The sequence below is a fragment of the Canis lupus genome, chromosome 21 (genome assembly GCF_048164855.1).
Source record: "Canis lupus baileyi chromosome 21, mCanLup2.hap1, whole genome shotgun sequence".
Taxonomy (NCBI): Eukaryota; Metazoa; Chordata; class Mammalia; order Carnivora; family Canidae; genus Canis; species Canis lupus.
The window spans coordinates 10903180-11130322 of NC_132858.1; the positions used below are offsets into that span (position 1 = coordinate 10903180).

The 227143-nt window shown below is 53.4% G+C and overlaps 11 protein-coding genes and 2 non-coding genes across 35 annotated transcripts; 5 read left to right on the forward strand and 8 right to left on the reverse strand.

The window, feature by feature from the left end:
• Positions 1-968: 968 nt before the first annotated feature.
• Positions 969-97222, reverse strand: AP2A2 (adaptor related protein complex 2 subunit alpha 2). 4 transcript variants are annotated; one of them, XM_072790478.1, is made up of 23 exons: positions 97002-97205; positions 55015-55158; positions 48889-48957; positions 36568-36710; positions 34552-34745; positions 30505-30634; positions 27522-27623; positions 23533-23641; positions 22218-22365; positions 20488-20650; positions 19147-19290; positions 16460-16642; positions 15850-15947; positions 15196-15427; positions 14929-15096; positions 9584-9744; positions 6523-6605; positions 4575-4666; positions 3616-3737; positions 2250-2366; positions 2091-2160; positions 1831-1965; positions 969-1143 (listed from the first exon to the last, which is right to left on the reverse strand). In XM_072790478.1, the coding sequence occupies exons 4-23, from the start codon at positions 36616-36618 to the stop codon at positions 1066-1068; spliced, it is 2580 nt and encodes an 859-aa protein (XP_072646579.1). In that variant the 5' UTR covers positions 36619-36710; positions 48889-48957; positions 55015-55158; positions 97002-97205; the 3' UTR covers positions 969-1065. The 4 variants fall into 4 exon arrangements, with proteins under 4 accessions (XP_072646579.1, XP_072646578.1, XP_072646576.1 ...); XM_072790477.1 differs by having other exon boundaries at positions 22218-22368; XM_072790475.1 differs by lacking the exon at positions 55015-55158 and having other exon boundaries at positions 16547-16642; positions 22218-22368; positions 97002-97222.
• LOC140613659 (U6atac minor spliceosomal RNA) lies at positions 43451-43581 on the reverse strand. The gene has a single exon (XR_012014561.1). It is a non-coding gene; the product is annotated as a U6atac minor spliceosomal RNA (small nuclear RNA).
• An 8354-nt stretch (positions 97223-105576) lies between the features above and the next one.
• CHID1 (chitinase domain containing 1) lies at positions 105577-132619 on the forward strand. Of its 3 annotated transcripts, none has more exons than XR_012013791.1 (13): positions 105577-105708; positions 112834-112985; positions 113500-113649; positions 113905-114037; positions 114760-114804; positions 115288-115394; positions 115736-115797; positions 118947-119039; positions 123364-123465; positions 124046-124201; positions 131871-131976; positions 132214-132256; positions 132442-132619. XR_012013791.1 is itself a non-coding variant. In XM_072790479.1 (13 exons), the coding sequence occupies exons 2-13, from the start codon at positions 112875-112877 to the stop codon at positions 132538-132540; spliced, it is 1182 nt and encodes a 393-aa protein (XP_072646580.1). In that variant the 5' UTR covers positions 105577-105708; positions 112834-112874; the 3' UTR covers positions 132541-132619. The 3 variants fall into 3 exon arrangements, 2 of the variants coding, with proteins under 2 accessions (XP_072646580.1, XP_072646581.1); XM_072790479.1 differs by having other exon boundaries at positions 131871-131951; XM_072790480.1 differs by lacking the exon at positions 105577-105708 and adding an exon at positions 112435-112458 and having other exon boundaries at positions 131871-131951.
• Positions 132620-134528: 1909 nt separating this feature from the next.
• On the reverse strand, positions 134529-156676 carry TSPAN4 (tetraspanin 4). 5 transcript variants are annotated; one of them, XM_072790489.1, is made up of 9 exons: positions 156545-156676; positions 151849-151948; positions 148422-148501; positions 138564-138755; positions 137195-137269; positions 136327-136428; positions 136086-136217; positions 135907-135990; positions 134529-135340 (listed from the first exon to the last, which is right to left on the reverse strand). In XM_072790489.1, the coding sequence occupies exons 3-9, from the start codon at positions 148482-148484 to the stop codon at positions 135272-135274; spliced, it is 717 nt and encodes a 238-aa protein (XP_072646590.1). In that variant the 5' UTR covers positions 148485-148501; positions 151849-151948; positions 156545-156676; the 3' UTR covers positions 134529-135271. The 5 variants fall into 5 exon arrangements, with proteins under 5 accessions (XP_072646590.1, XP_072646589.1, XP_072646591.1 ...); XM_072790488.1 differs by lacking the exon at positions 156545-156676 and adding an exon at positions 155388-155677; XM_072790490.1 differs by lacking the exon at positions 156545-156676 and adding an exon at positions 155069-155275.
• Positions 156677-156805: 129 nt separating this feature from the next.
• On the forward strand, positions 156806-158075 carry POLR2L (RNA polymerase II, I and III subunit L). Its single transcript, XM_072790494.1, has 2 exons — positions 156806-157018; positions 157785-158075. Exons 1-2 carry the CDS (start codon positions 156924-156926, stop codon positions 157891-157893), a joined length of 204 nt encoding a protein of 67 aa, XP_072646595.1. The 5' UTR covers positions 156806-156923; the 3' UTR covers positions 157894-158075.
• A 1139-nt stretch (positions 158076-159214) lies between these two features.
• Positions 159215-163999, reverse strand: CD151 (CD151 molecule (Raph blood group)). 6 transcript variants are annotated; one of them, XM_072790481.1, is made up of 9 exons: positions 163881-163999; positions 162847-163080; positions 161882-161963; positions 161546-161737; positions 161119-161193; positions 160603-160707; positions 160323-160481; positions 160075-160161; positions 159215-159982 (listed from the first exon to the last, which is right to left on the reverse strand). In XM_072790481.1, exons 3-9 carry the CDS (start codon positions 161960-161962, stop codon positions 159923-159925), a joined length of 759 nt encoding a protein of 252 aa, XP_072646582.1. In that variant the 5' UTR covers position 161963; positions 162847-163080; positions 163881-163999; the 3' UTR covers positions 159215-159922. The 6 variants fall into 6 exon arrangements, with proteins under 6 accessions (XP_072646582.1, XP_072646584.1, XP_072646588.1 ...); XM_072790483.1 differs by having other exon boundaries at positions 162847-162911; positions 163881-163994; XM_072790487.1 differs by having other exon boundaries at positions 161882-162121; positions 162847-162911; positions 163881-163994.
• A 1115-nt stretch (positions 164000-165114) lies between these two features.
• CRACR2B (calcium release activated channel regulator 2B) lies at positions 165115-170716 on the reverse strand. 5 transcript variants are annotated; one of them, XM_072790499.1, is made up of 11 exons: positions 169809-169908; positions 168695-168895; positions 168358-168552; positions 168168-168279; positions 167520-167706; positions 166935-167081; positions 166719-166809; positions 166472-166564; positions 166095-166261; positions 165803-165874; positions 165115-165553 (listed from the first exon to the last, which is right to left on the reverse strand). In XM_072790499.1, exons 3-11 carry the CDS (start codon positions 168547-168549, stop codon positions 165373-165375), a joined length of 1242 nt encoding a protein of 413 aa, XP_072646600.1. In that variant the 5' UTR covers positions 168550-168552; positions 168695-168895; positions 169809-169908; the 3' UTR covers positions 165115-165372. The 5 variants fall into 5 exon arrangements, with proteins under 5 accessions (XP_072646600.1, XP_072646601.1, XP_072646598.1 ...); XM_072790500.1 differs by lacking the exons at positions 168695-168895; positions 169809-169908 and adding an exon at positions 170559-170716 and having other exon boundaries at positions 168168-168270; XM_072790497.1 differs by lacking the exons at positions 168695-168895; positions 169809-169908 and adding an exon at positions 170559-170716.
• Positions 170717-171543: 827 nt separating this feature from the next.
• On the reverse strand, positions 171544-176429 carry PNPLA2 (patatin like domain 2, triacylglycerol lipase). Its single transcript, XM_072790495.1, has 9 exons — positions 176185-176429; positions 174271-174503; positions 174121-174186; positions 173587-173796; positions 173228-173288; positions 172948-173124; positions 172699-172831; positions 172362-172484; positions 171544-172270 (listed from the first exon to the last, which is right to left on the reverse strand). Exons 1-9 carry the CDS (start codon positions 176369-176371, stop codon positions 172000-172002), a joined length of 1461 nt encoding a protein of 486 aa, XP_072646596.1. The 5' UTR covers positions 176372-176429; the 3' UTR covers positions 171544-171999.
• Positions 176430-180771: 4342 nt separating this feature from the next.
• Positions 180772-182535, reverse strand: RPLP2 (ribosomal protein lateral stalk subunit P2). Its single transcript, XM_072790507.1, has 5 exons — positions 182376-182535; positions 182092-182215; positions 181748-181796; positions 180983-181081; positions 180772-180895 (listed from the first exon to the last, which is right to left on the reverse strand). Exons 2-5 carry the CDS (start codon positions 182212-182214, stop codon positions 180819-180821), a joined length of 348 nt encoding a protein of 115 aa, XP_072646608.1. The 5' UTR covers position 182215; positions 182376-182535; the 3' UTR covers positions 180772-180818.
• Positions 181585-181717, reverse strand: LOC140613652 (small nucleolar RNA SNORA52). Its single transcript, XR_012014554.1, has one exon. It is a non-coding gene; the product is annotated as a small nucleolar RNA SNORA52 (small nucleolar RNA).
• Positions 182536-182860: 325 nt separating the features above from the next.
• On the forward strand, positions 182861-184852 carry LOC140613596 (uncharacterized). The gene is made up of 3 exons (XM_072792032.1): positions 182861-182930; positions 183101-184135; positions 184451-184852. Exons 1-3 carry the CDS (start codon positions 182861-182863, stop codon positions 184495-184497), a joined length of 1152 nt encoding a protein of 383 aa, XP_072648133.1. The 3' UTR covers positions 184498-184852.
• A 267-nt stretch (positions 184853-185119) lies between these two features.
• PIDD1 (p53-induced death domain protein 1) lies at positions 185120-191330 on the forward strand. 4 transcript variants are annotated; one of them, XM_072790504.1, is made up of 16 exons: positions 185120-185358; positions 186467-186800; positions 187077-187490; positions 187822-188031; positions 188120-188174; positions 188346-188547; positions 188632-188757; positions 188879-189058; positions 189137-189287; positions 189410-189545; positions 189637-189787; positions 189870-189975; positions 190089-190207; positions 190286-190399; positions 190511-190716; positions 190942-191330. In XM_072790504.1, exons 2-16 carry the CDS (start codon positions 186506-186508, stop codon positions 191198-191200), a joined length of 2724 nt encoding a protein of 907 aa, XP_072646605.1. In that variant the 5' UTR covers positions 185120-185358; positions 186467-186505; the 3' UTR covers positions 191201-191330. The 4 variants fall into 4 exon arrangements, with proteins under 4 accessions (XP_072646605.1, XP_072646606.1, XP_072646603.1 ...); XM_072790505.1 differs by having other exon boundaries at positions 185337-185358; positions 189870-189993; positions 190610-190716; XM_072790502.1 differs by having other exon boundaries at positions 185338-185358; positions 189870-189993.
• Positions 191331-199783: 8453 nt separating this feature from the next.
• ACCS (1-aminocyclopropane-1-carboxylate synthase homolog (inactive)) lies at positions 199784-217970 on the forward strand. Of its 2 annotated transcripts, XM_072790509.1 has the most exons (16): positions 199790-199885; positions 200090-200295; positions 200951-201235; positions 203314-203373; positions 206339-206409; positions 207551-207620; positions 208126-208192; positions 210124-210221; positions 210747-210824; positions 211567-211667; positions 212068-212157; positions 213879-213924; positions 214037-214178; positions 216396-216538; positions 216646-216799; positions 216931-217970. In XM_072790509.1, the coding sequence occupies exons 3-16, from the start codon at positions 200951-200953 to the stop codon at positions 217026-217028; spliced, it is 1503 nt and encodes a 500-aa protein (XP_072646610.1). In that variant the 5' UTR covers positions 199790-199885; positions 200090-200295; the 3' UTR covers positions 217029-217970. The 2 variants fall into 2 exon arrangements, with proteins under 2 accessions (XP_072646609.1, XP_072646610.1); XM_072790508.1 differs by lacking the exon at positions 200090-200295 and having other exon boundaries at positions 199784-199885.
• Positions 217971-227143: the final 9173 nt, after the last annotated feature.

Sequence of the window (227143 nt, forward strand, 5' to 3'; positions counted from 1 at the left end):
GGCTGCTTGTGTCTGTGACACAGCCAACACAGTGACAAACGAGAGCCAAGAACAGGAACAGCATACAGAAGCTGGGCTCTAGCTCACCCTCGGCATGGTTCTCTGATCCCTGGCCACACACAGAGGCCCTCCTGTGGGACACAAGGTCCCACACACCCCAGGAAAGAGTAGCTCACCCTGCAGAACCTGCTTTGCCACCCACACTTGACCCTCTGATCAAACAAAGGAAGGCCAAGGTGAGTATGATTATGGTCTACTCTCTGGAGTGCAGTGTGAGACTGGCTACACATCCTCTAGACCCAGCAGCAACCCCCAGCTGCTGCACTGTAAACCAAAGGCCTCACTCAGGTGGCACAAACCAACACCCCTTTAAGACCACAGTGCTGGGAAAGACAGAATTCAATCCGACATCCGTGCTCTCATCGATGGTCACATAAACACCAATATTTCCAACTTCTGTATTTTGAACCCTGCCCCAGAGACTCATCCAGTAGACGCTGCAGCCAGCCCATGTGCACTGTGCTCACACACCCAGGGCCCTGCAGGCGGCACTCGGACCACTCATGGACACACTGTGCCAGCCATGGGCCTTGTCACACATCTGCCGCACCTGGCATTACCCACTACAATAGTCAAACGGCCTAGTTAAGATCTTGCCCCATGACAGACAAGCTGCTGCTGCTTCTCTCAGAGAATCAGAGAACCATCAGCAATAAAGCAGTAGCATTTTGATATCATTTCAAAAAAAAAAAAATCTGTATTTTCATTGAAACTTGTCATTTCCCTTTACTTGGGAGATTAAGTACAGAACTGTCTTGATCTCTATGAACACCGACCCTGGGCCCATGCTCCCTTCTTCTGGCCCCACTGTAATCCAAGTTCAGCCTCTCGTTCTTGAACACACACTAGTATCCCCACTCCAACCCAAAAGGGATCTGGTTTGGAGAAGCAAGGCTGAGAGACGCCTGTACACAGGGCTGTTTATTTGCAGCACAGCAATGAAGACAAATGACACAGATGAAGAAAAATGCAAGACACAGGAGCCTGATCCTCCATCCTCGTGGATCAAAACTGTTCTGACAGCAATTCACACAACCTCTGAGAGACGGTCTCTTTACTCGTGCGCAGCGTGAGTCGGTACATCTGAAACAGAACACGGCAGGTCAGTGGCCACATGCGGGCTCGTGCACCCTCAGCAGAGTGCTCTGGGACAGCAGATGGCCCCTCGGGCTCCCCTGCTCAGCAATTCCCTGGAGGCACCCACATTTTTACAAAGACTTAGGCAAACACGTATACTCTCAAGCACCTAAAATACAAAAAGTTTAACAATTAACAAGTGGCAGCAACATGTGGAGCATGCTGCAGATGGGGCACAGAACTCTGGAAAACTGGGTGCCCAGACCGAAGGAGCCTGCAGCTCATCCCAAGTAAAGGAAAGACAGCTGCACAGAGGCACACGGCAGCTCTACTCAGAATGGTCCCACACTGGGAGAGCCCAGGTGCCCATCCATAGGACTAGGTAAGCCCACGGGGACCCAAAGGGCACACACACACACACAGCTACAGGGCTGAGTACTGGAGGGCAGGGCCAGGCTGGCCCAACAGCAGCCCCACAGTGGCGGCCTCCACAAGAGGTTGAGAATGATGGAGAGCAGACCTCAGGGAACTTTCTGGGGTGACAGAAATGGTCTATGTACCAGCAGGGTGGTGGAGGTTACACAGGTGTACACATCTATGGGAACTCCTCAGATGACTCCACTTAGAACACACGTGACACCACAACAAGCACACAACTTGGGTGTATATAACAATTTCCTCAAGAAGTCTGACCTGGGCTTGCAGATTTGGTTCCAAACGCAGTAAGCATCCAATTTGGGTGGTTTTGGTGTGTATGATACCAGCCCCCACGAAATTTGCAGGATTAGGATCTACGTCTTCAAGGAGTGCAGAACCAAACCCAATGATCTGTGCAATAGACAGGCATGCAGGGCAGTGAGACTGGGGACCTTGGAGGGACAATAACACAACCGACCAACCTCCAGAGACCAGGAAGCACCCCAACCCTGGGAATGCCCATCAGTGGGCCTTACCTTGGCTTTGGTGATTTCTGTGTCCATCGGGTGCTTTGCTTTGAAAATGTTCTGCACTTCCTGTTGGGGACTGTGAGGTATAATCAGGAGTCACCACCTCGAGCCTGGTCAGTATGGGAGGACCGAGCCCTGCCCTCTGCCCCATGGCCCTGCACTCACCTGCTCAGCTGCTTCCAACGCTGAAAGAAATCCTGAGAAGCCATTTCTGTGGGCTGGAAAAATTTGTTGAGTGTGATAGGCAGCTTAACGGACACATTCTGAAAGGTTCCCCCATACCTACGGGTAAGATGGAGACGCAGTGAGCAGGGCACAAGGGCAGCTGGAAATCCTAACACTCAACTAGACAACCAAAACCCTAATGTGCCAATCAGCAGGGCACAGGGAATGTCTGCTGCTGTGGTCGGGGGGTGGGGGATGGAATGTTCTGGAAGGGTGGCACAGCCTCTATATGCACATCCAGGGGTGCTGCTCCAGCCAGACACCACTAGGCCCATCAGACTAGGTCAAGGATGGGCCTCAGGCAGGATGGCCCAGCTAAGGCTTCCACATCTCCTCACTTTTCCTCATAGCCCATTTCCTACAACTCCAAGTTGGTTTAAATTGTATGGGATTTTTCCTTTTTGCTATGAAAAGAGACTAAAAAAAGCATTTGCCTACAGAATGAAACAAAAATTTGCAGGTCTATTTCCCTAAATTCTACAAAGTACGGTCTTCAGTTCTCTGTGTTTTTAATGTTCGAAAACATGCTGTTCCAAAACTTGAACCGTACAAACACCCTACAGAAATCAGTTATTCACATACATTCTGTCCTACTCACTGACAAATGACAGCCAGGATCAGAGTAGTAATACAAAATCCATTTTTTTTTTTTAATAATCAAAACGTAGGGCGCTGGGGTGGCGTGGGGTGGCTCAGTTGGTGTCCAACTCTTGATTTCACTCAGGCTGTGATCTTGGGGTGCTGGGATCAACCCCGCATCAGACTCTGCACTTAGCTGGGAGCCTGAGATTCTTTCTGCCCACCGCCCCCCGCTCTTCCTTCTCTAAAATAAAGAAGTCTTTTAAAACAACCAAAATGGGGACGCTCAGTGGTTGAATGTCTGTCTGCCTTCGGCTCAGGTCGTGATCCTAGGGTCCCAGGATCGAGTCCCGCATTGGGCTCCCCACAGGGAGCCTGCTTTTCCCTCTGCTTATGTCTCTGCCTCTCTCTCTCACTCTCTCTCCCATTCTCTCTCATGAAAGAGCACAGGACCTCAGAAATAGCGCCGTCTCACAGTGGCCTCCCAGGACCCTGCACACACCTTCTACATGCTGTGCACCTAACACTGCAGTGTGCATGGTGGGTGATGCCACTCATCTGGGTTACCCACTTAGCCCTCACAACAACCTCCAAAGGAAGGATGTGGAGACTCGCCTAGGACGAAGGACTCCCAAGGACATGGCTCTGTGCAGGCATGACCCCACAGCCCCAAGCTCCAAGCCAAAGTAGGCTGGTCATTCAACTCACTGGCCCATGAGCTCCTTACCTGAACTGGATGTTGAGGACTGGTGCCTCCGTGAAGTCAGACACACACTCTATGTTCACAACCTGTTGCACCTGGGCTCCACCATCCACAGTCGGGTCCACGGGCTTGGTCTGCAAGCTCAGATGTGTATGTGTCAAGGAGGCCATGTTGACATGTCAACACTGGAGAATTATGCCCAAGCCAAGTAAGCCCCGGAATGTTATAGAAGGGGGTCTGTAAGAGAGCTCATGCTCCTCATCTTGGAAGAAATCATTAATACAGTTGATCCTACACACGTTATTTTTAATGACTGATTGGAAACACTTGCCTTTAACAATCTATGTTCAACATTTACCTTAAAATAAAAACACAGACCTGGCCTGTTGCAAACAGGTTGCTGCTTCAATCACCTCCTTGGCGGGGGTTGGGGGGGCGGGCAGTATCCTTGTCAGGTGAGCTGGGGCATTCGATGCCTCACTCTGGTTGGCCCATCCTTGGAAAAAGATCTGGATACCGGAGCTGGCATCAGCCGGTCCTACTCTAACCACGTTTCTGGTACTTATGGGGACAAGGCTGCAACCTGAACACAGCCGCTGAAGACCAGCACAGCATAGTGCAGGTGTGAGGCCCTGGGGCCAGGCAGCCACAGCCCACACTCACTCTGCTGTCAGCAGCCGCTCTCTCAGGAAGACTCCCGGAGGAGACCAGAGCTCAGAGGGGCTTAAACATCATGTGACAGGAGAATGAAAAAAGGGAAAACAAAAGTGAGTCTGTGGAACCAAACAGTCTGGCAGCAGATGCCTGCATGCCAGCTTCCCACATGCTACCAGCAGCTCCCCTGAAATGAGGAGACAGTGGCTCAAGGCTGCCACAGCCCCAGAACATCTGGCTCTCCTGATAAAGAACAACTTCCTCAAAACCCTCCACTAAATCCCAAATGCCCATCTGCCAGGGGACACAGAAGAGATGAAACCAAGGATATTCGTCTGAAGGTCGTCTGAACAGATCAGTGTTGGAGTGAAATTTAAAAACTGCGTGGAGGTCTTATTTCCATAAAATATAAACATCCGACCTAGAAGGGAAACCACGATTCACAATGTTTCACACACATCCTGAACATTAACAGTGAAAACCACAAGAGTCACTGTTATCATCCAAACTCCAGGGGAGGGCCAGGGTCACGGGTGGACAGGGAGTCATGGTGCCCCCTGCTGGGAGAACACCAGCTCTCCATCTAAGATGTGGCCTTTCTTGGGAGAGCGCCCTGACTGGGACCAGTGACCTGGGAGCTCGAAAGGAGGCCTGGCCAGACCTGCCTCCCCAATACCAATGCCCCTGGTCAGCATGGCTGGACCTTCTGAGCTCAGAATGGAAAGTAAACTTCAAATACCCCACTGAGGACAAACTGCAGCTCCACCCCCTGGCCCCTGAATGCAGGGGGCAGTCACAGCCCAGAAGACGGACACCTCACCACCCGTTCCCAGCACAGAGTTCCCAGGAGGTTTTTGTTAGTCCATACAATGTCCCTAAAACATCCCTGGAAAGCAGATGCACTCTTTCTCTCCTGCTATTCACACCTGCTTTTGTTCCTACATGGAAACCTGCATCCTCAAAAGGCTCAGAGACGACGCCCAAGAGGGAAGCAGGTAGTCCTTGGTCCTCAAGCCCTCCCAGCAGCACCCCAACAGTCAGTGGACAGTTTTCTTGGGGGGACGCTCAAAAGTGCTTTTTTTTTTAATTTGGTAAAATACATGTAACATAAAATGTACCATCTTCACCATCTCTAAGCCCACAGCTCAGGCGCACTACACACATTCACACTGTTGTGCAGCGTTCCCACTGTTCATCTCCAGGACTGTCCATCATCCCTAACAGAGACTCTGTCCCCCTGAGACATCAACCCCTATCTCTCCCCCAACACTGACCACTGTTCACTTTCTGCCCCCAGAGACAATGACCACATCCCTCCCCTGGCCCTGTGACCATCCACTCTCTGTCCCCAGGAAACACTGACTCTCGTCCCTCCCCTGGTCCCTGTGACCACCGTCAACTCTTTGTCCCCAGTAGACATTAACCCCATCCCCTCCAGCCCAGTGGCCACTGCCCACTTTCTGTCCCCAGGAGACAATTACCCCATCCCTCCCCCGGCCCTTTGACCACTGTCCACTCTCTGTCCCTGTGAATCTGGAGACTCTAGGGACCTGTGTGGTGGAATTCTGCAGGATATGTCCCCTGGTGTCTGGCCTGTGTCACTCAGCATCACGTCCCCCAGGTCCACCCATGCTGTGGTAGGTGTCAGCGCATCCCTCCTTGTTCAGGCTGAGTGACCATCTAGCATACAGATGGCCAGATTTATCCCCTTGTCCACTGATGGACACTTGGGTGGCTCCCATGTATCAGCTGCCGTGAACATGGGTGTAGAGCTTCCACTCCAGTTCCTGCTCTTGACTCTGGATAAATATCTACAAGGGGAATTGCTGGATCATATGGTCATTCCATTCTCGATTTTCAGAGGAACCTCCACATTGTCTTCCAGAGCAGCTGCACCAGCTTCCATCCCCGCCGACTGGACAGTGAACGAGGGTCCACCCTCCACATCCTCCCACACAGGTTTCTGCATTCTGCTGACAGTAGCTGTCCTGAGGACTCGAGGAGGATCCTCATGTCAGCTTTGATCTGTGCGTCCCTGATGGGGAGTGACATCGGGCATCTCCCCGAGCCCACTGGTCAGCACTATGTCTTCTCTGGAGAGATGTCTGCTCCGGTCCTCTGCCCATCTTTGAACCAGGCTTTTTTTTTAATTATTGAAATTTAGGACTTTTCTGTGTACTCTGGAAACTGAACCTTATCAGATGCGTGACATGCACATATTTTTTTCTGCTTATTGTTTCTGATTGAAGATTTTCATTAAGTAATTAAAGCACATACCCAAATTCTGCCGGAATTCAGACTTCAGTCCAATTTGAAGCAGCTGATTTTCAAACAGCACACCGTTATTTTTACAGACGAATCTGGGAGGAAGGGACAGCATGTAAGTCCCTCAGAGCCACCCAATGAAAATATAAAGATTTTTTTTTAAGATTTTATTTATTTATTTTGAGAGAGACAGAGATAGCAACAGAGAACACAAAATAGGAGGAGAGGAAGAAGCAGGCTTCCCACTGAACAGGGAGCCCGACGCGGGGCTTGATCCCAGGACCCTGAGACTATGACCTGAGCTGAAGGCAGACATTTCACCCACTGAGCCACCCAGGTGCCCCAAAAATATAAAGATTTGCTTTGAAAAAGAGTGTAACAAACAAAAAAGCCAGAAAAGGCTCTATGGGACTCAAAGTAATGGTAAAGTAGAAAAGTATTCTAGACAACACCAGTTAAAGTGCCCACTAGAGACCTGGGATGTAGTCACACAGGACAGGGCAGGACAAAGTTCTGCCCTCCACAAGGGCTGGCTTCTCCATGACTCAAGCATGCACACCAGGGCCCAACACACACTCTCAGGCCAGACCTGATGCAGGGCGCTGGCCACAGATCTGGGGGTAACCACTAGCAGAGCAGCCAGGCCACCTCAAGCAATGCCCACCCCTCAATGCAGGGTTAGTGTCTGCATCCCACAGAGGCCCAGGGTTTGACTCCCTACATGGTATCTACACTACACAGAATCAGGAAAATATAAAATAACGTGTATTCTAGTTTTGCTTAAATTTATCTCATATGTTACATATATATATTAAAGTGTCCTGGCCTCCTCTACCATAAATCACGATTACATGGTGAATCGAGACCAAAAGGGGCGAGGTGCAGCACAGTCACTGAGGCAGCAGGAGCCAGCCCTGCCTTCTGGACACCTGCTCTGGGGGCTCCCTAGTCCGCACATGGAGGAGGAGGCAAGCTCCACAGTGGGCAGTGGGGTGGGCAGGCAGGATGGGCACTGCCATGTGGAGCCCTCTATGATATCCAGGGACAGTGGGAAACAGATGCTCCATGGCAGCAGCCCCCATACCCTGAAATCTCTGAGTCCAACTGTGTTGCTGGCCTGGAGAAGCTCAGAGCCTGCACTCCCTGCCCTCACCCTGTTTTGTATAGAGGAGCCTGCAGGTACCCTACAGAGGTTCAGGTGCCGCTGTTGTGTATGCACGCCCACCAGTGTGGAACACCCTTGCAGTCCCCCTCATGTGGAGAAAGCCGCAGCAGAAATGGCTGGGCCTGGTCCACCTCAGCATCCACCCCACAGAGCTATGTTCCCCTTGGTCTCCACAGCTGCCCTTCCACCTCATCCAGCACCCTTATCTCAATACAATCGGCTCTCTGCCCAGCTCAAGCTGCTCAAGCTGCACATGAAGCCTCATAGAAAAAGTGCCTTCCACTCAGTACACACAACCATTTTCCACAATTACACCTGAGCTGTGTGATCTCAAGGGGACAAACACAAGTGACCAGACAGCAGGGCTCTAGGTCCACACACCCACAGGGCCACTGCTCCGCCCATACTTACCCCTCACCCTAATGCAGACCCAGGGAGGGGCCAGCCCGCTGCACCTGCACCCCACCCCCACATGCAAGGCCCTGCAGTGGTGGACATGGCCAGGCTGGTTTGGAGCAAACCAGTTTAAGCTGATATTTGTCAAGGGAGTGGCAAGGGCATTGACCTCTGACCGCTAGGTGATAGATGTAGCTTAACAACCAATACATAGTTGGATGGTGGGTTTTGAAGGACGGCCTCAGCCACAGCCTGACCCTGTGGGGTGAGAGGCTCCTGACGCCCGCCTACAAAGGCCTTCCCACACCCTGAGCTGTGCTACCTGCACCTCCACCCACACCCTGCCCACAGCAGCTAAGACACGGACAAGCTCCCTTTAGACAGCAGCCAGGGCTCCAGCTGCAGCAACTGCCCCCACGCCTCCTGCCCCCTCATACTCTATGCAGACCTGCACACACACGAGGACCCCAAACACCAGGTGAAGTCCCTGCCCTGGACCACTGCCCAAAACAATACACCCAGCTTAGAGCAGACACTCTCCCCAGGACACTCACTGCTTCAGCACCGAAGGCCTCACAACCTGGGGTCTGTGGTGCTTTTCAATGTCCAACTCAGCACTTCTAGAAGCCAAAGATGGTAACTGACATCCATCCAAATCTGCCTCTCTCCTCCTCATCTTCAACAAGCAACAGGAAGCAAGAAGAAGCAGACCCTATGAACCCCAAGAGAGGAAAACTGCAAAAGCACCAGAATCCTGGGGTCATGGCCATGACACCCCAGGACAAAGGCTCCTGTCCATCTGGCTGGCCTGCCCCCACCTCCTGGCCAGATTTAAGACCAGCAGAGACACAAGGGACAGAGAGCAGACAGGAAAAAGGTACGGAACCACACCACAAAAAAAGCAGGAAAGAAAACATGCCAGGAAGAACAATGTGGCATCTGGCATCCTGAAGACAGAAGAGGAGCCAAGTGGAGGACTGAAGCCTCGCTGAAGCCAGACGAGACGCAGGGAAGGCAGGGCTGCTAGAGGAGAAGATCGAACACACCTCACCTCAGGACAGACTGGGATACATACAGTGGGAGGGTGCAACAGAGGAGTGTGTCTGAACACAAAGGGAAGGTCGGACACCCACCAGGCACACAGCACACACAGGGGGGTTGTGGCCGGAGCTGGGGGTGCAGACCAGACAATGGCTGTAGGGCACCAGGGGCACAGCTGTGGAGGTACACACACTCATGGCCAGCCCCTGTGGTCTTTTTTTTTTTTTTTTTAACCTGATCTTCTTGAGAAAGTTGCTGCCTTTCTCTAGTGAGAACTGACAGTTCCTGAAGGTGCAGGGCTTGTCCAGGAGCAAACCTGCCTAGCATGGCTAGCGCCCTGAGCTCTGCCAGGAAGGGGCCTGGACAAGAAGGACCGAGGCCCCCTCCAACCAGCTGGTGCTGACTGTGGGCCCAGGGCAGGGGTCAGAGGCCGAGAGGGTCCCGGTCTTGAGGATATGAGAGACCAACTACCTGGCAAAGTTGTCTTCAGAGCCGGGAGCCAGCGGTGCAACCGCGGAGGGTGAGTCTGAGAACACATCCACAAGCAGCCCGCCAGAGGAAGGTGGGGGGCCCACAGGGGCAGGTGGTGCAGCCCCCAGACCCAAGAGGTCTGCGGATGGAGAAGGTGTGGACTGGAAAAGAGGGAAAAAGAGGGTCAGTGGGGAACCTTTAGGCACACCATCACCTGCACCCCCCACCCACATCTCCCACGAGGCTGCTCTGGGCAAGTGTCCAGCACAGGAGGGGTGACTGCACCCCAAAGTCAAGCCTGAAGCCACAGCTGGAGGATCAGTCACAATCTCACACAACTAGAAAAACAGTCAACCTTCTTTTACGAAGATTATTTAAATGGGAAAAAAGTTCTGAAAACGCTTTTGCCACGAAAGAGATCAAAAAGAAGACCCCACATGCCACTGTCAACCTTCCCAAGCAGAAGTCAGCATGAGAGATGAAGTCAGCAAGGAACTCAGGGCACACTCTTGGTTTAACTGTAGGTCTTACTGAGTCACAGATAAAAACCCTATAGAACATACATTAAAAAAAAAAAAAATTGCTTCTGATACTAAGCAAAAGACAAAGCAAACAAATCACTGAGGGACCACGCCCCCCACTAAGCACTCACCCAGCTGACACATACATTCTGACCCTGCATCTGAGAGGCCGCAGGGCTCTGGTTACTGCTGCAGCAGTGCTGCCATAAGAACCAGGGATGAGCAGCTCAGCCCTCATCTTGAATGACTTTTGAGTGTTCCACTGAGTGTTCACGAAGATACAAGTTAGTTTGGAATTATCCGAGACCCCATCCTGATGCCATTTTACACTGCTGCATGAATATTTGGCTGGGTTTTCATGTACATTCATCTTTCCAGGAATGCAGCTACCCTACGAGCTGAAGGAGGCCTTTCCTCCTTCCCTTTCTTTCCTCAGCACGTAGGCACCCACCCTGGGCACTGGTCAGTCACACCCATGGGCAAGGCCTCTGCCCACCACCTGCTCCCAGTGTGGCCATACTAACCAGTTACATATGAAAATCAATATTAATATAAATAACTGCTCATTCCTCTTTCAAATTTAGTTAGTACACTGAATTTCCAAAAAATTATATGTGTCACTATGCAATACCATGTACAAACTCCACTCCAAGGTAAAGGAGGTATTACAAAACATGTGCTCTGCAAAGAGGGTGTGGGTCTGACGGGGCTGAGGACCCTCCTCTGTGTGATGGCCCCTCCTTCCCTGAGGCTAGAAGGGGAGGGAGGTGTGCAGTGCACCAAGACCAGCCCTGCAGGGGCTGCTGGCAGAGAAGAGGGGCTGGGCTCCTCAGGAAGGGGAGTGGCACTAATCACCTGGGCCCCAGGAGAAGGGACAGGGACCACAGAGGAGCTGTCAAGAGACGGAATATGAGAAATTTCTGCAACATCAGTATAGGTCTAGATGGGACCTCTAAAGGTGGCTCCTGGCCCTCACTACACCTATGACAGTACTCCTGATGGCACAGCTTCTCATCACACTGTCATTGTTGGAGTCTAACTATCTGAGGGGCATTATGAATTATGCAAGGAAGGTGTCTGTCATAGCTGACAGACCTGCAGCCTAAACGGGGATTATTTCCCCTCTGCCACCTATTCCAAGATCTTTACCACTTGTTCCTGAATAATGGTTCAAATGTTTGTTTAAAACTTCTTTTTTTTTAAGATTTTATTTATTTATTCATAAGAGACACACAGAGAGAGAGGTAGAGACATAGGCAGAGGGAGAAGCAGGCTCCCTATGGGGAGCCCAATATGGGGCTCGATCCCTGGACCCCAGGACCACAACCCGAGCCAAAGTCAGACACTCAACCACTGAGCCACCCAGGCACCCCTAAAATTTATTTATTTGAGAGAAAGAGAAGGAAAGAGAGTCTCAAGCAGACTCTGAACCAAGGGCAGAGCCCAATGCAGACCTCAGTCCCAGGACCCTGAGATCGAGACCTGAGCTGAAGCCAAGAGTCAGAAGCTTCACCAACTGAGCCACCCAGGCACCCTGGGGCTCAAATGTTTTTGTTTTTGTTTTTTAAGATTTTATTTATTTGAAAGAGAGAAAGAAAGAGAAAGAGAGAGCATGGGTACACATGAGCAGAGGGAGGGGCAGAGGGAGAGGGAGAAGCAGGCTCTTAGCTGTGTTGTGAGCCTGAGGAGGTGGAGCTCAATCCCAGGGCTGTAGGACCCCAAGACCACAACCTGAGCCACAGTCAGGCACCCCCACACTTCTTAAAGTACGAAAATATTTTGTCCAGGGGCACCTGAGTGGCTCAGTCGCTTAAGTGTCCAACGCCTGATTTTGGCTCAGGTCATGATATCTGGGTTGTGAGATCAAGTGCCACATCAGGCTCTGCACTCAGCAGGGAGTCTGCTTAGAATTCTCTCCCTCTGCCCCTCCCCACACCCACATAGATGCATGTGCCCTTGCTTGCTCATTCTCTCTAAAAAATTTTAAAATTTTTAAGAAGAAAAAAAGAGAATCTTTTGCTCAGTTAAGTCAAATAGCACCCCAAAAGTTATAAGAGTTTTACAAAAGTAAGGCTGTTCTGTTGGGAGAACCCACCTGGACAAACACTCCCTTTCTAGATCCCCTGTGCAGGTCTGCCCCAAGGCAGGAGTGCTGAGATCCACTGCCTCTTTGCTGCCTCCTCCTCCTTCCAGGACTCAGGGAGACCCTGCCCAGGGAGTCTAGTCTGCCTGGCACCCATCCACACAAGTTACTCCTCCTCACCTTGACGGCAACAACAGCAGGAACCAGAACAGCAAGGAGAGTCTCGCATGCCCACAGAGTGCATGTTGGCTCCAAGCTCCACTACCAGCCTGAAAGCCCCAGGAGGACTGGGAAGTCTCCACATATCCACCAGAAGTGGCCGTGGCGCCATCACAGACACTCACCATGCATATTCACCACACACAGACAAGCAACCAGAAGGCACAGGTGTCAAAGCCCCAGGCCCATGGAAGGTAGACCCAACCCAAGGAGATCAGCCTGTTACAAAGAAAACATTCTTCCAGCATCGTCCATGATCCTAAGTAAGACATGCTGACTGATGCTACTCCACAGTAAAACACACCAGTTTTCCACATAAAATCCAGGTATCTCAATGCCATTTTGAGGCAGGGCCTCCCCTTTGAGGTGGAAGGAAGACTAGAAGAAAGTTTCAGCCAAGAGAGACACCTTTCCCTTTTGTCCTGCTTCTCCTGCTCCCTTTGGAGGGGTCTCTGATCCAACCCCCCAGGAATCTGAGCACTGAGGACAAATGAGAACTCATGTTATCATGATACTGTCCACAGTACTGCCATTTCTCAGCTCAGAAGGGGCATCCCCTCAACAACCACAAACATCTACCCACCAGGCACCCCTAACAGTCAAGCAGAAAGCTCATAGCCTGAAGTTAAAACATTTGCCGAATTAACCTGCAAGAAAACCTCCCTCCTCCCCATTCCCGAGAATGTGCCTTATCAACAACTAGTTAAATCTTACACCTTCTCAAAGTGAGGCTCACATCCAGCATCAGTAAGGGGCCAATGGATTCCCAAGGGCCACAGCCTGGGTGCAGCTGGGCAAACCAGATGTGGCCCAAGGCCTAGTACGTGTACACCTCTCAGGAAAAATCAAGAACCAAATAAGGAGAAACCAGTGACAATTGTCAGAATTGACATTAAAGCCTATTTCCTGTGCTTACATATGTGTGCTCAGCTGGCAGCTGGAGCTGCTGGAAAGGAGGAGGGTGTGGGGCTGCCTCCCAAGGCAGACAGGCATCATAGTTTCTCCTGGACGACAGCCCCATCCTGCATTGTATGTGTCCGTCTTCAGATGACACCACTGGCAGTGGAGCCACTGCCCCCAGCACCGAGGGAAGAACCCACCCTGGTGTAGCACAAACACCAGCTCACACACAAGCCCACAGGTGCACTGCCTCCAGACATCAGGCCACTTCACAAATATAATCTATTGACAAAACCCTGGCACTCAGATGACCTTTGGGACCTCCTCACAAACAAGTGTCCATGTGCCCTGGGGCACCTAGAAGGAGGGAGAGGTCAGTCATTGCCTTCAAGGCTCAGGTCCACTCTGTGCCCAGGGGACAGGTGCAAAGGCATGGAGTTTAAAAAGCCAGCCCTGTACGTTACCCAGGGACAAAGGGATGATGACCACCTGGAGAAAAAGCATGTATTTATCATTCACCACAAAACCAATTTGTGAAATTCAACTGCCAGAAATCAGGGAGCAGGCATCACACAGAAACACACCAGAAGATCCAGACTAAAATCACTTCCAGAAAGAAGGCATCGGGGCTCCAGAGACTTCTGTCACCATGGGGACCCCAATTCCAGGGCCCAGTGAGGCCTGAACATAGGGTTCATGGCAGGCCCAGTGTCCTAAGCTCAAAGGCCAGACACATGGTCAATAGGGGCACACAAGCAGACCTGGGGACAGGCAAGGAGACCCCACCAAAGAGCACCAGGACTCAGACACAAGCACACGCTTGACAAGCAAACCTCCACAGCCCTGGTCTGTCCACATATGGACACACATCCCCCCTGACACCCCTCCTCATAATGGCCACCTGATAGCACTAAGAAGTACTGTTCACATCACTGGACCAAGATCCCAGAAAGGAAACAAAGCTCTCTAGAATTCCTTCTGCAACAGACAAGCAGAAAGCCCGTGGTTGTGGGGAGAAAGGCCCAGCACCCAGGTGGCGGCTGCATGGCGGGGCTGGTGTGCACGTTCTCACAAAGCTCCTGCTCCAATCAGGAAGAGTCAAGAAACAACTCTCAGAACTCCATCTCCCATCTGACAAACATCAAAGGACATGTTTTCATTTATATGTGAATATTTTCACCATGTCACACAGAAAAGAAAAACTGGTTCTAATCCAATTCACCACTGAAAACCTCAAAGAACAGGATGAGGTGGGTCAGTCTGCTCCAAATCAACAAGGAGTAATTGGACAGGTCTCCTACATGATGAGGCAGTCCTGCAAGAGCAGTGAGTGACTGCATCATCTGAATCAAAGTTAGGACAGAGAAGAGCTGGACCCTTGGCAGAGGTCTGAAGGATGGCCTGAAATTTGGAGCAGGCACCTGGGTAAGAAAAGCTTCTGGAGGTCATGGGGAAAGGAGAGGTGAAGACCTAGGCTCAGTCCCACCGCTATGTTCTCAGCACATACGGTCAGACTCAACACAGAATTCTCCCCACCAGGCAAACACTCTGCTGGCCCCGAATCTAGGAGAGCAGGCAACCCAGGAGCTCCAGCTGGGCACTGGCATCAGGAAGGGACCCACCGCGGCGCTGGCCGGGGCAGGCTCAGGGCCCCCATTGACATCTGCGCTCCTCTCCCGCTTAGCATCCTCCAGGTCTGTCACAGTGTTTGGGCCCTTCTTCTTCTTGAGCTTGGCCAGGATGGAAGACTCACGCTCTGGAAAAGGCGGCATCTCCTCCAGGACGGTTGCCTGGAGAAAGAAGCGCCAGGTGACCAGAGTTCAAGGCCCTGCAGCCTCCAGCCCCAAGACAAGTGACAACATAGCAGGGCGGGAGAGGCCAGAGCCTACCAGGATGTCGGTGCTGGCCACTGTGCTGAGCCTCAGATACTCCACGGCCCGCTGCTGCAGCTCTACATCCGCGTTCTTCAGCTGGCTGTCGCTGCGCAGCACATCCTGAATGGTGGTTTTCACCTCCGGAAAGAGGTTCACAAATTTGATGTAGGTAGACAAGAGCAGCGCCCTGGTGGGGACGCTGCACAGGTGGAACTTGGAGTGTAACAAGTTGAACTGGATCAGGGGGCTGCAGGGCAGAGACAGGTGGAGGCAGTCAGCCCTTGTCTCAGACACCCCGTGCATCTCACCAGCAGGTTAAGCGGGGAGCGGCTCTGGGAAATGGACCCACGTTCAGCCAGAGCCACTCCCATAAAAGAGAAGAATATGCCAGCAGGCACGCACCTCCAACTCTGGACTGAGTGCGAGCTTCCTCTCTAATAATGTCAGCCATATGACCACATGGCTGTCATCAACTAGAATCTCTGTTTTTATACAGCTTGAAGGAAAATAAAAGTATATGAATCCAGAGCTAAAGTGTTCTTGTTCTGGCTCTCCCAACAAGCAGGTAAGGACATCTGCCAGCCTTGACTCTGCCATCAGGTGAGGACCAGGAGGCAGAGAGCCAATATCACAACACAGTGCTCACCCGACTCCCACAGGCTCTCTCACCTGGATCTCGGGTCCCCAGCTATCAAGTTTCCAAACTCCCCCAGGATGTAGCCACCCACTTTGACCAGGTTCTCATGGCACGCCGGAGCCTGGAGAGCCTGTAAAACAGTGAGCACGATGAGCCCGAGGCACAGGAGCTCACAGCATAGGTGACAGAGCTAAGAGGCATCTGAGGTCAGAGTAGAGCCACTAAGTCATGACAATGCACCACAACTAAATAGAACTCGGGTCGGTTTCTGTATGTTAGTGCAAGCTTCCAGCAAAGCTTCCAGGAGACCCTCCTGGCTTTAGCACCCACCCCTTCCTTCTCTTCCCACCACTTCTATAGGTACATCAGAAGCAGCGGAGCCCCAGAAGCAGCGATGTGGCCAATCCCAGCCCTGGGACGAGAGCTGTGCTCTACTCAGGCCCCAGGTGGGGGCAGGTGCACATCAGCATCCTCCTGGGGGCACATGTCCCTCACCAATGGAGGCCCTGCTCGTACTGGAGACAAGGCTCAAGCAGAGGAGGTGTCCACAGCATGAGCTAGGACCTCTCAGAATAGCGGGTAGGAGACATGAGGGAAGCCAGAACCCCACACTTTATCCAGAGAGGGGCATCCGGACCATACCTCGAACACCGTCTTGGCAGCATAGCCCTGCACATCGTCCCGGTTGATGACAATCTGAATGACACGGTACCACACCTCTTCACTCACATAGTCACCAGCAATCCGGATCAGGTTGAGGATGGTGTCCACGTACCACGTGTAGTCCACAGCATACTTCTCCGCCAAGATGGCAACCTTCAGCACCTGCAGAGGGTAGAGTCTCAGGGCAGGTGTTCCAGGCCCCACAGCAGCAGCAGCAACAGTAGTGGTAGCCATGGCGGCAGCAGGAGCAGCACCGGGTGCTTCCCTACGTCAACTCCAAGGGTTCAGAAGGACCGACGCATGTGCCAAAGCTTGCATGTGCAAAAAGCTTCCCATCCAATTCTCAATAGAGCCCAGAAAGTTTAAGACTTGCAGATTTAACTGGGGAAAACCAAACTACCCTCCAGAAATAAACTCAGAGAGACACAGTCTAGGAAAACACACAGGAGGGCTGGATCATTGCTACAGGAGGACACAAAAGCCTCACCCTGCATTGCCACCCGACTACAGCCTTGGCATGGGTCCCCCTGGGTCTCCTCCTGCTCTGGCCAGGTTTTCTCAACACTCTCCCGTCTACTCTTTGTGGGAGACCCCACACACTCGTTTCCCCCTACACACTGCAGAACACTCTAAGGGTCACATGCACTGCCCAGGGGCAATGGCACTGGGCTCTCCAAGAGCAGACCCTGGCTTCCTCACCCAGTCACCTTCTTGGGGGCACTAAGCCCTCTGAACAGCATCCGCTGTGAACACTAGACCCTGTCCTTCACACAGCTGCCCATGCTCACACCCCACCTTTCCACGCCTTCACCTTCCTAGAGCCTAGACCACCATCCAACTGCTTGGCCCGCCCTCTGGCGTCCACACCGACTCTCCATAGTGACGCCAGAGCAGCATTCCAAAACTCACTCTGCATCACTGCCCTCAGCTTAAAATCCTTTGATCCTAGAGCTTGCCCCAAAGCTGATCACACAGGGTTCCCCCGCCAGCATCTTCACTGCCTCTACCACACATGCCTCCTTGCCTCCCAGTGGCCCACCCCCCTGCACCTTCACCCTCTCCTGACAAGCTCACTGACACCTCCTGCAGAAGTCCCCCAACCCTTCACGACAATGCCTCCCAAGGCCCCCCACCCGAGGTCCAGAGCCCTGCCCCTGCCAATCCTTAGCCACTTTACAAGCAGGTCTGCCATCCTGCCTATGAGCTGCCTTCCCCATGGACAGAAAGGACCCTTGTGAGCAGGGCAGCACACAGAACATCAGGTGTGGCTGCCCAACAGCTAGTGTGACCCCAGGGCACATCCTCATACAGACCAGGCTGCACAGATGGGCAGACAGACCATTGACCTGGAAACAGAATGTTGGTCTTACTCCTCATATGACAAAAGCTGACTGAGGAACATCACTCATCATTTTAAAGGAAAAGCAGGAGCCAACACAGAGCTGGCTAACGTTCAAGACCTTAAAAACCTACCCAAATACACAGTCCATCTCTGCTCAGAACACACCAGCAGGGATAATGACTGTGCCCCAGTGACGACCGTGTCCCAGTGACTACCGTCCCCAGAGGCAGCTCCGCCCACACAGGCGTTAAGCCCAGGACCCGCTCCAAACACCTCCAAACATGACCCCCACCACCCAACACTCCCTGCATGTCTATTCCTGGAGCTTCCTCCTCACTTTACTGGTTGGGCATCAGTGCAGCTCCAGGGTTGCTTCCTCTGAGAAGCCTTCCTTGACCTTCTTCTCCAGGGCTGCACTGCTCCTCAGTGAAGCATGGCCATGTAGTAATTAAGCACGCCACTTAGCATTGAAGAGCTAGCAGCTGGCACAGCCTGGCCAGGGAGCCACAGCCATTCAATAAATGATCCCCTATAAACCTGAGTGTCTGATTGTAAGCGGAGTCACATATACCCAGAAGCTCTGAGCCTTTCATTTCCAAACCAAACACCAGCCTAGGAGCAATCCTGAGAGATACTTGTGGTGAGCTCTCATACTGGACACCTGCTCCCCAGGGCTCCCCACGAGGCCTCAGCTGCACCTTGCTACCCAGAACAACAAACAAGAAACACTTTTCATAGGAGACAGAGGCTGCAGGGTTGCTGACTTTGGCAAATGACCTCTCCACAAAGATTCACACTGAGCCCTCTGTGAATCACACACACTCAGGGCCCCCGTGTGCTGGCCACAGGATACCAGGAACCTGGTGTGCCCCAATTCTGCATCACCACAGCCTTCCCCACAGTCACCACGTGTGTGACTCTGACAAGGTGTTTGGTATATGCACCCACTTTGCTGATGATCTAATGCTGGAAATATCTACCAGGTAGGAAATGGTGGCTGTACTCAACATATCAGAGAGGAAGGAGTGTGTGCCCAGCACGTAAGCTATAATTCCAAGGTTTAATCTTGTAGACTTTTGCCCACAGGAATCTGAACTCGTGCTCACCTGAGTTGCAAAAGTATCTCACTGTGAGGGTCCCTGCTCACACAGGCTGTTCAAAGTCATTTCCGAAAGACTGAAAGGCTCCACTGAGAATGCTGATAGGAAGCTAAGGCAAAGGAATCTCTCACCCAGAACCAAGCAGATCCCCAGAAAAGTGCCAGAAAAGAATCACACACTAAGAAAAGGAAGACTGTTGGCGGCATAATGGCCATCGGACTCACGATCTCCTCCCGGATAGAGTAGTCAGCCGTCTCCAGGTAGCTCAGCATCTCGGCCACAATCTGCTGAGCATTGCTGCGGTCACACATGGCGTAGAGGAGGTCCACAGCCCGCTGCCGGACGCTCACGTCCCGCTCCGTCTGGGGGTGAGGCACAGGGTGAAAAGCTACTCAAGCGGACTGTGGGCAGAGTGGCCAGACCCCAGTGGCTCAGGCACCCTTCTCCACCCAAAGCTCACTGTGAGCTCTTCCCAGTGAGCTCTAGACGCAGGGAGCACCGGATACATACTGCTCATGCAGAGCCCTTCACTACTGCACTTGGGCCTAGCAGCTGTGGCCCCCCAAAAGCAAGGTGCATCCCTAGGGGTAGGTCAGAGGCCTCTCTACTGTATGGTCACATTCTGGCACCTTCCATATCACCTGGGAGCTCATCACAGTGCCACTCTCAGGTCCCACCCTAGACTGCTTCTGCAATGGAACAATGCTCAGCATAGGACAGCCTGGGAAGCATGGCTGAAGGACAGAGGAACAGGCAAAGGCAAGGGCAAATCTTAGGACTTCTGGCAATAACTGATAACTAACACCAAAACCAGGGCCAGAGAATACAGAACACCACAAAGCTAACTGCCAGCCCCTGTGTGGCATCTTATTCAAAACACACACCAAAAATGCTAAAACACAAAGGGATAGAGTCAGACCTGTTCTTAACCATAAGCCTGGGACAGAACAAGGGGCTCCGTGGCATCCCTGCCTGACTTCTGTTCCCCAGTGCCCTTAGTCTAGCAATCTCTAACACTAGGAGTACCCTCATGTCCCACCATGGGCGGTGAGCCCACACAGCCTGTTTTAGAGACCCATAAAGACAGGTAACAGCGGAAAAAAAAAATAAAAAGGTAACAGGAGCAGGTCATCTCAACTTAGCTCTTCCAGCTCTAGAACTTAAATTCCTTGAGAAAAGTGAGTTTACTCAGAGACAAGGACAAAATATTTTTTCTATGAAAAAGAAGTGTTTGCAATGATTCATACATCTACCGTGACTAGGTTACATGCAAAACATGGTGTTCCAGGGACGCCTGGGTGGCTCAGCAGTTGGGCACCTGCCTTCGGCTCAGGATGTGACCCTGGAGTCCCAGGATCGAGTCCCACATCAGGCTCCCTGCATGGAGCCTGCTTCTCCCTCTGCCTGTCTCTGCTTCTCTCTCTCTCTCTGTGTCTCTCATGAATAAATAATAAAATCTTTTTTAAAAATGGTATTTCATACTGCGTGCTATAAGCTGACCTCATAAGCAGAGAAAGAATCATCCAGACAGTGAAAGCCCCAGAGGACAGACCACTTGCCTTCAGAGCATTGATGACTGTCTCGATGTGTGTCTTGACTGCCTCGTGGGAGAACTCGGAGCTGGCTAGCGTGCACATGCTCTCCAGGGCCAGGTAGCGCAGGTTGGTCTCCCGATGCTGCAGGAACTGGCCAAGCTGGTTACAGGCGCGGACGAGCAGGTTTGGCTCACTGCACAGAAAGGAGAAAGGGAGTGGGTGGGGGTTCCTCAGCACGCACCTCACAGACAGGACCACTCACAGGTCAGCATGGCAGGTGGCATTAGAAGCCAGCACGCTGCTGAGGGAGACCTTGGGGCCTCCTACAATGAAGGCTAGTTTTACATTTGCTCTGTTCACTGCCACCTCATCTGCAGAATTCCACCAGCTCCAAAGAGCTAGTGACACAGAGGGACTATCCCAAACCGAGAGCTTCCTGAGCCTCTGTGCCAAGCTCACAGAGGGAACACTTAGGGTTCTCGCCAAGGGGCCAGAGAGGCACCTTGGCCAGAGGCAGCAAGCCTTGGTGAATGGCTGAACAAAGGCCTTGCACATGAGAAGACTCCTGAGAGCCACATGCACAGACACAGAGGCACGAGATCAGCGAACAGAGGCATGAGATCAGCGAGTCCTGAAGGACCCCTCCTCAAGGAGTTCTGGTTGCACTGCTGTTTACTCTTGACTTTGTCCTCATGATGTCATTGCTCTTTAAATATCTTCAATAGGGCAGCCCGGGTGGCTCAGCGGTTTAGCACTGCGTTTGGCCCAGGGCATGATCCTAGAGACCCAGGATCGAGTCCCATGTCAGGCTCCCTGCATGAAGCCTGCTTCTCCCTCTGCCTGTGTCTCTGCCTCTCTCTCTCTCTCTCTCTTTATCTCTCATGAATAAATAAAATCTTTAAAAAATAAATAAATAAGTAAATAAATAAATTATACACACACACATATATAACTTCAATAAAGACCAAAGGGCTTCCTCTAAAATCAGAACTTTTAACAGTTCCCAACCCTGCTGACCAAGGACTCTCCATAGGATATTCTCTCACAAGAAACTACATCTGCCCAGAAACACTGAGGTGGAAGGCAGCTAGGAGAGGGCCTGCCAGGCCACCTGTGCCCCACACCACCTTGGGGGTGTGCAGCAGTCTGCAGTCACGGGACCCTAGGGGCATCTCCCCACAGTCCTACCTAGGAGCCATACTGCCATGCTAATGGGAAGTCTAAAATAAGGCATCATTCACAAGGCCACAGGCAGGAAGGACCACCAGAGCTGAGGAAGACAGGCAAGGAAGCAAACCATTCTACATCTACCATCGCCCCGTGCTGTACTGACACACATGACTGTTCTACCCCCTCCCCATAAAGGCCTCAGACCAACGCTGAGCGCAGCTTTGTGCTGCAGGATAGTTAACAGGCACACACCCCCATCCCTCCTGTAAGGTTATGGGAGAAGCCAAGCAGGATCGGGGTGCCCAAGGGGAGCAGGAGAGGCCCTCAGGAAAATGGTGCAGAAGTCTGAGGCCAGAGAGATCAGGGAGTGCTGGAGGAGCACGAAGAAAAGGGACTGCACAGGGGCCTAGGCCCGTCTGAGGAGTGCAGAGACACCGTGTCAGTGTCGGGAAAGGATAAGCACCCTATGTCATCCAACAGGCCTCCTGTCAACAAGAAAGGGCACACATACGTGTTTACGAGGGGTGTATCGTCAAGCCCACTTACGGGAAAGGTCAAGGGAAGGAGAGCACCATCCACTGCTGACCCACCTATCGTGGTGAATGATCAGGCTGATCGCCTCAAAGAGCACGGCGTTCTTAGCGTTGGAATGCTGCACTTTTTTTGACTTTGGTGGTTCCTGGGCTTTGTTCAGAATCGTCTCCAGGCACTCGGTCAGGCGGCCTCGCACTGCGGGGTCTTCTGGGCAACACAGAGCACTGTGAGGCAGGGTTCCCCACACCCACCAGCCCCTCCCAGCCGCACCACCTCACAACCCAGGGGGAAATGGCTGGTGCACATTCCTGGTCCAACTGCAGAGCTACTGAAAATGAGAGGATTTAATAGCCAGGGTACCTACACATACATTTTAAAGCAAATATGATACACAACACCTTCGCTGCGTTACAGATTACACAAATCAAGAGAAAATAAAATCTCACAGTTTGAAAGACAGGAGGCAAAAGATCTTTTGCTCCACCTTCATTCTCAATAGATAGAGAGAAAATGTTACTAAAGCCAATAAAAAGAGAAAGAAATGTTTAAAGTTCTAACTAAACCAGAGAAAAAAAATAATAGACAAAAAAAAAGAATAAGAAAGCAGTAAAAATGTCAGAGGATCAGAAACAATCTGTCCACCAAAACCCCCAGCACCTCTGGGGTGTCGCAAATCCAGCCACTGGAGAGAGAAGCAGAACTCTGAGGACGATCACAGGAGGGGTACCACCAGGACCCAGCCACCTAGAAGCCCAAAGTTTAGGGGCCAGCCATGAGAAAACTGAAGTTCACGGTCTAAAAGGAGGGTCAGATGAGGAAACTCACACCCACAGGCAGGTGGAGATGCCCCAGATCTCAGAATGAAGCAGCAGGATGGCCGCTAGGCAGGCCGAGCAGGCAACCAGGGGCAGCAGGGGGATGCAGTAAGGAGCAGGGCCATTGGAAGCATCTATAAAAATTTTCATCTACATTCTTCAGCCAAGAAATTCTATTTCTAGAACTAGTTAAATGTAACATTGTCGCCATAAAATATGAACAGAAAAATATCCCCAATGCATACATTAAAGTTATACAGATTATTAAAAATTTACATAAAGTTTGTAGGCCTTTCAAGTTTTACTGAAAAAGTGTGTTTCAAACCCTGCACAGATCTGATACTATATAAAAAGCAGAAATAATCCCAAATTGTAACAAAATTTTGAGTCCTCTACCCACTGCTCTAGGAAAGCCAAAATGTGTGGCAGCATCACAAGGATCCACAGAACAAGAATCAGTGCTGGGAAAGGACTAATAAAAATAATAAACAAAAGACATAACCCTAAGATACTGAAGTAAATCCCACTCGAGAGGTCTTTGCTGCATAGCTGTTACCTGGGGGTGGATAGCACTGTAGCAACCTCAGAAGTTTTACGGACAGCCAGGGAGCCGGGACAAAATAGTAGGTATAATCCTGAAGGTCTGTGGATGCAGATGTCACAATCTGTAAGACAATACAGGGTGCGGGCAGATGTCACTAAGACAGGCCCTCAGTGTGGTCCTCAGATCACACACTGAGAAATGGTTCTGTTCAATGAGCTAAGAATATTAATACACTTCTCTCACTTTAGAAGTAAAGGAGCATAACGATGCCAGGCTCTCAGGGAGAGCGTCCCACCCACTGTCACTTTCAGGAGTGGTACCACATGCTCTTACTGTGTAACAGCTACCCCACTCTGCAAGCACAAACCAGCTGATACCACTGACCTGAAAATGCTACAGAATTCAAATGGTCCTAGACTGGGAACCCAATCTTTCCTTTGTGGACCAAGAAGTGAGTAAAATACAAAAGGGAGAACTTTGGTCCCCTCAGAAGGGAGAAGTTGGTGTTCTGAACCCAGCCCCGTACCTCCACAGGCCTCCAGTGCCAACCCCTGCCATGAGCTCACCAAGGCCAAAGAGCAAGTTTCCTTCATTCATGGTTCCATCTCCTTGGCCGTGGAGGTCCTTGGCAGGGCAGACATTCCCTCCACCTTCTGAATATATGACTGCCCTAAGACATTTCATTTGCACTAACATACAGCCCAGTGCCTTCCCTACCCCCATGCGTCAGGGAGGTCAGAGGAGTGCCATCCTACAAAGTTCACAGGTGTGACACTTTAGGTCATATGTAAGCACATTCAGGAAGGTTTCACCCTGACCCCTGCCCTCAACTCCAAGACAGCAGCCCAGACCCAGGACATGGCCCCTCCTGCAGGAAGGCGAGCTCCACACTGTAAGGCATGGACAGGACAAGTAAAGCAATCAGAGGGCCTGAATGACATGGAGCAGAAGACAGGGAGCACTCTGCTCCTCAAGACACAAGGAGCCAATGCAGGCTGTCTCCCACAACTAAAGCCACACTCAGAAACTTAACTTATAAATCCACACATTTGAAACAAATACAAAAATAAAAGCAATGAAGAATTCACCTCAAAGATTTACAAAGGGACTAGCAAATTAACCCAAGAAAGTAAAGGAAATGAAACAAAGATAGCAACAGGGGCACCTGAGTGGCTCAGTGGTTGAGGTCTGCCTTTGGCTCAGGGCATGGTCCTGGGATCCAGTCCCACATCGGGCTCCCCACAGGCAGCCTGCATCTTCCTCTGCCTATGTCTTTGCCTCTCTCTCTCTCTCTCTCTCTCTGTGTGTGTTTCTCATGAATAAATAAATAAAATCTTTAAAACAAAGATAGGAAGAGAAAGCAGCCAGGGAGGAAAACCACAACAGAGACAGCAACAAGTCAGAAGCCATTACACTCAATGGGCTTATCAGGGATGTGAAAAGGCACAAGCAGCCCATGGGAAAGAAAAGGGGGCAAGAGTACGGCCCACACCCCCTTGACCCCACAATGTACAGAGACTTTCTATCCATACATTTGAATGTTCAAATTAGCAAATTCCATGAAAATAAAATTTAAAATCCAACCAAAACTGATGAAAGGACAGAAAATGTAAAGACCCGTACCTCATTAAATAAGCTGAATCCAAAAGAAGAAACTCTCACACAAAGAAACTCTAACTTCATATGGCTTCACCAGTTAATTCATGATAAAAGTATTAGCAAAGTTATAGAAAGGAATTTCCTTAGTGTGACAGAGAACCAACAACCACAAAGCCAGGAAAACGGCCCATCATGTGAAACACTGAAGACTCCCCCTCGAGGCAAGGAAGAACATCCTCTCATAGCCACACCGAGTGCAGGTCTGTGTGGGAGTGGGAAACACATACGAATACAGGCTGGGAAAGAAAACTCATCATCCACAGACATGATGGAGTACAAAGGAGATCTAATGCAACCTACACAGAAATTACTAAAATTAGTGAGCTTGGCAGAGTTGCCAACCCCAAGATCAATGTACAAATATCACTTGCACAAACCAACACATGGTGGTTATAAAACACACTTAAGACATCGTTGGGGGACACGTGGGCAGCTTAGTCAGTGAAACATCTGACTTCGGCTCAAGTCATAATCTCTGCGCTCAGTGGGGAGCCTGCTTCTCCCTCTGTCCCTTCCCTCCCACTCATGCTCTAGGTCTCAAATAAATAAATAAAATCTTAAAAAAAAGATATTGTTATGAATAGCATTTTAAAAATAAGCTGTATAAAGATGAATCTAACAAAAGATAAAGTAATCTCTACTCAAGAAGTTCTAAAACATTACTAAGAAAAATTAAGGACTCTCCAAATAAATGGAGAGGGACACTATGGTCATGGATTTAAAGACTCAATATTGTAAAGATTTTAATTCTTTCAAAACTGATCTACAGATTACAGTCCCAACAGGATTTTGGGGGTGGGGGAACAAGATATGAGGGCGTGCTCCACTGGACATCCAGTTCCAGTAACTAGACAGCACGCCTCTGTGCAAACTGAACAGACAGCAGCAGGGTGTGCAGACCTAGCTCACTGGTTTCTGGCCAAGGTGGCGCCCAGCGGGATGGTGTCAGGGAGGCACTAGGACAACTGGAGAGACACAGAAGCCAGTCCCAAGGTAGCTGTCAACCTAAATGTGAAACTGCAGAACAGGGGCAGACTTCCTAGACAGGGAACAAAAGGCACTAACCAGGAAGGAAAGGGTTCGGGCACTAGAACTGAGAGTCTGTGATCACAGAAGGCTTCACCAAGGCAGCGAAACGGCAAGTTACAGAGCAGGCTGAAGCATACAAAGATGCCATTTTTGAACACCAATCATGGTTAAATGTGGGCAGTTTTGTTTGGTTCAATCTAACATAACAAAGTGCTCATATTTAAATATAAAGAATTTCTTCTACAAGCCAACAAAAAGGAAACTATTTAACGAGAGGGATGCCTGGGTGGCTCAGTGGTTGAGCGTCTGCCTTCAGCCCAGGGCATGATGTGATCCCACAGCCCCAGGATCGAGTCCCTCATCGGGCTCTCTGCATGGAGCCTGCTTCTCCCTCTGCCTATGTCTCTGCCTCTCTCTCTCTCTCTGTGTCTCTCATGAAAAAATAAATCTTTAAAAAAAAAAAGACATTCAAAAAAAGCAACAAACATGCAAAGCCACTCAACCTTGAGGATAATCAAAAAAATGTAGATTTAAATTACAATGAGACACCACCATGCCCCCAGGATGGTTAAAATCTAAAAAGCCAAGATGCAAGGCACTGGGAACCGCACACTGCTGGCAGGAAGGCCAGCTGGTACAGCTGCCTGCTCACCCTTCAAGGTGACCCAGCTACGCCACCTCTAGGGACACACCCACCAGCAATTCACTCACATGAACCAACCAAGAGATAGCCAAGCTGGGTCACTCCTAATCACCTCAGCGTTGGGGTACATTGTGGTGTATTCATACAAATTCCACACAGCATCAAAAATGAAGGAATGGCACACAAAACAATTATGACAACTCCACAACACTGAGCACTTTGAGTCAAACACAAAAGAATAGATGACACGTAGGGTCCCTATGGACAACAATTCAAGATGCCCGATTTAAAGAACATGTGCTCAGGCAGCAGAGCAAATGAGAGCAAGCAGTGAGGCTATCCAAGTGAGGACAGGGCTCCCTGTGGTGGGGAGCACCCGCCAGTATCCCCGTTCCCCACCCTGCGCGGTGGCCGAGCAGCTCTCAGGAAACACAACCGTGAGCTGGGCTGCCTTATTCTGGGCACTTTCCCATATGGACAGGACATTTCTCAACTGACAAAAAGGTTGAAAGAAAACCCAACAACATCCTAACCAAGGCAAGTTCTCACTCCTCAATTTACAAACTGAGCCAAAGACCTTGTGTTCTAAATAGTAAGCTAATATCTTAGTTAAATAAAATAACTAGGACCAAAACACACTCTGATACCCGTTCCCCATCAATAAACTTACCCTGCTTAATCTGGAGACGGCCAGAGAGACAGAGGTCTTGAACTCCTCAGGATTCTTCTGTGCCAAGGTGGTGATGAGACTAGTGGCAGCAGTCACCACGCCCTGGAACAAACACACAGCAGATGCATACTATGAGTACATCCAACATGCCTGAAGCTGTCTTCTCATTGTAAACTCATTTTCCAAATAAAATTTTAAAACTGAGAGCAACAACCTAGAGCCCCTGGGCCAAATTCAAAACTACTTTGCCCCACCATGTCTTTAAAAACTGAGATAGCACACAGGCATTGTTTTCATCTTGGAGCTTCTGAGAACCTGGGCATTCGGCAATTCAAGGGCCCAGACCCCTGCCACAGTGGAGGCTGTTGGAGGGTGGCAGCAGCCCCAGGCAAATCTCCACCTGCCCCTCTACCCGACTGCCTTATTCTGGATCTGGTTCCCTGTCTGGCCCTGTAGTCAGCTGCACTCACTGCTGCCCCTAATGTAAATCACTCTGTGTAGGGGCACCCAGCTGGCCTCAGTCAGTAGAGCACCCAACTCTTGATCTCAGAGTTGAGTTTGAGCTCCATGTTAGTTGTAGAGATTATGTAAAAATAAAATCTTAAAAACAAAAGGAAAAAACCACACTCTGAATGGACCGGGGAAGGCAATGTTACCTTTAGACTCATTTGAATCTTCACAACCCAAAAGTAAGACTGTGGAAAACAGCAGCTGAAAGAGCCCATTCTTCCCCCTCTTGAAAAGTAGTCTGGGTTACACATCTCTGCATGCTGGTCCCCAAAGCATCCCTGGCCCCACAGAGCCCACCCCACACAGCATCCTCTCTCAGTGCACAGGATCTCCCACGCAGCACAGGGACATCTCTGCTCCTGGCCCAGGACAACTAGGAGCTGCTCCCACCAACTCTTGTCTCTTGAAGGGAAATACTGGTTAAGTAAGTAAGTTCTCTCATAAATATAAAATAGTAAAACAAAAGAATGATACTTATTGACAATGAAGATGCAAACAAAGCTCAGGAAGCCACCCGGATCATCATTTAACCCCTCTGGTCTTCCTCCACCTCACCCCTGAGCAGGTGGGGGAAGGGCAGCATTTTCTGCAGCTACAAAGGCACAAGGACAGTGAGCCCCGGCCCCAGCGATGCACCTCCTTCAGCTTTCTACTGACAACCTGAAAGCTATCCTAAAGAAACAGATCCAACCGGCCTCCTGGACTCTCCTGACATCGAGACCAAAGATAGCCACATCTCAGGCCACCTTTAATGACAAAGCCAAGAGGTGCATGACACAGCAACCACAGCCATATAAAGGACAGCCGCCACTAAGAGAACAGAGAACACACGCAAAGAGCAGAGATGAAAAAAGACAGTGATGGGCTTGGCCCTCCTGTGGTTGAGGTGGGTTGTAGCGGCCCATGGCCAGGCACATACCAGGCAATACAGCTGGTGAGCCAGTCATGGGCATCAAAACACTGGGGCTGTGGAATCATATAGTGTCAAAAGAGATGAACTCCCACAGCCACCACTCTGGAAAACTGCTGAGTGTGAACACCTGTTGGGCATGTGGTTCGGGCCTCCTGAGCTGCCCCAGCTCTGAACCTTCATCACCTCCTGGCTCAAGTCTAGATCTTCTCGAAGACACTAAATCCCTCTAAGCCTCAGTTTCCATATGTGCAAAACTGGAAAAAGCCCCCCTGCTTCCCAGGGTCTGCCTGGAAGGCGACTTGTAGCCTCGAGCCTCACAGCCTCCAGCATGACTTCCCGACTCTACGAGTGGAGTCTGAACTTGAAAAGACTGAGCAGGACCCATGTGACCCAGCATGCAGTCCCAAACCCTACCCCCCCCAAGTCCCTTCCCTCTCCCTACAACATGGCTGCACAGACCTAGCTCCACTCTGAAGAAGAGCTGCCCTGCTTGGACACAAATATCCCAGGAAGTATGGGCAATGACAATGTGGGAACAGCCACAGCAGAAGCAAGCATGCCCATGACACATCCACCAGCTCTCTCCTCTAATCTGCGTGCAATGATCTTTTTCTTTTTTCTTTTTTCTTTTTTTTTTTTTTTGAGGAGGAGAAGGAGTGAGGGGCATAGAGAGAGTGAGAGAATCTCAAGCAGGCTCCCAACTGAGTGCAGAGCCCACTGCAGGGCTTGACCCCACAACCCTGAGATCATGACTTGAGCCAAAATCAAGAGTCATATGCTCAACTGACTGAGCCAGCCAGGCTCCCCTATTTTTAATTTAATTTTTAAAGTAGATTTCTTTCTGGGAAAAAAATGTAGTAACCAGTTAACATACTCATACCTATCCACTGAGCAGGAAAAATCTGTGTTGAATTTCAATCCTCTCATTTATACAACAAAATGCATGTAGCACAAAGCCACTGAACCCAACATCAGCTCCTATTTAAACCTGACTGCTGGTGTCACATCTTTGTGTGCCCCTTCCAGTGTAACCCATGTCACATCACAACCACAAAGTCCCCCCTACACCTCTCTGTCCTTATCTACAACACAGGGAGGACAGTCAGGCCGGGCCTGTGCAGTGACCATGTAGATTAGTAAGACTGCATGCCAGAGCTTAGGTTGGGGTCACTGACACCCTCCTCATTACTCCAGATAGGCACACCATACAGAATGCCCTCCCAAAACAGGGTACTTCCAGGAGACACTGATCTCTCTCTTATTCATCTGCACAACCCCAGCACACAGGAGGCCCTCTGATGACCAGTTATGTGGTGGGCCAGAGGCCATGTCTGTGTTGTCCAATCCCAGGGAAGGGGGAGCTCCTCCCCTAGCCACACGGCCCCACAAGTGCTCACACACTCAGTGGACTGAGCTGTGGAAGTCTGCCCCCAGCATCATAAGAAACTACACTAAAAAAAAAAAAAAAGAAAGAAACTACACTTAGCTGCTTTCATAGTGGCTATTCCAGAAACAGTTACTCAGTGAGGTGAGAGAGGCCACGACTCCACAAGTATTTACCAAATGCTGGTCGTTGAGAAGGTGCACAACTCGGGATGTCCAGTCACCCATGGGGACGAGATCAGGAGATGTTCTATACAAACGCAGCAAACAAAGGGCGGCACTCTGCTTCACGCTGTCCATGGTGTCTCTGAAAGACAGACACCGGTGGTCACTCAAGAATACACTCAGCACCCCATGTGGCCCCACCAAGCTGAGCAAGGCCCCAAGCCTCACAGAGAAGACCCACGGTAACCTGGAGACCAGGTTGCTTCCACCTCTGAGTGTGATCAAGCTCATGCCCACCTCCTCTAAGAGGTCATGTGTGGGCTGTGTCCAGACAGTGGCAGAAGGCTGTCTGCTCGAATGACTTTGCCTCTGACTTCACCTCAAAGAAAATCAACAGCAGAGAGTCCTGCCAAGAAGTCTTTCATCTCCAAAAGTGTCCATTCTGGTGTTTTTCCCAAATGCTGAAGAGGACCTTGGCTATGCAAGATGGAGCATATTCAACTAATGTTCCTCTGGATCGCGATTTTCGTTTAACAATTCACTTAATAACACACAATCAAAACAGTGTTAGAGAGCCTTGCACTCCCACCAAACTCCCCTGGTGACTCTCTCCTGCCCCCTGCCTTCACTCTGTGCCCTCCTGCCCCTTCAGCACAGTTGATTGTGAAGAGCCAGGCTCCTGCACTATGGAGCCCAGCATCCCAAGAACAAGCCCAGCGTCTCAGGGACACAGCGAACACTGAGAAGCTATAGGTCAGAACAATTGTAGATGCCCCAGGAGAGGGGCTTTGGAGGGTTTCTGGTTCAGGTTTTAATGCTGCCTAAGGGCAGACAATGTTCCCAACACTCTGTCTACCCCTCAGCCTCCCTAGTCCCAGCCAAACTCTGCTGGGCCACCAGGGAAGCTACAGGCCCACTAAGGAATAACCCAGGGCAGGCTCTGTGGAGAAGAACAAGTCAGCATTCTCAAAGCACTGGTCCACATGGTGGGGGCTCTCGGTCCACATGGAGGGAAGAGAAGGGTTTGCACTGTCTTTACCATTCACCTCCCTGGTACACTTCTGGTTCCTAAATGAATCCAACCCGAGAAACCTCCAAACTGCTACCCATTCTACTCCAAACGGAAATTACCTTAGTAAAAAGTTCTGTCAGATGCTATACTACCTGGGAAGCAGGAGCTACCTGCCCCTCTCTCTGGTCCCACAACTTCCTCACAAGGAGCAGCAAGGAACAAGGCAGTGCGCCCTGCAGGCCTCGTGGCAGAACTGCACTAGTACCAAGGAGCCAGTGTGTCTCTATGCTTGCAACAGTGCATCCCAACTAGCACAGGAGGGCCTTCCCATCCTGCCCTTCCCACGCAGCTCCGACGCCCACCCTAGAAGAACACTCCAGAGGAGGGAAGTACAACATCCAGCATCCCCGGGAGGCCAGGGAGAATGCTGCCACCTTGTTTCCATTCTGTCTCAGGCCCAGGGCTCAATACCTGCACAGCTTCTCTTTCTGAGTGCAGAATGAACCTCAGCATAACAGACACCCTACTGAGACGCCTGGGTGGCTCAGCGGCTGGGCAGCTGCCTTCGGCTCAGGTCATGATCTCAGGATCCAGGATGGAGTCTTGCATCAGGCTCCTGTGAAGAGCCTGCTTCTCCCTCTGCCTGTGTCTCTGCCTCTCTCTCTCTCTCTCTCTCTCTGTCTCTCATGAATAAATAAATCATTAAAAATAATAATAATAACTGAGGAGCCAATTCTGGTGCAGGGATTTGACTTTGTTGAAACCAAGTCACTACACACTCTCCCTTGCAGCTCCTCAGTCTATCTCTGGCCATCTCCGTGAGCTGTCAATGGCTTAACTGCATTTTCAAGTGCTGAAAATGGTTTTCAAGTATGGCTTGTGGGTAGCCCGGACCTGGTATCTGTGACCTTGATTCTGACAGACACTTAGCTGGGCAAGGCCTCCCCCACTGTTGGCGCCCCAGGCCTTGTAACTCGCAGACATGGCTCAGTTGTCCTCCTGCAGCAGGGCTCTCTCCCCGCCCATCCACTCTGATGTTCATCCAGGCTGGGCTTCGTTATGCACCCTCTGTGTCCTTTTAATCTGCAAACGCAGTGCAGCCTTTATTCTAGGAAAATGTTCTCGAATTATCATCTGAATACTTGCCAGAGATTACCTCTGTCTTACATTTAATTTTCCAATAATATTTACCAAGCATGTGCTGTATACCAGGTATTGTTCAAAATGCAGGAAATAAAGCAACAGCCATAGCAGACAAAAACCTCAGCCCCCAGGGAGCTTGCCTTCTGAGGGTGGAGGCAGGCAGTACACAGATGTGTTCACTGGCATGTGCCAGAACAAAAAAGATGCCAGACAGAGGCCAGAGGGAGCAAAGAGGACCAAGGAAGGCCTTGCCAGGCCTGGAGCAGCCCTAACGGGTAAGGAAGAAAAAACGTGAAGCCCTAAGTCCACACCGTCCCCAGCTCTTTCAGATGGACCCAAGGCCTCTTCTGTCTTGGTACCTCTGCTCTCAGGGTGTCCATCATGCCCTGCAGCCCTCCGCGGCAGACACGGAATGGTGTCATCTCAGCCCCCCAACTTGGTTCCTCGGCTCTGCAGCCCCTTCTAGGGTGTGACTGACTGCTGGCACATCCTCTGTGAGCCTTCCCCACTCACAGTCCTCTGGGGCCTCGTCTCCAGCCTGGTCTCTCTGTCCACCTCTGGTGCCACACACTTTGGACACTCCTCCAGGGCTTGTGTGGCCACAGCCCTTCTCGTCACTCCTCTAGCCCAGGGCTCACCCCCAGGGCACAGCAGGAGCCAGGCGTGCAGGATGTGGAGTAGCATTCCCAGGGTCCTCGCCCAGAGCGCTGTGGCCTCAGTATGCTCACTGCCAGTCATCCTGGAGGAGGTGGTCCCCCAAGTCCTGATGAAGTGCCCAGGACTGGGGCACTTGTTGGGCCAGACATGTCACCAGGGTGTGAGCCCTCAGTTAGTTTCCCAACTCAGCAGAGACCTGGAATATGAAGCAGGGCCCTGCCTCTGCCATGACCCATGGCACTGGACAGCCCAGCACGGTTTCAAACTCGTCCAGAGCTGCCTGCTCTCTCGTGTGGCCTCTCTCCAAATTAAAGGGGGTTAGTTTCTAAGAATTCTCAGGATTTGGGTGTTTGGCCTTTTCTTTGGTAATGCTCTTGAGAAAGGGCAGGAAAGGACCCTGTGCTACACCATAGGATAACTGCATTCCCTTCTTCAATGGTTGAAGGTTGTAGTTGGTTGTAGTTGGCAGGATTCCTCTATTTTTTTCTTTTTTTAAAAGATCTTATTTATTTATTCATGAGAGACACAGACAGAGAGGCAGAGGGATAAGCAGGCTCCCTGCGGGGAGCCCGATGTGGGACTTGATCTCAGGACCCCAGGATCATGCCCTGAGCCAAAGGTAGATGCTCAACCACTGAGCCACCCAGGCTCCCAGGATTCTTCTTCCATCTACCTTTTTTGTTTTTTTTTTAAAGATTTTTATTTATTGGGCAGCCCCATTGGCTCAGCGGTTTAGCACCACCTTCGGCCCAGGGCGTGATCCTGAAGACCCAAGATCGAGTCCCACGTCGGACTCCCTGCATGGAGCCTGCTTCTCCCTCTGCCTGTGTCTCTGCCTCCCTCTCTCTCACTCTGTGTCTCTCATGAATAAATAAATACATAATTTACAAAAAAATAAAAATAAAACAATAAAGATTTTATTTATTTATTCATGACAGTCACAGAGAGAGGCAGAGACACAGGCAGAGGGAGAAGCAGGGTCCATGCAGGGAGCCCAACGCGGCACTCAATCCCGGGTCTCTAGGATCACGCCCTGGGCTGAAGGCGGCACTAAACTGCTGAGCCACCAGGGCTGCCCTCTTTCATCTACTTTAAAACCCAGTGGTACTGGGGGAGCAAAGGTATGAGCAGATGTCACCAGGTACCTAGACATACAATTCTCCCACTATCTAAGACAAGCAGATTAACTCATCCTATAAATTCTTTAAGTAGGTACATGTCTGACTTACTTCACAGGAAAAACATACCCAGCTACAAGGATTTTTGGAATCTCCCCAGCGAAGGCCTCGGCCATCTCTCGGCTGCCCACGTTGGCGATGCAGTGCAGGGCCAGGCCCATGAAGGTGGGGTTCCGACTGGCCAGGTCATTCTTGATGGCATTGTTGATGAGCCGGATGAGCTCACTGTTGGAGTTCACCAGCACAGAGATGAAGAGGTAGCCCTGGGTTCCAGAGACAAGAGGACAGAGAGCTCATGACAATGAGGGACAACCATGCACACACATCCAGCCTTTAATCAGCCTCCCAAGGCCTCCAGTCTGCCCTGTATTCTGCAGGAGGAATCATGTCAGAGGGTTCCTCAAACACTGATGAAAACACCAGTTCTGTTAAAGAAGCAAAGTGTCTGCTTCCAGCTCTGCCAGGAGACAACCGTGTGGGACACACCTAAGAAGCACTTAGCCAGGTGTCCCCATGGTCCCCACCCCCAGCACTTGTCCCATTCACCTATCCATGGCAGTGTGTCTGAGCAACCTGGACTCACCACTGCCCCAAATGGGGTAGAAAGGACCCTGACTGGAAGGCCCTAAGAAACTACAGTGATCGGATGCCTGGGTGGCTAAGTGGTTGAGCGTCTGCCTTCAGCCCAGGGTGTGATCCTGTGGTCCTGGGATTGAGTCCCACATCGGGCTCCCTGTAAGCCTGCTTCTCCCTCTGCCTATGTCTCTGCCTTTCTCTGTTTCTCTCATGAATAAATTTAAAAAAATCTTAAAAAAAAAAAAAAAAAAAAAAAACCTACAGCAAGTTCCAGAAACCCTGCTGACTGTGACTTTACCCTCTTTCTATTTTCCTTAGCTTCCCCTCACCACTGGCCAAACTCCCGCCCTGAGTCACCCCCTGTCTACACCCTGGCCTTCCTGGACTCATCTCATCCCTGACCACACAGGTGTAACTCCTACACAGCTTCCTATTGTATGTCTACCCACATCTTCACATCCGTTCCAGTCACTGCTATCCCCTCTTCAGCTCTGCACTCCATGCACATGCCCCTGGCTGGGTGTTACCTGCTCTGTCTGCCTCTGCAGACAAGGTTAACTCCTCCTCCTCCTGTGCCCACTCAGGCCCCAGAGAGCACCAAGGGCCTCCTTCCCTGGGCACTGGCTGCAGCTATAATTCTCTATCCATGGGCTGGAGGATGCCATCTCCCCATCAGAAAAGAGCAGGGGCCACGTCTGCTTCTGGTCACGGTGTCCCCAGCGCACCCAGCATACTGCTCGGGCCATGGCAGACATTCAAATTCTAATGGGTAAATACCAATACTTTACAAAATTCCTCGGGGATATAGAGTATTCCTTTTACTTGTAAGTTAAATTTTTGGACAGAGGAAACACTGCAGAAAACATAAAAGTATCATTCCTCCCAGAGGCCATAGGACTAGAGTTACAAAGCTTGAGAGGGTTTCAGGTACCCAGGCACCAGTACCATCTAGGAAGGCAAGGGCACACCCATCTGTGGCTCCATCTCTTAAACCAGGTGGCTGTGGTGCCCTTGTCAGAAACAGAAAGTCAGGGGGGTCCTGAATGGCTCAGTGGTTGAGCGTCTGCCTTCACCTCAGGTCGTAGTCCCAGGGTCCTGGGATCAAGTCCCACATCGGGCTCCCCACAGGGAACCTGCTTCTCCTTCTGCCTTTGTCTGCCTCTCTCTCTCTGTATCTCTCATGAATAAACAAAATCTTTAAAAAAAGAAAAAAGAAAGAAAGAAACAAACAAACAAACAGAAAATCGTACAAGAAGCCACCAGGTGAACCAGGCATTGCGGGGAAGGAAACAGGCAGGCCCAAGACACCCATCACATCCAACCTGGGTCTCGTGGGCATCCAGCTGGACCCACAGCAAATTCTCAGGCAGCAGGGAAGGTGTACAAGAAGGACAAGGAAAGAAATAGCCACCTTATCAGAGGAGCCTTATCAGTCCTTCCATGGGCAGGGCTGCATCCTGGAGGAGGGGGAGGCCCCCCCTGAGCCCTCCACCCCCTCACAACACTCACGATCTGCTTCTCCGTGTATCTGTTGGAGCTCAGCAGGTTCACGGCCTCCATGTGCCCAAAGTCAATGTCATGACCCAGGAGGAAGATGAAGAGCAACTTGCAGACGTACTTTTTTTTACTATAGCCATCAAGAGCCTTGTCACCTGGAGAAGAGGTGGGGGAGGCGGGGAGAGCAGAGAAGCCTTCAGACACATGGCACAGCTATGCTGAGTGCAAATGACATTTCTAGACCAGGCGGTACACATCAGAATCCAAAGGTTTGGCCTCCCTTAAAAAATAGAAGCCAGAATCCCTAGAAGCAAGAGTTCTGCCCTCCCAGGGCAGCCCAGGCACGCCAGGCCCCAAGGGCCTCCCTCAGACCTACCATAGCCCCGCCAGGGCCCCTGGAGCCAGCCCCAATTTACTAGATGATCCCCTTTTCACTTCAGTTTTAGGACAAATCACCCACCCATGGAAATCACACACAAGAAGACCAGAGGAGTGGCACCTGGGGGACTCGGTTGAGCGTCTCACTGTTGGTTTCAGCTCAGGTCGTGATCTCAGGGGGATGTGATCTCAAGGTCCTGGGATCAAGTCCTATGTCGGGGCTCTGTGCTCAGCATGGAGTCTGCTTGTCCCTCTCCCTTTGCTCCTCCCCCCAGCACCCATGCTCTCTCTTTCTCTAAAATAAATAAAATCTTTAAAAAAAAAAAAAAAAAAAGGACCAGAGAGACCCATGTCTTCATCCTCATCACAGCACAACTGAGCCCCTCACTAGAGATCATAACAAGGTAGGTTCAAGACACATCACTGGAAGAATGTAAAATGCTACATTCTGCCATTTTAGGTATCAGAAGTCTTTATTTCGCCTGACAAGTATACAGTGTTCCTTAGACTCAACCATTAGCTGCAGAGGTCACAACCAGAGGAGTGGTCATCTCACTGAGCTGGGTCTCCCAATGACACTGTTGCCATATTACGAAGGACCCACATGGGACACGAGTGGGCCGGACGGGACTTGGGAGAGATGGGAAGACAAGGACAGAAATGGTCATCCCTGGGGAAAGGTCAGGAGACCTGTGCTCTGTGGACGAGCAGTGGCTGACCCCAAAGGGTGATTCCCAGGATGACAATCCAGTGTCAGCCAACCAGCTGGTCACCTCACCTTGACAAGTTCTGAGAAATCTTCCTTTTCACCAAAAAACATAATGACTAAAAATAAAGGGGCCAAAGCCTGGTTCCCCCACCACCATCCTCTACTCACTCACCCACTCCATGCACCTGGGGAGCCCAGCTCTGTCACTTCCTGGCTAGGACACATCCCCATGTGCTGTGGGAGAGCATCTGAAAGTGCAGGGCATGCAGCTCAAGGCAAACTGTAGCAGTCTCCCATCTCCTCCCCACCCAGTCATCTTTCAAGAACCAGCCTGGATTCCATCACCTTCTGAAAGCCTCCTTTGACAACCAAGCCCAAAGTACGACCCTATCTCCTCTCACCTCCTGGAGACTGATCCCTGCTACTGAGAGCACATCTTAAAGGAAAACACAGCAGTGTCAGGCTTAGTCAAACTGAGCTCAATGGAGACAGCCATGGAAGTACTGGCGGGGGGGGGGGGGGGGGGGGGCTCCTTCCCTAAAGCACCTTGACTGCTTTCTGTTCCTGCAGGACCGGGGACACCGGGTCCTTCCTCCAGCGTTCTCTGATGCTGGGACTTTGAGGCTGAGCCCACAAGAAAGGAAGGGTCAACACTCAGGCAAGAACACTCAGGCATCTCTCAGCCCCGAGGCCGCTGTGACAGACGGGGAATGTTAATACCCAGAATGCAGTTTGCGAGACTCACAAGATACTGCAGAGGGCTGCAGACCAACCTGAGTCCCAGCCCAGAGGGAAGTCAACAGCCACCCCACCAGAAGCCAGAGTACCCAAACAAGCTACATCTCCAGTGAGAAGGTGGCAAAGGGAACCTGCACCCCCAAAGAGCACCAGCAGGGAGATCTGCCTATTTGTGCCATAACTCAGTGCAATCGGTAAAGAAATGACAGCCCCAAGAACATGGGGCCCATGCTCTGCCTCCACACCTCTCCCAGTTGCCCACCCTCGTGCAGCCCCACCTCCTTTTAGGGGCTACTCACCTACTCAAGAGTGACCCATAGGGAAGCTTTCCCTTTCTACTGATCACCCTAACCCTGGGGCCTGCCATGGAGAACTGTGCCGATGGGCAGGCTTCCCCAAGCCTGGCCACCATGGGAAGTACTGTCACTTCCAAGACTCATGCTGGAGTCTGGCTGGAGGGGTTCCTGCAGAGCTTCATAGGGTCTGGGAAGCTCTGGCTACAAGGTTCACAGTGACTCCAGTGCTTTCTCTGGCAAGTTTCAACCCAGTAGCCTTCCTACCAGGAGCCAGCTACAAGGGACCAGGTCACCTCTGGGCTCGAGAGTGACATATAGCACCCTGTGCCTCAAGTGTCACAGGCAAGGAGGGAGATGCCAAGTGCTCCAAGTGAAGGCACCTGCACTTTAGTCTCAGTGAGAGGCGTTGAAAACAAAGAGCTTTGCCCACTCCACAGCCCAGATGCTTCCGTACTTACCAGCTCCATCAGCATTCATGCAGCCCCTCAGGACTCAAACCCAGGCACATAGTATGTCAGAAACCCCTCCGTGTGTGTGAGGAGCTTGGCATCCTGATGGTAGAGGGCCATCCGAGGGACATGTCTGCAGATGGGACCCTGCCGCAGTTTGAGATGAGAACAGGAGGAGCTCTGAGGACTCACAATGACCTCTTGGCCCTACCCTGCCCACAAGCTGTATGCAGCCCTCTCAGTGTGACCTCAGTGTCCACACCAGTATACACATTCTCTCTACAGCCTGCACAAGGAGAGTCACCACTCTCCGTGCTCCCAGGAGCCTGCACCCTGGCCTGGCCAAACCAGCTGACTTCTCTGCTCCCCTGGGAGCTGAGCTAGCCCCTCGCTCCAAGGAGGGGGCCTCCCAACCTGTCCTCCTGGGGTCTCTCTTTCAGCCCAAGGGGCTACACTACCTCCTCAGGCCTTGCAGTCACACTGAACAGAGCTCAGGAATTCCCCACAGTGATCGTTCCTCTAACCCACCATGGTTCCACTCTCCCAACCAGACCGGACTAAGATGGTCCTCAAAATGTTGGTTTCAGGGACGCCTGCCTCCAGCTCAGGTCATGATCCCAGAATCCAGGATTGAGTCCTGCATCGGGCTCCCTGCATGAAGCCTGCTTCTCTCTCTGCCTGTATCTCTGCCTCTCTCTCAGTCTGTGTCTCTCATGAATAAATAAATAAATCTTAAAAAAAAAAAATGTTGGTTTCATCGTGGGCTAGAACTGTGTTTTTATTTCAATAATTCTGAACTGTGAAATTGTACCTCTCCTGCCTGAAAGGGGATGGCTCATGTCCTCACTTGCTGAGAAGATCAGAGAAGAGAGGAGGCAGGAAAGCAGGCCATCACTGCACCACATCCTGACTGAAGATCAGGATCCAGTCTGCACCCCTGGGACCTCCATCTTCTCTAGAGCCCCCTCCTCAGTGGGCCAATATGGCAATTAAGCAGGACACCACACAGGGGACTTAGCAGCGCCCGAGACAAAGGGAGAGTGCAACAGAAGTTGATAAGAACCGTTTATCACTGACTCTTTAGAAGCATGCTGATTTCAAAACATGAACCATGGGAAAAAAAGCTTCTGATCAGAAAAACTAAAACCTGGTATTTCCATAACAAGATATTAAGCTAAAAGACTGGAAAGTGAGTTAGTGACCACTGCATCCAGGCACACAGACACACAAGCTCCCTCTTTCACCAGTGCTGCGGCTGGAGGGAAAACAGGCAGGCACCCCGGTGTGCCCACCATCTGGGTCACAGTCAGGGCAGTCCTGCAGAACCACAAGGCTGCTCCCCGGCACCTGACCCTCCTGCCACATCCCAGCACCAATTATCTGATAACACCCACTCAGTCACTCATGCTTCTGAAGGCCCATCCCGTCTCTTTCAACAATGACAATGGTGAAAATTTGTCCAAGATAACCACTCTTCAGGGACAGGGGAGATGCAGCCAGCCCAATGTCAGAAAGCTTTACCTACGACCTCAGCCTGACATAAATCTGTTATTTGTGCCTTAAGAATAGGACCCTTTTGCTAAACACAGACCTGGCCTGGGGGCCATCACATAAAGTAGGGAACGGTCTCCTTACCCATTGTGATGTCTGAACACGGCCACCAGGGGCCGACTGATCTTGCCCAGAAAGATGTTCTCACCTGACAAGTAGGATGCCAGCAAGAACTGGCACGGCTACAGGCAGAACCTTCTGTCACTAAGGCAATGCACGGAGTCCCCAGTAACCAGATTCTTCTGGACAGTTTTCAAGCTATGATCTTTGTCCACCCTTTCTCTCACAGAGATTGGTGCTCAACAGGTATTTTCTTATGTTCAAAGAGGTAAAAAGGATATAATACCAAGGATGGACACAGAACTTCCTTGCTTTGCACCGTGATGACATACTTCCCTTGCCCCCCATGCCATTCTGTCCACCTCCTCTGTGAACTGTCTTAGAAATGCTCACACCAGAAAATCCACTCTTCCTCTCCAGATCCCCAGAGACCCGAGGCATTTCTTTCACTCTCTCTGATGCTTATCGATTTTAGTTGCTTTAAAAAAAAGGGGGGAGATGCAAATTAAATCCACAACAAGGTACCACCACACCCTGACCACAATAACTAAGCCTTCTGAGACAACCATACCAGGTACAGCGAGAATGTGGAAGAACCAAGACTGTTCACACACGGCACACCAGAGCACAACACACATAGCCACTCTGGAGAATGGTGTGGTGGCTTCTCACAGCATGAGACCTACACCTTCCACGTGCCCAGGTAGTGTGTGCCCAGGGAGTGCTCACCACAGCTCTGCCTCTCATAGGCACTGGGCACCAGCTGAATGTCCACCCCTGGGCAAGCCCACATGCTATGCAAGAAGTACATCCTGATGCACTGCAGAGGCAGCGTGAGCGCACCGGGGCTGCACTGCGCTCAGGTGAAGACAGCAGCTGTGAGAGACCTCACACCGTACACTTCCTTTCACATGACTTTTCCAGATACAGCAAAGCCATGGTGACAGAAAGTGGGCCTATGGCTGCTGAGGACTAAGGAAGGTGGCTGAGAGCGAAGGGACACGAGAACATTCAAGGTGCGGGAAATGTCGTTTGATTCGTGTTGGTGGCTGCCAAAATACATACGTCTTCCAAAATTCAAAGTGCACACTTAAGATGAGTAAATTTTATTGTGAATAAATATCACATAAAGCCAATTTTTAAAACATTATCATCAAATACATCAAGAAGAAAAGTACAAAAGATGACAGAACACTGGCAAAGCACTGGGCACTGGTGCAGTCGGCCCTGTTGTGAGCCAGTGTGACACACCCCTCCCAGTGAGCTTTCACACTTCCTCCATCAAAAGCTGTGGTTTATTTAAGTCTCTCTACACCTACAATAACCTAAATTCTTCATGGAAATTTCTTTATTCACCTGTGCACCCCTAGAACTTAGTGGACACACCATGGTCATTCAAGTTAGCATATACTGTGGTAAACTCCTGCAGACAGCGATAAGCAATCATCATGTCTGTAAACTCTAACACAGCAGCTGTTTTCCAATGGTTTCAAGACACAGTGTGCTGATTAATGTCATAATAACTACCTCATTCCACCCCAAGACTCAGTGGCTTACATGACAAGCACTGACATCTTGCTAATGAGTCTTGGCAGAGGTGGCCTCCAGCCACAAGCAGAATCTAGGTCTGAGCAGGGTGCCTCTCCTTCTCTTAGCACAGCAGCACCTGAAGCATGTTCTTCTCATGGAGACGATGGGAAGACCTCGAAGAGGTGAGTGGAAACGAGCTTAGGTTTGAAGGTGGCGCAGACACCGTCTACATCCCACAGGCCACAGGACCCTCTCTCAATGAAAGAACTCACCCACCAGTAAAGGCATCGGCTCTAGCTCTCTCAATGGCAAGGTTTGGGATTATAGATGCAACTTTCTCGTGTTCCTGGGATTGTCATGTTTTATCACTTTTCATCTGTTTATCGTCAATTTTACTTCAATGTGTATTTGCAACTCCACAATACATTTTTGTGCACAACAATCATGTACATTTCTCTATGTATCTGCCACTCCTTCTCTTTTCTTTTTTTTAACATTTTATTTATTTATTCACACGAGACAGAGACAGAGAGAGAGAGGCAGAGACATAGGCAGAGAGAGAAGCAGGCTCCATGCAGGGAGCCCGATGTGGGACTCGATCCCAGGACTCTATGATCATGCCCTGGGCCGAAGGCAGATGCTCAACCGCTGAGCCACCCAGGCGTCCCCACTCTATCTCTTTTCTGCCACATTCTGACCTCTCCTCTGGGATTATTTGTTTCTGGCCCGAAGTACAGCCTTTAGAATTTCCTTTTCCTCATGGGAAACTCTCCATTTTTGTCTGAAAAAGTTGCATTTTAGCTTTATTCTTAAAGACACTCTTGCTGGCTACAGTCTCCAGCTGGTTGTTCTCCAGCACATCACAAGTCTGGCACTCTGCTGTGTGCGCAGCCAGCTGTCAGCATGGCACATCCCCCCACCTGGCTACTCTCAGGGCCCTCTGTCTCTGGATTCCCGCATTCCACGGTAACGTGTCTACACGCACGTTTCACTCACTTAAGCTGTGTGCTGAGCCTGCATTTTGGTAAGTTTCATGCATTCTTTTTTTTTTTTTTTAAAGATACACAAATTAATTACAATTTTGAAGATATTTAACAATTTATTGAAGTCAGAAAAACAAAGTCTCAATATATAAAATCTAGAAAGGTCAAACTAGGAATTCGATTTCAAAGGATTTAGAAAAAAAAAGAAAAAGGTTAGATGCTACGAAGGAGGTGGCAATTCCTTAATCCCTTACTGGTGTGCATGCTGTCAGGTCCAAGGGCCTCTTCCATCCTTGTCAAGGGGAACACTGACCTTCTCTCCTCCTGTACACATGATCTCATGTGATCTAAAAGCTGTCATATCCTCCCTCCTTTCCTTCTGGGATGCCAGTTACACCTTTCAGAGTCTTCCACCACACCCCTCTGTCTCTCACAGGAGATTTGTCTTTCAAATCTCCTTAGACATTGGGGAGATCTTGCACAAGTCCCAGGGCTAGGGATGCCTCCCAGGGAATCAGAAGTGATATCTATCCAGTTTAAAAAAAAAAAAAAAGGCAGTCATCTCCCATAGTTTCCCTTTACCAACTGCTTCAAGGGGCAAACCTCGGCCGCAGATATCCAAAGCCGTATACAACGTGACCACAAAGTTTGATTCTAGATTTATTTTCCACCAGCTCCCCATATGAACCTTACATCACACTCATGCTTATATCCTGCTGCCTGAACACACCCCCGTCCTCTTACCTCTGGAATTCCTATCCTCCTCCATTTCAACTACTCCACCTGTTGAAATCCCAAATTGCTTCCAAACCAGGCCAGAGCAAATAAATCACTTTCTGTGTTTCAATCTTTACTATGAAACTAAAGCCTGCTTCTCCCTCTGCCTGTGTTTCTGCCCCTGTGTGTGTGTGTGTCTCATGAATAAATAAAATCTTTAAAAAAAAATGGTAGACCTACTTTTTTACTATGATCTGAATTTGGTATCGGAGGTTTAAAATAATTCTGTCTCTGCCATCTCTGCTGATTGTTGCTCATGCTGTCCTGATTGTGCCTGGTCATCTGTAACTGTATGCTTGACGTTGTATGTGAGAAATCAATTCTTCTAGGAATCATGTGCACCTACAATGATAATACCATCCTCCAGAGGGTCATTTCCTTCCTTTAAGCCAGTGTAAAGTCTGAGGGTCTCAGGTTCTGTGGGGCACCCAGGTGTCCAAAGCCCCACTGTACATCTGTCACAGGGCTGAATCACTTCCAGTCCACTGTTGCCCTAGAGCATTGCCTCTGAAAGTCTCAGTGTAAAGTAGAAGACATCTCTACTCTGGCGGGCTCTGGGCTTTGATCTTTCTCTTAGATCAGGGTTGCTCAACTTCAGCACTTTGACATCTTAGGCCAGGTCATTCTTGGGCAGGGGCAGGCTATCCCATGCATGGCAGGATAATTAGTAGCCTCCCTGACCTCCACCCACTAGATGGCAGCAGCGCACCCCCTCCCCCTCCCAGTTGTGACAGAACTCTAGATGTGGCCAAATGTCCCCTGGACAGCAAAACCACACTGACAGGTAATCATCCCTCCTGCCTCTCAAGGAATCCTCCTTGTTTCTTGTCACTCTATGAGGCTTTCAAGATTTTTTAACATTGTGTCTCTTTCTGTTTTCAGGAAAAGGTGTGGCTGAAGTCTGCACTGTCCAACTTGGCAGTGGTAGCCACATGTGGCTGCTGAGCACCTGAAGCCTAGCTAGTCTGAACTGAGTGTGCCCTAAATGTACAATACATACCAGATTTCAAAGACTTGGCATGAAAAAGATGGAAGATATCTCTGTATGGAAAGAGAGAACTTTTTCTATTGACTACATGTTGCAATGATAATATTTTAGACATAAGAGATTAAATAAAATACATTAAAAATCAGTTTTTTTAAAGTTTTTTTTGTATTTTTTAGTAATCTCTACACCCAACATGGGTCTCAAACTCACAACCCCAAGATCAAGAGTCACACACTCTTCTGACTGAGCCAGCCAGGCACCCCTAAAATTAGTTTCATCTGCTTCTTTCTACTTTTTTTTTTCTATTTTTTTTTTAATGTGGCTCCTAGGAAATTTAGAATTATGTGTGTGTCTGCATTAGTGACTTGCATTCTATTTCTCCTGGATAGCACAGACCTAAATTATGTAATCTGCCATAACTGGAAGCACAAGCCCCCGGGGCACATTTCTGAGGACAAAGGGTAGGTTTTCTCTTATCTGTTACTAGTCAGAGCATACACATACTCAATGCCAACTGGTTAAGAGATAAGAAGGAACCTCTTTCCCTATCTAGGACAGCTCAGCATAGGCAGGCATGAAGACAGAAGAAATAACAGAAGTCTTGTTTGCCCAAAAACACTTCTATAGACAGTCTGAAGATTTACTATCCAATGGGCCATGAACTGTTTTTTAATAACAATACGATTTATGCTTATTCAGCAGTCACTTTCTATGAAGCAATTTTTATATATTCCCATACAAAGATATAATTAGTGCAGCAGACATGGATGCTCCCTTAAGGATTGGAACTGTCGAGAGTGTGGTTGGCTGACAGGGTAGCTCTGTCAGGGACTGCCTTCCTTGGCTTCAAGCCACAGCTGAGCAAGGGGGTGATACAAGGGCCCAGCCATTCCCACCAATGCCAGACATCTCTAATAGGCAATCTTCACCCCAAAGCTCCCTAATGGGCCAGTGGCAATCTGAGCAGACCAGCATTTCCCTGCAGCACCTCCTCTGCCTTCACAACTCCTCTGGCCTCCATGCCCATCTCAAAGTCGGCTTCATAGAAAACCCAGCCTGAGATGATCATCAACATCCCACTTCACAGTTGAGAAAAGACATAGAGAAGGGTAAGGAAGGTGACAAGGTAGTACAGCTAGTAAGCATCACAGCAGGGACATATCTGCAGGGAGTCAGGGCACCCTTCCTCTTAACTACCATTTAACAGTCCCTGTAAGAAGTAATGAAACTTATAAACCCTTCACCAGAGAAGATACACAGATGGCAAACGAGCACACAAAAAGATGTTCTACAGGGGATCCCTGGGTGGCTCAGCGGTTTAGCGCCTGCCTTTGGCCCAGGGCACGATCCTGGAGTCCTAGGATCAAGTCCCATGTTGGGCTCCTGGCATGGAGCCTGCTTCTCCCTCTGCCTGTGTCTGTGTCTCTGCCTCTCTCTCTCTCTCTCTCTCTCATGAATGAATGAATGAATGAATGAATGAATGAATAAATAAATAAATAAATAAATAAATAAATAAATAAATAAATCTTTTTAAAAAGATGCTCTACATCACATGTCATCAGGGAAATGCAGATTAAAACAACAATAAGTGGGACACCTGGGTGGCTCAGCAGTTGGGCATCTGCCTTCAGCTCAGGGCATGATCCCCGTGTCCCGGGATCGAGTCCCACATCAGGCTCCCTGCATGGAGACTGCTTTCCCTCTGCCTATTGTCTCTGCCTCTCTCTCTCTATCTCTCATGAATAAATAAAATCTTTAATAAATAAATAAACAAATAAATAAATAAAACAGTAAGAGTCCTCTCCTCTCAGATAGATAAAATCTTTAAAATAGTGAGATCCCTCTGTGCACCTGCTGAAAGGGTCCAAATCCAGAACACTGGCAAGGACAAGGAACAACACAAATGCTCATTTCTGTGGCTGGTGGGGACGCAGAGTGGGCCAGCCACTCTGGGACATGGTCTGGCGGCCTCTTATAAAATGACACATACCATTACCTCCCAATCCAGTGGTCATGCTCCCTGGTATTTACCAAAGGAGCTGAAAGCTTATGTCCACACAGAACCTGCCCCTGGGATGTTCATGGCAGCTTTATTTAGTTCTAGCAATGACATTCTTAACTGACCAAACTTGAAAGTAACCGAGATATCCTTCAGTAGGTGGACAGATGATACACTGTGGCCCATCCAGACACTGGACTGTTAGCCTGTGATCAAGAGAAATGAGCTGTGAAGTCATGGAAAGACATGGAAAAACCTTCAAGGCCTGAGTGGAGGATGGCTGTCTGAAAAGACCATGCACTGTGCGATTCCAATTCTGTGACATTCTGGAAAAGGCAAAACTATGGAGACAGTAAAAAGATGACTGGTTGCCAGAGGTGGGGTAGAAGGAACAGCTAAACAGGCAGACCACAAAAGATTTTTTGGGCAGTGATACTACTCTGCATGATACTATGACAGTGGATACATATCATCACACATTTGTCCAAAACCACAGAATGCACACCACCAAGAGTGACTCCTAACATCAACTGGACTTTGGGTGATAGAGGTGTCCATGTAGGTTCATCGAATGCAGCAAATATACCACCCTGGTGAGGATATCAACAATGGGGGGCTGTGCATGTGTGGGGTCAGAGGTATACAGGAAGTCTCTGTACCTTCTTCTCAATTTTGGTGGAACCTAAAACTGCTCTAAAAAAAATCTTGATAAAAAAAATTTAAGCAATGAAAGTTATAGACTCCCCCACCCCATATATCTACATACATATTCACGTACGTTTGTGTATACGAAAAAGCAAACCGTGAATTTTCACATACAATTTCAGAAGTTTCACAGACCTCCTAAAAGTTCCTTAGGCCCAGCTAAAAACATGAAAACATAATACATAAACATAATTCCCTAGGGCTCAACAGGGAAATACTCAAATTCCACTAGTTTTTGCATCACTTGGTAACAAGATATCCATTCTCAAGTCCTAAAAAACCATCCATTCCTAAGAATTCTGCCTTCCACCCATCCCTGCAGCTCCTGGGTTCAGTCCTAGCTCTCTATTCCATTCATTGATTCCGGGCAACCTCAGCCTCTCTCATGGCTATCTGCTCAGAGGCTTGAACCAGATCTCAAACCTGGAAAAATTAAAAGCTTAAAATGGAGTCTTCACGGATTAACCAGCCTTTCACAGATATATCCTCAAGAATGAAAACCCACACTTAAGTTTTTCACAACAGGGATGCTCAGGAAACTAAGCTCCCTACAAACTGACCTCCAGACAGGCAGCCTACCTGAGTGGAGTGGGCCATGTGATACATTCTGCATTCACAAAGCCAAACATGCTTCAATATGGGAAGTGCTTAATCACTTTATAATACTTGAAACAAATAACAAGTGACTTCAGGCAGAGTGTTTCTTTGAGATTCATACTTTTAGCCAGCTCAGGGGAAAGGCTGGGTCCTGGGAGGGAGCACTCAACCGGATCAATTCTACACGAGCTGTCAAACTCAAGAGCAACCATTGGTTTGACTTCAAGTAGGGGATCCTGGGGGGCACAGTCGGTTGAGCATCTGACTCTTGATTTTGGCTCAGGTCATGATCTCCGGATCATGGGATCCAGCCCCTCCTCTGGTCCTGCACTCAGCGGGGACTCTGAGATTCTCTCTCCCTCTCACGCTCATTCACTCACTCATGCTCACTCTCTCACACAAATAAATAAATAAAACCTTTAAACACATTTTAACTCTAACAGCGCCAAGAGAGTAAGTGCTAACTTAGAACTTCGGTTTGAATGGGAAGAATTAATATGGCATTAGGAAACTAGTCCCTGCTGTATAAAATTTACAAAAGCCCATTTCACGAAAAAGACTGAATGCACTTACCTTTAAATTTTGATCTAATGTTTGCCAGTTCTTTGTTTATTCTCTTTATTTCTGCTTCTTTACTTTTACCTAAAAAAACAAGAACACAAATGCATTCTTAACTGATTTCTGAGCAAATGTCTGTCCCCTGATAAGACCAATACATCAGAATCACTGCTTTTAGGAGTCAAGGAAAGAAGTGATCAGCCAACAGCCAAAACCAGTAGGGAGGTGGCTGGGACAGAAGCCGGGGGCCCTGACACAGGCCCTCCCCAAGTCAAAACAGGGCAAGTCCATAAGCACCACACAGGAAAGCAGCCACTCTAAAAAGGGAGGGGATCTACAACGCCATTTTTTAATTTTATTTATTTACTTATTTTATTCATGACAGAGAGAGAGACAGAGAAAGAGAGAGAGAGAGAGAGGCAGAGACACAGGCAGAGGGAGAAACAGGCTCCATGCCGAGAGCCCGATGCAGAACTCGATGCCGGGACTCCAGGATCATGCCCTGGGCCAAAGGCAGGCGCCAAACCGCTGAGCCACCCAGGGATCCCCTACAATGCCATTTTTAATTTTTAATTAATCCTACCTTTTGCCACAGCTCTGGAATTGAAAGCACAAATAATTCCTGCTAACCATTTTCCACAATAAATCATTATCAGCTAATAGTTTACTCCTAAAATTGACTATTACGGCCATGGAGAATTTTTTAAAGTATAAAGTTTTAACTATTATAGGCTGCCAATTTTCATTCTTTATGAAGTTCAACGACCTACAAAACATGATAAATCCACTCTTAACATATGCAATGAAGTTGAAGTTTTCTCCATAATATGTAAAAGAGATAGAAGGTATAGCATATACTTGACAAACATTCCCACATCCTAGATCTATTGCTAAATTGGACTTAATCCAACAAATATTTGTGTGCATGGAGCATGTGAGATGTGGAATGAAGATCAGACCATAGACAGTCTTACTCCACTTGACCAAGTGTGGAGACCAAGGCCTAGAGTGTGTGGAAGACTTTCTAAGGGCCACATAGCGGACAAGTACTGTAGAAATATAAGAAATGATTCATCACACAGGACATGGAGAATTGTACATGAAAACACATCTCCGTAAATTCCCATCACTTTGTGAAAGCAGGTACAAAGTTTATTTTGAAAGACCCTCTCTAGGCGAGTCCTTGCATCAGTGACTCTATCTGCAGTGAAAGGAAAGGCCTCTGTGGCATCCATCCCACCAAAACACTGCCAGCCCCAGGTGTTCACAGATGCCCAGACAGGGAGCTCACCTGTGTCCTCCTCCAGAAACACTGTCCGAATGCTCAGGCCTACTATGCTCCCCTTGCAGAACTTATGTCCCCTCCTCCAGCAAAGCAACCTCTTTCTCTCCAGGACACTCCCAGAACATCATTTATCTTTTACTACTAACTTGTTTAAAAAAATAGGGCCCCAGAAAGCTCCTGACGGAGCAGCTGGTCAGGACAGGGCCAAGAGCAGATTCATTCACCAGGTACCATTGGAGGTGCCAAGACATAGGCTAAAACAACACTTCCTGCCCTTGGGGATCCCATGTTCCAGGCAGGGGTGGGTGTTCCCTCAATGGAACAAACACAGCACAGTTGCTCCAGGGAACAAGGGGTGCAGGCAGGGGGAAGCAGCCAAGCACCTCTCACCAGATATGATGTCATGCAAGCCAGAGTCAGTCATGACAGTGAAGATAAGGAGCAGCCAATGGCTCCCCGAAGGGTCAGGGGAGGGGGAAGGGACACCAGGTAGAACAGTGGGCTTTAATGGCACAGGGTGGCAGGTCGAGAGCAAATAGTTTCTTAAATCATTCTTAAAAAGTGTTATTTTTGCTGAAATTGCCTTTTTTGGACCTCGCTAAAATGGCCATAAAAATGATGTCTCGGTAGCCTTCTGATTCACATGACAAAGACCACAAGCAGCTTCACACAGCCTGGACTAAATGTAGAAGACAAGCACTGTGGCCATGTGCGCATCTGTGTATGTGTGCGCTCCTGTGCATTTGTGTACATGTGCCTGTGTGTGCATGCATCCATCTGTGTGTCTGCGTGTGTGCCCCTGTGTCTGTGTGCCTCTGTGTGCATGCACCAGTGTGTGTGTGTGCCCATGTGTTTGTGCACCCATGTGTCTGTGTTTATGTGTTTGCCTGTGTGTGCATACCTGTGTGTCTATGTGGATGTGTGCCTGCATGTGTGCACATCCATATGTGTATACATATCCATGTGTATGTGTGCCTGTGTGCACACACCCATGCATATCTACGTGTGTGTGCTGGTGTATATGCCCAGGTATGTACATGTATGCGTGCCTGTGTGTGCACCCGTGTATATGTGTACGTGTGCCTGTGTGTACATGCACCTGTGTGTCTGTGTGTGCCCATGTGTTGGTATATGTGCCTCTGTGTGTGTACACCCGTGTGAGTGCATGCTGCGTGTTGTGCACACGCCTGTGTGTCTATGTATGTGCCTGTGTGCGCTGTGTCTGTGTATGTATGCCTATGTGTGTGTGCACCTGTGTCTACATGTGGGGGTACCTGTGTGCATGCCCACGTGTGTTGTGTGTGTGCACCTGTGTGTATGCGCACCCTTGTGTGTGTGTCCATGTGTGTGCACCTGTGTGTATGTTTATGTGTGCTCATGTGTGTGCCCGTTTGTATGGGTGCTTGTGATTATTATTATTATTATTATTATTATTATGGGTGCCTGTGTGTGTACGCCCATGTATCTGTGTATGTGTGCCAGTGTGTGAGCCCGTGTGTGTGTACATGCACCCATGTGTGTGCGCGCACACATGCCCATGTGTACCTATGTGTACTTATGCCTGTGTGTAAATGTGTGCCCGTGTTTGTATATGAGCACCTATATGTATATGCATGCCTGTGACTATGTGTGTGTACATGTGTGTTTCTCACAAAGTGTACAGCAATCTGTTTCTGTGCTGCTCTCTGGTATGTGCACTCTACTCCACCTACTCAAGCCCTATAGGAAAAGAGCCTCCAAGTAGCAAAAATCTATGTTGTACAGAGTCAAAAGGGGTCAGATCTACAGCAGAGATAAGGAAATGATTGGGAGGCAGTAGAAATAAGCAGTAATGCTGAATGAACTAAATGAACTTTCATTAAATCCACAGATATATTACCCAAGATTGGAAAATCACTAAATAAAACTAAAAGCACAAAAAGTTACAGAGGAAACTGTCAGGAAAAACAGAAACAAATGATTAAGCATGCTCCATCTGTGGAACAAGACCAGGGGTGGGGCAAAAAGCCATGGCTTTGTCTCCAAAGTTTTTTCAAAATGGCCAATTTACAACAAACACACAAACATACATTTTTTTTTTCAATCAGGGCAGGTGAGGGTTTCCTGGAGGAGAGGCATGAAAATATGCCAAGAGTAGGCTTTAGAACCAGGCATGTGAGGCTGGAATCCCAGAGCGGCCTCTGTTCCCTCTGCAATCAAGGGGAAGTTACTTCACATCTCTGAGCACACTCCTTCTAAAGCGAAGCCAAGGGACATCATACAATACATGCATGAGAGAGACGGTAGAGAGGTAAGTGATGTCTTAGCCAGACCAGGGGACAGGAGAGCCCAAAGCAGACCAGGTGAGCTTAGAAGGCTGAGTATGAGGACATCCCACCAAGCAAGGACTATGGGCCTACTATGAGTCACACAGAGCCCGAGAGGAACAGTGGAACAGGAAAGGTCTGCAGAAGCAGGACAGAGCCTGGAAGCTCTGGAAGCAGTCACCAGGTAAAAACAACAGAGGGGGAGCACTGTGTGACAGAAAAGCCACCCTGGACCGTGCCTCCATCAACAGCCTAGAAAACTAATTTCACATAAAAATAAGCAACAGGCAATCACTGAGGTTGAATCCCACACAAGGAGACTATAAGAAAACAGGGCAACAGGAGCAGAACAGTATCCCCACAAACAATGAGGATGCCTCAGAAAAACACCCCAACAGGGCAGCCTAGGTGGCTCAGCGGTTTAGCGCCGCCTTCAGCCCAAGGTGTGATCCTGGAGAGTCTCACATCGGGCTCCCTGCATAGTGCCTGCTTCTCCCTCTGCCTGTGTCTCTGCCTCTTTCTCTGTGTGTGTCTCTCATGAATAAATAAATAAAATCTTTAAAAAAAAAAAAAAAAAAAACACTCCAACAGAAGAGATAGAAAAAGATCTATTTCAAAATAGAGACCTTGGGCAGCCCCAGTGGCCCAGTGGTTTAGCGCCGCCTTCAGCCTGGCGTGTGATCCTGGAGACCCGGGATGGAGTCCCATGTCAGGCTCCCCACATGGAGCCTGCTTCTCCCTCTGCCTGTGTCTCTGCCTATCTCTCTGTGTCTGCTGTCATGAATAAATAAATAAAATCTTAAAAAAAAAATAGAGACCTTAAGAAAAATACAGAAGACATCTAAAAATTCCCTAGAAAAATTCACATATTAGATAAAAGAAGTCAGGTAAATTAAAATAAAAGGAATTACAGAAATGAAGAATAACCTATAAGGAACACAAGAACAAATAAACACAAAAGGTCTTTTTTTTTCTTTTTTTTTATTTTATTGGTGTTCAATTTACCAACATACAGAATAACCCCCAGTGCCCGTCACCCATTCACTCCCACCACCCGCCCTCCTCCCCTTCTACCACCCCTAGTTCATTTCCCAGAGTTAGCAGTCTTTACGTTCTCCCTTTCTGATATTTCCCACACATTTCTTCTCCCTTCCCTTATATTCCCTTTCACTATTATTTATATTCCCCAAATGAATGAGAACATATAATGTTTGTCCTTCTCCGACTGACTTACTTCACTCAGCATAATACCCTCCAGTTCCATCCACGTTGAAGCAAATGGAGGGTATTTGTCATTTCTAATAGCTGAGTAATATTCCATTGTATACATAAACCACATCTTCTTTATCCACTCATCTTTCGATGGACACCTAGGCTCCTTCCACAGTTTGGCTATTGTGGCCATTGCTGCTATAAACATCGGGGTGCAGGTGTCCCTGCGTTTCACTGCATCTGTTATCTTTGGGGTAAATCCCCAACAGTGCAATTGCTGGGTCGTAGAGCAGGTCTATTTTTAACTCTTTGAGGAATCTCCACACAGTTTTCCAGAGTGGCTGCACCAGTTCACATTCCCACCAACAGAGACACAAAAGGTCTTGACAGAAACAGAAGATACAAGGAACATTATTTAAACCAAATAGAAATGAACAAGATAAAGGATTCAAGAAAAAGTAGCAACTATTGAAAATGGAGAAAAATACAACATATGGCCAGCAGGAGTCCCTGAGGAAGACCACCAACTAAGCAGCCAAACAGACTACAACATGTCACTTAGAAAGACTTTCCTGGGGCAGCCCCGGTGGCGCAGCGGTTTACCGCCTGCAGCCCGGGGTGTGATCCTGGAGTCCCAGGATCGAGTCCCATATCGGGCTTCCTGCAGGGAGCCTGCTTCTCCCTCTGCCTGTGTCTCTGCCTCTCTCTTCGCTCTCTCTGAATGAATAAATAAATAAATCTTTAAAAAAAAAAAAAAGATTTTCCTGAAATTACTACATCAGTACCTGGGAACACTGACCCCAAATAACACAAACCAACATATTTTCTAACAAAAGTATTGGACTTTAAAGAAAAAAAATCCTCTGAACATCTAAGAAGAGCAAGCAGCTTATATGAGAAGGGAAATCAGAAGATAGCCTCAGATTCTAGTGTCACTTCACAGCAGAAGAAAACGGTGTGACATCTGAGCTCTGTGCAGAAAGGAAATGTGAGACCCGGACGTTTCATCCAGCACAATCAGCCTAGTATGCCTGGCACAAACTCGATCAATGTGTGAGAATCCAGAGCACCATGAGCATGCCCTAGGCCGCTTGTGGTACTCCAGTGAATGAGCAGACGTCCCAAGCTTCTGGGGACATCAGATAGCACCAAAATGAGAGTGAAGAGGGAGGCCATGCAGGTATGGGTACACACGCAGAGAAAGCACAGCTGTTGCCAGGCGGGGCAGGAGAGCAGGCTGGGCCATCTGTCCCCGGTCACCACACTGACAGTGGCAGGCTCAGAGCCTGTCGTGGGTGCAACAGAGTAAAGGTGACAAGTGATCGGGAGGTAGCCTACCCAGTCACCCCCAGCATCCTTGAGATTCCTGGTGTGGAGGAGGTTCAAGAGAAAACCCTGGCTGTCCAAAATGAGCTGGAGTCCACGATGACCTCATGAGGCACCTTCCCTTCAAGATGTGTATGCGCATCTCCTAGAGCTGTCCTGTGAGGAGGCACAGAATAACATCTGGTAGCCCAGGTCGTGCTCTAGGAGCACTACTTCCCACTACTTGGCCAAACTGCTGGCTTCACAGCTGGGTGAGGCCCACAACAAGCCTGGACTTCACAGTTATTCCCGAGGAACCCACACCACCAGGACCCTGTCAGGAACACTCAGCACCAAGTGAGGAGCCTCCATGGGCCAAAGGGGGAACAGCATGAACTTCGGAAAGGATAAAAAGTGCAGTAGTCAGTTTAAAAACAAAAACAGTTGGGCAGCCCCAGTGGCCCAGCTGTTTAGCGCTGCCTTTAGCCCAGGGCGTGATCCTGGAGACCCGGGATTGAGTCCCACATCAGACTCCCTGCATGGAGCCTGCTGCCTGTGTCTCTACCTCTCTCTCTCTCTCTGCCTCTCATAAATAAATAAAATAAAATCTTAAAAAAAAAAAAAAGCACCTAACTTGTCACCTAGAGGGGCTAGGAAGGAACGAGTGACTATGGAAACTGGTAAATGAAGGGATAAAACCAAGCAGCTGCCCCACCTCGGCCACACGAAGTGCCCCTGGGAACCACAAAGGAAGGAAGGGTCTCTGGATAAATGCATCCCAACAGGTCCATGAGAAAGAAAGGGATCACCACTCTGCATCCTCCCAAAGGAAGTGGAACGGAGCAGGAGAGGTAGATGGCTGTGAGCATCACAAGGCGTCAGACGGACACAGCATGACCCTGCGGAGAACAGCACAGCGTCCCCTCGAGTCTAGCCAAGGTGTCAGTTGCATGTGACTGGCCTCCATCCCCAGCTGCCAGACAGCCAAGAACACGATGGGACGCAAGAGGACCTCCACCACTTAATGTCCCTTACATGTCCTGGGTCTTCCAGAGACTGTTGTCAGGAAAAGGAAGGAACACAGATTAAAAGATTGAAGAACAGGAAATGTTTAGAAATCGGCATCTTTGTGGAGAAAGGTGAGAAGGGCACGAAGGAACGCAGAGAGGGCAGTAGGTGTGAGGGGAGGTGAATGGGACAGGGCACGTGGAAGGGTCTCTGGGGCCATCATCCAGGGGGAAGTCACAAGGGTGTCACCTTATTATAACTCACTCATCTCCAAACATAGATTTTATGTGATGTCTCTCCATTTTATTTTACAACAAAAAGGAGAAAAGGAGACTCCCTGCTGAGGCAGGATTCCTGAACTTCAGGAATGTTCATGCTAAAGCTGGATGCTGCCCTGCCTCCGGCTGGGTCCTTGGGTCCATCTGACCACAGCTTCCTGTACACTAAACCCGAGCCTCTTCTGAGGGCGAAGGATGCCATCCAGACCTCTCATGTAGTCTGTGTACGATGTCCTGCTCACCATGCATCATGTCTCCTTTAAGGGGGGGGAGGGACCCAAAAAGACTCCCTGGAACCCCCAGTCAACCCCTTCTTCCCTTACCCCAAGCCCTCTGCAGCAGCTTCCCCTCCAACTAAGCAGTGAGGATGTCACCTCTTTAAGAAACCCCCTTGACCCTTCCCAACAGGGTTGGGCGGCCTCTCATGTCTGCAGCCTCAGTGACCTTAAGTCTCCCAGATACTTCCTGCCCCTGTCCCCACCTGACCCTCTCTCAACTAACAACAGCCTTGCATTGCCCCACCCCCACCACCCACCCCCAGGGCTGAGTGAGGACTAACACAAAGAAGGCTAGGCAGGAGGAATTGGGCTCCCTCTCTAGGGGAGGGGACAGTTAGCCCATGCAGGGACTCCCAGCCAGAGCGGAAATCACCAGAACACACCACAGTGGAAGGCCCCAAGCCAACCTGGACTCAGATTTAGGCCAGACTGCCCCAGTCACAAACTGGACTACAACCCCAGGGCCCCGATCTCACAGCAGATACCACCATGGAGGGCAAGGAGCACCAGCCCTCACAACATAAGCCCAGAGAGGGAGCCCTTAACCGGACACAGGCTGCTCTCAGATGAACAAGGCTACTATCTCTTGGCATTAAACCTGAAAACGCCAAAGGGGAATTCCACCTGCTGCACTGAGCTCTAACACGTCCATCCAAGGTAAGGTTTGAAAGGAAATCTAGCACAACTGCGGGTGACTGATAATCCATGTGCAGACTAATGCACTCAAACCAACATGTATGTCCTAAATTGACCAGAATGCCCTGGGAGGAGGCCTATTCCCTGGTGCACCATCAATTCACCATTCTCCAGTAGGTGAGGACACCACAGAACAACTTGTCCACCAGGGCCCCGTCAAGGGCTTTCCTGGCAAAGCCTAGTCATGCTCACTCACACTGTACATCTCTCCAGGCAGAGGGCCCCAACAACAACCAAGCCACCCCACGCTGCTGGGGGCAAATCTAGCAAAAAATCTTATCTTTTTAGATGAAGCAGTAGCTTTAGGGGATGAGGAGAGGTCTACTGTCCACCCTGACTTCAAAAACCAATTTTGAAAGGGAAAATTGTCAATGAGAGTAGCTGGACTAGAGTGTTAAGCCTCGCCAGGCTTGATCTTTGTTCCACAATGAAGAGATTCTGGTCTTTGCCACCCTGTGTTGTCCCTATCTAAAATGCAGCAGGCCAGTTAGCCACTGAAGATACTGAGCCTCTAACAGGCAATCCCCACAGTGGACTTAGGAGCTCTGGTAGCTAATAAGTAACCTCGACTAGCCCACACCCATTGCCCAAAAACCAGCCACAATTTGTGCCCAGTAAGTAGCAAAGAATGCACTCTGCACGGATAGGCTTTGATAAAAGCTCTTGGATTTTTAGAATTACCGCCCTTGGTCATTCTTCCGGAATAACATGCTGGTTAATGATTTCTTCTTGTTTGCAAGCTGAATTAATCAACTGACAGTACTGGTGTTCTGTGAACCTAAATTTGGAAACAGAGTACAGGAGCCGATCACAATTTTAAGATACCAACCTACTAAAATCTGAAGATAGTAAGTATGGAAATTTACAATAAAATTTGGTCTAAGTAAAGAATTTTAGTTGGTGTATAAAATGATTTCACTGGGCAGCCCCGGTGGCTCAGCGGTTTAGCACCGCCCTCAGGCCGGGGCGAGATCCCGGAGACCCGGGATGGAGTTCTGCATTGGCCTCCCTGCATTGGGCCTGCTTCTCCCTCTGCCTGTGTGTGTCTCTGTGTGTGTGTGTGTCTATGAATAAATAAATAAAATCTTAAAATGATTTCACTAAGTAAACCTAAAGTCCAAAATTTACCAAACAGAAGCCTATTTTTTAAAGTTTTTTTTAGTAATCTGTACACCAAATGTGGGGCTCAAACTCATGACCCCAAGATCAAGAGTCAGTCAGGCATCCCCAAAAGCCCATTTCTGAAGTAAGACATTGTTGCTAAAATTAGCACTGAAGGTGTCCACACAATGGTCCACAAGCCTGCAATCAACCCTGGGCTGTAATGCTATTCCATGTCTCAATACCTATGTGACCTGGGACCATCAACTTAATGTCTTTGGGCCTCAGTTTCTCCTTCATTAAATGGGAATACTATCCAACAAAGGGCTGTGATGAGGATCACATAAGATAACAAGCAAGAAGTACACACAAAGCAGTGTGGCCACAGAAGGCTACAGGATCATCAGGGATATTCTCTACATTTTCTAATGCATAGAAAGGATGGGTCTCAGAACAGAAACTGTCAACAACAAATTATAAGAAAACACTCCAAAGATCATAAATTGTTATGCTATAAAAAATAAAGTCAGTTTTTTCACAACAGGTTTGCCGCCAGAACACAGGTGTTGTGAAAACCACTGCTAAACCTAAACCAAAATGGGAAAGGAAAAGATTCACATCAACATTGTCATCATTGGACATGTAGATTCAGGCATGTCTACCACTACTGGCCACCTGATCTACAAATGTGGTGGGATCAACAAAAGAACTATCGAAAAATTTGAGGAGACTGCTGAGATGGGAAAAGGCTCCTTCAAGTATGCCTGGGTCTTGGATAAACTGAAAGCTGAACGTGAATGTGGTATCATCATTGGTATCTCCCTGTGGAAATTCGAGACCAGCAAGTATTATGTGACCATCATTGATGCCCCAGGACACAGAGGCTTTATAAAAAACATGATTACAGGCACATCTCAGGCTGACTGTGCTGTCCTGATTGTTGGGGCTGGTGTTGGTGAATTTAAAGCAGGTATCTCCAAGAATGGGCAGACCCGTGAGCATGCCCTTCTGGCTTACACACTGTGTGTCAAACAACGAATTGTTGGTGTTAACAAAATGGATTCGACTTGGGCAGCCCTGGTGGCGCAGCGGTTTAGCGCCGCCTGCAGCTCAGGGTGTGATCCTGGAGACCCTGGATCGAGTCCCGCGTCAGGCTCTCTGCATGGAGCCTGCTTCTCCCTCTGCCTGTGTCTCTGCCTCTGTGTGTGTGTGTGTCTCTATGAATAAATAAAAAAAAAAAAAAAAAATGGATTCGACTGAACCACCCTACAGCCAGAAGAGATATGAGGAAATCATTAAGGAAGTCAGCACCTACATTAAGAAAACTGGCTACAACCCCGACACAATAGCATTTGTGCCAATTTCTGGTTGGAATGGTGACAACATGCCGGAGCCAACTGCTAACATGCCTTGCGAGGTTCATGGGATGGAAAGTCACCCATAAAGACGGAATGCCAGCGGAACCACACTGCTTGAAGCTCTGGATTGCATTCTGCCACCAACTCGTCCAACTGATAAGCCCTTACATCTGCCTCTCCAGGACATCTACAAAATTGGTGGTATTGGTACTGTCCCAGTGGATCGAGTAGAGACTGGAGACTGGTGCTCTTAAGCCTGGCATGATGGTCACCTTTGCTCCAGTCAATGTTACAACTGAAGTAAAGTCTGTTGAAATGCACCATGAAGCTTTGAGTGAGGCTCTTCCTGGGGACAATGTGGGCTTCAATGTCAAGAACATATCTGTCAAAGATGTTCGTCGTGGCAACGTGGCTGGTGACAGCAAAAATGACCCACCAATGGAAGCAGCTGGCTTCACAGCTCAGGTGATTATCCTGAACCATCCAGGCCAAATCAGTGCTGGATATGCACATGTGCTGGACTGTCACACAGCTCACGTTGCTTGCAAGTTTGCTGAGCTGAAGGAAAAGATAGATCATCGTTCTGGAAAAAAGCTGGAAGATGGTCCCAAGTTCTTGAAATCTGGGGATGCTGATATTGTTGATATGGTTCCTGGCAAACCTATGTGTGTTGTTGATATGGTTCGATTGTTGATATGGTTCCTGGCAAACCTATGTGTGTTGAGAGCTTCTCTGACTATCCTCCTCTGGGCCTTTTTGCAGTTCGTAACATGAGACAGATGGTTGCTGTGGGTGTCATCAAAGCAGTGGACAAGAAGGCAGCCACAGCTGGCAAAGTCACCAAGTCTGCCCAGAAAAGCTCAGAAGGCTAAATGAATATTATCCCCAATACCTGCCACCCCAGTCTCAATCAGCGGTGGAAGAACGGTCTCAGAACTGTTTGTGTCAATTGGCCATTTAAGTTTAATAGTAAAAGACTGGTTAATGATAACAATGCATCATAAAACCTTCAGAAGGAAAGGAGAATGTTTTGTGGACCATTTGGGGGTTTTTTGTGCATGTGTGGCAGTTTTAAGTTATTAGTTTTTAAAATCAGTACTTTTTAATGGAAATGTCTTGACCAAAAATCTGTCACAGAATTTTGATACCCATTAAAACAAGAGTTTAATGAGAAAAAAAATAAAAATAAAAATAAAAAAATAAAGTCACTCTTAACTCTGACAAATGTTAACTGGACTATCTTTTTTCTTATTGAAGTGTAGTTGACATATAAGATCATGTTAGTTTCAGGTATACAACATAGTGATTCAACATTTATATACATTCAGAAGTGACCACCACAGGGCGCCTGGGTGGCTCCATCAGGGAAGTGTCTGACTCTTGGTTTCAGCCCAGGTTATGACCTCATGGGTCAGGAGATCAAGCCCCACATCGGGTGCCACACTCAACAGGAAGTCTGCTTGAGATTCTCTCCCTCTGCCCCTCTCCCTACTCACATGCTCACTCTCTCACACTCTCTCTAAAAATAAATAAATAGGGGCACCTGGGTGACTCAATGGTGAAGCATCTGCTTTCAGCCCAGGTCAAGATCCCAGGGTCCTGGGATGGAGTCCTACATGAGGCTCTCTGCTCAGCCAAGAGCCTGTGCTCTCTCTTTTGCTATCTCTGTTGTTATAGAGATATTCTCTCTAATAAAATAAATAAAATATTTAAAAACATAATAAAATAAAAATAAATCTTTTTTTTTAAAGTGACCACCACTATAAATCTAGCTATCATCTATGTCATACAAAGTGGCTACATACTATTTAACTATGCATTACATCTCCATGTCTTATTTATAACTGTAAATCTGTACCTTTTTTGATCAAGCCCCAACCCTTTCCATGGTAACCACCATGTTCTTGGTGGTGATGTTTATTGTTTTTTGTGGGGTTTTTTTAAGATTGATTTATTTGGGGAACAGAGAGAGAGAAAAAGCATGCATGCAAGCAGGGGGAAGGACAGAGAGAAAAGGAAATCCCCAAGCAGACTCCACACTGAGAGCAGAGCCCAATGTGGGGCTCAATCTTACAACCCTGAGATCATGACCTGAGTGGAAACCAAGAGTCAGATGTTCAACCAACTGAATGACCCAGGCACCCCATCAGTGAGCTCTTGTATCTATGAGTCTGTTTCTGTTGTCTTGTTTGTTCATTTACTTGTTTTTTTAGATTCCATATATAAGTGAAATCATATGATATTTCTGAGTTATTTCACTTAGCATAATACCCTCGAGGTCCATCACCGTTGATGCAAAAAATATAATTAACATTCTTTTTTAGAGAGAAGGAGAGAGACTCTCAAGCAGACTCCCCACTGAGCACAGAGCCCAACTAGAGCTGAATCTCAGAAACTAAGAACATGACCTGAGCCTAAATCAAGAGTCAGACATTTAGCCAACTGAGCCACCCATGTGCCCCTCATTCTTTTTTATAGTTGAGTAATATTCCAGTGTGTGTGTACATGTGCACAACAAGTACATGTCAGCCACATCTTCTTTACCCATTCATCTATCAAGAGACCCTTAGGTTGTTTCCATATCTTAACTATGGTCAATAAAGCTGCAACAAACAGGGGTGCAGGGATCTTTTTGAGCTAGTGTTTTAGTTTTCTCCAGATAAATACTCAGAAGTGGAATTACAGAATCTTGTGGTACTTTTTTTTTTTTTTTTTTTAAGATTCATCTACTTAGGGCATCCCTGGGTGGCTCAGTGGTTTGGTGCCTGCCTTCGGCCCAAGGCATGATCCTGGGGACCCGGGATCAAGTCCCGCATCAGGCTCCCTGCGTGGGGCTCCCTGAGTGGGGCCTGCTTCTCCCTCTGCCCTTGTCTCTGCCTCTCTTTCTCTGTGTCTCTCATGAATAAATAAAATTAGATCTTTAAAAAAAACAAAAAGATTCATCTACTTATTTGAGAGAGAGAGCATGCACACAAGCGGGGAAGGGCATAAGCAGAGGGACAGAGTCTTTAGCACACTCTGCACTGAGCATGGAGCCCGACACAGGGCTCAATCTCAAGACCTGGAGATGACAACCCAAGCCAAAGCCAAGAGTCGGACACCTAATTGACTGCACTACCCAGGCAGCCCAGAATTTTAATTTTTTGAGAAACCATCACACTATTTCCATAGTGGTTACACCAACTTTCATTCCCACTAACCATGCACGGGGGTTTCCTTTTCTCCAGATTCTTGCCAACAGTTGTGATTTCTTGTCTTTTTGATATTACCCATTCTGATGGGTGTGAGGCGGTATCTTGTTTTGATTTGCATTTCCCTACTGATGAGTGAGGTTGAGCATCTTCTCATGTGTCTCTTGGCCATGGTACATCTTTTCTTAACAGCTTTATTGTGACATAATTCATACATCTTACAATTCACTCATTTAAAGTATATAATTCAATGGCTTTTAATATATTCAGAGAATTTGTACTAATCACAATCTAATTTTACAAAATTTTCATCTCTCCAAAAGGAAACCCCAAACCCCTTAGCAGTCACTCGCCAATACCTCCCTCCTCCAGTCCCTTGCAATTATTAGTCTACTATTTCTATAGATTTCCCTCCTCTAAACATTTCAGATAAATAAAATCTTTATATGATCTTTAGTGATTGGCTTCTTTTTGCTTAGTATATTTTCAAGGCAGCATGAATCAGTATTCCTTTTTTTTTTTTTTTTGCAGAATAATATTGCATTACAGTTGATCCTTGAACAACATGAGTTTAAACTATGCAGGTCCACTTATAAATCAACCTTTTTTTTAAGACTTTATTTGAGAGTGAGAGAGTGTGTGTGCATGAGCAGGAGGGAGGGCAAACGGTAAGGGAGAAGCAGACTTCTCCATTGAGCAGGGAGCCCAATGTGGGACTCGATCCCAGAACCCTGAGCCAAAGGCAGACACTTAATCGACTGAGCCACCCAGGTGCCCAAAGTGAATTTTTTCAATAAATACAGTATGGTACTATAAATGTACTCTCCTTATGATTTTCTGAATAACACATTCTTTTCTCTAGCTTACTTTATTGTATATAGGGGTGCCAGGGTGGCTCAGTCAGCTAAGCGTCCAACTACTGATTTCAGCTCAGATCATGATCTCTGGGTGGTGAGATGGAGCCCTGTATCAGACTCCCTACTCAGCAGGAGGTCTGCTTGGGATTCTCTCTTTCCCTCTGCCCCTCCCCTCACTTGCATATAATACGTGCACTCTCTCTAAAATTAATAAATAAATTTTTAAAAATATATAGTATATGATATGTACAACACACAAAATATGAACTATGTTACCAGAAAGGCTTCCAGTCAATAGCAGGCTATTAATAAAGTTTTGGGGGGCAAAGTTACATGCAGATATTTCAATGTCCAGGGCTCAATACCCCTAACACCATGCTGCTCAAGGAACAAGATATATGGATATACCACTTTTCCTCTCTTGATGGATTTGTGGGATGTTTCTGGGCTACTATGAATAAATGTTGCTATGAACATGGATGTACAAGTTTCTATGTAAACATGTCTTCATTTCTTGAGTGGACTCCTAGGAGTATTGCTGGGTCATATGATAATTCTATGTTTCATATTTTGAAGAACTAACAAGATGTTCTCCCAATGGGCAACACCATTTTATATTACCACTAGAAAAGAATGAGGGTTGTAGTTTCTCCACAACTTTGCCAACACTTGCTACAGTCCACGCTTTTCTTTCCTAATGAGTGTGAAGTGACAGCTCACTGTGGTTTTGATTTGCATTTGCCTGATCACTGTTAATGTGCTACTGGACATTTTTGTATATCCTCTCTGGAAACATGTATATTCATATATTTTATCCATTTTTAATTGAATTGTTTTCAGCTCTTTATCCTGGACACAAGCCTTTTATCAAATATATGATTTTCAAATATTTTCTGGCATTCTTCAGTTGTCTTTTCTCTTTCTTTTTTTTTTTTTTTTGGTTAAACTTTTATTAAAGTAATCTCTATACCCTACATGGGCCTCAAACTCAACCTCAAGATCAAGAGTCTCACGCTCCACTAACTGAGACAGCCAGATATCCATGTCTTTTCATTTTCCTGATAGCATTTTACAGCATGAAAGTTTTTAATTCTGATGTATTCCAATTTCTTTATCACTTATACTTCTGTCAGTGTATCTGAGAAACCATCTCCCAGAGTCACAAAAATTTACTTCTATATCTTCTTGTAAGAGTTCTACAGCTTTAGCCCATGAGCAGGTTGGCCTGCCCTTCCTCTTGACTCATTCTCCATGTGACTCGCTTGGCCAGTGGAATGAAGTAGAAGCAACAGCAAGCCAGCTCCAAGCAGAAGACTCATGAAGCCTTCACATTTCTGCTTATGCTCTAGAGAAGAGGTTCTCAACAGGAGGAAGTTTTGGCAGTACCCTGAAACATTACTAGTTGTCACAACTTGGGAGATTCTACCCAACCTAGTGAGGAGAGGTAAGAAATCCTGCTGAAAATCCTATAATGGACATGACAACTTTCCACAAGAAAAAATTAGTCTAAAATATCAAACAGGGATCCCTGGGTGGCTCTGCGGTTTGGTGCCTGCCTTTGGCCCAGGGCACGATCCTGGAGTCCCGGGATCGAGTCCCATGTCGGGCTCCCGGCATGGAGCCTGCTTCTGCCTCTGCCTGTGTCTCTGCCTTTCTTTCTCTCTCTCTCTCTCTCTATCATAAATAAATAAATAAATAAATAAATAAATAAATAAATAAATAAATAAATAATCTTTTTAAAAAGATTTATTAAATAAATAAATAAATGAAATATCAAACAGTTGAAGCTGAGAAACTGTGTTCTTTAAACACTGAAAGAAGGACATGCCTAAACTGGCCCTCGGGTCTTATGGGGAGAATAAGAGACACATGGAATAAAACTAATTTGCAGAAATATGAGCAAGCCCATCAAGATTAACTAACAGCCTTGTGACTTATGAGATTTAATAATAATTTATTTTATAGTAAAAAAAAAGTTCTACAGCTTTAGATTTTGCATTAAGGTTTATGATCCATTTTGAGTTAATTTATGTGTATGGTGTGAGATTCTTTTACATATGGATGTTCAGTTCTCCTAACACCTGTTAAAAGACTTTTCTTTCCCCCAGTGAACTGTCTTGGCACTCTTGTCAAAAATCAACTGACCAAAAATGTAAAGGCTTATTTCTGACTCTCAATATTATTCCATTCATCTATATATCTATCCTTATTCCATTAACAACACCGTCTTGATTACTTTGTATTAAGATTTAGAATAGGAAAGTGAATCCACAAACTTTACTCATCTTTTCTGAAACTGATCGACTATTGAGTCCCTTGAATTTCCTTTTTTTTAAGATTCTATTTATATATTCATAGGAGACAGAGAGAGAAACAGAGACACAGACAGTGGGAGAAGCAGGCTCCTCACAGGGATCCCAATGTGGGACTCGATCCCTAGACCCAGGATCACACCTTGAGTCAAAGGCAGACTCAACTGCTGAGCCACCCAGGTGTCCAGAGTCCCTTGAATTTCTATGTGAATTTCAAAATCACCTTATTCAGGGATTCCTGGGTGGCTCAGTGGTTAGGTGCCTGCCTCCGGCCTGGGGCGTGATTCTGGAGCCCCAGAATCGAGTCCCGTGTTGGGCTCTCTGCATGGAGCCTGCTTCTGCCCCACCCCCCTCTCTCTCTGTGTCTCTCATGAGTGAATAAATAAAATCTTAAAAAAAAAAATCACATTATTCTCAGGAAAAAAAAAAAAAAAAAACCTTGGGGGATTATTGGTATCTTAACAATATTGTCTTCCAATCCATCAACATGGGATGTCCCTACTTAGGACTCTTTTACTCCCTTTCAATAATTGTTTGTAGTTAAGTGTACAAGCCTTACTCCTTTTGTTAGAACTTATTCCTATGGGGGGATCCCTGGGTGGCGCAGCGGTTTGGCGCCCGCCTTTGGCCCAGGGCGCGATCCTGGAGACCCGGGATCGAATCCCACATCAGGCTCCCGGTGCATGGAGCCTGCTTCTCCCTCTGCCTATGTCTCTGCCTCTCTCTCTCTCTCTTTCACTGTGTGCCTATCATAAATAAATAAAATTAAATTTAAAAAAAAAAAAAAAAAAAAAAAAAAAAAAAAAAGAACTTATTCCTATGGGAAAAAAAAAAAAAAAAAGAACTTATTCCTATGTATTTTACTGAGACTCAGACTCACAACCTCGAAATCAAGAGTCATGCTCTACCGACTGAGCCAGCCAGGTGCCCCTGTATTTTATTCTTTTTTTTTTAAGATTTTATTTATTTATTCATGAGAGATACAGAGACTGAGAGAGGCGGAGACACAGGCAGAGGGAGAAGCAGGCTCTATGCAGGAAGCCCGATGTGGGACTCGATGCTGGGGTTCCAGGATCATGCCCTGGGCCGAAGGCAGGCACCAAACCACCGAGCCACCCAGGGATCCCCTGTATTTTATTCTTTTTTGATACTATTATAAATAGAATTGTTTCCTTGTCAGTGTAAAAAAATACAATTGATTTTTCTATATTGATTTTATATACTGCAACCTTGCTCAACCCATTTATAATTCTAACAGTTTTCTAGTGGATTCCTTAGTATCTTCTATACACAGAATGATGTGACCTATATACATAGGGATCATTCTATTTCTTTCCAACCTGCATGCCTTTTATTCCTTTTTTTTTTTTTTTAATCACTGTCCAGGCTACAATCTCCAGTATTAAACAAGAGCAGTGACAGCAAACATCCTTGTCATAGTACTGATCTTAGAGGGAAACATTCATTCTTTCAGCACTAAATAGGATCTTAGCTGTGGAGTTTAATAGATATCTTTTTATCAAGTAAAGAAGTTCCCTCATATTTCTAGTTTGTTGAGTACTTTTATCATAAAAGCATATTTGGGTTTTGTTAAATGTTTTTTCTGCATCTACCAATACAACCAGGTGTTTTTAGTTCTTTGTTGTATTAACATGGCTATTTTCAGATGTTAAACCAACCCTGAATTCACGGGATAAATTTTACAATGACCTAATTAGAATCTTTCTTATATGTTGCTGGATTCAGTTGGCCAGTATTTGATTAAAGACTTTACTTAGGGGCAGCCCCTGTGGCTCAGCGGTTTAGCGCTGCCTTCAGCCCAGGGCATGATCCTGGAGTCCCAGGATCGAGTCCTATGTCAGGCTCCCTGCATGGAGCCTGCTTCTCTGCCTTTCTCTCTCTGTATCTCTCATGAATAAATAAATAAAATCTTTCATAAAAAAAATTTTAAAAATTAAGACTTTAGCTTCTGGGGTAACTTGATGGCTCAATCGGAAGACCATGTGACTCTTGATCTCACTGTTGTTAGAGCCCCATATTGAATATAGAGATTACTAAAAATAAATAAACAAACTTAAAAAAAGATTTTAGCCTCTATATTCACAATGGATGTTATACTGTAGCTTTCTTTCCTATGACATGTTTGTCTGGTTTTGTTATCAGGGTAATAATGACCTCAGAATGAGTTGGATAGTATTACTTCCTCTTCCATTTCATTTTTTTTTTTAAGATTTTATTTATTCGAGAGATAGCGAGAGAGAGAGAGCACAAGCAGGGGGAGGGTAGAGGGACAAGGAGAAGCAGACTTCCTGCTGAGCAGGGAGCCCAACATGAGTCTCGATCCCAGGACCTGGGATCATGACTCGCACCAAAGGCAGATAGATGCCCAACTGACTAAGCCACCCAGGCACCACTTCTATTTCTTTTCAAAGAGTTTGTAAAGGATTAGAGCTGATTATTTAAGTTTTTGATAGAATTCAACAATAAAGCCATCTGGTCCAAGATTTTTTCTTGTGGTAAATGTTTAAATTATTAATATACTCTCTTCACCCATTACAAACGTATGCGGATTTTGTGTTTCTTCTTGAGTCAATTTCAGTTATTTTTGTCTTCCTCCAGATTTCTCCATCTTATTTATTTTTGATACACAATTATTCATAGCATTCAATATTAATACTTTTTATTTCTGTAAAGTCAGTTCTTTCATTCTTGATTTTAGTAATTTTGAGCCTTTTTTTTTTTTCTTGGTCCATCTAGCTAAAGATTTGTCAGTTTTGTTTATCTTTTCAAAGAACCAATCTTTGATCTAATCTTTGTTCTTTTCTTCTTTCTGCTTGTTTTGGGTTTTGTTTGCTCTTTTTCTTCTGGATTCTTAAAGTGAAATATTCAGTTAATGATTTGTGATCTTCTTTCTAAAACAGGTATTTACAGCTGTAAATTTCCCCCAAGTACTGCTTTCACTGCATCCCTTACATTTTGGTATATTGGGTTATTTTCATTTATCTCAAATCTTTTCTTTTAAAGATTTTATTTATTTATTCATGAGAGACACACACAGAGAGCGAGAGAGACAGGAAGAGACTGGCAGAGGGAGAAGCAGGCTCGATCCCAGATCCTGGGATCACACCCTAAGCCAAAGGTAGACACTCAACCACTGACCCACCCAGGCATCCCTCAAAGTACTTTTTAATCTCCCTTTGTTGAGGGAGATCATCAAGAAGATGTAATCCCTATTTAACCCATGAACCAGACCCAGGCACCTGGCAACTCCTCACCCCATCTAGTCCTTGGAATATGGGTTCCGCTTGCCTTCTCCTCTCCCAAAAACTGCCCAAATACAGAGCCTTGAGACAGTGAGCAATGTGGTACTGAGACCACATATATACATATATACCATGTAGATGGTATATATGACTGAATCCACATATATACATATATACCATGTAGATGGTATATATGACTGAATCCACTTAAAGCCTCTAAATAAACTTTTTAAGATTTGGTGAGCGGATACAAAGATCTATTAGTCTTGCAGCCACTCAAGCCAAACTTCATATGTAAGTTGTTTTGCTATTAAACCTGCCACCTACCAAGCTGACGTGGCCTGCCTCTTCAGTCAGCCTCTTTGTGCCCTCCAAATACGGGGCCCAGTTTCAGACTATACCCAGGAAGCTCCCAAGCAGCTTACAAACCAGCACCCTGTATTTTCTTCTTTGACCCAGTAGTTATTTAGGAGGGTATCTAATTTTCACATATTTGTCAATTTTCCAAATTTCCTTCTGTTACTGATTTCTTTTTTTTTTTTTTAAGATTTTATTTATTTATTCATGAGAGACATAGAGCGAGGCAGAGACACAGGCAGAGACACAGGCAGAGGGAGAAGCAGACTCTGCAGGGAGCCCGATGTGGGACTTGATCCCGGGTCTCCAGGATCATGCCCAGGGCCGAAGGCAGCGCTAAACCGCTGAGCCACCTGGGCTGCCCTGTTACTGATTTCTTATTTCATCCCATTGTGGCTGAAGAACATACTCTGTATTATTTCAATCCTTTTAAATTTACTTAGGCTTTTCTTTATAACTAACATATACTCTATTCTGAAGAATGCTCCATGTGCAATAGAGAAGAATGTGTGTATTCTCTTATTGGATGGAAACAATCTATAAATGTATGTTAAGTCTGGCTGATTTATAGTGTTGAATCTCCTATCCATTACAGATCATATCTAATTGTTTATCCTTTTTTAAAAAGATTTTATTTATTTGACATAGAGAGTAAGAACACAAGTATGGGGACAGCAGAGGGAAAGAGAGAAGCAGGCTCCCCAAAGAGCAGGGAGCCCGATGTGGGCTCAATCCCAGGACCCTGGGATCATGACCTGAGTGAGCTGCAGGCAGATGCACAACCCACTGAGCCACTGAGGCACCCCTCTAATTGTATATCTATTACTGAAAGTAGTGTACTGAAGTCTCTAGCTATTATAATTGTCTATTTCTCCCCTTCAGTTCATCATGTATTTTTCTCTATGTATTTTAAGGCTCTATTATTAGATGTAGCTATGTTTATAGTTGATGTATCTTGAGAGATTCACCCTTTATCATTATAAAATTTAGGTCACTAAATTTTTGTCTTAATGTCTATTTTGTCTGCTATTAGCAGAACCCCTTCAGCTCTCTTCTGGTTACCACTGACAAGGCACATCACTTTTCTTCCATTCATTTGTTATCTTTTAATCTATAGTGTCTTTTCAAGAAAGGGTATACTTGGATTTTTTTAAAATCCATTCTCCCAATTTCTGCTTTATTTTTTTAAGTATGCTCAACGCAGGCCTTAAAATCACAACCCTGAGAACAAGACCTGAGCTAAGATCAGGGGTCAGACACTCAACTGACTGAGCCACTCAGGTGGTGCAGATGCTCCCAATCTCTGCCATTTAATTTAAGTATTTAATCTGCTTACAACATCTAAACTAATTATCAAAAAGGCAGGATTCATATCTGCCATTTTGCTATATTTTCTATATATCTTGTACCTCCGTTCCCATATTCTTCTATTACTGTCTTCTTTGTGTTAAACAGGTATTTCTTAGTGCACCACTTTAATTCCCTTGTTTCTTTTGCTGTATTTTTAAAGCTACTTTCTTAGTAGTTGCCTGGAGATTATAATTAACACCTTAACTTAAAACAATCCAGGTATGGGTTAATACTAACTTAATTGGAATAGTATAGAGAAATTTTGCTCCAATATATATGCTCTGTTCTCCCCTCCCCCCTTTATACTATTATTGTCATACAAATTACATCTTTATACATTATAAACTCATCAGTAGTTTTATTTAAACTGTATTTAAAATAACTGAAATTGTTACATGCAGTTGTTTTTTAAACCAAATAAAAGACAAAAAGTTATTCTAAAGTACTATAACATTATACATGCCTATACAGTTGTCTTTACCATTGCTCTTTATTTCTACATGTATTCTACTCTTTAGTGCCTCTCATTTCAGCCTGAAGCACTCACTTTAGTATTTACTGTATGGCAGTCTGTGAACATCAAATTCCCTCTCTCTTGTTTATTTAATAATATCTTAATTTCTCCATTTTTGAAGGATGCTTTTGCTGAATACACAATTCTTGGCTGACAATCTTTTTCTTTCAGCATTTTGTAGATGTCAGCCCACTGCCTTCTGAGCTCCATTGTCTTAGAAGAGAAGTGAGCTGTTAATCTTGAGGATCTCTCAAAAACCGGTAAGTCACTTTCCTCACTGCTTTCAAGAGTATCCCTATGTCTTTATCTTTCAACAGTTTCACTATGATGCATCTAGGTATTGATGTCCTTATTAGAGGTCATCTTGGATATACAGATTAATGTTTGTCACTAAATTCTGGGAGTTTATGTCTTCAAATAATCTTTGTGCACCTTTCTCCTACTCCTCTCCTTATGGGATTCCAATTATGGAGATATCAGTATGCTAGATGATGTCCCACAGATCTCTGAGGCTCTCTTTATTTTTCCTTATTCTATTTTTCTTCCTGTTCCTTAGATTGGATCTATACTTACCTTGATATTGATCTTAATTATCTTAACAAACCTATTCTCAAATTCACTTTCTCCTGTCAGCTCAAATCTGTTAAGCACCCCAACCCCCAGTAACTTTTTGAATTTAGTTACTGTATTTTTAACCCCAGAGTTTCTACCTGGCTTTTTTTTTTTTTTCCTAATAATTTCTACCTCCTCTTTGATATGCTCTATTTGGTGAGAAATCATTTTCATGTTTTCCTTTAATTCTTTAGACACAATTTAAGTTCTTGGAACAGATTTATAATAGATTTACTACTTGTCTAGTAAGTTCATCATCTAGATTCTTTCAAGGACAGTTTGTATTGCATACTTTTTTTCCTGTGTATAGACTATATTTTCCTTTTTCTTTGCACGTATCATAATTTACTGAAAACTGGGCGTTTTAGGTAATATAATGTGGCAACCCTGCTGTTTGCTATATTTTGTTGTTGCTTCATTTGTCTGATTAGTGAATTTCATATAATACTTCTGTAAAATCTATAATTCCCCAGAGTTTATAGCTACTGAAGTCTTTGCTCAGTTAACTTAGGGTGAGTTCAGGATGCCTGGGTGGCTCAGCAGTTGAGCGTCTGCCTTTGGCTAAGGGTGTGATCCCAGGTTCTGGAGATAGAGTCCCACATCAGGCTCCCTGCGAGGGGCCTGCTTCTCCCCCTGCCTGTGTCTCTGCCTGTCTCCATGTGTCTCTCATGAATACATAAATAAAATCTTTACAAAAAAGAAATAACTTAGTGATAAGTTCATGACTGCTCAGGGATTTCCTTAAGTGCCTTGATGAATAAGTGTCCCAGACATTGCCAAGGAACTATGTGTGTTGAAGCACACTTCCAACACTCAAGCAGGCAACTCAAGTAACTCTGCCTTGCCTTCACTTCCTATTTGCACAGGGACTCAAGATTAGCCAGAGGTGAGAAACTGGGGCCCTTTCAAGTCTTTCCTAGGCATACATACAATACTGGACTTGTACAGCCTTCCAGATCCACAGAAATCTGTCAGAGCTTTTCAAAGCCCCCTGATAGCATGTCATTCTTCACATCTTCCTTTTAAGATTTTGGGTGGGAATGTGAACTGGTGCAGCCACTCTGGAAAATTGTGTGGAGGTTCCTCAAAGAGTTAAAAATAGACTTGCCCTACGACCCAGCAATTGCACTGTTGGGGATTTATCCCAAAGATACAGATGCAGTGAAACGCAGGGACACCTGCACCCCGATGTTTCTAGCAGCAATGGCCACGATAGCCAAACTGTGGAAGGAGCCTCGGTGTCCAACGAAAGATGAATGGATAAAGAAGATGTGGTTTATGTATACAATGGAATATTACTCAGCTATTAGAAATGACAAATACCCTCCATTTGCTTCAACGTGGATGGAACTGGAGGGTATTATGCTGAGTGAAGTAAGTCAGTCGGAGAAGGACAAACATTATATGTTCTCATTCATTTGGGGAATATAAATAATAGTGAAAGGGAATATAAGGGAAGGGAGAAGAAATGTGTGGGAAATATCAGAAAGGGAGACAGAACGTAAAGACTGCTAACTCTGGGAAACGAACTAGGGGTGGTAGAAGGGGAGGAGGGCGGGGGGTGGGAGTGAATGGGTGACGGGCACTGGGGGTTATTCTGTATGTTAGTAAATTGAACACCAATAAAAAATAATTTAAATAAATAAATAAATAAATAAATAAATAAATAAATAAGATTTTGGCTAGACTCCTGTTTGCCCCGTTTGTAATATTAAACAAATGTCACTATTTTCCACAAATACACTAGGACAGAACTTTTCCCACTGAACAAGGTCAAGTAAAGGTAAGTTCTGCAAATGGGGCTTTTCCAGAAAGCTATAAGACTGGACAAACAGTAATGGTTCTCTGAGAATGGGACTTTTTGAGGGGCTCCAAACCTATCTGTCCTTTCCAGTGGCTGCAAGCCTACTCATTTTCATAGCTACATGGTTGTGAAGCTGATTATCATAGGAGAGGAGAATGAGAGCAGGGCAAGTCAGAGGTTCAACGATTTTGTTAAATAAATCCTCCTGAGATTGTTTTAGCCTTTAGTTAATTTCCAGAGTTCTGACAAAGTTGACGTTGACCATTTTTACCACTGTTTTCACTGCTTTTATGGAGGGCTGGATTTATGAAGGTTTTCATTCCACCATTCTAACTAAATGGCAATTGTTATAGATTCAAAGCCACTACAAATAAAGAGTACTTTACCATTCATGCCCTGTCAATTCTGATTTCTATATTTCCAAAATTCACCCCACCTTTCCATTCCTATCTTCATTCAGACCCTCAACATCTCCTACACCAAAGCAATGAAGCTTTTCGTAACTGGCTTTCTTGCCTTAACGCTTAGTCTAAAAACCCATCCTCTGTATTCAAAATTACTATTCTACTAATAAAAAATAAGTTGCATAGTGTCACTCTCCTGCTTAAAATACATCAGTGGTCCACATCTTACAGAGGAGGTTCCCCATGATCTAGTTTTAGCCTCTCCTACCTCTGCCATATTCCCACCACCCACTAGATACTACTCACACTAGAAACCACTCATAACTCCTTAAGTGTGTCTTGCTGCCACTCATGCCTCTCTTCAGCATGATGCATGGTATTCCCCACTTTCCTGGATCATCCCCCCACACTGTGAGCTTAGCAAGACCTGACCCAAGCATTATCTCTGTATTACCATGCCTGACCAGTCTCTCTCTCCCCTAAGCTGATTATCACTCATTTTCATTATTCATCTCACACCACTTAACACTATGCATTACAAGGGCTTGAGGAACTCTGAGGACGGAGACCACGTCTCATTATTCCCAGTGTTTAGTATGCAAAAAAAAAAAAAAAAAAAAAAGCCACAGTCTTTATAATGCTATACACGAGGCCCTACACACCACTTGTCTCCCCACCTTCCTTACCACTGTGACCTAACCTCCTAATCCCTTCCTTTTGGCTTGCTCTATTGAAGCCATATAGGCCTCCTGTTTCTACCACACACTGATTATCCTCCTCCCATGAAGCCTTTGTACTTGTTGTTCCCTCTGTCCAAAACATTCTCCCCCCTAATTTCTATATGACCCAGTGCCTTCAAGTCTTGCACACCTGTTACCCTCATAACAAGACCAATCCTGGTCACCCTATTTGGAGTTGAAAACCCATATTCCCCATCACCTTCTCTCCTTAATTTTTCTCTTTATACTTACTGTCTTCCAACATAGATATAATTTTCTTTTCGTTTTCCATCTCCATTTACCAGAATGTAAGTAAGCTCCATGTGAGCAGGCAGTGTTGTTTTATTCACTGGCATAGCCTAAGTACCTGGCATTTAGTATGTACCCAGTAAATGTTTGTTGAGAAAAGAATGTCCAGTACATCATATATGTTAATGACAGCATACACCTGAGCACTCTTAATGTGCTAAAGTGTTCCAAGAGCTTTTAAGCAATTGAGCTAGAAACAAGTAACATTGGTAGCACCTTGGTGGTACAGTCAGTTAAGTGTCTGACTCTTGGTTTTGGCTCAGGTCATAATCTCAGGATCGCAATATCAAACCCAGTATTGGGCTCTGCGCTCAATGGGGAGTCTGCTTGAGATTGTCTCCCTCTGCTCCTCTGGCTCATGCTCTGCCTCTCTCGCTCTAAAATAAATAAATGAATGAATGAATGAATGAATGAATGAATGAATGAATGAATTTTTAAAAAGAAACAACTGACATTATTAAGGACTAAGACTGCCATCAATGGGGGCACCTGGTTGGCTCAGTGGTTAAATGTCTGTCTACCTTTGGCTCAGGTTGTGATCCCCAGGCCCTGAGATCAAGTCCCGCAGCAGGCTCCCTAAAGGAAGCCTACGTCTCTTTCTCTGTGAGTCTCATGAATAAATAAGTGAAATATTAAAAAAAAAAAAAAAGACTGCACCAATGCAGGTGATGTTTTTGTCTTCAAGAGAAATCTCTCCTTCCACATCCTCCCTCTCCCTCACCTCCATCCTATCACCAAGTCTTGTCCATTTTTCCTCTAAAAGCATGTTCTGTTCTTACTCTCTCTATTGCCAACATCTCATCTGGACTCTTCCAACTTTTACCTTCTTTTCTTGGCCTCCTCCAACCTATTTTCCACACAGAAGCCAGGGTAATCTTTTAAATATAATTAGCCCAATCATTTACATGATTTTGTTCAGCAGCTTCCTACATAATATCTAAGAAAAACTCAAACTCAGTGCTAGGGCCTTCAAAGCCTGGTATGTTCTGGCCTCCACCCAACAGTATGCTTTCATTTCTGCTACTCTGCCTCTCACTCACTGCGCTCTAGCTGCATGGGTCTTTCAGGTCCTGAAGCAGCCCTTTTCTCCTCAGGAGGCTGGCCCAGGGAAATTTTACGACCCAGCTTTCATGTTTCTTCTTCAAAAAGACCTTCTTGGAACACTTTACCTAAGTAGTCTCTCTTTTAGGCTCCACCATGAGGAAGTATACTCTAAAAATTATTTGTTTTTAAAGTTTGAGTTAAAAAAAAAAAGTTTGAGTTCAGAGTTTAAAGTAACTCTTTGGAAAACTTAGGTATCCAAACTCCTGTGGATTGAGTCATCATTACCAATAAGATAACTACTGACTTCACCACAAAGACAAATTTCCATTTACTATATTCCATTACCAGCAAGAAACTGCCTCATCAACACAGATCATGTCTATGGAACAAAATCCTATTAGATGCCTATCTTCTCTTGCTTTGATTTCCAGGTTTCAGAGCACCACAAACTAAACCTATATATACTGTATTGTTCTGTTTAATGAAGAACAAGATCCTCCCTGCTTGCTTGCTTCAGATAAGAACTAGAAAAAAATGCCACAGAATCACATGGTCTCTTTAAGTTCCACATAGAAACACATGCCACAAGTGCCTGGGTGGCTCAGTGGGTTAAGTGTCTGCCTTTGGGTCAGGTCATGATCCCAGGGTCTTAGGATTGAGCCCCGCATCAGGGTCCCTGGTCAGCGGGGAGCCTGCTTCTTCTCCCTCTGCTGTTCCCCCTTCTTGTGCTCTCTCACTCTTGTTCTCTCTCAAATAAATAAAATCTAAAAAAAGAAAAAAAAATACATGCCAAACAAGATTTATAGTAGAACAACCTTCCAAAATTAGATTTAATAATAAAAGTTATTACTACTTCATTTGAGAATTAGAGAGTAAAAATGCTAAAGTAAAATTATTATTTCCCAAGGCATGGCTAATCCAAAGTATTAAAAAAAAAAAAAAAAACCATAAAGGTTTTGAAGGTTCATGTGTGTATAATATATAAAATTAGGAGGCACTTGGGTGGCTCAGTAAGTTAAGCATCCATTTTCATTTTTTTTCTTAAGATTTTATTTATTTATTCATGAGAGACACAGAGAGAGAGAGAGAGGCAGAGACACAGGCAGAGGAAGAAGCAGGCTCCACACAGGGAACCTGATGTGGGACTCGATCCTGGGACTCCAGGATCGTGCCCTGGGCTGAAGGCAGGTGCCAAATCGCTGAGCCACCCAGGGATCCCCAAGCGTCCAACTCTTGATCTCAGCTCAGGTCTCAATCTCAGAGTCATGAGTTTAAGCCCCGGGTTGAGCTCCACACTGGGCATGAATACTACTTGAAGAATATATATATTTATATACTGTATGTTTGTGTGTGTGTGTGTGTGTGTGTGTATAAAATTGATCCAAAACTTACTTAAAAGAAAAAGACTGTATGATAGGAGCCACACTTTGGGATGCTGGAAAGAGATGATCAAGTAGTAACTACTCAGGCTAACAGAGCTGAAGAGATAAAGCTCTGTTATAACAGAGATAAAGCTGTAACCCAGCTGCCTGAAGGAGGGAAAACTAGTAAAAAGCAAACCTTCCCAAAGAACCTGAAAAGGCTTAGGAATTGAAAATGTCAGGTGCCTCAGGAGGTAGACATGAGGAGAAGGGGTAAGTCTATACAAGAAGCAGCAGGCTCCCTCCAGTAGACCCTGCAGTCAAGCAATCTACTCCGACAATCCCAGCAGAAGACTAGAAGTTTCCCCTCTGGAAAAGCAGGAACACAGAAGCTCTAGCCCTGGTGACACCACGGAATGCTGGGATAAGGTGACACACTAAGAAAAGCACAACTGAGTGATAGACTCGCTGATGGTGAGACATCCTCTCCCAGAATAATGGCAGCTGGATTTATAATACCCACCTACCTCACCAAGCAGGAGATGAGACTGAAGGGTCAGTCCTGGAAAGACTGAAGAGAAAACTGACACATAGGTTCCCCCAATGACAGAAACCCCCTCATCCATCACCATGCAGAGAGGCTTCCCACTAAAGCCCTGACCATGCTGACCAGGTACAAGTGAGTGGAGAGACTCCAACCACCAGGCATCCAGGAAGGTCTCAGAGCATGAGCCAGAAACCAAAACAAACCTACAAAAAGGAAATCAGAGCAAAGAAGCTATACAGAGGAAGAAACTCCAAAGCAATCCATATTCTTATGTAAAGAAAATACAGCTCTAAGAACAAGATACACCAAAAAATGAGCACGTGGACAATAAGAAAGGCTTCAAGTTATAAAGTTACCAGCAGAAAGCTTTAAAAAGTTTGAAAGAAGAGCTAGAGGACAAAGCTGAAAATCTCAGAAAATAAAAAACCACAAAGGTAAGGAAATGGAAGATGAGAGATAAAAAGTAAGAAAATATAAGCCAAGAGGTCCAAATCTCATCTATTAGAGGACCACTCAAAAAAGGAGAAAGTGAAAGGAAATTATCAGAGAAATAAAACAAGAACACTTCCCCAAACCAAAAGGACATTTCAGTTTCCAGACTGAAAAAGGCCACCAAATGCCACACCCGGGCACAGCATCTTAAAATTGCAGACCACTAGAAACTAAGAATACAGCCATGCCTTCAAAATTGAGAAAAAGTTAGTTTCAGCTAGAATTCTATCAGAGCCAAATTCTCAAGTATATAGGTAAAAAATACATTTTTTTTTCAAAAATGCAATATCTCCGAAGAATTTTACCTGCTATGCACTTTTACCAACTGCAAACGTGCACAAGCCTAGAGCACAGGCACATGGACTCCAAAACAGAGGTCCAGCTAGTGACAAGACCCTCAGGACTATGATGAAGGGAAATCCCAGGAGGGCAGCATGAGCAAAAATAACCTGTCCAGACAACAGCAGAACCGACTACTCTAGGAAGGACACACCCAACATGGAAAGAAGGGGCTGAGAGTCTACCTGCTGTGTCCAACCACATGAAGGGGGATCTTACAGTCATTTCCAGAAGCTTAGGGACAAAAAGCAACAGGTGCATTAAAAAGTACAAAAGTACAGAACACCCAGCCAGCGCAGTCAGTGAAACACATAACTTTTGATCTCAGGGTCATGAGTTTGAGCCCCACATGGGGTATAGAGACTACCTAAAAATAAAACTTCATGGGGCACCAGGGTGGGTCAGTCAGTTGAGCATCTGGATTAGGCTTAGGTCATGATCCCAGGGTCCTGGGATCAAGCCCCATGTCAGGCACCCTGCTGGGCAGGGAGTCTGCTTCTCCCTGTCCCCCTGCCCTGCTCGTGCTCTCTCTCAAATAAATAATAAAACATTTAAAAATAAGCAAATAAAACAAAAAATAAAACCTTAAAAAAAGTACAGAAGTACAAAGGTAATACTTAACACGAAAGACATTATTAAGTTGAACTATTAGGGCACCTGGGTAGCTTAGTTGGTTAAGCATCTGCCTTTGGCTCTGGTGGCAATCTCAGGATTCTGGGATCAAGCCCCACATCAAACTCTCTGCTCAGTGGGGAGTCTACTTCTTCCCATCATTCACCCACTGTGCTCTCTCTCATATTAATAAATAAAATCTTTTAAAAAAAAGATTTAAGAGACATTATTCATGAGAGACACAGAGAAAGAAGCAGAGACATAGGCAGAGGGAAAAGCAGGCTCCACGCAGGGAGCCAGATGTGGGGCTCGATCCTGGATCCCGGGATCATACCCTGAGCCAAAGGCAGACACTCAACCACTGAGCCACCCAGGTGTCCCTAAATAAATAAAATCTTAAAAAAAAAAAAAAAAAAAAAAGTTGAACTATCATTCTCAGCTGAGAAGAATATTTTCAGACATTAATTAAATGCTATACAGGGGCAGCCCCAGTGGTGCAGCGGTTTGGCGCCGCCTGCAGCCTGGGGCGTGATCCTGGAGACCCGGGATCGAGTCCCACATCGGGCTCCCTGCAGGGAGCCTGCTTCTCCCTCTGTCTGTGTCTCTGCCTCTCTCTCTATGAATAAATAAATAAAATCTTTTAAAAAAAATTAAATGCTATACATTGATAAAGTTTCATGACACATTTGAGAGTGAAAGAAGGAAAGCTTGGGTAAATTAAACCCTCATCTTCCATAGCGAGAAGTCAATAAATAATAACTAAAGGGGAAAAAATACCCATAAATGGTATAAACATGTGATTTACTAATCACATTTTTTAAAGATTTATTTATTTATTTATTTATTTATTTATTTATTTATTTATTTATGAGAGAGAGAGAGAGAGAGAGAGAGAGACGCAGAGACAAAGGAGGAGGGAGAATCAGGCTCCATGCTGGGAGCCTGACGTGGCACTCGATCCCGGGACTCCAGGATGCGCCCTGGGCCAAAGGCAGGCGCTAAACCACTGAGCCACCCAGGGATCCCTACTAATCACATTTTTTAAAGTAAATATGAGAAGGAATGACTATGAAATGAAATTAATTGACTCTGAGGTTTAAGAATGGAGAGATGAGGCAGAGGTCAAGTGTTTTATAATTAACTTCTTAAACTACGTTCTTGATTTTAACTTTTTTCTAACTTTTATAACATTTTTAAAATATTTATTTATTTGAGAGAGGGCAAGAGTGAGAGAGTACAAAGCAGGGGGAGCAGCAGAGGAAGAAGAAGCAGGCTCCCCACCAGAGGCAGAGGGAGTTGGAGAAGCAGGCTCTCTGCTGAGCAAGGAGCCCAACACTGGCCTGGGTCCCAGGGGGATCATGACCTGAGCCAAAGGCAGACGCTCAATCAACTGAGCCACCCAGGTGCCCCTAAAACATTACTAAAGGATGAGATGAAACAAGAAAATAACAAAAATGCACACAATTGGGAAGACATGCCCAATTACTTACTATGACACTATCTCCTTGCCATGCTAGGATCACCATTGGTGATGAATGTCTATGCACATGACCCCACACAACCCACTGGCCTTGACCTCAGCCACTCACATAATCTAGTCCCTGCCACAGCCATCCCTCCAATAGTTATCCTCCTATACATGCTCCATGGCAGGCATCCTACCAGCCCCAACCTTTCAACTCAATCAGGTAACCCAACTCTTCTGACACCCATTAGCTACCAACCCCAGGACATATGTTGTCTCTCTCTCCCCACTCCTCCCTTCCCCATCCTCACCCCCACATATGTTGTCTTTCTCTCTCTACCCACTCCTCCATTCCCCATCCTCACCCCGACTTAGCCAGCTTCAATCCCATTGCATATACTAAGCCCTGACCCTGCTTCTCCATCTGTTCACTTGCCTGGCAAAACCCCTCCCTGTTAAATCCAATTCTTGGTCAACAAGCACCACAACCTGGAGAGCTGAGTGTGCCTGGTGAAACCACACACCCATTGATGGGCTGTCCTCACACGCGGGAGGCCCTGCCATCTCTTCTTAACAGCCACCGCACAGTCTCACCTCTACTCAGGATAGCCCCTTCCTCCCCTCACTGGCCTCCAGTAAGCCCACTACTCCCTCTCTGACAGCCCCACATAGGCAATCACTCGTACCACCTTCCCCTGCACCTCAGCTATTCTCCACCCCTCCCCCTTCTCCCTGGCCCTTCTCTCTTCTAGCAGCCTACAAACATGCTCTCTCTTACTTCCCCTACTACCCAAGAGTCCTCCCCCTTCCCTCCCTGTTCAGAGCCTCCTAACAGGTCTGCCTGCTTCCTCCCCGCCTTCCCAACACCACAATCAATAATTCTTCCCAAAGGTAAGTCCCTTCTCCACTCACTCCCTACTGGCTCCACCTGTCACTAGGGATTAAAGCCAGAGTTCTTAGAATAGCCTATGAAATCCCCATCATCTGCCTTGCCCCTTGCACCCAACTCCAATGTCCCAGGCTCCTTCCCCAACTCAGTCCAGCTACACTGTCTGCCAGTTCTGCAGGTATGCCTGACCCCCAGCTGAACTATCTAATCTTGTTTCCTCTTGATATAGTATGTATGCACTATATATTATATTTATTTTACGTCTACCTCACTAGAACATAAGCCACATGAGGATATTGTTTTGCTCACTGTGCAAAACTGGCACTCATGAACAGATGAATTAAACTTAAAATTAAAAAAACCTTTTTTGACTCCACTGTGATAAGCAGAATACCACCACCCAACCCCCATCCCACAAAGGTGCCCATGCCCTAATACTAGGACTTTGTAGGGTATCTTTCATGGCAAGAGGAACTCTGCAGATGTCATTAAGATGGGAGGCTTACCGTGGATCATGCAGATGGGCCCAATCTAATCACATGAGCCCTTAAAAGCAGAGAGGCAAGAGATGAGCTGCCTTGAGGCAACAGATGAGCTGAGAAGTCAGAGAGATCCATTATTTTGAAAGGGACTCACCGGAGGGGCCTCATGGAAGACTTGAGGAGGAATGTGGGCAGGTTCTAGGAGGTAAGCCAGCAAGGAAAGGGGACACTCAGCCCCCCACTAAAAGGACTGATTGAAAGCAGCTTCACTGCCAGAGTCTTCAGAAGGAACACCTCGATTTCAACCTTGTGACTCTAGGCAGAGAACCCTGCCAAGCCAGGCTGTGTATGGCTTCTGATCTACAGAACATGAGATAGCATGGGATTATTAAATCTGTGTTAACTTGTTACAGCTGCACAAAAGAGCTAAGACACCCTCTGCATCCTGTCATCACCATCTCATTTCTCTTTTCTTTAGAGCAAAACTCAAGGGGGGTTGACACTCATGTTTCCCAATTATTTTCCCCTAAACTACCCCATCAGGTTCACCTCTGCTCAGTCCACTCAAGTGACCCACCAGACTGCTCCCTCCTCAGTGGACATGTCTCTTCCTGACTGCTTCAGGCCTGAGTGCCTAGAGCTCCAGTCATCTTCCTAGAGAGCTGGGCCAGCACTGTGCTTGGGAGAAAAGACTTGGAGCCAGGTAGCCTGAGTCTGAATCCCTGTTCTACCACTTCATAGGCAGTCATGTGGCCTTGGGCTCATGCCTTTAGGTTCCTCATCTCTGAAACAGGGAGGATCACAATCCCTACTGGAAAGGACTGTCATGACTATCAGATGTGTAAATAAAGGTAGCAGGCTTGGAGGCATGCCAAGCACACAGTAAAGCTATAGGAGGCACTAGGAGTGAGAGCTATGTTCTGATGACTTCCACTCACCCCCTTGGTGAGCTCCCAGCCTCATGGCTTCAAATAACACCTACCAGTAATGCCCCTGTATTTTTACCTCCAGCCCAGACCCTTTCTCTGAATTCTGTCTTGAAAATCTAACTGCAGATTCAACATCTCTCCCCAAAACCTAATGGTGATAAACAGGAACATGATTTACCTTTCCACCTCAAGCAACTAAAAACCTAGACAAAACAATGGCTTTCAGAAACTGGAGAACAGACTATGGACAAGAATGATCACTGAGAGACAGAAAACAAACAAGATGAGCCATACAACAGCTCCAGCTCACTGCTTGGGGAGGGGAAACCAAAGAGAGCCTTGAGGTCTCCCTAAAGGGAGGAGACAGACCAAGGAGGCAGGAGTGTGCAGGGCAGAACAGAATAGAGCCTGCTGCAAGGACAGCAGAGTGCCCAAGAGCTGCAGAGGGTCCTGGCATCTCAGTCTCATTACTGATATGCCCAAGCACGACAGGAAGATCCTGAGGCTGTGGAAAGAGCCACTGGAAAGAAGGTGGAGGGTAAACCATGGAAGATACCACAGGGTCAGCGAGCCAGAGAGAAACCTCATAAAACATAGGTATCAGGGCACCTGGGTGGCTCAGTGGCTGAGTATCTGCCTTCGGCTCAGGGTGTGATCCCCGAGTTCCAGGATGGAGTCCCACACAGGAAGTCTGCTTCGCCCTCTGCCTATGTCACTGCTTTGCTCTCTCTCATGAATAAAATCTTTTAAAAAAATAAAACAAACAAACAAACAAAAAAAAAAAAACCACACAACAGGGTACAGAGCAGCACTCTGAGAGGGAATACTACCCCTCAGGAGTGGAGTGAAATCAGCCCCAGACTAAAGGCTGCTCTGGTCCCTCCTTATAAGAATCAAATGGTTTCCAAGTAGCTCAGCTTCATCTTGGAACAAAGCTCAAGGATATTTAAAGAAATACAACAATATTCAGGACTGACAAGGTGAAATTCATGATGTCTGGCATCCAATAAAAAAATCACAGATATACAAAGAAACAGAAAAATACAACCGATAATGGGGGAGAAGGAAGCTCTATAAAAACAGATCCAGAAATGAAAGATGATAGACTCAGGAGGTAAGGACATTAAAACAAATCCTCATAACTACATTCCATACGCTCAAAGAGGTAGAGGGTATCATAAGGATGTTCACAGATACAGACAACATATGGAAAGACCCAAATTGAAGTTCAAGACATGAGACATGATATCTGAGATGAAAAATATGCTAGATGAGATTGACAGATGAGACACTGCAGATTAGTGAACCTAAAAACATAGCACAGAAATGATCCAAAATGAAACAAACACAGAGAGGGCAGCCAGGTGGCTCAGAGGTTTAGCACCACTTTCAGCCCAGGGCCTGATCCTGGAGACCTGGGATGGCATCCCGTGTCAGGCTCCCTACATGGTGCCTGCTTCTCCCTCTGCCTGTGTCTCTGCCTCTCTCTGTCTCCCATGAATAAATAAATAAATAAAATCTTTAAAAAAAAAAACACGGAGAAAAACAGACTAAAAAACATGAGCAGAGCATCACTGAGCTGTTGGACAACTTCAAGTGGCCTAATATACATGTAACAGGAGTGCCCAAAGGTGGGATGGGGACAGAAAAAAATACAAAAATAATGGCCAAATTTTTTAACTTTGATGAAAACCAGAAACACATTGATCTCAGAAGCTCAAATCCCAAACACAAGAAACATGAAGAAAATTACAAGGCACATAACAAATAAAATGGACTAAAACCAGTGAAAAGAAAAGACAATAAAAACAGCCAGAGGGGGACATCTGTGTGGCTCAGTGGTTGAGCATCTGCCTTCAGCTCAGGACGGGATCCCAGGGTCCCCACAGGGACCCTGCTTCTCCCTCTGCCTGTGTCTCTCATGAATAAATAAATAAAATCTTTAAAAATTAAAAATAAATAAAAAACAGCCAGAGAGGAAAAAAAAAAAAACACATTACACACAAATAAATAATGATAAACATAGTACCAGACTTATCCCTGGAAACAATGTAAGCCTAAGACACAGAGCAGCATCTTTAACATCCTGGAACAAAACATGTAGCTTATAGTCTCCACCATCTGGTTCAAACCAGCATCACCTTCCACGGTTAATACAACCACCACCACCCCAACTGTCTCCTGCTTCAACCCTTGCCCCTATTGTTACTCTCAATACAGAAGCTGGAATGATCTTATTAAAGGAACAATGTGCTGAGAACCTCCAAGGAATTCCTATAAGGCCTTACATGATCTGCCCTCCGCTCCTGCCCCCACACTCACTAAGACTTGACAGCCCCTGCATCACAGATGCCTCACACCCCAGAGAGGGCCTGAGCACCTCAACTTGCAGATCTCTTTGTCCTGATGTTGCCATGGTTCACTCCCACAGCTCCTGCAGGCTTCCTTAAACACATCTCCTGGGGTGCCGGCGTGGTATGGTCGGTTAGGGTGAAGCACCTGACTCGGTTTTGGCTCAGGTCATGATCTCATGGTCGTGAGATAGAAACACCCCCCCTCCCAATCAGAATTCTCTCTCCAGCTCACTCTGCCCTGGCTCCCACACACTCTCTCTCTAATAAATAAATAAATCTTTAAAAATAATAATTACATATATATATATATACACACATATACATATATACCTTCTCCAGGCTACCTGACCTGACCACCTTATTTGACGTTGAGAATCCTCCCCATTCTCTATTCCTCTTCCCTACTTTATTTTTCTCCACAACAGATCAACAAAAAGATGAATGGATGGGGATAGATACATGTTTTTCTCATTTATTTTGTCTGTCTATTCCCACAAGAATTTAAATTCTTAAAGTACAGAAATGTTGCCCATTGCATTAATCACTGATCTCTGGTGCCTACAACAGAATAATGCCTGGCACATAGCAGGTAGGTACTCAATACATCTCTCAAACGAATATAAATGAACTGCACAATTACATCAGAAAACAGAACCCAGAAAAATAAATTTTGAAGTATATACTTTCAAAATACACTTCACTCTTGGGAGTTGCACCAAAAGTATAGCAAAACAATAAGAACACTGTATGAAGAACTTTGTTTTCTTGGCTACTTAATATTAAACAGATTAAATTAAATCTACAGTAAATGCTGTAGAGAATGCATTTGACATCAGCACCCAACAGAAGAGCATCTCCTGTCCCTCTGTGACCAGGATCTGTGCAAGGGGCCCACACCTTCATTCTATGGATGACAATTTCAAAAAGGCCAAGTGTCAGGAACTGAACAACTCAGCACAAATGGACCCTCAATTACCTTCTTGCCTCCCTCTTTCTCCACAATCTCAGTCAACACTCAGGAAAGCTAGATGTGCTTGCTACATTGTGGAAGGACAACTCAAATTGTGGTTAAATAATAATGCAACAAAAGTTTTTTAAAAATAATCAAACAGAAACTACAAGCTAATTAAAAGAAGTAACTGAGATTGTGAGGAATGTGTCCTATGGAAGGAAGGCCTATTGAAGACTACTTGTGGATAGAGACACATTTCTACCACATTCCCTGGCACAGCCCAGCATAAACTCAATCACAGAAGACTCTGATTCTCATAGGCACAATGAGGCTCAAACTTAGGTTCTGATCTGGTTGTGCTGAACTTGACATTTAAAATTTTTTAAATCAGGGACACCTGGGTGGCTCAGTGGTTGAGCGTCTGCCTTCAGCTCAGGGCCTGATCCTGAGGTCCTGGGATCGAGTCCTACATCAGGCTCCCTGAAGGGAGCCTGCTCCTCCCTCTGCCTGTGTCGGCCTCTCTCTCTGTGTCTCTCATGAATAAATAAATAAAATCTTAAAAAAAAAAAAAAACACCTATCCAGATCTTTAAAAATAGTAAAATAAATTTTTTAAATCAAAAAAAATTTTAAAAGCTACAGAACTATATTTTTCAACAGCAATAAATGCAATCCATAAGTGTTCCAAAATGCTCATTTTCCTGCTATTTTTTTTCTCTTCACTGAATAGTCTTTTAAAACAGCATCAGTTCAGTATCCTTTCGCAATGCATCTTAAAAGTATATTAGAAACATGTAATTGCTCTCTCAACCATGTCACATAAAGGCAGGCTGGCCACAAAAAAAGCAAAACACAGGGATGCCTGGGTGGCTCAGCAGTTGGGTGCCTGCCTTCAGCTCGGGTCATGATCCCGGGGTCTGGGATCAAGTCCCGCAACGGGCTCCCTGAGGGGCACCTGCTTCTCCCTCTGCCCGTGTCTCTGCCTCTCTCTCTCTCAGTCTGTGTCTCTCATGAATAAAGTAAATCTGTATTTAAAAAAAAAAAAAAAAGCAAAACATAAATCCCAATGCCGCACTGCCTGCCCTAAGGAGCTCCAAGTGCTTTAGGTACACTAAATAACTAATCCTCATTACTCTTCAGTTGCCACCAGAAGGGATTTTAAAGGCAAACAAAGCACCTTACCATGCAAAACAAAAACCAGGCAACCCAACTTGGATGCTGACCTCCACACTTTTCTCCATAAACAGACACCAAATCCTGGGGCACGTGACAAGGTACATGGGAGCCATCCTGAATACAAGGAATACACAAAACCACCACAGCTCTCACTGGGTTCAAATGTAGGACAAAAATGAAGACTCCAGACTTGACAGAGCCACAATTTGCAAAGGTGAGAAAGAAAAGGAAACAGTACCAGGATCTGATCCAAACCACAAGCCAGAAATTTGTTTCCCTAACTGAATATAGCTAGCAGGGCCAGTCTCTCCAGTCCCAGTCTCTGGATGCAGCAGGAAGCTAAGGGAGAGACGCGGGCCCAGAACATAACAAAGGAGTGGGTCTCAGCCTCACTACAAAGACCTCCTCCCCTTATGGGGCACATTGCTACCCTCTCCAACCTGCCACATCCCCAAGAACACAAGGGCCAGCCCACAGGCCCCACCCTCCCACCAGATGTGCCTCCCCTCTTTCCACCTGGTGGCTCCCAATTCCCACAGTATTTTCCTGATTCCATTTCCCACACTCTCATTGTTAGGTGATTGTGGGCCCTAGTTTTTTTTTTTTTTTTTTTTTTAAGATTTTATTTATTTATTCATGAGAGACAGAGAGCGAGAGGCAGAGACACAGGCAGAGGAGAAGCAGGCTCCTTGTAGGAAGCTCGATGTGGGACTCAATCCCAGAACTCCGGGATCACATCCTGAGCTGAAGGCAGATGCTCAACTGCTGAGCCACCCAGGCATCCCGTGGGCCCTAGTCCTCATCCTCTCTGCCAATAATAGTGAAGGAAAAAGAATGAAGAGTTGGCAGGAAGTGATGTTTGCATCAAGTGATGCCTGATGTAAGGCAGGCAGGGACGAGACTGTCACCACAAGTTTAAACTGTGTCTTACGAGCAGTCGCAACACTGGGCAAGGCTAGGACTCGCCTCTTCCTTTCTGGTGCTGTGCATCTCTGCATCTCACCATCCCCATACTCTTCTTGGTCTTCTTCCCAACTCAGTCACAGGGCACTATTTTAAAACAAGGCCACTTCCTCCTTGCCTGCTATTTATCCCATGCGCTGTGGTTGTACCTCCTTGGCTCTCTCCACCAGAGTGCAAGAGCTAATCTTATCGCTCAGCCTCAGCTCCCACCTCTGTGGGAACACCCACTTGAACTTATCTGCCCTGAACTTCTCATAACCAAATGGCTCATACAACTTTTCATGACATTTCAACCATGTTAACTTTCATCGCAAAACCATTTTGAAAAATGCCAAAGCCAGAATCAGTAAATACAGTTTTATCATCTAAATCTTAACTATCAGGATGCCCAGGTGGCTCAGCCACTGAGCATCTGCCTTCAACTCAGGGCGTGATCCCGGAGTCCTGGGATCGAATCCCACACCAGGCTCTTCACAGGGAGCCTGCATCTCCCTCTGCCTCTGTCTCCACCTCTCTCTCTGTGTCTCTTGTGAATAAATAAAGTCTTTAACAAAAAAAAAAAGATAAATAACACATGACCTAGTGAAAGCTGCTCATCTCTATTTCCTTAAAATTATCATTCATTTTGTTAAGGTGATGGCAAAAACTATTTAATTTACTTCATACTGCACTGGAAGATGACAGGAACCATCAAATTTCCAACTCCCCAACTTGTGGTTTCAGTACCAAACCTCTGTGCTTGGGGCACCTGGGTGGCTCAGTGGTTGAGCATCTGCCTTTGGCTCAGGGCACAATCCCAGGGTCCTAAGATCAAGTCCTGCATCGGTCTCCCCACAGGGACCCCGCTTCTCTCTCTGCCTATGTCTCTGCCTCTGTGTGTCTCTCACAAATATATAAAATATTTTTAAAAAAATAAACAAACCTCTGTGCTGACCAAAATGAAGGGGCAGAACAGGAGAGGTACCACTCCTATGTATCTATCCTACACTCATTTCATCACACTGGATCCAGGGAGGGAATGGACCAGACATGTTTTAACAAAAAAAAGAATATTCAATGAGCTCAGAGGCAAACATGAAACATTCCAAAGTTTGACTTGGAACTACCTTTGGTAGATGCTTGAACATCTGGCATTCCTCTACTATTCCCTCTGCTCTCTAGGACCTCTTCACCTTGCTTTCAGGGCAAGGGCTCATCTTGTCCACCTGAACAACCACTTCCTCTCCTTATTCTGCATTCAGGAGTCTTGAATACAGGTGGCACTCAATAAAGATGAATGCACTGGCAAGAACTCTTTACATTTGTCTGCAAACTCTTCAGGGGGGCAGGGACCATTAGCTCTATTTCCCTGAACCCCACAAAGTTCACATAACAGGCCCAGATGCCATACCTTACTCAAAACCTGAGGCCAAATTTGTGCCGGAATCCAGAACTGCTCAGACTTTAGGAGGAAGCACACACTTGTGAACACTCATGCAGGAGGGAGACCACACAGAGCTTCATGACCATACAAGGCCAGCACTTTTGCCAAATGAGTTTACCAAAGAGTTAACCAAAAAGACTTTTCGTCTTGGGAGTCTTATTACACTTTGAATATCAGTAAGGGTGACAAACATGAGACATCTAACTCTGGGAAATGAACAAGGGGTAGTGGAAGGGGAAGTGGGCGGGGGGTTGGGGTGACTGGGTGATGGGCACTGAGGGGGGCACTTGGCGGGATGAGCATTGGGTGTTATGCTATATGTTGGCAAATTGAACTCCAATAAAAAAAAAAATGAAATTTAAGCTAAGGAAAGACAGCCTCAGGTCTGAGAAATTCGGAAGTGCTCCGAGCCCCGCCCACTCAGGAGCTTACACCAGAGAGCCACCTTCTCTGGGGGCACCATCACACTGGAATCCTCTCTGCCCTAACTCTATTTGAGCCAAGGAAATGCTATTTAATCCCACATAGACAGTCTTTCCTATAACTCTACAACTACAAAATCCTAACACATATTGTTGCCAAAACAACAGAGTGAAAATCATTTTAAGAAGAAAGAGAAGTCATGCTAAGTATCTCACATGAGAATATACTTATCACCAAGACATTTCAACTTGTCATAAAAGAAACAGAGTGACCTCCACTTCAGAGGAGCCAGAAGGGAAACAAGGAAGAATACATAGGTATTTCCTCGATAGAGGAACCACCAACCTTGGCAGAAAAATTCAACCTGGATCAAAGACTTCCTTCCTCCTCCAGCATAGTGGTTCGTCCCTCCCTTTACCCTCTGTCACACACTTCCTAAATCCGTTTCTAAAGAATATAAATTATGCATAAGACTGCAAAAGAAAATATGCAGGGAGAGCATTCTTTTTCAAAAAGTCAGCATTTTTTCAAATGTCCAGTCAAAACTAAAATGTTTTTAAGAACTTTAAAAGTTAAAAAGCAGACTGACAAACTCTGATTCTGATCTTTATTATTACTCAGGAAAATCAAGTACCAACTTTATGTTTAATTTCCTACACTGACACTTAAGTGGAATTTAAATTTTTTTTTTAAGATTTTATTTAGGGCAGCCCCGGTGGCACAGTGGTTTAGCGCCGCCTGTAGCCCGGGGTGTGGTCCTGGAGACCCGGGATCGAGTCCCACATCAGGCTCCTTGCATGGAGCCTGCTTCTCCCTCTGCCTGTGTCTCTCTCTGCGTGTCTTTCATGAATAAATAAATAAAATCTTTAAAAAATAAATAAATAAAAAATAAAGATTTTATTTATTTATCCATGAGAAACAGAGGGGGGGAGAGAGAATGAGAGAGAGAGAGAGAGAGAGAGAGAGGCAGAGACACAGGCAGAGGGAGAAGCAGGCTCCATGCAAGGAGCCTGATGTGGGACTCGATCCCGGGTCTCCAGGATCACGCCCTGGGCTGAAGGTGGCGCTAAACCACTGAGCCACCGGGGCTGCCCAGAATTTAAATTTTTATGTTCAGTTTCTCCACATCCAATTTATGACTCATAACAAAAGGAATTTTATGAACAAATACATGTTTTAAACTTCAATCACGCTAAAATATAATTCAAAGGGATGCCCAATTTCAACAAAGTTAGCAGAAACAGAAAGGACAAAGTTTCATTACCAACACAATGAGCAGAGCGCTGATACTTACTCCACTAGTTTATCACTGCACCTGCAGCAAAATTGCATGCTTTCTCCAATAACATGGGAAATTTGTTTTTCTGCCAAATAGCTAATTACATCTCTCCACTTGTTTCCCTTCATTTGAGCGAGTGCCTGGAGGGATTAAATAAAATGCCTCCAAGCACGATGGAAGTGTCTTAATTCATCTGCACAGTCCCAGCCCCCGCCACCTCGTGCATGGAGGAATAAATGGCAATTTCCTGCCCACTGGCAACGTGACTGATCTCACAAGAATGAAGACCTATTACTTCTCTTTCATTGCAGTCTTGATTATTTTGCAGTCAATTCCAAGTCTGACAACATTTTCAGCAGTGTTTCACGTTCTCAGCGCTGTTACAGCGTTGACATGTGAATGGCAATGCATAAAGACATGAATTAATTTATTATTTTTTTTAATTTTTATTTATTTATGATAGTCACAGAGAGAGAGAGAGGCGCAGAGACACAGGCAGAGGGAGAAGCAGGCTCCATGCACCGGGAGCCCGACGTGGGATTCGATCTTGGGTCTCCAGGATCGCGCCCTGGGCCAAAGGCAGGCGCCAAACCGCTGCGCCACCCAGGGATCCCGGATATGATAACCATCAATGCAACAGCCTGGATGGGCCTCAAGACAATTGTGCTGAGTAAGAAAAGCCAATCTTGACAAGTCACATATTGTACAATCCCATTCACACAATATCCCTGAGATGTTATGTAGATACAGAGAACAAACTAGTAGCTGGGGGTGGGTAGGTGGGCTATACTGGTAACACAACGGGGCTTTGTGATAATGGAACAACTCTGTATCTTGATTAACATGGGGGTTACAGAAAGCTACATGTGATCAAAGTACAAAGATGAACACACACACACACGCGCGCACACACACACACACACACCAGTGTGGGTAAAACTGATAAAATATAAATACACACTGTGGAATGTACCAATGTCAGTTTCCCGGTGTTGAAATTGACTGTTATTGGAGAAATCCCCTTCAAAGAGGTTGGGTGAAGGGTGCTGGGACCTCCCTGCCCATTTCTTACTTCTTACGAATCTGTATTTACTTTGAGACAAAGAATTATTTAAAAATTGGGACTGGGCAGCTCTGGTGGCTCAGCGGTTTAGCGCCACCTTCACCCAGGGCATGATCCTGGAGACCCAGGATCGAGTCCCACGTCGGGCTCCCTGCAATGGAGCCTGCTTCTCCCTCTGCCTGTGTCTCTGCCTCTGTGTGTGTCTCTCATGAACAAATAAATAAAATCTTTAATAAATAAATAAATAAAAATAAAAATTGGGACTAAATAAAAAGATTAGGATTTTAAGTATCAAATGCAATGAAACGCCGGGACACCTGCACCCCGATGTTTCTAGCAGCAATGGCCACGCTAGCCAAACTGTGGAAGGAGCCTCGGTGTCCAACGAAAGATGAATGGATAAAGAAGATGTGGTTTATGTATACAATGGAATATTACTCAGCTATTAGAAATGACAAATACCCACCATTTGCTTCAACGTGGATGGAACTGGAGGGTATTATGCTGAGTGAAGTAAGTCAGTCGGAGAAGGACAAACATTATATGTTCTCATTCATTTGGGGAATATAAATAATAGTGAAAGGGAATATAAGGGAAGGGAGAAGAAATGTGTGGGAAATATCAGAAAGGGAGACAGAACGTAAAGACTGCTAACTCTGGGAAACGAACTAGGGGTGGTAGAAGGGGAGGAGGGCGGGGGGTGGGAGTGAATGGGTGACGGGCACTGGGGGTTATTCTGTATGTTAGTAAATTGAACACCAATAAAAAAATAAATTAAAAAAAAAAAGGATTTTAAGTATCAATTTAAAAAAAAAGACAAAAAGAAACAGTTCATTAACTCCTACACACTGAACTCACATTAGCCAAATTTAGTGGTCCCAGGGTTGAAGTTAATCAGAAAAGGTCAACTTAATTTTATGAGGCACTGAATTAGTTTGCTACATGAGCCACAAAAACTACAGGCTTGAGGAAGACTACATAACAGGAGCACCTTTAAAATCCTGGAGCATATTCGCTGTTGCCAAAGCTAAGAGTCATGTTCCCAGCCAGCCATCTGAAGTGAACAACTTACATGAGGCGCAAAGAGATGCAAAGCCTACCCTTGAAGGTCTTAGAAGGGGAAATTTAAGAAACTAGTTCAGAAAGGTAAAAGGGAGCTGCAATTTTAGAGCTGAAACAGACTCTAGTGATACTCTAGCTCAAAATCCACTCCTCTCCATCAGCTGAAGAAACCTAAGGCTCAGCAGCCACTGGCTTCAGGTCATGGAGCAGGTGAGAGGCAGCTGGGTCTCTCCACAGAGCCTGGCCACATCCATCACATTCACAAGAAACCAATGAGCACACAAAATCTGAGGTGGGAAAAGGGGAAGCTGGAGCCAGCTCCCTGCCCCAGGGGGTTAAGCTCAGATGGCTCTGGTCATCCATCCGGCCAGGGTTAGCTTTCTGACCCTATCCCCAGCCACAGCCAGCCTACACATGCTCAGAACGTTCATTCCCTGCTGCTCCATCACATCTTGGCCCTCGACCTGCAGTGCTCTTTAGACAAAATGGGCATGAGAATCATCTTGAAGCTAAATCCTTTCTGGCTCACTCATCTATTCATTTACTAGGCTCGTGTCTCATGCCAGATGCTGTGCAAGCAGCGGAAAGACATGACAAGCAAGACAGATGTGGTGCCTACCTTGTGGGGTTCATAGTGAAGGGGAGGGCACAGCACCACAGACCCATGACACCGCTCTAGAAGTGCGGCACTATGACAAAACAAAGACCAAGGGCAGCATGAGGTGGGAAAGGTGGTCCTGAGGAAGGGACTGTAGTAAACAGAGACCTGGCCCCAAGAAAAATGAGGCAGCCCTTCCTCCTTAAGCTCCTTTGGGGAAGAGACTATCCTATTCATTGGTCTATATCAGTGGCCCTCAACCAGAGAAAACTCTGCCCCGTAGGGCAACGTCTGAACACACCGCTGGTTGTCACAATGGAGGCACCTCGTTGTATGGAGACCAGGGATGCTGCTGTCCAACACCACTGGACAGCTCTGCACAACAAATAACCCAATCTCAGCAGTGTGGGGGGTGGAGAAAGTCTGCTCTAAGGTCAGTCAACAAGTATCTGCCGAGTCCTCCCATATGGCAGGCAGTTACCTTCCACTCAACTGCAGACCTAGCACAGAATACATGTCTAATATGCAGGTGACCGGCTGTCAAGAAAATGGGTTTCAATCTCAATGTCTTTCTTGCCCACTGCATTCTTCTTCCAAAATGGAAGAACTGACATCACTCCTAATTTAAGGCTGCTAAGCCTTTAGCCAAGGGTCCCCCTGCAGTGATAGCGCACACACACTCAGCTTTACAAAAGCTGAAATCACATTAAATAGCACAGGAAGGAAAAGAAAAATATTGCCTACTTGTAAATACTCCGATCTGAGTGTGCTACCACTCCGATTTCTCGATTTCTCGCACAGGAAGGGGAGGGACAGAAGATCAGAGCTTCTCTGGGGGAGAAGCAGGCTGGCATCTGGGTGCCCCCGTCTAAGGAGGTGAGGGCTTCAAGGCAAGGCTCAACACAACAGCATCTACCAGCAAGTGAGGTTACAGACTCTCTTCAAAACATACATTAACCCTAAGGCAATAAAAATCAACTATCTGGCAGGTAATAAAAAAATAATAATAAGATGCACCAGATAGGAAAACTGGTTTTGCCTTTAATTTCTTTAATTAAATAAAGGAGAGATCTCCGAAGGCTGTAGCTTCTCTACAGACGGAAGCCCCCACCTGCCTCCTGGCTTGTTTCGCTTCTGGTGTGGATTTCTTCCACTGTGAGGGGACGCGAGTGTCCCGAAGAAGGGGCCAGCAGCCAGGGCAGCCACCCGAAAGCCACCCCACCCTCCACTGCCCTGTGTCTGCACTCCTGGGGGGAGTGAGTCATTTCATCAGGGCCTAATAAGCCACCAGGACCCGGGCGGAGCTGCCTCCCAGGCAAGGCAGCTTTCGCTGCCCCCACTCCCAAACTGAAAATCCACGCTATTTTGGAACACGCTGGGTTAAATGCTCCATTACTAGAAAGATGAGCAGACTGCTCCAGATGACATCATGCTGGGGGGGGGGGGGGTCTTCACCAGAACCCTGTCGAAGACGCCACAGCCCCCCCACGACTGGAGAACCCCACCTGCCCTGCACCCCGCACCCCTGCTCACTGTTCCCTGACCCGCAGGCCCCAGGCCCAGCCCCCGACTCTGCCTCCCACAGGCCTGCGCCCTCCTCGGCGGCCCTGTAGGTCCCTCGCACCCCAGGCCCGCGCCCCCGACCTCTGCCCTCTGGGCCCGCACCCAGACCCCCAGACCCCCGCCCTGCACCCCGACCCTACGCCCCCGGACCCCCCGCCCTCCATGTCCACACTGGACCCCGTCCCGCCCCCCCACCGACGCCTGCCCTCCGGGTCGGCACCCGGACCCCGCCCCGCGTCCCCGCGCCCCCGCGCCCCCGCGCCCCCGCGCCCCCTGCCCCCAGGGTCTGCACCGGCCCCCGCGCCCCCGCGCCCCCTGCCCCCGCGCCCCCGGTCGGCTCCGGGACCCCGCCCCGCGCCCCCTGCCCCGCGCCCTCGGGGTCTGCACCGGCCCCCGCGCCCCCGGCCCCCGCGCCCTCGGGGTCTGCACCGGCCCCCGCGCCCCCTGCCCCCGCGCCCCCCGTCGGCTCCGGGACCCCGCCCCGCGCCCCCTGCCCCGCGCCCTCGGGGTCTGCACCGGCCCCCGCGCCCCCGCGCCCCTCGCCCCTCGCCCCCGCGCCCCTCGCAGGCCGGGTCCCGCGCCGCCGCCACTCACAGTTGCGGATGTCGGAGATGAAGACCGCCAGGCCCCGCATCCCGTCCCCCTTGGACACGGCCGGCATCTTCGGGCCCGGGGAGCGGCCTGGGCTGGCGGGCCGGGAGGAGGAGCCGAGAGCGGGGAGCCGGGAGCGGGTCGCCGCCGCCTCAGGAGCCGCCTCAGCCGGAGCCGCCTAAGGCTCCGAGAGCCGCTTTCAGGGCCGCCGCGCGCGCGCACGCACGCACGCTCGTCTCGCGTGCGCGCGCACGCTCGCCCGCGGATCGCCGCGTGCACGCGCGCGCACGCGCGCGCGGCTGCGGGCGGAGCGGGGACGAGCGCGTCGAGGCAGGTGCGGGGGCGCCCCCTGCAGGCGGGAGCACGGGGTTCGTGTCCGAGGCTCCCCATCCGCCCCCCACGACCCTGTCCAACCCAGGCTCTGGGGCAGCTTACTGGTCTGCGTCCGGAGCCCCGAGGGCCTTACGTGCACGTCACCGCTGCCCAGGGCCACCAGCCCCTTCCTGAGGCCTGAACACGAAGGACTGCCCACCCCCACCCCCTCCCCGCACCGCACCCTCGGACCGCGGGCCGGTCTAGACCTAAAGCCCTCCAGGCCCGGCCAGAGCCCTGTGCCATCTGCCACCACCCACCACCTCCTCTTGCCCCAGACGTGAACACGGAGGACCGTCCCTGTGGTCAACAGAGGCCTGGAGCCTGGACCACCCACCCCACACTCCCCCACCCTTCCACCCCCCAGTCTGTGTGGACAGCAGGTGGCCCTGTTGAGCTCCCTTTGTGAAGCCAAATGGCTTCGAAAAGGAAGCTTTCTCCTTAGGGGGAGAGGGGGGTTGTCTGGGCCCCAGAACCTGGTGCAGGCCCCCACCCACAAAAGAGGTCTGTCCCTCCCTGGCTCACTTCCTCAGTTCCCAGGGAAAAGTCAGGGCTGGCTAGACCCTGGCCGGGAGGAGGAAGGGGTGGGGCCCCTGCCACAGACGAGGCGCCCCACCCAGGCTCTGGGCCTGCAGGACCCCCTGGGGGAAACCGGAACCCTGGACGCTGGAATCCTTATAAGGAAGCAATTTCACCAGCCTCCAAGACCTTCTGAAGAGCTGGGCCTGGAGAGGGCTTCCTGGAGGAGGGGAGATCCACAGGGAACACATCCTGGCACCTGGAGATAACCCTCCCATGGCCAAGCCAGGGGACTCAGACAAGCAGACCCTGACCCACTCACGGCAGCCACTCATGGAACAGGACGATGCCCAGAGGTTGCAGGGACCTACGTGGGGCATGGACAGACTGCCAGCTCAGGCAGAGGTGGAAGGCTTCTCTGAGGGAGGCTTGGAGTTGCGCAGACATCCTACCCGCTTTCAGAGATTCTGGGCCTCCCAAGCCTCCTGACATTCCCCAAAGTACGTCTTTGGGGAGGGGGTCATGAAAAAGACCCCACACTGTCCCCCAGCTCCCAGACCTTGCCAGACACACAGCTCTCAGATCATTATTACCATGAGATCTCGGACCTGAGTCCACTCAGCCCTACCCAATCACGGCCACTCCTCTGCAAGGGACAGGCCACCTTTATGAGTATGAAGTGCTTGGAAACAGTTTCGTAAGTTGTGTGACATCTGTCACATTTTAGCCACTTGTGGTCACAACTGTGTTTCTAAGGGCAAGGGTGGAGCTGAGAGTCTCTTTCCAGCATCCCTGGACACTGGGAAGTAAAGACAAAAGCCCACCACTGGCATGGTGAAGGAGAACACAAAAGCTGGGGAGCCCAGAGCCTGCAGCGTGCGTGGCCACGGGATCAAGAGACACCGTGCACCATTAGCTGGCTGTCCTGCCTCCTTCTCAGACCTGAGCCTGCTCAGCCCCCTGGTCACTTTTGCAAGTGATGCTTCCCATAATCTCTGGAGGAGTGTGGGCTGCAGACAATGATCCTTCCAGAAAATTGGGGTTGGTGGCCTGGTTCTGATATGAATAAAGGCCCTGAGCAGGCTACAGGGACGGGGATGTGGCAGTCCTGGGCACCAGGATTGACATGCTTAGGGAAGGCCAGGTTCTGGGAACCAAGCATGTCCCCTGCCATGGACGACATGCTGAGCATGAGAAATTCAAGAACTCTACAGCAGGCCGGTGTTGTTTTGTCTTTTAAAGATTTTATTTATTTATTCATGAGAAAGAGAGAGAGAGAGAGGCAGAGACACAGGCAGAGGGAGGAGCAGGCTCCATGCAGGAAGCCTGACATGGGACTCGATCCTGGGTCTCCAGGATCACGCCCCAGGCTAAAGGCAGCGCTAAACCGCTAAGCCACAGGGGCTGCCCCAGGCCGGTGTTTTAAATGAAATAGACCAACTAGAGAAGGAAAGTCATGGGATGAAACTCCTGACTGCTCTTTTTGGGGTGGCAGGAAGCTGCAGTGTCTGGAGAGCTCATTTTTTGCAGCCACGCAGCTGGATTTGGGTTTTTATAAAACCACCACAGAAGTTGAATCTAGGCCCTCCCCAAATCTGTGGGAAAGCTGGAGTGCTGGAGTGGCACATGTAGGGTCCAGGGAACTGGAACAGAGTAAAAGGCATGAGGTGGGGACCCACAGCACCCCCCCCCCTTGCCAAAAACCCCCTACCGGCCTCCAAGGCCCCTCTCCCCTCATTGGATGAAGTCATCTCTGCCCTTGAAGATGCTCTAATGACATCCTTTGAAGGAATACTTTGTAAGAGAAAAGTCTGATTCCCTCAAAGCCCCTTGGCCTGGCCCCACCCCTTAAGACCTGAGAGAGTCGGTCTGGACATAAAGTCACATTCCAATGGGGAAAGCTTAGCCACCACAAGAACCAGAGAAGTTAGGTTTATGCCGGCAGAACCCTCCAGAACATGTGTGGGATGAATTCTGAGAGAGTGGGCTTGTCCCACAGGGCACCCGGCAGTCTGGGTCAGCTGAGCCAGCGTAGGCAGCCATCAGCCTGGGAGCTGGACTCCAGGAGCCCTTGTTCAAACAGCTTGAGATGTCAGAATTTCCAGAAATTCCTGGATATGTTGCAGAGAAAGGAATGCAGAGATTTCTTCTCTCGTAGTTCTAGAATCTGGACGTCAAGGTTTCGGAAGGGCTGGTGCCTCCTGAAGCTGTGGCTGAGGATCGGGCCCAGGCCTCTCGAGGCTCGGAGATGGCCGTCTTCTCCCAGGGTCTCCTCACGTGGCCTGCCCTCTGCGCTCCTCATTCTCTGTGTCCACATCTCCCTTTCTTACAAGGACACCAGTCACACTGGCTAAGGGATCTGCTCTACATTGGTATGAAGTCAATTAATTACATCTGAAGTGACCCCAGTAAAGTCACATTCTGAGGGACTCCCACATATGAACTTTTAGGGGACACGGTTCACCCTATCACAGATGGTATTGTGAGAACAGGTGGGTCAGGATTTCTGTGCCCCCTTGCCCATGCTACCTGGAACAGGCTGAGACAGCTGGAGCTCCGTCTCAGATGGTGACAATGGTCCCTCCACTAGTCGCTGCGCCAGCTCAACCTCTCCTGTTTGAACCACTGCCACTGTGTCTGGGGGAAGGGGCCTTTGTTGTGTCCCACCAAATCTAGTTCCTACTTAACACCTCTTCCCACGCCTGAGGGCTCCGTGTCATTAAAGTCCTGGGTGGCTCAGTAGTTGAGCGTCTGCCTTCAGCTCAGGTCGTGATTCCAGGGTCCTGGGATCAAGTCCCACGGTGGGCTCCCTGCTCAGTGGGAGGTCTGCTTGTCCCTCTGCCTCTGCCCCTCCCCCTGCCCATGCTTGCTCACTCTCACTCTCACTCTCTTTCAAATAAATAAAATTTTAAAAAATAATAAGTTTTATTTATTCAAGAGGGGGACAGGTCCAAGAGGGTAAGGCAGGGGAGAGAGAATCTCAAGAAAATCCCCCCACCCCCGTTGAGCTTGGAGCCCAACTGGAGGGCTGGATCCCATGACCCTGAGATTATGACCTGAGCCGAAACCAAGAGTGAAACACCCAACTGACTGAGCCCCCAGGTGCTCATGGCTTTGGGTGTTTTGTGGCAAAGGCATCTGTTAGGGCCAATATTCACCCAGCAAGTATGAGCTAATGGAATATATATCAAGTTTAAGGTCAGCCTGGGATCGGGCAGCCCAAAAAGCTCAGCGGTTTAGCGCCGCCTTCGGCCTGGGGTGTGATCCTGGGGACCTGGGATCGAGTCCCACATGGGGCTCCCTGCATGGAGCCTGCTTCTCCCTCTGCCTGTGTCTCTGCCTCTCTCCCTCTCTCTCTCTCTGTTTCTCACGAATAAATAAAATCTTTAAAAAATAAAAAGATCAGCCTGGGGAAAAATAGAATTAGAAAACATGCCCACCAACACCAGTTCAGGCCACCTGTACCACTGCATCAATCCTGTGACAGCCAAAACAAATGACCATAAACTTGAGGCTTAAAAACAAGAGAAATTGATTCTCCCCCAGTTGTAGAGATCAGAGACCAGCAGAGGGATCCCCCCCGGAGGCGCTGGGGGAGACTCTGTCCTTGCTTCTCTTCCAGCTGCCAGTGGTGACCAGTATCCTTGGTTCTAGGCTGTGGAACCCCAGACTGTGCTTCTGTCACCTTGAGGTCTCTTCTCCTGTGTCTGTGTCTCAAATCTCCCTGTTTTCTTTTTTTCTTTTTTTAAGATTGATTTATTTATTTATTCATGAGAGACAGAGAGAGAGAGAGAGAGAGAGGCAGAGACACAGGCAGAGGGAGGAGCAGGCTCCACGCAGGGAGCCCGATGCGGGACTCAATCCCAGGTCTCCAGGATCATGACCTGAGCTGAAGTCAGACGCTCAACTGCTGAGCCACCAAGGCATCCTACCTGTTTTCTCTTATAAGCATTTCTGTCATTGGATTTGGGGCTCACCCTAAATCCAAGATGATCTCATCCTAAGATCCTTAATCACATCTCCAGAGACCACATTTCCAAACAAGGTCACCTTCACAGGTGCTGGGGTTTGGGACATAGACAACCTTCTGAAATCCACAATTTGTGCCACTCCACCTCCAAGACATCACACACACACTGCCCCTCCCTTTGGTATAGGGGTATTTTAAGGACGATTGTGGGATGGTGAGAAGCATGAAACCCAGCACTGATGCCATAAAACACATAGCCCTGTGCCGGGCCACCCACCCACCACAGACGCTGGCTTGCCTCTGCGTGGATACCTGCACATCAGACAGTACAGAACAGCCAGGTCACAGCTCTCACCCTGGCCGAGGCCAGAGGGGTTGGCAGGGGCTCACACATGAGACACAGACAGAAATGTGCTGTGCTGGCTCTGGAGCTAAATCTGAAAGCTTCCACTACACGTGAGTAAGCCCCACTCCTTCCTTCTTTCCCTGGACTATGCTTATCCCAGCACCCCGGGAGGATGTCTCCATCCATGCCCAGGGGAGGCCTCAGCAGCAGGAAATCCTGATATGTGTCCCTCTTCCTGGGCTTCCGGCCTCATAACTGGAATGTTTTGAGATTCAGGAATGAGAGTACACAGTCAGTGATAGTGGCCTGGGCCCTGCCTTAGGGGCAACCCCTGGCCCAGCGGCGCCCCTGCTCACCCCCCATTAAAATAGGAAGAGTCATGTGTTGCCCCTGCTGGGAAGGGCCTTGTCTTGCGCTGACTTGGCAAATGAGGAGAGGCCCAGCACCACTTGCAAGATGAGGACACCGCACCCTTACCCCACCCTCACCACACCCCAGGAACATACAAGCCTAGCCCCCAAAGTCCGACAGCCACCAGGCACCTCCAACAAACATGTGCAAGTGCTCTTGGGGTGTGTCACGAGCTCCCCATAGTTACTGAGGGACACTTTTTTTTTTAAAGTAATCTCTATGCCCAACATAGGGCTTGAACTCATGACCCTGAAAGCAAGAGTCATATGCTCTGCCGAAGGAGCCAGCTAAGTGCCTCACTTAGGGACACTTTTGAAGATGTCCCAGAGGGGCAGCCTCAGGTTAGGAATGTTTGGTAGGCCAAGTGCCCCTGGGGTGGGGTGCTCTGGCTCTGAGGGTGTCCCCAATGCATGGGGGGGGGGTGCTCAGTTGGCCACGGGAGGGCTGGTTTCTGCAGACCTCCTTGCTTCATGTGAACATGTACCTGTCCTCTTCTGTCCCCCAGGGCCCACTGCAGATAAGTAGGGGACAAGGAGGAGGACAGTCTGAGGGTGGGTCAGACCTGGGCTTGAAATTCAGAGCCTGAATCTCTACCTGGGTACCCGTACCCCACACCCAGCCATGGTAGGGTGGGCTGCCTCACAGGCAAGGGAGCCAGGAATCGAGCCTAGGGACTGGATTTAGGGACAAGGCAAGGGGGTTATACTCAGATTTACATTAGATTTAAATAATCAGGATTTGATCTATTGAAGTTATAAATTTTTTAATAAAATATTTTATCTATTCATGAGAGACACACAGAAAGAAGCAGAGACATAGGCAGAGGGAGAAGCAGGCTCCCTGCAGGGAGCCTGATGTGGGACTCTATCTCAGGACCCTGGGATCACCACCTGAACCAAGGCAAAAGCTCAACCACTGAGCCAGCCAGGCGTCCCTGAAGTTATAAACTCAAAACCTAATTTTTAAAAAAGATTTTATTTATTCATGAAAGACAGAAAAAAAGACCCAGAGACATAGGCAGAGAGAGAAGCAGGCTCCATGTAGGGAGCCAGATGTGGGACTCGATCCTGGGAGTCCAAGATCACGTCCTGAGTTGAAAGCAGATGCTTAACCACTGAGCCTCCCAGGCATCCCCAAAACTTAACTTTTTAACCTGTCAGGTCCAATTTCATAAACCCTATTATTCTCTTTATAAGTCTCGCATATTTACAGTCATTTTTCAAGGGCCTCTCAAAATATTTGGTCCCATCTACAAACCGAGCACATTGAACATCGTCCACATCTCAAAATGAATTTATAAATTCAGTTCTCTTTCACTTCCTTTTTAAGGGATTTGGCTTGTCTGAATTGAAAACTAAATCCTGGGTGCTTCAAGAATTCATATATTCAATAGATCAACCTTTAAAATGTGGTGAATCCCAAGTTGTCTCTGATGCTCCGGAAACATGACATACCAAACGCGTTTAGGTTTCACTCACTATGTGGGCACTAAGGCTCGGGACAGAATCAGAATTCTCTTAGACTGCTCTATGCGTCCCTCTAAACCTTACTGTGGCTGAAAGTTGTATACCCGCTTCAAGAAGTCAGTTTTCCATGCAGGTTCTAGGGCCTCTTGGCATCCGGCAGCAGGGAAGCTGATGCCCCAGAACCCTGCCCAGTGGGGGCTTTGCTTAGAGGGCAGACACTGTCCCTCCTTCCTGCTAGCTGTTGGGTTTCTGTCAATGCTGGCTCAGAGTGAAACTGAGTGGACTTTGCCACTCTTCATCTCTGAAGATCTCTGAGCTCAACGGGTGCTCATCTAGTCACTGAACGATGACTGGGTGCTTTTCTCAACAGACCTTTGAGACTGCTGGAACCTCCTTTGCATTCCTAGGACTGAGTAGCTGGGCACCTAGCAGGGCTGACTGGGGTCCCCTCCAGACCTCGGCCTGACTTGGGGTCACCCCTCCTAGGTCAGGCCTCAGGGATGAACTGGGTGCCAGGAACGCAGAGCTGCCGGCGACAACTGGCACATAACGCACCCGGGAGCAGTAACCTCCGCAGCCGCCAGCCCCGTTTGGGGAGACTGTGGAGGGTCAGCTGGCAGGCAATATGGGGAAGAGAAAGAAGGAAATATGATCAAGAAGAGAGAGAACGAAGTTCAGTTCAGGAAGAAGCCTCACAAGCAGCAGAAATGGGGAAACAAGGCGGGCAGTGCGTCCTGAGGCCGAAGGGGCAGAGCCGGGTGGGGACGACTGTGCGGTTTTCTGCAGGAAACTGCTGGGAACAGCTAGGAATGGAGTGTGTGTGTGTGTGGGGGGGGGGGGGGCTGTCAGCTTGTATCAGGTGTAAAATGTCTCGGGATGAAAACCTCGCCCACGATGCGTTCAGCCCCAAAGGCGCCCACTCCTCTCGGCCTCACTGAGTTGGAAGCGGTTCTGTGTGCCTGGGGGTGGGGGCTCCCGCCTGTGAGGGATGCAGTTTGCGCCACAGACCTTGGAGGCAGGACACCGAGCACCGGGTCCGAGCCACGCGGGGCTTCGAGGTCCAGGGGCCGTCCAGGGGCCATCCAGGGGCCTGGGGCCCCGCGGGTCCACGGAGCCGCCAGGCAGAGGACCGAACAGCGCCCCCTCGGGGGCATGTGGGCGACGGCGGCAGGCCAGGACCGGGGGGGCCACCCCAGGGGAAGGAGGGGCCCGGGACAGGCGACTCCCGACGGTCTCCGCGCGGCCGCCTCGGGGCGCGGCTGGGGCGCCAGCCTCCCGGGGGCCAGTCTTGCCCCTAGCCCTGCGCCCCGGCCCCGCCCCCGGCCCCGCCCCCGGCCCCCGCAGCAGGCCCTGGCTCTACCCCGCCCCCCGGGCCCGCAGCCCGGCCGCGTACCAGCTCCCGCCCGGTTCCAGCTCCGGCCCCTGCCCCCGCCCGCAGCCCCGCCTCACGCCCGCCCCTGGCCCCGGCCTCTGCCCTGCACCGCCCCAGCTTCGGCCCCGCCCCGACCCCAGAGTGCTGTGCGCGGCGGCGGCGCTCCAGCGTCCTGGGGCGGGACTTCCGGCGGCGCCCGTGAGCGCCTTCCGGCCGCGCGCGACGGTGGTCCGGCCGGCCTCCGGGACATGAAGGTGAGCCCGGCGGTGGCCGGCCGGGGTGGCGTCCGCGCCCCGCGTCTCTGCGGCTGCTCCTCCTTCTCGCCCTGCCCCAGTTCCGCGCCGCGAAGTGGGCTCGCGGGGGACGCGTGTGAGAGCAGGAGGCGCGCAGGGAGTGAGCGCGGGTGTGAGAGATGGAGCGTGGATGAGGGGGTGAGCGTGTGGGGGCTGTGAGTGCGGGTGTGAGCGTGCGGGAGAGTGGGGCTGGTGTGAGGGAGGAACTGGTGTGTGAGAGCGCGGCATGAGCGTGCCGGAGAGTGGAGCTGGTGTGTCGGGGTGTGAAGGACTAGTGTGAGTGTGCGGGTGTGAGAGAGGCTGGTGTGTGAGAGGGGTGAGCGTGTGGGGCTGGTGTGTGAGAGAGGGTGTGAGCGTGTGCGGCCTGTGAGAGAAAGGGTGTGAGTGCAGGAGAGTGGGGCTGGTGTGTCGGGGGTGAGGGGCTGGTGTGAGGGAGGAACTGGTGTGTGAGAGCGCGGCATGAGCGTGCCGGAGAGTGGAGCTGGTGTGTCGGGGTGTGAAGGACTAGTGTGAGTGTGCGGGTGTGAGAGAGGCTGGTGTGTGAGAGTGTGTGAGTGTGTGGGGCCTGTGAGAGAAAGGGTGTGAGTGCAGGAGAGTGGGGCTGGTGTGTCGGGGGTGTGAGCGTGAGGAGCTGGTGTGAGAGCGTGTGCGGCCTGTGAGAGAAGGGGTGTGAGCGTGCAGGAGAGTGGGGCTGGTATGTCAGGGGTGAGGGGCTGATGTGAGGGTGGAACTGGTGTGTGAGAGTGCGGCATGAGCGTGCGGGAGAGTGGAGCTGGTGTGTCGGGGTGTGAAGGACTAGTGTGAGTGTGCGGGTGTGAGCGTGAGGGGCTGGTGTGTGAGAGGGTGTGAGCGTGTGGGGCCTGTGAGAGAAGGGGTGTGAGCGTGCGGGAGAGTGGGGCTGGTGTGTCGGGGGTGTGAGCGTGAGGGGCTGGTGTGTGAGAGAGAGTGAGCGTGTGCGGCCTGTGAGAGAAGGGGTGTGAGCGTGTGGGAGAGTGGGGCTGGTGTGTCGGGGTGTGAGCGTGAGGGGCCTGTGAGAGAAGGGGTGTGAGCGTGCGGGAGAGTGGGGCTGGTGTGTGAGCATGCAGGCGTGAGCGTGTGGGACCTGTGAGAGAACGAGTGTGCGAGAGTGGTGGTGTGAGAGCCAGTTTGTGCAAGAGGGTGTGGGAGTAAGTAAGCACCTGAGTAAGAGACAAGTGTGAGCAGCACGCTTCCTGTGACTGAGGTGCGTGTGACTGCTGTCCCCAGAGGCCAGGCCAGAGTGCGGGGCAGGTGGCCCGGTGCTTGTTGGGGTGCACTCGGCCCTGGGCTCAACAGCTGTAGACCTCTCACACTGGAGGGTGACTCGGCGGCCTCTTGCTTCCCACAGAGCCAGGGGACTGGGTTGGTGGCACAGCTGGACCATGAGCTGTCTGTGGCATCCTGCGTCCATCGCTCCGTTGAGTTAGTGTAGTGCGGTGGTCGTGCACTGCAGCTCCTTCACCTCTGAGTGGGATTTACTTTGGTTCCTGTGTCCCGGGTTTTGATGGGTGACACGTGGTCAATAAATGTCCCAGGGCTGTGCTCATCCTGCCTCTTACACTGCCTTCACTTCCCAGAGTGCGCTCACACCTCACCCAGGAATATAGTTGGCTCCGAGACTTGTGCTTAAAGGTGAGAATGCGTGTGACTGACCGTTTTATCACACTTGGTGCAGGAACAGCCCTACTCAATCAGAAAATTGGCTCATGGTCTAGCCGCGTTTTGGTGACACACAGGGCACGTTGGTTACTGTTTCTCAAACTGCATATTACTGAATAATGAGACCAATTGATGGATAAAAATCAATTTTCTTTTTTTTTTTTTAAGATTTATCCATTTGTTTCAGAGAGTGAACACACATGCATGCACACGAGTGAGGGGAGGGGCAGACGGAAAGCAGACTCCCCGTTGAGCATGGAGCCCAACATTTGATCCCATGACCCTGAGACCATCACCTGACCCAACACCAAGAGTCAGATACTCAACTGACCAAGCCACCCAGGCCCCCTTAAAATCAGTTTCTTAAAAACGAAATAGAAGAATTGTCAGTGCATCCCAGAGCAGGGTTAGCTCTGGTTAGCGGCTTTCATTTGACGCATACATGTATGCACATATGGCACATGCACACATGTCCTGGGCTATGGCACATTCTTAGTGTGAGTCTCAAAACATTTGAAAGTTACTGTTGTGACTTGCTGTCCTTTGGTCAGCACACTTGGAGTCCCTGGAATAGTGGGGCTCCGTTGTTAGAGCAGATCAGAGACGCCTGCCTCCCAGAGGCCCACTAGGTGATCACAGACCTGAAGCGGTCACTCCACACTGCACTCTGCAGGCCCCTTGCTGCCTAAAGGAGATCATTGCATCTGTGGAGGAAACTGCCGTAAGAGCAGGGCTCTGTGGAGAGCACGATGGGAGAATTTGTCCTCGGGCCTCAGGTAAAGTGGCCAGGCCCACGGTGCACAGCAGGGAGCCATCAGAAGTGCCAGACAAGGGGCCTCACTGCTGCTCGAGCACCCCACGTGTCATGGCAGGTCACCTGCTGTGTTCTCACCACCTTGCGTCAGGTCTGAAAAGTTCATGGCCAGTTAGGGAGTAGCCTGGCATTCATGAGTAGCTGGCTCATAAAGCCATCACGCCTCATCCCAGGGCTGGCCACCAGGCACAGTCCAGTGCCACCGGACCTTGAGCTCAGTCTGGCTCTTTCTGTTGCCCCCTCCACTGGGTTCAGAGGGGATCCATCTCACTTCTTCCAGACCAGTCCCATCTCCACCCTTTCCTCTTTCTTCCTTCTCCATAGTGTGAAATCACAGGGCAAGGAGCAGGTGAGCCACAAGCAGAGGGGTCTTTGGGTGGGCAGGCAGCAGGTGGGGTGGCAGGCCACGGACCAAGGGTGAGAAGGCTGCTGGGGCACACCGCAGGCCACTGTGGATGGCTTGAGGACCGCCCTCCTACTGGGTTTCTCATATCTTCCATCCTCGAACCCAACCTCCACCCTGGAGCTGAGGAGGAACCTGAGGTCATGGAGTGGACCCAAGGGGGCTAGGGTCAAAGATGGGGGTGCCTGTCTGAGGAATCCTCCCCCTACTCTACATGGCTCCTACTAGCAGATGCAGTTGTCCCTGCACGCACAGCTGTCCTCTCAGCTCTGCAGCCCCCTACGCAAACATGTTTGTTCATGTTGTTTTTCTGCCCTCGTGGGGCCAGGCTTCCTAGAGTCAGCCCCTCATAGCTTGGCAGCTGAGGTGTAAGCCTGACCAGGTGTGTTCTGTGTAACCTGCCCTCGGCTGTGACAGGGAGCCCAAGTCAGAGCTGTGGCCCCAAGATGGGAGGGGGCGGGGACTGTTGTTCTTGATGACTCTGATGCCAGGAAGTGTCGCTGAGGAGGTGGGGGGAGGATGACAATCTGGGCCTGGGTCTTTGTATCCATCCCCACAGCCCAAAGCTGTGCGGCCTGTGGTGCACCATGAAGGGAAGTGGCTGGAAAGGAGGTTTTGGAGGAGGTGAAATCAGGCTTCTGGCCAGGACGTCAACAGGGTGAAGGGGATGAGGGGGTGAGTCCTGCGGAGATCCTGTCTGCCAGCACCTGACAGGGCACACCCTGCCCGACTGGGGCTCTGGAGACCCCATAGCCAGAGGAAAGGCCATATGCCTGCCTGCTGGCAGGAGGCTAGGCTGGCTCCCCGGGGCCTGCAGGGAGTGGCTCTGCCACTAAGTGACTCCTTAGGTGGTCTGGAAGGGGCAGTCCGCCAGAGCTGTGCGTCTGGGGACCAAGATACTCTTCACACTTACACACCTTAAGGGCTCATTAAGGACTGCAGTCAGCCTGGGCCTGCTTGTTCCTTGACTGCCTTGAGTGAAAAACGAGGCGGAATTGCCGGGGGAGAGGGGTGGAGGCAGAACCTAAAAGTAAACTGCAAGCTCATAGAAGTCCAGGGTAGGGAGGCCAGAAAATAGAGCTAAAGCCAAAAAGACACACAATGATCAGCAGTTCAGATAGCCTCCTCTTTTACTTTTTAGCATCACCCTTTCTGTACTCTCTCTGTAGGTGTATGTGCACATGGGAATTCTTACATAAAGCTGGGATCCTGTTGCATATGTACATTTTGTAACATGTGCACTGACCGGTGCACTGCAAGCATCACAGTGCCTGTCCACAGGGTACGGAAGTGCGTGTTAATCTGTTTATATGGTGCTGTGATGAACCTCCTTATGCGTTTTCCATGTAAGTGCAGAAGTCCCCCAAAGTGTAATTTGTGAAAGGAAACCTAGGTTGGAAAGTATATTTATGAATAGATTGTCATCCAAAAGATTTTCACAAATTGAATTCCCAGCAACAGCTCTTGAGAATTGCTGCTGTCCCAGGTCCGCGCCATCAGTATCATTCTCTTTAGTCCTCACCAACACTGTGTCAGCTCCTGTGATTGCTGGTGAGGCTGAGGTGCGGTTTCTAGGGCTTAGGGCACCTCTGTATGTTAGAGGGTGTCTCTGTGAATTCCAAGGTGCCTCTGCACATTCCAGGGGAGCTCTGGGTATTCCAGGGCGCCTCTGCGTGTTCCAAGGGATCTCTGTGTATTCTGGGAGACCTCTGTGTATTCTGGGTGCCTCTGTGTGTTCCAGGGGGTGTCTGTGTATTCCAGGGTGCCTCTGTGTATTCCAGGGGATCTCTGTGTATTCCAGGGTGCCTCTGTGTATTCCAGGGCGCCTCTGCGTGTTCCAAGGGATCTCTGTGTATTCTGGGAGATCTCTGTGTATTCTGGGTGCCTCTGTGTGTTCCAGGGGGTGTCTGTGTATTCCAGGGTGCCTCTGTGTATTCCAGGGGATCTCTGTGTATTCCAGGGGAGCTCTGGGTATTCCAGGGCGCCTCTGCGTGTTCCAAGGGATCTCTGTGTATTCTGGGAGATCTCTGTGTATTCTGGGTGCCTCTGTGTGTTCCAGGGGGTGTCTGTGTATTCCAGGATGCCTCTGTGTATTCCAGGGGATCTCTGTGTATTCCAGGGGAGCTCTGGGTATTCCAGGGCGCCTCTGCGTGTTCCAAGGGATCTCTGTGTATTCTGGGAGATCTCTGTGTATTCTGGGTGCCTCTGTGTGTTCCAGGGGGTGTCTGTGTATTCCAGGATGCCTCTGTGTATTCCAGGGGATCTCTGTGTATTCCAGGGGAGCTCTGGGTATTCCAGGGCGCCTCTGCGTGTTCCAAGGGATCTCTGTGTATTCTGGGAGATCTCTGTGTATTCTGGGTGCCTCTGTGTGTTCCAGGGGGTGTCTGTGTATTCCAGGGTGCCTCTGTGTATTCCAGGGGATCTCTGTGTATTCCAGGGTGCCTCTGTGTATTCCAGGGGATCTCTGTATATTCCATGGCGCCTCTGTCTGTTCCAGGGGATGTCTGCATATTCCAGGGTATCTCTGCGTGTTCCAGGGGATCTCTGTATATTCCAGGGTACCTCTGTCTGTTCCGGGGCATGTCTGTGTATTCCAGGGGATCTCTGTGTATTCCAGGACACCTCTGTATGTTCCAGGAGATCTCTGTATATTCCATGGCGCCTCTGTCTGTTCCAGGGGATGTCTGCATATTCCAAAGAATCTCTGTGTGTTCCAGGGGATCTCTGTGTATTCTGAGGCACCTCTGTCTGTTCCAGGGTATCTCTGCGTATTCCAGGGGATCTCTGCATATTCCAGGGGATCTCTGTGTATTCCAGTGGATCTCTGTGTATTCCAAAGCGCCTCTGTCTGTTCCAGGGTGTATCTGCATATTCCAAGGTATCTCTGCGTATTCCAGGGGATCTCTGCATATTCCAGGGGATCTCTGTGTATTCCAGGGCGCCTCTGTCTATTCCAGGGGATCTTTGCATATTCCAGGGGATCTCCGTGTATTCCAGTGGATCTCCATGTATTCCAGGGCGCCTCTGCCTATCCCAGGAGATCTCTGCATATTTCAGGGGATCTTTGTGTATTCCAGGGCGCCTCTGCGTGTTCCAGGGGATCTCTGTGTATTCCAGGGGATCTCTGTGTTTTCCAAGGCGCCTCTCTCTGTTCTAGGGGATCTCTGTGTATTCCAGGGTGTTTCTGCGTGTTCCAGGGGAACTCTGTGTATTCCAGGGTGCCTCTGCGTGTTCCAGGGGGTCTCTGCGTGTTCCAGGGGATCTCTGTGTATTCTAGGGAATCTCTGTGTATTCCAGGGTGTTTCTGTGTATTCCAAGGTGTCTCTGTGATTCCAGGGCATCTGTGTATGCTATAGGCATCTCTGTATCTTGGGTGTGTATAACGTGAGGTACTTCTGCATTATGGGATATCTTTATGTTACAATGTGTCTGTATTACATAGTATCTCTATTATGGGGTATGCCTGGCTTTACAGGGTATTTAGATAGCATGTCTGTGTGGGGTACCTGGTGGGTGTTAGGGAATAAGAGGTGACTACACCTTCGTTTCCTATATTTTTGTAGTAGAGCGTTTTTTATTAGAGCGTCTTATTCTTGATTTGTAAGAGTTCTTTGCTTATAATGAATAGATGACGGATAGGAACACATTGTGAAGTATGTTCTAATTTTTTTTCTGGTTTATTATCTCTTTATACTTGTTTTTTTGTTTTCTAAATGAAAGTGTCACATTTCTATGTAATGAATTCCATTGGTGTGTTCTTTAACCTCCACACTGCTGATGTACTTGGAAGAGCCTTCTCTATCCTGAGTTAACAGAGGCAAGCACTCTTATTTTCCTCTAGTCCTTTCCGTGGCACTGCTCTTTCACACTTAATCTCTCTAGTAGCCTGTAGTTCTTTGGGTCAGTGGGGAGCAGCCACCGTTCTGGTTGGCTGCCTCTGGTAAGGGTAGCCCTGAGGCAGTGGGGGATGGCACTGACTAGCAGCAGGGAGGCCCCTTTCTGGGCATCTGAGGAAGGAGGGCCCAGCAGTGCCAGAGGCTGGGAGGGCCGCCAGGGTGGGCCCAGGGTACGGCTCTGTCCTGGGGCCAGTGCCCAGCCTAGTGCCACAAGGACCTAGGCCCTATGAGGTGTTCCATTTGGCAGAGGGGTCACCTCACACTCCTGGTGGTCACGTGCTCTGCTCTCCCTACAGCCCCCTGGCCCCCGAAGTTGGACCGCACTGTAACTTCCACCATGAGGATGCTGCTCAGCATGCTCTGGCTTGCTCTGGCCTGCAGCTCTGTTCATACTACTCTGTCAAAGTCAGACGCCAAAAAGGCTGCCTCAAAGACGCTGCTGGAGAAGGTAGGGGTGGTCTGGGGGTTGGCCTCTTCCTGGCCCTTGGGGTTGAGTGCTGAGGCCTGTGATGTAACACTCTGTAAGCCGGGAGGCTGGGGCCTTGGCCTCCTTAGGTGGCCAGCTAGTAGTGTTCAGGACTCCGGCTGGTGGCCTGGGAGGGAGTAACTTCTGGCGCTGGGGCTGATGGTGTGCCCACCCCTACTGGCTCGGATGTTGGCCCTCACCTCGCCTCTGCTTCTCCCCATGCTCGCACTCCCATCCTGCCTTGCAGAGCAGTGGTCAAGCAGATCAGACAGATGGGCTGTGCTTTTGTACCGTTTTTCTGGGATGGGAGAGTGAGTCCCCAAGGATTGTCAGCTCCTCAAGGGTGGGTCTTTCCTGGTGGTCTCCGGTCAGCAGCACCTTATTCATTACAGGACACAGTGCCTGGCTGATCAGAAGACTTGCTATTCCTCTGGGTCCCATGTTTTACATGTGGTTGGCAGGCCCTGACTACTTTGTCTTGTTGCTTTTGTTTTAGACTCAGTTTTCAGAGAAACCTGTTCAAGACCGAGGTCTGGTGGTGACGGAGCTTAGGGCTGAGGATGTGGTTCTGGAGCATCGTAGCTACTGCTCACCGAAGGCCCGGGAGAGGCACTTTGCTGGGGACGTCCTGGGCTATGTCACTCCAGTAAGTAAGTCCCTGGGGAGGAGAGAGAGATCTCAAAGGCAAGGTGGCCACTGGGATCTGTGTCCTCACTTCATTGGGTTGCTGCTATGCAGGTGCAGTGGTAGAGGGGTCTCCCGACGAAGTGACAGCTGTCCCAAGAGTTTTCTGGGGGCTTGTCCCATGTGGCATAGGTGATCCTGTTGTGTCCCAGTTCAGTCTCTAGGGCCCTTTGTCCCCAGCTGCAAGCGTGCTCACTTGTTTTCCATTTTCTGCCAGTGGAACAGCCATGGCTACGATGTTGCAAAGGTCTTCGGGGGCAAGTTCACACAGATCTCACCTGTGTGGCTGCAACTGAAGCGGCGAGGTCGGGAGATGTTCGAGGTCACAGGCCTTCACGACGTGGACCAAGGTTCTCATGTTGCTGCTCATCTGTGCTCATCCTGAGGGCCCAGGAGGGTGTGAGCGCATGTCTGTATGTGTGTGAGTGTGAGAGTGTGACCCTCTGTCTCGTTTTGTGTGTGTGTGTATGAGTGTGAGTGTGAGAGAGAGAGAGACTATCTGGCATTGGCCCAAGCCCTGTCCCCCTTGGCAGTTTGTACACAGGGTCCAAGGAGGAAGTGTCCAGGAGGGCCCAAATGTCTTGACAGCTACTTCTGTGAGCATGCGCCCAAGTTTACATAGCCATCCCCCCTTTTGGGTTTAGAGAGAGGGTGTGTTAGCTATTTCTGGTGTTCCAAGACCTAAGGCCGTCCCTCAATACTGGGAGGGAGGGCAGTGTCAGAGGACACAGGCTGGGCTGCAATGGGACCTGGACCTTAGGCACTCTTTAGCTCCAGGAAACAGTCCCAGCCCCCTCAGAGGCCACTTTTCTCCAGATGTGGCCAACACCATCTCCTTCCGCCTAGTGGCCCAGTGGTCTGACCTGCCCTGGAGGCTCTGCAGGGAGAGGAGAGGGGAAGGGAGGAGGGAGAAAGGAAGAGGAGGAGGTTGACTTACAGATTCTCTCTTGCTGCTTCCCCTCTGCACTTCCACTGCAGGGGCCCCAGCATTTTCTACGTTGGGGGAGGAGTGAGTCTTCATGTGAGTGAGTGGCTGTGCCCCTGCATTGACTGTTGTCTTCCTGTCCTACAGGGTGGATGCGGGCGGTCAGGAAGCAGGCCAAGGGCTTACGTATAGGTAAGTCCAGTGGGCCTGGGCTGTTAGGGTACCTAGCCCTTAAGCTACATGCTGTGAGGTAGAGGCCCTGGCAGGACCAGACTGAGAGTGTTGCCAACCCTACCCTGCCCAGTCCTGGAGCTTACAGCTGGCAAGAGTTTCCCAAAGTACAGTGGTATTAGTAGGGTCTAGAGATTGGAGCAGGGGAGCAGGTGACAACTGAACAGAAGGAGCCATGGGCAGTAGGGCCAGGTAGGGACCCATCAGGGTGGAAGACGGTCCAGCAGAAGCCAGGCAGTGAGGAGCTAGAGGAGCTGGGGTCTGGGCACTCAGTGACTTGGTGTGTGAGGGGAAAAAGAGGTTGGCATTACCTGATGCCCCTCCCTTGCCAGGCCATGTGAGTGCTCAGCGGTGTGGTCACTCTACTCTGCTGGCCAAGGGCTGCCCTGAGGGCAGGGCCAAGTACAGAAGGGTCACAGTCGCTGTGTGGGTCTATCCCCCAAGTGCCCCGACTCCTGTTTGAGGACTGGACTCATGAGGACTTCCGGAACGTCTTGGACAGTGAGGACGAGATAGAAGAGCTTGGCAAGACCATGGTCCAGGTGGCCAAGGTGAGCCTTGGCACTGCATGGGGCCAACACCGGCTGCCCTAGGCTTCCTCTTGAGCACAGAGGTCCTTCGTGCTGGGGAGGCTTTTCTTGGGTGATACCCAGCTGCCCGCTGCCCTCCTGGCCCTTCTCGCCCCCAGGGGTTGGGGTTGGAGCGGCATATGAGTAGACAGGACACATGAGGGCTGATCCCTCTGCTCCTGGCTCCTGTGGGGACCCCCACACTGCTCCCTTCAGAGGGGCTTCTGAGCCTGCCATGACTTCACTGCGTGGCCGGCTCTGTTGCCTTTCCACCTGTCCCTCTGAGGTCGTTGGAACCTCTTCAACTGCCCTGTGCCTTTCAGAGCCAACACTTTGACGGCTTCGTGGTGGAGGTCTGGAGCCAGCTGCTGAGCCAGAAGCATGTGTGAGTGGGCTCTGTGCTCTTCCTGGCCCCCTGGTGTCTTGGAGGGAGGGCCACTGTGGGGAGGGTCTTCCTCCCACAGTCTACACTTGGGGGCAGGGATGACACCTCAGAAACAGCCAAGGGCCAGCGTCTGGCTCTGACCACGCTGCTTTGTCAGCCAGGATGCCTGCATGGATGGTAAAGGGAGTATGATAAGCGTCACCAAGAATGCCGTGTGGGAGAACTATGGCCCAGGCGGTGATGGCAATGTCAGGCTTGGGCATAAGCAGGAACTCCTTTGCTGAGTGTGATGGAGCTTTCCTAGGGACATTGAGAAGAGGTCCGTTGAGTGTGGCCACAGTCATCTTGGACAAGAATCAGCCTCCCAGGCCTGCAGGTTCTGTGTGCTCCCCTTGTGGTGGCACCTACCTGCCTGTGACCACAGTGACCAGGCAAGGCAGGAGTGGTGAGGTGTCACCTGCAGCAGCCACCACCCTCTTCTGGCAGGGACATAGGGGGTCAGCCCCACAAAGGACAGGGCGGCTACCAAGCTCTCCTGCCCAGGGTATCTTGAGTGTTCACCTGGCGGAGCAGTGATGTAACCCACACAGTGCTGGGGGTGTCAGAGGCTGGTTGCCAGCTACCCCCAGTTCTGGAACTAGCCATCCCTTCCCTTTTCTGCCTGAAAGACTCCCAGCTCAAAGCTGCCCCCCCACCCCACCCCTTCTTTCTCCATGCCTCAGCGGGAGCTCTGGCTTAGGGTGGCCCCCCTTCTGGCCTTCTGCAGCTGCAGGCCATTCTCTGCCCACTCAGAGGCGGTGTACCCAAGCAGGTCTCCTCTCACCGGGTGCAGGTGGAAGGTGTGCTATTGGCTTTCATCTGTGCCTGGAGACAGGCATGCCTGGGGGCTCCTACCCACTTGGGCCAAAGCCCCGACTCCTGGGAGGGCTCTGAGGCCCAGTTTGTGGGGGAAGAATTGGTAGAGATTGTGAGAGCCAAGTTGAGGGGTTCCTTGTGCATGCACAGGGCCAGCACATCAGGGGCCCCGGCTCTTGGCCGAGAGACCCTCCTCACCTATCCCCCCAAGGCTGTGCCGTGATCCTTGCAGGGCAACGGCCCTGACGAGGCAACCTCCCAGCACCTTCTGAGCAGAAAGAGCAGGATCTTCCCCTGAAGCTTCTTACCAGACAGCTTCATTCTGCCCTCGTTCACAGCAGGCAGCACGGGTTTACCTGGGCCGTAGCCAAGATATAGCAAGCATGTGATGAGGGGGCAGCCAGCAGGGCAGTCGGGCCAGGTGGATGGAGCAGAGAGCAGCCAGCGTGACAGATGTCTCTGGGCACATTGCTACGTGGGAGCCGTCTCCCAGGACAGAATGGGCCAAGCTGTGGTGTGGCATGGCATGATGAGAACATTTCACAAGGCCATTGCTCTCCCCACCCCCCAGCCCCTGCCATGTCACCCTCATTGAGGCTTGTGGCTAGGTGTTCGAGGGTACTGCTTCTGTCTGCAAAAGTCAGCCTGGAAAGGCCGTTGTGGACAAATGCTGTGGGGCACATGGCCTATGTGGAATGGCAGGGACAATGGTACAGCATCTCCATAACACCCTGGACTCTGGGTCCCCCAGGCCTCCCACAGAAGTCCTCTGGAGAGGACCAGGTGGGCTGAGCAGTTGGAGCAGTCAGGGATGGTGCCCAGCTCTAGTGAGTGGCCTGGTCCCCTCCCTTCGTACCTAAGGTGTGGCAGCCTGTTCTGTGGGGGCACAGGTGGCCACAGGTTCCCACCTGGTGGGTACTGCCCCAGGGGCACAAGACCACCCTTGCCTTCTCATAAGCATGCAGTCCTAGGGCCATCCAGAAAGCCAGGAAAGCAAGTGACAGTGACAGTGTTACAGACAGTGTGACATCTATGGGCAGAGCTGATGGGGCACATGGTCCCCAAGGGCTTGACCATACCCCAAGCCGCCTCCTTGCAGGAGAGACACCGTGACACCAGAGATCACTCCTGCTGAGCCGTGATCTAGCTGTACCCGTCCTGTTCTTGCCAAGACAGCTGGGGCTGCACCTGCAGCTGTACTCTGCACACTTGTGTGGGGTGGGGCCTGGAGGTGGGCACTGGGCCCCACGCCCTGGCCATGCAAGGGTGGCCAGGACAGCCCCACTGTCCCTGCCAGCGAGAGTCTCAGTGCCTTAGACCCTCTGAGCTGTGTGTGGAGGATGGACTCCCCATGCTCTACAGACTAGGGCCAGGCCAGAGGGAACACACAGAGCTTGGGCCTGCCACCTTCAGGGCTCATGGACACTAGTCACTTTACGGTCCTAGTCCTCACTGTGTGGCCTGAGGGGAGGGGAGTTGCCTGATAGGTGGTCCCCGGAGCCGAACTAGTCCCCATTCCACTGGGCATACCTGCCGTGCCTCTAGGGGCCAGAGGAGCCCATGACTCCAGCTCCCTCTCTCTCCCCTACCTGCTGGCCCACTTCCTTTTGAGATGTGTCCAGACACAAGAGGAGAGTGATACCTGATGCCCACCCCAGGTGTTACTTCCGTGTGCCCCGGGACTGGGGATGCCCCCTACCTAGGACTGAGACAGACGGCTGAGTCTGGATGTCTTCCAGGCTGGGGGGGTGCCACATGAGGGGGGCTGGGTAGTTGAGGCCTGTGCTTTGGGGTGTTAGGCTAGGACTCCCCCTCAAGCCAAGACCTGGTTGGTGGAGCTGCCTTCACTATGCTGGTCCTGAGGCACCTCTCAGGTGATGCGTGGCACCCAGTAAGTCTTGTGGCATTCATGGCCTGCGCTGGCCTGGCCAATGGCAGGTCAGCATGCTGGGCACATGCATGTGGGTCTTTTCTCACCCTCTGGCCACACTGTCTGGGAGAGTCCAGAGGTGGTGGGGGTGCTGCCCAGACACCCCTTTTTTTCCCATGCTATTCTCAGGGTGACTCTGAGTGAGGAGGGACAGGGACCAGCCAAGTTCTGAGTAGGCCCAGTTTGGGTGGAGAATAACCCCCACAGGACCTGCTGGGCTGCCCTGGTGGTCGAGCATCTGCAGTGCACAGGGCCACATTGGAACCTTCTAGGGCAGAAAGTGCCCGTGAAGGGGTGTGTGCCCTGTAGCGGGTCTGGGTCCAGTGGCCTGACTTCTTGTTCTTGATCTCCTGGTTCTTTGCAGGGGCCTCATCCACATGCTTACCCACCTGGCTGAGGCCCTGCACCAAGCCCGGCTGTTGGCCATCCTGGTCATCCCTCCGGCTGTCACTCCGGGGTAAGTGCCATGCTTGCTGGGGGTGGAGTAGATCCTTCCTGGTCAACAGCAGCCCCGGGTGGGTAGACACTGGATGCTAGAGACGGGGACCCAAGTCAGCCACGACAGCACATCTTCACAGGTCCGCAGTGGAAAGCTACGCCCTTCCACCCAATTGTTAAAAGACATCAGAAGTTCACAAATTTGAGGGGTGCATCTTTTAGACACTTCCATTCTCGGCTGCAGCCCTGGAGCTTCACCACACTGCAGGGCTTTAGGATGAATCCAAACCTGCCATGCCCTAGGCAGGTCAAGGCTGTGTGGTCACACCACCTCCTTCACCGTCCTGACTATTCACCCTTCCCAGCCTGGTGGAGGCAGCCCTTCTGGAACCTAGGGAACAACAGGCAGCCTAGGCCCACGTCCCCTCCACCCAGGGTGTCACCGGTGCTAGGCACCAGGGATGCTCCAGGTGGGTTGTGAGGACCAGGGGTAGACCGAAGGTCAAATGGGAGGGTGTTGTTGGGGAGGAGATTGCAGGTTGACGCTGGGCCCCCACCGTGTGGAGTAGCAGCAGGATGGTGTGCCAGTTTGTGGGAGCAACATGGGTACTCCCCTGGGGAGCTGGGGCCTGTGATTTCTAGCTGTGGTTCACAGGCTGATGGGCTCGTAGAAGTGCCTGTGGGGCACTCTAGCAGCTGAGACAGATATTCCCTGTCAATAGCACCTGCCTGGCCCTCAGGCCCCACCGTCCCTGCTGCATGCCGGCAGAGACCATGGGTTGTACATGTGGCTCCCTTGCATCACCTGGGCATTGGCCTGCTGTCTGAGTGTCCTCCCCACATTTTCTGGGTCCCCAGTGGGGAGGGTCCCACATGCTGGCACCTCCCTCCTGGAGCAAGGCAGACTGCTCAGCCTAGGAAAGAGCCCAGCTGGAGCCCCACCCGTCCGTCCTTCATCTCACATGTACAAACACACGTGCACATCTGTGTGTGTGTGTGGGGGGGTACTTGTGTGTCCTGAGGCTGGGTCCAATGAGGCAGAGGCTCTTATGGCCACCTGAGGTTAGAGCTGGGGCTGGAAGAGCAGCTTTTGCTCTGGGGAGGTTGAGGAGCAGACCCTCTAGAATCTGTGAGCTTGGCTGCGGTGCTTGGCACCCATTTCCTGGGTCTCCCAGTTTCTGTGCGTGGTTTGGGGAATGGGGTGCTTGGCCAGGTTAAGACCCTGTCGCCTTTTGTGGTCAGGAGCCGTCTGTGGAATGGGTGCAGGAGATAAGCTCCTCAGAGTCTGGGGGCATCTCCTTGGGCAGAGGGCTGGTGGGGCTGGGGTGCCTGCCTGCAGCCCTCTCCGTAGAGCCTAGCAGCTTCTAGCACATACATAGGGCAGGGGTACAGAGGATATGCTGGAGAGAGTGGGAGCGTCGGGTGCTGGACGCCCCTCAGGGCCACTCCCTGGGCCTGGCCTGGAAGGCTGCAGTGGGGTGCATCTTTCCTGCCGGCGCCTCTGTGTCCAGGGATTCTTACCCCCAAGCTTCTGGCACCTAGGCAGGAAGTGGATGGCCTGCCTCTCACCCTGTGGCCACCAAGGGATGATATACCTTCCAAAGGCAGCTGAAGGGCGGTGTGCAGACCACATGGCCAGTGTGGTCGGGGCTCAGGGTGGGGGTTCTAGGCATCCTGGTTGGGGGGGTATGGGCCTGGTCTGTGCTGTCCTGGCTGTATGCCAGCCCAGCGCTTTTCCCCCAGGGCTCTGGCTGGTAGTGCCCGGCAGGAGCTCATCTTGTTGACATCAACCCCCCACACACACACTTGCTGACAGCTCCCCAACAGAGAAGCCCAATAAATGCTTCTTATTGACGTCTTCTGCTGCAGAACATAGTCCTGCTCATCATTCACCTCACAAAGGCTGGCTGCTGGCACACTGAACAATAACAGCTCTGGGAGGGGGTCTGCAGGCCTGTGATGCTTTTTCTCTGCTGTGGGCCTGTGTCTGGGACTCTGGGCTCCGGTAGCCATGCTGACCTTGAGCCTGCCCCCAAGGTCACAGCCCTGCCTCCAGTGGAGCTGGCACTCTGGAGCTTTTACACCAGTGGAGACACTAGCTCCAGCTGGAGGAGGAGCCACAGGGTTGAGCAGGCAAGAGGCAGTCAGGGGCTTGGGTGACCAGGCCTATGAGGAGCCGACGTGGGTGCCCTGAGAGCGAGAGTAGGGTCAGTGACCTCTGTCTTCCACATACCATCCCTGAGCTGCTCTATCAGGGCGCTCTGGGGGTGGCGTCCAGGGACTGGGCTGGTGAGGGGCAGGACTTGGAGTTTACCACTAGTAGGTGGCTGGTCTGTGGCGTCTTGGGGAAGATAGCAGGGAGGGTCAAGCTGCAAGCCTGTGGCCACAGGACTAAGAAGTTGGGACAGGATCCTCTCTGAGGAAACTAGAGGCACACTGCACATGTGCTCTTTAGCCATCTAGAGAGGGAACAGGGCTGCAGGATATTTGTGGGCCCCACCTGGAGTGCCCTTCCCCCACTTCAGGTAGCTGTGGGTGTCTCGGGCAGCCACGCTGGGCTGCATGGCTGCCCAGCCTTCCAGGAAGGAAAGATACCCAGGGTTGGAAAGAAGGTGGCTCAGCAAGAAGCATCTGGCAGACCAGGACCATCCCAGGAGGAGAGGTGTAGGGGCCCAGCTTGTGGTAGTAGGCTGGTACGTGTGTGGAGGACTGGTCCGGAGGAGCTGGATGCCCCGGGAAGGGTGCCCGGCTGGGTACAAGGGAAGGTTGGGTTGGGAGACAGACTCCATGAAGCCTAAAGCACCTCTGACTGGGCAGCTGCTGAACTTGGCAAAGGAGGAGGGACTCCAGTAGTTGTGCCTGATGTGAGCCTGGTCCAGACTTCTCCGGCAGGCATCTCTATGGTGTGGACTTCTTGGGGCAAAGTATTAATGGGAGAAGGGCCTTGAAAAACCAGCCTCCCCGACCTCCATGGCCGTCATCAGGAGTGTCTGCTCTGAGCACTGGTGGGCCCATGGCCACGAGGCCTTCTGCCACCTGGAGGCCTCCTCCCAGCTCATTTCTCACTGCCCCTTGCCTGCCTGAGTCCTGTTCCCAGCTGACCTTCCCCACACACCTGATCCTGGCATTTCTGGGACCCTGGGTGGGCAGGGAAGGTGTCTAGCACCAGATGCCCCCCTGGGCACTGTGGGGACTAAGACACGGGACTAAGGGGTGCGCTCCCCGCTGGACCACCACACTGCTGCCCACAGCCCTGCCTTCCCTCCTGAGCCACTGAATCCAGCAATGGCAGGGCCTAGGTGTCTGGGGTCCTCCGTGAATGTCTCACCTGGAGATAGGTGAGCCTTTGAAATGGAAAGTGTCTTCCTAGAGCCAATATACATGCCTTTCTTGTGGCACCGCAGGGCCGAATCCTAGAGGGTACGAGATGTGTTCACACACCCACCTGTTGCCTGTTTTCCTTCTGCTGGGCTCTAGAATCTTCCGCCTTACATTGGGGGGCTTGTCCCAAGTGTGGCCTCAGGGAATATGGCTGTCCTGGCGCAGCAAAGCATCTGCCCCCAGACGTGTCCCTCAGCACCCTATTGTGTCTGATGCTCATCACTGAGTTGGGACTACGAGGTTGTGGCCTGCCAGCACTGCTTATCTTCTGGTCCTGTAGGTGTCCCATGTCTCGGGGCCCTGGGCCTGGCATCCTGGCTGCTTCCCCAAAAGGCAGCTGCTGGAGAAGCTCTGCCCTGGGTTGGAGTGGGGCTGCCTTGAGACAGTATCTCATGGTCACCTGTGTCCCATTGGATGACCATCTTTGAGGTCCTTGCAGTGAGACACACTTGACCAGGGTTCCTGGGGTGCAGGCTAAGAAGAGGAGTCCTGTCTCTACTCACAGTGTGGAAAGCCACACACCCCCAACCCCCAGGATGTGGCATTCTTAGGGGTTGCTGCAGGCAGAGCAGGCAGGCTAGTAGATGGACACCTTTGGGAATGAGGTGATCCCGGAGCTGGGCTGGTCTCGCCCTTGGATACACAGCGAGGAGGGTGGGGACAGGCAGGAAATGAGCCTTTGCTTGACCACCAACATTGGGCTTGATGTTGCCTTCTCAGCCTACCCCTGCTCTTGGAATGTGCCCTGACTCCGTCCAGGGCTGTGCCCCATACCCGAGTGACATGTTACTTTCCAGGAAAAGTGGCCTGCAGTCCCCCAAAAGTGGAGGGAGGATGGGGCATGGTCTGGGAGCCCCTACAGCCAGTTTGCTGTGTCTTTAGTTGGACTAGGGTGTCCACTGGGGCGGGGCTGGCCAGGCTGTGAGAGATGGGCAGTGGTAATTTTGCTTACCGTTTTGCAGGACTGACCAGCTGGGCATGTTCACACACAAGGAGTTTGAGCAGCTGGCCCCTGTGCTGGATGGCTTCAGCCTCATGACCTATGACTACCCCACAGCACAGCAGTGAGTGTAGGCACTAAGGGGCCCGGTGGGCTCCATGACTTGGTGCCGGGGTGCTCTCTTTGGGGCCTGGACATTGGACAGGCAGAGGGGCACAGCCTGGCTTCCCACCAGCGTGCTTAAGGCCACACTTCTATCAGCTTTTGGTTCCAGGGATACGGGGGGCCTGAAGCCCATAATTGCCCCTGCATTGGGCAGCCTTCACATTTTCAGGGCATGGGATAGAGGGCAAAGGACAGCCCTCATGGGAAGACCATCCTGGGGTGGCCATCTGGGCCAACATGGTGGCCATTGGCACTGGGCCTGCCTTGTTGCCAAGAATTGCTCCTGTCGGCAGGGCTTGCTGCCTCCAAGGAAGCCTTGGGTGTAGGCAATGTCACAGTGCTGCCCATTGCTGCCTCACCCACCCCGGAGGCCAGGGCCTAGCGGATGTGGACAGAGGTCCAGCTGGAAGGCACTGCAGAAGGCCTGCTGTCTGCTGCCCTCCTTCCCACTGCGCATGGCCTCCTGCTGCAGCCTGAGTGCCCACAGTACACGCCATGACCTCTGCCTACTGCTGAAACCCACTCCCTCACTCCTGCAGGCCTGGCCCCAATGCACCATTGTCCTGGGTTCGAGCCTGTGTCCAGGTCCTGGACCCCAAGTCCAAGTGGCGGAGCAAGATCCTCCTGGGGCTCAACCTCTATGGCATGGACTATGCAGCCTCCAGGGATGCACGCGAGCCCGTCATTGGGGCCAGGTAAGCCCAGGGCCCCCCACAACATAGGGTGGCTGCCTGTGCAGGCTGCGCCCTGGGGCCTTTATTCCAGTGTCTCCTGCAGGTGGTGCCTTAGAGCCAGGGAGCGAGCGGCCTGGCAGGGCTGAGCCTGTCAGGTTGGGGGGGTACCACCCCAGGGCCGCAGCTGGGATGCCCCTTGCCGCCCTGTCCGCAGGTGTGCAGACTGCCTTCCCAGTACAAGTGGCAGGTGGGCCTGGCCTGAGAGGCCCTTGGCTCTTGCACATGTGCATACTTTCATGGGTCATCTCGCATCCAAGGAGCCCTTCAGGTCTCTTGCCTTTCAGTTCTGCTGGTGTCACATTCTTTTAGCTTTGTTTTGCTTTTATTTTCTGGAAGATATTTTTGCTAGATGGTTGATTCTAGGTTATTCCATCTCCATCTTCCTGCCACAGCCTGTCCAATGAGACAGCGATGGCACAGCTTGGTTCTGGTGTCCCTTCGTGTGGTTTTATGTGTTTTGCACTTGATTTTCATTGACTTTTTGGGACCTGTATGTTCATACTTTTAATGAAATTTAGAAAAATTTTGGCTAGTTTCTTCAAATACTCTTTCTGTCCTTTTTTTTTTTTTTTTTTTTTTTAAGATTGTATTTATTTATTCATGAGAGACAGAGACAGACAGAGGGAGAAGCAGGCTCCATGCAGGAAGCCCAGTGTGGGACTCGATCCCGAGACTCCAGGATCTGCCCTGGGCTGAAGGCAGGTGTTAAACTGCCGAGCCACCCAGGGATCCCCTCTGTCCCGTTCTTTTTCTCTTTCGGGCCCTTAAATATGTGTGCCTGGTCAGTCGATGTGTCCCCTGTCCACTGACACTTGTTATGTTTTCTGTTCGTTTGCATCAGAATTGTCAAGGTCCCTGGTCACTTGTGTGCTGTGCCTCAGGTGTTGTCCCCTCCCTGCTCACATCCAGAAGTGGGTGCTGGGCTTTTTCTTCCATGTTTCCTGCCCTTTCCAAGTGTGGGCTCTGCTGTGACAGCTGCTCCCTGAGTCAGGCCTGCCCTGGGTCCAGTTAGCTGGTAGCTTTCCTGCCTGTGCATCTGTCTGGCCGGAGCTCTGTAGACCACGTTAGACACCAGACATTGTGAATTGTGCCTTTTGGGGCACTGGGCATTTTGGCAATCCTGAATCTTCTCAGCCTTCATTTGGGGCGTCTGGAAACCATGTGAGCCGGCCACTCTTCTGGAGAACTGTCCTGTTTGTGGACATTGGGTTCAGACCCTGTGGCCTGGGTGTGCTCCTGTTGCAGCTAGCTGTCCTTGAAGGGGAGGGGGGCGTCTCTGCAGGTGACCCCGCAGACCTGCCGCCACCAGAGATGTGACATGTCAGCTGGGGCCTGCTGCCCCACCAGGCCTCTCTATGGCTGTCTATACTTGTAGTCCATGGCGACTCCCTTCAGCTGTTCCATGGTGGAGGGCTGCTTGGCCTTTGGCTAGACTCAGGGGTCCTGAGGGGTGCTTGCAGCTGCCTACCCAGAGGGGTGGGGGCTTCCCTGTTTTCTCCTGCCCCTTTCCTGATTCCTCCAAGCCCCTCCTGCTCTGAGGGTTGGGCCTCCAGGACAAGGAGAAATACCCATGAGGGGCATCCTGAGGGGCTCAGTCAGCCAGCACTACCGTACAAACTGCAGACACTCACTGTCCTCCATCCTGGAGGCCAAGGCCCAAGGTCCAGGCAAAGGCAGGTGGGGTCCTCCTGAGGCCTCTCTGCATGTGTGTGGATGGCCATGCCCTGAGTCCTCATGGGGTCGTCCCTTCATGCGTGTCTGTATCTTGATGTTCTCCTCTTTTTTTAAAGATATTATTCACTTATTTGAGACACAGAGAGCGCGCACAAGTAGAGGGAGTGGCAGAGGCAGAGGGAGAAGCAGATTCCCCACCGAGCAGGAAGCCCGACACAGGGCGCGATCCCAGGACCCTGAGATCATGACCTAAGCTGAAAGCAGATGCTTCATCCACTGAGCCCCCCAGGAGCCCCAGGATGTCCTCCTCTTACTAGGACCTCAGTGACCACGAGTTGCCTCAAACCCCCTCTGTAAAGACCCCATTTCCAGATGTGGCCACATCCTAGGGTGCTGGGGGTCCGCAGTCCAGCATTGGAATCTGAAGGACACAGTTCATCTCTGCCACCACCTCAGGGAGAGAGAGTTATTGTTTATTAACTAAATGTGGGCCTGCAGCAGCATGTGGAGTGGATCAGGCTTGGTTTTTTTTTGTTTGTTTGTTTGTTTTTAAGATTTTTATTTATATGACAGAAAGGGAGGGAGACAGAGCGAGAGCACAAGCAGGGGGAGCCAAGGCAGAGAGAGGAAGAAATAGGCTCTCTGTTGAGCAGGGACCCTATGCCGGGCTCGATCCTAGGACCCTGAAATCATGACCTGAGCCAGAGGCAGCCGCTTAACCAACTGAGCTACCCAGTGGCCCCTCATCAGGCTTGTTAACCCTAGTCTGGCAGTGAACCCCATGCACGCCCAGCCTGAGACATATGACAGGCGGCCTCCACTGGCCGCGAGTGTCTGGCCCCTGACCATTGGAGGTGAGGAGACAGGGCCTCAGGGACAAAGGTGTGTGTGAGTATGTGTGCACACACCACCTGCCCTCAGATATGCCTGGGACGGAAGGCTGCACCCTGTCCTGTTCCTCCCCAGCTGTGCCCCACTGATAGGTCCGGGTGGGAGTCAGAGGAGGGAGACGGTACCACTCCAGCTTGTCTAAGGGCGGTGGCTTGGTTGGAGAGTGGTCTAGGGGCTCAGCGGCATGGCTGGTTTGCGTGTCAGGTGAGAACCTGCTGCCCTGCCCAGTCAGGCTGGAGGAGGCCACCGCCACTGCCCTGACTCTGCCTCACTTTGGTGGGAGCAGGTGGCAGCTCAGCGAGGCCTCCCGTAGGTCAGACCCGGCACAGTGCTGAGGTGGCAGGGCTGTGGCTCATGCACCTCCAGGGCACATGGGGTCAGGCAGCGGTATCCACTTTGGTCCTGCCTAGTGGGTTGGTCCTATAGAGAGCGGCTGAGGGGCCTTGGGTGAAGGTGACCAGTGTGTGGCAGGCAGACAGGTGCAGAACTGCAGCCTCCAGGTGGTGACCTGAGGCTGAGGATTTTGTTTTGTTTTGTTTTTTATTTACTTACGATAGTCACACAGAGAGAGAGAGAGAGAGAGGCAGAGACACAGGCAGAGGGAGAAGCAGGCTCCATGCACTGGGAGCCCGATGTGGGATTCGATCCTGGGTCTCCAGGATCGCGCCCTGGGCCAAAGCAGGCGCCAAACCGCTGCGCCTCCCAGGGATCCCTAGGCTGAGGATTTTGAAGCAGCAGGGGTCATGTCTGATTCTAGGGAGGGCCATAGTGTAGGGCTGCCCCAGATTACCTCCACAGAGGACCTTGCTGTGCTCCTGTCCACGCCGGGCCTCCACCTGCTCCGCTGTAGAAGGGGACTAGGCCTGGTGCCCTGAGACCAGGCAAGAGACTCTGGTCCTATAGTGGCTCCTGGGTTTCTCCTCGTGCCCCTCTTATCCCTCTGCTCGTCCCCCTGTTCCTGGGCGATCTCAGGCTGAGGGCACAGGCTGCACCGATGTGCCATGTGCCTGTGCAGTGGGGTCAGGGTGGATACAGGTGCCCCAGGGGGCCCGCCTCCTGCCTGGCTTTACCCTCCCTTGGAGGTCCCCCCTGGATCCTGGCAGGCTGGGTGCCATGCCCTCCACAGTGGGCGGGAGAGGCTGTGCCCCAGGTCATGGTAGGGTGCCTGCAGTAGAGGGATGGGGTCCTGGGGAAGGGCTTCTCACTGGCCCAGGGACAGTCAGGGCTGTTGCTGCAACACGAGGTCCTTGAGCCTTGAGCCCCGAACGAGGTGTGGAGGGGCAGACATGCGGCCCTCCGTGTGGTCACTCTCTACAGGCCTCCACGCAGTTGGATTCACGTTTAGGGGATCTTTACTAAAGTGGGGTCTCAGGCAGAGCACGGTTCCCACACAGTACCTTCCCTGGGGTTCATGTCACAGTGAGCCACCCCTGTGGAGGGGATCAGGAGGGATGTCCCCTCCCTCCATGAGATGGAGTCAAGCCTAGGGAGGGGTCACAACCCCCCCAGGTCAGTCCAGAGATGAGAGCTCCAGTCCAAGGACAGCAGCAGCTCCTGCTAGGAACAGAGGACACACAGCGGGTGATGGGTGCTGGCCCATGTGCCAGCGTGAGCACCCCTGCAACACCAACAGGGAGGTGCCCCTCAGGCACCTCTGGGTCTCACTCCACCTCCTTGCCCCTGACCTGATTTTTCCAGGCAGTCAGTCCAGGTATGGGGTGCAGGGGAGCCCCACAGTCCCTCAGGCTCTTCAGCCTTCATGCTGACAGAAGCCTGAGAAACCTGTTTCAGGGTCATCTGCCATCCTGACTTGGCCTCTCCGACACTTGGGACCTAGATCCTTTGTGGCAAGTGTCCCTGGTCCCTTCCAGGGAGTGCGGGATCAGCCGCCTCACCATCTGCTCAGCCTCAGAGCCAAGAGCCCATGGCGGGGGCAAGAGGCCAGCTCCCTCAGGCCTGACATGTGGTCTCCTGGCCTCTGCCAGCCAGGCCTGGGCTCTGGGCCTTGCCAAGGGTGCCCCAGGGGGCGGGGGGTATGATCTGCAGTGGCTCAGTTTCCCTCCTGACTTACTAGTCTCTGTTGGCCATCCCTGGGCAACACACGGACCTCTTGTGACCATGGAGCTCCTTTGTGTGTCTCAGTGACTCCCAGCTTTGGAGAGTCTGGGTAGCTGTGAAACACACACCCACCCCAGGATGTGAGGTGGTCTAGGTACTGACCTGTAGGTCCCCATACCTGCAAAGCGCCTTTCCTGAGAGGCTGTCTTACTTCCCTGGCAGGCCAAGATGTCCTCTGGGGCCTGCAGCCCCCACCCTGCTGGGCCTCTCCTGCCCCTGCTCAGGGATCCTCCCCTGGACCCCAGTTAAAGCCAGCCCTGGCTGGAGCACAGCCAAATGGGTCCCTAAAGGGCAGGTCATGCTTGGCAGTCTCGAGAGCCAGGGCACCAGGGGTCACAGGCATGCAGGGGCTTGGGGATGGATGCTTCCCGCAAGGCCAGTCCCTGTGGCAGCCCTGGGCCTCCCACTCTCCCCGGTTGAGGACTGCAGGTCCACATGAGGCCCCATGGGCAGGGAGCTGTGGGGTGAACCACGCAGGCACAGCTGCTCTGCCGGTGTTGCTCTGTTGCACCTCGTGTCACTCCAGCCGCCTGGAGAGGCTGACTTTCCGTGGCTTTTTGTCCGACTCCATGCCCTGCTCCTGTCTGGATCCTGGACCTCCTTGGGCACCTTGCTTGGCTTCAGGGCACCCATTGGCACAGTTCTGTGGGCATCTTCCACTGTGGCTGCTGTGTCCTACTGAAGGCCACCATCCCAGCCGGGCTGGGGGAGCCCTGCTGCCTGTGGGTGGGGCCTGCCACCCAGGCTTCTTGTGTCACCCACAGAGAAGCAGCTGGCCTGGCATCCGCTGGATTCATGGTGTGGTCCTACATCAGGGAGACCCTACTTTGTGCACCCCAAGAAGACTGTCGCCAAGGGCACGGCCCCAGCTGCACACCATGGGGCCCTCAGGGATGCCGAGTTGGGCAGCCACTCCAAGGGAGCTCTGGGTTGGCAGGGGCTAGGGCATGGTGGCTCTGGCTGCAGCAGGAGTGGTGACAAGGAGAGGCCTCTGGGCATGTGGGTCCCACCCTTTGTGTTTATCAGGCCAAGGCCCTCTTGTCCTGGGAGGTCAGGGGTCTGGGGTTCGTGTAGGTCCTAAGGCCAGCTTGGCAGCGGTCCAGTACAGGTGGTTTAGACTCTACCCAACCTCGTTTGCCTCCGGTCTCGTAGGGGCAGGGGTCCCTGTTAGCGTGCAGGGGGACCTCAGGCCCCACCACTGAAGGCGAGAAGCCACATGTCAGTTTCCTTGGGAGTGAGGGGGCCCCTGCGCCCCTCTCATCCTCTTCGGGGTCCTCCCTCCCTGGCTGGGGTGGGTCCTGCACAGACATGCCCTGATTTTCTGTCTCCTGCTGGAGTCCTCTCTCTTAAGCAGCCTGCAGGTGGTCTCTGTGCCCCAACCCCTGCTGCCCCCACTGGAAGGCCCAGGAATATCCTCTCTCGGGTGTCCCTGCGTTCTATGGCGTGTTTTCACCAGGTCTTATGCAGAGTCCTGTCTGGCCATCCTGGAGCCCTCCCATCTGAGCCTTGTCACTTTTGGGGGGAAACACCCTGCACACCCCAAAACTCAGCATGGCACTAAGTTGTGCAGCCAGCCCCTCAATCCCACATTTTCTTCACCCAAAACAAAGCCCGGGACCCTCTTAGCACCCCTTGCCCCCCCTCCCCCCATGACCAGTGACCACTGACCCACGTTCTGTGAGTTGGCCTGGTGTGGACAGTTCCTTGGAGTGGAGCTGTGCACTCTCTACTTGAGGCCTTGCACGTGCTGATTTTGGGGAAACACTCAGGCCATATTGTTGAAATATTTCTTACTTATTTCTGTGCCCAGCTCCATGCTCCCTTTGCTTCCCAGGCCGGCTCCTCCCAACCCGGCTCCATCTGCACCCTGCTCTGCATCCTTCCAAGGGGCCTCTCCCCACTGGCTTCTCTGTGTCCCCGGGGCCTGCTTGGTGGTTCCCAGGGCTGTGCTCAGGCAAGCGTGAGGGTCTGTGTGGCCCCAATCAGGGCACCCAGAGGGGAGGGACTGAACCCTGACACAGACTCCAGCCTCAGCAGCCCCCAACCCAAGGGCCCATCCACCCCCCTGCCCCCCTGGACTTTTCTCACAGCCACCTAGCACGGGATCAAAAGTCCCAAATAATATTAATGAACAGAGGGGTGTTTTAATTACTGATCATTGGATGCTTCTGGATGGTGGGAACTGCAGGGCATAGCAGGTGCCCGTCCTGTCCTGCCTGCCCCCATGTGGCCACCAGGGAGGACTGCACACAGACACTGAATGTGCCTTACTGACGCATCTGACCTCGGGAAGCCCCCTGTGCTCTGCAGCCTCAGAGCCTTGGCTCCAGCAGTTAGAAAGGGCTGCTCTAGGCTTAAGGCAACTCCAGAATATCCTGGCCTCTGGAAGGGCCCAGAAACCACTGCTGCAGCCTTCTGTCCCCAGAGCCAGGCTGGGGGGCCACAGGACCTCTGGGAGCTGCCCCTTCAGAGCCTGTTCTTCCTCTGAGGCCTGTGGTTTGCCCTGAACACCCCTCACAGCTGCAGATGCCACTGCCTCTCCCGTGGCACTCAGCAGTGCCCACATGGATGCTCATGGAGCAGGGATGACACTGCATGAGACCCAGGTGGGACATGCAGCCCTTTGGTACTGTCCCACACTCCACTGTGTAGCCCATGGTAGCAAACTTCCAGGTGCCCCCGGGGCTGCTGCTCCAATCTCTGTCTTTTCCCCACCCCCAAGGGAGCTCACACAGGCCTGGGCTGAGGGCTCCAAGCCCTATCCATTGCTCCTGGGTCCAGGGTTCACACGTGGCCCTCACACAGCTGGGCGTGCTGCCAGCACTGCCCGGACCCACAGGGGCTGACAGCCACCCAGTTCTGCCGCCCCTGTGACAGCCTCAGCTGCCTTGCCCCTCTGGCTGTTGGGGCTGTCTCCACTCCCACACCATGCCTTGGCCTCCCCCAGGTACATCCAGATGCTGAAGGACCACAGGCCCCGGATCATTTGGGACAGCCAGGCAGCAGAGCACTTCTTCGAGTACAAGAAGTGAGTGTCCAGGAGGAGGCCCTAGGTGAGGGGTGAGCCTGCCCAGGCTGGCCAGGGGCCCCTGGGGGCACAAGCTCTACCACCACCCCTGAGGGCTGGGCCAGCCCAAGGAATAGGACCCGTGGAGGGGACTTTCAATGGGATCTGAGATCTCTGCTGGAAGCAGAGGAGGGGCCAGCACTCCCTTCCACTTGGGGTGGGGGTGGTGGGTGGTGGGAGAAGCAGAGGTGGGCAGCAGGCAAAGCCTCGTCCTCTTTTGCAGAAGCCGTGGTGGGAGGCACATCGTCTTCTACCCAACTCTGAAGGTACGCATGGGCCGGCCTTGATGCTGGGGGTGAAGCAAGAGGTACAACCCCACCCTATGATGACCCTTGCCCTCAGTGAGGCTGTGGTGAGCGGTGGAGGTCAGCACAGGTCGGACCTGCTACTGCCTGGTGGCAGGGGGTGCCAGAGGGTGAGAGGTGGGGCTGACGCCTGCCTGTTGGTCCAGTCTGTGCAGGTACGGCTGGAGCTGGCCCGGGAGCTGGGCGTCGGAGTGTCCATGTGGGAGCTGGGCCAGGGCCTCGACTACTTCTATGACCTGCTCTAGGCCTCGCTCCAAGCAGATAGGTGCTTTCCTAATCGTTGGAGTCACTTGACATGCGAAATACAGACTCTTCTGTTTTCCATTCAGTGTGTGCTACGGTCCCCGTGCAGTGGTGAAGGGGTCCTGGGAGCCAGGCCTCTTCACCAGCGATGTGGGGAGGGGCCATCCTGGCGGGGTTGCCCAAAGAGCGCAGGCCCCTCCCTGCGGCTAGTAATAGCTCCGGTGGGGGCAGGACCCCGGGAACTGTGCTGAGGGGCCTTGGCCTCTCACTGCGCAGCTGGCCCAGTCTGCTTGTCACCACCCCACAAGGCTTTGGGGGCTGCTGTACAGAGCCCAACTCAGAAGCTGTTCTTGTACCCAGAGGCCCTGGGCTGCAGAAGGACTCCTGGGAGCCCATCGATGCCAATGGCCTGAGCGTCAGGTTCTGCCCTCAGGTGTAGACACGTACCCTGGATAAAACATCAGGAGAGACTCTGGGATTTCCAGGAGCCAAATTTAGCTGGTCCCCAGCCCCCCAGCCCCCCAGCCCAGTCCCTGCTCCCCAGCACCTGAGCTCTATGGGTCTGTGGGCTCCAAGCAGCAGAGCTCCCTTGGCAGACATGCCCGACCAGGGCCCACCTGCTGTTTCCGGGAGCCAGAGCCCTGCCAGGCCAGACCACTCAGATGCTGTGTGTGAGCTTGTGGCTATACCACTGCTCTGGGCTTTCCCCGAAGCACTTGAGGGTTCCTGGCTGAGAGTCCTGGGGTGGAGGCCATGCCCCCTAATCTCTTGCTATGGGACATGAAGTGAGAAGGGCTGTAAGGGGCAGGGCCTATTGGAGCCATTTGCCCTCCAGGAGAATCCTGCTGTCCTGCCAACTGCACCCACTCCCAGCCCATCCAGACCTGCTCTTGGGGTGGAGTCGGGAGGGCCCCTAAGGTGGGTAGGGAGTCTGGACCTGAATAGGACAGATTGGGGGTGACATGAAGCCATCATAAGCCTGTGTTCTCAGCAGCTGTGTATGGGTGTGTGTGTGCACATGCTTAAGCACATGCCTGCACGTGTGTTCACGTGGATGCCCCTGCTTGTGGATTGTCAAGCAGGGATGCCAACTGGCACATGGGGCCACAGCCTGGGTTCCCTGAGGCCCTACAACCTCAAAGCCAGCTCAAAGGCCTGGGCAGGAGGGAAGCCAGGAGGCCATAGCCCCAGGGCTGGGGTGCAGGACTCTAGTGTGTCCAGAAGGCTATTCAGGAGATGGGAGGCTCAGAGGAGTCGGCGTTGGTGACAGACACTGGGTGTGCAGGAAGATGGGACCAGTGAAGGGGGTGGGAGCTGGGGAGGGATCCTGATGTCAGACCCCCAGGGTACTCAGAGCAGTGAGCCTAGAAAGCACCCAGAAGTAGCAGGTGGGGTCTGTGCTGGTGGGCGGGGACCCTGGTGAACCACAGGCTCCAGGAGCCGTGGGGGAAGCTGAGTCAGGACTGGAGTCTGAGGGGTCACGTAGGAGGCTGTGAGCGACAAGGGTCCCAGGTCTGCAAGCTGTTTGCTTGGTCCAGTCTGAACGTGGGATGGGTGTGTTGCTGGTCACGTACTAGGAGAAACATGACTGGGGGACCCAGGTACCAGCCAGAGGGCACCATGGACACTGCTGGGGGTTACATGGGGACTGCTTTGTCAGATGTGTCACTGTCCCTCCTGGCTTCCCAGATGTTGGCTGGGAGGAGATGACTAACTGCACATTTGTTCTCAGTTTCTGTGGAGTGAGGATGGGTGGCATCGGTGGGACTTGGAGGCATACTGTGGCCAGGGGCGGTACTCAGCTGGGCATCCCCACAGGGGCCCTCCACACAAGAACAGGGACCTGGGGTGTCCCCAAGGGGACGGGGAGCTGGCAGGAAGGAGGGCTGGAAATGGAGATTTTCGGGGGCCACATGCCCCACAGCTAGTGAAGTTCCCAGGAGGGGCCCATCCCCAACCCAAAACCCCCAGCAGCCACTGCAAGCGGTGGTCACTGCTCCACTCCTGACAGCCCACTTTATTTGCAGAATCCATTACAGATTATCAGTTAAGGGGTAAAGTTCACAGGAGCGGAGGGCCCCCTGGGGGCAGGTAAGGCCCTGGGGCTAGATGGAGGCCACCCCACATCAGGGGAGGGAGGTGCCCTTGCCTTGCTTCCTGCATCCCAGTTTGCAGAGGTTTCATGGCTGGTCCCACGCATGTGCAGGAACCCTACCCCAGGTACCGGGCACATGTTAGGGGGTCCCATGGACAAACGGTCTGTGGGCAGAGGGTCAGGGCCGCAACAGACACCAGGGTGGGGGGCTGTCATCCACGCACTTTATTAAGATGCACCCAGAGCCTGCCCCGGCTCTGCTGTGGAATGTGGGTGGCAGGGCTGCAGCCCCACCTTGAGCACCAGGACCAGTGGGTGGCCTTTCACCCCCACCCCCACCCCCACCCATGAATAGCCCCCACCAACAGGGGCGCAAACACTGCTCTCTGGAGGATGCGGGGATGGGGATATGAAAAGCGCCAGAAGCCCTTCCTGTCCCCGTCCCGCCTATATTGCCAGCGCTGGGCCATCCCCTCCAGCATGGTGTTCCCCAGGACTGACTGAGAGTCCGGGGGTGGGGGGTGGGGGTGGGGGCTGGTGCTGAGTCCTGCAGCAGGAGAGGCAGGAGGGGACACGGTCATCTCCCCAGTGGGCGGTGTCCTTTCGCGGCAAGGCAGAGGTGGCAGGCAGTGGGCAAACTATGCACAGTAGGTGTCCGCCTTCACCACCTGACAGTACATGGTCATAGCGAAGGTCAGACCCAAGAGCTGTGGGGACATGAGGGGGCTGGTCAGGACCGCTTCAGGAACCACGGGCACAGGGGTCCTGCCCACAGACCCCACCCCGTAGCTTCCTCCCCGGAGGCCTGGTCCTCACTTCTCCAGGAACGCCTCCCCCCGATCTTGGCATAGGGGACACGCTGGGGGTTCCAGGGCTTGGTCCCTAGACCAGCCTTTCTGTCAGCGTGGCCACTGTGGTTCTGCTGGTAGCTTCAGGGCCCCTCAGCTCCTTGCCCCCTCTCTGCCTGCCCATCGCCCAACTGATCACCTGAGTGTTTGTGCACCCCAGGAACGGGCTGCCCTCACCTCAGGGCTCTGTGCTGCCCAGTCCCGTGACCACCACCCACCACAGCCACCGGGCTCAGGCTGCAGGAACAAGGCTGACCTGCCTGTCCCTGAGAGGTCAAAGGTCACCTGCCCACAGAGTGGCCCCTGACCATCCCTCTTGAACCCCACCTCTACTGGCGAGCCTGGGTACTCGCTCCAGTAGGCTCCAGTAGGCTGGAGGCCAGGTGGGTCCAGCTGGCCCCTGAGGCAGGCCCCCCACAGCCTACCTGTACCAGTGCCGTGCACAGCCCAAAGATGCCCACAGCCAGAAGGTTCTCCTGGAGCCATGTCTTCACCGTCTCGTAGCATGGCTGGAGGCAGAGGGTGCGTCACAGGGGCCATGAAGCCAGCCCTTCGCACCCCCAGGTCCCCAGGGCCAGGATGTGTGGGGAGGGTGGATGCTCACCGCCTTCCACCAGGTGCCAGGTGCGTGAAGTCCACAGCTCTCACTGAACTCTAGGCAGCAGGAGTCGGGCACGCGGGTGGCATTATAGACCTCAAACCAGTCGGTGTAGTTGGAAACCCCACAACAGCGAAACTACGACAGGCACAGGCTAGGATGGCTGGGGAGCCGGGGGTGGGCCCTACCCCCTACTCGGCCCACCCCAGCCCCCACCCCCCGCCTGCATACCCACACCCAGGCTCACGTCGGTCTGGATGATGCTCCATGCATTGGTGAGGCCAACGTTGCCTGGGGTGCCGTACAGATGCAGACCCTTCTTCAGGTCTCGTTGGGCGTACCTGTCGATCTGCAGGTGCAGTGTGGTCAGCAGGGCCACCCACCCCAACGGCCAGCTCCACCTCCCTCATCCAGACCCCACAGGCGCCCCACATCGCCCCCTGCCCGTCCCTGCCCCTGGGCCCTGGCTGGCACTGGAGTGAGACACCCAGCATGAACTCCTGTTAGCTTCAGGTATGGAGACAGACGGACAAGGACAGAAACACCGTGAGTGGTCTGCACATGCGGGGTGTCGGCTGAGGGGCCCAGAAGCTACGACACCCCCGTGGCCCCCGGAACTTGGTTCCCGAGACCATCCTCCAGCGGAGGAACTGGGGCTCCTAGGTCTGCAGGGTCGACCAGCACCAGGAAGCCTGGAGGGGACTGTGCCAGAGGACCCAGGGACCAGGCCAGAGCCCCCACCAGGCAAAGGCCAGAACCGTGAGCAAAGTGAGGAGCACAGGCCCCGGGTGTAACGCAGAGCATAAAACACGGAAAGGAGCCTTGATTTTTAGTACATGTGCTGCCGAAGCGAGCACAGGACCTTGAGTAATGTAAATCAATGACTGCGCGGGGACAGGTGTTTTCCTACCCAGTGGACACTCGGTCCAGGACAGTGGGAGTTCCGCCCACACCCCTGTCCCCCCACTCCCACTGTGCCAGAATCCCAGAGCCTCCAGGGCATTGGCAGCCCCTCCGGGACCCGCCTCTGGTGGCTGTGGTGAACAGCGGGACTGCCCTGAGTGGGTAGCGGGGCCATGGCCCCTTGCTGGGTGGGGAGGGCAGGGTGGCCAAACCTTGTCAGTGTAGGCGAAGAACAGGACAGTGACAGTGACCTCCAGCAGGAGCACCAGCAACAGCGTCACAAAGAACTGCAGAGGAGATGGGTGTCAGGGACGGCCACACCGAACCCCTGCCCCCTAGCCTGTGGAGCCTTCCAGGGCTGGGGCTGCAAACCTAAGACGGATGCCTCCAGCCCAGGGTCCATCCCTGGGGACCAGCACGTGCCCCTTGTGCTGCCCCACCCCCCTCTCTGTCCCAGGGGCTCTTCTCTTGCTCCGCTGACCCCAGGGGACGCACCTAGGCTTCATGCCTGTGTCCCTGTGGCAGGCAGGCAGGTGGAGCAGTGCCCAAGGCAGGGGGCCCTGGCAGGGGGTAGGTCGGACCGTGATGATGCTGAACCCTGGGGATCACAGCCGTCGGAGCAGCCAGGGGTGGCCACCACCCCTTTGGGAAAGACCAAGGTGAGGGGACAGCCACCAGGAGCCTGAGAAGTGCCCCCGTACGGCACAGACCTTGCCCACTGGGTAGCACCCGCCCCCATCCGAGCACCCCCAGAGGCACAGCCCTGACCCAGGCCAGCTGAGCAGCAGAGACAGCCTGCATCCACCTTGCCTTTCCTGCAGACAAGAATGAGATTAGGGCAGGGACGATGGGGACAGGGCCGGGGAAGTGGGCTCTGGACTCCCCCTGCATAGAAGCCTGGGGCTGGGCTCCCCCCCCCCCCCACTGCAGCTTCCTGCCCTGGGGCAGCTGGGGATCCAGCCACACCCCACCTGCTGCTCCAAGAGATCAGAGCCCCAGGCCCTGATGGGAGCATCTGGAACGTGCTGAACAGCTGGGGAGGCTGCACATCTTGGGGGGCGTGCCCTCAGGGACCCCACCCTGGGCAAGAACTCCTCAGACAAGGTCAATTTGAAGGGGTGATTTAGGACTGGAAGCTGCCCAAGGCCTTTACTGGACACATTAACAGGTGAGGAACCTGACCCGGGGACACTTCCCCTTCTCCATTATCGGTGATTAACGTCCCCGGTAAATGTGTCCAAGGCAGAGGTGGGGACCGTGAGCCTCTCAACAGAGGGTCCAGGGACAGGAGCCAGGGAGGGGTCCCAGGAAGGGTGGTCTCAGAGTAGGCTGGAGGGGCCCTGCCTGGCACTCGTGTGCGCTTGTGCACGGGTGGGCATGTGAGCACACACGTGTCCGTTCCATCGCAGGAGGCCTCCACGAAGCTCTGAGCCAGCAGCTCCCCAGCACCTGACCCCCACCGCCCCAGCCTGTTCTGGAAGGCCCCATCAGAGCCCCCAGGGGCTGCCACAGGCCATGGCGGTGATGTATTCCTGCCCGGAGGGGTCAGCGACCCAGAGGCACCCAGCGGGGGGCACTCACAGTGAGCAAGAGGCACTTGTGCTCCTTGATGGCGCCGATGCAGCCCACGAAGCCGATGGCCATGACAAAGGTCCCGGTAACGATAAGCAGGTTGGCAGCCGACAGGGACGGGAAGGAGGAGGACAGGGTAGCGAAGTTCCCCTGGGTGGCAGCCAGCCAGATGCCAACGCCGAGGATGCCGCAGCCTCCCAGCTGGGACCACCAGGGTGGGGAGAAAGGGCAGTGAGGCCACCACCCACGCCTCCCAGACCGCCCCAGAGCAGGCTGCAGTCCCACCGGATCACTGTGGCCATGCAGAGTGGCATCCCACAGGCCCTGCGCACCCTCGCCTGCCCCGCTGACCTCCCAGCACCCAGCTGGTCCCAGGGACCCCATGACTCAGCAGACCCCCAGGGCTCGGAGACCACTCCCTGATCCACAGCCACAGTGATGGGGACCCCAAGGTCCCCCACCTATGGTGGGGAGGGGATGGTCTAAGGAGACTTTTTTTTTTAAGATTTTATTTATTTATTCATGAGAGACACACAGAGAGGGAGGCAGAGACACAGGCAGAGGGAGAAGCAGGCTCCATGCATGGAGCCTGACATGGGACTAGATCCCAGGTCTCCAGGATCACGCCCTGAGCTGAAGGCAGGTGCCAAACTGCTGAGCCACCTAGGCATCCCTAAGGACACTCTCCATTCAGGACGTGAATGGGGTGGCTGCCCTTGTCCCAATGATATGATGAGGCAGCCTGGGCAGGAGCCCCAGGGCTTCTCCCGAACATCATCTCTCCAGGAAGTGTCCCCTTTTGCCCCGAGCCTGGCCCACGCCTGCCCCACAGCCTCTGGACCTGAGCAGTCAGGGAGACCTGCCCTAGATCCCTGGAGACTCTGCCGGACCACACACTCCTCTTCCTAAAACCACCTCCCAGTGGGTGGCCACACTCCCCATCAGCCGCCTGGTGTCCCCCACTGTCACTTTCTAAGCACAAGCCCCAAAGCACCCGCCAGGCTCTGGTGTGGACACCAGCACAGGAGCGGAGCAGACAACCCCATCCCTGGCCCTCCCCTGGCCCTCGCGGCCTGTCCTTAACCACTGGGACTTTTACTGAATTTCATAGTCGCTCTTTATTATACACAATTAAAATGAGAGGAGCAATGCTGAGCTCTGGGGAAAGCCAGGCGGCCCTGGGGACCCCTCCCCACTGCTCACCATCTGGCCTGGCCCCCATGCCCTCAGCCCCCAGGGCTCTCCTGGGCACAACGTCCAGCCCTTGGAGTGATCACCCTGCACGCCCGGGACAGGCTAGGTCACAGACTCGGGATACCATACCCACCCAGGGCCACCACAAGCCCTGCATCACCCCCACAAAAGCCTCCTGAGCCGAATGGCCAGACTCCCACCTCATTTCCCAGATCAGTAAACTGAGGCTGGGAAACAAGCCACCTGTCCAGTCAGTCAGAGGCAGAGTCAAGGGAAGCCAGGGCCATCCACACACGGCTCCCCAACAACTGGCCTGGTTCCCTGAGCCTGGCAGGGACCCCATGACTCAGCAGACCCCCAGGGCTCGGAGACCACTGCCCAAGGAAGCCTCACCTTCCATGTGCCCGTGCTCACCCCTTCCCCTGCCAGCTGGTCAGCCACGCCCTGGGGTGGCAGTGGGGCCACCACTCCCTTCTCCATAACCCGCTGGGGAGTGTGCACACCACGTATTAAGCCAGGCTGGCAGGAGACTGCAGTTATGGTGAGGGGGGCGCAGAATGCAGTTCCCAGCCCAAGAGCAGAGGGGCCGTGGCTCCCCGAGTGTGGACAGGCTCTGGGCCAGGCCCAGCGGCATCTGGGATCCCTCCGGGCCTTGCCTAGGCTGAGCGGGGCAGGAGAGCCCCCCAAGCTGAGCCCCAGCTCAGCACCATCCAGTGGCGGGGGGTGGGGTGGGGTGTCCAATCAGCCCAGGGTGAACATGCGGGTCCTCTCTGGCCCCCTGCCCCTCTTTGCACCTTCCACAGAAGAACTTTGATCTAAAAATTATAAACATCTCCTCTGAATGCTGCTGGCTCGGGCGGGGTCCAGGAAGCTGGGCCATCCTGCCTGTCTGAGCCCCTCCCCAGGGTAGGTGGGCGTCTGCGGCTCAGGTAAGGTGCGGAAGGGGGCAGGGCCAGTGCCCGCAGGCACCAGGTTAGGGGGAGCCTGGTGCACAGGCTGCCCTGCCCCTGGATGGATCACATGGCCCTGGAGGTTCCCAGAGGGCCCACGGTAGATGGGGACAAAGGCCTCCGCCCACCTAGGCCATACCCACCCAGGGATGTGACTCCTGTGAGGCCATCTCCATGCCATGATCAAACCCAGGGCCATGACAAGGCTGCCCAGACGAGGCTCAGAGGTGGCAGGGCAGCCGGGGGACCCACCCGGAGGAGTGGCTCCATTGCCCCTGTGCCTGGGTATGTGCCCAGTATGAGCAGCCAGCTGCCCTGTGGTGGTTGGGGGGGGGCAGGGGGTGACACCCCCACTGCAGAGCTGGGCTTGGGCATAGCCCCACAGCAGAACAGGGTCTGCTGGCTTCAGGGAGATGTGCCCCCCCCCCGCACCGCCGTGGGGAGAAGGCGGCGCCCCCCAGCAGCCCCGGCGCTGTCCGAGGTGCTGACCCCAGGTCCAGCCACTGAGGGGGCACCCAGCACCTCTGGGCACCCCACGCCCGCCTGTGGGAGGCACCACTCAACATGATGGGGACAGAAGCTGGGACAGGCCGTGGCTCATTCAACCCTCCCAGCCAACCTACAGATGAGAAACACGGCTGAGGGCTTTCCTGGGGCGAGGCCCCTCGCCCGTGCCTGTCAGACGCCCAGCGCTGTCCCCACAGCGTCCCCGCTGCCTCTGGCATCTCCAGAGATCCCAGGGGAGGGGCTGCCCTTTGCAGTGCTGCGCGTGAAGGGTGCTGTGGCTGGGGACCAGGGAGGATCTGGGTCAGGGAGGGCATGAGGGTGGGCCACTCCCCATGGAGACGGCACCTTGACCAGCCGCCATGCCCAGGCCTTGTGGCAGCTTGTCCCCCACTGAGCCATGCAGCCCTCACTTTGGGCGAGTCACATCTCCAAGCTGAGCCCCAGGACGCCCCTCAGTCGGTGAGGCTGCCTCCTGCAGCAGGTCCCTGAGCCCAGAAGAATTATTCCTTCCTCACAACCCCACTGCCTGCCTTCAAGGACAGTAGACGGCTCCTGTCAGCAGGAAACTGAGCCCGTCTGAGCTCCCTCGCCCCATGGGAACACATGAAAGGGCACAGGGAGGACACGGCGAGCAGAGCGGCTGTGGGAGTCCAGCTCCCGGGGAGTCTGGGGGGGCTCCCCACTCCCAGCACTGGTGGAAATGAATTTCCTTAATTAACTCTGCACACAACGTCCCACCTCCACCTGAGATGGCAAAAGAGACCCACACTGTGACACACACAGCCCACGCTGCTGGACACCTCTCACCGTCAGCCTCACACACAGACGCATGTCACAGACATGCTGCCCTATGACCTGCCATATTCCAAGCCCCAAGGCCCCCCATGTGCAAGCATGTTTGCATAGACCAGTCACCAAAAACTCAGACACACACTCACTAACAATGTACGAGCACAGTTAATAAAATTACCTGTAATTTTGAAAATGCTTCTGCATATGCAGTTTTTAAAACATTTTGGCAGGAAAATTATAGCCTCCAAGTGCAGGAAAAAACAAGGTCCTTTAGACTCAGATGCAGAGCATGAAACACAGGGTAAAAGAGGCTGAGGTCGCTGAGAGGCTGGGACACCCCCCCCACCCCCGCACAGATGTTCAGCCCCACTTTCTCACTGCTTAGGGCACTGGCTGGACTCTCCTCCCCAGCCACACGAAAGCCCATCTGGCTCCCAGGAACAGACCCCATGAAGCCTGAGAGGGGGACCCCCACCCCTGCCCCTCCATCCGCTGTGGCCTCTCTGTCTCCCTCCATGTGCCTCGAGCACACGCCCGATCTCCGGCCCTCCCCTGTCACCAGCCCCAGCCCAGTACCCGGCTTACACTCCCCCCTCATCCTGCTGTCCGTTTTCCTGTCTCCATTTTTCGGTTTGGCTTAGGGCTGGGGGTATAGGGACGCCTCGGTCTGCGATGCCACCCCACCCCCAGGCCCATGAAGGGGCAGGTGTCAGGTGGCCCTCTGCCACTGCCCCTCCGGCCAGCAGATGGCAGGACAGCTGGCCACGTCCTCGGAACACAGCGGAGGGCCGGGTGCCCGCAGGGCCTGAGCCTGTGCCCAGAAGCCCCTCGCCGGGCAGCCAGCACAGGCTCGGGGTGGGGGCTGGGCATGGCGGGGTGTCTCACCCCTCCCGCCAGCACTTTGGGAATGGCAAAACGTGTCCGCAGTGCCAGAAACCAGGTCTGCACCTGCCCGAGATGAGTGAAGGGGCTGAGCCCCTCCTGGCAGGCCGAAACATCCCCTATACCTCGACTGGGCCCTGTTACCTGGGGGACAGCTCAGCAGGGCGCTCACTTAAAATCTACGCCATGGCCTGCATGTAATTTTCTTAAACGCCAACCAAGCCCCCGCGCCAATCCCCAGCCCCATTCACTCACGCCAGCCCCGGGAGCCCCAAAGCTCGGACGCAAGGAGACCAGCCCCAGCCCCCAGGGAGACAGCCCCACTGGCCGAGGACCCCCTGAGGCCAGTGTCCAAGGAGGCCAGCAGCTCCAGGAAGGCCCAAGTCCCCCCTCCAGGGCAAGGAGGAGCTCCCTGGGGGCCTCTGGGGCACAGAGAAGGACCACAGCAGCAGAAGCCCTGGCAGGCTCAGTCAGTAGAGAAGGTGACTCTTGATCTCAAGGCTGTGAGTTCAAGTTCCCTATTGGGTGTAGAGATGGCTCAAAAATAAGATTTAAAAAAGGGGGGGCCTGGGTGGCTCAGTCGGCTTAGCATTAGACTCTTGATCTCAGCTCAGGTCTTGATTTTGGGGTGGTGAGTTCCAGTCCCCGTTGGGCTCCAAGCAAGAACCTCAGCGGCCCTCCCTGGGAGAGGGGAGGGAGAGGCCATGGCCGGAGCCCCAGGGCAGCCAGAGGGCAGACAAAGCACTGAAGCACAGCAGAAGGACAGGGCCAGGGCCACAGACAGGAGGTACAACTGGGTTGGGGACCCCCGGCCTCAACTCCCACTCCAGCCCTTCATGGCCAAGGCCACAGCTCTCTGGGGGCACAGAGCCCTGCTCCTGCTACAGCCCCCCCACCTCTGCTTTGGATACAGAGGGTTCCCTAGAGAGGCCTGGCAGGCCCGCCTCTCCCCCTCGCTCGTCTTCCAAAAAAGGGTCGACTCCAGGGACACGCACAGAGGCACCGCGAAGCCCCTCTGGGCCACTGGGTGGACAGGCCTGACAAGCACCCAGGATAGTGCTGGCACTGCCTGGATCCCCCTCACTGCCCGCGGCCACCCCCAACCTCTCAGGGAGACCAGCAACCCAGCAACAACCCACAGGCCTGGTGCCGCCATCAGGGCCTCTATACACAAGCGGATTGTTGCTGCTCACAGTATGTCCGCGGGGGCCCCCACCCTGGGAGGGAGGGCTCTGCGGGGGGCGCAGCACGGCCACCAGGCACCAAACATTCCCAGGCCCCAGAGCCCCGCCCATCCCCTTAACCAGCTGCCAACCTAAGGATGAGAGTGCCCTGACTTTTGACCAGGGAGTCAAGTGCCCCCCCCTTCCTGGGGGCCCTCCACTCGATCCCACACACAATCCGCCCACCCTCCCTGCACCCATCACAAGGCTGCACAGCCACCCCTACCTGCAGTCAGCAGGACACCCCCTGCCTTAGCCTATCGCACAAAGAAATAGGAGCCAGGACCCAAGGATGCCCCCAGCACCATCAAGAGGCTGGGCCAAGAAGAGCCCCAGGGTGTGGGGTCTGAGATGCTCACTGGTCCTCCCCCTGTGACCTCAGCAGGCCCCCGTGGCATGCTTCCTTCCCCAGCTGCAGGGAGGGTTGGGGGGAGGTCATGACCCCCAGCTCTACAGGGCCCTCTGCCACCATGTGTCCACTCCTCCTCCACCAGTCTCTGACACCCACTTGGATGTCATGCATCACCACAGGGGAAAATCCAGGCCCCACCCTGTGCTGCAGCTGGGGAAGGGGAGACCCTGAGGAGACCCCGAGGAGGGCAGGACTCACCCAAAGTCCTCCACTGGCCTGCGCAGCAGGAGATGGCAGGCAGGGCTCCAACCCCCACCCCAGCCACACAGAGGGACTCTGAGCACAAGTTCAGGCCGAGGCAGGGCAGCGAGCAGCCCAGAGCTAGGGAAGGGGGTGGGGAGGGACACCTGCCGGGGTGCAGCAGGAGGAGGGGCCCTCAACTCGGCTGATCCCAGTCTGGGAGGCACAGAAACAGGCTTACCTTGCTAAGCTCAGCCCTGCCTCCACTCAGGTCCCCCCAGGACCCCCGAGCCACAGAGACTGACTGCCCCTGGAGGAGCCCCAAGCACTCTGACCCAGGGCAGGGCAGGAGCAGGAAGAACATGTCCTCCCGCTCCCCATACCCCTACCCCTCTCACGGCAGGGGGGCTCTGTAGGGGCTGCACGTCTCCAAACCCTCACCCTGTGCCTGGCATCACACGGTATACCTGCCTGCTCCCGGGAGACACCCCCACCCCATGGTGGAGGCCCTGACCCTAAACTGCCCTGGGCAGGCCTCAGATGGAGGCCCCATGTGCTGTGGGAAGGCAAGACAAGGTCTGGGGGTCAGTTGGCTCTGAACTCTGGGGGGGGTACCTGTGCTGTCCCAGCTCCCTGTCTCAGGGCACCCCGGCTTTAAGCACTGGTGACAACATGCAAGCCTGTCTCCTTCCCTGAGATGAGCCGGGGACCCAGCCAGTGCAGGAGGACCTAGCAGGTCAACCCCAGGACAGACCGGTGATGACTGTTTCCTGCCCCACAAGGACCCAAGGTTGGATACCTCAGTCGTCCCTTCCCAGGCCCAAACAGGAGCCCCCAAGGAAACCCCATCCAACAGGGCCCATAAATAGGACTCGATGATCTCCTGAGCCAGCCCTCCCGCTCCCTGCCTCCCCAGGCTGTCAGGAACTGTGGTCTCAGCAGGGGCACCCTGGGGCTAGTGCAGGGGTGGGGGGGAACCAAATTGCTGGGGGAGCCAGGGGTGCAGGAGCCTCAAGGGGCTAGGTGGTCTACCTCCCTCAGGATCGAGGACCTGAGGTAAGGGGGTGCCAGGCAGGGCTTGGAGGACAGAAGAGCAAAGACGAGGGCAGGACATAGAGAAGTCATTGCGGATGGGGCCCTCGGGAGTCCCTTGGCCTGTGCCTGCAGCCTTACCTCCTGCCACCCCCCCCAACCAGGGCCCCCGCACCCACGCCCGCTGGGAGCCACATGTGGGACAGACACAGCTGCCCCACCAGACACACCCCCAGCCTGCTCCCCACGAGCTGGGGCAAACGCTGGCCCAGCACTGACCTGGCCAGCCCTGCAGGGTGGGGTCAGAGGCAGTGACACAGGTGCATGTCTTGAGGTCCAGCCCCTAGGACTCCCCTCCCATTACCTCAGCCCTGACCCTCATAGCTCCAGTGGGGAGACTGAGGCATGACACTCAGGGGTGCAGGGCGGGGCTGTCCTCTAGCTTCCTAGTGACAGAGGGGGAGGCCAGCACCCCCAGGTACAAAGGAGCTGGGGGCTCGGGGGAGGGTGCTCTGGCCTCCGCCCCGGCCACCTGCAGCCCAGCTGATCCCTGCCCAGGGACCCAGCGTCCGGACCAGTCCCACCACACCTCATGTCGGAGTGCTTCCTATGGGCCAAGGGCAAGCCGGGTGCCCCCTTCTGACCCCCAGGGTATCAGACCCCAGCTGGGCACCATGCTGGGGCAGAGAGGGGCCCAGGTCAGCAGCAGGAGACCAGTTTGCTTCACAGGGAAGTAGAACTGTGGAAGAAAAGGGAAATGGATTTTCCAGCCCAAGACAGGGTCCCAAGGGGGGTTTCTGATTTGCTCTTTTCCAGGCTGAGGCCTGGCAGAGCGTGTCTGGCCTGCAGCTGGTAGGGACGCTCCCTCAGGGCTCCCAGGGCAAACATAGCCCTGCCTGGGGACCCACTGAGGGGGGCTGCTCTCAGACCACAGGCTCCCTTGAGGGGTCCCCTCTCCTGACCCCAAGCAGTTGTCCAGATGGCTGAGGAGAGGAGGTAAGGGAAAGGACAAGACTTGCCCACGTCCCGGGACCTGACTACCCACCACACCCACTGCCTGCCCCCACCCCAAGCAGTCGGCCACCTACACCACCACTACTGTCAAGTCTGGTCACCTGCAGCAACATGCAGACTCTGCCAGCCACTCAGTGCAACCACACCGGCGCCCCCTGCAGCTGGCCAACATCCCCCACCAGAAGACGTTCACCCCTTCACACCCCTGGGTCGGGCTCCAGCTGTCACGCACCTCTGCACCTCTGCCGCCAGCTCCTGGCCTCAGGGTACTTCACTCTGGGCCTGGGCCTCATCCCTCCTGAGAGTCTCTCGTAGAGAAACAACCCTTGGCATGACCACCTCTGGAAGCAGGCATCTGGGGAAGTGTTCCTTGGGTCTCCTTGGGTCACACCCCTTCCGGGGACCCCTGACTCCCTCTACCACTAGCTGGGAAGAGGAAAGTACAGCCTGACAAGAAAGGCAGGTGCAAAAAGATAGACCCAGGTCTCTGGGTATGTGGCCTTAACTGGACAGCATGTAAATGGCATGAAGGATGGCCTCCTTGTGGGGCCCAGAGCCCAGGCTGGAGCTAAAGCCACACCCTCACTCCCGGTTATGTCCAGAACTACCCATGGAGCAAGAGGGACCTTGGCATCCTCTCTCCACCACGCCTCCTAGCCCCGCCAGTGGAACCCCAGCCTGGCCAGGCTTGTTCCAAGACGCTCCCTGCAGTTACGGGACTGGGGCTGGGTGACAACTTTGTCATCTCCCCACCCACCCACCCACCCAGCCAGCCTTGTATGGAGGAAGAAGAGGCCACCCTCTAGGACCAATACCTCTGGACACACACCTCCTGTCTGAGCACACGCAACCCACCTCAGCAAAAGTTATGGGTGACCCCCAACACACACTCCCCCCACGTAGGAAGAAGAGCCAGCAGGGAGGCCAAACACCTCCCCAGCACACTCCGGGGCCCAACACCCTGGTCAGTGTCAGGCCCAGCCAGAGAACTCACCGGTGCACACACCCCCTCCCTCCCCACAGCACCTGCAGACACTGGAGGGGACCACCCGGCCCCCAACAGCCCCCTCAGAACCTCCTAAGTCAGACCACTGGTGCGGGGTGGAAAGTCAAGAAAGGACGCCGGCTGCGCGGAGGGAGGGGAGGGGAGAAGAAAGAGGAGGGGAGAGGAGGGGATGGAGGGAGGCACCAGAGTTCCACGCAGGAACCCGGGAACCCGGGCGCAGGGGGGCGCAGTGCCTAGCCTCCCTGTCGGGCGCGCAGGTGCGGGACATGTCCCGTCCCAGGAGGACAGCAGAGAGGACAAGGGGCAGCGGCCTGGAGTGCAGAGCCTCGGCCCCAGAGCCCCAGAGCCCCAGAGCCCCGCGGTCCCGGAAACCCGCCTCCCGCAGGCCACCCCAGCCCGGCCTCCAGCTGGAGTGGCGACCCTGGGGCCCCCCCACCCCGCGCATCCATCTGGGTCCCGGTGTCTGCCCCCCATCCCAGCTGGGGCGGTGACCCTGGGCCCCCCCACCCCGCGCATCCATCTGGGTCCCGGTGTCTGCCCCCCATCCCAGCTGGGGCGGTGACCCTGGGCCCCCCCCACCCCGCGCATCCATCTGGGTCTCCAAGTGTTTCCCCATCCCAGCTGGGGCGGCGACCCTGGGCGCCCCCCGCCCCGCCCCGCCCCGCCGCCACTCACCCAGAAGAGCAGGTTGAAGGCGAACATGAGGAACTTGACGCCCTGGAGGCAGCCGCGCGCCATGCTGCAGCGCTTCAGCTCTAGGAGGAAGATGAAGGAGAGGTCCAGGTAGAAGACCACGTACTTGTTGCCCTTGGGCGCCGTGCAGCGCGCCTGAGCCGCCTTGGGGCCGGGGCTGGCGTGCAGGCCGAAGAAGGGGCCGCCGTCCCCGCCGTCCCCGCCGTCCCCGCCGTCCCCGCCGTCCCCGCCGTCCCCGGCGCCCGCGCGCCCGTACAGGCTGCTGTAGCGCCGGAAGGGGCCCCCGCGCGCGAAGCCCGGCTCCTTGCCCTCCGGCGACGGGCTGCGCCGGTAGGTGGACTCGTCCGTGCTCGAGCGGCGCATCGCGCCAGGGCCGCCGCCGGGCTCAGCGCCCCGCGCCCCGCGCCCCGCCGCGCCGCATCCCGCCCCGGCCCCGGCCCCGGCCCCGCTCCCCGCTCCGCCCCGGCGGCGGCCCCGGACACCTGCCCGCTCCCCGCGCCGCAGCCCCGGCCCTCGCCCCGCGCCCGCCCGCCAATCCGCGCCCGCCCCGCCCCCCAGGACCCCTCCCCGCCCCCAGCCCCCGCCAATCCGCGCCGCCCCGCGATCCCACCGCTCGCGGGCGCCGGCCAATCGCGGCCCCGGGCCGACGACCCCGCCCCGCCCCCGGCCCCGCCCGCGCTGGCGCCCCCCCAGCCCCCAGCCCCCCTGGCCTCCGCCGGGCCCGCCCGGGAGGAAGATGCTCTGGAAGGGCGGGGACTGCGTCGGGGGCCCGGGGACCCGGGGGCCCGGGGCGGAGGGTCCGGGAACGAGGTCGCACTGCCCCCGCCGCCGGGCCGAGCCTCGGACCGCACTCGAGACGCACAGGGCGATGCAAATGAAGGGGTGACCCAGTTGCTTTCTGGTGGTGACCTGGGGCGGCTTCGACCTGGGTTCAAGTCAAGAAAGAGGCTGCCCAGGACGGTGTAGCCCCGAACACTCCCTGGGGGGGCGCGCTCTCCAGGGACCCCCGAAGCCCCGGCCGTTTACAGCTTGGATGGGAAGAGGCCTCTGTGGGCACAGGAATCAGCCTGGGTTACCCACCCCGGGGTGTGGGGGGGCTGCCCCTGAGAGGGACTGGGGCTGGGGAGGGAAAAAGGGGAGGCTGCCTAGGAGGGCAGGCCAGTCCTCAAGAACCCTGGGCGAGGCTTTTAGACTCACAGGGAGGGGCTGGAACTCACAGGAGGGTCGCAGGGCGGGGTGCTCCCTGGGTGGGGGCACCCCCCTCCCCTGGTCCTGTTTCTCCAGGTAGCATGAGCCACCTGCTCACACACAGCCCCTTCTGCTTTAATGCTCTGCTGCCACTGTCTGAGAATTACTGGTCTTTTTGGAGGGGGCGTCACATTTCATGTTGCACCAGCCTGAGCCAGAAGTCAGACCCTGCCCCTCCTGGACACATCCACGCACGTGCAGCGAGGACCCACACCAAGCTCACAGATCCCCAGGGTGACCCGCACACACACGCACAACAGTCTAGGTAGGAGTACATATGCATACTACACTCGCACATTGGGGGACATGTTCCCTAAGCTGCACCCTAGCTCACCCCACTGGTGGGGGCATGGTCTCTGGGGCCACTGGTGTTGGGGGGAGACATCAGCGTGTAAGTCAGACACCGCCTTCCTATCTGGCCCTGGGCCTGCAGCCCAGGAGGCCAAAGAAGAGCTGAGCTCCTCCTCCCGGAGCTCTGGGCCTGGGGCTGTAGCCAAGGCCTACCAGGTCAGCATGGGAGTCCACTGGCAGTGTCCACCCAATGGGACAGTCCTAGAAACTGAAGCCCAAAGAGGGAAGGGCTGGCTCAGGGTCCCTGAGAGTTGGGTAGCAAGAGCTCAGAGTGCGGAGAGGTGGGAGAGAAAGAGGCGGATGGGAAGGAGGAGGGGAGGCAGGAGTGCCCAGGAAGGGATACTGACAAGGTGACAAACTGAGAGACAGTGGTGTGGGAGGCAGCATGTTGAAGGGGGGGAGGGATGTGCAGCAGCCAGGGCAGGACTACCTGGAGGACTGGGGGCCCAGTGAGGTCTGGCAGCCCTGCTGGTCCCTGAGGACCAGGAGCATCAGACCTCTGCTGCCCCCTGAAGGCCCCTTGTAGAACTGCACTCAAGCCCCAGGGGCCAAGCCTGAAAGCCTCTTCCTGCAGAGCAGAGCTGGCCCTGGCAGGGAGGGGGGGCAGGAGAGTCCCAGAGTCCTTGCCTGTCTCACAAGGCTGGCCAGCCTGGGGTTTCCCATGCCCCCCATCTTTCCCTCCTTCAAGTGTGCTTTGGTACATCTGGGCCCCAGAAAACGGACACAACAGTGATGTGCCAGGGGCCCAGTGTAGAAGCAGGCAGCGGAGGGCCCCACCCCAGCCCTACAGAAACCACTGCCCACAGCTCTGCTCAGAAAACGAGTGACCCCCTTGAGACCCCAGCACCCCCTTGGCTCAAGTCAGCAGCTCCACAGCCCAATACGAGGGTGGACGCCCTGGGATGCTGAGTGAGTGTGTGCTCAGGGTGCAGCTGTGGGCACAGGTGGCCAAGGGAGGATCCAGGGCTGACCCAGCCCCACCCCACCTCACCCCATATGCCCTACATTGACAGCACCCCCATAGGCTGGGCTCAGACACACTCAGGGAGGCATGGCTGGACCCTGGGCACAGACACCTGCCGCCAGCTCATCAGTTTTATCCTTCTCAAAGAGTCTCGGGCCCCAGATGAGTGAGGAGTGGGGCCTGAGGGGCGAGAATCTGTCTCCTTTTGGGCCTGGCTCCCAAGACAGGGCCTCCGAGGAAGACGAAGCAGGGTTGGCCCAGGCTGGCAGGAGAGCAGTGATGGGCAGGACTCCTCATGGAGCCCCAGACTCACCTCTCCACCCCTTCATCATGCTGGAGTGGGGCAGGGAGAGGACACAAGGGGAGTTGGCCTAGGTTCCCACAGTGGGCCCCAGCACCCAGGGGGCTCTCAGCTCTGTTTCACTCAGCTGTCAGTGTCCCAATGTCCCCCAAAATATCCCATCTACAAAACCCTGCGCCACCCCAGGTGGTGAACAGGAGTGCCTGATCTGAAATAAAATTAGAAAATTCATCCAAGGGTCCTGGGGCCAGCTGCAATGAGGACACAGGTCCAGGCTGAGGCCAAGGGGGGCGGGGCTTTCCTCAATGCCCTGGCCCAGTGTCAGGAACCTCAAAGTGCAGCCTCTCCCCCGCAGGGGTCCCCTTCCTCTAGCAGGTGGGGCCCCAGTTAGACATGGTCAGGAGATGGCATCCAGCTGGCTCAGACCCTGCGCCAGGACCCGAAGAGCATCCAGCTGGTAAGGCCCCCGGGGCCCGGGGTGGATGAGCCCATGAGGCTGTCCGGGTCTGCACTGCTGCTGCCACTGCCCACCCCGACTGGCATACCTGGGCCTGCCGCAGGAAAGAAGCTGGGCGGCGCTCGGTTCCTCCGAAGGTGAGCCAGCAGGTGGGCCAGTCGTCAGTGTGGCCAAGGCAGGCTGGAGCCCTGTGGAAGGAAGATGGACAGGTTGGAGACCCACACCGGACCCTCTGCGGGGGCTCCTGGAGGCTGAGCAGGCACCAGGGGAGGGGGGGGACAGCCCTCCTCTCAGGACCAGGTCCCTAGGACTGGAGAGGGCGCCGGGGCTGGTGGGGAGGCACTGCCTGACTCAGGAGCTGGGAGCGGGGGGTCACGTAGGGCTTTGCTCCCAGCCTTGGGTCACTCGTCCTGAGACACCCCGGGAGGCAGGCAGACTTGCGGGCACAGACACAGGGACAGCACACAGGGGTCCGTGCATCCAGAGAGTATACATGTTCAGAGGCGTGGATTCATGCACAACGCGGGATCCGGCCTTGGGTGTCCACATGCCCCAAGACGCCCTGCACCCACCCATTCCTGGGCTCCAAGCAGACATGTGCCCTGAGCCACCAACCTCACTCTCCCCGCAGAGCCAGCTGCTGATGACTCACCGGGCCCACTTGTCTGCCATTGGCGTTCACGGGAGCATTCTGTCCTCCCCCAGCAGCCAGGGGCTTGGAGGGGACCCCCAATCTCATGGGGTGCCTGAAGGCATCCCGGTCAGGTGCCCCACACCTCACTCCTCAGACCAGGTGCTCCTTGCAGCCCCAGGGGCAGGGGGGAGCGGTCAGTCTTCCCAGCAGCCCAAGGGCAGGAGGGGACTGCAGGTTCAGTAAATCACCCTGGCAGGTGTCTGCCCCCCACACCCATCCTCTTGTGGGCAGCCCACTGCCTGCCAGCCCACCCAAACTTATGCCTGGGGTTGACCAGAGGCCACAGAGCAGAGGGAGTCCTGGCTCCTCCCCCCAGGTGACCTGATACCTGTCCTCCCCAGAACCTCAGAGAGGAGAGGATGCACCTGGGAGCCCTCAGCAGTCCCCATGCCCAGGGAGGAAGCATCCACGGGGAGGTTTCAGGCCCAGAAAGTCGGCAGCAGGGCGGGGGTGGGGGCACGCACGTCATCCACTTTCCCTGATAAGCCCCCAAAGCCCACAGCAACATTCTAGGAGCTAAAAACCATGCACCATATGGTGCCATTGTGCCCTCTACACCCCAAGACCTGGGTGTCAGGGGGACAGGGCCTCCTGGCAGGGCCTAAAGGGCAGATCTACCAGCAGCCCCTCAAGCCTCCTGGGCCCCCCAAAATGTGGAAGTCCCATGGCCAACACCAAGTGGAGGCTGGATGAGACCACTGCGCAGTGGCGCTCCAGCCCTCACCCCCCTGCTCCCCCCTCCCCCCGAGGCAGCCCCTGGATCCTCCATGAATGACCTCTGGCCCTTCTGACCTCCATAGCCCTCCTCCAAGAGTGCAGAGCCCCTACTCCCATCTAGGGCAGCCCAGACATGGCCGTGCAGCTGGGCCAGGCTGCAGGGGCCAGATGGGACACCAGCTGGCTCCATGGTTCACCCAGGCCCAGCCTCCTCCTCCAGGAAGCCTCCTTCCCCATCCTCTGCGTGCAGGGTCTGATGTGCCGCATCCCAGGGAATGGAACCTGTGGCAGGCAGCAGGGACAACCCGAGGAAGAGCCCCAAGACCAACACACCGGCAGTCCTGGGCTGGGCCTGCTCGACTCTCCAGGGCTCTGGGATGGGCAGTGGTTGGAGGACCCCAGAACAGCATAAGCCATGAGAAGGCCGTGGGCACCTACCTGGCCGGATCCAGGTCCCACTCAAAGAGGAACTACCCCAAAAGCGGACACAAAGGTGGGAGGATGCCAGGGGCTGGGAGGCAGCAGGGGCCTGGCCTGGGGGCACACACCCCAGCAGGGACAGATCCTGGGCAGAGCAGAGCCAGCCGCCTCCCCGGGGCCCCCAGGCCCAGCAGGCTCTGAGGCGGCTTTGAGGAGCCAGGGAGGCCCCGCCAACACAAACAGTCCTGTGGTATCGGCCTTCCGGCTGCTGATCCAGCCCCTGCAGGCCCCAGGCCCCACAGTCCCCAGGCCCACCCGGCCCGCCCTGGGGGAGGGGTACCCCCTACACACACAGAGCCTGGGCAAGGCCAACCCCCATCTCAGGGTCCTCCCCTACATCCCTGCTCCTCCTGCAGCCCCCCCACCCCCCAGGGGGGCATTTCTGTCCTGGAGGTGGTGGTGGAGAGAAACCATCAGGACCCTGTCTCAGGTACCCAGTGTGTGCCCACCCACCTCCAGGCCAGTGTGGTTCCCCCAGAGCCCTACCACATGGGGCCCAGACCACAGGGCTGCCTGGCAGTGTTGTTCCCAAATGCCCTGAGCCCGGGCTCGTCCAAGGGGTCACTAGGTCAGGGCCACCACAGCCTCAAGCACGCTTGCAGACATCGTCACTCAAGACTCCTCAATCCCCAGGGCCCAGGGCTAGTGCAGGCTCAGCAGGCAAGGGACCCTGAGTGACCCAGAGGAGGCATACGAGCATGGCCGCATGGCCGTGCAGGGACCCTCCACCCTGTAGAGCGCTCCCCCCCCTCCCCGTGAGTGCACATCTGCATCTGCCCAGAGCAAGAGGAGCAGGGGCCAGGCCTGCATTACCAGGACTGGGTCCCTCCAGCTGGGCAGCTATAGGTTCTACCCACACTCTACAGACGGAGAAATGATGCCAGGACTGGTGGGCAGGGTCGGCTGATTCCCTGTACACTGGGCCGGGCTCTTGGCTGGAGCGTCTCAGCAGCAGAAGCTTCCACTGCTGTCCTCCGCCCCTGCCTGCCCTGCAGTGACCCTTTTCTGGCAGGAAGCGTGGCTCACGGGTTCCCAACCACATGTGGCACAGCCCTCCCTCCCTCCCTATGCCCCCCCCACAAGATACCCTATGCTCCAAACGCTGGCAGTCTCCCTCCCCAGAGGCCTGGGCCACATCTGTGCTGACACTGCACCAGAGAGGAGAAGTGAGGGCCCCCCTTCCCCTGCAGGCCCCCGAGGCTCCCCTCCCCACCCCTCCTCCCCACCAGTGCCTGGGGCCCTAAGGGCTCCCTCCCGCCCAACCCAACTCCCCCCACAACACACACACAGAGGCCACCCAGGGCCGAGGCAGCTGGCAGGGCTGACCTCTGAGGCTCCCCAGTGTCCTGCAGGGTTGAGGAAGGCAGGATAGAGACAGAGAAGAGGACCCAAGGCCCCACAGGGTGTCCTGGCACACCTGTGCTGAGGGTGCAGCCGGGATGCTCCCCACCGTCTGTCCTTGGAAATCAGGGAGCTGGAGGGAGGAGCCCAGGAAGAGGCCACCACCACCCCCAAATCTACACACAGCTCACAGAATTCCAGGAATGTCAACTTGGCTCAGGCCTGGATCAAGGCGGGAGGCTCATTCCCCTCACTCTTTCAGAGTAAACAACTACTCCCAGCAGGAGCATGGGTGGGGCAGGCCCTGGGCCCCTCCTCCAGGAAGCCTTCCACCCCAGCGGCTCCCCAAGTTCCACCCAGCTGACAGCCTGGGTCCCCTCCGCTGTGTCCCTCACCTGCACAGTTGCCAATAGTCTCTGCAGGGGAGCCTGGGTCTGACCCCAGGCCACCGTGACTCCAGGCCCCCTCTCCTGTCCCTCTTGTCCAGGCACAGGATGTGCGTCCAGTGGGTGGGGTGGGGGGGCAGCTGGGAAGGGAAGTGGCCTCTCTCGTGGCTCTGCACGTGGCAGCGTGGAGGATGACAAATGCACTGGGCAGGCTGTCCAGGGCCCAGGCAGAGGTGGCCAGCGCCTCCCAGGCCCCAGGGGACCCTCAGGCTCCCTCCCTGAAGCTGAGGCCAGAATCCACCACCCACCGTGGGAGGGTGGGGAGTACAGGCCCCACTCATGCCCAGCCCACCTGACTAGCTGACACCCGCCCCACCCCCCACCCCCGCAGGCGCTGCTCTGGAACACATCCATCCCCACAGCCCCAAAGTCTGCCTCCTCCAGGGAGCCCTCCCTGCCTCCCCCCACACAGATCTGCACACACCCCCCCCCCGTGGCCCCCGGATCGAGGAGCTCACCTCACCCCGCCCCCAGGGACACAGCCTCATCGTCCCTTCCACCCTCTGTGGCTGCTGCCCCACCATCTCTGACTCCACCACCTACTCCAGCCCTGGCACGAACCCGCGGCCTAGAGCTGCCCGCAGGTATGGCCTCCAGGGCCCTATCCAAGGGGTCCCCCGGCCAGGATCAATGCGCTCCCCGACACACGCGGGCTCTGCAGGGCGCCTCTTCCACGCCGCCCTCCAGGACCACCCGCTCCAGCCTCCGCCCTGCTCTGAGTCCTCAGAGCCCCGACCGCCCGCACCCCCAGGCCCTTCCCCCAAGGCCGCAGAGGGCGGCTGGGGCGCTGGGGGGGCAGGAGCTGCGGCCGAGCCGGCCGTCGGGGCTACAGAGCGGCCGAGCGGGCCGGGCCGGGGCGGGGACAGCCTTCGCCGCGCCGGGCCGGGAGGGGCCGCGGGAAGGTCCCTCCGGGGCCCCCTGCCCCCGCCCCCCGCCGCGGGTCCCCGCGCCCCCGGCCCCGGCCCGGCCCCGCCACTTGTTGCTGCGGCTCGGCTCGGGGCTCCAACTCTGCGCCCGCTCGGCTCGGCCCCGGCTCGGGTCCGGGTCCCGGTCCGGGGTTCCGAGGGGCGGGACCTCAGCCGCATCCCCGCGGACCGGCTCTGTACCTGCGCGCGGTCCGCCCGCCGCGCAGCTGTCAGTCATGCGGACACGAGGAAGGCGAAGCGCCGCCGTCGGGCCCTTTCGGTCCCGCTAGGCCGCCGTAGGCCGGGACGTACCAAGGCGGAGGGCTGGGGGGGGGCGATGCTTCCTCCGGTCGCGGCCGCGTGGGCCCCGGAGCCCCCGGTCCGCGCGGAAGGAGCTCGGCCCGGCAGGGAACGGACGGCGGCGGCAGTGGGGCCGGGGGGCGGGCCGGGGGCGGCCGGGGGCGTGGCGGGACTGGGACTTCTCCCCCCCGCGCCATGGACGCGCCCTCGGCGGGGCCTGCTCCCGGGCGGAAGCGCCGCCCCGTCTGCCAGTCCCCGCGCCGCCGCCGCCGCCAGCGCCATGATCATCCCGGTCCGCTGCTTCACCTGCGGCAAGATCGTCGGCAACAAGTGGGAAGCCTACCTGGGGCTGCTGCAGGCCGAGTACACCGAGGGGTGAGGCTCCGGGCCGGGCGGCGTGCGGAGCCGGGGGCGGGGGGGGCCCTGCTGGGCGCGGGGTCGGCGGGTCGGGCCGGGGCGCGGGGGGCGGGGCGCGGGGGGCCCCGGAGGGACCAGGTGCCGGCCGCGAGCAAGGGGGCAGGCGGGCAGCGGGACTGCGGGACCGCGGGGACTTGCACACGGACCCCGGCAGGTCGTGGCTCCTGCCCGGCGCAGTTCGGTGCTCCCTGCCCTCCCGCCCTCGGAGGCCCCCGCGCCCGCGAGCCCGCGGCTCTGGGGTCGTGGGCCGGGCTTCCTGGCCACGGAGCCCTGCGGAGCGGGCCGTCCCGGGGCCGCTCTCCCGTCGCTGCCCGTCAGCGCGGGCGTCAGCACCGGCCTCGCGGGCGTCTGCACCTTTAACCCCGGCCTGCGGCGTTTGGGGTGAGCGGGGAGGCCAGGTTGCTGGGGAGTCTGTCGGAAAGACCGAGTGTGAGGGAACCGGCCGGAGGCCCTGGAAGCCCCGGGCAGGAACCGCCCAGCCCTGCGGCTTCCCAGCTCGGCGGCGCTGCACGTCGGAGCAGTGCTCTGGGGATTTTCTGGAAGCCCTTGGGGCAACAGGGGCTGGGCCCCAGGGACACTGACAACTCTAATCGGCTTGGGAAACGGCAGAGAGAGGCTCCCTCCGCGGGGGCGGGGAGGGGGGGCTTGCTCCAGCAGGGTTCGGGTCCTCCGTGTGCCCAGGACTGCCTGCCCCAACCGGGTGTGATCTGCCCCTCACCCACAGAGATGCCCTGGATGCGCTGGGCCTGAAGCGCTACTGCTGCCGCCGCATGCTGCTGGCACACGTGGACCTGATTGAGAAGCTGCTCAACTACGCGCCTCTGGAGAAGTGACAAGTGACCTGCTCACGCCCGTCACCCGGTCACCCGCTGTGCTCACCAGGGGCCGTCTGCGCCGTGCCCCCAGGCACTCCAGTGTGGTCGGGGTGGCATGGAGCATGCCTGTCCACCACCTGTGGATGTGTGTCCCTGCTCTGGAAAGAACTGTCCATTAAAGGTCTTTGCAGAACCATGAAGAGGTCCTAACAGTTGGCCTGGCTTTGTGGGACTCCCTGGTGTTTCTGTGTCCTGCCTCATGCTTGAAGCTGTTTGGGGATAGACGTGGCTCTCACCGTTCAGGGCCCAGAGGTGGCGGGGGTGGTGGAGGGCATCTCACAGCCCAGTGACAGTACACAGACAGCCAAGAGCACTCAGGTTGAGGGTCAGGAGACATTGGCCTGCCCACCACCAGGTTCTGGTTGACCTTTAGGACAAGCACGGAGATCCTCACATCCCTTCCCAGGATCTCAACAACCAGATATTTGAGCCCTGAGTGGAATAACTGCTGCAGTCTCGGCTGCCCATCCTGAGATCTTGCTGCCAGAAGCTTCTAGGCTCCAGCCAAGTTCCTGTGGAGGGGCAGGGATGGTGCCCAGCCTCCATAGCCAGCACTGAGACCCGCACAGTGGGTTGAGGGTGGCCCTGAGGAGGCTCTGCTGGGTGTCAGGGTTTGCCAAGCTCCCGGTGGCCTGGGTATTAGCACTTAATCCTACAGGCCTGCCCAAGAGCTATCTGTCCTATTCCAGGTCCACTGAGGCTTACAGCTGACAGCTGTCGCCCTGGACAGGAGTCTACCAGGCCCTAGTGCCCTTAAGCAGGCAGAAGGCAGGAGTGTGTGGTTAGAAGAGAGAAGGGGACTCTTGACACCGTCTTCAGGGCCAGCCCTGCTGCCCAGGTATCTGACATGCGGTCCTCTGAGGGCCAATGAGCAAACCTATCACGGCAGGGGGAGGAAGGGTCTGCCAGGGGTACATGCCCTGCAGAGCTCAGGCCTCTCCTGTCCTGTTCCAGAGGCCCTCTCCCCATCCCTAACGGCTACCCATGCCAGAAGGACGTTTGGAAACAAGCAGGTCTAGGCCATTTGAGGCCTCCATTGCCTCTGGCTCTCCCCACTGCCACCATTTTTCTGTCCCAGAACCGGCATGGTTCTGCTTCACAGCCTGTGCTCAGCGGTCCCTGCTACTGGCTGCCTCTCGCTGGAGTCCCATCAGTCTCCAGAATGTACCCCCCGGGCCCCAGCCCCTGTCCTGGCACTGGGTGGGTGGTTCTGTCCACCCTGGTGGGGGGAAGGCCCTGAGTACCAGGACCCTGACAGTCACTAACACAATAAGCTCAATCCATTCCACAAACGTTTATTGAGCGCCTATTGTGTGGCACGAGCAGTTCTAGGCATTTGTGATAACAGCAGTGAATAAAACCCACAAACCCCCTGCTTCTGGGAAGGAGAGAGGACTGTGGACAAGTAAATGTGTGGCCTTTGGGGAGAGAGGTGGGGAAGTCCAAGCAGAGGCTCGGGCAGCAGAGACTTCAGGACAAGAGGCCCAGGACCCCCAGGGCAGGACCGGGCTTACTTGGCTTTCCCAGGGATCTGCGGACACCTGGGACTCCTCACATGCAGGTGTCCTGTACTCCCTTCACCTACCCCACCCAGCCAAGTCCTCCTTAGACTGCATGGGAACATCTGGGGGTCTAGGAGCATCCTAGAGTGGGTCCGCCCCTCCAGCTGAGCGCAGGCATCAGGAACCCCAAGGTCCTGTGACCCCACTCACAGGCAGAGGTACTGCTCCTTCCCCACCCTGGGGGGGCAAGCTTCAGGCCTTTGGTCTGCAGAGAAAGGCACTTGTAGCTCCCTCTGAGGGTGGGGATCCCCAGAGGTTATGGTGATGGTTTGGGGGTGTGCACATGGGCTTAAGAACGCACCCTCCCTGGCAGAGTGGGGAGGGGGGAAGGAGCAGCATCCTGGAAGCCCAGCTCCTGGCCCTCAGTAGTGTCAGCTCAGTAGTCAGGTGGCGAGGCTGCGGCATACACAGTGGTACACCCATGCTCAGTAGTGTTCCAGCTTCAGGCTCTTGTACAGGCAGCATGTGAAGATCATGCCAAAGACCTGTGGCACAGGGCCAGCATGAGTGTGGCACAGTGCCAGCCACATAGTGTGCCCCAGCACCCACCAGGGCCTGTCCCACCCCACCCCCGAACCTGCACACAGGCGATGCCAATGCCCACAGCGCCGATGACCCTCAGGTGTTCCTGGATGAAGGTCTCCAGCTTGGTGATGCAGCCACCCTGGCAGAGTAGGGGTCAGGGCACTGAAGGGAGGCGATTCTAGCCACCCCCCCAACTGCTGCAGCCCGACCCCCCTCCAGGTGTGACCACACCAACCCCCAGCATCCTGGGCCCCTGGCTCCTCGGCCCTTCCCAGGGACCCCAGGCATCCACCAGCCTACCTCCACCTTGTAGATGTTGGAGGCGTGGTCCCGCTGCCCACAGCCAGGCACCACAGTCTTGCAGCAGCTGTCGGGAACCACACGGCCGCCCGCCTGGCCCGAGCGGATCCACTCACTGTCCCGCCAGTCTTGTGAGTTGTTGCTGCCACAGCAGTGGAACTGCGGTAGGAACACGGCCCAGGCTAAGTCCCTGTCCCACCCACCCCCATGGCAGGGTTCATACAGAGGTCCAGGGGTGCCCAAGGGGATGTGTATGCACCCCATGGCACCACCCACTCACCTCCTGTTGCAGCTTATCCACAGCACTGGTCACACCCTCATGGCCTGGCTGGTGGTACCGCTTGGTCATGGTGTCCTTCAGGTTGTCCTTGAGCTCAGCGTTCAGCTGGGGGTGAGGTGGTCACAGCTTCAGCTGTACAGCCTAAGATCCCTCAAGGTAGGTGGGGCAGGTGGAAGCAGGTGCTGACGATGGGGGAGAGGTTCGGGAAGGCTGCTGGCCTGGGAGGGGGTGGGCTGGGCTGGGAGAGTCACCAGGTGGCCATGGAGAGGGCTGGGGACAGGGAGAGAGATCCAGATCCCAGGGACACCTTCCTCCCCTCCTGAGCCCCTAGCTGGGCAGTTTGGGCACTGACTGGCAGGCTGTGCCTCCCTGCTGTCAGCCCTACCCACTGGGACACAGCCCCTACCCCCAGGGCCTCCTGGCCCAGTGGTCAGTTCTGGAGCATGGGGGATCATGTCTGTGTGTCTGTCTGCACATGTCTGTCCCTCCATGGTCCTGTCTGTCCAGGCTCCTCACCTGCTGGTAGTAGATGTAGGCCAGAATGCCAGCAATGATCTCCAGCAGAAAGATGATGAGGAGCAGGATGAAGTACTGGGGGTGAGCAGGGACCCAGTTAGGTGGGACTGGACACATGCAGTCCTATCCCATGAGGACTCCCAGTGTCCAGCACTGCAGAGCAGAGCCCCCAGCCTCCGATCCCAAGTGGCCACAGAGGGCTCTGGGCAGCAGGTGGGTGCTGGCGGTCCCTGATGCTTTCCCTCAGAGCTGGTGTCTTCCCTCAGCTAGCCCAGCTGGGATGTGGGGACTCAGGGCTGGACAAGTGCCCCCCCCCCCAGCACAGATAAGCACAGCACAGGCTATTCTCCAATGTCACACCTGACCCCCAACATTCCTTTCCTTCTCAGATCCAGCCCAGACAGCCTAGTGGGGAGCCCCCACTAACCAGGCGCAGCAGGTTCCGCCGCTCCTTGAAGGTGGCACAGCAGCCCAGAACGCCAGTCACCATGACGACAACGCCAGCCACCACCAGGATGTAGGCTGTGGCCAGGTAGGTGCCCGAGGCCAGCAAGCTGATATAGTCACTCTTGAGGGCCAGCGTCCAGATGCCCACTGCCATGACGGCCAGACCAGCCAGCTGTGGGCAGTGCACACTGGTCAGCACATCTGGCCCCAGGTCTAAGGGATGGGGCTGAGCCCCCAGGCCAAGGCTCCCTTCAGGGACCAGGGATGGGAGGGAGGAGACACCTGCCCGTGGCAGTCAGTGGGAGGGAGTCCTCACCCAGAAGCAGCAGTTGAAGGTGAAGAGCAGGTACTTGAGGCAGACGGTGCCACATGTCGTCTTCTCATTGAACTCCCCCATCCTGGGGCCGAGAGGCAAGGGGAGGTCAGATAGCTCACACCACCAGGACTTAACTGGGAGGCCAGCCAGACACCAGTGGGGATGGTAGGGAGGGGGACACCGATGCCCAGGCAAGCCCTGGGTTGAAGCCCAGCCAACCAGCTGCCCCGAATGAAGGTCCTGGGAAAGTGTTCACAAGAAGCAGGATGTCTCCTGGGAGAGCACTTCGAGGGCCCCCACCCCCAGCGCAGCCAGGGCCAGTGTCTGGTGCCCACAGCCAAGCTGAAGGCCAGGCCCTAGAAGGCCGAAGGGCCCGGCTTCTCTGCTCAGTGCCCAGCGCACAAAGGAGACATGGAGGACCCCAAGCATCACCGCTGACTCACCTCTGCTGGCAGCCAGGGTAGGAAGACCCGGCAGGTCCCTCAGGGTGAGCTCATGCAGGCCCCGCCCATCCCCCCCCCCAGAACATTCCCGGAGCTGCACGTCACAGTCTGGCAGGCTAGAGGCTAGCAGGCACCCACTGGAGGCTGAAGGATTGGAGGCCACTCAGACACAGGCTGATTGGCCCCTTACTAGCCACATAGCCTCAGGGAAGCCCCTTGGGTTTCTGTTAAAGGGAAGGCCTTCCTTTCTCCGAGCCAGGCTGGGAAGAAGAGACGGTGCTGGACAGGCAGAGCCAGCAGAAACACATGCCCCAGACCTCTGCTGGTCCTCACTACTGGAAAGGGGGCCACACCAACCCCAGCAAGATGCGAAGGGACACTTTGCCTGTCGCTGTGCAGAGTCTGCACTGGGGAGGGTGGGAGAGGGCCCCACGGCACAGATGGCAGCTGGACGCCCCCCTTCCCACGTTTCCAGACAGCACCACCCAGAGCTGAACTTTCACCACCCCACCCAGCACTTACCTGGCTGCTGGTGGAGACTGGCTCCTCTCTAAGACAGGTGGACGGAAGTTCCCTAAGAGCCTCCACTAGAAAGGCAGGGACAGGTCACAGGCCTGGCCGGCGCTGGCAGGATCGTATCACCCCTCCTTGTGGCCGCCTCTGGCAGTGGATCCGGACCAGCTGGGCTTCCGGAGTAGGCAGCGTCCACTCCCAGGGCAGGGAGGGGAGAGGCCAGGCCCGGTATTTTAGTCTGGGCTTGGGCGGGGCAGGGCAGAAAACATTTCTGGATAGTGTGATCCTGGAAGGGGAGGGACCACTCGCCTTCTCCAAGCACCCCGCTCTGGGCCTTCCTGCGGACCGGCCACTGCCCCTTACCCCGCCCAACAGCAGTACCTGCCGGCCAGGCAGGAAAAAAGACGCAGACCGCTGCCGCGGAGCTGGGGTACGGCGGCCCCTGGGCCCGGGCAGAGGCCCCAGCCCCCACGGCCCGCGCGCACAACCGGCAGAGGAGGGGCCCCGGTTTCCGGGAGTGCCTGGCGGATGTGAGCCCCCTTGGGACGCGCCGGCCAGAGATAGTTCCTGCGGCCGTGACACAGCTGCCCCAGCCCAGACCCTGCGACTCAGCCGGGGGTCTCGGCCGCCCGCGCCCCGCCCGCAGGACTGGACCCTGCGCTCCGCGCAGCCAGGCCCGGGGAGGCATCGGCGCGTTACCGCGTGGAGCCGCCGCCCCCGCCCGGACGAGCGACGTTGGAAGGAAGGGCACCGGTGTCCGGAGACAATGACCACGGTGCTCCGATGAGGCCGAAGGGGCCGCCAGGCCTGCGCAAAAACCCCGGGGGCGCCTCGCCCCCGCTCCGGGCGCCCCTCTGCCCACCCGGGCGCCGCTCTGCGCACCCGGCTCCCCGGCGGCCGGCTCCCTCCGGAAGGGGCTCGCGCGGCGGCTGCGGCCGGGCCCTCCCGGGCCTCCCGGGCCTCCCTCCAGACGCCTGCAGCCGGGCCCCGGAGTCCGGGACGCACGGCCCCTCCCGGCCCGTCTGGCCCGGCGGCGCACTCACCGGCCACGCGTCGGAGTCGGCGGGGCGGGCGGGGAGGGGCGATGGGGGCGGTGGCTCGGGGTGCGGAGACTGCGCGGCCGCCGGGGGCCTGCGAGAGCTGCGCGCCCCGCCCGCGCCCCGGGCCCCGCCCACGGCCCCAGGCCCCGCCCACGGCCCCGGCCCCAGGCCCCGCCCACGGCGGCGGGCGCGGGGCAGGTCCCGACAGTGCGCGGGCGGGCGGCGGCGGCGGCGGCGGGGTCCGCCCGGGACTGCGGAGGCGGGCGTGCTGCAGCCCGCGGGCGCCGCGGCCCCGCCAGGGACTCATACCCTCGGGAGACAGAGGAGCTGAGCGGGGGGCGGTGGAGACGGCGGCGGCCCGCCCGGCCGGGGCTCTGGACTGTGTCCGAGACCGCGCCCTCCTCCAGGCCCAGTTCCCGGTTCTCTCCTCCAAACGCAGGGGCCGCCTGGGGCTGCAGGGTCGGCAGGACAGATGCTGGCCTCTGTGGGGGAGGTCTGGAGTTGCGATCGGATGCAGGAGTGGGGTCTCTGGGCGCAGTATACAGGATGGCCTGGGTCCCTGCCAGAGACAGTCTGGTCTGGGAGGTCTGGGTCCTGGGAGGGCTGGCAAGGGCTGAGGGAGACCGGGTGGAGCCTGCTGACCTGCCAGACTGCAAAACGGACAGTGGGATTAAGGAGATGGAGCGTACCCCCAGCCCACCAGGCTCATTCCCCGACCCAGGGAGGGACGTCAGAATCTGCAGGCATTTAGAATAGCTCTGCGCAAACAGTGGGCAACACTCGTCCTCAGCTCTTTGCCCAGGGTTGGTGGTTCTGGCCAGCAGCTCCCAGCTTCCCAGAGAGGGTGGAGGAAGGAACAGAGAGGTGGCTGGAGACCTACCCCTTGGAGGTCCCGCTCAGGACTGGCTTGCCTCAAGTGGGCTGAGGTGGTCCACCCAGGGCCAGGTATGTGTGAGGACCGGTTTGGGGAGGAGGCTGGGAGCGGGCTCCTTAGTGAAACAATGGGCCTCAGTCCCCCTGTTCCTACAGAGGGCCCTATGGGACTTCAGCCTTAATGGACAGTGAGGTCTTGAAGGCATGACCAGAGACATACAGGGACATCCGTAGCCCCAGGTCCACAGGGCCAGGGACCCTTGCCACACAGGTACCATCCACTTGGTTGAGGGTACCATGGATACCCCATTTGTGTAGCACACGCATGCTGTGGCTTTTTACACATAGGCCAAGGAGGTCACAGTGCAGTCAATGGGCTTTATTGGGAGGAAGGAGTTTTTCTGCTGGTCAGAGATCGGTTTGATGGAATGGGGACAGGATGGGGACCAGCAGGGAGGAACATGAAACGGGCCGCTCCTCAGTTCCTTCATGTCTACATGCAGGCAGGCCAGGCAGTCCACGGAATAGAGCCCACATCCTGGATGGGCAGCCCCTAGCCACGATGCACCACCTTCAAGGGGCAGCTTCTCCAAGTAACGCCCAGTGAGTCACTCAGGGATGGTCAGCGGGCACTGGGAAGATGGCCAGAGCCACGTCTTGGAGGGCGAGCCCAGCTGCAGCAGCAGCAACAGCAGCAGGTGGGCCCTGGCGGGCGCGCCACTGCCAGGGCTTTCCTTCGGCCACTGCCCAGCCGCTTGGCCTCACAGGCATCCCTCTGGTCTCGCAGCCTCGTGTTCAGCTCCCTGGGGAAGGGGAGTCCAAGGTTCAAAGAGGTCTCAAGAGGCAGCATTCCAGGGTGGGGAATGTGGGCTCTGCTCTCCCTCACACCAGAAGAGAGGTGTCCCACTGGGGCTGCAGCAGGAGGGATGGAGGACAGACACAAGGAAGGACTTCCTCCAAGTGGGATGAGGCAGTGGTTAGGAATGTGGGGAGCTGGGAGCTCCCGAGTTGAGCCGAGCCCCTTCCCTCGTGGGGCCTGAGCCAGACCGCACCTGAGGAGCTCCAGCTGTCGCAGGAGGCTGAGCTTCTCTTTCTGCATGTTCCTTGAGACTGCGACCACCTCTCTGCAGGAGGGAGGTGGTGACCGGGATGCAGGAAGGCTCCTGCGACGGCCCATGACCCTAGCCCACACAGACCCTGAGGGCGGGCTGGGACAGGGGCTGGGGATGGAAGTGGCCCGGACCTGAGCCCCCAAAAGCGATCCCCGCCCCGCCTTCCCCGCCAGCCCCATGCCCTCCCAGGGCCCGCCCCAGAGGGATGGTCTCCTCCCCCGCCCCGAGGCACCGTAGGGTTTGCTCCTGGCGGCCCTGCAGGTCGCCCTCCAGTCTGCGGAGCTGCTCCTGCGCTCCCTCCAACTGAGTTCTCAGAGCCTCGTGGGCTAGCCACAGCTGGGCGTTCTGCGCCTGCGCCTCCAGCTGCTCGCTGGCCCGGGCCTGCAGCTGCTGTTCCAGCTGCGGAGATGGAGGGGCAAGGGGGATCGAAGCTGGGGAGAACCCCTCACCTCTCCTTCGGGGCACTGCGTTGCCCCTGACTCCCAAGGGTTGAAGCGCCGGGGACACTGAGGCACAGGGGGACCGCAGGTTCACCCAGGAGTACGTGGGTGACGGTGGGGACCGGCCAGGGGCGGGGGGGTGGGGGGCTGGCAGCTGGCGGCCACTCACCTCCCGCTGTCGCAGGCCCGCACGCTCCAGCTCCTGGTCGCGGTTCTGCAGCTCCAGCTCCAGGAGGCCTCTGCGCTCCTCCCGGGGGAGGTCCTGGGGTTCGCGGGGAGCTCCTGAGCCTCAGCGGAGGTGGGGGGCCAGGGCTGGGTGGAGCCGCTCGGGGAGGGCGGGGTCAGGGAGACGCGCGTCTGGGATTGGGCCGGACGAGGGCGGGGGCCAGGGGCGGGGGGGGGGGCTTCGGGCCCACCTGAGTCCGCAGGCGCTGGCGCTGCTCCCGAAGTTGCTGCTCCATCTCCTCGTACAGACACCGCACCTCCCTCTCGTGCTCGCTCTCCCGCCTTCGGGGACCGGGCGCAGGACAGCTGCTCTGAGCCTGCCGGCACTATAGACCCCAGCCCCGCCTCCACCGCCTCCCGGAGTCCTGCTCCGGGGCGCCAGGCCTCGCCCCGGCCCCAGCCCTCACCGCCGCAGCGCCTGCTCCAGGCTGTCCCGCTCTCGGGCCGCCTCCTCCAGGCAGGCCGACGCGCGCATCAGAACATCCTCGAAGGAGCCCAGCAGCTCCGGTCGCTCGCGCTGCAGCCGGGTCCAGAGCGTCCGCACCGCTCGCTGTCTGCAAGGGGAGTGCAGGAGCTGAAATTGAGGCGGGGCCTCCCCGACCCCATCCCTAAGGGTAAGCCCTCCGAGGCACCTGCAGCCCTGGATAGGCCAACTGCGTTTGTACATGCAGGGGATCCCTCTCGTGGGTGCTCTTGGCCCTGCCTGGGCTCAGCATGTATGGGACTTGGCGCGGCAGCCAGCTGTCTCCTGTGCACACAGGGCTGTGCCGGGCGCCTGCCCTTCTGCCCACAGCCTTGCCGGCTGCCCCCTGAAATGCAAATTCTGCGGGAAATCACGCTCAGCCCCTCCCAGGTGTCACAGCTGACAGAGCGACTGGGCCAGTCCCCGCGTGAGGACCCTGAGCAAGAACAGACGTCGGGCACCCTGGACAGGCAGCATGAACAGGGGGGCATAGAGGAGGGAACTGGGAGCCGCGCTGGCACCAACTCACTCGCCCAGGACAGGGGCCACCCCCAGCTGCTCCAGCGCCTGGCCGACTCTCTCCTCCTCCTCCTCCTCCTCCTCCTCCTCCAGGGAGCCCCCAGGGCCATGCACATCTGACCAGCCCGACTCAAAGGTTTCCTCTGGAGCCTGGGAGGGCAGTGCGCCCTGGGCTGATTCCACCCCCACAAACTTCCCTGTGGACATGAAGGTGAAATTACCAAGGCTGTGGGGGAGCACCCTGGCTTGGCCACCCACCCCACCCCCACGCACGCGCACTCACCCACACACACAAACACATCCTGTCCGTATCCCAAGCCCAGTTTCCTGTTTTTCTTCCTTATTCTGGTCTGATTCTTGGGCCAGGAACGGGAGGTAACACCCGGCCCAGGATGGAGCAAGCCTGGCTCCCAGCCCCACCTGGGTTTGGCACCTTAGGGAGGGGGTCATGGAGCAGGAGGGCCAGCTCCACACACAGCATCTGTGGGGGGCTCCCTCCGGTGCCTGTATGTGTTGACACCAGTACGTGCTCCGCGGGGAGGCTACAGAGAGGCACAGACTACCGTCTGTGTTGGGTGCGGGCCCCAGGGTGCCACATGTGCCAGTGGAGAGTCTCTGCGCAGCAGGGGGTAGGGAGGTGTCTTGGGGCTTAGCTCACCAAGACCAAGGCAGAACTCCCAAGCGGTGAGGAAGCCCATGTGGGCCTGATCCAGGCTTTCAAACACAGCCTCTAGCTGTTCCGGCGTGAGGGGCAGGTCGCTCTGCAGGCCCTAGCCAGGGAAGGATGGCACAGCTGAGGAGCCAAGGTCAGCCCCTGGCTGGGGCAGCTCTTGGGAGTGGGGATTCACCTGCAGGTCATGCCGAGTGATGAAGCCCTTGGCGTCCTTGTCACACAGCAGAAACAGTTCCTGGGCCTGCTGCAGCATCTCTGCCCTTGGCCTCACAGAGCCCGCCTCCTCCACCTCCTCCTCCTCCTCCTGGGCCTCCCCAGGACCCGGCTTCCTGGGCCTGGCCAGGGGAGGGGGGTTCCCTGCCATCATGTGCTGTGAAGTCAAGGCAGAGTCGGGGCCTGAGCAGAGCTCAAGAGACATGAGTGGGAGAAAGAGGGAAAGTGGAGTGGCCCTGGAAGAGGACTGGGCTGGGTGGCAGCCTGCGGGGAGTAAAGAGAGAAGGGCCTCCTCCTACCAGGTGGGAAGGTGGGACATGGCATGGCAGAGGTCCAGAGAGGAGCAGAGCTGGGGGTGGATGCTCCCTTGGGGGTACTGCTGTAGGAAGGGGTGTCGTGGCTGGGAGTGATGCAGGCTCCAAGCCTGTGGGGGCTGCCCAGGGAGCTAGAGGCTGCAGCTCAGGGGAAGCCAGTGCAGGACAGGAGCTGGGGAGGGCCACCTGGGGAGGGGGCAGCAGGAGAAGAAGAAGGCACCTGCTGGTGCCTGGTGATGGAAAATAAGGAGGTGGGGTCTCCTGGCAGCCGTGGGGGAGAGAGGTGGGGTGAGGGTCTGGACAGCGGGAGAAGGAGCTGAGCAGGTCCTAAGGCAGGGCACTGGACACCTGGCTGACCGCTGGGCCAGGGGGAGCGCGCGGCCAATCCTGGCTGAGCCTCCGAGGTCCTGGCCTCCAGCGGTCAGGGGACGACGCAAGCTCCTCCCCTCCTGCCGCAGCCCCTCCCACCGGGCCCCAGGGGTGCAGACGCGGGGTCTCCACCTGGGACACCGACGGGACACGAAGCCTTCCAAGGCCCTGGTCAGGAACGCGCCGGACCGACGCTGACGGCCCTTCCCCCAGCCCTGGGCGCTGGGGCCCCGCCAGACACCCCCCCCTGCGGTTCGCGGAACCTTCCCGGGGCCTCCCTCCCCGCGGGCGCCCCGCCCCCTCATCAGAGCCACCTGTCGTTCCCGCAACGCCCAGCTCCCGGATTTCCCAAGTTTACCCCCAGCACGGGGACACCCCCGACCTGGGGGGCCCCGGGTCCTCTCCTCCCAGCCCAGAACCTCGATTTTCTCTCCCCGCCCGTGTGATCTTCCCGGGGCGCGACCTCCCGAGAGGGCAAGTCTGAGGCCGGGCGGGCCGAGCGCGCGAGGGACTCCGGTCGCAGCCCGGTCCCCGGTGCCTCCCCGCCCCCCGCGGCTCGTGGGCTCCCGGGACCAGAGGCCATCCCGGCCGGGGCTGTGCGCGCGGCCCGGGCGGGGGGGAGCGGGGAAGGGGGGCGGCCGCCCCGCCGCCGCTCGGCTCCCGGGGCCCAGGGTGGGCGCGCCCCGGGTCGCCGGGGAGGCGGGCGCGGTGGGGCCCCCGAGGCGCCTACCTGCCGCCGCCCCTGCCGCGCGGTCCGCGGCTCCCCCGGAAGGCGGCGGCGCGCGGGGGCCCGGGCCCGGAGCAGCTCCCGCGGTCCTGCAGGAACTGGGACCCCGGCGAGGGCCGGGCCCGGGCGGAGCCGCCGCCGCCACCGTCGCCGTGTCTCCGCCTCCCGGCGCTGCCCCGGCCGCCCGGCCCTCGCCCCGCACCCCGCGGCGCCCCGGGTCTGTCCCGACAGGGCCGCGTTCCCCGCCGCGCGCAGATGCCCCCGGCGGCCCGGGGACCCTCCCCAAGCGGCGCGGCGGCAGGAGGGCGGGGCTGTCCCCGCGGATCCGGATTTAAGGCGCCAAAGTGTGTGCAGGACTAAGCCGGCGGGAGACCGACCAAAATACCCCCGATGCTCATCTCTCATCTCGCGGGTGCGGGGACCTCACTCCCTATGCTTTCCCAACTTTTGTCTTTCTTGTGGTTAAACGATCAACTCGTAATACATTACAAAATGGTATTTAAATCAGCGGCAGGATGCCTGTACCAGTGCGGGAGGGCAGGAGTGGGCGTCGGGGTCAAGGAGGCCTTCCCCTCAGCAGCCCGACCCTCAGCTCTCCTGGGACACAGCCCTGTCTTGGGTTCTCCTTCCCTTCCCGGAGCGCTGGGGGAAGGAGCTGGGTGGGGCCTGCACGGGACCTTCCTGCTGGGGGACAAGACCCATTCTCCTGCCAGGAGTCCCCCCACCCCTGCCCCCAGCCCAGCCTGCACCCACCTGGAGGGTGGTGGGGGTCCAGAAGCCTCTGCTTCTCCGGGGGCCTGGGATCCTGCTGAACTAGAACAGGTTGGGCCTATAGGACAGGACCTTGAGAGGGAGAGGGGGCCGGCTCCTGGCACAGGCACCCAGGGACCTGCCCAGCCGGCTCTCCCAGTCCTGCGGTCCCACCGTTATTGTTGGCAGGGGGCTGCCACCACTGCCACAGCTACCTGACCCCTTGGCAAGGACTGAGAGCTCTGGACGGCCAGCCAGCCACCCGGCTCTGCCCCAGAGCCCTTCACCCATGGGCCCTCACGGTCACCACGAAGGGCTGGCTGCATCCCCTCAGACAGGCCAGGACAGAGGACACTTTCAGGAAACTGTCTCCCATGGAACAAGGTCCAGCCTCCTCTGGGTCAGACCTCACCCTGCCTGACATTCTAGACCCTTCCTATATATTGGTAGGAGACTGGCTACCCTGTGTGGTGGGGAGGGGGACAGGGGATTGGGAAGGTGTGTTCGCTGGCCAGAGGGGTTGGCCCAGGGCCTCGCCCAGAGCCCTGCACCACATGCCCAAAGTGGAGCAGGCCCCGTGTGTCCCAGGTGTCCTGGAGTTCAGGTACTCAGCTTGGAAACCCCACCCTCCACGGCCATTCAACCCTGAGATCAGCCCCACACCAGCTGCGTCACCATGGAGTGGAGATGCAAACGCCACCTTTTGTAAACATTTCTTGGTTTTTATTTAGCAAGGATCTTGGTCCCAATATTTTCACTGGCCCTTGGAAAGTTAGGCCCAAGGGTCAGTCCGCAGACCTCAGGACAAAGCACAGCAAACATATGGGTCCTGGCCAGAGAGGTGGGCAAACCCCTGGAGGCCCACGAGTGCCTTTAGGGGAAGGCCTCAGGGCTGGCTGGCAGGCCCTGAATGTCAGACTCAAGGAGAACCTGACCTGAAGTACAGACATTGGCCAGGGAGACACACACGAGTGAAGGAGGCAGGGGCTGAGCTGTGGCATTTATTACATCTGCTTTGGCAAAAATAAATAATTCTTCACATATGTTCCTCAGCAAAACATGTCAAACGAGGAGGGAGGAGCAGGTGCAAAGTTCTCAGAAGTAATACTGCTTGGACTAGGGGGCCCCAGGTGCTGGGGGCCCCGCCCTCTGCCCCAACTCTGGGGCGGGGCCTGGGGGGAGATGAAGGCACAGGTGAGGGCAGGGGTCTTGGGTACCCTCCCTACAGGGGCAGCGAGGGAGTGGTTGGTGGAAGGGTTGACCACAAGTCCCCTTCTAGCAGCCGTGAAGGGCCCCATCTTCTGACTCCTGCAGGGGTGAGAGAGAGGCCCGGGAGGGGGATCTCAGCCCATCCCAGGGCCCCACCTCACAGGGCAGGGAAGCTGGGGGGCCCAGCCCTCAGCACTGGGACCCCAGGGGGCTGGGACAGGTGGTGCAAGGGTGCTCAGCACGGGGGCGAGGAGGGTGGGAGCTGTGAGGGCCTAGGGGCAGGACCAGCGCCAGCAGGCATGCGCAGGGCGTCAGGTGGGAAGGCCACGTTGGTGCAAAAAAGGCCCAGCAGCAGCTGGCGCTGGCATTCCTCCCACTTGGCCAGCGCGTCCCCTAGCGAGAGGTTGTTGCGCATCCAGCTGGGCAGCGCCTCGCTGTAGGCAGCACAGGACAGCGGCACGGAGGGCAGGGACTGGGTGCGGCGGAGCTCCATCTGCTCAGACAGCCTGCGGTGGGGCGGGATGGAGGCGGGAGGGCTTTAGCAGAGGCCACTGAGGCTTCAGGCCCTGGGTAGACGCAACAGTGACAGGGGCTCACCTGGAGGGCAGGTGGCTTCCCAGCTTCCTCTTGGCACGCATCACCAGGTACTGGCAGATGCTACCCGTCTGCTCCTTCATCCACCGGATGTCCTCAGGGACGTCAGGCAGCCACTCCAGCAAGCTGGGCCGGGCGGGGAGGCATGGCCGAGGGTCTATGGCTCGGCCCTCATGCCATGCCCCGTCTAGCCCCGCCTGTGCCCCAGCTTCTGGAACCCCTGATGTGGCATCTCTGCAGCCCCCCCACCTGTAGCCTTTTCTCCAGGTGACTTCCACTCATGGATAACCCCAAAGTCTGGTCCCCTGCTCCCTGCCCCAACCCCCCCTAGTCCACTCACCGGATGGTAAAGGACACAGCACTCTCCAGAGGCAGAGTGTAGGGCACCATCATGGCAGTGGCCAGACGCACGGGCAACATGTTGGAGAAGGTGCTCAGCAGATCCTTGGGCTCTATGCAGGCCTCCAGCAGGGCTGGGGGAGACGCAGGAGGGAAGCTGACCGCCGCTGCGGAGGCCGGGACCTCTCTGGCCTCAGAGCCCCCCAGCAGCCGGGAGCTCCCATGCACCCCCACCCCTACGTCCACACACCTTCATTGAGCCGCGCGGGCAGATGTTCCAGGATATGATCCTCCAGGGCTGGCTGTGAGTGGCTGTTCACTAGGGCTCTCTCTGTGGCCTCCTGGTTGTCCTCCACATCCTCGTCCTTGGGGGCATGGGGGTGTGCAGGGGGCAGCGCCAGCAGGGGGTTGGGTCGGTTCAGGAGGCCTGGGTGGGGACCCCCGACAGGTGATCAGCACTGCGGCAGGGACAGCAGTACAGAGCCACGGTTCCCACCCGCCCACAGCTGCTCAGGGCAGCACCCACGCACCGTTCCGCCTCAGGAAACGCAGGCCATCCCGATAGCCCTGCTTGCACATCTCCCGCAGCACCTGAGGCAGGGACGGTAAATTAGAGCAGGGTGCCACATGTCCCCTGTTCTGCCCCCCTTGAGTCCCTGGCGTCCCCACAACCCCTCTGCTCCACTAAGTTCACGTGGACCCAGCTGGACAGGCCCGCAGGCCACAGCACTCTGTCCCAGCCCTGAGAAGGTGCTGTCCAGACCCCACCCCAGTCTGGTCCCTCCAAGAAGGCCATCTGACAGCTTACCCACCCCTCAACCCCCAGCACTCAGCGAGGAGAGGCCCTGCAGGCCGGCCCCCCAGCGCAGGGCTGGCCGGGCAGACCCACCGTGGGCTCGGGCGGGAACAGGGCCTTGGACAGGCGGTAGAGATTGCGTAGGTTGAACTGGATGCTGGTGTTGGTCACCCGGAGCTCATGGATGTTGGTGGAGCTGTCCTGCGGGCAGATGTCACTCTCTCCCGAAAAGGGGGACACAGTGATGGTGTTCTTGAGCTCGTACAGGGGCAGGTTGTCTGAGATGCCGCCGTCAACATAGCGCTGCAGCCGGGACACACAGTCACACAGGGAGATGCCTGAAGACCCACTGGACTACCTTGGGCCCTACCCAGTGGCTACTTCCCTTGGGCCTTTCACCCAGTGGGCACTGGGCACTGGCCACGGGCCTGGCTGACTATTGAGCAGATGGCTAGGCCTAGGGGGGTGGGGTAGAGACAGCCACGGGAAGTATGTGTCTCTGGGGACCTGCCGAGCTGTTGAGCAACTCGAGGGAAGTGAGGCAACAGGCAGTGGGGCAGTGAGGGGTTGGGGGGCACCGACGGCCTTCTTCCCCACTGCCCAGGAAATGTGCCAGGGGATACTTACTACGCCCTGGAGGGAGGGCGGGATGAGGCCACAGTACACGGGGATGAATGTGCTGCACACATTGGCCTGTGGGGCGGGGACACGGAAGGAGTGGTGAGCAGGAGCCCAGGGTTGGTCGTGCACCCCAGGTGCTGCCCCAGCAGGGCTCACCTGGATGAGCTCGTCCTTGGAGTGGAAATGGGATATGATGACGTTCTCGCCATCAGAAACACGGGTCAGGGAGATGCCCAGGCGCCCGCTGGCACGCTCATGGCTGTCAGCGGGAAGGGTCTTGAGAAGACAACTCCGGATGGTCTTCACCAGGTTGAAGGAGGGGTGCAGAGGACCCAGGAACCGCTTCCGCGCTTCCTTGGACACTGCGATGATGTTGGCACCTGCCTCGCCTGGGTCAGAAGGGCCAAGGGTCAAGGGCCGGCACTCCTGGCTTAGCACACGCCCCACGGCTCCACTCCCGGGGGCCCACAGCACGTGGACATGTGGCATCTCCACCCACCCTGGAGAACTCCCAGGGCGGGCCTGGAGCCTGGCCCACAACCGGGACTTTTGCTACCTGTCCCTGGAGAGACAGAGTCAGGCTACTGCCCCAGGAGAGCTGACAGCTGTAGCCAAGGCCTGCCCACTGCCCAGTATTTCCCAACTGCTTGGTCCGATCCATGAGTCATTGGGCCCGGCCTGGCGTGGCCCCTAGCCTGGGAAGGCAGAGGTTCAACCTTGACCAGCCTCAGCCTTCACCCACTTGGCCAGATCCAGATCCAGGGAGTCCAGCACAGGCCTGTGGGTATGAGGCTGGAAAGAGTAGGGTCCCACCATCCCTAAGAAACCATGACTGTGACCCACTGCAGCCAAGAACAAGCACCTGCCATGGTGCTTCTTGGGGGCCCAGGAGTGTTGGCCTCACCAAAGGCAGAGCAGGGGCCCAGGAGCGGTCACAGAGTTGGGGGGCCTTGGGGAAAGCTGCACATCACATTATCCTGCTCAGAAGTGGGGCCAGAACCTGCCATGCTGTGGGGACTGCAGCTACGCAAGCCCACTCATGAGAAAGAGGCTTCCTGGGGGTGGGAGGAGATGGTGCTCTGGGACCCATGTCCTCCACTACACACCAGGGAGCCAGGTGTGTCCTGAGACTGGCACACAAATCTGAGAGACAGTGGCCTGAAAGCTTCCAAGACAGGGAGGGCAGGGCCACAGAGGTGAACCCCTAGGTCCCCAGGATGGAGAGCTCTGCTCCTTCATACCACCCTCCTCAGGGCAAAGGTCATGGGCAGGGGGCAGCGGAGAACACTGGACAGGCTCCCACTGGGCAGGGCATTTGAGAACCTGATGACCCTTCTGTCACCCTGGCTACCCTGGTAGTTGGGGGCTGGGCACCATGCCCAGAACTCCTGAAGTACTCCGTGTGCTGTAAACAGCACTTGCAGGCGCCTGCCGGAAGTGTGTGTGAGTGGAGAAGCCCATCCCAGCACACAGACACGACAGCCCTGCTGTTGCACGACGGCCCATGGGGCTGGAAAGTCCTGAAGCACCTCCCACCCCAGGGAGTGTGGGCAGAAAACTCCGGCCAGCCCTGGGGACCCAGGCCCACAGTGGGCGGCTGCACGGAAGGAGCGGGGAGGGGAGGGCCTGCCGTGCCCGGGCCTGACCCGCAGGGCTCCCCTCCCAGATGCCCCAGGAGGCACATGCCACAGTACCCAAATCCTCTTAAGAGGCCGCCCTCGTACAGGGCCGCGGGGACAGCGCAGCCTGGGACAGCACAGCCCCAGGACGCGGTGACCGCTGGCACCCAGGCCGCCGCCGACTACGGGGGCGCTGAGGCCCCTCCCCCGGCCCGCGGTCCCGCCCACGGGTTACTTTCTCTTCCCGACGACATCTCTCGGCTGCACCTGCCAGCGCCTCCAGCCTCTGCGCTCCGAGCCGCGGCCCCAAAGGCGCGCGTGGCCGCACCCCAATCCCCGGGCGCCCCGGAGCCAAACAAACCAGGCCCCGCCCCCCGCCGGCTCCCGGCTCGGGTCTCCGTCCGGTGACCCCTCCCCTCCCCGCCGCCCCGCGGCCCGGCCCGCTGCTCACCCAGGCAGGCTCCGGTCACCAGCGCCGTGGCCGTGAGCGCCCCGGCCGAGGCCCCGTAGATGTGCGTGGCGTTGGCCACCAGGAAGGGCGCGTGCTCGCGGAGGCAGGAGGCCACGCCGATGTGGTAGACGCCGAGGAAGCCGCAGCCCGCGAACGAGATGTTCCACGTCGCCTCCCGGGGGAACATCGCCGCGGCCCCCGGCCCCGGGGCTGCCGCGCACCGCGCGCTCCGCTCGCTCCGGGGCCCGGCCCGGCCCCGCCGCCGCTCCAGCTCGGGGTCCCCGCCGGCCGAGGCGGAGACGCTGCGGGGGCCGGCGGGCGCGGCGGGGCTTTTAGCGGGGGCGGGGGCGGGGCCGGCTCGCGCCGCCCAATCGGAGCGCGTGGGGAACGGCCGCGCCCTCCGGGGGCCCCGAGCCCCGCCCCCGCCCCGACGCCGGCCCCGGGGGGAGGGGCGACCCCGGGCCCGGGGCGCGCGGAACCCGCCGGCAGGCTGGCGAGGGGAGCGCCCCGGGGTCTTCCCGCCCCCTCCTCGGGGTCCGCCTACGACACCCACTCGGGACCCTGGGGAGCTCGCCCCACGGCAGGGACCCCGCCCCTCCCCCCCCACCCCGTGACTCATCCGCAGACTGACCCATAAACGTCTGGGATGCAAATCGTACGCAGCTTCCAGAGCTGACACTAGCGCTGTAGACCCCGGGCTGACCTCAGCCCCAGCTGCCCGCGGCCTCAGCCCCCCCCCCTCCCCCCAGCTGGCGACGAACCTGGATTGTCCTAGCGTCCGACCTCGGCTCCTCAGGGTGTGGGGTCTACCGGGCTGTGACTCGGGCCCTGCCCTGCCCCCGCTAATTGCCCCAGCAGGTGGAGCATCCCAGTGATGTCACTCTCCCGCCCCTTTTCCGCATTTTTCTCCTTTCTATGTTGTTGGGCAGCATAGCCTGGTTTGCTTCCAGGAGCCAGCCCTGAGCCTCACCCCACCTCCCCAGCAAGGGGCTGGTTGTTGCTGGGGTGGTGGGATGCCTCTGTCTCCCCAGGAACACCCACTCCCTAGGCAGGAGCTTGGCTCAAGGCCCGGACGCTGCCAGGGCTGTGGACTTGGGATTGCCCCCGACGACACAGGCCCAGGCTCAGGCTGAGAAGCCAGAGTGGGGCTGCCCCCGGGCAGGCCCATCATCTATCCCACAGCTTGCTGTCAGCCACCTGTACTTGGCACTGACCTCGCGTCTGGCAGAGGGGCCAGCGCAGGATGCAGCAAGTTCAATCCAGACCAAGCCCTACTGGGGGGTGGGCGTGGGGAGACACTGTTTACAGAAGCTCAAAACGAGGACTGAGGCATCCCTGGGTGGCGCAGCGGTTTGGCGCCTGCCTTCGGCCCAGGGCACGATCCTGGAGACCTGGGATTTATGGGCTCCTGGTGCATGGAGCCTGCTTCTCCCTCTGCCTGTGTCTCTGCCTCTCTGTGACTATCATAAATAAATAAATTAATTTAAAAAAAAAAACGAGGACTGAGAGGGGACGGGGTGTGGGGGCAGTAATCCAGAACCGTCACAGGGCTGCCCAGCTGCCCAAGAGCAGGCACAGGGCCCTGGGCATGGCGAGGTAGGGAGAGGGGAGCCCAGGCCTGGGTACCAGGAAAGAGGAAAGACCTAGATGAGAGTGTTCTATATATAGTTTTGAGAGTACAGATCTGTTGCCTCTGGTTAGGTTTTCTCCTAGGTGTCTCGTGGGTTTTGTGCAATTGTAAATGGGATCCAGTCTTTAATGTCTTTCTTCTGTCTCATTGTTGGTGTACAGAAATGCAACTGATGTGAGCACCGGGGTGGCTCAGTCAGTTGAGTGTCTGCCTTCGGCTCAGGTCATGATCCCGGACACCTGGGATTGAGCCCCACATAGGGCTCCTTGCTCAGTGTGGAGTCTGCCCACAGTCTCTCTCTGTGTCTCTCTCATGAATAAATGAATAAAATCTTAAAAAAATAAAAAAACCCAGATGTGGTATATGTATATAGAATGGAATATTAGTCATCAGAAAGAATGAAATCTTGCTGTTTGCAAGGCTGTGGTTAGAACTACAGGGTATGATGCTAAGCGAAATAAGTCAGAGAAAGACAATTATCTTTAAATTTTATTTATTTTAAAGATTTTATTTATTTATTCATGAGAGACACACAGAGAGAGGAGAGAGAGAGGGAGAGAGGGAGAGGGAGAAGCAGGCTCCACGCAGGGAGCCTGACGTGGGACTGGATCCTGGGTCTCCAGGATCAGACCCTGGGCTGAAGGTGGAGCTAAACCACTGAGCCACTCGGGCTGCCCCGAGAAAGACAATTATAACATTTTACTCATATGTGGAAACCAAACAAAGGAGCAAAACAAAGAAGCAGAGGGGAATAGAGGAAGGGAGGGAAAAATAAAACAAGACGAAATCAGAAAGGGAGGCAAACCCTAAGAGACTCTTAACTCTGGAAAACAAACTGAGGGCTGCTGGAGGGGAGGAGGGTGGGGGAACGGGGTCACTGGGTGATGGGCATGAAGGAGGCAGTGGTGTGATCAGCACTGGCTGTTCTATACAACTGATGATTCACTGACGTCTACCTCTGAAACCAATAATATGCGATGTTAATTGAATTTAAAATTAAAAAACAAAATAAAGGGCAGCCCCGGTGGCTCAGCGGTTTAGTGCCTACTTTCGGCCCAGGGCATGATCCTGGAGACCCGGGATCGAGTCCCACGTTGGGTTCCCTGCATGGAGCCTGCTTCTCCCTCTGCCTGTGTCTCTGCCTCTCTGTCTCTGTGTGTCTCATGAATAAATAAATAAAATACTTAAATAAAAAAAAATGAAATCTCAAAGAAAACCCTAAAATTTCATAAATGACTAGAATTATAAATTTGGCCTAGACAAACTTGACCTTCTCTTGTACCTATGGACCCAAGTCCCCCCACCCCCAAGTGCTTTAGATGGATGTATAGTACAGGGTATGGCCCACCAGGATGATCAGGGCCCCTCCTAAATAAGCCCCTGGGGATGCAGCCGGAACCAGCAGGGGACAAGTTTGTGGTACAATGGGGATGAAGCAGACCCCCAAGGCTGGCTTGGGAAGTCCAGGGGTTCACCAGGGTGACCTAGGGGTAGCTGGGCGGTGCAGGCTGGGCCAAGGACTGAGGAAAGTCCTCGCCTGCCCTGCTCCAAAAAGCCAGGGTCCAGGCCTTCCTGCTTCTGAGGGACGGGGGCCTAGGCGGGTGTCACTGCCCCAGTGCAGGGAGACCTCTGCCCCCATTTCCACACCAGGGTTGAGCTGTTGTGCGTACATATCCCTCCCTCCAGGCCCCTGGGACTGTCTGCTCTGCAGCCAGGAACACAGCAGCACTTCCAGGAACCCTGGCCAGGGTGGGGGTTGGAACTCCCCCTCCTCCCAGCCAGGATGGATGAGAACCCCTGGTGTTTGCTGTGTCACTCCCATCGTGTCCCTCTGACCACACCTTAGTGGTGTGGTCACTTCAGGGTCCAAGGTCTGCCCATGGACTCTGGGTTTTCTCCTCTGGGGAACCCTCTAGCTCAACCTGGGGCCGTGTCCCCTCACCACCCCCTCTCCCCACCCCTGCTCTCACTTGCCCCTTGCAGCACAGGCTGCCAGTGATGCTCACGGCCCACGTTGCACCAGGGTCCCATCCCTCTGGGTAACCAAAGGGCTTACTTAGGCCTTCTTTCCCACACCCCATGCACACTCCTGCCCCGCAGGCCCCCTTCCCAGGCTTCCTTGACAGCCTCGTTCTGTGCTTTCCCTACAGAACCACAGCCCACTAGCAGCATGTCCTTCTGGGATATAGTAGGCAACACAATAGGTCCACCCAGAGCCTTCAAACAAGGAGGCAGAGCGCCTGCTGAGCCGTCTGGCATTGGCAGGCAGAGGACCCAGGGCCCAGCATGGCAGCTGGACAAGCAGTGTGGGAAACTCTGCCTTCTGCCCCTGCATTCCAGGCCAGAGCCTGGCAGGAGGCATAAGCAGGTCCCCCAAAGAACTTAGTGGGCACATGGCCCAACATCACTTCCTATGAGCCACATCCACATCTGCCCAGGCCTGCAGACAGGTGGTCACAGAGCTTGAAGGTGTTTGGGACTGTCCTAAGTTGCTCATGGACCACCCTGAGCTTGAACAAGAACCGGACTTGACTCTGCAGAGAAACTGAGGGATCCCGCATGCACCACCAGCATGCCCTCTTTGTGCAACCAAAGAATGCTACCCGCCTCAGGGCGACTGCTGGCCTCCACCAGCCAGAGCCACCCCAAAGCAGTGGAGACTACCCACTGCGGCTTTAAGTTGTCCTGTGTGTCCCCTTAAAGCTCCCTCTCTGGGAAGGCCCCCCAGCAGCCCTCAGAAACCAGGCCCATGCCCAGAAAGGCTCATGTCCCCTTCTGAGCCTCCTCAAGGCCCGGCCATACCGAAGAGCCACAGACGTCTGCCATCCCAAGTACCCATTTCCACACCAGATGCCCTGCTCCTTGCGCAGCAAGGGCTCTGCTTTCTCTTGGGCTGAAGGCCTGCCCTGCGCACCAACGCCACACTCTTACAAAACACCCACACACCACTCCACAGATACACAAAAAGGGTTTTATTTGCCAGTGGGTGGGGGTGGGCAGGACCCTAATCAAATAAGCCAAATCCCATGTCGTCGTCTGACTCCTCGGACTCCTCTTTCTTCTCATCTTTCTTTTCCTCCGCTGTGGAAAAGAAGGGGGCAGTGAGTACAACCCTCACCCCTCACAAAGCCAGATGCCCGTGGAGACCCTGCCTCAGCCTCCACTTACCTGCGGCTGGGGCAGCACCAGCAGCAGGAGCTGCAGACCCTGGGGCGGCAGACACGGCCACAGCCCCACCAGCAGGCACACTGGCCAACTTGCCAATACCTGTGGGAATCAGGAAGGTGAGACCAGGGAAGTGCTCGGCCTTAAGCCTACCTCAGGGGAGTGATGGCATGGTCTCCCCGATGTGCGGAAGCCCACCACATAGATGCCCCAGCCCTGAGATCCGTATATGGAAACCCTACCCCAAAGCTAAGTTGGACAAATATGTTCACAACCAGGCAAAGACACAATCTGGCACTTGGATCCAGATCCCCGTTTATGGGCTCCCACAGGGCTGTGGGCTAAGGCACCCACCCAGCCCCACACAGGAACAGAATAATGTCCCATCAGCTCCAGCTTTGTCACCAGGACACCATCTGCCCAGCAAGGATGGCAGGAACCTGCGGTCACCCCTGGCACCCCCAGTCTGCCCCCAACCACTTCACGCAGACTACATGACGAGACTTATTTACAAAACCCCGTTCCCAAGATCCCTAAGGTCCCCTCTGCAGGCAGGTGGCCCTGCGGGGTGAAAGCACCAGCACCCCCTGCTGCCCTACGGCCAGGACTGTCCAGAAGCATCCCTGGCACGAGCCACTGAAGCCTGCCCGCTGTCCTGGGTGAGGCTTCTGGAGTGCTCTGGTCCACAAGCGAAACCTGGCGGGCCACAGGAGGACCCGCAGGGATTAGGATGGACCCTGAGAACGCAGCCCCGGCGCACAACCTCACCCTGAGCGATCACGTCCTCGATGTTTTTCCCGTTGAGCTCGCTGATGACCTACAACGACCATAACCGGCAATTACCTGGGGCTCGGCCACCGGCCCCTGCCTCAACTCCCATGCGGCTCCTCCCCGAGAAGACCCGCTACGAGGGGCCCGGGGCGCCCTAAGCTTCCTGGGAAACCCGCCCTGAGGTCTCGGTGTACGCCCCCGCCCCCGGCGCGGCTGGACACCTGCGGGCTGGACAGAAGGACGTGCCTGAGGAAGCTGCGCCCCTCGGGACACACGACAGGGTCTCAGGGACGCCCCACCCCCCCTCCGGCCGCCCGACACGTATCCGCGGGGCCGGCTACCTTGTTGAGCCGGTCATCGTCCGCCTCGATGCCCACGCTGTCCAGGATCTTCTTGATATCCTTGGCGCTGGGGGAGGTGTTGCCCCCGAGGGCGGCCAGCAGGTAGGAGGCGACGTAGCGCATCCTGGAGCGGGAGGAGAGCACGACGGCCTTGCCCCTTGGCCCCGGCCCCCGCCCCGCGTGCTCCCGCCCGGCGCCCCACGCCAAGCCCCGGCCCGCGCCCGCCAGTCCCCGCGGCCCCCCGCCGCCCCCCACGGCCCCCCGCGACCCCGCCGCCCACTCACTCGGCGGCGGAGAAGCCTCACGCGTGCGACCTCGGCGGCGTCAGGGACGGAAAGGAAGGCGCCGGCGCGAGGGGCGGGGGTAATCCGCTACCCAGAAGCCCCCGGGACCCGCGCGCCGCGCAGTGCTGGCGCCTGCGAGTGACGTCACGCGCGCCCAGGCCGCGGAGACGAGAGCCCTCGTGTTGGGCCGTCCGGCCGCCGCCGCCGCCGGCGGACTCCAAGTCCCAGGGCGCACCGCTGCCGGAAGTGCGGGCACGCGGCCTGCGCGGGGCACGTGGCCGGCCAGGCTCGCTCGCTGCTGCGGGGGTGGGGCGTTGGGCCGCGGCCTGCGCGGGGTGGTCGTTCGCCTGTGGGGCCGCGTGGGCCCGAGCTGACCTTCGCGTCCGCGCGGATGTCCGCCCCGTCACGCGCTCACGCTCCGCGCGGGGAGCCTGCAGGTTGCGGCGCTGCGAGGGCGGGGCCCGCCCCTGCTCGTCCGAGCGAGGATGCACGAGAGTAATAACGCTGCACGCGGAAGGGAGGCGGCGGCGGCCCGAAGACCTGGGGCGAGCCGGGGTCAGGGGCCAGGGGCAGAGGCCCGCGGGGACTGGAGAGGGACCAGGAGCAGAGCCGGCCCAGTCCTGGGGGGGTGCCCTCAGGGTCATCACCCCATCGTACAGAGGTGGGGTGCAGGCAGGTCTCCCTGCTGTGGGGTGCCCTCAGGGTCATCACCCCATCCTACACAGAGGTGGGGCGCAGGCAGGTCTCCCTGCTGTGGGGTGCCCTCAGGGTCATCACCCCATCGTACACAGAGTTGGGTGCAGGCAGGTCTCCCTGCTGTGGGGTGCCCTCGGGGTCATCACCCCATCGTACACAGAGTTGGGTGCAGGCAGGTCTCCCTGCTGTGGGGTGCCCTCAGGGTCATCACCCCATCGTACAGAGGTGGGGTGCAGGCAGGTCTCCCTGCTGTGGGGTGCCCTCAGGGTCATCACCCCATCGTACAGAGGTGGGGTGCAGGCAGGTCTCCCTGCTGTGGGGTGCCCTCAGGGTCATCACCCCATCGTACACAGAGTTGGGTGCAGGCAGGTCTCCCTGCTGTGGGGTGCCCTCAGGGTCATCACCCCATCGTACAGAGGTGGGGTGCAGGCAGGTCTCCCTGCTGTGGGGTGCCCTCAGGGTCATCACCCCATCGTACAGAGGTGGGGTGCAGGCAGGTCTCCCTGCTGTGGGGTGCCCTCAGGGTCATCACCCCATCGTACAGAGGTGGGGTGCAGGCAGGTCTCCCTGCTGTGGGGTGCCCTCAGGGTCATCACCCCATCGTACAGAGGTGGGGTGCAGGCAGGTCTCCCTGCTGTGGGGTGCCCTCAGGGTCATCACCCCATCGTACAGAGGTGGGGTGCAGGCAGGTCTCCCTGCTGTGGGGTGCCCTCAGGGTCATCACCCCATCGTACAGAGGTGGGGTGCAGGCAGGTCTCCCTGCTGTGGGGTGCCCTCAGGGTCCTCACCCCATCGTACACAGAGTTGGGTGCAGGCAGGTCTCCCTGCTGTGGGGTGCCCTCAGGGTCATCACCCCATCGTACACAGAGTTGGGTGCAGGCAGGTCTCCCTGCTGTGGGGTGCCCTCAGGGTCATCACCCCATCGTACACAGAGTTGGGTGCAGGCAGGTCTCCCTGCTGTGGGGTGCCCTCAGGGTCATCACCCCATCGTACACAGAGTTGGGTGCAGGCAGGTCTCCCTGCTGTGGGGTGCCCTCAGGGTCATCACCCCATCGTACACAGAGGTGGGTGCAGGCAGGTCTCTCTGCTGTGGGGGTGCCCTTGCTGTCATCACCCCATCGTAGACACAGGTGGGTGCAGGCAGGTCTCCTTACTCTTGGGGTGCCCTCGCTGTCATCACCCCCATCATAGACAGAGGTGGGGCACAGGTCTCACTCAAGGCCCCACACAGAGTAAAATGGGGACATCAGGGGTGGGGCGTGTTGTGATGTGTGGCGTTGGAGGTGACAGGATATGTCAGGTTTGCCATTCCAGCCGCACAATTCAGTGGCCCTGGGTGTTTTCCCAGTTACACAGCTGTCACCACTTTCTACCCACAGGGGATTTCGTCCTCCCAAGTTGGGAGTCCACACCAGCTCAGCAGTAACTCCCTACTTCCCCAGCCCCTGGCACCCACCACTTTGGACTCATTTGACTGCTCTGGGGTCCCGACTGGATGCAGACGTGGAAGCAGACTCTATTTACCCTCTCGGACATTCTCTCCATATCCTGGCACATATCAGAATTTCATTCCCTTTTAAAGCTGAATAATGGGGCACCCCGGGTGGCTCAGCAGTTTAGCGCCGCCTTCAGCCCAGGGCCTGATCCCAGGGTCCTGGGATCGAGTCCCACATCAGGCTCCCTGCATGGAGCCTGCTTCTCTCTCTGCCTGTGTCTTTGCCTCTCTCTCTCTCTGAGTAAAGAAATAAAATATTTAAAAAAAATAAAATAAAGCTGAGTAACGCCCTGTGGTGGTTGTTTAAGTCTCTGGCAGCCTCGCAGAAACAACGGGGGCCAGGAGCCGGGGCAAGTGCAGGCCTGGCCCAACTGCCCATCCTGGTGGGTGGGCGGCTGGTGGCGTGGGAGCCCCTGATCTGGGGCAGAGCAGGTGAACGAGCACAGGTCTGGCAGGCTCTCCACAGGCAGACCTAGTGTGAGGTTCTCAGCTGTGGCACTTAGTTCCGGTGACCTGGGGCAAACTCTGATGTCAGGGCCTCCTTTTCCTTCCCTGTGAGATGCAAAGATTGAGGCAGAGGAGGCATGGGCTAGCCCCCTGCTGGGGCACCTGGCCAAAGTGCCGCTAAAGCAGGATAGCAGGAGCTGGGCCCAGGCCGCTAGAGGAGCCTCAGGAAGGCTTCCCGGAGAAGGAGGCCCCAGAGGCTGGCCGGGGACGGTACCCGTGCTGCCCTGGCTTCTGGCAGGAGGCGGATCTGAGGCCGCAGCTGCGTCCGGGCCCCCCTCCCCCGAGGTTGCACCCGCTCACCTCCCGGCCGGGAGCGCACAGCTGCAGGGCAGGGCGGGCCGGGGCCGGGAATCTCCGGGAGGGCGGGCTGGGCGGCGCGACGCGGGCCTCCCGGCGGGAGAGGCCGGCCCGAGGCGGACGAGCAGGAAGCCGAGCACCGCGGGGCCGGCGGCTGGCGGTTGGGGTCCGCGGCCGCGTCTCCTGGGCTGCAGGCTGGACAGGGGCGGGGCGGGGGGTGCGGGCACCCCGAGGCCTCCGCCTGCGCCCCAGCCCCGCGGCGTCCGGCCTGGGCGGGCCCCCGACGCCTGGGCCGCTCCGAGCGCGCCAGCGGGAACCCGGCGTGGGGCGCCCACCCGGGACGGCGCCCAGCCCGGAGCGCAGGTACGCGCAGGGCGAGGGCGGGGGGGGGGGGCGCTCTCCCGGCCAGGACCGGCCCCGTCGGAGCCCCGAGTGCCGGGCCACTGCTCCCGACCGCGACCTCGGTGCAGACGGGAAGCGGGGAGACCCCTCCCCCAGCGTCCCATCCCCAGGACTCCGCGCTGCCCAGTGGCTCACCCCCCCACCCCATTCACTTATCTGACCTGTGTGGGCACAATCGCCCCTTTCCTGGCCTGGGCCACTGTCCCCACGTGGTAGAGTCCTCAGCCTCGGGTCAAAGCTGGTGGGTGTGAAGGTTGGCAGGGGGGCTGGACCTCCAGCTCTTGGGGTGGGGGGGACAGAACAGCCAGGATGACAGGACAGCTCTAGGGGTCTCCTTCAGATTTCCAGAAGTGGAATGTGAAGCCTCATTTCTCCCTCCTCCCCCCAGCCAGGTCCTCTGGGCTCCTCTGCACACAGATCTCGCTCTGGGCTGCCTTCCCAGTCCTGGGGTCCTCCTTCCCCAGCCCTCTTTCAAAAGTGACCTGTCCAGGGGAGGCTCTGGGCTCTGTGCATCAGCTGGTCTGGCTCAGGGGAACTCCCCCCCCCCCCCCCCCCCCCCCCCCCCCCCCCCCCCCGCCCCAGCCAGAGTCCCCATTCCCCTGAACGGAGGAGGGCCCAGCCTCCCTCCCTCTCCCCACTCCTCCCCCTGACTCTGCAGCCTCCCCGGCCCTGTCTGAGCAGGCCTGTTTGGCAGGCTGGGACATGTCTGGCCCCCGAGGACAGCCGGTGGGCGATGGCTGCAGAGGCAGAGGGGCTGGAGCCCCAGGCAGCTGCTACAGAAGATGCTGCAGGAGATGCCACAGAGGCTGCGGATGCGGAGCTCCGTCTCCTGGTTGGGAACCGGTTGAGCCTGGACCTGTACCCTGGGGGGTGCCACCGGCTGCTCCATCTCTGTGCCCAGCGACCCCCTCAGCTGGGGGAAGTGGAGTTCTTGCAGCTGAGTGGCCACGAGGACCCTCAGCTGCTAGAGGCTACCCTGACCCAGGTGCCGCGGAACCTGCAGCGCCTTCGCTCCCTGGTCCTCAGAGGTGAGCCCCACCTGGTCCCAGCCCTGTCCCAACCCCGCCCATGCTGCAGCTGCCCAGTGGTGTCCCCCAGCAGACAGCAGCATGGCTATTCTTTCTGGGGCAGGTCATGGGTGATGGCTGTCAGCCGAGATGAGCCTGTCGTATGCATCCCTGTCTCCCTGCATTGCTGGGGTCTCTGTCCCTCGCTGGGTGGGGTTGGGGTAGAGAGGTCTGTGCCTCTGAGCTGAGCCCTGGGATTCCGGCCCTGAGGGCCACATCTGCTCTCCCCCTTTCTAGGTGGACAACACTGGGATGTGCTGGGTGCCTGCCTCCGGGGCTCTCTGACCACACTGCCCGCTGGCCTGAGTGGCCTGGCCCGCTTGGCCCACCTAGATCTGAGCTTCAACAGCCTGGAGACGCTGCCGGCCTGCATCCCACAGATGCGTGGCCTGAGCACCCTCCTGCTCTCTTACAACCACCTCTCAGAGCTCCCTGAGGCCCTCGGAGCCCTCCCCTCCCTTACCTTCCTCTCTGTGACCCATAATCGTTTGCAAACGCTGCCCATAGCGCTGGGAGCTCTCTCCACCCTGCAGCGCCTTGATCTCTCAGGGAACCTTCTGGACACTCTGCCCCCTGAGATTGGAGGCCTGAGCAGCCTCACGGAGCTCAATCTGGCTTCCAACCGGCTGCAGGGCCTCCCGACCTCCCTTGGTAAGTAGGGGTCAGGCCCCTTTTGGCTCCTTGGGCCTGATGGAGAGGGCCTTTTGGCCACTGTCTGGCCTCCGCTCTCTGTGGGCCCCACCTTGTCCTCCACAGGGGACCCTGCACACACAATCTTGGCCACCTTGGAGCCTTCACTCCTCCAGGTGGCACTCGTTTGCCCTTCCTTCCCTGGATTTCAAGCTCCCCGAGTCTGGCCATGGGGCAGAGACTGGAAAGGCTTCTCTGCTTGGGCCTGCCATGAGTATCCTGTCCTGGCCAGGACTAGGCGTGGCCCTGGGTGGTGGTCCTCTGCTGGCCCTAAGCTGGCATCTCCCCACAGTGGGGCTGCGGTCCTTGCGGCTCCTTGTTTTGCACAGCAACCTCCTGACCTCAGTGCCCACCGGCCTGGTACACCTCCCGCTGCTCACTCGGCTGGATCTGAGGGACAACCAGCTCCGGGACGTGCCCCCGGAGCTCCTGGACGCTCCCTTTGTGCGCCTTCAGGGGAACCCCCTGGGCGAGGCTCTACCTGCCCCCCAAAGCCCCCCAGGTAGGCTTGTTCCTGGGAAGGGTCAGACCACAGACAGGCCAGGATGTAGGTACTGTAGGTATACTAACAGCTGCCCATCCTTGCACAGAGGCGCCGGTGATCCTGGAAATGCCCAGACTGTTCCTGAACTCAGATGTGGACAGGTGTGTGTGAGTGTATGTGTGTGTTGCTGAAAAAGCACGTCTCTACCCTGTCACCCTATCCATAATGTGCACCTCGCTCAGGCCCCAGGGATCTTCTAGAGTTTCCCAGGGGTGCCCGATTCAGCCACACCCCTTTCTATTGTCTGACCTGATGCCCACTCTGTCACACAGCTTCCCTGTGACTCCCCAAGGCTGCTCCGTGACCCTGGCCTGTGGCGTCCGCCTGCAGTTCCCTGCTGGGGCTACTGCTAGCCCTGTCAACATCCAGTATCGTCTCTGGCTGCCAGAGCCACGCCTTGTTCCCTTGGGTCCCCATGACTCCCTGCTCAGTGGTGTCCTGGAGCTGCAGCCCCACGGGGTGGCCTTCCGGCAGGCACGACCAGGGCAAGTCGGGGTGGGGGGCGGGTGAGGAGGGCCCAGATGTGGCCCTGGTATTCACGACAGCCTTGCCTGGCAGAAGGTGAGCCTGTGGCTGCTCTTCGTGCCCCCCCGCATCCGGCGTTGCCGGGAGGTGGTTGTCAGGACCCTGAGTGGTGATAGCTGGGGTGACCTGGACACTCATGTGGAAGAAGAGGCACCCAAGGTGAGAGCCGTCTGGGAAGGGGCACTGGGAGGAGCTCCGCCTACACCCTGTTCACCCCCACTTTTTCTCCGTCCCTATCCTTTCCGATTCTGTCTCCTCTGACCTCACCTCCCATGCCCAGCGGCTTTGGGCTCACTGCCAGGTGCCCCACTTCTCATGGTTCCTCGTGGTTTCGCGTCCTGTGTCTAACACCTGCCTGGTGCCACCAGAGGGGACGTTGCTGTGCTGCTCAGGATATCCCGGGGTCAAGGTCACATTCCCACCTGGGGCCACCGAAGAGCCTCGTAGTGTCTGCATGCAGGTGCGGACAGGGCAGCCTCTGTGGATGGTGGGTGGTTTCTCAACGCATAGGCAAGCCTGGGGTCCCTGTTTGCCCCAGGTGGTGCGCATGGCCAGCAGAGAACTTCGAGCCCTGCTGGGGGAGCCTGAGGCTGCGGCCAGCCCCCTGCTGTGCCTCTCACAGAGTGGTGGCCCTCCTAGCTTCCTCCAGCCTGTCACTGTGCAGCTGCCTTTGCCCCCTGGGGTCACAGGTGAGAGGTGGCCCTTCTTTGGGCCGAGCTGAATCTATGGCCCCTGGGTTGAGGGGATCATGCTTGGGGTGGGGGAGCCCCTGCCAGGGACGCCTCAGCCGGTGTTTCCCTCGCGTCCTCAGGCCTGAGTCTGGATCGCTCTTGTCTTCACCTGCTGTACCGGACCCCTCTTGAAGCTGCTTGGGATGACATCACAGCTCAGGTGGCCCTGGAGCTCACCCACCTGTATGCTCGCTTCCAGGTCACCCACTTCTCTTGGTCGGTGCCCCCAGCCCCAGCATCTTCAGCCCTTCCCCCTCCCCTCCCCCAGCCTGTCTGTGCAGCCCTGCTCACCCCTGAGCCCACCCAGGTACTGGCTCTGGTACACCACCAAGACCTGTGTGCAAGACCTGGCTCGGAAGGCCTGGGAGCGGCTGCGTCTGCACCGAGTCAATCTCATTGCCCTGCAGAGGCGCCGGGACCCAGAGCAGGTCCTGCTGCAATGCCTGCCCCGTGACAAGGTAGGTGTGGGGCCCAGAGGGCTGCAAGGGCCTGCGTAGGGGTGTGGGGCACTGAACTCAGAGCCAGTGGGTGCTCCCCTAGGTGGATGCCACCCTGCGGCGACTGCTGGACCGTTACCGAGGCCCTGAGCCCTCTGACACGGTGGAGATGTTTGAGGGTGAAAAATTCTTCGCCGCTTTTGAGAAGGGTATTGATGTGGACGCTGGTACGCCGCCCTGCCTGCCCTATGGAGGGGATGCTGGGGTCCATTCCCCAGGTCCATTCCCCAGGCTCCCTGCTGAGCCCATCCCTTCCATGTAGAACGCCCAGACTGCGTGGAAGGCAGGGTCTGCTTTGTCTTCTACTCACACTTGAAGAACGTGAAGGAGGTCTACGTGACCACTACCCTGGACCGGCAGGTTCAGGCTGTGAGGGGCCAGGTGGGTCAGCCAGGTGGGGTACCCCTGGCTGCCTGGACAAAGTTCAGAACACTGAACCTCATCTTATCCCAATGCTAGGTGTCCTTCTACCGGGGAGCAGTGCCTGAGGAGGTGCCTGAGGAGGCCAAGGCTGCCCGGCAGAAGAAGGGCATGGACACCGTGTGGATGGCCACTCTACCCATCAAGCTGCCGGTATGGCCTGGGGTGGTGGGCGCTGTATATGAAGGGGGCAGGGGCGGCACTGAAGCCTGGGGGTGGTCAGGGGCAGAAGGCAGGGCTCATTGCACCCCTTCTTTTTCACAGAGATTGCGGGGGTCTGAGGGGCTGGGGCAGGGGCGGGGGCCTGGCCTCTCCCTGGCACCTCTGAACCTGGGCGATGCTGAGACTGGCTTCCTGACCCAGAGCAACCTGCTGACCGTGGCTGGGCGCCTGGGCCTTGACTGGCCGGCTGTGGCCCTGCACCTGGGCCTGCCCTACCGGGAGCTGCAGCGCATCCGTCATGAGTTCCGGTGAGTTCCTCTAGGCCTTCTGGTGCTGGCTCCAGACCAGCCTCAGCCCTGGGTCCTGGCCATCTGGAGAGCCTCACAAGAGGCTGGCTGAAGTTCCATCCAAGGTGGATGGGGACAGGGCAAGCAGGCTCACCCCACCCAGGGAGCTGGAATCTACTCTGGGTGGGTAAGCAGAACCTTGGGTGGGTGGCTGGGCCTCTCTATGACCATCCTCCTCCCCACTAGGGATGACCTGGATGGCCAGATCCGTCATATGCTCTTCTCCTGGGCTGAGCGCCAGGCTGGGCAACCAGGGGCTGTGGGGCTTCTCCTGCGGGCCTTGGAGCAGAGTGACCGGCTGGATGTAGCTGAGGAGGTGAGGGCCATCCTGGAGCTTGGCCGCCAGAAGTACAAGGACAGCATCCAGCGCACAAGCCTGGCCCCCAGGGGCCTTGACCCAGCTGACCCTGCAGCACCACAGTCTGTGGAGTCTGCCCAGGCATAGACCCCACTGACTTTGGGATGGCCCCGATGGACCCTGCCAAAGGGTCAGGGGTCCCCATTTTCAAGCCTTCCCTGAATATGCGGACAGTGACCTCCCACGTGTAACAAATATGTATTGTTGTGGCTGCTTCTTGGAGCTCAGTTTATTTGTTGGGTAGAGGAGCGGGTGGAAGGCCAGGGGTGGGCTGAGATCCGAGGCCGGGCCCTGCTGGGAGGGGACCTTGTGTAAAGACTTCAGTACCCCCACCCCCCCGTTGCTCCCATGTGCCCAGAAGGGAGAGAGGCTCCAGCTACAAAGTACCGGTGCAGCACCCACGGATACCAAGTCCCCTGCGTGCGGGGCTGCGCATCGCTGGCAGCGGCGGGCAGGTGCTCGCTGCGCAGGGGTCCCGCCTCCGCGTCTGCCTTCCGCCGCCCCCCCCCCGCCCCCGGCACAGTGCACAGTGTCCCCGCGGAGCTGGGGCTGAGTCCCCGAGGCGGAGGCCAGGCCGCGGGGGGCGCACACGTGGGACCCCGCCGGACCTGTGTGGACCTGTGCGGACCTGTGCGTGGCTGGAGTAGCCATCGCCTGGGGCAGCGTGACCGTCTGGGCACCATCCGGACCCCCTTCCAGGGGGACGAGGGGCGGAGCCGGAGCCCAGCCCCCACCCCAAGCCTCCTTTGTCCACGGGTTGGGACACCTCGGACAGGATGGACCCCCCCCCCCCGCCCCAAGGGGAAGGGACACGGGGAGATTGAATGAGGAACTTGGGGCCAGGGCCAGGCTCTGAGCCTATCCTCCATCCCTTCCGCGGGAGTGGGGGAGGGGGAGCGCAGCCACTTCGTTTGTGCGAGATTTTACCCCTGGGAGGGTCTGCAGGTGGGGGCAGCAGCCCGAGGGGGATCTCTGTGGGCAGCGGTGACCATAGCCCGCCTTGGTCCTTAATTTACCTGGCTGCAGGGGTGGAGGCGGGGGACAGTGAGGGCTGACAGCCCTGGGCCTCAGGCTTGGGGGGGGGAATTGGGTTTCTGTGGCAACAGAGGCTTGGTTGGGGGAGGCCCTTCCACAGCTGTCTCCGTGGGGGGATGGGAACCAAAGAGTGAGGACAGACAAATGGGAGGTTCTGGGGCCAGTAGACCCCTTGCCAGTCTCCCCAGGCAGAGCTCCTTCGTTGTCACTGCTGTCTGGCCAGCCACCCTCTTCCCTGCTCCTGCAGCCTGAACCATATCATGGGAGACCCCAGGACTCCCTGTGTCCTCAGGGTTGGACCCCTGGGCCCACCTTCTCCTCCCATGACAGCTGTCTTCCCCCACCCATCCAGAATGGATTGACAGTTACTTACCACTTACTGCTCCAGGCTGCAGACAGCTCATAGATATTTCGCTAACAAGTTGAAGGCATTGGGGATCCCTTTTCTCAACCATGGCTCTGGCCTCTATGTCTGGATCAACCTGAAAGTGGTGAGCACTGGGAAGGAGGCCCTGAATTTTGGGGCAGATATGCCCGATGGGTTTTTGGCTCAGCTCTGTCTTCAGCCTTCCTCAGTGCCTGGATCCATGCACGTTTGAGGAAGAACTGCTGCTCCATTGCTGCTTCCTGGACAACAAGCTAATGCTGTCCCGGGGCAAGACCTGCATGTGTAAGGAGCCTGACTAGTTCCATATCCAAGGCAGACACTTAACCACTGAGTCACCCAGGGATCCCAAGATTTTCTTTATTTGAGAGAGAGAGAGAGAGAGAGAGAGAGAGGGAGAGCACAAGCAGGGGGAGGGACAGAGGGAGAGGGAGAAGCAGACTCCCTGGTGAGCAGGAAGCCTGACATGGAGCTTGATCCCCAGACCCTGAGACCATGACCTGAGCTGAAGGTAGATGCTTAACCAAACTGAGCCACCTAGGCACCCCTCAAAAGGCTTTTTTTTTAGGTTTTATTTATTTATTCATGAGAGACCAGAGAGAGAGAGAGGCAGACACGGAGGGAGAAGCAGGCTCCATGCAGGAAGCCAGATGTGGGATTCGATCCGGGGGCTCTGGGATCATGGCCTGAGCCAAAGGTAGATGCTCAATTGCTGAGCCACCCAGGCATCCCTCAAAAGGCTTTTTAAAATGAATATCTAGTGATAAGCCTGGGGTCTTCCATTTTCATCTCTAGTGTTTGCAGCTATTCGAATCACACCACCTATGAGTTTCTCTGAAAAGCTCTTGCACTTTAGTTGGAAGACTGATGCTATGACATGGGCCCAGCACAGACTACTACATTTTATAGATGACAGAAGAGTTTTTAGCACCAACTGACGGGTTTGGTCAGTCACTTGGCTTTGTGGCCATCTCTCTGGGGTCCAGATTTGGTGGTCCTTGTTCTTCAATGATAATCTTTTTTCTTTTTTTAATCATAATTAAAAAAAATACTCTAGAAAATGCTGATTCTTTGTTGTTGTTGTTTTTATTTTTATTTTTTTAAATTTTTATTTATTTATGATAGTCACAGAGAGAGTGAGAGAGAGAGAGAGAGGCAGAGACACAGGCAGAGGGAGAAGCAGGCTCCATGCAACAGGAGCCCGACGTGGGATTTGATCCCGGGTCTCCAGGATTGGGCCCTGGGCCAAAGGCAGGTGCCAAACCGCTGCGCCACCCAGGGTTCCCTGTTGTTGTTTTTATACCCGATAATGTTCTTTAGAAATTGACTAATAAGGTAATAGACACAGAGAAGGAATTAACTGGATGAATGAAGGAGCTCACCAGGCCAGAGAAGATGAAGATGTGAAAAATGAGAAGCAGAGGTGCTCTTGGGATTTCTGTAATGGGGGCTATAGACAGTCTCACCAGGACACTGTCCTAGGTTAAAAGGGATAGTGCCTTTCATGGAAGGGATAGACAATTTTATCTTCCATCCCACCCAAGATTTGAATGGTTGAGTGGAGAAAACTTAGTATCTCCCTATCCATGAACATGGAACTTCCTTCCATTTATTTAGGTCTTTAATTTCACTCAGCAAGATCTTTGTGGCTTTCAGAGCACACATTTTGTCCTACACACCTCTTGTTAGGTTTATCACTATACTGTGCTTTTCATATTTTGCTAAAGATGTTGTTAACTTCATTTTGTTTGTTGCTAGTATGAAACAACCGATTTTTGTATCTATCAAGAGCTTTGAGGGCTCTGAGATTTTTACCCTACTTACAAATGAACAGGTTTCATGTATGCTGGCAGAAGGCATAAGAATTCTGGGTCAGAGATAAAAGACAGCTTATTACAGCAGTAGCAAGGACCAGAGTATCAGTTCATGGTTCCCCAAGCCCTGGTTCCTACAGGGCAAAGTGAGGAGGATCCGCTGATGCCTGCACATGCAGTAGGGGGTTCTGCAGAAGAGGAAACCCAAGCTTAATGGAACAGGATTCACCCCCCCTTTTTTTTAAGATTTTATTTCTTTGAGAGAGAAAGGGAGAGAGAGCATGAGCAGGTGGGAGGAGCAGAGGGAAAGGGAGAATCAGGCTCCCTGCTTAGCAGGGAGCGTAACATCGGGCTCCATCCCAGAACCCTGAGATCATGACCTGAGCCTAAGGCAGACACTTAACTGACCAAGCCACCCAGGCACCTCAAGAAACAGGATTCTTTTATGATGAGCAGTAAGCCTGCCTGAAATTTGGTCCCAAAGGAGACATTATCTTTTTTATATTGAGTAATAAATCTATCCTTTGCTCTAGTGGAGATACTATTGCTGTCATCCAATGCTGTTCACTCTACACATCTGTGGATATATGTGTGTATGTATATGTGTGTCTATCTCCTTGAAGATAGCCTAGAACTAAGACAGGCAGAAACATGAGAGACTTAGGAAGAATCCTCTCCTGACAGTATCCTGTGACCTTGTTAAACTTATTAGCCCTTAGCCCCATGGCAAGGGGGTGGGTGGGTGGGATTTCTTTGAATTTTCAATGTATATAATCATGTTGAGGGATCCCTGGGTGGCGCAGCGGTTTGGCGCCTGCCTTTGGCCCAGGGCGCGATCCTGGAGACCCGGGATCGAATCCCACATCGGGCTCCCTGCATGGAGCCTGCTTCTCCCTCTGCCTGTGTCTCTGCCTCTCTCTCTCTCTGTGTGACTATCATAAATAAATAAAATCTTTAAAAAAAAAATCATGTTGACTGTGGCTAAAGATGATTTTCCTTCTTCCTTTTGAATATTTCTAATTTTTATGTTCTTTTTTAAATTTATTTATTTATGATAGTCACACACACACACAGAGAGAGGCAGAGACATAGGCAGAGGGAGAAGCAAGCTCCATGCACCGGGAGCCTGATGTGGGATTCGATCCCGGCTCTCCAGGATCGAGCCCTGGGCCAAAGGCAGGCGCTACCCCGCTGCACCACCCAGGGATCCCTAATTTTTATGTTCTAATTACCTTGCCTAGGACCTCCAGTACAGTGTTAAATGAATGCAGTGAGGAAGGACATTCTTGTTCTCAATCTTAGCAGAACTGAGGTCACTCTCACTCTTTTTTTTTTTTTTTTTTAAGAGAGAGAACAGTGGGAGGGGGGAACCAGAGGAAGAAGGAAAGAGAGAATCTTAAGCATGCCCAGTGAGTAGCTGATCTCCTAACCCTGAGATCATGACCTGAGCTGAACTGAGTCAGATGCCTAACTGAGCCACCCAGTGCCTCTTACTCTTAAGTAAAATGTAATTGTAAATATTTTTCATGCTGCCCTTCACCAGATAAGAGTTCCTTCAATTCCTAGTTTGCTGAGAGTTTTTTCCATGAATGAGGGTTCCATTTTTGTCATAGATATTTATCTATACCTCTAAAGAAGATATAATTCTTTTAATAATTAAAAAAATTATTAATGTGATAAATTACATTGGATTTTAAAAATGTTAAGCCAAGGTCCTATTCCTGCAATAAAATGCATGTAGTCATGATGTATGCCCCTTGTATATATCATTGGATTTCATTTGGTATTAAGAATTTTACATTGGAGGGCACCTGGTGACTTCATCGGTTAAGCATCTGCCTTCAGCTTAGGTCGTGATCCCAGGGTCCTGGGATCAAGCCCCACATGGGGCTCCCTGCTCAGTGGAGAGCCTGCTTCTCCCTCTCCCCCTGCTTGTAATTGCTCTCTCTCTCTCTCTCTCTCTCTGTGTCAAATAAATAAATAACATAAAAAAAAGAATTTTACATTGCACAGGGGGGCCCCCTCCCAAAAGAATTTTACCTCTATTTTCATGAAGACTATTATGCTATAATTTTCTTATTTAGTAATGCATTGTTGGTTTTCTTATCAGAGTAAAACTGACCTCGTAAATGTTTTGGAAATTCTCGTTCCTCAATTTTCTGAAAGTTGTGTCAAGTTAATTTTTTAAAAAATCTTCAACTGTTTAGTAAAATTCACCTGTAAAGCCATCTGTACTGGAGTTTTCTTTATGGGAAGGTTTTTACTCATGAATTTCATTTCTGTAACAGATATAGGGCTATTCACATTTTCTATTTCTTGTGTCAGTTTTGTCAACTTGTGTCTTTCAAGAAAATTTGTCCATATAAGTTCAATTCCTGAGATAAAATTGTTTATAATGTTCCCTTGTTATCCCTTTAATATCTGTATGATCTATTGTATTATCTCCTTTTCCTTTTTTTTTAAAAGATGATTTATTTATTTATTCATGATAGTCACAGAGAGAGAGAGAGAGGCAGAGACACAGGCAGAGGGAGAAGCAGGCTCCATGTACCGGGAGCCCGATGTGGGATTCGATCCCGGGTCTCCAGGATCACGCCCTGGGCCAAAGGCAGGCGCCAAACTGCTGAGCCACCCAGGGATCCCCTGAAGCATTGTTATTAGGGGTATGAACATTTAAAATTGTTTGTCATCTTGATGAATGATCAATTTGTCACTTTGAAGTGTCATTTTTAATTTTTGGTAATTCTTTTTGTTTTAAAGTCTACAATATCAGGTATTATGAATTCTTCTGCTTTATTTTTCCTTTGTGTTAAGATACATATACGTAAAATTTCTCATCTTAACCATTTTTAAGTGTACAATTCACTTGTATGTACATTCTAATACATTTGTAATACATTCACATTGTTGTGCAGCCATATTCACTATCCAGCCCCATAACTCTTTTCATTTTGTAAAACTGAAAATCTATACCTGTTAAATAATAACTCCACATACTTCCCTTCTTCTAGTCCCTGGCAACCACCATTTTGCTTTCTGTCTTTGTTTTTTTTTTTTTCTTTTTCTTTCTGTCTTTGATTTTGACTACTCTAAGTACCTCATATGTAGACTCATACAATTTTTGTCTTTTTGTGACTGGCTTATTTCACTTATGTACTGCCCTCATGTTTCATCCATGTTGTAGTATGCATCAGAATTTTCTTTGGGCTGAATAAGATATAACATTTTGCTTATCCATTCATCTGTTTATGGACTTTTGGGTCACTTCCACATTTTAGCTATTGTGAATAATGGTGCTACGAACATGGATGTATAAATATCTCTTCAAGTTTCGATTCTTTTGAAAATATATCCAGAAGTGGAATTGCTGGGTCAAATATCAATTCTAATTTTTTGAGGAATCTCCATATTGTCCACAGTGGCTGTACCATTTTACATTTCCACCAAAAGTGCACATTGAGTTCCAATTTCTCCCTGCCAACATTTGTTTTCCAGTTTTTGGATAATAGCATACTTTTATGATTATTTGCATGGTATATTTTTCTCCCAATTTTACTTTTAACTGTTTGTCTTTTTATTTAACATGTCTTGCAATCACCATATACTTGAATCTTGATGTTTTATCTGGTCTGATGATCTTTTAATTGGCCCTTAATGATGACATTTAAGGTAATTATTCATATAGTTGGATTTCAGCCAACTATTTTGCTATTTCTTTTCTATTTTGCGTATGTTCTTTTTTTTAAAGATTTTATTTATTTATTCATAAGAGACACAGAGAGAGAGATAGAGGCAGAGACACAGGCAGAGGGAGAAGCAGGCCCCATGCAGGGACCCTGATGTGGGACTCGATCCCGGGTCTCCAGGATCACACCCTGGGCTGAAGGCGCAGCTAAACCACTGAGCCACCAGAGCTGCCCATGTGTATGTTCTTTTTAATTTTTTTCCTGCCTTCTCTCAGATTAATCAAGTATTATTTAGTGTTACATGTTATTACTGTTTTTGGCTTCTTGGTTATATTGTTTGACTTTTTAAAAAATTGTTTGCTCTAGGGACTAATATATATATGTGTATATATATATAGAGAGAGAGAGAGAGAGAAAGATATGGAGATATATATATATATATATATATATATATCTCCCCATATCGGTGAGAAGTCCACATTCCTAAACATGGTTTATTTACAATGATTCATGACCTGAGCCCTCCCTGTGTCTCCAGCCTTTCTCCTAAGCCCTGCAAGCTCATCCTGTTAGATCTGTTACAGTTTGTTAATGTTCCAGAGTGACCCTGACCTTCAAGGCCGTATCAAATGCATCTGTTTCCAACACTCCACCGTCTCACAAGCTAACTAGGACTTATCCTTTGGAACTCAGCCATCATAGTCTATAGCAATTGTATGTGTGTAGGGCTTCCCATATGGGGCCAATGCATGTGTCGGGGTTGAGGGTGAATCTCCCTGCCGCTTGCTTCCATGGCCCAGTAATCTCTTTTTTTAGGCATTGGTAAGAGTACTTATCGGAATTAAACAGAATATGACTTAAATGGAGAGAACTGGCTTGTACAGAACATAACACAGAGGACCAACAAAGTCATGAGAGGTGCTGAAGGCCACAATGCTCCTGGCAAGGCCAAAGAGAAGACAAGAAGTGGAGTGGCCAGAAGACCACCAAGTCTTCCCAACCTGTGTTAAGGGATCCTGCTTATTTCATGGGGAACAGAGACTTTTCCTATTCAAGGCTTTGCACAGGCCTGGGGAACCTAACACACTGTGGAAGCCCCAGAACGTGTAGGGTCGGTGTCAGAGTTCAACAAATGCCCCATGGAGCGAAAGGAGGTGAATTTCAAATGCCAGCAGAAAAACTCTCACAGGGGCAGGATTTTTATTTTTTTTAAGATTTTATTTCTTCATGAGAGACACACACACACACACACAGAAAGAGGGGCAGAGAGAGAAGCCGGCCCGTGCAGGGAGCCTGGTGCGGGACTCCATCCCGGGTCTCCAGGATCGCGCCCTGGGCCAAAGGCAGGCGCTCAACCGCTGAGCCCCCCGGGCGTCCCGGGCGGGGGATGTTTTAAGGATGCCCTCGCTTTAACCCAGCGAGCCTTCTCCACGAGTGCAAGCAGGCACGCACTGGCCGAGTAGCCTCCGTGAGTCTAAGGGCTTCAAAATGGGGAAACTGAGGCCGGGAGGTCGTGCCAGACGAGGAGACGGCGGCCAGCGGCGGCCTCAGGTTCCGAGGGCGGGTGGGCGCCCAGCGGGTCGGGGAGCCCCCGGCAGCGCGCGGGTCACGCCCGGGCGTCCGCGCCTCCTCCCCAGCGCCGCCCGGGCCGCGACCCCGCACTGCACCGCCCGCCGAGCGCAGGGGGCGGCGCCGCTCGCGCTTCCTCGCCCCGGGGCGGCCGCGTCTGGTCTCGCGAGGCTCCGCCGCCCTCCGAGGCCGCCTTCCCGCCGCGGCCGAGCCTCGCCCCGCCTGCCTCCCCGCTCCCGCCGCGCTGCGGGTGCTGCGGCCTGCGCCGTCCGCGGGGGGCGAGGTGAGCCCGGGAGAGCCCGGCCGCGGGGGGCGCGGGGTGAGCCCGGGAGAGCCCGGCCGCGGGGGTCCGGGGTCCGGGGGCGCAGTGTGCAGCCGGGGCGCCCCGGGGGTCGGGGAGCCTGGAGCCAGGGTCTGTTCCAAGCGTCTAGCCCACGGGGACTCGTTTTTTTTTTTTTTTAAGATTTTATTTCTTTATTCATGATAGACATAGGGGGAGAGAGAGGCAGAGACACAGGCCGAGGGAGAAGCAGGCTCCATGCAGGGAGCCCGATGTGGGACTCGATCCCGGGTCTCCAGGATCACGCCCCGAGCTGAAGGCGGCGCTAACCGCTGCGCCACCAGGGCTGACCCCCACCGTGACTCGTGACATTTATAGGCTCCGCTGCCCTGTGCTTCTACCGCGCTCTGCAGGTGAGGACACCGGCCTGGAAAGTGGAGGGCTCACGGCCGCTGGCAGGAGGAGACCCCCCTCCCCTGGCACCAGTGCTCCCCTCCACCTGGCTGCGCCTGAATTTGGGAGACCCGCCCCGCCCCGCCCCGCCCCCGTAGTCCTGCCCTTAGTCCTTACACACCATCCGCGCCAGATCACCGGGCAATCTCCTGCCCTTTAGCCCTGTTGACATCATCACCGCAAAGCCCCTGGGCCTCCAGGCTCTTTCTGCTTTGAGTCAGAAAATTTTAACCTGTTTTTTATTATTATTATTTTTTTGTTTTAAATGAGGTCAGCAAGAATGGAAAAGGAACGATGATGATCCCTTAGGCTGCAGAATGAAAAACCCCGTAAATGTAAAACTAGCGAAAGCAGCTATAAGGTTACATTCATATAAAAGTAGCAAGGGTAGTCCCCTGGCCCTGAATAGATGGTTAGCAGAACTGAGTTGTTGAAGCCATTGCACACATGGCTACGACTGGTAAGGGACACAGGAAAGGGTGACTAAACATAAAGGAAGGGGTCTATGGAGAATGGGAAGGGCCTCATGACTCCCCATTCAGTTTTGCTACTGTGAAAAGCCCTTCCTTTCTGAATGCTTAATTCAGTCCCTGAATGCTTCTGTGTTTTTTGCAGATGTTCACTCTGCCTCAGGAAGAATCCAGGGCACCTGCCACTGGTCTGGGCTCAGCCTCCACACGGGACAGTAATTATGGGGATGGTCTGGAAAGAGAACGCTCCAGAAAACCAGACCAGAAGCTGCCAGAGTTCTGTGCGGTGGGCAATCCCGCTGCCATGTTTTCCTCTAACAGCTCCTACCTGTCCTCTAGAGGAGGCATCATTAAATGGTTCTGGGACTCAGCGGAGGAGGGCTACAGAACCTACCACATGGACGAGTATGATGAGGATAAGAACCCCAGTGTGAGTGAGACCCCCAGCTCCACTGGAACCCAAGGGGAGACTGTAGGGTGGGATGCCCTACCTTGACCAAGAGGGTAGCACCTAGCCTGTTCTAGATGCTGGGGTTACAGCTATGAGCAAAAAAAAAAAAAAAAAAAAAAGCAAAGTTCCTGTGCTCATGGATGGGATTTTTGTTTTAGTGGAGGAGGCAGATGGAGAACAGGCAAAAAAAAAAAAAAATAAATCCCTGTAATATGTGGTGCTAAGTGCTATAGCCACTTATAAAGCCAGGTAAAGAGGATAGAGAACGGTAGGGTAGTCTGAGGATATTGCTGTTTTATGTAAGGTGGTCACAGAGGGCCACTTCCCTAAGGTGACAGTTCAAGTGGAGATGGGAAGAATATGAAGGATCGTATTAGTTATTTGTTGCTGTGTAACATATTAACTTAGATTTCAGCAGCTGAAAGGAAACATTTCATAATTTCTGGGGTTCAGGATCTGGGCAGGTGCCTCAGGCTCAGAATCTTCTATGAACTTGCAGTGAGGCCAGGGTCATGGTTTCATCTTAGGCTTGACTTGGTTGAGGGGCAGGAGAGAAGATAGCTTCCAGGCTCATTCACGTGGTTGTTGGCAGGCCCGGTCCTTTGCCACACAGGAATCTCCATGGGACTGGCTCACGCATGACATGGCAGCTGGGTTCCCCCAGGGCAGGTGATCCAAGAGAGAATGAGACACCATGAGTACCCAGGATAGAAGCTGTAGACCTCATAACCTGTTCTTACAAGATGTCACATCTGCCCCTCCTGAGAAGCGGGTCACAAGGTTCTGCCCACAGTCTCAGAGAAGGGATTACACAAGGGTGTGGATACCAAGAGGTGGGGATTGCTCCCTGGGAGCCATCTGAGGGGCTGCTTGTCAAGGTGAGCCCTGCAGAGACCTGGGGGAAAATGTTCCAGGCAGAGGAAAGAGTGGGTTCTAAGGCCCCAGGGTGGATCTGTGCTTGATGAGTTCAAGGGACAGCCCAGGGGCCAGTGTGGCTGGAATGTAGTGGCGACTGGCAGGAGATGAGGTCAGAAGGATCAGGGGTGGGGGGGTGGGGGGGTGGAGACCCCGTGGGGCTTCATGGAATGCCAACAGGCTTCTGAGTTTGGACAGAGCAAGATAAAAGGTGTTGGGAGGAGGAGGAGTATGATCTAATTTTGGTTTTCAGAAGATGCCTTGGGGGGTGGCTACCGTGTAGAGGGTAGGGTGAGTGCAGGCAAGCAAGGGAAGAGGGCAGCCTTTGCAAGAACAGAGATGAGATACTCCACTGGGGAGCTCCACTGGTGGCTCCATTGGGGTCTTAGCCATGGAGGGTGATAAGGGACTGGGCTGTCCACCTGTTTTGAAGGTGGAAGTGGCAGGATTTGTGGACAGATTAATGGTAAGCAGAGGCGCCTACTGGTTTGTTTCTCAGGGGTCAGCAGTTCTAGTGCATGAGCCTCCCTGGGGACTCTGCGGGACAGCTTGAGGTGGGCCTTTCCCCCTCCAGGTCCTGGGAGACACTGCCTCGTGGGTGGGATCAAAGTATTGTGTGGTTGCCCGGGGTCTCCCATGGGAGCCCTTCTTGGCTGACAGGTATCCCTGTTTCTGTTCTACTGCAGAAGGTACCGCAGCACTGCTTTACTTTGTACATTCTCTTGTACTGTAAACATGTATCTTCTTGCAAGATACAGTGGTGTCTCAGGCATGCATCCAGCCTTCAGGGATCTGATCATCCAGTGGGGGAGATAAAGCATGTACATTGGTCCCTGTGACCTGGAAGCAGAGACTAAGTGGGGTGCTCTAAAGGGCAACAGATCAAGAGCTTTGGGTTCCAGAAGAAGAAAAGATATACCTTTCTAGGCCGGGTTCTGGGGAGGCTTCCTGGAGGAGATGGCATTAATAGAGCTTTAGAAATGTGAAGATGGGACCAGGGAGCTGAGTGGAGGTGGGACAAGGAAGGGTGTTTGGAGGGGCAGGATTACTCCCTCTTTGCTTTCCTGACTCAGTGTGCTCCTCGGGCCATCCTTTGGGACCCCTGGGCTGTGCTCACCCTGCCTCCGTCTCTCTGTCTCCAGGGCATCATTAACTTGGGCACCAGTGAGAATAAACTCTGCTTTGACCTGTTATCCAGACGGGTAAGTCCTAGTGGCATCAGCAGCTCCCAGGGACTGTCTTTTCTTGGATTTCCCTGGAACACTTCCCTGATAAGAGCCTGCTGCTTGCCTCAGCAGTCCTGGCCTGAGCCAGGAGACCCAGGTTCCAGGTCCGTCTCAGGGACAACCTCTGTGATCTTGGGTGAGTCACTTCCCTATTTGGATCCTGCTTCTTTTTATTTTTTTATTTTTTTTATTTTTTTTATTTATGATAGTCACCCAGAGAGAGAGAGAGAGAGGCAGAGACACAGGCAGAGGGAGAAGCAGGCTCCATGCAGCGAGCCTGACGTGGGATTCGACCCCGGGTCTCCAGGATCGTGCCCTGGGCCAAAGGCAGGCGCCAAACCACTGCGCCACCCAGGGATCCCTGGATCCTGCTTCTTCACCTCTTCCCCACACTCAGTCCCTCCCGCTGCTGGCTGGGTCCTGCTCTCATGGGGTGGGGGTGGGATAGGGAGCATTCAGTGGGGTGTGATCAGTATTTAACAACTGGCTCTGGGGTAGGGAGGACTCTGATTTGTCGCTTTTGCCAATTCCCATAGTGTAAATACCTCCACTGTGGCTGATTTCAAGCCACGGGTATGACCTCTCTGCACACAAAGTTGGGAAAAAAGGGGTTGTGGCACCCATTATGTAGTATCCCCACCATCTAGACACAAAGATGGAAATAACCTCAAGAGCACATGTAGGAATGTAGTGACATAATCAGAAGTAGTGATGTTTTAGTTATTACCTTCGTTTATTACTGGTGTTTTTTAATGCAGTGTACTTATTTGTACATTTATACAGTTTAATTAAAAAAATTTTTTTTAGGGATCCCTGGGTGGCGCAGCGGTTTGGCGCCTGCCTTTGGCCCAGGGCGCGATCCTGGAGACCCGGGATCGAATCCCACATTGGACTCCCGGTGCATGGAGCCTGCCTATGTCTCTGCCTCTCTCTCTCTATCATAAATAAATAAAAATTAAAAAAAAAAATTTTTTTTAGCATAGCCTGTAAAATTCCTGGAAACTTACTAAGTAGATTTCTTGAGCTGGTGTGAGCCATCTCTAGCAAACCACTAAATATGCCTGATAAATGTGTTTTCCAAGGCCACGGACTCAGAGTCTGGGCTTGTGGTGGGAGTGACGGCTGACCCAAAGGAACTTATTTCCAAGGGAGACAAATCTAAGACCTAAGGGGAGAGACATATAGGGAGGGGGCTCAAAAGGCATGGTCTACCTACCAGTTCCCTGCTGCACTGACCCACAGAAGTAAAATGTGAGCCACATATATAATTTAAAATATCCTGTTAGATAAGTAAAAAGAAACTGGTAAATTCATCTGAGGAATATATTTTATTTAGCCTAATATATCCAAAATAGGACCATTTCAACATGTAATCAATGTAAAAAATTGGCATATTTTACGTAGTTTTCATATCAAGTCTTTAAAATCCGGTGAGTTGGCTCAGTTCAGGCAAGCCACACTCCAAGTGCTCAGCAGACACGCATGGCTAGTGGCCTTCGACTAGACAGGGCAGCTCTATGGGCAGAAGGGGAGAGGGAGAAGGCTGGAGTTGTGTCCAAGTGGCTGATTGCCTTTCTTCCTTTGGTTCCCTTCTCAAGACTTCTGGCTTTCCTTGGCACTGTGTGTGCGATGCTCTGGGAGTTACCCAGCATCAGGTCAGGGTGGGGATGGTGTCGAAACAGCCGCATTTTTTAAAGATTTTATTTATTTATTCATGAGAGAGAGAGAGAGAGAGAGAGAGGCAGAGACACAGGCAGAGGAGAAGGAGTTCTCCATTCTGGGGACCCGATGTGGGACTTGATCCTGGGTTTCCAAGATCACGCCTTGGGCTGAAGGCAGTGCTAAACTGCTGAGCCACCCAGGCTGCTGCAACAGTTGCATTAAAAAAAAAAAATTAAAAATATTTTATTTATTTATTCATGAGAGAGAGAGAGAGAAAGAGAGGCAGAGACACAGGCAGAGGGAGAAGGAGTTCTCCATGCTGGGGACCCGATGTGGGACTTGATCCTGGGTTTCCAAGATCACGCCTTGGGCTGAAGGCGGTGCTAAACTGCTGAGCCACCCAGGCTGCTGAAACAGTTGCATTAAAAAAAAATTAAAAATATTTTATTTATTTATTCATGAGAGAGAGAGAAAGAGAGGCAGAGACACAGGCAGAGGGAGAAGGAGTCCTCCATGCTTGCTGGGGACCCGATGTGGGACTTGATCCTGGGTCTCCAAGATCACACCCTGAGCTGAAGGCTGATGCTCAACCACTGAGCCACCCAGGCATCCCAAAATGGCCACATTTTCCAAAGCATAGGGTTGAACTGAGCCAGGAACACAATGGCCTGAATCCCTCCAGAAGTTGGAGCCAACACTGAGGGGATGGCACCCAATGCTAGGACCCCTTGTGTCACCCCAACGAGAAGCCGAGTAGCATGGTCTATCACTGCCTCTACAAATCCACCCCTCTGGGTTTTTATTTTTATTTTTTTTTTTTAATTTTTATTTATTTATGATAGTCACACACACACAGAGAGAGAGAGAGAGAGAGAGAGAGAGAGAGGCAGAGACACAGGCAGAGGGAGAAGCAGGCTCCATGCACCGGGAACCTGATGTGGGATTCGATCCCGGGTCTCCAGGATCGCGCCCTGGGCCAAAGGCAGGCACCAAACCGCTGCGCCACCCAGGGATCCCCCCTCTGGGTTTTTAATTTTTTAAATATATATGTTTGTATATTCATTCATTCATTCATTCATTCATTCATTCATTCATGCAAGCACAAACATATGAGCAAGGGAAGGGGCAGAGGGAGAGGGAGAGAGAGAATCCCAAGCAGACTCTCCCAAGCAGCCCCACAAGGAGCTCAGTCAGGTGCTCGATCTCATGACCCTGAGATCATGACCAGAGCAGAAATCGAGAGTCAGATACTCAGCCCCACTCTTCCCTCTGTCCCTAGCTGAGTCAGAGTGACATGCTGCGGGTGGAGCCATCATTGCTGCAGTACCCTGACTGGAGGGGACATCTGTTGTAAGTAGTTGCCATGGGCCAGTGGTTCTCAGCCCAGGGTGGTTTTGCTCCCCAGGGGACATAGGGCACCTGGGAACACTTATGGTTATCGTAACTGGGAAGGAGGTATTATTGGCATTTCCTGGGTAGAGGCCGGTGATGCTGCAAAACCTCCTACGATGCCCAGGAAAGCCCCCACAACAAATAATGACCCTGCCCCAGATGTGAATATGGCAGGTAGAGAAAGCCTGCTTGAGGCTGAGGGCCTGTCCTGGAGACCTGGCAGTCGTGGGGTCTCCTGGAGCATCTGCAGGGAGAGAGCGTGTGGTCGTCTCACCCAGCTCAGGAGCTCCCTAGCTTGGTTTCTTGGGTCTTAGGCATGTGGGGGGCCTTCGGGCATGGAGCCCTTGTCGCCATGCTCTCAGTGGCTTTAGATGAACCAGAATCAGTGTTGTGGGATGGGATGCCGGCTAGGGCATTTCCTCCTGGTAAGAGCGACATGGTAAATAATGCTAATTGGGGTTTGTACTGACTGAGCACTTGCTAGGGGCAGCTGCTGTCCTAAAGGGCAGTGAGTGGCCAAGCAGGACTTGATTCCAAAGCGCATGTTCCTGCAGTAATTAGGATGGTAGGCCCTGGAGACAGCCCGCTGGCTTGGGAGTGAACTGTGCCACTGAGCAGCAAGTGACTGATTTCCCTCGAGCCTGTTTCTCTGTGAAATGGGAATGACAATAATAATAGCATCGTACGATTGTTGGGAAGATTGAAGGAGTAAAGTTCCCTGAGTAACTCCTAACTCCTGCATAATGTAAATGCTCAATGACACTTAGCAACAGTGACTCTGACGATAGTTATTGTTATGATAGCATTGTTATTAGTTAGAGCTACATGTGGATGGAGTGTTATTTTTGGTATCCTGGAGGCCTGCGGATTAGGTGGTGGGTCCTGTCCTAGAACTACAGAGAATGCAAGTCTGCATGCGTGTAGGTAGTGGTGAGGTGGGGGGCTGGTGGGCCTGAGATGCGGAGGCCACACTGACCCCGCTGCCCTCGTGGGAAGCCAGAGAAGGATAATGGATCTGGGTGAGGATTGACCAGAGGAGCTTTGGGATGGGCTGTGGGTCGGGGATGACGAGCACTGCCCATCTCTGTCTGATCTCTAGTCTCCGGGAGGAAGTGGCCAGATTCCTGTCTTTCTACTGCAAGAGCCCTGCACCCCTTAAACCAGAGAACGTGAGTAGCCCCCTGCTCTGCTCTCCCCTGCTCCTCTGCCCACCTCCCCCAACTTTTGACAGTGGGTAGGGGTAGCATGGGCTTGGGATCTGCCTTTCACTCAGTTTTGACTTGATTCCAGGTGGAATTAGGAATACCTCCTCCCTTTTTCTTCCTCATCCTAGATATTTAGGGGATATAATTTGGATACAGTTTCTGTTCCAGTTTGTTCTATGGTCCCTCATTGCCTCCACATCTTGAGGCAAGACACTTGGAGTGGCCAGCCCCCTCTCCCTTGCTCTGTTGACCTAGAGCACAGTCCAAAGAATAAATCACAGATGCACTGGGCTGTTAGGCAGGAGAGGCCTTCAGCTTCTCCTGGTGGCTTTGCCATGACAGAGCCACAGAGGGCACCAAGATGGGACCTGTTCCCCTACCCTCACAACCGCTAGCCCGGATGCAGCTGGAGATCCTTGTTCCTCCTGGACAGATACTCATCTTTGTCACACGGATGTGTCACCCTTAGGTGGTTGTTCTGAATGGCTGTGCCTCCCTCTTCTCTGCTCTGGCCACAGTGCTGTGTGAGGTGGGGGGTAAGTGACCCACGGCCTGCTCTGCACGGGGCGCTGCCCTATGCCTGCAGTGTCCACAGTTGCCTGTCTTTTGCGATGCTTTCGGCCATAATAGACTACTAGACTGCAGGGGGCTTAATCAGGGCTTGACTCGGATATTGGCAGTTTCTGAGGAGGTCAACATGATGCCTTCTCTCTGTGATGAACTTGGTTTTTCCTTTCATGTGATGGCCTGCGTGTCCTTTCATGACAGTGGGTCTAAAGTAGGGAGAAAGGGTAAGGTTGTGTCCTGCCTGTGTCTTTTTTTTATTGGCAGGGGGCAGGAGAGATACTCTTCCCCCCAAAAAGTCCCAGCAGAGCCCACCTTATGTCTTATTGGCCAGAACTGACTCACAAACCCATTCCCCAAGCAGTCCCTGGCAAACAGGATAAGAACCACAATTGACTGAAACCAAAAGTGGTTCATCCCCAAGGGCCAGGGATAGGCCACCTTCCTCAGACTTACTGCAGGTCATATCCGGGAAATCTGGTGCTCTCTTAGCCAGAATACTGGAATGGCTGTTGGGTAGGCAGCCAGCAGCGTCTGCTACAGGAGCCATAGTTGGCCAGAGAGCGGGTCATGGCCAGGGGTTATTGTCGCCAGAATAGAGGCCCACTCACTCCAGCTTCACTGACGGTGATTACATGGGTAGAGTTTACTGACCACGTGCTATGTTACAGGCACTGGCCTAGGACTTTACACATAGACTCATTTAATCCTCACTTCTCCCCTCTGAGCCAGGCTCTGTGCCTTCCCCGTTCCACAGAGGAGGACACAGGGCACAGGGAGTTAAGTAACTTGTCAAATTCATATAGTGAGAGAGCAGAACCAGGATTTGAACCACAAGATGAAGATTCATCACAAGGACAGGCTAGGCAATTCCTCCCCATTTGAGAACCGTCAAGAGTGGGATCAGTGTCACCCTCTCCACCTCTCACAGGGGTGTGCAGTCCCTCCTCCTCCCCTTTGTACATGCGAGCCTCTCTTTGGACCTTCCTCGCCTCCCACGTGGCCCAGGGTAGCTGCCCCAGCTCCATCTGCTCAGATGCACCTCCTCATCTCATGAGTGTCTCTGCTTCCCGGAGTGACGTCATGGGAGAGAGCACGTGCTGGGTGTCTGGCCGCCAGCGGATCAGCTCCCTTGGGTCCCTGGTTTACATCTGGTCCACTCCTTGTGGCTGGGGTAGGGCACATGTAGGACAGAGGCTGCCCCTCCCAGAGCTGTGAGTGGGGCAGATAGGAAGGGAGGGCAGCCTGACCATGCATCCTCTTCAGAACTGGAGGAATGCCCGCCTCCGCAATAGGGTAGACCTTGGAGGTCATTATCAGCACCCCCATCCATGGCGAGAGTCTTCTGCATGACATCCCCCTCCCACCCCTGCCAGATGGCTCAGCCTTGTGTTTGCGTGTCCCCTGTACAGGGAGGGTCCACTCCTCCTGAACAAACTTGATCTTTGGGCAGCTCTGTATGTTGTCACGTTTGTTGAAGCTGCCCGGATCCCCCAGCAACTTCAACTCACTGGATCCCAGTCTGTGCTTGGAGGGGCTCAGCAGGTGGAGAGCTTCAGTGGGATCCTCTGAGGCTTGGTGTCCTCCTTGGTAAAGTTAGGGTGAGAATAGTACTGATGTCATAGAGTGATTGTGAGGATCGAATGAGATAACACACAAATACACGTTTAGCCCAGTTCCCAGCATGTAGTAAGTGTTCAGTAAACGTTAGCTACTGATGATCAGAAAAGGGACTGATCTCAGGGAATCCAAATGTTAGAAAGAGCTTGGGAGTTGAAAGATGGAGTGTACCCCCAATGCTCTCCCAAAGGCATGGAAAGCTGGGAGGGACGTGGAGCCTGTGGATGGGGGACTGGGTGTTCTGGCCACAGGGTGACAGGCGCTGGCCCATTCCTGCCCTCAGAGGCTTTCCTGATCCCCGCCCCTTACTATGGAGCCATCACACAGCATGTCTGTCTCTATGGCAATGTCCGACTGGTCTGTGTCCATCTGGACAGTGAGGTAAGAGTTCCTGAGAACCCAGGTAAGGCCTGGGCCTTCTTCCTAGAGGTGAAGACTTTCCTGTCTCTGAATTTGAGGGGAGTCATGGGAGGAAGTCCCTGCTGAGGGCTCTGGGGTTATGGCTGGAAGGGGAGTAGAGCCTTCTGTTGCCCATGGCTGTCCATAACCTGGGTTCCCTTGGGGCTCCCCAGGTCCTGGCTCTGAGGTCTCCAGGTTTAGGGTAGAAGCCAAGGGCAGCCCCAGGGAGACTACAGCAAAATGGCGGGGTGAGGACAGGGCAAAGCAGACCTCAGCCTGTAAGTTCTTGGATCCCGTCAGAGGATCTATGGGGGCTCTTCCCCACTCTGACTGATGAGATGTCCCTGATATAATGGGGTGGAGAAGGGGGGCACTGGGAGGAGTGAACTTGTCAGAGTTTCTTCAGAGACTATTCTTAGGAGGCTAGAGATAACAGGAGAGATCCCAGAAGTTCAGGTTTGGGGGATCGGTGAATTTGGCTGCTGGTTTTTCTCCATCTTTCCCCAGGTCACTGGGCTGGACACACGTCCCTTCCAGCTCACAGTGGAGAAGCTGGAGATGGCCCTGCAAAGAGCTCATTCTGAGGTCTGGGAGTCGAATCAAACCCAGGGCTGGGAGGGATGGGTCTGAGCAGGGTGCAGACTTCCTGTGGCCGATCTCATCCTGGGAGCAAGGTTGGCCCTCCTCGACGGGGTTGGGGTTTCAGATGGTCACAGGGAACCATTCTGGGGGGCCAATCAGGAGCATACCCATGGAAGGTCTTCCCACTAGAGCAAGACTCAGACCTACGTCTACAGAGTCAACCAGGGAGCTTAACACCTCCACCCCTCTTCCACCCTATTTTGACTCAGTGGGTCAAGTGTGGGGCTTAGGGGTCTGTAGTGCATCAGTCTCCCTGGTGATTCGAGGACGTGATTCCCCTCTCACTTGGTGGGGGCCTACTGAAGAAAGACAGAGACAAGTACTACTCCCATGGCTTCTTTCCTGCCATGGTCATTAAAGTTGTAAGTGCCTACTGTGGGAATTCTAAAAGGGAAAACCCCTATCCATTACTCTACCAACAAAGACAACCTGTACTGGCGTTTGGGCATTTTTGCCTCTGGGCTTTGTTCTCTGCCTTTTTTTTTTTTTTTTTCTTTCCTGGTCCACACATTTGCACATACGTATATCTGCTGCAGATACCTAATTCTCTGCCCTTGTTTGCGTCACATTGGGTCATGAACCTGTTCCCATCACATTTCCCTGGGAGTCTGCCCAGCAATCGGCCCCATTCGGGCTCTGGCCTTCGGGAGGAGCTGAGCATTTTCTGTCCCACTGATGGTTTCAGGGTGTGAAGGTCAAAGGTCTCATCCTCATCAATCCCCACAACCCTCTGGGTGACATCTACTCCCCAGGAGAGCTGCGGGACTACCTGGAATTTGCCAAGAGGTGAGGCACCCCACAGTCACCCCTCAAAACATCCTGGCCGACCAGGATACTGATGGGGGCTTTGGGACAGGCCCTCAAAGTGAGGAGTGGAGCCAGACTTGAGTCTGGGTCTGTCTGTACAACTGTTTGGCGCTTCATGGTACCCTTCTTCTGTGGAGGTACCCAAGGCCCCTCTTCCACGGTGCTTCAAAAGCCCTGCTGACATCTGCTTTGTATGCCTGGCTTCCTGTTTGAAAAAAAAAAAAAAAAAAGGTGCAAGAAATGTGTGTCTGGAAAAAAATTTGGTAACCTTGGGCTCAACTGTGGTCCTCTTGGATTTCTGAGTCATTGCCTCCCCACCCTGGGGGACACATTCGGCCTCCAGACCAAGCCGTTTCCTCCCCACTCCCTGCCCCTCCAGGCACGAGCTGCATGTGATGGTGGATGAGGTCTACATGCTGTCCGTGTTTGAGAAGTCGGCAGCGTACTGCAGTGTCCTGAGCCTGGAAGGGTGAGCCTGCCCTGCCACAGCCGACTCTGCCAACCCCGGTCTCCTGGCCCCTTGTGGCTTGGCCCATAGGATGTGACCTGTCCTAGGGCAGTTCTTCCATCCAGCTGGTCCCACTGTCCTCAGATCCTCTAAGGAGAAGATGGGATGGCTGGGCTACATCAGGGATTTTCATATTGTTCTGTGGCCTCTCTGAGAGCTCCAAGGAGGGGCCAGGCCATAGGATTCCTAGGGGTGGTGGTGGGGAGAGGGCTGCAAGGGTGGGAACTGGTCTCCGTTGCTGTTCCCCTTATCTGCAGAGTAGCTTCAGCCCCATGGATGCATGCATCCATCCATCCATTCATCCACTCACTCACTAATTCATTCAGCAAATCCGTCTGTAGCCCCAGGCATGTGCCAAGCACTTCTAGCTATTTGGGCTTTTTCATTAGATTTAGTCCAAGCCAAGAATCTTGGTTGAAACAGCTTTGGAAACTCTTGGACCAGATCATCTGTAAAGTCTGTAAATGTGACATTGAGCAAATCTAACAGTTCTTGGTATTTGTTCAGAACTTTGGACCCTGTGAAATCCTTTCCATTGGTTCTCTCAGCTGGTTTTCACGAGGCTCTGCCAAGTGGATGGTTGTTACTCCTGTTTGTTTATGGATTAGGAAAGTGAGACACAGAGAAATAGCAACTTGTCATCTACTCTGTGCCAGCCACTGTGGTAGGTGCTGGGAGACAACAGTGAATGAGAAAGACAGGCCCCATCTTACGTGGAACTTTTATTTCTAGCCAGAGAAAACATTTTAAAAATTTTATTTATTTATTTATTTGAGAGAGAGCAAGAGGGAGAGAGAGACAGTGAGCAGGAGGGAGAGGGAGAGAGAATCTTTTTTTTTTTTAAGATTTTATTTATTTATTCATGAGAGACACAGGCAGAGACACAGGAAGAGGGAGAAGCAGGCTCCACGTGGGGAGCCCGACGTGGGACTTGATCCTGGGACTCCAGGATCATGCCCTGGGCTGAAGGTGGCGCTAAACCGCTGAGCCACCCGGGCTGCCTGGGAGAGAGAATCTTAAGCAGACTCCATGCTGAGGGTAGAGCCCAATGTGGGGCTTGATCCCATGACTGCAAGATCATGACCTGAGGCAAAACCAAGACTTAGACACTTAACCAACTGAGCCACCTCGGTGCCCCCAGGAAAAAAACATTTTAGCAGTAGCTAAATACACAGTCATTTGATTGTGGCTGTAAGTGCTAAAAAGGGGAAGTCTGGGGAGGCATGAGGGGATCTGTTTGGGGTCCCCAGTAGGCCTGGTCTACTGGGAGGTGGTCAGAGAAAGTCTGAGGAAATGGAGCTTGAGCTGAGCTATAGATCAGGAATTGGCAAATAGTTTTGGATCAGATGGCAAATATTTTAGGCTTTATAGGCCTTTGGTCTCTCACTCAACTCTGCCTTATAGCTCAAAAGCGGCCACAGACAGGATGTATGTGAGAAAGCATGGCTGTGTTTCAGTAAAGCTTTATTTACAAAAACAGGCCTCTGGCCCGGTTTAGCGTGCAGGCTGTAGTTTGCTGATCCTTGCTCTGACGCACGTATAGGGTTTAGCAATTCAAGAGATGAAACCAGGGCTTCACACAGAACCAGAACTAGATTCATCCATCTCCTCATTTGTTCAGCCAAACACGTATGAGCCTCTGTGGATCTGTGTTGCTTCTGTTCCCACACTGTTCTCTGCAGGTTGCCTGACCCCCAGAGGACTCATGTGATGTGGGCGACCAGCAAGGTAGGTTCCTGGCTGGCCTTGGGTGTCAGGGAGGTGGGAGGGCAGAGAGGGGGGTGGAACCAGCTTCCTCTGTGGAGGGCTGGCCACTGCCTAGGGTGCCTTTCTCCTGTAGGACTTCGGGATGTCTGGGCTCCGCTTTGGCACGCTGTACACAGAAAACAGGGATGTGGCCACTGCGGTGGCTTCCCTCTGCCGATATCATGGCCTCAGTGGCTTGGTCCAGTACCAGATGGCACAGCTGCTCCAGGACCGTGGTGACTGCCTGGGCCTGGGCCCTTGAGAATGGGGGAGAGGTTGTAGTTGGTCAGGAACTGGCCAGGGATCGTGGGTGCCTCTTGCATGAGAAGACTTTAGGGTGGTGTTCGAGAGCCCCAGGACCACATCTGGGTTCTTTATGATAGTGAGAGAGAGAGAGAGAGAGAGAGAGAGAGGCAGAGAGAGAAGCAGGCTCCATGCACCGGGAGCCCGATGTGGGATTCGATCCCAGGTCTCCAGGATCGCACCCTGGGCCAAAGGCAGGCGCCAAACCGCTGCGCCACCCAGGGATCCCCACATCTGGGTTCTTAACCGGCTTGCTCACTTCCTGGCTGTGTGGCCCATTTCCTTCACCTCCCCAAACCTCAGTTAGTGTGATTTGTCAACTCAAATAGTACCTGGCATATAAGAGTCACTTACTTGGTCAACATGAACTCATTATTATCATCTGTGAGCATTTGAAAAAAGAGAGTAGATGCTACAAAGGGAACACGGTTATAATGGAAGCATCTCTGCCTATGAGGGTCTCAGATACTGAGTCTTAATAGCAAGGTTCCAGTTTGGGGTGATCCAGCAAAGGTGATCTGTAACTGGAGCTAGATATTCTCATCGCGCCATCTCATTCCAGAATCCTAGGAAGCAGATATTCCTGTATTTTCCCTGGTATTTTATAGATGAGGAAATGAGGGCTGGATACTCTAACCTGCTACAACAGCTGAAATTGAAAATAGCAGTGACACCCTCAAGTGTTGGCGAGGATGCAGAGCATCCTCAAGAGCATTTCATCTCTTGAATTGCTAAACCCTATACGTGCTAAACCCTATACATCCTGGAACTCTCGCGCTGCTCTGGGAATGTAAAGTGGCAGAGCCGCTCTGCAAAGCAACTGGCAGTTACTTGCAGAGTTATACATACACTTAGCAAATGGCCCAGCAATCCCACTCCTAGCTCTTTACCCATATGGTCACTCAAAACCAAATATTCACTATGGGAATATTTGTAGCTGCTTTGTTCACGATCACCCCAAACTGGAAGCACCCCAAAATGTCCTCCCATGGATGAATGAGGGAGCAAAGTGTGGCACGTCCACACAATGGAATACGACTCTACAGTGAGATCTAGGGCAGCACAGACTAAGCTCAAAGGCATTGTGCTGAATGAAAGAGGCCAGTCTCACAAGATGGCATGACTGTAGGATTCCTCTCGTGACATTCTGGAAAAGGCAAAGCCAGAGTGATGGAGAACAGACCCATTGTTGTGGGGGGGCAGGGGAGTGATGTGACTATAAACAGCACGAGGGTGTTCTTTGGAGCAAGGGAACTGTTTGGTGTCCTGCTTGCAGGGGGTGATGACACAGATCTGTACATGTGTTGAAACTCATCAAATGGGGGTCTCCTGGGTGGTTCAGTCAGTTAAGCATCTGACTGTTGGTTTCAGCTCAGGTCATGATCTCAGGGTTGTGAGATCAAATCCCGCATTGGGGTCCATGCTGGGTGTGGAGCCTGCTTGAGATTTTCTCTCTCCCCCTCTCTCTGCCCCTCCCCCTGCTTGCACGCTCGCTTACTCTCGAGCTTGCTCACTCACTCACTCTCAAAAAAAAAAAAAAAAAAAAGAAATGTCAAATCATTTAAAAAAACCCAAAACTTCATCAAATGAGACACTAGAGAAAGTTAATAAAAAAGATGAGGACGGGGAGGCGAAGTAGCCAAAGGCCCCACATCTTGTGAGTGGCCAGGCCAGGATCTGAACTGCAGCCTCTGTGACTCGGAAGCATCCCTGTGTGAGTGGGCCATCCTTCAGTCAGGGTCTGCACCCTGAGGGACTCCTGAGTCTGCAGGCTGGGAGCTGTGAGGCCAGGTATCTGGATTTTGGGGGCTTTTTACTGGACATTGAATATTCCCATCCTCCCCATCAACCAGCTGGAGAAAGGGTCTTGGCAGCTCGTGGCCCTTTTCTTTTTTAAAGATTTTATTTATTTATTCATGAGAGACACAGAAAGACATAGGAAGAGGGAGAAGCAGACTCCCTGTGGGGAGCCCGATGTAGGACTTGATCCCAAGGCCCCAGGATCACGACCTGAGCCAAAGGCAGATGCTCAACTATTGAGCCACCCAGGTGTCCCTCGTGGCCTTTTTCTTGTTACCATTTAGACTCATGGGACAGAGTGGAGGATTGATGAGAGATTTATTTTTTGGCTTCTCTTTTCACCCAAACAGACTGGATCAACCAGGTGTACTTGCCTGAGAACCATGCCCGGCTCAAGGCTGCCCACACCTATGTCACAGGGGAGCTCCGGGCCCTGGGGATCCCCTTCCTGAGCGGTGGGGCAGGCTTCTTCATCTGGGTTGACCTGAGGAAGGTAATGCAAGTGGGGCTGTAGGCCGGGAGGGAATTTAAGCCTCTCTCTCTGGCAGGGGAGGGGTAGGGGTGTCTCATCTGCAGCCTGAACCCCTTCCACCCTCCCAGTACCTGCCCGAGGCCACCTTTAAGGAGGAAATGCTGCTTTGGCGCTGCTTTTTGGACAACAAGGTGCTGCTGTCCTGTGGCAAAACCTTCGAGTGTAAAGAGCCTGGTTGGTTCCGCTTGGTCTTCTCAGACAAGGCCCACCGCCTCTGCCTGGGTGAGTGACCTCACCTCCTCACCATGCCCTTCATTCTGTCCTCCCTCTTCTCGTCTCACCTGTGGCTCTAGCAGCCTCAGCTGGCTCATCCTGCCCGCCCCCCAGCCAGGGTGCTAACTTCTCCTCCCCAGGGATGCAGAGGGTCCGGCAGGTGCTTGAGGGCAAATCCCAGGCAGCAGAAGCCCGGTCTTCCCGTCAGAGCCAGGAGCCAAGGAGCCAGCACAGGTGAGCTGGTCATCGCCCAGTGACTGCAGGGCCTGGCAGCCACCGCCAATCTGAGCTACTTGGGGCTGCGAAGACTGGTGGTGGATGAGGCATTTGGCAGGAGGGTACCCGACGTGGCCTCGCCCCTGAAGAAGAACCATTTCTTGCCTCTCTCAGAGGTGGTGAGAGACTCCTCCAGCTGTGCTGTGCTCTGGCCCTTCTCCCTCTATTAAACACGACTGGGAGACACTAGAAGCTTCTGTTGTGAGTAATTTACAGAATGGAGGAGTCGTGACTGCTCCTAACCACAACTGTTAGCCCCTCTGAGGACATGGAAAGAAAACAACTGGTACCTTCTTTTGATGGCACCTTCCTTCCTCCTTCGTTGCGGAGGACAAGTCAGAGGGACAACACAGAGAAGAATGATTACTGCCCAGAAATAAACAAGAGTGATAATTTCCCAACTACCAGGAGAAAGGAGTTACTTCCTTATGTTCAGATGTTCTCCCCATGTGGGCCCACAGGACACCTGGGACCCGGGACAGGCCTCTGGGTGGACCACGGTGAACAGGACTCTGTGGTGGTGATCGGGAAGCGCTTCTCTGCCTCTGGGATGCTCTTCCTCCTTCTCTTTCCTGGCAAGGAGCTGCCTGCACGGACCATCTCACACCCAAGTGATCTGGCCATGACTGTTGGAAGGGGGGAAGATAGGGGCTGGACCTCAAACCAAGGCTTGCCTTTCCACCCTAAGTATATAGAGGGCCATTCATGCCATCCTCAGGGTGCTTTAGTTCAGAGCCCAAATGAGCTTTCTGAACTGACCTGAAAGCTGTGTGCTAAGGCCCCTTCTCTGGTGTCTCCACTGCCATGTAGAAAAGCTTTCTCTTTCTTTGTTTCTGTTTTAACAGAGTGTCAGTGTATGTATTCTGTAAACCATAACATTTGATAAAAGATTTGCTTTCCTCTACATTTCTGCCTTTCATTCGTTCATTCCTTCTCCTTGTCTTTTCTTGAATACCTTCTATGTGCCAGACACTGTGCTGGTAATTGATGTGCATTATTTCTAACTTTGACAATTCCTGGGAGGCTGATGTTATTATTTCCCATTAGAGGGCAGCCTGGGGTGGCTCAACGGTTTAGCGGCGCCTTCGGCCCAGGGTGTGATCCTGGGGACCTGGGATCGAGTCCCACGTTGGGCTCCCTGTGTGGAGCCTGCTTCTCCCTCTGCCTGTGTCTCTGCCTCTCTCTCTCTCTCTCTCTCTCTCTGTGTGTCTCTCATGAATAAATAAATAAAATCTTAAAAAAAGATAAATTATTATCTCCCATTTGAGAGATGAGGTGAGATCTCCCCTGAGTTTCAAAGAGATGGAGTGATGTTCTCAAAGTCACGTAGCTGGAAAGTACCAGAGCTGGGATTCAAAGTCAGGTCAGTGTGGTTGCAAATCCTGTGCTGTTTTTATCCTGCCAAACCAGGTGCCAGCAAGATGCTTTGAGTTTTTTCAGAACCAGGCTTCGTGTTGTTATCGTCAGCACCTTTAACGATTTTTCAGTCGTTGGCCAAGTATCACTCCTTTCTATTCCTGCTTCCAGGAAACACTGGTACTAGGATTCGGTGATTCACTGGAAAGCCTTTAGGTTTTATAGAGGGTCAGAGTAAGAAGGGCCACGTTGAGAGCCCTTTGCATCCCCTTCAAAAACCTCTGTTGTGATGCTGCCATCATTGTTCGGGGTCCCCCAAGGAGGGACCCATGTGATACACTGCATTTAGAATTCTCAGAGGAATGACTCCTAGTTCTTCTTTAGGGGGAATCCAAGGTAACTTCCTGGCAGAGGCCGACTGAGCCATGAATCTGGACCTGAACCCAGTCCATCTGTTTCATTTGGCAGAAGCAGGGTGCCTACAATCCCAGCTGGCTGGTGCTGTGTGAAGGGATGTGTATCTCTTTGTTGGAGTATGGGTCTGGACACCTGTCTCAGGTCCCCCTTTATGCTCACCTTCCTGCTTTGCTTGTTATAACAGCCAGCCAGCTGTGCATGAGCATAGCCCCAGGGCCACCTCAGCTGCTCCAAATGTCACTTATTGTCCCTAGGCTTCTCTCACAGCCTCATGGGGCACACGCAGACTGAGAACTCTAAGTGAGTTAACACTTCTGGGGTGATCCTTAAGCCGTGGGAGACAGTAACCAGCAGATAAATACCCCTGCATGCACGTGGCCTGCTATGCAGGCCTTCTTCTTCTTCTTCTTTTTTTTTTTTTAATATTTTATTTATTTATTCACGAGAAACACACACACACACACACACACAGAGTTAGAGATGCAGGCAGAGGGAGAAGCAGGCTCCATGCAGGGAGCCCGACGTGAGACTTGATCCTGGGTCTCCAGGATCACGCCCTGGGCTGCAGGCAGCGCTAAACTGCTGAGCCACTGGGGCTGCCCTGGCCTTCTTTTTAAAATTTTTATTATTATTATTTTTTCAATTCTGCACAGCTTCCCGAAGAGTCGGGCTGGGACGGAGCCCCGGGTCCCAACGGCAGTAGCCTGCTCTATAACACACCTCTTGACAGGCTTTTTTTCTCTTAGGCTCATTGCAATCTCACTGTTCCCTAAGATTGCTTCCCAGAATAGCCACCTGCTTCAACACTGTCAGGGAACTATGCAAAACAGGGTATATATGATAGGGGGACCACATCCACCATCTGTTTTCTGAGCTCAAGCTACTTTCCCCAGCAACCCTGAGATGCGGGTCCGGGTTTGGGTACCAACATGGTCAGACATTTCCCTGGTGTTATCTGTGAGTCTTTGCAAGAACCCTCTATTGTTGGCAATTACAAGGATAAGTGTCTTCCATGGGAAAAGAATAAGTTTCCCTTTTTCAATCATTGAAAATTCCTCAGCTATTCTGTTACTCAAGACTTGTTTGCAAATGATAACTAAAAATGGTAAATGTAGCTCACGTTTAAACAAAAGGGGGATGGGTTTATTGAATTAACCAAGAAGGGGAGGGGTAGATGTTTCAGGTATGGCTCTAGCCAAGAGTTCAAATGATGCCATCAGATTTCGTGTTCTCTCTTTCTAGCTTCCTCTATATGGCTTCATTTTCAAGTACACTCCATTCAGGGGGTGGCAAGACGGCTTTCAGGCAGCTCCGAGGGCCATGGTCCTTGTAGCAGACACCTACAGGGTGTCAGAAGGATAGACACTCTTTCTTCCTCAGCATTCACGTCTCCTGTTCCAGGAGGCCAACTGACCTTACCTCAACTATCTGCCCATCCAGGAGAATGCGGTGCTTGGAGCTGGAGCCCGGCTTCCATTCATCCGTCCCCTCTGCCCTCCTTGTGCGCTGACTTTTCCCCTTTGGGCTTCCTTCCTCATGGTGTCAGCATGGCTCCAGAAGCTCCATACATCACCTCCTCACCACACACTTCTAGAGACAGGAAAGAGAATACGTTTTCTGGTGCTTCCTTTGCATTTCATTTCAGTCGTTTATTCCCTCACTTATTTAAAAACAAATTTGTCAGGCTTCCAATTTCTAGGAGTTCTCTCTGTATTCTCCAAGCGAGCACTTCACCAGATTCTCTGAAGTTACTCACATTCATACTCTGAGCATCTTCTTTCTCCTCCTCCTGAACAGGGAAATGACCTCAGAGCATTTAACTCTCACTCCTTTATAGTCATGTCCTGTGACATTGTCGACGAGTACTTTAGTTTAAGCCTAGGCTGTTTGTCAGTTTGTTCACTTCTTCCAGAAATGGCTCTGAAGAATCATGGCAACCCCATTTGGGGCGGAGACCAAGCCAAACAGAACCTCCCCTTTTCATGCTGACATTTTTTTTTTTTTTTTGGCATTTTTCCTAATGGTGCTAATGCCACACAACTATCAACAGGATGTTTAATGTTTAACACCATGTTTCCTTGAATTCCATCACTGTTTAAGTGAAAATTTAGGGCATTTGTGTTTGCATTAAGAGCCTGAGGAAGAGGGCAGCCCGGGTGGCTCAGCGGTTTAGCACCGCCTTCAGCCAGGGCCTGATCCTGGAGACTCCGGGGTCAAGTCCCATGTCGGGCTCCCTGTGTGGAGCCTGCTTCTCCCTCTGCCTGTGTCTCTACCTCTCTGTCTCTCTGTTTCTCATGAATGAATAAATAAAATCTTTAAAAAAAAAAAAAGAGTCTGAGGAATAATTCATAAGGGACCGAGTAGTAGCTGCCTACGTGTCAGTGAAATGGGGGAGGCAATCCTCCCTACCCCCCAGCCATGGACCAGTTCAGCCAGTATGTGTGTGAGCAGACCGGTCTGAAGATTCCCCAGCTTCCAGCTGCTCCAAAGTTTAACTTTCACATCGCGAGTCCTGGGACTCAGGCATCGTGACAGTGACGTCAGCTCTTTTGGTGTCCCCTGCCAAGGCCCATGAGTACTCCGGGGGGGGGGGGGGGGCTGGGAATTCTTGAAGGAGCTAACCAAGTAGCCCATCCGTGGAAGCCACCTGTCCCAATCAGGAACAGCATCAGAGGCACCATAGACTGGGACTGGGACCCCACTCCCAGAGCGGCTCCTGGCCTTGCTTCCAATAAAGGACTTTGGAAGTGTTTCAAAGAAATCTATGTAGGCTAAGTCCCTAGGAGAGTTACACATACCATCTAGGTCTAGTACTGGTCTCAGACATCTCTTGAGCTTCTGCTAAAATATTGCTATTAATTTTTAAAAATTGAGGTAAAGTGTACGTAGAGCAAACTGCACAGGTCTTAGCTGTAAGAGTCAATGACTTTGATGACTATCTCCATCTGTGTAACCCATAACCCATCAAGGAATAGAACAATTCCATGTTCTGAGTCTTCCCATAAGCAACTGCTGTTCTTGTTCCACTCTCTGTGCATGCAGTTTCTCAAAGGAACCATACAGTTGGTCATTCTTGTGTCTGGGCTATTTTGTCCAACTTAATGTTTGGAGATTCATCAATATTGTTGCATGTATCAATAGTACATTCTTTCTCTCTTTATTCCCCCCACTCTGTAGTAATATCCCCTTTTTCATTCTTAAATTTTTTATTTTATTTTATTTATGATAGTCACAGAGAGAGAGAGAGAGAGAAAGAGAGAGAGGCAGAGACACAGGCAGAGGGAGAAGCAGGCTCCATGCACCGGGAGCCCGATGTGGGATTCAATCCCGGGTCTCCAGGATCACACCCTGGGCCAAAGGCAGGCGCCAAACTGCTGCGCCACCCAGGGATCCCACCCCTTTTTCATTCTTGATATTGGTAGCTTTTGCTCTGTCTGCTTTTATTTTTGTCATGAATAGCCAACCTCATAATGGATTTATCGATTTTGCTGGTTTTATTAGTTTTTATAATGAACTATTACTTTTGTTAATGCTTTCTATTGTATATTTGCTTTGTAATTTAATGAGGTTTTTTTCTTTCTTTCTTTTTTTTTTTTTTGCCTGAGTATATGTGAACTATGATTTTTGCATAAAAGGAAAATGATTATTTGTCACTCCTTTCTCCTGCCTTTACGTTTTCCCCATCACTGGCCATAGCTATTATTATTCCCTGATTTCTTTCAACTTAATTTTTTTCTTTCTATGTTTCACCCCTTCACCCATTTCTGTCACCTTCCACCCCCACCTCCAGCAGCCACTAACCTATCCTCTATATCTATAAGCTTATTTTTGTAACTTTTAAAAAAGATTTTATTATTTATTTATGAGAGACACAGACTGAGAGAGAGAAGTAGAGACACAGGCAGAGGGAGAAGCAGGCTCCTCTCAGGGACCCTGACGTGGGACTCAATCCTGGATCCCTGGATCATGACCTGAGAGGAAGGCAAGTGCCCAACCGCTGAGCCACCCAGGTGTCCCATATAAGCTTATTTTTCTAAAATTTGTTTTTGTTCTTAGATTCCAGCGTAAGAGAGATCACCCAGTATTTGTCTTTCCCTGCCTGACTTATTTAGTATATGATGTCCTCGAGGTTCATCCATGTTGTCCCCAGTGGCAAGATTTCGTTGCTTGTTATGGCTGAATAATATTCCATTGTATGGAGGCACCTGGGTGGCACAGTTGGTTAAGCTTCTGACTCTAGGTTTGGGCTCAGGTTGTGATCTCAGGGTCGTGAGATCAAGCCCTGAGTAGGACTGTGCTGGGTGTGGAACCTGGTTAAGATTCTCTTTCCCTCTGCCCCTCCCATCTGCTCTCTTTCTCTTTCTAGTATAAATAAATCTTAAAAAATTGTTATAAAAAATATTCCCTTGTATGTGTATATATCTCCTTTTCTTCACCCACTCATCTCTCTCTCTCTTTTAAAAAGATTTTATTTATTTATTCATGAGAGACACAGAGAGAGGCAGAGACACAGGCAGGAGAACCAGGCTCCCTGCGGGGAGTTTGATGTGGGACTTAATCCCGGTATCTGGTACCCGGGATTATGATTTGAGCAGAAGGCAGATGCTTAACCACTGAGGCATGCAGGGGTCCCTGTCCTTCTTCTCTTTTAACGCCTTGGTCCATCTCTTTGTTTACTCTTCAATCTGCGTTCTGGGTAGTCTGTTCAGAGCTAAATCCCAATTTACTAATTGTGTCTCATCTACTGTTTAACTTAGGGATTGAGTTCCTGGTTTTTATGTATAGTACTTTTTCTTTTATTTATTTATTTTTTTAATTTAATGATAGTCACAGAGAGAGAGAGAGGCAGAGACATAGGCAGAGGGAAAAGCAGGCTCCATGCACCAGGAGCCGGATGTGGGATTCGATCCCCGGTCTCCAGGATCGTGCCCTGGGCCAAAGGCAGGCGCCAAACTGCTGCGCCACCCAGGGATCCCTGTTTAGTACTTTTTCAACCTCCTTGGTCTTTTGAAAAAAATATCATCTTGTTTTTTTCTAATGTTTACATTACATCTTTCAAGTCTTTGAGCACCACAAACTTATTTAGTTTATATTTATTTCTCATAATCCAGTTATCTATGGTTCTTGAGGGTAAAATGTGTGCTGATTGTCGTTTCTTCTGACTGGCTAATTTATCATATGCTCATTCTGGATTGTGAGCTTATGTTTGTTCAGTTTTATCTGCCAGGATCCTGGGCAGCCTGCGAGACCCTTTAGCGTGGGTTTATGTGTCTTTCTTCAGGTGCCACCGACCTGGGTTGTTGATACTTGATGTTACTCTCTAGGCTTGGAGCTTTCTGGATTATGCTGGTAGGTATAAACTCAAATCCCACATTGTTGTGAAGCCTGATGTTAAAGATTCTCAGCAGAGACTCTTCTTTCTCCACTCTCTGGACAAGACTTTTTTCTTTTTTAAGATTTTTAAAAAAGATTTTATTTATTTATTCATGAGAGACAGAGAGATAGGCAGGGAGAAGCAGGCTCCCTACTGGGAATCTGATGCGGGACTAGATCCTAGGACCCCAGGATAATGCCCTGAGCCGAAGGCAGATGTTCAACCACTGAGCCACCCAGGCGTCCCCAGACAGTTTTTTGGTTTGTCATTAACTGACATTGAGCCTATTCTCCAGCCTTCCACCTCAGTATCTTGGCTTTCCCTGAGCCTCTTGGGGTCGACTCGCCACCTTACATGCCCTAGTTGTGGCTTTAACACTCACTGTTCTTATGGTAGCTTTGTTTCTGGCCCCTGTATATTTTCTTTACTATTTTTGTGAGCTCAGCTACCCATCAGACAGATTGTTCATTCTATGATCTGGTCTTGATAGTGTTTTCTAGTTCTCCAGGCTGCCTGCCAGTGTCATTGAAGCTGAGTCAACATAAAATGCCACACGACGATTCTTTCAGAGTCTTTTAACTTGGATATTATACTGTTCTCCATTTTTGCAAACCGCCCTCATTTAAAGCAAGTGGCAAACCGAGGATTCGACTGCACGCTAGCAATTCCTCCTGCTGTAACCTTGCTTTCGCCTGACGATGCCACTTCTAAGTCATGCCTTTTCTAACTCCCACTTTTGCTTTCCCTAACCTCCTGGGTAGGTGGGGATCTGTGCAGTCTCTGTTTTTTTCTATACCTCCAATGTGAGTAACGAAGCATCTTTTTAAAAAAACTTAATTTGGGATCCCTGGGTGGCGCAGCGATTTAGCGCCTGCCTTTGGCCCAGGGCGCGATCCTGGAGATCCGGGATCGAGTCCCACGTCAGGCTCCTGGTGCATGGAGCCTGCTTCTCCCTCTGCCTGTGTCTCTGCCTCTCTCTCTCTCTCTCTCTGTGACTATCATAAATAAATAAAAATTTAAAAAATTAAAAAAAAAAGTCTATTTAAAAAAAAATAAATAAAAAAATTTAATTTATTCATGAGAGAGAGAGAGAAAGAGGCAGAGACACAGGCAGAGGGAGAAGCAGGTTCCCTGTGGGGAGCCTGATGTAGAACTTGATCCCGGGACCCTGGGGTCATGACCTGAACCAAAGGCAGATGCTCAACCATTGATCCATCCAGGTGCCCCACAAAACATCTTTCTACAGCCTCTCCTCTTTTAACCATTGACCGCTAAACTTTTCTACCTTCTCAGAGACTTTGGGTCCTGGCTTCTAGCTCTTTCTCATTCTCTGTTGTCATCCTCAGCTGCTTTAGCATCTGTATCGCCTCTACAATCATGGCTTCTGTGTTTATTAACTTCCAATCACTTAATGGTTTCTACCCCTAGAAATGTAGCCACATAGTTCTAGTTACACTGGATTAAAAAACACTTGGTCTTTTTGATGGTTTCTCCTTCTTTACATCTTTTGCTTCATGTCTGTGCTTTTCCTCTGCCTGGAATGCCCTATTCACTTCTCTACCTGCCCAAATCCTAAATATCTGCCAGGACCAGCAAAGATTTTATTCATGAGAGACACACAGAGAGAGGCAGAGACACAGGAAGAGGAAAAAGCGCTCCCCACAAGGAGCCTGATGTGGGACTCAATCCCTCAATCCTGGACCCCAGGATCACATCCTGAGCCCAAGGCAGATGCTCAACTGCCGAGCCATCCAGGCATCCCACCAGCAAAGATATTAACTGTTGTGTGAAGTCTTCCCACATCTTGCAACTGGATGTGATTGCTTTCTCTTTTGAACTCTGTTGCACTTTGTTTACCTTCTCCCAGGCTATTTTTCACTCTCTGCTTTGCCTAATTTTGTACATTTGTCTTCTTTCTACTGAGCTCTTCCCAGTGTCTGGGCACCCTTTATTCATAGTCATCGAGTACTTAACTGTGTGCCAGGCACTATGCGTGTCTAGGGTTATAAAAAGTAAACAAGAAAGGCAGGTTCCTCAGAGGTGGTGCCTATTGCAGGCCTTTAACACAGAAAGTCCTCATTTAATGAATGGTTAGTGAAAAAAAAGTGTATATATATATATATATATATATATACACATATAAATATATTTAATACAAAGAAAGACAAGAAAATAAAATACTTTCCATCTATACAGTTATCAAATGGAGTGCATGTGTACTGAATTTCCTATCATCTTGGGGGCATGTGGATTTGGAGCGCAGAGCAATGCTCTCTTGGATGTGAAGAAGCAAAATGTGGGTTTCCCATATCCAGAATATTCTCGCACCACTATCTCTGGATCATTAACAAGCAGGCATTAACTCACAAGAATATTCCTGGAATCACTGTTGCTGCTGGAAGTCTCCAGACTCAGAATCGCACAAGACTATTTAGCCAATAAAGTAACAACGTCCACCAGATGGCGCTAAGGCACAGCTGGGCCCAGAACGAACTCGGCTTCTGTGGACAATTACCTGTAAACTGCACAGGCTCTGTGGGGTCATCTCATTAACCTCCCAATTACAGAACTCTGCATTCTGATTGAATATTTTTAGGCTCCACTTATGCTGTAGGATAGGGGTTTTATTGTGCATGTATAATAAGCCTAGATCTGTGTTTATTAACACAGATCATATAAATAATACATGATCATATAAATAATACAGAAAGAGACAAAACAAGTCTCTTTCCCCATTTCTAGCTCCACCATTACTCCTTCCAAAACAGTTTCTGCTTCTTGGTTTCCCTCCAGAAAAAAAAAAAAATTACATAAGCTTGAATATAGACATCTGCATGCATATTTTCTCTCTCCTGTTTTTTTTCGTATACATATTTTACAGAAAGGGGACCATATTTGCTCACTGTTTTATTTTTTATTTTTATTTATTT

Coding starts and splice junctions, on each gene's coding strand:
- AP2A2 (XM_072790474.1), bottom strand. CDS start 97,068: ATGCCGGCCGTGTCCAAGGGGGACGGGATGCGGGGCCTGGCGGTCTTC. Junction 16,643..19,146: donor ACTCTATCCGGGAGGAGATC/GTGAGTCCGATG, acceptor TACCCTCTGCAG/GTGCTGAAGGTTGCCATCTT. Junction 6,606..9,583: donor TCTGAAGACAACTTTGCCAG/GTAGTTGGTCTC, acceptor CCTTCCTCCCAG/ATTCGTCTGTAAAAATAACG.
- CHID1 (XM_072790479.1), top strand. CDS start 112,875: ATGAGGATGCTGCTCAGCATGCTCTGGCTTGCTCTGGCCTGCAGCTCT. Junction 119,040..123,363: donor CCTCCGGCTGTCACTCCGGG/GTAAGTGCCATG, acceptor ACCGTTTTGCAG/GACTGACCAGCTGGGCATGT. Junction 132,257..132,441: donor TCTTCTACCCAACTCTGAAG/GTACGCATGGGC, acceptor CTGTTGGTCCAG/TCTGTGCAGGTACGGCTGGA.
- TSPAN4 (XM_072790489.1), bottom strand. CDS start 148,484: ATGGCGCGCGGCTGCCTCCAGGGCGTCAAGTTCCTCATGTTCGCCTTC. Junction 137,270..138,563: donor ACAAGTGCCTCTTGCTCACT/GTGAGTGCCCCC, acceptor TCTCCTCTGCAG/TTCTTTGTGACGCTGTTGCT. Junction 136,218..136,326: donor GGAGCATCATCCAGACCGAC/GTGAGCCTGGGT, acceptor TGCCTGTCGTAG/TTTCGCTGTTGTGGGGTTTC.
- POLR2L (XM_072790494.1), top strand. CDS start 156,924: ATGATCATCCCGGTCCGCTGCTTCACCTGCGGCAAGATCGTCGGCAAC. Junction 157,019..157,784: donor CAGGCCGAGTACACCGAGGG/GTGAGGCTCCGG, acceptor CCTCACCCACAG/AGATGCCCTGGATGCGCTGG.
- CD151 (XM_072790481.1), bottom strand. CDS start 161,962: ATGGGGGAGTTCAATGAGAAGACGACATGTGGCACCGTCTGCCTCAAG. Junction 160,482..160,602: donor TGGATAAGCTGCAACAGGAG/GTGAGTGGGTGG, acceptor TTCCTACCGCAG/TTCCACTGCTGTGGCAGCAA. Junction 159,983..160,074: donor TTGGCATCGCCTGTGTGCAG/GTTCGGGGGTGG, acceptor CCTGTGCCACAG/GTCTTTGGCATGATCTTCAC.
- CRACR2B (XM_072790497.1), bottom strand. CDS start 168,549: ATGATGGCAGGGAACCCCCCTCCCCTGGCCAGGCCCAGGAAGCCGGGT. Junction 166,810..166,934: donor CTGGAGCAGGCGCTGCGGCG/GTGAGGGCTGGG, acceptor CGGTCCCCGAAG/GCGGGAGAGCGAGCACGAGA. Junction 166,565..166,718: donor GCCAGCGCCTGCGGACTCAG/GTGGGCCCGAAG, acceptor CGCGAACCCCAG/GACCTCCCCCGGGAGGAGCG.
- PNPLA2 (XM_072790495.1), bottom strand. CDS start 176,371: ATGTTCCCCCGGGAGGCGACGTGGAACATCTCGTTCGCGGGCTGCGGC. Junction 174,504..176,184: donor GGTGACCGGAGCCTGCCTGG/GTGAGCAGCGGG, acceptor CTTCTGACCCAG/GCGAGGCAGGTGCCAACATC. Junction 172,271..172,361: donor GGAAGCCACCTGCCCTCCAG/GTGAGCCCCTGT, acceptor GCCCCACCGCAG/GCTGTCTGAGCAGATGGAGC.
- RPLP2 (XM_072790507.1), bottom strand. CDS start 182,214: ATGCGCTACGTCGCCTCCTACCTGCTGGCCGCCCTCGGGGGCAACACC. Junction 181,082..181,747: donor CGAGGACGTGATCGCTCAGG/GTGAGGTTGTGC, acceptor TGATTCCCACAG/GTATTGGCAAGTTGGCCAGT. Junction 180,896..180,982: donor TGGTGCTGCCCCAGCCGCAG/GTAAGTGGAGGC, acceptor TCTTTTCCACAG/CGGAGGAAAAGAAAGATGAG.
- LOC140613596 (XM_072792032.1), top strand. CDS start 182,861: ATGCACGAGAGTAATAACGCTGCACGCGGAAGGGAGGCGGCGGCGGCC. Junction 182,931..183,100: donor AAGACCTGGGGCGAGCCGGG/GTCAGGGGCCAG, acceptor CATCCTACACAG/AGGTGGGGCGCAGGCAGGTC. Junction 184,136..184,450: donor TCACCCCATCGTACACAGAG/GTGGGTGCAGGC, acceptor TTCTACCCACAG/GGGATTTCGTCCTCCCAAGT.
- PIDD1 (XM_072790502.1), top strand. CDS start 186,506: ATGGCTGCAGAGGCAGAGGGGCTGGAGCCCCAGGCAGCTGCTACAGAA. Junction 186,801..187,076: donor TCGCTCCCTGGTCCTCAGAG/GTGAGCCCCACC, acceptor CCCCCTTTCTAG/GTGGACAACACTGGGATGTG. Junction 190,208..190,285: donor TTCAGGCTGTGAGGGGCCAG/GTGGGTCAGCCA, acceptor TCCCAATGCTAG/GTGTCCTTCTACCGGGGAGC.
- ACCS (XM_072790508.1), top strand. CDS start 200,951: ATGTTCACTCTGCCTCAGGAAGAATCCAGGGCACCTGCCACTGGTCTG. Junction 208,193..210,123: donor AGTGCTGTGTGAGGTGGGGG/GTAAGTGACCCA, acceptor TCCTGCCCTCAG/AGGCTTTCCTGATCCCCGCC. Junction 213,925..214,036: donor TGATGTGGGCGACCAGCAAG/GTAGGTTCCTGG, acceptor TTTCTCCTGTAG/GACTTCGGGATGTCTGGGCT.